General features: G+C 33.1%; 5 protein-coding genes across 16 annotated transcripts; 3 read left to right on the top strand and 2 right to left on the bottom strand.

The window, feature by feature from the left end:
* Window positions 1-29051: 29051 nt before the first annotated feature.
* LOC143255521 (rabankyrin-5) lies at window positions 29052-79782 on the top strand. 4 transcript variants are annotated; one of them, XM_076511313.1, is made up of 23 exons: window positions 29052-29114; window positions 33669-33855; window positions 35132-35250; window positions 40780-40915; window positions 41497-41620; window positions 44842-44991; window positions 46293-46458; window positions 47082-47286; window positions 49102-49310; window positions 50580-50677; window positions 53189-53411; window positions 53726-53978; window positions 55212-55380; window positions 57984-58102; window positions 58947-59103; window positions 64913-65113; window positions 65403-65579; window positions 65830-65977; window positions 68727-68817; window positions 72512-72636; window positions 74901-75047; window positions 78172-78262; window positions 78759-79782. In XM_076511313.1, exons 1-23 carry the CDS (start codon window positions 29102-29104, stop codon window positions 78889-78891), a joined length of 3441 nt encoding a protein of 1146 aa, XP_076367428.1. In that variant the 5' UTR covers window positions 29052-29101; the 3' UTR covers window positions 78892-79782. The 4 variants fall into 4 exon arrangements, with proteins under 4 accessions (XP_076367428.1, XP_076367427.1, XP_076367426.1 ...); XM_076511312.1 differs by having other exon boundaries at window positions 72497-72636; XM_076511311.1 differs by lacking the exon at window positions 29052-29114 and adding an exon at window positions 32822-32888.
* Window positions 79783-90849: 11067 nt separating this feature from the next.
* LOC143255518 (uncharacterized) lies at window positions 90850-107492 on the top strand. Of its 4 annotated transcripts, none has more exons than XM_076511306.1 (8): window positions 90850-91021; window positions 96428-96517; window positions 97511-97662; window positions 97897-98187; window positions 103558-103746; window positions 105227-105358; window positions 105575-105730; window positions 106370-107492. In XM_076511306.1, exons 3-8 carry the CDS (start codon window positions 97643-97645, stop codon window positions 106440-106442), a joined length of 861 nt encoding a protein of 286 aa, XP_076367421.1. In that variant the 5' UTR covers window positions 90850-91021; window positions 96428-96517; window positions 97511-97642; the 3' UTR covers window positions 106443-107492. The 4 variants fall into 4 exon arrangements, with proteins under 4 accessions (XP_076367421.1, XP_076367419.1, XP_076367422.1 ...); XM_076511307.1 differs by lacking the exon at window positions 90850-91021 and adding an exon at window positions 91207-91275; XM_076511304.1 differs by lacking the exon at window positions 97511-97662 and having other exon boundaries at window positions 90851-91021.
* Window positions 107493-109303: 1811 nt separating this feature from the next.
* car (vacuolar protein sorting-associated protein 33A) lies at window positions 109304-156542 on the bottom strand. 2 transcript variants are annotated; one of them, XM_076511302.1, is made up of 16 exons: window positions 156393-156542; window positions 153049-153114; window positions 152140-152267; window positions 142769-142853; window positions 141800-141904; window positions 138366-138482; window positions 131920-132094; window positions 127001-127191; window positions 126226-126316; window positions 125596-125670; window positions 120047-120126; window positions 119706-119792; window positions 115727-115858; window positions 111395-111563; window positions 110215-110337; window positions 109304-110015 (listed from the first exon to the last, which is right to left on the bottom strand). In XM_076511302.1, the coding sequence occupies exons 1-16, from the start codon at window positions 156510-156512 to the stop codon at window positions 109921-109923; spliced, it is 1839 nt and encodes a 612-aa protein (XP_076367417.1). In that variant the 5' UTR covers window positions 156513-156542; the 3' UTR covers window positions 109304-109920. The 2 variants fall into 2 exon arrangements, with proteins under 2 accessions (XP_076367417.1, XP_076367418.1); XM_076511303.1 differs by having other exon boundaries at window positions 156401-156500.
* A 196-nt stretch (window positions 156543-156738) lies between these two features.
* On the top strand, window positions 156739-240674 carry LOC143255514 (small G protein signaling modulator 1-like). 5 transcript variants are annotated; one of them, XM_076511295.1, is made up of 25 exons: window positions 156739-156815; window positions 156928-156971; window positions 170915-170990; window positions 182596-182758; window positions 201398-201562; window positions 204649-204716; window positions 206188-206348; window positions 209922-210053; window positions 210599-210744; window positions 210976-211043; window positions 212033-212197; window positions 213072-213218; window positions 220286-220532; window positions 223122-223186; window positions 224971-225185; window positions 225887-226097; window positions 226550-226665; window positions 229838-229949; window positions 230743-230996; window positions 231145-231269; window positions 232347-232429; window positions 234042-234151; window positions 234558-234654; window positions 235067-235234; window positions 239394-240674. In XM_076511295.1, exons 1-25 carry the CDS (start codon window positions 156755-156757, stop codon window positions 239480-239482), a joined length of 3288 nt encoding a protein of 1095 aa, XP_076367410.1. In that variant the 5' UTR covers window positions 156739-156754; the 3' UTR covers window positions 239483-240674. The 5 variants fall into 5 exon arrangements, with proteins under 5 accessions (XP_076367410.1, XP_076367411.1, XP_076367413.1 ...); XM_076511296.1 differs by lacking the exon at window positions 204649-204716 and having other exon boundaries at window positions 201398-201558; XM_076511298.1 differs by lacking the exon at window positions 204649-204716 and having other exon boundaries at window positions 156740-156815.
* A 608-nt stretch (window positions 240675-241282) lies between these two features.
* LOC143255516 (uncharacterized) lies at window positions 241283-260471 on the bottom strand. Its single transcript, XM_076511301.1, has 12 exons — window positions 259326-260471; window positions 258101-258369; window positions 257559-257752; window positions 256066-256113; window positions 254519-254614; window positions 253279-253308; window positions 251765-251975; window positions 250787-250864; window positions 248960-249037; window positions 248024-248351; window positions 246346-246378; window positions 241283-243445 (listed from the first exon to the last, which is right to left on the bottom strand). The coding sequence occupies exons 2-12, from the start codon at window positions 258210-258212 to the stop codon at window positions 242335-242337; spliced, it is 2319 nt and encodes a 772-aa protein (XP_076367416.1). The 5' UTR covers window positions 258213-258369; window positions 259326-260471; the 3' UTR covers window positions 241283-242334.
* Between the last annotated feature and the right edge of the window lie 8911 nt (window positions 260472-269382).

Raw genomic sequence — 269382 nt, 5'->3', positions numbered from 1 at the left:
ACATACAAATTTTCAGTTTTACCACTACATCATTTCTTGTAGATGGACCTTTGCAAAATTTGGTGTGCAAGTTCATTGTACCTATGGCGTGATACAATACACAAATTTTAAGTTTTGCGGTTTTATGAGTGTTGTAGCGTTTTTTACCACTACGTTTATGGATCTTCACCAAATTTTGTATGAAGGTGTTTGTTGGGTCCATACAGAGATACATACTTCTTCTTTATGGGTATTTGGGTATGTTGGAAATTTTGATACCCTGGAGGATCATGTGCAGAAGACCTCTTCCTCCATCCCTAACTTTCATTTCAGCTTCTACTATGTTATAGTTGTAGCGCTTGAGGGCCAGTGTAACCCACAATACTCCGGCCCTTTTCAGGGCAATGTCCATATATTGTCTTGAGTTGCTTTTTATTTATTTATTTAAATCTATTTATATGATTTTAATTTTAATTCTAAACGTCCAGTGCATGGTGGCCAGCTTATTTATATTTCTTAAATATATATTAATTGGAGAGAGGTACTTAGGACTGTGTTCATCATGTACATAGATCATGTACAATAAATCATTTTATGCCAATTTTTATTAAAGTAATTTAGTGCATTATTCAAGAATCTTTCAGATACTGTCTTTACGTTTGCATACTTGTGCATAAATATGGATGAAGTATTACGGGGTACTTTATAAGTTGAGGTTACAATTGAATTTTGTATTTTTTGTAGTTTGTGGAGTTTTTTTTTATTATGTTTAACCAGGCTGGATATGCATATTCTATAATGGGTCTAATGTATGATTTGTAGATGTTTATTATATTATCAGGAGATGTGCCTTGATTTTTGCCTGATAGGCTCCTTCTATAATTTGCTCTTTTCCAGTTTCTACCCAGGATATTGTTAATATGTTGTATCCACGTTAATTTGGTATAGTAAGTTAATCCTAAAAATTTAGCCGAGGTAACAGTTTGTAAAAGTGATTCGTTCATAAAAACTTCGGTGGATCTTTTTTTAGTTTTAGTTTACTTAATCTGGTGAATAGTATTACTTAATTTTTCGAAATATTTATTTTTATTCTATATTTCTGGCAGTGTTTTTCTAAGTTATTCAGGACTGGTTAGAAGTTCGTTGCTTCTATTGAATGAGTGGGGAAACTTTTCCAGACCGCTACATCGTCAGTAAATTGTGTTGCAAAACCTAAGTTTAGATCCGCCAATGGCATATTGCTCACATACATGATAAATAAGATAGGGCTAACTAGTCCTACCTGTGGGACTCCTGCCTCAGGTGAAAAATATTCTGAGTAGGCCCCATTCACATTAACTTTACACGTTCTATTGTCCAGAAAGTTAGATAGCCAGCGAACAGTTTCCTGGGGTAGATCCGTTTTCGTCAAGCGGTATCGTAATCCATGATGCCAGACCGTGTCGAATACTTTCTCAATGTCGAGAAAGCAAGCTACAGTGTATTTGTTCTTGTTAAATCTGTTTATAACTGTTTCGTTTAATCTAATTAGGTGGTCTGTAGTTTGTCTATGTTTCCTAAAGCCGTTTAGAATTTCGGGTAATTTTGACGTCCCCACGGTTGGGAGGGCGAGCATGTTTTGGCGCGACTCGGGCGCGAACCCGCGACCCTCAGATTACAAAGTGCACGCCAGGCCCATGACTTAAGAAGGTCTAAAGGTTGTTCTTTACTTTATTTTAAAGGCCCGGCATGGCCTAGCGCGTTAAGGCGTGCGCTTCGTAATTCGCGGGTTCGCGCCCGAGTCGCGCCAAGCATGCTCGCCCTTCCAGCAGTGGGGGTGTTATAAAGTGACGGTCAATCCCACAATTCGTTGGTAAAAGAGTAGCCCAAGAGTTGGCGGTGGGTGGTGATGACTAGCTGCCTTCCCTCTAGTCTTACACTGCAAAATTAGGGACGGCTAGCACAGATAGCCCTCGAGTAGCTTTGTGCGAAATTCCAAAAACAAACTTTATTTTAATAAAAGTTTTAATACCCATACCAACCGTTTTAGATAAATTTTCACTTCGAGTTGGTTTCTTGTTATCACAGAATACTGAAATATTTAATAATGCTTTAGAAAATTACAAGCGCTAAAACATTCTTGTAATAGATAGTGGAAATAACCCTACAATGAAATTTTCTCTTCTTGTACTGTAAAATTATGATAATAGATATTTTATCTGTCTTATTTATTAGTTAATAAATTGAATTATTTTCACAAAGTACTTATGTCGTTTATAAAATGCTCATGGCTAGATGGTTAAGGCATTCAACTCGCAATCTGTGGGTCACGAGATCGAATCCCTCATCACACCTCAAACCCTTTCAGCCGTGGGGGCGTTATAACATAACGGTGGATGGTGATGACTAGTGCTAGATTAGGGATGGCTAGTGCAGATAGTCATAGTGTAGCAAAATTAAAAAAAAAAAAAAAAGTTGTAATGTGCTATTAATTCAATTGTATTTAAGTTATATTCGTTTATATACAATTATTTAATTTTTTTATTAAATTGTTACTGATCTGTATATTTGTAAACATACTTGTGTTTTTCTTCAGTAAAGCCATATCGAGCTATCTGCTGAGTCTACCGAGGGGAATCGAACCCCTGATTTCAGAAATTAGTAGTTTACATTGTGGAATCTACTTAGATCCTCTAAAAACCGATAAATAAGTTCAAATACATCCGCTAAACGCGAGTTTCGGAAGTGTTGCGTGAAGGAAAAACTGAAAACTGACATAAAATAAAATAAACAATAGTTATTTACGACTCCTTCTCCCTCCAGGAACGCCGGACAAATGATTGTAATGATAAAGTTATTAACCATTGACATATACAAGTTTTACTTGAGTAAAATAATTATTAACTGTTTGTTATTATTCGACATTCGATTAACAGAACTGTAGTACCACATGCACTTTTGCGGGAAAATGTAAAACACTTTTAGCTGGATACATCCGATATATATATATATATTCTACATTATTTACGGGAGGCAGGAATTCATAGCCATTGTATTCATTGCAATCCTTCTTTTGGTATACAAGGATCCTTGTTATTCTCAGCTGTTGATCCAGAATTAATTTCAATCATAGTGACGGTATATCAGCTTACCACCAGAACTATCTGGTGTCTCTTCTTCAGGTGTTTCCTGGTCTTACTCATCTTGTAAATCAAGATGAGTATTTTTCAGTTACTTCCTCCTAACCAAAAGAGCTTAGAGCATTAGATGATAAAAAATTGTGCCATTATCGTCCTCCGACTCATTAGTCTCAGCCTCTGATTATTGGTTAATCCAGTGCAAACTGAGATTATTCAGTACTTACTATATTGTAGCTTCTCATGGTGATACACATGCTTACTTGTACTATACAAACACTGTATTTCATATGTCAATAGAACTACCTGTCTGAGCACAACATAAGAGCATGTTTAATAAAACCATACTCAGTCTCCAGACTAGGACTTTAAATGTTTTTTCATAAAATCACTTCTGTCATACAACAGCACCCCCTAACCTTTGGCAAGCAAACTCATCTACATTGACAAATGCAGGACTTGGGTGCTTCCATATATTCTTATGGACACTATGGAATATTTGCATAATGTGATGGGGAGGAACCATATCCAGAATTTCTCTATCAAACATTCATATAATTACCAAACAACTAGTAAACCTTTATGTTGCATGTTATGTTATTATGATGTATTGCAATTGTTCATCTCATTCAGATCAGCCCAGACTAATAAACTTTGATTCGTTTAGTTATTAGTTTGTATTACTCATTCTACCAACCATCAGACTGGGAGTAATAAGGTAAAGTGTATGTCTTCACCACACCCAAAACTGTATAAAACTGGCTATTTAAATTAGCTCTCTATTCACTTGCATCCAGGTTGCCTTACCAAGACATCAGTGACAATGGGCAATGGTTAAGCCTACTTAGAGACTCAATCAATCATGGCCAAAATATGCTATTTAACACTTTCAGTTTTGGACTATTTTCTTTAAAAGATGACAAAAACTCTATAATTGTTTCTATCAAGTAACACCCACCCACAGTATCCTAATGCCTACAGAATGGCTACTAATAGTAATATAAAAACTCCAGCAAAGAGTTAAAAAAATGAAACAAAATTCTAGAATAAGATAACTCAAATATAAGATAAAAATCAAAATACACTGAACCACATATCACAACATGAAACTGAAAATAGCATAAATCAATTAAAATCATGAAATCAAATCCAAAACAAAAGTAAAAGCATACAGAACAAAACTGTAAACATTGTGTTGTAAAAGTTTCTGTAATTGGGCAGATTATTTTTTATTATATTGTAAAAATAATGCCAAGTCGATGAAATAAAAACTAAATAATTTTATTCTTTCAATTTAAAGTTTCAACTTATATGATTTAGTAAACAAACCACAACCAAATGAAACTTAACATTCAAGTGTAAGACAAAACTTTCATCTACAATCTATGGCAAAAACTCAACAAAATTTTACAGAACTGAACTGACTAACTAACTTAATGACTGACAAGCTCATTGTAAATTTTTTTATTCACTGGTGTGTACATGTTCTTACAATTTTTTTTAGTCCATAGAAAAGTCAAAACGTGTGTCAAATCTACATTCTCAGAAAACTTTTTAGACATCACTTTCCATCGAGATGGCATGCTAAAACTCCATACAGCAAAAAATAAAAAATATATAAATTCAAATATTAAAAATATAGGCCTTTAACAATGCACTCTTATTGTATTGTGGAGTTACTTAATCAATCATTACACACATATAAAAGAATAATTAACACTCATCTTTTGTCTCAGTATCCTTCAGCCAAGTATTGACTACATAGGTGGTTCACTATCAATTGTGGATTTCCCATCTTGGACTTTACTCTGCTGTACTGTAGATTGATCAAATTTACTATCTTGTGCTTTCTTCTTTTCACAGTGTTTAGATTCTTTATTAATATAAAGTCTTTGGGAAGTTGTATTAGCATTTCCAAGGTTTCTTCCAGGATGAAACTGAGTCTAAATGTTAAAAGTGCAATCCTAAATTTTTTTCTGTAGCCATCTTAAACATTCTATCCAAGGCAACCTTGGACTTCATGGTTTGCTAATGTTTAAGACCCAAATTATGACATCCTTACTCTTCAAATCCATGAGTATTAACCCATTAACCCATAGAATATGCTGGAGTATTTGTTTGTACTGTGCCTCAGTCACTAAATATTTATTCCCAGTAAGTCTCTATAAATAAGATTTTACTTCTTTATGGTATAATAATTTCCCTTAATGTAGTCACCAGAAGTTCAACCTCTGTTGTTGTAGTTGTCAAATATTGCATAGGGGTACCCTGGTTATAGACTGTGAAACTCTATAAAGGAAGTATATTCTCACATTCTTTATTAAATATATTCTCAATATACATTCCTCTTTGATGTCAATTACCCACATGCCATGTAGTGCAGATAAACTTCCTATAATGAGGATAAATTCCCATTTTTCTTTTTCTGCAACTTTTATGTTAACTTGTTGATCTACTTTTTTCATCTATAAAGATAATTTTTCATTATTATTCACTGCACTGAACTGAACAATTGTGGTTGTAGAACCAAGGATTCCTATCAATGAGCCCGATTAATTCATGGAATGTTTTTTTCAAATAATGAGCTTCTTATTTCATTTAGAGCAAGTGAAATATTATTAGTTGAGCTTTATCCAGTACGTCCACCTAATTCCCATTTTAGGATGTCCTGTTATCTCTTTCATCTGATTGGGCCCTAAGACCCATCCTTGGGGTAATGTTTCCTTAGTTTATGATTATATCTTGATTCCTTTTAGTATTGTTTGTAAGGTTCCTCACACATTTCTAACAGTTTTTATGACATTTTTGGAGGAGCTTTATGCTATATTAGGGTTTGTCTGAAGTTACACTTGTAAAATGTATTGTTTTGTGATTTACTTCTTATGATCTGTGTAACTAATTGTCTAATTAGTCCTTTCAGTTCTTCTAGATTACTAACGGATGCATGTATATATTATTTGAGCCAAAGATCCCATGACTTTTGAATACCACTTTTAATTGTTTATCTGTGAATTTAGTACATTCAAGTTTCATCACTAACTGAAGAGTTTCCTTTAAAGATTTATGCCTTCTTTGCTTTAACCTAATTTGCATATCCTCATTTAATATGTCATCTATCAAATAGTCTTGTGCCAACTAATCAATAATTTTATAAAAGATAATTGAACAAGCCTTTTATATGTTCAATAAGTTTGAATAAGGTCCATTCTTTCCTCCGTACCTCACTAGTGAATTTTGATTTGGAAACTTCTTTCTTACATGTCAGTGAAAAACTGTTCAGTAAGACATCCACTAATGCTTAGTTGTTATGGCTCTCAGATTTTGTAATGATGCTAATTGTCATTAAATCTGGTCCATTTAAATGAGCAGGAAAACAGTACTTTGTTGTGTTTTCACTATTTCAAACGAATCCTGATGTGTCTGCCATGGCAGCTTTCCATCATAGCCTGTTGGCTTCTTGATTGAGCAACTTTGTTCAACTAGCCTGATAATTATTGAAGTTAATGAGCAAAGTAATATAGCTGAACTCCAGAAAGATCCTGGAAATACAGGTAGCACAGCAATAGTGGTAACAGTTGTAGGCCAAATAGATTTTTCCTATTCCATATTTCATATATAATGATGTTGGAGGCTGGAATTCTTGAGCACATGCAAACAGAAGTATTTACCAGTTCAGTTCAGAAGTTTATCATCACATCAGTGTAGTTTACTTCTACCTCTTTTTTACTTCGTTGATGTCTTTTTTACTTCAGTTTTCTCATTACAGTCTTACCTCTTGATCTTCTTCTTTTACCTTTCTAATTATCTTCTCTAATTTTCTGTCTTTTTTTTCTTAGAATTCTGTAATGCTTTGTTTCATTCTGCTTATTTTTCCTTTCATTCTTTCTTCAGTAAATTTATATTCTAACTCAGAGCATGTGTCATTATAATACTCTCAGTTTCACTGATTCCATAGTAACTGGGTAGGAACAACAGTATAACTTGAGGCTTGCCAAAAATATACTGTGTACCTTGATTAAGTCTGACATAAGGAAAGAGACTAGATACAAGTTTACTTTCAGTAAAAATACATTATACTGAGCAATCAGAGTAAAAGACCAATGTAAGTATAGGGCATTGTTGGAGAGTGACATGAATTCTAAAATTGAAGATGAAGTTCTCTGTTGTTGAAAGTTATATTTTAAGATTTTCGAATTTATTTAAAATTAAATTATATCAAAAGAAGTTGTATTTTAGTACACGTTACCTTTAGTTATTATAGTTGCTCATCAAGTTGAAATTGGGTCAATTCAGGTTAAGAAGGCATAACATTATACATCAGTACAAACAATGTTATGCTCCTTAGGGTGTCAGTGCCACCAACGTGACTGGCAGTCACACTAAATTTAGAATAATCAGTGTTATATCCCTAGAACACTTCCCAACTTGGAGTAGAAAATAACAGTCACTTTATACATACACATACTTTTCCCAGAGAGAAAACAAACATGGCACCCTTGGTGACTGATATAGTTCCATGAGCAGGGGAAACTTATATCTCAGGACAGCTGGTATGAGTATTAAAACTTTTACTAAGAAAGGTCGAAACATGTTCTCTGATTTATTAGCAAAAGTGTTAATACTCATACCAGCCGTCCTGAGATATATTTTTACTTCAAATGTTTCTTGTCATCACACCAAAGGGAACTTAGTAGATCCCTTGACAAATGTTCCATATTATGACCAAAATAACTGAACATGCACAATAATATTGAAATGTTTTAAGTATCAACGAAGGGAGTAGAAAACACAGAGTATATCTGCATAATATATCACAATCTTGAAGAACAGTCCATGGAATTTACTTTTGGTCAAAATTTTTCCACTCTTGATATTAGTATTATAAAAGTTTCTATAATTTGTGTATTCTTTTTTATTATCTAGTAAGAATAATGCCAAGTGCAGTCTATAGAGAAAAATAAATAAAGCATTTTATGTCTTCAGTGGAAACTATCAACGTGTATGTTTATAGAATTAACCATAACTAAGTGAAAAACTTACCTCACAAAAGAAACATAAGAGTCACTTACTTGTTAAATTTCATATCGCATTTACTTCACAAATTAAATACAATTGTAAAATAATGAACTGACTAACTGATTAACTCACTGTCTAACTAATTAAATTACTGATATTTTCATATTATTGCAATTTTTAAGTCTGTAGAACATTTGAGACATCACGTTAAACCTAGACACTCAGAAAATTTCTAAGCATCAACAATTAGAAATAAAAAAGAAACAAGAAGGTTAAAAAAATACAAACTCCAAATAAAAATAATAATTCAAATACAGTTATGGTTAGCAAAAAATTGATGATATATCAGGCAGGCAGTAACACTGCTTATGCAGAGGTGGCTCGGATTGTTCATCAAAATGATATTTTAAACAGATTATCAGAACTTTAAAATAGTATACAGCATTTCGTTTTATAGCTATAGTTATGTAACGACTGAGTCACAAGTTCTTGAAATCTGTAAATATCATAACAAAAAGTTTGAATTTCTTGTTCTTCTTTCTTCTACTTATTTTTATTACATAAGTAGTATTTCGTTTTATAGCTATAGTTATGTAACGACTGAGTCACAAGTTCTTGAAATCTGTAAATATCATAACAAAAAGTTTGAATTTCTTGTTCTTCTTTCTTCTACTTATTTTTATTACATGATAAACTGAAAAACCTAAACAATGGAGTCACTCAACTTCACTGAGGTGACATAATTTCAAACGGAATATACAGTTTTATAAGTATTATTAATAAGTAGTAGTAATTAAAATATATAAATAATAATTCTAGTGTAAAGGATGCTATTATTACCCCTTGCAGTTAGCTTTTTTACAAAAACGTGGTGTGCCTTGAAAAAACTGAGGTACAAGGTTAAACAGGAAATACCAGCTAATGATAGATAAATAAAAATATTACAGTTGGAACCTCACTTTATATGAAACTTGATTATAAATACAACCTTCCTGTGTCCAATAAAACACTGTGTTAAAAACAAGTAAAAAGAAACTTTTCAAGAAAGGAAGTGAACGTAAGGGTACCCAATATCAGTCCGTCATAAAGAATGTAAAAAAAGATAGCAGAGATTGCATCTGCATCATAGCCAAGAATTAATATACATCATTATATATATAATCATTTAATCACAATGAGGTTTAAATTATCCTATTTTTGTCTGTTATTTTACTACACTGTTTGCCTGTACTATTATGGAGGTATGATGCAAATGCCAACCCTACTATCTTGTTTTTGTTTTGTTTTCAGAAGATTGATACTAGCCATCCTTATATTTACTTCCTTTTTTTTAAATAGTTTTCTACTTTACTTATGCATGTTTACAACTTTTGATATCCCAAAGAGTGGGTGCTGCTAAAGAGTCTTCCCTGTTTATGGTGGTCGACAGTAAGATTCCATATTTCAAGGTGAGACTTGAACGAGGTGATATGGTATTCAGGTATATTTATAGCTGATAGACAAGTTCAAAAGTAACCAAAAAATGTATATAATGATGCAGAAAATAGATCGAATATGGATAGTAAAAGGAAACAAACAAGTGAATGAATGAAGAAACTTTATTTTGTTGGTGGCTGGTTTGCAGTTTTGACTTAACTTTTTTTACTGGCTGCTACGGTGAGAGGCTTTCCTACAAACGTCCACACATGTAGGCCTAGCATGGCCAGGTGGTTAATGTGCTCGACTTACAACCTTAGGATCGCCATTTCTTCTGTGACGATTTTCTGAGTGTCGTTCTCTTTGGTAGATCCTTGCTTGCTATCATGATTTCATCGTATAATCAACTAGTAAGACACTTCACCTCCGTATTACCAACGAAATTACATCCTCATGTGTAGCATGTTTCATTGTCTGACTGCATTTGTGCTGGCAAGTACTCTTCTTGACTGTTTTGTTCTAGCATCTCTTCTTCCATATGGCTCTCTTTCCTAGTTTCTCAACCATTCTGCACAGACTTGTGGACGTTGTGATACTATACACCTAGAAAATGGGTCATACATCGCATGTACAGAGAACATAATATCTTACTCAAATATAAAAAAATGTTAGGTGAACAAACAGTACACCTCTGTTTTAGTGTGCAATCATGATGTATGACATGTTGTACAGCTGTGTTCATCCCAATCAGTTCAATAGGATTAACACACTAGGTTGGCATATGCTTGGCAGTTTGAGTGGGAATGATAAGGTGAAGTGTGCATTCTTCATCAATCTCAAAATTATGCACAAATCAAAAAGTAACTAGCTGTTTAAATCAGTTTCCTGATCTGTGGAATCTTTCAAGAGGCACTGAAACATGCTGTATGCTGCTCCATTAAGATATCAACAATATGCTGAACTTAAGGGTCAACCAAGGGAAAAACTTCAGTTCACTTAACGAAGTAATCAGTTAAGTAGCAAGTATTGATTACCTCACTTTAACTCTGAGAAGACAGGCAATACACAAGACTGTTCCCTGAACGGAAAATTCCGACACTTTTTTGTTTGAGTTTGTCTTGTCAAGGTCAATTCTGCCTGTGTATTGCACCCATGGTGTTGTGTTGGCATTAGCACTGAATATCACCAACACAGTAATTAACAGAATTTAGCACTAGAGAACCATTTGTGGATATTTAAGTGATTTTACAATATATTCAAATGCTTTCAATAAATGAGAAAAATGTGTATATTATAAAAAGTTTAACAAACGTCTACACAAAACATGTATAAACTGTGTAAGAAATGTTGTGTAATGCAGACAAGAACAGTTATGTAACAATGAATAATCAAGAAAGAAAAATCAGCTCAAGTAAAAATTAAGAACGCTTCTAGAGTTAAATATGACTAAATCGGCATTAGCACATCCATGAGAACGCCTAGATGAGGGAAAGTCACGAAACTGATAGCTATAAACTGAAGTCACTATAGCAGACAAAGAGCTACAGGAAAAGTTTATGCTAAATTGAGGAATAGGGACTTTTGATGTAGTTTTGATCTTAATAGAAGCAAGGAGTAGAACGACTAAATAGGCTTGCCGACTTGCCAAATCTAACTGCAATCAATTATTACAAAGTTTTGGTCTGGATTCAAGAAAGTCCCATGAGTTTGCAGAAATTGTCTAATAAAGTGTTATACCTACTTGTGGATGTAAATGTATACTATTTGGACTCTCACAAGAATACCAAGAAAACTTTGTATAAAAACTCATGTTTTGAGCTGAAAGTTACGTCTTCTGGATCATGTGAAGTTTCTAAAGTTCTCTCGATGCTAAAGCAATCTCTGAAGTTTTCAAAATGTTAAAACATTCAAATATACAAAGAAACTAGAATATCATCTCAACCTCAGTGTAACTTACCAACGTTATTTCTCTCAGTCGAGTAACGTAGTAAATAGATATGTAAAAAACTATGAATGTTAAAACAGAACTCTTATGTTGACGTATATCAGAATATTTAACTACCACTAGTTTAATCGAGAAATTCTCAAGTATAATGGAAAAGCTGCAGAGAACTGTGGCGGAATTGACGAAATATATCAGAATATTGTATGTAAAAGTTGTAACTTAAAATATATATGTTATTTTAAAATTTCATGTGTTTTGAAACCTCATTTGCAGAGTAAATTTTTTATTCTAACTGTAAATCTCCTCCAGTTGGTGACTTGTGTATTGAACTCGCGACTGTATTTTTTGATTTAATATAATAAAACTCTTGTGACTAGTGATAAGGTCAAGCTCTGGCCACCCATTACAACAGTTCAAGTACTACACTGATTATCTTCAATCCTTACTTCATTTAGAATCTGGAGAATTTGTACCACCGAGGTTCGGAGACCGCTAGCTGCAACATTGGTTGATTCCAACATGTCAGTAGTCAATAAAATCATTATATCACACTTTAGTATATCTGTAACTGCTCACAAAAATGCTGCTGACTATCTATGCGTTACTTAGTTCCTTATTCTTTACTAGATGCAACTTCCTTTGTTCCTGCACAGTATAAAGGCAGCAATGTTAGTTCTAGTTCTCTTAATTGCTCCTTCAAGATATCTTTACAGGTGAGTTTGTCAGATAGATGCAATAGCAATTATCTATCTCGAGCCAGCTGAATGGCTTTTATCTGAACTCAGTGTTCTGGATCAGGACAGTCAATGAAATTAAATAGGTTCACTATGTGGGAATGTAGTCCATCTGTGGTTTCGTGTAGTGATCATCTTTTAGATTTTCAAAGTTCGTGGCCCATTTCAGCAATGCCTGATCTACCATAAAGATGAATTTCCTGTCATACAAATAACACTGTGAGTAGTGCAACATTAGAACATTAGGGGCATTCAGAGGCAGAGAGCATACAGCTCACATACACTATTATTCATTCAGCCTCATTCTGAAATATTGATAGCACTGCTTTATCCCATTATCACTAGCATCCAACAGGATCTCACAATCCTGCACCGAATATTCCAGCACAGGCACTTCCAATAAGCGTACGTCAAGTAAACAAATGCAATCTTCCACTCTTCCGTTTATGTGAATCAGCTTTAGTGAGAGAGGACACGGAAGTGCAAAAATAACGAAACTTTATCTTTCAGTAGGTTGGGAACAATCTCAATGCACTGTAAGCTATGTAGTGCCATGCCTTCTCTGAATACAACGTGACTAAAAACTTCTTGTATATACATCAGTGCACACATTTTCAGAGTCTCGACTTTAGCACTACTGCTCTTATGTACCGTAAATCCACGGAGAAATTTGTAACAACTGATTGAAACATTTAGCAAAACACCAAGACGTCATTTGCATATAACATTTTTTCCATTCCAACCATTTTATGTAAGCTCCGTTAGCCTATAAAAAAGGTTGGGCGACTTTACACAGGCCAAGCAGCATGACTCAGAACTCAAAACTTCCTGTATGCTTAAGATTATGTGGCATTACACTAGTTCCCGTTTTACTTACCAGTAAACATTTCAATGCATCTAGATGTTTGTCTCTTCACGATAATAGGCAAGCATAAATCAGCATCACAACTCTTCTTGTCAGAACGTTTTTTACCATCCTTTTCCAGAAAATCACCACTGAAGATCCTCACACACTTACAAAAGTTCTATGATTCCATCTATTATCATCCCTTTTATCTTAATGCTACCCACTTCATTACTGCTTCAAGGAGGCCTACAAGGCAATTATTTTAAAGAAATTGCACTGCATTTTTCTGAATGATGGTGTGTGACTGGAATGCCTACACTTCTAACAAAAAGATCAGTTTAGCGATGTGTTAAGCTTAAACTGCTGCTGCAACCCTTAACTAACGATCTTAGATGAGCCAGTAGCAGAGTATTATTTTTAGATAATGTGTAACACCGTCAGCGAGTTGTCCAAATAATTTGATCATGAATACAGGTACTGGAAATATTTCGCCAAATATTTTAAAGGAGGTTTATAATGGATATGTAAGACAATTACTAATGTTTTTCATCTTCTTGAATAATAGAAAGAATCCAAAAGGCTCTACATGGGCAAATGTTGATTTTCTTTTCAAGAAAAATGGTAGTTACAGGTCTATCGGTCTTATTTTATTGGGGGAAGAAAATTATTGAAAGTCTAATAAAAAGCTTGGTAAAATCATTTATCAAATATTTAATAGTTGTTGAAGAGTCAACATCGTTTTCATCAGTGAATGATATTGCCTTACTAATCTTTTGACACGCTTAGAAAAGGCTACTTGCTTTCATAGATGAAGTAAATGTGTATTTAGTGTATCCGAATTTTAAGGAAACATTTGACAAGATATCGCATAAAAGGCTTGTGAAAATAGTTCTATAGGTATGGAGGCTCTTGGATAGAAAACGACTTAGTAGAATAAAACAGAAGTTTGTTGTACATGAAGTTCATTCAAACTGGTTTAGCGTCACAACTGAAGTACTACAAAGTTTAGTGTTAGGACCTTTGATTTTTTTTGATTAACATAGATGAAAAAATGTCCAATACATTACTTAAATTTTCAGGTGATATAAGATCTTTGGCGTTGAGTGCTGTAGGAAGAATGTTGCTGATTTAGATTATTTAGTGAGTATGGAGAAGAATGGCAGGTAGTTTTTAACTACAATAAATGTAAGGTAAGGCTTGTGAGTTAAAATATCTTAAATTATAAGCATAATTTTGATGGAAATAACCTTAACAATGTTATGGAAGATAAAAATCTTGGTGTTCTGGTTGATCAGTTTTTTATGTATATCGTTCAAGCATTCTGCTGTTGTTGACAATAAGTCAATGAGACCTTAGGTTATATCTAAAAAAATATTGGATACAAATCTTAAAAATAGTAATATTTCATTACTTAGGTCATTGTTTATGCCACATTTGAAATACTGTATTCAATCTTATATATAAGATATAATATGATGATTACTACAATCATCATTATATAGGAAATGCATTGGTAAGGGTTCAAGGAAGGTCTACTAGGATAATACCTGGGGTGGAAAGGTTGACATACAGGGACATGTTAAGACTCTGACATTGTTTTATCTTGGAAAAAACTGTTGAAGTGTTTAAGATTCTTAATGGAATTGATAGCACCAATGTAACTTTTTTTCATAATTAAATGTGTTTGTATGTGTGTTTTCTTGCAGCAAAGCCACATCGGGCTATCCGCTGAACCCACCAAGGATTCATAATTAAAGGTAAGTGTAGTATAACTGGAGAATAAGAATATATATTTCAGCAGGAAGTGTCTCTTCAGCTAAGACAGTTTTGTTTTGTTTTTTTGAAAAAGAGAATTTTGAGTTCAGCATAGGCTGGTTTCATATTTGGTAAATGCAATAAATTTAAGGGAATTTGACAGAAGGCTTGGTAAATACATGAATGATAATGGCTAAAAGCGAGATGGTTTTTTTTTACACAATTAGTTTGATTGAGTGATTGATAGGGCCTAAATGGATCAACAAGACACTTGTTTGATTGTTTATTTTTTCAATTTCACGCAAAACTACACGAGAACTATCTGCACTAACCATCCCTAATTTATCAGTGAAAGACTATAAGAAAGGTAGCTAGCCATCATCACCCACTGACAATTATTGGGCTACTCTTTTACTAATGATAATAGAATGGATTGCCACATTATAATGCTTCCATGGCTGAAAAAGGGAGCATTTGATGGAACGGAGATTCGAAGCCGCAGATTGCTAGTAGAGTACCCTAACCATTTGGTTATGTTAGGCCCATCACTTGCTTTCCTTGCATTTTATGTTGTGTTATTTTAAACAGCGCTATAATTACACTTGTGCATCGGTTAGACAGTCAAGTTATTCCACATCAAAGTACTAAGTCTTGTTTATTGTAAACCATGGAAAATTACCAGCATACAGAAAGTTACCATTTTCTCTCCAAAAGGTACACATGAGCAACCCGTTGTTCCTAGGTCCATTATGATTGGTAATGGGTAGATTTCTCGCCAAACGTAAATTCATTATGCTCATAGGTGAAGTTAACAGTTTATTTTTGGTAGCTAAGCAAAGTCTTACAGTGGATCATATGTACCGTGTAAGTTACAGGTATTGAAATTTAGTTTGTACCATTATAAGTCCATAAACTTACTGCTGTGTCTCTGGAAGTACAAAGTTAACAAAGAGTTTATTTACGCAAAACATCCTTTTCAAGGATGCTAATGCCAGACAAGAAATATGCAATGGAAATCTGAATTCTATCTTTCACACTGCTAGAAACAGTCGGAGATGTGTCTTTCCATTCATGTCCAGTGTACTGCAGTTTGACAGAATGAAGTGAGCCTCCATTCACTGAAATAGTAATTTTTACATACATAACATAACACTATACACCAGAGTCTTTGCAGTTCCAGGAATTCCATTGCTCTATAGTGCAGTCGTTCAGGTATGTACCAAACATCACCCAGGCTTAAAAATATATCCGTTAGGACAAATTACATAGTCCTGTGATAGTTTCGTTGTCTTGAAATTTTCACATGTTCTACAATAATTTCTGCACGCTAAATTAGAAAATTACATCAATTTTCTCTAATACGAATAGAATTTTCATGAAACGTCATATGTGCTTTTACATAAAAGAATTATATTAATTGAAATCTGATCACGTTCTGTTATGCTTAAAATGTCGGTATCCACTTGCTATGGATTTCTCTATAATCAAGACGTGAGAGTCTTGTAGATCGTTCTAGAACATGTAAGAAACACTGATTATTCTGGAATAAAACTATTGGAATAAAAATATTGAATCTGATTTCAATAGAAATTATAATAGAGATTATTTTATTCTTGAAACTTCTGGTGAACAACAACTTAAAAGTCCTTTGTATATTGTTGGGTTAACAGTCTGATTACACAAAGTTTCCATGATTTTTTTTGTCTGAATGGGACAGCAGAGCAAGAAATCAGCACAAGATAAAATAGCAATAACTCTGCAAAATCAGCCTGATATCAAGATCGAAAAACATTGAACGTGAATGTTTGGCTGATGCAAAGAAAGTTCTATTATTTCCATTTTACTTTGCTTGATGAAGTAGTTTTTAAAAACCTTAACCAAAGATGTTGACTTTTTCTAGTATCTATGTGGACAACTCTCAGCTCTTTCGGAAGTGAAACATAAAGATGAGGTTTTTGTTGGGCTTCAGATTAGTATATTGACTTCGGATAAACAGTTCGAAAACACAATGTGGAAAGTTGAAAGAAATCGTAGATTGCCTTTAAAGATGTTGTTGATAAACTTTCAGGAAGCAACAAGAACCTGAATTACGAAAATATTATAAACAACATTCTGAATAAATTCAAACAGTTTGATAGTAATATTTTCTTGAAATATTGCGCTCAGATATTAAGTATATTTCTAAATATCTCAGTGCCGTCAGCAAATAACAAGGAGAAAAGTTCCATCAACACATCAGGGAAAACAAGAGGAGGTATCAGTGAAGGTGGAACATCAACATGATAGTTTATTATTGCTGCTCATGAAAACAAGATTCTACAAACATAATGCATAATAGAAAGACCATAACACGTAGTTTGATATTTAAAGATGTAGATTTCACAGAAAAAAAATCAGAATGAATAAGGATGTATATTCCTTTCACATCCGTATTATTCCCTTTTATTGAGTTTGTTTATATTTTTGTTAACAAACATAATAATAAAAAAATTTTGTCATGGTAAACTAAAAAATAATTTGATTCAAGAAAGAATTTTTTCATCCTTATTTGTAAAAATTCCTTACGTGAAAACACAACCAAAAGAATGTTATTTTCGAAATATATGTAACTCAATTATGGAAAATCCGTTATTAAAGCCAAACTAACTTTGTGTCTTCTTATAACAAAGCCACATCGGGCCATCTGCTGAGCCCACCGAGGGAAATCGAACCATTGATTTTAGCATTGGCCTGGCATGGGACCAAGCGCTTAAGGCATACGACTCGTAATCCGAGTGTCGCGGGTTCGCGCCCGCGTCGCGCTAAACATGCTCGCCCTCCCAGCCGTGGGGGTGTATAATGTTACGGCCAATCCCACTATTCGTTGGTAAAAGAGTAGCCCAAGAGTTGGCGGTGGGTGGTGATGACTAGCTGCCTTCCCTCTAGTCTTACACTGCTAAATTAGGGACGGCTAGCACAGATAGCCCTCGAGTAACTTTGTGCGAAATTCCAAAACAAAACAAACAATTTTAGCATTGTTAGTTTGTAGACATACAGCTGTACTAGCGGAGAACGTTATTAAGGCCAAAATAACTTTCATGAAATTTAAATTTGCAGGATTGGGTTTTCTGTTGTGTTCTCTGTCATAGCTGCTTTGAGTCCAATACATTTTCTGTACGTAGAGTAACAGCAGCAACATCTCACTGCTAGTCTTTCTGCCCTTGCTGTGAAATAGGTTGGATAGGGAATCTGAATGTCTTGCTGCGTGACAAGATATGCATAATATTCACATAAATGAAAGCTGTAGACCAAAATTATAGCAGATTATTGGGTTATCTTTTCAAAGTGATATCCAGGTGTAGATACTGAACGGAGTTGCTGTGGCACGAACTTCAGGGTAGAGTCAGGATAGCTCTGCCCATCTGTTGAAAACCAGCTTGTTTGTGTAGTTTTATTCTCACTGGAGCCTGAGTTCAAAAGGTGATACCAGCTTAAACAGAGTAAATTGAACTCACATGCACCACAACAGCTGCTACTATTATTGGTTTTCTCTTTTCTGTAATTTTTCTGAGGTGAACACTTAAAAAACCTTTGTCTCTGATACCACTTTTATTGAGGTACAAATACCTTATATTCTTAAGTGATGCTTTGTGATCTCAATTGCTTGTCTCTCAGTTAACTTATTGATATGGATGTCTTCAGGATCTGCCAACACGATTACAGGATATTTTTTCCTATTTTCCACCAATCACCAACTTAATTGGCAAGTACTTGCTATCTGTTCTGATGAAGGGATAGCTCGTGTTGGGGGAGATCATTCACCAACAATACTTCTCCCTCGTGTAAGTGTTATTCTGCCTTTCTGTTTAGTTGCTTGGTTGGTTGGTTGGTTGGTTGGTTTATTTAGTGTTTTATGGCAAAAAGCAGCTAGAATATTTGCGCCAAACATCCAGTAAAAAGTTAAAATGGAATTAAATTTAGTAAAAATCATAAAATGAAATTAAGGTAGAACAAAACAAAGTTAAAAAATATATAAATAGCATAAAACCAATGTTTACATCTTGTCTACAATGTTAAGAGAAAAACTACAGTAATACAAGTTGCAAAGAACTTTCTGTAGTATAATTGTAATTATCATAACTCGCCAGGAACACTAACAGGTAAGTACAAAAACCACCGTCAGTCACCTGAAGTCGGCCATTCCAGTTTTGGTTCCGAGTTATTTGACGCTATGGTAATAAAAGTTGTAAAATACTTGTAGCAAAATTTTAATAATAACTCGCAAGAATGACTAACGAGCAGTTCAAACAGCAGCATTAGTCACATGAAGTTGGCCTTTCCAGTCCTGGTTTCGAGTTATTTAACGTTACGGTCATTTTCTAATTTCAAATCGAACAGAACATGTTTAAAATGGTGCTGTCGTTGAGAGTCGTAACGACGGCAGTAAAGTAAAATGTGGCTTACAGTGACTTGAGTGTTACACAAATTACACATTGGTGCATCAGTTCCAGACAAAAGAAAACGATGATTTAAACATCTGTGACCAATGCGTAGTCTAGTTAGAACAACTTCCTCTTTCCGATCCTTACGAAAGCAAGATGGACAAAGTCCAATATAGGGTTTTATTTGGAAAAGCTTGTTTTCGTGTTGCTCACTCCAAGTCGACTGTCGGCTGGCACGGAGCAAAGTTTCGAATACAGGACCATAGTCCATGTATGGAAGAGGTACAGTGGTGATAGTGCCAGAGCAGATAGATTTAGCTGCGGTGTCGACGAGCTCGTTCCCGTGAATAACAACGTGGCTCGATATCCTGGAAAACTGGATAGAAGTAGATGATAAAGAGAAATGAGCCAATCGGTTTTGAATATCGGCGAGAACAAAGTGTGAACTAACGTGAAGTGATTCCAGGGCCAGTAGAGAACTAAGCGAGTTACTATAAATAGTGCAGGTTGAATAAAGCTTAGCTTCTATGTGATCCAGGGCAAGAGAAATGGCATACAGTTCAGCAGTGAACACAGAAGTTGTAGATGGAATTTTGCTCGCAACCACCAAAACACAACAAACCATGACTGAACCCACACAGTTACCTGATTTTGAACCATCTGTATAAATAGGAGTGGAAGGATGGTTCGAAAGATGTTCAGCAAATAACAGACAGTATTTCCAATCAGGAGTGTCTGCTTTTCTCAGATGACTCAAAGACAGGTTACATTTTGGGACTGTAAGAAGCCATGGTGAGATGCGCTGACCAGTGGATACAGCAATGTTATCCAAGGACAGACCCAATTCATCGAATTGCATCTGGATACGAAGGCCAAAAGGAGCAATGGCAGATCGTCTGTTCTGAAAATGTATGGCCCACCAAGGAAGAAAAACATAACTCCAGGTGGGATGCTTTCGTAATAAACGAAGTTTCGAAGCATATGGTATAGACAGCTGCAAATGGGTAGGTGCAAAGAAGGTTCATGAGACTCTATGTATAAGCTCTGAACTGAGGAAGTGCGAAAAGCCCCAGTGCAGAGCCAATGTACTTGATGATGAATGGAATCGAGCATCTTTAAGGCCGAGAGTCTGGCAGAGCCATAGACCAGTGATCCATAGTCGAGTTTCGATCGAATAAAAGCACGATATATCTTTAGAATAGAACATCGATCCGCTTCCCAAGAGGTGGAATCTTGGGATCCTTCCCAGGCTTAGAGAAACATAAGACAATAGCCTGGCGCCTGGCATAAAAAAAAACATTCTTCTGCCAGATCTGGTTAAAAACAATCAGAAGAATAGCAAGATAAGCAGGAGATAGATGGCGCAGTATTTCATAGTATTTTCTTTCTTTGTTTTTGAGTTTCGCACAAAGCTACTCGAAGGCTATCTGTGCTAGCCGTCCCTAATTCTGCAGTGTAAGACAAGAGGAAAGGCAGCTAGTCATCACTGCCAACTCTTGGGCTACTCTTTTAGGAACGAATAGTGGGATTGACCGTCACATTATAACGCACCCACGGCTGGAAGGGCGAGCATATTTAGCGCGATGGAGATGCGAACCCGCGACCCTCAGATTACGAGTCGCACGCCTTAACACGCTTGACCATGCCGGGCCTATTTCATAGTGTACATCATCAGGTCCAACCGATGTACTGCCATACCGATGAAGGGCCAGTTTGAGTTCCACCAGAGAAAACGGGCATTTATTGTCATAGAGACAATCAGCTCGAAAGGAAAGAGGTGATCGCTCTGTCCGAGTCTTGGTAGCTAAGAAGGTGGAGGAAGAAGCAGAAGCGCTAGATACCTGGCAAAAACTTTCACCTAGAATATTGGTGATGCTCCAGGTATCAGCTACTTCCTGTCCATCAGAGAGCAAGATCGAGAGGGGGACAAAATTATATTGCCCACTGACCTATCGCATCTTATCCCATATGACTTTGGAACTGGTGGCAGAAGATATGCTGGTTGTGAACTTAATCCAAGATTTTTTCTGGCTCTGACGTCTTACCCAACAAGCATGTGTACAGGCCTGTTGAAAAGCGATGCATTTCGAGAGTCTGGAATGTCTACAGAAAGTATCCCAGGCCCGATTTTGAGCCTTCCGTACCATGTGGCAGACAGGATTCCACCACGGACGACGATGTCCTGGAAAACGTGTCGAGGTATTAGGAATACATTGAGCAGCTGCTTGTATAATACAGTAAGTTACTGCTGCTACACAGTCGTCTATTGATGGCTTACAGACAATGGCAGGATCAAGTTCTGCAAGAGCAGTGAAAGAAGGCCAGTTTGCGTGATTCAGCCTCTGCCAGAGCACGAGGGTCGGGTGCCTTCGAACATAACCAGTCTCTCAAAATTATAAGAAATTTATTACCGTCTCGTGGATTATTGTCAACCCTCCATGAAAAATGGGAGAATAATGAAGAGCAGCAAATTAAGAGATCAATAGTACTAAAGGATTGACTAGATGCATGAAAATAAGCAGAAGAACCAGTATTGAAAAGAGAAAGGTTGTGATCAGAGAGCATATGCTCTATGGAGCAACCTCTCCTATCAAAATCAGCACTTCCCCAGAGGGGATGATGTCCACTAAAGTCTCCCAGAATTGAAAATGGAGAGGGTAACCATTCAAGGAGAGCATTAAGGTCTGATTGATCATGGGTCTCTCCAGGCGTCAAGTAAAGAGAACAAACAGTGATGGTATGATCCAAAGAAACACGGGTGGCTACGGCCTCCAACGGTGTGTCGAGTGACAAAGACAGGGTGAGCACGTGCTGATCAACCAACAGTGGTACCCCTTCATGCACTCGTCCATTACACAACCTGTCATTTCTTTACAAAGAAAACCACCGAAAGGTGGCTGTATCGGCAAATTTCACAGGAAAGACATTCAGGATGGAGGAAGCAATCAGTGTTTAGATATCATCCAGATTAGAACCTTAACCTCGACAGTTCCAGTGTATCAAGATGGCCATTTTTATTTACTTGTAGGCGAATTGGATGCAGGACCCTTCTGTTTATGACCACATCGTTTTTCCATACTGTCCTTTTTGAAGGGAGATCTATCGACTTCCATGGATCCTGCTCTGGATCGAGTGGGCAGGTCTTTGCTGTTGGAAGGGGATTCCAGTGACTAAGGACTTGAACGAATGATTGTTTTGCATCTTGGAGTGGGAGAAGAAGAGAAAATTTCTGTACCCAAAACCAAAGCAAGTGGATCTTGGGGTTTGCTGGAATGAATGTTAGGAACAGAGATGCATGTTGACATTGATTCACTAACTTTTTTAACCATGGAAGTCAAAAGACTTTTCATATGGTTTGAGAACGATTCTTTTGGAGGCACAGAGAGATCTGTCTGCACTCATACTGTAGCAGAGGAATGGAGTGCAGCAGCATATGTCCGAGATGAAGGGGTGGACAGCAACTTTCGAGCCTCAGGGTAAGTAATGTTTTGAATCGTCTTCAAATGCTGCACCTATGGTTCTACCAACCATCTAAGCCAATAATGAAAGTAGAATGGGTGAGAGCCATTGCAGCTGATGCAATGAGGATCCGTTTCACACTCACAGCATTGTGGTCCTTGCCAGCACTACAAGCACACATAAAAAAAAAACCACGACATGATGTCTTGGAGTGACTGAGCCGCTAACACTTGAAACATCTGAGAGAGTTTGGAATGTATGGCCATACCTTGCAATTATGGCAGGTGGATACAGTGATGTAAGTGTTAAAATTCGGACATTGGTTGGCATCATAATTCTGTCTTTACAAGTGGAGATACACCTCACTACAGAAACCTCTTTGAGTGGAGAATCTCTGACTCGGAAATGTTCTTCAAATCCATATCTCAACAATAACTCCTCGTGATGAATTTAAAATAGAATGAGGTGTAACCTCAATAGGTATATCCTCAACTGCCTTTGAATGCAAGAGGAGTTCACTGTGTTGAGATGTGGATGTTTCCACCAATATGTCACCAAATCTAAGCTTCTTTACTGACTTTGCAGAGCCAGCAAGTCCCTTCTGAATGAAAAAGGAAGACATTTGCCCTAGAGGTTTATCTGAAAGGGAATGTAGAATAAGAACATGATGTACAACAGGTGTTGAAGATTGCTGCTCAGAATCTTCAAGACATTTTCGTTCACCTGTGGCCTGTTTTTTTCACTATTTTATTTAAGTTTTAATTTGGAGGATCCATAATAAAAAAGGAAAATTTCGGTGCCCACTGACCCTCCACCATGAAGCACTATGAGGAGACACACTACAATGTCTTGTTTGTTTGTTTGTTTTGGAATTTCACACAAAGCTACTCGAGGGCCACTACAATGTCAAACAAGGACACTGCAGCAACGCCTAGGTTTCGTGAGCACTATACCAGCTTCAGATACAACATCCACAGCACCTGTTGAGAACATCCAACACTGGTACCTGGTTGACCCTAGCCCAAGTGGACCAGCCGACTGACACAAGGGGGCCACCACAAGGCCGCCCGTATACAGGAATTCAAGACCAAAGTGGTGTGTTAGGGTTGGACTCCTCAACCACCAGGATCCTCTCCCCCCTTCACGGGTCGCCACGCACGGCAAACACGTGGGTGAATGTTGAGATCCCAGAGGAGGTAAACTGAAAGAACAGAACCTTCCCTAGAAGGTCCTCTCACCACGGGTCTCTGTTTAGAGATTATCTAGAAACCTTATAAAGAATGTTCCCTTCAAGTTTGAACACACAATCTTGCAGGTCTCTCCAATGATTCTAAGTCTGATCTCCACATATACAGAGTGCAGTGGTTTCACATCTGGGTGAAACTTATGTAGAGTAAACATGACAAGAACATTGCATATTTCTTATTGGCTTATTTTTCTGAAAAATAATGGATCAAACGTGGACATCTAAAATACTGTTGTTGCTTTTGAAGGAAAGAGTATTCCACCAACTGTTGTTGTTGAATAAAAATAATTTCCTGTACGAGTTTTTGTGGTTAATTCTACTCAGTAGTAGAAGTGTCGATGAGTTGGAAATATTGTTTGAAAGTACAGGAGAAGCGTCTGCTATTTTAATTGTAGTAGACTACATTTTAACTGCACTAAAATTGTTTAAAGTCGTAAACTAGAACAAATTAAAGCTATCATATTGTCATTAATATAGAAAGCAGGAAGTTTATTTCCTCTTTTTCTTCACTCTTAAATCAGCACGTTTATATTCATGTCACATTATGCGATACTCTGACTTCTCATATATCTAATATCCCTTCAAACTAAATCTCTGACTCTGTGGCAATAGAAAGTATTCAGGTAAGTCCAGATACCCTAACCAATTGCACAGGTTATCAATAGTTGTGGTGTAAATTCTGGTAAAACTGAGTTAAGTTTCTAACAATGGAATAGATAAGATTGAAAAGCGATTCGGTCAAAATATCCAGAGGCAAATTAAGAATTCTTATAATTTTGAGTATGAAAGAAATTCTGATCCCCTGCGCAACCTTCTACGAGATTAAATCAGAACACTATTGGAAAATTAATTAAAAATTCACTTATATGATAATTATACACTTCATTAATAATGTGAGAAATCATATCACAAAATACTATGCTTGAATGAAAATGCTTGATTTTATCATATACAAATAATATAAAATAACATTTTCCGAGTATGTGTGAGTAACAGAAATCGTCTGAATTTAATATAATAGACATTATATATATAACTCAATATAAAAGGCTTACTATTTCACTGAGGCCCCCGGGTACGTGTCTCATGACTTGTGTTAATCTAACCCTATATGTAGCTAATCGTATTTCAGCACAGGTGAAATGATAAGTGCTAGCCATTACCCGAAACTCTGCTATCAACATATATGTATAACCCACAATAGTACAGAAAATGTACTATCCACTTGAAAATAACAAGCTATTTCTCGAGTGACATGTAAATATCCTCACTTGGTCGTTCTTGTTCCGAAATATGTTCACGCTTTACTCAAATCTCGAGATAACAACACCATTACATTTGTGACAATTGGATGAAACCTAAGGTATCTTATAAGTTTTTCTTGCTGCACAATGTTTCAAAAGCAAAAGCTCTCAAAAGACCATGATTGCATCTGCATTTTGATCAGATAAGCTGTCTGTTTTTATGGAAGGTTGGTCGAAATGTTTCATTTTATATATTATAATTATTTCTATTACTGACTAATTTAAATATTTTTATGTGCATAATAACTATTGTCCCATTTTCAAATTTTATCAGTTAAATATCTTATTTATTTTGTTAGTACTTATTCACTTATTTACGTAGATTTAACTCTCATCTTCCTTTTGGGGATTCTCTCTTTTCTGGTAAAAATAGTAATTCTTAATGATAAAGATTTTATTCTCCAAGATAATCGAACAAGTGCTAATTTCGATCCTCCAGCTGGCCATCTGTCTGCCTTGGAACTTACTGTTGTTTCCAATCATATTGGAGCCCGGCATGGCCAAGCGTGTTAAGGCATGCGACTCGTAATCTGAGGGTCGCGAGTTCGCGAATTAGGGACGGCTAGCACAGATAGCCCTCGAGTAGCTTTGTGCAAAATTCAAAAAACAAACAAACCAATCATATTGATAGAAAATTAATAACTACAACTTTGAAAATGACAACTTCTCCTGTCATATTTAATTTTTTTTCAGTTGACTCTTATGATTTATTTTGTTCAGTACCTGTTGGGACAATTTTTCCACAACACGGAACATTTTAAAAAGATATGGGCTCCGTTTGTACACCTGACAGACCTTCAGCACTATCTTGGTGGAGGTGATTTATAAATCTTCAAAACAGAATGGTTCCACAAATTATTTGAAAAAAAAAGAGTATAAAAGTGGAATGCATAATGTAATAAGTAGTAGAAGTTACCTTTAGTTTATGTAACATTTCAGGAAAGAATCTTTGAGAATATACTGAAAAATAGCTATCCCAGTCGAACGATATATTAGAAATTTTAAACACTCCAGATGGAGAATGATTTATCCATCTATTACGAAGGAAACCTCTTTTCCTTTATTATATAAAATATTCAAAGTGCTGGTATAAATGCTTCATGGCTAGTTGAGAGAAGTTTTGTTTGTTTGGGAATTTCGCACAAAGCTACTCGAGGGCTAAGCCGTCCCTAATTTAGCAGGCAGCTAGTCACCACCCACCGCCAACTCTTGGCTACTCTTTTACCAACGAAAGTGGGATTGACCGTCACATTATACACCCCACGGCATGTTTAGCGCGACGCGGGCGCGAACCCGCGACCCTCGGATTACGAGTCGCACGCCTTACGCGCTAGGCCATGCCGGGCCCTTGTTGAGAGAAGACTACTATCCTTCCCTTACGGTATGTGTGACGTTTTTATTTCTTATCTGTCAAAAAAAAAAACAGAAGTCTCTAAATTTTTCACTCTCTTTATCACATGTTCCTACTTTGCACAGAAATTGCTAAGAAGGATAATAATAACACCAACCTCACACTCTCTACGGTAAAGCTTATATTTCTTTTAATTAGAAGAATGCTACTTCATAAAAAGATTGTTTAAATTCTTTTATGTTGTTCCATACTAATGAATATTCTCAAACTTTCCGACTAAATATAATTAACATTAATTGGATTACATGCATCTTTTATCTGGCTTTCTCTTTGGAAACACACAGAAATTCTATGTATCTCAAAATCGAAGGTGATACAAGTGTTAATTCCCAGAACCAAATATCTTTTGTTGTCTGCATTTCTATGATTCTTGAATATGTGTTTATTGCTTGGATCACCCATGGTTGTTTCTCATCTGTCCAACATTGTGATAAGATGATGACGTACATTTCAGTACTTAAAAAAAAAATGTTCCTATCAACACAGCAAACAAAAAACTATCTTAATTATTTTGCTTGATGTTGATGCCACATTCGATAATATTTGAATTGGTGATCTAGAATGTTGTGGCCAAATTTTGAGGTAGCTTAACAGTTTTCTTAACAAAGGTTCACTCTCACATTAGTTGAAACTTAAGCCTCATATTTTCACAAAATTTTGGTGTGTGCACAATGGATAGAAACTCAGAGCGAACTTTTTCAACGTCGCGTTGTTTGTTTTTAAAAAACGGTGGATAAAGATTTCCGTTTTGGTATCTTTACCAATGGTATCACTATTTGATAGCAAGAACAAAACACTGCATTCCTTTGCTCGACCGTTCTGCCCAATGAGCTTAATTTAACCCCCTAAGCTTGTTTTTAGATGTTTTGTTTAACTAACCTGAAATGGGTGCATTTGATCTTGGATTGTTTTACTCTTTCTCATTTAACTGTTGAAATAACATGTGAATATTGCTTCCTTTATTTCTACATTCATTTAGCTTCAAAATCACACATTTTTTTAATTTTATTTTGGTATATAGCAGTAATCGAAGATTAAATTTATTCTTAGCTGTTTCTGATTCCAGATAAGGATCAACTATACCTACTTTCCCTCTTTCATATTATAGTTTATTTTTTACTCATCTTGATTATGGAGGCTTTATTTGTTATTTTGCTTATATCATTCTCTTACAAAATATTAATACCCTTTTTAAGAGTGTTTCATCGAGTGACTCATAACTTTTATTCTTTCCCTGTAGCCATGACTTAATGATCTAAATTACTGAAATCTTTTTTGCTTGCTCTTTTTTTTTCACTTAAACCTTCACATGACGTGCCACAACTATGATCTAAATAAACCTACCTTTCAGATAATAATTTCGATGTTTGTAGTCGATTGGTTTGTTTTGAATTTTTAGCAAAGCTACAGGAGGCTATCTAGGCTAGCTGTCTCTAATTTTGCAGTGTAAGACTAGAGGGAAGACAGCTAGTCATCACCACCTACCGCCAACTCTTGAGCTACTCTTTTACCAACGAATAGTGGGATTGACCGTCACATTATAACGCCCTCACGGCTGAAAGGGTGACTATCAGATTACGAATCGAGCGCCTTGTGTTCAACAACGAAACAACATAATGGGCTGCCTGTGTTCTGTTCGCCGCAGATATTGAAATCCGGTTTCTAGTGTAGTACGTCCGCAGACATACCTTCCTATCATTGGGGGCTCTATCGGTGTGATAAAAATCAAAACCATTCTAAAAAATACTATAACATTTGAATTTTTCGTGCACATTTAAAGAGTTTTACATTTTATTTTATATAATATTTGATGGTTTATGATTTATATACTTCCTTTAGCGGCTCGGCATGGCCAGGTGGGTTAAAACGTGCGACTCGTAATCTGAGGGTCACGGGTTCGCATCCCCGTCGCACCAAACATGCTCACCCTTTCAGCCGTGGGGGCGTTATAATGTGACGGTCAATCCCACTATTCGTTGGTAAAAGAGTAGCCCAAGAGTTGGCGGTGGGTGGTGATGACTAGCTGTCTTCCCTCTAGTCTTATGCTGCTAAATTAGGGACGGCTAGCACAGATAGCCCTCGAGTAGCTTTGTGCGAAATTCAAAAACAAACAAACAAACAAACAAAAGCTTTGCGCGAAATTCAAAAAACAAACAAACTTCCTTGAACTATAGTTTTCCTTTTAATCGTAATTCCGTAATGAGTAATATATATTGCATTTGATTTGAATAAATCACGGGTTTCAATACCCGTGGTAGGCAGAGCACAGATAGCCCATTGTGTGACTTTGTGCTTAATTCAAAACAACAAATAAAATGAAATACTCGAGAATTTTCTTTTAAAAAAAAAGATGTTTTTTTGTACTACAAGGGGGCACTCGTCCTATTTGTTTTTACCGAGTACAATGAAAAGCTCTATCTAGCATCAAATTATCTTACATCACGTGACTGCCATGGCTGAAGAAGGTAGGAAGAGGCGTAACTCTGTTGATAAGATTCTCGTGGTGTTTACCTCAATTTCGTTTTGTAAATAAAAATATAAATTTTCTTATAATCTTCTGCTATAGTAAAAGCTAATATAGAATTTTTTTTTCATTTGATCATGTGTAAATTGTTTTATAAAATATATGTACCGTTCGTAACTCTGGGTAGAACTCTTACTGTTATTATCGATATCAGTTTTTAGTGGTATCTAAACTGTAATTTGTTAATGTTAATACTGAAAAATTCATATAATAATAATATCAGTATAGGGTGGAAAATAGCAGCTCGCTGTTTATTCTTGTTTTTAATATTACTATTACTGAAAACTTTGTAGCTTTGTAAATGGTGAACTTCAAAGTACGACTTACAATCTTCACGTTCAGTGATTTAGGTTTATAAAATTAAAGTTATGTTTAACTAATCAGTTTTGCATAATGCTTAATTGTAAAATTTAAACTTTTGTTGTTCTGAGACAATATTGACCATTTCAGAGATGTGATATTAGTAAAGCTTATTAAAATCTGAAATAATGAGCAGAAATACTTTGAGTTTCATTGAAATAAGGTATACTGATGTAATTATTAAACTACAATATAGTATGATATTTTGATTCTGTCTGACAAAACTCGAGGATTATTGTCTCTAAATTCATTCAGTCCAAAATGAGATTGGCATTTAAGTCAATTTATTCATTAAATGTAAGTACAAATAGTTACAATAAACCAGAAAGGAAGCATTGCCCTTATGTGGCTATATGTAGCAACACCTTTGTAGAATATTTAAAAAGTATAAACAGTTGTGAAAAGTAATTATGTTGTGTGAATATTTACACTTAAACTGTACTATTTAAACACATTATTTTACTTTTTTCTCTCTGTCTCTCTAACCATTATCTTAAGTATATAGCATATAGGTTAGATATGATTACTCTAGGATATTAATACACTTTATTATTATTACTTCCTTGTAACTTGCAAGTGCTTGATTTAAATGAATCTCAATGTTTTAGACATATATGTAACAAAAATTAGTTGTACTTAATATTTTGTTTCCTACTTTTAAGTTTTTGTAAAAGGTACTTGTTACTTATCATGTGGCTATAAGTGTTTATTTTGCTTCTTTTTCTGGATTGAAAAGTACTAAAATAGTTGTGTTTTTTTCCATTTTTGGAAAGTTATAATATTTCAAGTTAGCTCAGGAAGTTCTGATAGTTAAAGTTAACTTCCCTAGAATAAATTTATACTTTTTGTGACAGATTTGTACAAAAATTAGAGGTAATAGAGAAGTTATTAAACAAGTTATCAAATTTCTTAACACATTGTAAGTAGTTCTACAGTAAGTGTAAGGTGGTATGTTGATCAACAGTGAAAATGTGTTGACAAATTATTTGTGTTTTCAGAGTATAGAATTTTTATTTTTATTTCTTACAGTCATCAATTATACTAACTTATATGTATTATTCTTATTTTATTCTTAGAGCCTAAATTAGAATGATTAAATTTGAGTAACTGCAAAATGATAAACTGTAAAACAAACTGTTTGCCAAAAAAATAACATTGAATTTATTTCAGACATAAAGAAATTACTTAATTTTAAGATTAATATTGAAGTGACAGTATATAGTTGTAGTAAAAGATACCTAATGCATTTCTAGTTAAAGTTATAAACCAGCATTTGGATTATAATATAAAATTATAGGGAAACTCAATTATTTTAAAATTTAAAATAAATTTATTTTCTTTGGCATTGCCTCGAACTGAATTGTTGAGTTTTTTATAATCTACACTTGTTTTACTGAGACTAGCATTTGTAAAATAAAATTAAGTTCTGTTTTATCTTAACTCTTGTTTCAAATGCATCTAATAGCATAATGAATTCTCAAGTGTTAGTGACTTCAAATTTGTCATGTGAAAATGACAAAGTTAAAAATACAGGACTTGTTTCTACTGTGGCTCGAGAAGGTTTGAAGTCCTTACACTTATCACACAGCATGTTGTGAGTTTCTTCATGTTTTTCTTCTTGTCCCTTTAGCTGACACCTCTGTTCAAGAATAACCAGGAGGACAAAGAATTTGACCATCTTTCCATCCACCTGAGTTTGCTTTGGATATTGCCTTATTAGTGAAAGAAAATCCTCAATCTCTATCTCTTTCTGGATGTGTTTTCTTAGTAACATTTCTTTTTTTCATCTTTTGTTTTTATCCATTCTTTACTCCATGAAATCAGTTCTTAAGATTACTTTTTCTTCACCTAATATTGCAAATCATGTTGGTTCCTTTCTTGTACAACTCTCCACACCTAAACCTACATTCCTCTTCCTCCTTGTGTTTTGACTCTTTTCTGCTGGCTCTCAACTCTTCTTAAACTTGTCTAGATTACCAGTCTTTGGAATCTCCTTGCATGCTTGAGGAGCAAAATCTGTTTTTTAGTTTGCTCCCTGGTGTCCAAATTTTTTTCATCCTTTTCAGACCACCCTCCGTTACTTCTCTTCCCTTCATCTTATGTCTGAGTTGCATCATTGTATTATCCAAAGAGGTTTGTTATCTTCTTTTGGCACATGCCATTTCTAGTTTACTCTCCTAACTTGGTTCATTTGATGTTGGGACTTGTTGGCTCAGGATGCACTCTTCACTAACATCCACCTCTCATTATCTGCAAGATCTTTGTTGTGTTCCTTTTCTTCACATTCAAGTTTTCAACTCCTTATATTCCTGACTTTTATGTTTTTCTTAACCTTACCCTTTAATTCTTATTACTTGACTTGATTGGTCAACTTCTACCCCATTCTATTCCAGCTTTGAGGCCTTCTATCTTTCTTATGTCAGGTTCATTAGTGAATATCCTGTTGTTGTATCCATCTGTCTTACTCACAAACCTTTGATATCAGTGTTCTGCTGACACATGGGTTTTTCAGGTTCTAACCCACAGTCTCTCTTTCTCCTGACAGTATTTATCTTCAGTGTTTCAAGAATACATTTGTGGGTCTTTTGGTCAAAAATGCAATCACAAGACTATACTCATTTTGTCCGAGTTTTACTCTTCTCTTTTTATGGTCCCCAGGAAGATAGGGGACTAGCATTTAGGTATAGATCTGTCATCTCTCAACTGGTATCTGGTCATTTCTTGTTTCCAAGTGGAAATTTCTTTTCTTTGTGGTAATCTTTGCCACCCAATTTGTGGCTGATTAAGGTCAGTGTTTCAGATTATCTTTTACGTATTCCAGTTGCTCCATTCTCAAGATGTTTTATATATTTTGTTAATTAGAATTGAGTATTTCCATTCCTTACTTTTGGTATGGTCTCAGCCCCTTACATTTTCAGTCAAGTTAGGAGGACTTTTGCTCACCACCTTCATGGAGTGGGGCTTAGATTCTACTTGTCTTTTATGATGAGATGTCCTGCTCTCCCATCTCCATTTTTCTGCAGGAGCCTGGCTGCTTGGTGGGAATGGCTTGTCAAGCTTTTTAAATTTTTTTCTCACACTTGTATAGTATTTGATACTGTTTTGTTTTGTTTTTTGCCATAAAAGGGTCTGTCCATTTGAGTTCAGGTGACCATGCCTTAACCACGCTATACTTATTGGTTGCAGACCTTTAGTGTGTTAGTGTTTGTATGATCATGTTTTTATTCTGCCTCTCCTTTTTACATTCTGGGTAAAGAGTATGCCCTTCTTGAGACGAAATGTGATTTCTACAGATGTGCCTATATGGAGCCCTTGCCATTGTGTGATGAAGCATCTTTTGAAAATACATTTTTAGGTTAAGAAAATATTACCTTTTGAATTAATTAGTAAAAAGGAAGAATGCAAAGCCAAGTACACTTAATGATAAAGAAAGTGTTTTATGTGTCTGGCTACAAGTTCAGTTCTTACAGTTTAGCTTTTTTGTTCACTGATAGGCCTGGTCTTTCAATAGGATACTAATGCAACAATTTTACTGTAATCTTCTCTCATACATACAGCACATTCTCATGCCTGCAGTAATGTATTGAAACACAAAATTGAAGAAACAGTTGAAATAAAAAGCTGACAAAATCAGTAATGAATCTATTGCAATAGATTCACTCATCAATTATCAACCTTAAATCAATTTTATAACCACACAGTTTGGTTGTTTATTAAACTTTCGAAAAAGTTCTGTATATTAGCCATGTATGCATTCTGTGACATCAAAACTTTTTCTAGTCAAAGGAAAAGATGAGAAAAATGTCTGAATTTGAAAAAAATAAAGCCTAAACTCATATAACTGTCTATTTTATGAACTTTTAATGAGCAATAGAGTAAGATATTAGAGACCAGTTGACTGTACAAGTTTATCCATTCAAAAGCTTTGGTTCTTTAACAGAGTTTTGATTGTTACATTAGTTGTTTTTGTAATCCTAGTGGTCTCTTTCATCAATTTTAACTAGTCGTTAAATCAGGTGTTCGTCATATCATAAAATAGGATAACTTACAAGAACTGCTTTTCAAAATTGATTTAACTAGATGCATTTTTAGTTAATCTGCAATGTAATTTTGAAGTTATTTTTAATTCTTCTAGAAGTTGTCAAACTAAAGCGACACCTGGCCTTGTTACGTGAGGAGTATGTAAAGCTACAGACACGACTTGCAGATTTGGAAAAAAAATACAGCATAGCAGTTGCATCATCTGGAAATGCTGACGAAGACTCATTTGTTTCTAGATTACTTAAAACTGTTGCTAGTCTTTTTGATAAAGAGCTGTACAGGTAATTAAGGAATAAGGAACACTGTTTGGATTAATTATACACTTATTACTTTTAATAAAAAGTAAAGACAGCAGTATATCCAGTATTTAACAACAGTATTGAAAGTGAGACATAATTTCTATTTGAGCTCCAAATAATGTTGCACTGTTGTGTCTGCCTGAACCTTATTTATGTCTAATCATGCTTGCTTTTTTCTCCCACTACTTTACATGTATGTTTGTATTGGTGGTCAATTGAACATAAAGTTCAATGTGATAAATGGAAGATCATTATAACAATCAGTCATCTCTCCACAAGGGGGTAACTAATCAACATAATTATATTATTTATGTAGAGTAGTTAATTAATAATTGAAATTATTCTGAAGTCATTTAATGTTGCAAAAATAATTATCTAATTGAAACTAAAGTTCCCAGTTATTACTATTTTTTTATTATTATAATCATTGAAGTAGGCAAAATATTGCCATTATGATTTATAATTCTTATTTTTGAGTAATTGAATATTTACATCATAGTGAGTTTCATGACTCAAGAAAATATTCAACCAATGCAATTAGTATTTCTGATTGTTAATTTTTTTATTTATTTCAATTATCTAGTTCTTACATCAGAGAATATCAAAGTAATTGAATATAACTAATCAATGAGTCCAATGATTAACTGAACTTTTCCATTTCCAACAATGTTTAAAAGAATTTTAGTAGCACATGCTATATCCTCATCAGTAAAACATTCCATAGGTTTATTATTAACAGAGAAATAGTTTTGTTAGGTCTGGATCTAGATTTTCATACCCTAAAACATGTAGCTTCCATTTGCAGACTTTTTATTCCACCATTGATACAGATTACCTGTAGGAAAATATTAAAATCAAGACAATTTTTGTAAGCTCTAGAAGAAGAAAAATTAAATCTTCAACCTTACCTCCATTGCTCAAATTTCATTACACAGATGTCATTTTAATAATTTCCACTCCCTGTAAGACCATAACTAATCATATCAGTTTAAAGTGTTGTGGTCTCAACATCATATGAAATATGGTGAAAGTTCAAACCAGAACTGTTACTAATAGCTTTTAGAATTAAATACAGATGAAATTTGTTGCCTTAAAGAATAATGATAAATATTATTATTTGTTTGTAGCTCACTTATTAAAAAATCTTTCTCATATGAATATAAATAAGTAAACCCAACAACTGTATTTTTTATCAGAAGTTATCCATGGAATATTATCAGTACTTTTTATATTTCATGTTTATGTTGTTTTTCCCTAGTGACCTGACAGTTGAACTAGATGGAAGAACTGTTAAAGCACACAGATTTGTTCTCTCTGCACGAAGTAGTTCTTGGGGTGTTCCAAATCTGGGAGAAATAAACCATTTGGACTTAAAAGGTAAGTATATGTCTAACTGTGGTAAAACAAATTGAAAAAATAAGCATAAATACTTTTACTTATTTTAGATAATTATGAAAGTAAAAATATTAATTATAGATTAACTACAATAAAATGAATGAAAGTGATCACAGCTACACCAAGTAACATGATGTACATGGCATTCTAAGAAATGTACTGATCCACTAGAAACTCCATATGGAATGCACACATTAGTAAAAGTCATAGTAAAGATGAAAATGCTAGAAAAACATTTACTCTGGTAAGTTCACCATTTTCCATTTGCCAAGTCAGTCTACCATCCAGAATATGAAAAGAGACCATCTGATTTTTCATGGCTGCTTCTACACACCCACTTTTGATAAATAGTAAAAAATGAAACCATCTTTCAAGTAATTCACATTTTCTTACTTAAGCTCATTTAAAGCACTGGATCTCCTCTACTGCTGTTGACAGCTCAACCCCAGTAGCACACCAGTATGCCTGCTGACTTATAATGCTCAAAATTGAGTTTGGAACATATGATGGGTAGAACACAGATAGTCCATTATGTGGCTTTGTGTTTAAGTTAACAAATCAAACAAAATGACAACTCACTCATCCTGTTAGAAAAGTTAAAAAATAAAACTTTCATAACTGGTACCTAGTTTAATGTGAAGATGACCTAAGAATGTCGAAATGTTATTCTCTAATTTATTTTGACCCTTTCAGCACTGAATAAAAAATGTGAATGTTTGGCATGGCACTGAATATATATTTTTGATACTTCAACTAATTACGGTATCAGTACTAAAACCATGATATCTTGGCAAAAACTCAACAAAAGTCCCCGAATTGTTCAGTGATTGTATCCAATCCACTACATATGTTAAATTCAATACATAAGAATAATAGGAATAAAGGAAGACACCTGATACACTCGAAGAAGTTCTATGTAAAGCACAATAATTTATTATAAATTGTATACAATTTGTGCAACAGCCTGTTGATAGTGGTTATGATATATCTCATGGCATGGTAAAAAGCACATGGGGAGATTGCACTGTTTGCAGAAATAATTAGTCTGCTTTCTTTTCCATCCAGCTGTGTATCTATCGCTGCAAACAGTACAATCGGGTTTGTGTTTTTTGTCCTCATATTGTCCAATACTATGTCTTTCCACCAACTCTGACCTTTATTGGTACTTGGTCTTCCTTTTTGTTTGGCTTTGCTGACATATCCTTCCAGCAAATTTTGAATAATCTGCTCTCTGAATAGTTTTGGAGATACCGGTTTTCACCATTGCTCTTGCAATCTGCACAATATATTATATATCCATTAACAAGAACTAGCCTTGGTCAGTCAGTTTATGCAATAAGTTATATGACCCTAACCACCATGTGCTTACCTAAAGTGAGGGCAGATTCCAGGCTACGAATGTCTTTATCAATCACTCTCATCCGTTACAAGTAAGCTTTCATTATCATCTGGCTCAAACTCATTGTCACTCTCTTCATTGTTAAAAATAATATTGATTACTTCTTTAGTGGTGTAAGCTTTTCCTTTCAGCACTGTAACAACGCCGCAAGTATCAACAGAATATGCAAGGAAGGAGTCTTCTAAAACAATGAACAGTATGAACTACACAGGCTAGAAAACAAAAAATCACGTGACCTCCGGTTTAAATACCTGCTGGGAATCCCAAGTAAACAATGAATACACATGGTTCTAGCATCAAGTAGGTCTACAGGCCTGTGTGATTATAATAATTAGCCACGAGGGTATGTTGTTTACATCTTATCGACGAAGATTGCCTGCTGGGCTGAGCCTTCAAGTTGACTTCTGTCACCAACCACGCCGAAAGGGTTAATTGAAATTTTAATACCGATACCAACCATTTTGAGAGTACATTTTTACTTCAAGTGAGTTTCTCATCATTACAAATTATTGGTACCTAGTGTGACTTTCCAAATCTAGAGTCTGAGTTCTCTCATACATTTCTCTTCAAAATGCAGCAAAAGAAATCAGTCATTTATCTTATTGATATCTTCGATAATCTTGTAAACTTTAATAAGGTCATATCTTACCTTTCTTTTCACAAAAGGAAATAAATAAGATCCCTTAACTTATCTCTGTTAAATAGCCCTTTTATCCTTGGAAACTTCCTAGAAGTGGTCTTCTGAACCTTTTCCTTCTTTTGCAAGGAGATCAAAACTGTGCACAGTAATTCAAAGAAGACTTAACAAATGGTTTATAAAGAGAGATAACTATCTATTTTTGTCTTGTAGTCAGACATAAATACACATGTTCTGTTAGCTTTATTACTAGCAATAGAGCATCGCTTTAATGGCTTATGTGATTTATATACCACTATAACAAAATCCTTTCCTCAGTCATGCTGTTGAGTTAGTTTCCATTTATAACCAGTTTGTGATCCATATAATTGTAGTCCAAGTGTATTACCTCACATTTACCATAATTATTGGTTGTTATTTAAATAGCCAAATATTTCTCCAATTGAGCAATTGGTTGAAGTCATTCTTACAGCATCTCAACATCTTCAGTTCAGATAGAAATACCAAGATTTTAATGTCATCAGCAGAAAAAATCACAGACTCAAGCACTAGTTCACAAGGTACTCAACTAGTAACAATGTTCCAGTTTTACTGGATTCCATTAATAACAACTTTTGCTATCTCATCAAAGCATCCTTCAGTCCAGTTTTCTTGTCTTTTCCCAATTCTTTACCTGTGTGATATGTTTTTAGCTAATTTTCTGTGTGGTAGCTTATCAAAGGCTTTTTAAAATCTAAATATACATAGTCCACTTCCTTTTCCTTATCCAAATAAATGCCATATTTTAAAAACATAATAAATATTTACTGATTAGTAACATATTTCCCTTTAGTGAGTCCATGGTTACTTGCTTTTATAATGTAAAATTTTCCCCACCAGGTATTACTAATTTTGTGTATAATTTCATGGCTTCTTTTATCACATGATTTATAAAGAATAGTAAATCTCCAATCATCAGGAATGTACTGATTGGTTATTGATATACCAGAAATGAATGAAGCAAGCAAATAGGTGATCTTCAATCTTCTTTAAAATCTCAGGAAAAACAATGTCTGGTAAAAATTTTCACCAGTAGAGGACTAATATTTGTGTGTTCCCAGTATTTGCTATAGAATGTTGAGAAAAAAAAGTGATAAAAGGTTTAGCCATATCATGATCTTCCACAAAAATCTTTACATCAGCACATATTAAAAAGGGCCTAATTTTCCATTTTAACATTGCTTACATTTAATGTACTTAAAACAATACTAGCTATTAAGTGTAATATTATTAGCCAGCTATTTCTCAAGAAGACAGACTGATGTACTATCAAAACAATATATTCCCTCATTTTGTTATGCTTATATCTGGCATGGACTGACAGTTAGGATGTTCATCTTGCAATGTGCAGGTTGTTAATTTAAATCCCATTCACACCAGACATACTTGCTCTTTCCTTATAATATGGCAGTTAATCCCACTATTCATTACTAAAGATTAGCCCAAGAGCTGGTCGTGGATGGTGTTGACTAGCTGCAATACCTGTTGTGTATCACTGATAAATTAGAGAGGACTAGTGCAGGTAACTTTCATGTAACATTGCACAAACTTTCAAACAAACCAAATCACTACATCTATATATTATTATTTTCCTACTTATTATTACATTAACTTAATGTGCTTCCTTACTCAAGTATATCCAGATGATACTTCCTTTAAGTCTTGAATCCTAAATGGCTTGCTCCAGTATTTAGCTTGACAGAGTACTACTGCCCATAATAGCCACCCTTCTAAGCAGCTGTTCTGATTCATAATTTCCAACATCATTTGCCCCTACATGCATATCCAGCAACTAAACTCTTAATATGTTCTGTAATGTCTAGTATTATTTTGGTACCTTACAAGCATTAAGAAGATTGCACTTTAAATTATAGACGGAGTCCATATATACTAAATAATTTTGTTTTTCACTGAAAAATACTATAAACAGTTGAGTGAAATTATTCATCTTCTCTGTAAAATACATAGCAAATAAGGGACCCAGAAGCAATTTGATGCAGAAATAATTTGGTAAGACTTCTATTGAGAGCCAATGGGGTGTCCATGTGATTCTGGAGTTAAATAAAACTCCTGATTAAGATACTAGTCTACGTGATGACGAGAAACCTACTTGAAGTAAAAATTTATCTCCAGACTGTTGGAATAGGTATAAACACTTTTACCAAAATAAAGCAGAGAACAACATTTTGACCTTCTCAGGTCATCTTCAGGTTAACAAATAGACATCAATATATTTTAATATTTTTGATAAAACTTTACATAGCTTGATTCTTTCCATGATACATAGCATTTAGCATTCTAGTGACCTATTTCAACTAACTTTCCAACAGCAATGTTTTGATTTTTGTCCTGTAAAAACTGAAACTATCAGTTATAATAACCTCCTTAAATTGACAAATTCTAGAAATAAATACCAAATTGCTTAATCAAAATTACAATAAAGTTAGTTAATGTCACATAAATTATCAACTAATTAGAATTAAAGTTTAAATATTCTCAATTTTCCAACCATTCAAGTAATTGAAATATTGCCATAATGATTTCTCATTATCATTTTTAAACTAATCAGGTCTACTCAGCTTAATCAATTAGTGTCATGACTCATGAACATAATTAATTGAAAAAGTTTAATAGATTAATGAGCCAAATAATTAATTGAAAATGTTTAATAGATTAATGAGCCAAATAATTAATTGAAAAAGTTTAATAGATTAATGAGCCAAATAATTAATCAATTAGAAAATTCCACTAATCACCCATCTCTGTTAAATACTCAACTAAAAGTTTCAGGTATGTTGTAATGCACTTAAATACTTTTTTTTCCCCCACAGCATTAATGATTAGTAAATATTACAAGGTTTTCATACACACAGATATTAGGTTTATGAATTAAGTATCAAGATATTTAATTAAAGATTTTCTCATGAAATCTTTACTTTCAGAATGTTGACTAACATGAAAAGTAATTTTGGTTTTAAATAAAATATACTTTGCTTTGCCTGAAAGCTGTTAAGTTTCATTTTCTTAATTACTATATCCTCCAAAATAACCATTAAAACCTTTTTTTGAACAAAATTTTATCAACCTTAACCCTATATGGTGTCAATCAGTTTGGCCAATCTCATAACCATCATAAAAATTGGAAAATCCAAATTACCCTTTTTTTTGTTGTAGAATTAATACAAATTGTAACAGGAAATTACAAACATTGATTTAACCAGCTTAATTCTCATAACAGTGCATATCTATTTACATTTAGTAATTCTTTTTATTGACACCACCTTGAGTGAGAAAAACAGTGTACTGTGTGATCAGTTGGGAGATGAGATTAATTCACTGTGTCTCATTAAGTGGATGAAATGTACTGAGCTTAGTGCTTTTAGTTAAGGCTTTGAAAGTCAGCATAATTGTAACACCCCATTTACTTGTTTTTCAGACATTCCACAAAATGTAGGGCTGGCCCTCCTGAAATGGGTGTATACTGATCAAGTAGAACTGGGTAAGCCAGACAGTTTTCTACTGGATCTCATGAGAGCAGCCAAACGTTTTAACTTGGATAGCTTGATGGACAGGTTTGTTTGTTTTTTAGCTTCTAGTTAGCAACTACCTTTTCCCTGAGATAAATAATTTTAAAGTAGTTAAGGTTTGTCAAAATCAAAATACTTAAAACGTTTTATCTTCCTTTAAAATAATTTGAATTGGTTTGGGAAAGAAAGTGAAAATTGAGTTTTATTTTTGTGAGCTGCATCTTTAACACTGTTATTCAGCTGAATGATTAATCAATCTTGTTTATTTAACCTGTGTTGAAAATCAAATGTGTTAGTAATAAGATAATACAAGTAAGCTAGTTTATTCAATGAAAGAAGAATAGTAGTCGGAACCAATTTTATTAACAGCATAAAAAGAAACTTGTTAATATATACAGTAGAAATTGGTGAAAGATTTTTGTTTTGGCATAAATACCAAAATTTGACAAAATTTTCTGTGAAATCATAACTTTTCTTAATTTCAGTGGAACTGTACAATCATGTAAACTATTCAGTTTTTAAAATCAGGTTGTGAACTGTCATTGTGATACAAGATCATTGAGATGTCAGTTTCAACTTTTGATTTTCACTGAATTTTTTTTAATCATCTTGAACTTTATACCAAGGTGTGAACGAGCACTGATGTCATCTGTGAATGTGCGAAACTGTGTTCAGTTTTACCAAATTGCTGATGAGATTGGAGCTGAAACCCTGAAAAATTACTGCTCAGAACTAATATCAACTCATTGGGTAAATTATTGTTATTGTTTTTTTTTTCAAAAATTCCCTTGGATTACTGTATTTTTGTATCTAGAATTGTTTTGTTTCCAATAGTACATGATCATTAACCTGTAACATTGTGGTAGTAGTCCCAAATTTTTCCTATGTATTACTTGTACACAACTTAAAATGTATAATTCTACAATGTCACTTGTACTATGCAAGTTTGTATTAAATAGTTGGTTACATGTTTTCAGGGGTACTTTTGTATAAGTTGGTGTTAAAGGATGTACTGTTAAAATATAGTACAAAAAAATCATTAAAGGTTTTTATCTTATCAGTTCCATTTATAATCTTGTAAACTTCAATAAGATCACCTCTTACCTTTCTTTTGTCAAATGAAGATGTATTAGTTATCTTAATTAAACCCCTCCATCCCCAGATGAATTGTAGTAGCCCTTCTTTAAACCCTTTCTAGAAGGTTAACATAGTTTCTTAAATGAGACCACAGCTGTATGTAATTTTCCAAGTTAGGCATAATTAGTAGTCTATGTTGTCTATAAATACATCCTTATCTTAGCTTCACTACTGGCAATGGAGTACTGCCTCAATGATTTTAGTCACTCTAACCAAGATCCCTTTTGATACGCTGTCAAGTGGGTTGCCCTCAGTGTTAAATATGTGAATCAAATTGTGATAATCCAGATGCAATAATTAAAAGTAATTTGAAAAGTATTTCTTCAACTTACCTCTTTATCAAAATTGTTCTGTAATACTTAACACCTCAATACCTTTAAAAATGCCAAAGAGTTCAGAGTTATTAGCAAACTTTAGTACATCACACAGTATACCCCTTCAATATAATTAATATAAATAACAAAAAGCCAAGGTCCTAACACTTATCCCTGAGCCACTTCAATAGTATAAAAGAGTGGGACTACATTAATAACATTTTGTTTGTTTTCATTCAGTTATCCAACAGTTCAGTTTACTAGTCTTCCCCATCCACCCTTTATGAATTTCTTAGCTAATCCATTTTGTGGGATCATATCAAAAATTTTCTGAATGTCCAAGTACCCCAAGTCCACTCCATTTTGCAAATTTACTTTTATTAAACTTTCTTATATATTTTGGTACAAAAGTTTAAATAGTTTATATTTTCCAGAGAAGATACCAAAGGATCTTACAATATTATCATGTAAAATTTCAAGGTACAACAGTATATGATATTTAAAGCGATATGTAGTTTTAAAATACTCTTCATTTGTAGGTCATGAATAGTAGTTATTACTATACAAATTAGCATTCTAATTCTTTTAATTAATATTTGTTTAGACTCTCTTTCCAGCAGATATAAACACAAGATTCATTTTGTTTCACTTTATAGTTTCTTCAGGAGTGTCCATTAAAAAAACACTAAATGACAACACAAAGCTTCAATTGGTTTTAATAATAATTTCTATTTAAAGCATGCATTTGAATATTAAGAGTAAAACTTACTGTTGAAATAATTGCATTGTATAAATAGTAAATTTTCATCTGTAGTACATTAAGGTAGAAAAATTAAAATAATTATAAGTGCCAACCTTTGTCCCTATTCATTTGTGGTTGTAGCTGTTTGATGAGAAGAGCTTTAAATTTTCTATCATCACAGCTTTAGTGAGGATTTATACAAAGATTAGTGAGTTAAAGTCAGGTTTTACTTGTCCATGATTTGTTTAAAAAAAAGTTATCTGCTTTTGCACTTCTTTCATATTATTTATAATGAGAGTCAGTGTGTTCTTGTATTTTTATGTTTAGGATTCTTCCAGTTTCTTATATATAATGGCAGAAGTTACATGTAAGTTAGTAAACAACATTTTAGATGAGTTGTCCATGGACAACTTTGCACTGCAAACACATTTGTTTTGTAAGACAGTTGGCTATATTACATTGTAAAGAAGTGTACTAAGAGTTTTGAGTTTCACTTGAATGTTCTATAACTTTGCAGTTCCAGTTTCCTTATTATAGTTTTTATTTTTGTGGAGGCACCTGAAAAGTAATTTTTTTTGTGTGTGTTATCTTTGGAAAATTGGTTTTATTCCTCTTGATTTAACTGTGTTTTTTTCATTTTCAAGATGTGTGTAAAGCTAATATATGCTTTTTTTTATCCTTGAAAATATGTTTGAAGTAAAAAACTGGATATTTGTTGCTCAAATGGATTAATTTAAGTGTATCTGTTTGTGTGTGGTTTTGGATTATGAGAGTTGAAGTTAGGAAGAAGAGGTTTTCTAATTGGTTTGTTAAAAGGGTAGATTGTATATTATTGTAATTATCTATCCTTTAAGCAAATCAGAAAAATCTATACTCCTTTTGTCATTTAATGAGTCAGTGTAAATTGGTTGTTGGAGTCTATGGAACTTAGAAAGTCTAGAAATTTAATTAAAGGAGGAAAACTGTGGTTCCATATTCCAAACATATCACCAATGTATCTAAGCCAGTGATGAGGGCTGGTGTTGATATCTTAATATTACTTATCAAGTGCTTTTGTTTCAAAAACATGCATGAATATTATGGCATAAATGACAGCTACTTTATTACCTATTACAACACCACATGGTTGCACATATATTTTTTGTCAAAATAAAAAATATCCATTGTGAACAATGAAATGTTCAATTTATCTGATAGTCTGTTGCCAGTCTGTACATCTCAATTTTTTATATGATTTAATGTGAATGTACATGCTGCATTGATGCTATCTTCTGTCTATAGGTTGGTGGAGAACTACAATGTTCAATAGTAATTCTTGTGTGTATCATTTAAACATGCTGGAATGTAATTTAATAACAGCTGTAAAATTGCATGTGTAATTGAAGGCAAACATACAGTGAGGTAGCCATATGCTGAAACTATGGGTCTTAGTGGTTTGTCTGATTTATGTTATTTGGGTAAACTCTATAGTCCTAGGTTGTAACAGTTAGAATCTTCTTGTTTTGATAAATCTGTAGATAATCTCTAAGTTTGCTCTGTCAGTTATGGTTTGTCTTTTAATGGACTGCTTCTGAAGAAGCTGTAAAATGAAAAATTGAATGCTCAATTAAAGAAAAATAATAAATCTGATGTTATAAGGTTGTTTATTACTGGTATTAAAATGTTTTTATACAGCATTATGTACTACAGCAATTAAAAATGAGGTCCATCTTTGTGATTCTTTCATAACAGTAATATAACTGTCTAGCATATGCTTCATTAGTATTTGTGTTCCATAGAGTGACTTCACCAGTGATGATTTTGCCTATATGAATGCTCCATTGTTATATCAAATGTTCAAAGCTAAAACAGACTATCCTCTTCATATGGCAGTCAGAACAGAAAGGGAGGATGTTGTATTTCTCTATCTTATTGAATATGATTCTCAGGTAATGTATATAGCTACTAAACAATTGTAAAATATAGTGTTTCATCTAATGATACCTACTTGAACATATTTTAGATAAATAATTTCAATTATGTTATAAAGAATACTTACAGGATTGGTCCAGTGGACCGACCTTATACTTGAGATTGAATGTTGATAGTTATTCCAAATTAACTGCATGTATCCACACAAATTATAACCCACTTTGAGTAAAATTAACAAGTCTCTTGTACACAAAATCAGGTGTGTTACAAAGTATTTGTACTTGAAATATGTCTATGTATTGATGGTGTCAGAGCTGAGTCAGATGAACAAGCTGGAACACAAAGTGATATTCACATGAAAAATAAAAATACTTTTCTCTATTGTACAGTTTATATATTGTTTTTGTAGAACAGCTAACACCTCATAAATGAATATTGACAGCGTTTTCAGTATCCTTGTATATTACATCTGGTATTTACTGCCCTCCACCACTAAATCAGGGTAAAATTATTATATGATAATTCTGACTAAAATACATAATGCTGTGTTTAATGGTAACCTGTAAAAGATGGTGGTATGTGACCTTTGACACATGCACATAGGTTTAACATCTGTAGTTGTATATCTTTGAAGTACTTTGTAAAATATAAAGCAAATGGTCAAAAGAAAAATAAATTTTTATTACTAGCATAATTAAGAATTAATGAGTATATGAGTATTTTTTTTACTCAAATTGAACTTCATTCCTAAGGTTTGTATAGAATTATATTTTGAATGTTGAATGTGTTTAAGATGTAAACATACTGTAACAAATATTTTAACAGGTCATAATTGCATATACAAAGTAAATATCAAATGTTAGTTACTCTAAGTAACAACAATAGTGAATGGATAAATTTAAAAAAGACCATTTACAAAAATATTGATGGCTCACCTCGTGTCTAAACAGGAAATAATTTTTTAAATTTTAAAATCAGGTTTTTAAGTTAATGCTTAACACTCCTACGAAAAGACGTTTCTAGTCCTGATTTCTCCAAGCCCGTTCCCCTGGCTGTAGTTTTGCTAGATAGTAGATAGGGACAGTGGGAATCTCGTTAATCCATTCATTAATGGATTTAAATGGCAATTTCATTTAACTACAAAATTATTAGCCTAATATTAATAACCTTTCAAGTTGCTCTGGGGCCTATTAGGCCCCACTTTTCGTAGGAGTGTTAAGAACTCATCTATTGTAAAGTTCTAGAAAATAGTTGAAAAAATTTATCTCTATTACTAAGTGTTACAATACTATCATTATAACATCTAATATTCTTCTAGTTACCTGGAAAACTGAATGAAATTGACTTACAAGGTGACTTGCCATTAGATCTTGCTTTAAAGACACAACAGGAAAGTATTAGCAAAACACTTGTTAGTCATCGAGCTAGTGTGAATGCCACTGATAGCCATGGAGAGACTTTACTTCACAAAGCAATAAAAAGAGGTAACTAGTACTTTCATAACTACTTATAAACTTCAATTGTGGCTGTGCATTCAAAAGAATGTACTACAAAAACAAATTATTTTTCTAGCAGTAAGAGGTGCATAGATCTCTCCAGAGAATCTTCATTCTTTTTTCTCATTAGTTTTTTCCTTTTAAGATAAAAATTCTAAACATAATTTTGAAAGTAGTCTAGAAGGTCTGTTTTGTTAAATGTTGGTTAAGATAATTAATTTCATTAAATAGCTTCTCAATATAAAAATTGACATCAAAGATTTGTCCTTGGTTCTTCAAATCTTGAATAAGTCTCTTGCAATTTTGTCTTTAAAACTTGACAGGATTCTCAGCTGATGGTTTTTTTCTTGAACCATTTCTTAGTAAAGAAAAAAAGGCCATTAATATTTACAGGTTAATATAAAGCAATATGAAGATTAATTTTCAACCAATTAATGTGTGCTTTCTCATGTTGTAGGAGGATTTGACCACTTATATAATCTTATGATATATCGAACTTTATATCTGTACATGGTCACACAGGTCTAACAAATATAACCAGTTTTGTTATACTTCATTGACTGTATTGTTTTTTTTCTCAACTCCAATAACTTTTCTGTTTGTTTAAACAGAGGATGAATTTGCAGCAAACTTTCTGATAGAGCACAAAGCTTCAGTTAACAGTACAACTCCAATAGAAAAGGAAACTCCCCTTCATTTAGTATCGAGCTTTGGGCTGGAGGATGGTGACAAAGATGTTGTAGAAGGAATGACAAGAGTAGCTGAGAAATTGCTGAAAATTGGAGCAAGCCCTAACCTTCAGGACAGTAATGGAAAGTAAGTATAAGGAATTAATAGAGAGTTGAGCTTATTTTATTTTATAGGCCTGTTTCATTATTCAAGATACTGGAAATTTATTGAATTGTTAGTCACATTTTTAATTTTTGTTACAAGTGAATGATTTGTTAGTAACAAAACTCTTCTACTCTCAACTCAAAGATGTGTATAATCAGCATTTATCAACATTGGCACTCAAAAGAAAATACAGTTGTCTGTAACTACTGGTAACCTTGAGAGAAAAGGTGATTGGGCAGGCTTTCATGGTGCAAGAGATTATCATATGATATTCTTAATCAACAAGCACTCCAGTGGCATAGTGGTATTTCTTTGGGCTTACAAAGTTAGAAACCAGGTTTTCATAACCATGGTGGGGCAGAGTACAGGTAGCCCATCATGTAACTTTGTATTAATTACAGCCATACCTAATCAACAAATTCAACAATACTTGTTGTGTTACTCTTGATGACAAGAAACCCACTTAACCTGAAGATGACCTAAGGTCAAAATGTCGTTCTCTCCTTAACAGTAAAAGTGTAAATACCCATACCAGCCGTTCTGAGATATACGTTGTGTTACTAAATCACCTCTACTGTTATGGCTGCAGAAAATTTCACATGATAGTCAGCAACCAGTCTAAAAACATTATATCATATGCAGTCAGAAAACTATGGCTTTAATTGTGATTACAATTTAAAGATAAACAAGGAGTGATTGAGAATGAATGATATGATCAGATAAATTATTTTTAACCTTTTTTTCTTGGTATTGTAGTGACATAATACTGTATAGATAACCACATGAGGCATTTAAACAATAGTAGAACACTACTGGAAATATGGCATGATTTTATTACTTTACAAGAATTATTAGCATCAGGAGTATTGTCATAAATGTCTACTCCATATCACATGCTTTGCACTGAGATGGACAAAGGTTTTTCCACAATTTTTCACAGCCAGAAGAGTTATCTTACTGCTTGAATATGGTATAACTTAGTACCTCTAAGATGAAATTGAACGTTGCATTTACCATTACTTTAATTGTTTATCAGTGCCTGTGAACCATTTGTGAATGATACTGTTTGGCAAGTAAGCCATTCTCAGATGAGGCATTTTCAAACATCTATGCCAAATAAAGGTGAAAGTTGAGGACATATGTAACTAGTTATTATCAATGTATGTACACAGGAATCAATATTGTCTTTCCTCACTGAGAATATTTTAGTTGTCTGTGAGGTTTGGTGTTTTAGTAGTATGTATGTGATATTTTACTTAAGTTTTCGTTACACCTCATTCAAATCTCAATTTATGTTCTTTCTTTACATTTTCACAACTGGATAAGAGCTGGTCTTTTTACTGTAAAGGCAGAAGGGTTTAACATTATAAGTTGGAATAAACCATTTCTGATAACACTGTAATGCTAAAACCTACACCACCAGTAGTGTCACCAACCAACTACTGTCTAAATGAAGTTAACATTAGTCCTACCTCCAGTTTCTTCTGTATCATCCTCATTCAAACTTATAATGTTAAAATATCTTGCTACTGAGCCACAAAAGAAAACCTCGTAAGAAGAAGATGAACATACAACACTGAAGATGAACATGCTAACACTGCATCTTCAGTTATGAAAGTGTAAAGTAAAGAACATGGATTGTAATTGTTATATGATATTGCTTGAGGTTACTGCTCATGCAGGAGATGTGCTTTTAAAAAAATTCATTCATCTTGCCTAATAAAATTTCACTTTTATTACATAAGGTTGCTCTTAGTGCACCAAAAGTTACATGCTTTGTTATTCACTGTTTTATAGCACTGCTCTACACAGAGCAGTGGCAGCTAAAAACATCCCAGTATTTTCATTATTACTGGCATCTGAAAATTTAGACCTGGAGCTAAGAAATTTAAATGGAGAAACTGTTCTCTGGTACGCTCTTCAGTTTGGCAGCTACGATGATGACAGCTTTGCTGCTTGTTTGGTGAAGCGAGGAGCTTGTGTTAATGCTATCAATCCATCTAACGGTAAGAAATCTTGTTAGATTTGTTTTTAATGTTGGAAAAGTTCCATACTGGCTGGACATAAAAGCAGTGATGGGAGGTGAATTGTAATTTGTTGGAAGGTAACAATACTTGTAACTGTAGCCTAAATAGAAATAACTAAATGAAACAGTACTGTAAGTTTCAATCACAGAATATACAATAACAGAAAACAGTGTTTCTATCTGTAACTGCAGATTTGATCAGTAACGTTCAACCAAAACTGAGAAGGCCAAGTGTTTATTGTTTTGATTTTCTGGCAGACCACCTAAGTTTTTTTTTTTTTTATAACACTTAGTAAATTTAATATGGTACTCCATTAATAATATCACTATCCCAAGGTGATGAATAAACACCCTATAACCCAAGCACTTTCAAAAGATGGACCTTTCTTTTCAGGGACAAATTTGGAATGGTAGTGTAACTGAATGAGTGATACACCACTATTCCCAATTTACCCCTGAAGAAGAAAGGTCCACCTTTTGAAAGTGCTTGGGTTATAGGGTTTTTAATTTTATTCATTTCTGTCAAGACTTCTTGAACCTACATGTTTTTTCTAACATCATGAACTATCGTAAGGTGGTCCATCTCTTTACAAAGCACAGTTTTGAAAGTGGTGCTTCAAAAAGATTTGTCAAAAGAAAAAAGTAGTTATCTTTATGGTGGGAGGCATTTTAGGCATAACTTGGTAAAGAGTTTTAGTTTACATACAGCTGATGAGGGACAGTATTATAACTTGTAACTCCAGGCTTGATTTAACAGTAAAGATGCTAGAACATTTTTTATCTCATTATTACCTTATGCTTATATTAGGATTAGGAAATGTTGGCTGTTACATATATATCCATCAGTGTTACTCTTAATGGAATACAATTATTGTTAAGGCTTTGACAGCAAAGTTAATAAGAGCATGTTAAATTGTCATACAAAACAGTTTTACTGAAACTATAAATCTTTGGTTAAATAATTATTTAAAGCTAATAAATATTACTATTGTTAGTCACGAGAGGACAGCAGTGTATAACCTCCCTAAAATTTCCCTCCAATTGTATTGAGTTATAGATTATTCTGTTTGTACTTGCCAGAAAAATGTTAAAGAAATACTTATTAAACATAACTGTATAAATTTATGTGCAGTGTATCACATTTATTGCTTACTATCAGTCATTTCTAGAAGGTGTGTTTTTTGCTTGAACTTTTTATTTGCTGTTTAAAGGAGCTAATAACTCTTATCTGTTCTTCATTTCTTATCAGGTGATAGTTTGCTTCATCTGGCAGCAAGAGCTAGAAATGAAGCAGCAGGAATATTTCTTGCAACTCATGGGGCAATGCCAAACTTGACCAACAATAAAGTAAGTATAAAATAAAAGGAGACAATGTTTTAATTATTTTATAATTACAATATATGGATGTACATTTCTTATAAGTTCATGTAGGTGGATGTATTCATTAAAGAAAAAAAGTCTTAGGAGAGCACATATTCAGCTAGTAAGTGTCCCAATTGTCACTAAATCTTCAAGAATCCCATAGTGCATTGCAATGCAGAAGTTATAAACATCAGCAACAGCCACTTGGAGTCAAAATATCACAAGGAAAAGTAGTGTAAATTAAACAATAACAGTTTGGTGTCTTAAGTTATTCTAAAATTATGGATCCTGAAATTTCAAATAACTTTATTACAGCAATTAATAATTTTATGTGTGTGTGTCTGTTGAAATATGATCTCAAATCCTAATTTTAACACTGGCTTTTGTAAATGTCTGAATGTTTTGTGATTTTAGTTCTATTTTCTAATAAAAAGTGTTGTGCACCTGCTGTAGTTTCTTAGATCTTATTTCAGTTAGCTACAAAATGATCAAACAAGTTTCTCTGAAGTAATTGAATGTAAATATGAAACTCAACACAAACCAGTTTCACAAGTTAATATTTAGTTAGCATTCTCCTGTATTTCATTACTGCCTCACATCAACGTTGCTTGCTTTCAGTGAGTTTGTGGAGATATTCCTGAGTGATTGATTGCCATCCTTCTATGAGTACTTCAAAAATTCATCTTACATGTTTGGCTTGCAATCTTTCATTAATCGGTTTAACTCAGGCCATAAACTTTCGATCGGACTGATATCAGGTGATTGACCTGGTCATTCCATAACATAAATTCTCTTATTTCGAAGTATATCATTTAACGACTCCACGGTTGCAGAGATCATTTTGTAGGCTAACTGGAATAGGAATATCTAAGAAACAACAGCAGGTGCACAACACTTTTTATGAGAAAATATAATTAAAACTATGAAAGGTTCAGACATTTACAAAATCTAGTTTTAAAATTAGGATTCCAGATAATATTAGAACAAATCTTGTCAAGTGTGTTCTAAAGACATAGTTTTACATATTTTTCTGTTATCTAATAAAAGATTAACAAATTGAAATTTTCAGGGGGGGTGTTTTTCGTTCATCCCTTGTATATATAGAATGTTAAAACAAAATCATGAGGAAGGACTGTACTGAGAACAGCAAATCCAAACCTGTGACTAATGATAATTTGTAATAAACAAAAACAAGCCTAAACAAAAAATAAAAATGCTGCACCATTTGAAAGGAATCCCCAGGGTACAAACTATATATAAATTATACCCTCAGTTTAGGAGGCAACTAACGAAGTAGGACCTGCATTGTAGTGGGGATACGAATGTATTATGTCTATCCTATTGAATGGTATATATATGATTGACTAATGAAAAAGTATTAATTTTTGTAAACAGACATGTTTTGAGAAACATTACAGAAGTTATTTGCTATTTGTAAGATCTTTGTACAGTTTATCGTAAAGAAAGTACACGATTATAAACCAACATGAAATACATGTATAGAAAAAATACCTGGAAAATGAAACATTAAGTAAAGTCATTGGTTTCAAATTAAAATTTTTGAAGATATCAGCTGTTGAAAGTTGATTGTCCAAGAAATCTGTTGTGACACAATAATATTTCTTCTGAAACGTTTTGGTTTAATGGTGGGTTTTTAAATTCAGTATTAAAAAAACTTTATGTACTCTTATAAATATTTTGTTGTGATTTCTTATAATTTAAAGTAAAACATTTATTCAGATTTAAGAACCATATTTTTTGTTTGAAAAACACCCTGATGTTAGTTATTCATGTACTGTTTAAATTTTCTTGTTCAAGGCATAATAACATCACTATAATATTTTACTCAAAATCTTGTTATTGTTTTTACTTGTACTATCATCCATTGAAACTCGCATTACTTAGTAAATAACGTGCTTCCTAAAAAAAATGTAAATAATTGTGAAAAACAACTAAACTTGACAGTGTGACTGCTTTTGGAAGACAGATAAATATGCTTTTGACAAGTAAATAAACATGATAGCATTAATGCTTTTGGAAGGCAATAAACCTGAAAACATTACTACATTTTGAAGCAAAACATGGTAACATACAGTGGGAGATTTAAAGTTGAGTAGGCCCAGGAACTAATAATTTTTGTCAACCCTACATCTTATGTAATTTTACATGTAGTAAAATTATCAATGGGTCCTGGCACTGATCCCTCTGTAGTCTATACCTAAATACACCACTGGTAACATGAAATATTTTGAGACCTATTTCAGAAATGTGACTTTCCTGAAAACTGATGTCTCTCTCTTTTTTCCCTTTTTTAATACTGTGGAAAATATTTTCATTATAACATTGGGAAGTAAGGATTTTACCTGTCATAAAATTAGGTTTTGATACCTGTGATGGGTAGAGCACAAGTAATCCATTGTGTAACTTTGTGCTTAATGATAAAACAAATACTAGAGAAAGTAAATTATGGACTTTTTCTTAATTCCATTTTGAAAGGGAGAAAGTCCCCTCCATGTAGCCTGTGAGAATGGGTTATCAAACTTATCTACTATGTTGCTTCAGCAAGGAGCTAATCCTAATATCCAGACAACTGATCGTAATGCTATTGAAGTGCTCACTGCTGAAGATGATGAAAACTTTGCTTTTCAGCAAACTCCTCTGCACTTAGCAATAAAGAATGGCCATGAGGAAACTGTTAATGCAATTATAGAACATAAAGGTGAGGCACAATATGTTAAAACTGAAAAATAATACCTGTGAATGTATAGAATATATTAACGTTTTTTAATTCTTAAGTTATTTTCAATTGTAACCTGTTTTTGGTTTTAAAATATTAAAGCAGTTAAGTGTGCACTGAAACTTTTAAATCTGTATTAGAAATGGTATTGACGCATTGACTTGCTTTGAGTATTCAAGATTACAGAAGAGTCTTTAAGACTTTTTATGTCTTTTTAATCGTAATAGTAGCAGTAGTAGTACCAAATATCTGTATATATTTGCATAAATAGTCCATGTTTTTCTATTTATTTCTAGTCTATACGCACCATTCCACTGATCCATCAATCATAGTCCCCAACTTTAATCTTAAAAATTCTCGAGACCAGTCTCCATTGAGCCTAGCCCTTGACTTAGGTCTTCACAAAATTTCCCATAAACTGTTAAGTTATGGGGCTAACATCAACGTCACAAACTCTGAAGGACTAAGTCTCTTACATCAGGCAATAATAGACCAGGATGTAAAGAGTGCATTATTCCTGTTGGAGAATGGAGCAGATATTTCTCTTTTGTAAGTTAGTATTATTTTTTATAATGCATACAGTTTAACATTTACTCTTCATGTAGCTCATTTGCAACCATATTTCCATTTTGAGTATCTTGGCCAAATGTTAGGGACTTTGTGTTTTTAACAAATGTATTGATAAGCCTGTTTTTGGAACCTTGATTTTTATTACTTCTAATAACAGTGTTTACCCCTATCTTTTTCTCACTAGATCTTATTTTTTATTATTATTATTATTCAACTGAGCTTGATGAAAAACTTACACTTTTTATCCATCAGCCTATACCCAACACATGATTCTGTAGATGTAGTTTTTGCATGTTTCAGCTCAGATAGTAATTTTTTTACGTGTATTATATTAACCTTTTTTCAGGGTGATTATTAGAGATTTCTAGAGTTGGATTATGTGTGCATTTTGGTTTCTAAGTGTGTGTTTGGAAATCATGGCTTAATCAAAAATCATAAATATTAAGTATTATCAACTTTATTGCCATTTGTAATTTTGTGTATGTTCTTTTGTTACCTTCTATGTTTTTGCTGACACATGCTCCAGAAAATAATCTTTAATGCCAGATCAAAAACAAAAGTTAATGAAGCTCATGTTATTTATGCTTTTGTAATTTATCAGATTGCTAAGATTCATTAAAAATTTTTGGTAGTGTTGATGTTCTGAATCTAAAGTATATTTTTTTATAGTTTTTGCTCAATAATTTCTCTCATTTGTCTTGAATTTTTATCATTTCGAGTATGGTCCTTTTTTTTCTACGGCTGCATTAATAAACTGAAAATTAAATTACCATTGAAGAGAATACTTGCCTTTATATTGTTAATGAGATAAAACTATATAATTATAAAATGAAATCTCTGAAATAACAATACTAAAATCCTCACTTTTTTCACAAACCTCTTTGGCTATTGAAGAACTACCACATTTGTTAAGTCTTTCTGACACATTGAATATATGTGAATCTTTTTGGTTCATTTGTTGATGTCAATTAATCAGAAAATAAGTTAAATATATTGTATCATAATTGTTACTTAAAAAATTTTGCTTGAAAGTCACACAATTAACATTTCTATCTAAGGATATTTGTCAGCAGAATTACAAATTTTAACACAGTGTTCTTGTTCTATTTATTAATACTCAAACTTTCAAGGATATGTTAACATGGATAAAGTTTTACATAATCTGGTTTAGTTTTTCTCTTAAGTATGAGTTGCTTTAATTTTTTTCATTAGGACCAAAGACAATGATACACCTCTGCAGTTGGCCATAAAGCGCCACCTTCCTGCTGTAGTTGAAGCCCTCTGTTTACGAGGAGCTGACATGAATGTATTAGATGAAAACAAAAACTATCCTCTGTGGGTAGCATTAGAAAGTGGACAAGAGGACATAGCATCAATCTTGGTAAAAGTGAATTCTGTAACAAATCTGCTGAACAAACTATCATTTCTTAATTCATTTTTTGTTTCATTGAATTTTGAGGTGATGGTGTTAATGTTTAAAAATTCTCATGATATAATAAGTTGTCTTTCAAAATATTCTCGTGCTTGTGGTGTATTTGTTCTCAGTTTTTAAAATGAACCTTCTGTCTAAAAGATTGTAGCTATTTGTATTGAGTCTTGCTAATATTTTTGCTATGTAAACAAGCTTTGTTAACACTCCATGTGATGTTGGTTGATACAACCAACTTTGGAACTACCTTGTAACCTTGAAATTATACATACTGTAATTCTGAATGTACTAAGTGTATCTTAATGAAATGTGGCAAGATTTCAGTAAACATAACCAGTCTGTTTCATGCAAAAAATTATATTTTATAATAGAATATTTTTGCTAAAAATATGTTTGTGAATTTCTAAAGCCTTTACTCTGTTAGTCTAAGTGAAAAGTGGTCTTCATGTTGCAATCTTCATATTTCATTTGTAAAATCTCTAAAACCTCTGAAATGAATATCAAAACATTTTTCCATAAACTTTCATTTCTTCTCCATCCATACACTTAACTGCAACAAAATCATCAATGTACAGTGAAAGAAAAATTTTAAATATGAAAAAAAATTAATAATTCCTTTTTCTTTTAAATGTATCATTTATTGCAAGATCTTCATTTATCATCACAATTTCAACTTAGCCTTTTCTGTTGGCTTTAAATATTATTTCTCTGTATCTTGGACCACAGGGTTCTATTAAAAGGAATAAAACACACCAAGACACACTAATCATTTTTGGAAGCCTGTATAAACAATACATGGTTTTTGCATTCACATTTTAACTGCGTGTATGTATATGGATCTCCAAACAAAAGTTATTGTGGCTTTTGGATATGCTTTTTAGAACATAAAAAATATATTTAGCATAATAATATAATCTCTCAGAACAAATGTAATTTAATATGGCAGTAAATTGGTTAAAGTTCTGTTAGCTGCTTGGAGTTTAACAAAATTAAAGACAAAGAATCTAAAGCTGAAAAGAAACAAAGTAAGTTTTATCTAGAGGAGAGTATGCTCGTTCTATTGGTTATAAACATGTCCATCAGATAAATACATATGGTTGGAAAATTGTTTTGAAATCTATGGGAAAGGTTTCTTGGTAGATTTGACAAATGTACTGATATTTCAGCAAATTAAGAAAGTAGGGAATTCACATTTTTATTTTTCCCTTTAACTGATATGGTGTATGGTTATAATTGATGGGATACACTGATAACTATAGCAGGGAAAATGTAACATCCATAGGGGATTACAGAATGCAGATATGTTACATGGCACAGAGAAGTCGATTAGAACTTGTATAATATAAAAATTTGAAATATAAACTATATTTTCATGTCACTATTCTTGATGTACATTGATAATGAAGTTGTTTAATTAAAACTTTAATTAATGAAACTTTAAAAGGTTACAATATATATTTTTACCAAAGTTAACCTAAAGCTTTTAGTGCCTGTGCTTATTTTTCCAGTAAAGACTTTTTCAAGACAGAAGTTCCTTTACTAGTGAAAAGGTTTTGTTATTTTCCAGGTGTTTATACCATGCTTGCATTGAGTTATGATTGAGTAAAAACCCAGTATTAGGAATTTTTAAGAGAGTTATCTAATGGAAAAAATAAATTGCAGTCTTTTTAATATTAGTTGAAAGCTTTATATGAATTGCAATCCAGGTACTTAAACATCATCTGATAGTTTGATTTCAGTAAAAACTTGTTTATGCTTTTCAGTAGAAGTTGGGCTGAGTTTCAGTGTTGGAGAAGTTGATTGACCTAGAAATTGCAGCACTGTTAAGAAGTCTCTATTAATACAGTGTTTGCATTTTATTTGATTTAACCCTTGCATAATTAAATTTCATAGTCATTATCCAATCAGAGTCATTTCTTCATCAGAACACGTCATAACTTAGTTGTAGATTTCACTGTGTTATGATGTGTTGTTGATGTTATAGGATCAATAAATTATATAAATTATGGTGAAAATACTCGATCAGTTAATATACTTTTCAATGAGTGACCTGCTTGGTCTTCTGACTGATGTCCTGGTGGAGAGATTGTTTTATACTTGTGTATCTTGTTCAAGCTCCAGATGTTGCACATCTGGTGTATTGTGGTTGATTCTAACTCATTTAGAGTTGTTACTTTCTACAGTTGAGAGAAAACAGTTTTGATGGCCATGTAGAAAAGCTTATTTCTGCTGTTGACGAGAATTAATCATCCACTGTCTACAATCGCTTTCCACGGTGAAGGGGATGATACTAATGTTTGAGGTCTAATTAGTTCTTTAGTTTAGATAGGTATTTCACAAACTGAATATAACACAGTACAAATAATATAACAAAGTTAATTACCTAAGATTATAAAGATTTCAGAGTAAATTTAGAAAGGTCTGGAAATACATCTTACAATTAAAAGATATTTGCTGATATTACATGTAATTTCTATATTGTGCAGCTGCTTCTATAATACAAGTTATGTTAACATATGTGCATATATTTTACTGAGATTTTTCTTTAACCATAGGTAAAGCATGGATGTGACTGCGATTGTTGGGGTGAAGGGCCTGGAGGGTGTTACCAAACACTTTTACATCGTTCACTTGATGAAAACAATGAGTCTGTAGCGTGTTTTTTAATCAGAAGGTGGATATTAGGAACAGCTTTTCTTTATTAGAATATGTAGATGCTCTAGGTGAAAAATATGGCAAACTTGTGTTTCTTCTACTGTGGAGTTGTTAGAGAAATTTATTTGTAATTGTCATTTGAAATTACTCATGTATTTAAAGACAATTAATAGAGATAGAGTTAAGTAAATTAGAACAAAATCAGAAGGAAGAACTGCATTAAAAACAGCAAATCCAAACCTCTCATTAATATAATTAGTCAGAGGTTTGAATTTGCAGTTTTTAATGCAGTCCTTTTGATTTTGTTCTAGTTGAATTTACTTTATCAGTATAAATTTTCCCTCAAAATATATTTATATCCCACATTATAGCTTGTACCCTGGGACCCTTTAAGTTAGTGCAGCATTTTTAATTTCATTTTATTTTTGTTTTGGCTTGTTTTTGGTTATAACAAACTTGTATATATATAATAATGGTGAGAAAGAAAGAATTACATTCAAGATTCAAAGTAACCTTTTCACTACTGCACGAATTACTAAAGAAAATTAGCTGCTGTAAGACAGAGGGAATTAAAATTGTCTTTTTCTTTCTTTTTTTTGGAAGAGTAGAAGTCTAAAGTTTGATAGATAGTTTTGATTTATTAAGATAGCAACCTGATGTTGTGGTAAATTACTGTTAATAGTTCGACTGGCTGTTTCCCACACTTTATCTACTACAATTTCCCTATGACTTAGATTTTTGACAAAAAAAAATTTTTTTATTCTCAGTAAAATAAAAAATCAATAACACAGAAGTTATTGATTCTAGAACCAGATGGATGTGTTTTTTAAGAATGTAAGGAAACACTTAACTTTTATATCTAGTGGATGTAACCTGAACACTGCCAGGAGACCTAGTCCTGATGGTAGAGGTGATGAAGAAGCATATGATGGGCAGACTCCTCTTCACTTATCATGTGCATGGGGGTTAGAGAGGGTTGTTCAAACACTTATGGAGCATGAGTGTGACTTAAACACACAGGTAAGATAGTTTTCAGAATTATTTTTACACATTTCAGTTACTAACCAAATATAAAAGTTAGAGATAATTATATATGTCTTGTACTTTTTACTTCATCAAATATAGGTTCCCTAATTAGTTAGCAGTAAACTTACAGACTTACAAGACTAAAATCAGTGGTTTGTGTTCCCACAGTATACAAAGCACAGACAAAGTGTTGAATAACTTTGAAAATTACATAAAAACATCATCTCCAAAGGAATGTTGTGAGAGTAGAATGTGGACATCTCTTCACAAGGCAATACTGTCATCATAATTTTGATTAACTGATTGTTTTGCATGACGCTACTCAGTGTAATAACATTAACCCTTTCGAGACGAGCTCAGTTTAATGTACACAAGTTCATCTACACGTTTGTGCATATTAAGTGTTTGCGCTATAACATTTGATACTGCAGGTGTATTTTCACAAAATTTAATAGACTTTTAGAAAAGATTTTAAGTATTTTTTACACAAAAACTTGGATTTTTTAATGAAATATTTTTACCAAAGATTTGTTTGTGAAAATATTAAGTATTTCATTGATAGTCTGAGTGCAAAATGATTTCATGTTATGATTAAAAACTATTCTTCATCTTAAAAATCTCACTTACTATCTGCATAATCACTAGAATCTTTTAAATACATTTCAAACGTTTGGTTTCAATAAGACTTTATATTTTGTTATTTTCTGTACTCTAACTATGTGGGGTCTGTCACTTGATCAACCTTACAACCATGGCAGAAAATTAAGAAGTAAATATGAATTATGCTTTTTTTGTGCTAGAATAACTACATATTATAACACAAAAATACAAATGTTTAGACTGAGCAGCTTAAGTCTCATAATATAATATATATAATTTGTTATTTTAACTCAAAAAACAAGCCAATACAAAAACACATTAAACAAAATGTTGCATTAACTGAGAAGATCCCAGGCCAGAAACTACAATGTGGAATTAGAAAATGTATCCTGGGTTTTGGAGGTGACTGAAGAAGTAGGACCAACACAGTGGTGGGGATACACCATCTATCAGTCTTAACCTCCATTTGCCAGTCTCGCAAAAGATTATCAATAGATGTAGAAATGGAAATTAGGAGAGCGAGATGTGGGTGCTGAAGTCCACAATGTCCCACATCTATATTGCCCTTCGATTTAATTATTTTCACTAATATGTGTGTTTGTGAGAGTGTTATTGACTTTCCAGTCATGTCTGGCTAACATTACATAATTTACATGGATGTGGTGCACATAGACTTATTACATATTCAATAGTATAAAACTGACATTTTAGTTAAACCTGTCTTGACTGTATTTTAATGGACTAGTATTTTGTACTGTACAGTCACATTTCAATGATTAGACTTATTTTTCTCAAAATATACAACAATGAATCAAGAAGTAATATAATGTATATTATTACGACCTTTTGTACTAGGTTGCTGCTGGACATAGGTTGTTAAGCCTTTTAAAGTTTTGCATGTGGATGATATCAAACAAAATTTTTAGGGTTTTTATATATACAGTTTAATAAACCAAAAAATCATAAATAACTGCACTAACACCACAGGATTCCACTATAATTTATTAAGCTTAGTAACTTAGCTGTATTCAGATTTTAAAAAAAAAAAGAAACCTTGAGGAGACTAAAAGCACAGTCTATCTTCTTGAAATCTTGTTTTGAAAGAACATGTTAGCCATTTCACATGTTAAAATGGTTGAGAAGACCACTACAGGGACATTCTGAGCTGTTGATTAGTTATTCATGTTGTATTTTGAAGTGTATGGATAAGGAATCATTTTCAAAAATGGAAAGAGGTGAATGGGGCCACTGTTTGCTTCAGTAAATAAACAAGAAGGTTAATAGGTTAGCTTTAATTTTCTTCTTTTCTCTCAAACATTTTTATTTAACATTTATTTACACCTATAAGAATGAAGTTGGTTGATTTGACTAAACTTGGAACTTTAAAACTGTATATGTTATAACTCTGAATTTCCTCTGCATATCTCTCTGCATAATGAAATTTGACAGTGTTTTAGCAAATATTACACACTTGTTGTGCAGAAATCCAACTTTTAATAAAGAATTTGTCTGTGAATTTCCAAAACGTTTACTAGTTCAGCCTGAGTAAAAGTGATTTTCATGTTAACAACAAAAATGCTTAGTTTTTCATATTTTGTTTCTAGAATTTTCTGAATTAATACCAATAAATCTTTTGGTACAATTTTATATTGTCTTTCACTTTTACTATACTATACTATACTTTTTTACTAAATTAAAAAAATATTTAATAAAATTAATAATACAATTTTTTCCTCTGCTTTTTAATTAGAAAGTTTCAAATTAATTAGTTTTAACTTTTATCTTAAGACCTTTATTCCTGTACCTTGTATTGCTAAAACAATAATATTTGCATAAAAAAACAGTAAATCATTGTAAATGTTCATTAACTGTTACTTACAGAAAGACCATAATGAAAAATAATTTAGTTCCATATTTCACTCTAGTTTTTAAGTTTGTTTAATTTTTAGATATGTATACTATGAAGTCAAATAACCATTTTAGAACACAAAAGACATATAAGGCACTATAATGTAATGTTCCAAAACTAATTTATCTAGCTTTCTAAGAAAACAATAGAGCAGTAAAACTGTGATCACACAAGTCATTTGGTATCAAGTAAATAATCTTCCAATCAAATTCAAAAGGATGGTTGTAAGTTTGATACAGAGGAGAATTTGCTCTTTTTATTGATTATAAATATGTACATCAGCCAGGTAAAGAAGTGAAATTTCCTGGTGGGTTTGACATTGTTATTGATACTTTGGGAAAAATAATTGGATAGATTCTTGTTTGCAGTACTGTTTATTTTGTTTTTACAATTAGTTGAAAATTGAAGGACTCTATTTAAAATGCTAGAAAATTGTGAAGGTAAGAAAATAAAGTTCATATATACCAAGATTTAAAGGAAAAAAAATTGATTTTTATGTAAATATTTTCAAAATTAAAAAGTTAAAACTCAAGTAAACTAAAACTTAGAGTCATAACCTATATTTTTATATGAGATTTATTGACATACATTTACAAATACAGTTATTTAATAAAACTTTGAATGTAACAATGCAAAAAGTCATGACATCCAATTTGGTTGGTAATATCAAAATAGTTAAACTACACTTTAGTGGTACAGTTGGCTCTCCTACAACACAGGATTCATTCCTTGCACAAGTCATGTTGGGTGAATCTGTGTTGGAAGAGCTCAATACCTTATAGAATTAAGAGGGATATGGGAACACAGCCACATTGTCTCCATTAAATACTTGTATGTGGAATTTCTTACACACAAATGAAAATTCCTACTTATACAGTATTGTATATGAACTAAGTATGTGTATACAATTATAAAAATAATCACACATGATATCTTGCACTTGTAAATGAAAATATGTTAAATGAAATAATAATATACTGCATCTAATTGTAACGCTCGCCCATCAGTGATTAAAGACAACCTTTCGTTGATGAAGGGAAGACTTGATGATAATGATAGTTGATTTGGAGGCTGAGAGGTTAGTTTAAGGCAGCCCTAAACTCCAACGAAGCATGTGTAAAAACTAATAGGATAGAATCAGAAGTTGATGGAATTGGGTCATAAGGCATGACATCAGCTCCTTTGGGTTTTGTAAAGTCAGTAAATTTTGGCTGTTTCACTTTCCTCCACAAATCTTTCAAGATATTCTCTGTATGTTGCTAGAACTTCATAAAACCCTCTTTTAAATTTAGCTTTCTCTCCATTTTGGGATCCATATCTACAGCCATTTTTGCAAACTCTTCTGCCTTGCATAGAAAAATGGACACAGCCTTCGCTGTGAGGATGGGTTTAGTAGATTTCTGTCTTTTTCATCACTGTCAGAATTGCAAATTCTTCATTTATTGACTCTTGGGATTCGTTTTGTTAAACCACCTTTTCATCCCTCGTATTTTTAAATTCCTCACTTCCAATTTTTTTAGTCTCATAATGTCGGCAACTTCTTACCCATCAGAAAGCCCTTGAAGTCATACATGACATCAGACCAAAGATGATGCTAGAATGCATTTATGGTAGACTCTTTCACTTTGTTCCAAGACATTTGGGTGATATCTTTACAGTCTTTAATGTTCTGAGTTTTCCAAAACTATGTTACGTTTCCCTTCCAAAAATACCTGAGTCTGTAACTTGAGCTTGTTTAGTAAGTCTTGAATGTCTTTATTGCTTTTTGATCAGTTGATAGGTTGCAAGATGGATATGGTATTGAGAGGTAAAAATATTATCCCCACATAACGATGACTAAATCACAGCATGTCAAGGTCGTAGAGGGGAGCATCATCCCAAATTAGAGGAACCTTAAAGTTGTGGTTTTTCATCAGGTGTTCTTTATCCTTGTGCACAAAATGATTTTGCAACCAGTTATTGAATACCATCCTAGTTACAAAAGCCTTTTTATTTAAACATCAGATGAATATCATTTATTCCTACCTTTGGATGCTTGTGAGTTTGTGGAGTGACACACTGACATGAGCTTGCATTTAAGGTCACCAGATGTGTTCCTACAAAGAAAAGCAAGCCTATTCTTAAAGTTCTTAACACTGGGTGCTACCTTCTGCTTCTTGAAGATCTATGTTCTGTTGCCCAGTTGCCTATCTTCTTATGAAAGAGCCCTGTATAAATCTGCATTAAATACCTGTTGTGGGGTGCTTTATTTTTTTAATAAATTCAAGGAAAGATGTCTTGAACTGTGCAGCTAGCTGCATCACTGTCACCTGACTCAGCTTCAGCTTATGTTGGATGAAGCATTGCTTAAATTTGGTAAACCAGCCTTTACCTGTTTGAAAGTTGCTGACATCTACAGCTCTTACACCTTTGTTGGAGACTACATACTTATACAAACTACATGCTTTCTCATGTGTAGCTACACTATTGAAAACAGAGCATTTTTTGTTCAGTGATCTGCCCATTGAATAATTTTTCGATCTCTTCCATGAATGGATTCCTCTTAGGCACTTGGAAAACCTTAGCACTTATAAGGGCAGAGATCTTAACACTTGCAAGGGTTTTTCTCTTCACTCTACCTAATCATATGTATGAAAGACTCATTCTCATCGTATTCCTGGCCTATGGATGCTACGTTTATCCCCCTTTATAAGTTATCAATTTTCTCAGCTAAAGTCATCATGGTGCAACTTTCTTATCCTCATTAACACTTGGAGATTATTTATGTTTTGATTCCTTGCTGCTATCTAAAGGTAATTATGAAAAGCAACAAAAAAAGATAAGAATAAATTGACAACATGACACTAAACTTAGTCCAATCATTCACACATGTATGAGGATGATGGAGTGAGCTCAAGAGGATGTACATTGTTTATTTCATTCCTTACTGATAGAAGGTCAGAAGGTTAACCCATTTTATAGGAGGGTTTCTGTGCTTTTAAACCAGAAAACAGCCATGTCTTTAATCCTAGGGCAATATCAGGCTGTAGACCTACCTTTTGGGAAGTAGTAATCCCTGAGTGAAGTTTTTTTATAGATTAGATGCCCTATATTAATTATACATTTTACCCAGATGTGGGTGTAGACCGACATAATTGTTTTTAGTAGTGTCCATAAATGAAGTATGTATAGTTTAATTTTTTTATAACTTAACCACACGTAGAAAATGATGCAACAGAAAGATTAAATGTGTGTTTGTATAAGAAGGTATTGGGTAAAGTACTCATGAACTGTTGATTGGCCAATGTATTACAGGATGCTGAAGGGAAAACTCCTATCCATATAGCTATAGCCAACCAAAACCCAGTGATCATCTCTCTTCTGCTGGCTCACCCTGAGCTTGACCTGACACTGCGTGATAGGCAAGGTTTGACACCTTTTGCAACTGCTATGATGCTCAAGAATAACAAAGCTGCAGAATCGATCCTAGCAAGGGAGCCAAAAGCTGCTGAACAGGTAAATATTTATCTACAAGCATCACAGAACTTGTTGTCTGAACTTCTTTGTAAAAGCTTTATTCATTTCTGTCAAGACTTCTTGAACTTATAACATCATGAAAGTACTTTATTTAAAATATAATTTTTCCTGAATAACACAACGAATTAGATTTTGAGAGTGTAAGTACAATTTAAAGTGTAGAAGAATCTATTTGATAATTAGATCTCTGTCTGTCTGTTTTATATTATATAATCCACTTGGCATTGAAAGCATCAGTGAGTTTAAATGTTAGCTATTTGTTTGGCAGCTTGACAACAAAGGAAGAAATTTTCTTCACGTTGCTATCCAGAAATCAGACATTGAGAGTGTTTTGTTCCTGTTGAGTGTCAATGTCAACATTCATTCCAGGATACAAGATTCTTCCCAATTGACTCCACTTCATCTTGCAGTAGAAACTGGAGCAGAAATGATTGTCAGGAACTTGGTAAAAAGGAAAAAAAAATTCTCAAAGTATGATGGATAGACACAATTTCATTTCCAGTTATTTAGTATTTGTAAACTGTATATTAATTTGTGAAGTCTAACCTGGTTTTAACAGAAAGTTTATGACTGTAGCAGAATTTAATTTAGGAAGTTTGCTATTAAAGAAAATGAAAGTTAGTTTAGAAGCATTAACATTGAATATGATGCTCAATAGATACTGTGAATGACAGTTCTACTTTTTAATTTCTCAGCTGTTAGCAGGTGCCAATATTAATGACATGACACTTCAAAAACAAACAGCACTCCACCTTGCTGCTTCTTTGGATCATAGTACCATTTGTTCTGTTCTTTTGGAGAACTCTGTTGACTTTGATGCTTTGGACATCAATCTCAATAATGGTGAGATGAATTTAAACTAAATAAATATTCAGTTTCTTTAAGTAAAGAAGTATAATTGACAGTTGTTTAACTAAAAATTACTTATGAATTGATATGTTATCATTATACAACATAACTAATTCATAGAGAAAGTGGGAAAATGTTCAAACTTTCTGTGTAGTTACAAAACAGTCTTGTCTGTAAACGTTTTTTTTTTAGAATTGTCCTACCCATCTTAAAGTATAGGTTAAAATTTAAACAGAAATTGTAATAGTTGAAAAGATAATGATTCTGGTCTTGTCTTATCCATGATTTTCCTTTTAGTTTTTATAACTATAGCCCTCTCTTTTATGATGTCACAACATGCAGTCTGAATAATTTCTAACAAAACTCAGCTTTGAATTTGTGATTAAAGCAACTGAATGGAAGAGAATCCAATGTGTCAACATCATTGTTAAATTGTATCAAGAGTTATCCATGGCAATCAAAATATTAGCTACCTGAATGTCCCATAACAGCAATCAAAGGATTCTGAAATAAAGCTTACAACACTTTGGAATAGCTGTCAATCTTGGAACCTTTTATTGGCTCTTTTAATATATGAAAATAGTTTCATGCTAACTTTTATCTGTTTGAAAGCTTTAAGAATTTTCTTTCCAGGACAAAACACAGACAATGTTAGCAAGAATGATTAAGTAGTGACACATGATTCGAATAATAAAATAATTTTATTATTGAAATTATTAAGTTTATAATACTCAAACAAGAATACAGTTGGCAAAAGTCATGATACCTAGTCTAACAAAAGTAGTCATTATAGGTGTGAGGGATAAGTTAGCAAATCGGGTAGAAGAGTGGCTGGATAGAAGAAAACAGAAGATTGTTACAAATGGAGTTCAGTCAAACTGGATTAATGATGTCACAAGTGGAGTAGCTCAGGGTTCAGTCATAAGACCTTTGCTCTTTTTGATTTGCACTGATGACCTAGATAAATGAAAGGTCAATAGGTTACATAAATCTGCAGATTATATTAAGGTCTTGGGTGTTGCTAGCTGTGGAAAGGATGCTGCTGATTTACAAAAGGATTTAAATCATTTAGTGATTGGGGTAAATAAAAGACTTATGGGTTGTAATTATAATAAATGCAAAATAATGGATGTGGATTATCATTTGAATTACAAGTATAATTTGCATAGGAATAACCTTCACAATTAGGAGGGATTTGATTGAAGTATATATTTTAAAGGGAACTGATAGTGTTGATGTGCAATCTTTTTACATATTTAACAGTAAGAATAGTAGAACCAGGGAACACGAGTATAAACAATAGCAGGGGTAGGAGTCATCTTCAGCTAAGTCCATTGTATTTTTCTAACAGGGTAGTTAGCCATTTGAATGGGTTGCTTTCAGGTGTTGTCGAGATAGTAAATTAAAGTAAGTTTAAGAAAAAGCTTTAAGTATATGAATGATGTTTCTGTTGGTTTGTTGTTGTTTTTTAAGTTAGGGTGTGAAACAGCTAAGATATGGACCAATAGTTCCTATGTTGTTCCATAACTTTGTCAAAAATGAGGTTGCAAAGCTACTAACTGTCAGTTTTTAGGACTTGTAGTCAGAATTTGCAACTGTCTCTATTGGAAAAGTAAAGTATCAAGAGAAATGTGTTAATGAATATTAAAACAAATTGACCAGTCATATAAAGTGGAACTTTCTGATCAGAAATTCTCAGATGAAAGAATTTTGAATATTTTACAAAACAGTCTTGTAATGACTTCTGAAATTTTAGTCTCAAAATAATAGAAATATTAAATCAGATTATGCAATTTTTATTTCACCATAGGTATTCAATACTATTTGAAAAATTCTTACCAACTTCATGTAATTTGGTTATATATTTTCACTAAGAGTTAGAAACAAAATCTGGGGATGTTGCTAACATGTCTCTGGTCAAGAAAATTTTAACCCTTTTGCAACAGGCTCAGTATAATATACACAAATTCATCTTCACATTTGTGCATATTAAGTATTTGAAGTATAAGTAAACTCTATATTTAGGTGCGTTCTTTTAAATCAAGAAATTAACTTGTATATAATATTAAAGTTTGAATTATAATTACAATTTTATTCCAAACTTATTGACATAAATTTATAAAATAGTAGTTCAATAAAATTTTGAATCCAAGTCAATAATGGTCACAAATTACCATTACTGAATATACACAATCTTACAGCCACGGAGATGTTAAGTGGCTGTTAATCTCACTATTAATTGGTAAAAGAGTAGCCCTTGAGTGGTGTTGCCTTCCCTTTCAGTCTGTCATTATATAACAAAATAACTCTTGTGTAGCATTACCTGAAATAAAATAAACATACATATAATTCTTTTGGAATATTTAACACATTTAACCAATCAATGTGTTGATGGTTTTGTGTGTGTGTGTGTGTGTGTGTTTAAAGGCTGGGTACTTGGTATTGCTTTGAAGGCTTTTCATAAATTTATATTTGCAGTTTTGGGAGTATTTTCAGTTTTCAGGTTACTCTAAGAATTCTCATGTTCTTATAAATAACCTACATATTTAAGGAAGTTAACACTTGATACCTTATTAGTTAAAATAATTGATTAAACAATATATTTTAAATCCAACCTAATGATAAATTGTAGTATGCAATCTCTCCTATAGTCTTCATGAATTTCAGCTGTTTTTATGAAGAGGTCTACAATAACTGTATATTGTGCATATAAAGAGATCTTTGTTCTTTAAAACACTTGTAGCTCTTCACTTGGCATGTCAGAAAGGAAACTTGGCGACCTGCAGAGTTCTACTAACTGAATCTCGAATCAACGCCGAAGCTCATAATCTCAGGTTTGTTTGTTCAACAGGATTTTATGTAATCTTAACCACTTATTATCGTAAGTTGTACTGGAAAAAAATACTTCTCACTCTGGGAGCAAGAATGATGGTTAATATCCACTATTTGGTCAGATAAGAACTGACAATAGGTGATATTAACCTGTTTGCTTCTCTCTCACTAGACTGCTCCTAAATTAGGTTGTTCTTTGTGTTTTTCTCACAGTATCATATATTATTTTCATTTAATTTTTTTAATATTAATCTAGAACTGTAAATTTCTAATATATTGAAATTGCAAAACATTCTATGGAGTTTTTGGATGTGTAGGGCCAACAACATTGTGATGTTTCTTTGTTATTTGAATATTATTGGATGTTTATAGTATAAAGATTAGTAAATAGAGCTGCAACTTGGCCCTTTACATTTTTTTCAGATGTATAAACTAATAACACAAACTCTGTTTCTTTTAAATATGCTTGTCAGCTTTACTTTACACATTCATAAAGTTTTATTTTACTGTATGTCACATTTTCAGATAAACCAGCTTGTGTCTTGTTTGATTGTCAGTTTCACTTTAGACATTTATAAAGTTGTCTTTTATTGCATGTCACATCTTCAGATAAACTGTTTTATGAATAACATTATAAGAAGTGTGACCATAAAAACATTAAACTGTTATTTTTAAATGCACTTACTGTGACAGACATCTGTTTGCTACATCAGTAGAGATACAAAACTTACAAGCCAGAAAAAACAGGTTCAGTGGAATCAGAGGTATCTTCTATTTAGATTTTCCTGAAATTTTTGTTTTTATAAGAAAGTAGTCAAGGATAAGCAGCTAATGAGGATATGGACTATTATACTTTACTAAATTATAAGATGAGCTCTGAATTAACAGAATACTGCTTTTCTGTTTCTTGTTAAATTGTAAACTTGCTCCTGTTACAGCAGTCTGTTTACTTTTATTTTATAATTAGTGTTGCAAATTTAATTTCTAAGTGTAATTTCTCCTCTTGTCTTTTAATGAATGTGGAACATGGCCATTATCTAAATATTTAAAGGTTACCACACAATATTATAATGAAACAGTGTATTATAATTTTGATCAAAGGGTCCTCACTGGATATAAACTAAGAATAAGTTCTAAATTCAGAAACATTGGGGTGTTTCTTTCTTTTTTTTTGCATACTTCTAAATGTGAACTTACTGAAGCCGAAATTCTATCCCAACCTTCCTTTTTTCATTGGAAGAAATAAATAATTACACTTTGCAACTATGTATAAATCTATATTTAATACAGTGACATCTTCCACAGTCTAAAGTTAATAGATTATATTATTACAGCATATGTCATGTACCTATAATCAGTCTACATGTGATATACTTGTGTTCTTGTAGTATTGAACAGTATGTTATATCATCCAAAATGTGTAACTGATTATACAGTCTACTGGTGTAACAAAATCAAAACAACCATGTAGAGGTCTAAGGAAAAGGGCTGGTGTGTTCTGAGTGTGTGGTATGAGTCATTTCACTAAACCAAATCTGTATCATTTCATATCAATACAACTTTGCATTAATAAGGAACTATTCTAATCACAGCAAAAATAATCAAATGAAACAAAGTGTTGTATGTAGAAACTAAATAATTGGACAGTTTTATTCAGGAGTTGGTAAATGAGTTGTGCATTCTTATATCAATTGATTAACCTGTTCTCAGTAAATGGAGTACCAATCTCAAAAAATTTCAGAAAAAGTGGGTATTTCACAGTTTGGTAGAAAAATAAGTTAATGTTGTGAATTTTAATGATTAAATATACAATTACAACAGAAAGTGTTCATACCCCTGCGTCATGAGTAGTTTTTTCCTCATAACTTGAAAAGTATCACGATTAAGGTAATGAAAGTAAAGTGTATTATAAATATTATACTAATGCACATCTACATAAATTTTTATGTAAATTGAACGACAAATAAGCTGTTTATAAACAAACAACCAAACATAGGAGGGACAGAAAGTGTTCTTGCATCTACTTTAATGGTCAGTTGTGTAGCCTTTCAGGTGAATTACTTAGTGCAATCTCTCCTCATAGCCCTTCATGATCATTTGACAGTACTCGACTGGTATTTTCTTCCATTCTTTACAGAAGGTCTCCAACTCTTGCAAATATTTTGGATGATGCTGATGAACCCTGGTCTTCAACTCATGCCAAACATTTTCTATTGGGTTGAGATCGTGTGACTGCAATGGCCACTCCAGAATGCTTATATGGTTCCTCTGCAATCAGGATTGTACATATTTTGATGTGTGCTTAGGGTCATTGTCGTGCTGGAAGATCCAACGACGCCCAAGCCGCAAGTTCCGAGCATCATTCTTGATATAAGTGCCTAATATATCAACACACTCTTCTTTTTTCATGATTCCGTTGACACAGTGAAGGCTGCCTACACCAAAAGAGCTGAAGGAACCCCATAGCATTATCAAGCCACCTCCATGTTTAACTGTAAGGACGGTGTTCTTTGGAAGATTTCGTTCCCCCTTCTCACATAAAAAATATAGCGAACATCATTGTGGCCGAAAAGCTCGATTTTAGTCTCATCTGACCAAAGAATACTTTTCCAATAGGTAAAGGGTTAATCTACATGCTTTCTTGCATACTTCAATCGTGCTTCTAAATGAACAGGGTTTAAATATGGAGTTCTACGAGGACGGCATGCTTTGAACCCAGAAGAGCGTAACATGTTCGTAATTGTAGAGGTGCTTACTTCAACCCCAGTTTCCCTTACCAGTTTCTGTATGTCATTATGTGTTAAATGAGGGTTCCTACTAAGTTCTCTGAAAACCTTCCTCTTGGTTCTCTCTGAAATTTTGGTGGGGCATCTGGAACGAGGGAGGTTAGCAGTTGATCCTGTAAGCTTAAACTTCGAAATTATGCTTTGAACAGTAGATTTCAGCACATTAAGTTGTGTAGCAATACCGAAAAGAGATACGTGAGACTTGTATTTTACAATAATTGGGTTTTTTAAATCACTGGACAGTTGTTTCCTCTTTGCCATGATGACCAAGCAGATAATGACGGAGACAGCGCTAAATTGCCAGAAGTACATTTTTTGCTGGCTAAATTCCAATAATTATAAACCCAGTGTCTACTTCTGGAATGATATAATGTAGATTATTCACCAAACAAAATAAAATTTTTACAGGAATATCAGTTTTATCACACGTTTTGAAATGTACGAACACTTTCTGCTCCTCCTATTTTTGGTTATTTGTTTGTAAACAGTTTATTTGTTGTTTAATTTACATACAAATTTATGTAGATGTGTGTTAGTATAATATTTACAATATATTATACTTCTATTAGCCTAATTGTGATACTTTTTAAGTTATGAGCAAAAAACCACTCAGGACGCAGGGGTACAAACACTTTGTTGTAACTGTTGCATTGGAATTTTATTATACAAGCACACCTTTCATCCAAACAGAACTCTGCTAAACTTAGACTGGTATGTATAGAATTCACAGTAACTGAAACTTACTTTTGTTGGCATGGACATTTAGCTAGTGGATTCTTACACCCTAAAATTGAACTATTTTAACTCTCAGTTTAAATTAGTTTATCCAACAACAAATCTGTTCTTAGTTTTATTATTTGGTAAAAAATTTATTATTAAATCTGTTGAATAATAGTCTGTTTGTGTATAGAGGTCAGACTCCTGTTCATGTATTAGCTCAGTATGGAAAAGAAAATGCTGCAGCTATTTTTGAATTATTTATGGAAAGTATGCCAGAATATCCAGTTAATAATCCAGATGCAGAAGGAAATACACGTAAGTTTCATTGGCAATAAAAAGATTTTTTTTTCTCACTTTATGTTAGTTGATGCATTGTACATTATCTAATATGATGTACAAATTATTTGAATCAAGGATGTAAAGTTGTATAGGAGGTCACAAAATCAACTAAAATTCTTGAATCATTTTAACAGGTTGTGTAAAGTTGTCATGCAATTAAAAAAATATTAAATACATCATGTGAAAATACAGTTACACATCAGTTTGTGGGCTTAACAAAATTACAAACACTAACTTTTGACTTTTTGTATCAACCTGTAACTTACTTTACCCAAAAGCATCAAACAGCATGAATTATCCCATTTATTTTGTTTTTTACAGTGCAAAAACTGCTGAAATATTGGTAAATCACCTTATAAAAATTTATTATATTGCAAAAGAATGTTCCAGTCAAATGACATTAGTACTTTCAGGGTTTATCTGCTATCTATTGTTGGACCAAATAGAAATGTCTTGCAAGCAGTCATTAATTTGTCCCTAATTTAAATAAGAGTGAGTAAATTCAATAAGTGTCAGTCATCCTGCACTTTTCTAACATAGTTAAGAATTCTAGGCCAATTAGTGTTATGCACTAACTGTTAAGTAGATTGTCACCAAGATTTCTCTAAGTGAGTAATTCCCATTATCAGTATTTATTTAAACCTTTTTTATGTGGTATCATAGTACATCTCATTTGTATTCAAAACCCAGAATTTGTACTTCAGAAAAAACATGTAAGCTGTGGAGATTGTTTCCATCTTGATAAAGAGGGTGAAATTCACTTCAGTAATACAATAGGAGCTGCCTTAGTACATTAGACAGTGGTTGTCAAAATTAAAACCTGTTAACATGACATAATGTTTAGGTACAACAAGGGACCTCTTAATCCATCTTGGTTGGACCATCCAAGATGGATTACTAAACTAATTTTTTAAAAACATTAAATCGAATCCTCATCATTCATATATCTATCAAGACTTCTTTTAAACAAACTTAAATTTACTGCCTCCACAACATCTAAAGGTAACCCATTCCATAGGGCAACCAGCCTATTTAAAAAATAAAATTAGCTGAAGACTGGTTCTACCATGCCTAAATCTACATTTGTGTCCCCCCAATTCTATAATTCTTGCTGTTAAGTGTGAAAACTGTTAAATCTTTTTCTTTTACAATCTTAAACACTTCAACGGATCTTCTATAACTTTTTTCCAGGTAAAACAATTTTAAGGATCTTAATCTCTCCTCTTATGACAACCTTGCTTATCATTCTTCAAGCTTTCCATTTTTTCTTAACAAGGTCAAAATTAATGTGATCGCCTTGTTTCCATCATTAGTAAAAACTGAAGAAAAGCTAAATTTAATAATCCAGCCATCTCATGATCATCAGATATGAACCTTCTTTTAGTATCCTTCAAGGATTCTATCCCCATCCTAATGTTTTGTGTACCCCTAATATACTTTTAAAAATCCTGACTGTTAATTTTTGTTTTTGGCTGAAATTTTTTCATAGTGATCACCAAAATAACAATATTGTAGCTGTTAATAAACAGTTTCAAATGAAAGTTAAAATGTTCAAATTTGTGCAGTGAATGACACTTATAAACTCATTCCCGCATTTTATGTAAAATAAATTGTTTTGATTCAGTGAATACTTTTGAAAGCATTTGGTCAATAAAACAACTGTAAAAAATTGTCTTGATTTAAAGTGATTTGCCTAGGAGAGATGGGTATTCCAGATCAGCATGTATTTATATGCAGTGTCAAACATGCTAATATGAACTGTCATGTTTATACTTAAGTTTCAGTAAGTTGGGTCATAAATAAATGAATTTTTTTTCAGATTATGAGAGAACATATATTTACCTACAGAAACTGTATGCTTGTGTTATTCTCTATTATCTGTTTCAAAAACTATCCACAAGAATATGTTACATAGGGCATCTTGTTTGTTTTCTCTCTCAGTTTGGGTTTTTATATAAAGCATTAATTTATGATACACAATACATAGCTAAAAACCTTGTATTATCACAAAATTCCATCTTTACTTGTTCAATAAAATTTCTTTACAGCCACGTGCCTTGCTTGATTGTGGAATTTCTTCACTGATCATTCTTTTAAAAAACTATACAATAAAAATATGTGATGACAAATGATATCTGTGTTAAATGCTTTCCATTTATGTAAATTATAAAAAAAAAATTTAGAATGTTATGTTACAAATAGTAAAATTAAAGCTATATTTTTCTCCTTTTTGTTTTCAGCTCTGTTATTAGCATACATGAATGGCAATGGAAATTTATCTAGAGCTATTGTAAGAGCAGGAGCATGCCTGGGAACTTGTAATAAGCAAGGAGTGAATATCTTTAACTTCCAAGTTGCCACAAAACAGCTTCTCTTCAGATTATTAGGTCAGATTGTTCAGAAACTATTTTACAATAATAATTCAATATCCTCATACTTATGCACTCTTGATAGTTATTTTATGAAAATGTAATGTAGTGTTTAATATAGTGTCATGGATCTCTGGTTTTTAATTTTTTAATTATCTGGTTTTGTGTCTGTTCTTGTGTTAAGACAAATTTCACTTTTGGTAATTTATTTTAATGTTTTTCTTTCACAGAATTCTAGTTTCCCACTTTAGGATAATTTATCTTAGTGTTTTTGTGTTACATATTTTAGTTACTCTCAGTATAATATAGGCTCTTTTTGAGTGAGTGTATGTGTGTATTGTGAGAAACTTGTGTGTTTTTGTGTTTGGGAGCCTCTCACATATGATGTGCTTTTAGTTGTTTTGAAAACTTCCTATTGTCTTTTGTGTTATATTAATGAAATACCTGTGTGTTGAAGTATTTTAGTTGTCTTGTATGTTTTAACATTTGTGTTCTGTTTGTTCTCTTTTGAGAAATCAAAATTGTCTTATTGTATAATGTGTTGTCATGCATAATCTTATGCTGGTATAAAGTATCATCTATATATGTCTGTGATATACTTGTATAATATTACATATAATTAAAATTTAGCATTAACAAAAACAGACACTGTGAGAAGATTCATAATGTGAAGACAACAACAATTTGAAAAGTTAACTTCAACTGCAAATTAAGTAATACACGTTTGTTATATTCTAATCACGTATGTATGTATCTTCAGGTAACAACTTGCTATCAGTTTCAAAAATAAAATAATTCTGCTTGGATCTAGACATTTACAAACAGATATTTTTTCCTCTTATAATTTTATCAAATAATGAACTAGGCGGCCTCTGTGTCACAAATTAAATTTTCAAATTTACCTTTGCCGAAAAGAAAATTTTGGTATTATGGTTTATCTCAGATGAGTCTTCAATTTGTTGAGTTTCATATGTTACATATTACTACTTCAAATAATCAGAAATGTTATTCTTAATTTAGAAGTTAATTAAATATTAATATGTACCAACTTTATGATATTTGCCAACAAGATGTTTTAATAAACAAAAAAAAATACAGTTCATAATAACGGTTATTAGAAATAGTTAATACAAATAATTATTTATATATAAAAGTTTTAAAACCTCACAAAAAGTATTCAGCTTTGCATCTGGTCTGGAACTGAATATTTTATCAATGGTTCAGGTCCACAAGGCACATATTACTTTTACATTGATACACAGATACCCTTCACCTGACAGGAAGCTAGCTGTATTATTGTTTAGCCTGATGTAGTTTACAAGAAATACTAACATCTGAAGTTAACTCTGAAATCAAATGGTTTGAGATCTATAAACATTCCTGGTCAAATTGTGTAGTTTTCTAATTAATTGACATTAATTGCAATTATAGCTTCTGGGGCTTATAGTATATTGGCTGTAGCTGACCGGTTATAAACTGTTACTGTCTCTCAGCTAGCTGTTTTTATGTGAATTGTACAAAATTCTCAAACATTCAACAGTGTTTGAAAATATGCTGTTATTTTTGTAAACAAAATTAATTCTTGCTATCAAGGATCTTCTATAAGTTTAGAGAACAGGTGGGACTTGCACAATACACATTCAACAATATAAGTCACATGCATAACAACAAACATAGTTATTAAACTAAATATATAAGAGTAAATCTGTTACCAAAAGAAAACTGTAATGTCATAATGGACTTTTATGGTGTAGAATGCTGAAGTTGAAGAATAAATGAAACTTTTTAGGTCTAGCAGAAAGGATCAGATTGATACACCCTAGAGCCTAATTAGTAATGTTTTTTTTAATGTTAAACTACTAAAAAAATGTGTTTTTAGCTTTAAAAGGTGAAACATATTTTATTGCTTGTCGGTGATAGTAAACGAACATCACAGTGAAATGCCTTAGCCAGCACCCATAAGTGGTCTTTGATTAGAATTTGGATTTATGTACATTTTGATGTTAATGTTCTAATCTTCTTTTTCATGAAGCCATGTAGAGTTCACCACATAAAAACATTTGATTCTGGAAGAAATAATCTGACACAGTCAGATGTCTGACCACTGCTGCTTATTAAATGTAATAGCAAAGGTAAAGAATTGTAAGATCAAGCAAGTTGCTGAAAGTATAACATTTCATACAAACTGACTCATAAAATGTTTGAGAGAACTTTCCAAGGGTGGGAAGATATATACATACATTGTTGCATTTCACACAGAAAAATACTGTTTGTGTTACTGTATTGCTATTGTTTTGAAACACTGCACATCTTATTTTAACTTGGTGTAAGTTGAGATACTGTAGTTATGTTTTGTGTTACAGGACTATAATACATGTTATTTCTTTTCCTTTTATAGTAATGTTGTGTCTGTTTTTGTGTTTAAAATGTAGCTATATGGCCAGTAATACATTAGATGATCCAAGATTTGTACTACATTTTGATAATGTAGATAGTCTTCATTCTGATGTTGAGACCCAACACAGCCAGGTAGTTAAAGCACTTGACTCACAATCTCAAATTTGTGGGTTTTAATCCCTATCCCCCCTCCCAAATATGCTCACTCTTTTAGCTGTGGGAGCATTATAATGTAAAAGTCATTCCTGCTGCTATTTTTTAGTTAAAGAGCAACCCGAACGTTGGCAGTGGGCACTGATGACTAGCTTCCTTCCCTCTAATCTCTCACTGTTAAACTAGGGATAGCTAGCACACTTATCCGTCATGTAGCTTTGTGCAAAATCCAAAGCAAACTGAATTGATGTTGAGTTCACATGTTTGTGTTATTCCAAAAGAACAGTTAATTACACATCTTTTGTCCATTTAGATTCAGTATAACCTACTGATCTTAACCCTTTATTTACTAGTATGGATACATTAGTACATTTAATCTTTTATGTAGCCTCTTTTTTAGTAACATTTTACTTTTTAATTTTACAGTTCTGATTCATTTATTTAATAAATATTTGAAGTTTACTAAAAGTTGGCTTTGAATGTTTGTTTGATATCTTGGTAATTGTAGGATTAATGATCTTTTTATGTGCTATTTGTATAGCAACTTAGTATTTTTAAGAACTTCAGAAATTTTTTTAATATATTTGGTCAGATTTCCTACCAAGAGAACCCCCATGGGCTGAAGGTGAATACTGTTTGGAGTGTGGAACCAAGTTTAACATAAAAACTCGCAAACACCACTGGTAGGCGTTATTAAACAATCATGTTTAATTTTTTGTGCGTTTAAATATGAAGCAATTTGTAACCATTTTTATGACTTTGAAACCTTAAAGAGCCCTTAAGTTGCATATGTAACAATGGTTTTTAGATATTATTTTATCACATATAAATATATTTGTTGAAATCTGCACTAAGAAGTAATGCTCACTTTTCTCCAGTTTTCATGTGAGAGTTAATGTTCTCATCCAGCCCCTTTCTTTTTGTTATAGTGAACACATAACATTCACAATAATCAAGTCAGGCTTTTCTATGTCCTCTTCCTGTTTTGATCCCAAAATCTTGATTATGTTATATATTAAGTGTATTTTTGTTATAATTTATAAACAACATACACCTTCTACTGATCAGATCCTGTCAAATCCCAGTTTGAAATTTACCTTAATCATGGGTTTGGAGAGAGTGTTTAAACTTAAGATCTGCTATGTCTGTTAACCATATTTTTACCATTTTTTACAATAGCCGTCACTGTGGCCGTATTCTTTGCTCTCGGTGTTCTGAAAGAGACATGCCAATCTTGAAATTTAACTTGAACAAAGCAGTACGTGTCTGTGAGATGTGCTTCGATGTTCTGACACTAGGATCATCCATGTAAAAAGAAGAAAATGTGAATATACCTTTGTATGTCTTCAACCATTTTGCTGAAAATCCATTTTCGCTATTGAATGAAATATGTTTTGATCACTTCAGTGTTCATGTGTAAAGTATGTTTGTACGATTTGAATCAAGTACATTCCCACTGTTGTTTCTGTGTCAAATAAAGGAAAGAATTTTGTATAAAGTAAATATTTGTTAAATAATCTGAACTTACTTTGTTGTTGTTTTCCCACTTAATAGTAATCATAAAGCATATTTGACAGTCTGAACTACAAGTACTACTTTCAGAATGTGTTTTCATGAAATACTCATGAATATATGTAAAGGTAAAACTTTATATATGTGTTATAATTATGGTTTTTAATTCTGTGTGAATATTGTTTGTCCTACTTTTTTGAATTTTTTTTTTTTTTGCTCATTAGTCTTACTTTTTTACTTACCACCTTACTATGTCGGTGAAATTGTTTTATGATAATAACTAATGTCTGGTAATCCTAACTTCTCTAAGAAAAGAACTCTGAAGTTCGCACATTTCCAATAAAAATATATATTTCTTTAAGAACATGAACATTTTTCTTCTGGATTTTTTTAGAATTTTAGCAAACTTTATCTCATAATTGACAGTAAAATGATTATTTTAAACTACATTGCTGTTAGCTTTTCCAACCAAGTAACTTGTATTTGTACATCAAAAGTTAAAAGGCTCAAAAACATAATTGTGCTCATGCTTTTCAGGGTGTAAAATGAAAATATAGTTTTTAAATTTCAATATACATATATATATCATAGAACTTATAAATGTTTTGACATTTGTGTTTATCCTGTTAGACAGTTGTATTAGTAATTTATTTAATTTTGACCTTTTAATAAATTACTCTAACTTTAGAAATATGAGTTGTTTTAATTGGTTTGGAATGTCAGAGTTTTGGATGAATTACAACAAGTTATGAAATGATGCTGCATTTTCATTCAAAATTGAGTAAACTAAGGAACTTGCAGACAAACAAAAAGTACTATTTCTGTGGAAGGGGGGGTTACTTCATTTAAGTTTACTTATTAAAGTAGTTATAGCACAACAGTGAACCTATTGGTCCATTTAAGCCATCCCATCAACAACAAAGGAAGCTCAAAGCAGCCATTTTCCTTTAAATACTTATCAAGTCTTTTCTTAAACTCTCATAAATTTAGAGCATCCACCACATATGAAGGAAAACTATTAAACAAGTCAGCAGGGTTGTAATAAAAATACAAATCTCATGATCAAATATGGTTCCCACCCTGCCATAATTTATACTTGTGTCCTCCTAGTTCTAACATTCTCACAATTAATTATAAGAAAAAAGATGATGCATTAACACAAAATTTTCATTTAACAATCTTAAAAGCCCAAATTAGTTATCTTTTAATTATTATTTTGTGTGTGCATATGTGTGTTTCAAGAGACAAAAATATAAGTATCATTGTATTCTCATAAGACAACCCCCTCCATCCCAGGCACCATTCTTGTAACTCTTTTCTGAACTCTTTCCAACAATTCAATGTCTTCCCTTAGGTAAGAAGTCCAAAACTGAAAGCAGTACTCCAAATGTGGCCTAATCAGTGACATACACAATGAAATTATAACTTCTTTTGACTTACTCACTATTTCTTTAGATACAACCTAAAATCATATTTGGTAATCTATTAACAAGAGCACACTGCTTGGATAGCATAAGAAACTGATCAATTGGAACACCAAGATTCCTTTTCTTCCATAACACTTTTAATGTTATTAAAAAAAATGACCACTTATAGCCTGAATTAGGATGATCCATATGTATTGCCTAGCATTTATTATAATTTAAAGTTATCTGATATTTACTTGCCTAACTTGTATAAATCCTTTTATAAGGTAAGATTTTCTTCACAGCTAAGTGACATCAAGACCTCAATATCATTTCTTTTGACAAAGAGGAGTGATATTAGCAGATTTCCAATCTTCTGTCATTGTCTACTCTTTAAGGATTTAAAACAGTTAGTAGCAATGAAGAAACTGAATAGTTTCTAAAAACTTGGCTTCCTCGTAGTTTGACTTAATATTTACAAATTTGTTTTCTTAAAATTAAAAAGTTATTCTAAAAGTTCTTTTATTTCACTTAAAAGTATCCATATTTCAGTCTCTATTTCATTTTCTCATGTTTTTTAAATATTAATCTGCTAAGGATAACAGTGACAAATAAACAAGTATAATGTAAAGATTATAGATATGTGTAAGAAGAGGAGAAAAAAAAAGGGTGAAGTGGAAAACAACACTTAAAGATATTTGTTTCATCTGTTAATCATGAAACAATACTAAAGATGTTCTTTTGAGTATTATATTCATGACTTCAAGCTTGTAGGCCAGTCTGCTTTGATTATAGACTTGTCAGTTAGTGTTATTAAAGAGTCTCAAATATTCTACATTAAATATACGTTACACAATTGAGTATAAACAAGACAACTGTACATTTCACAAATAAAATACATCATTTATTCACAATCATGGTTTTGCAAGTAAGGGTATCATCAGGTACAGACTGAAATGCTCTGTAACTGTGTTTATATATGTTTCAACAAAGAACTAGAAATGACCTTAACATTTACCACAAGACAAATGGGGAGGAGATTAAGTTGGTTTAGTCTTTCAGAATTTTTTTTCTGAAAAGGTTACTTAAACATAGTACTGTGTCACTTTAGAGCAAAAGTGTGGACTCACACCACTAGAAACTGGGTTTTGATACCTGTGGTGAGCAGAGCACAAATAGCCCATTGTGTAGCTTTGTGTTTAATTCTAAAACAAACAAACTTACTTATTTCTCTACTTACATATATTATAGACCAATTAGTGTTCTTGAGGCATGCAGACCAGTCTACAATAATTATTGATGAGTCAGTTGGTGTTCTGCAGAAATCCAGACCAATCTGCATTAATTATAGACTTGTAATCTCCATGTTTTTCTTCATTCATTTAGACCAGCATGCAGTAATTGTAAAGCTGTCATCACCACGTATTCTTGAAGTATCCAAACTGGTCCACAATACTTGTGTGTCAGTTGGTGTTCTTCAAGCTTCTATTAGGGGTACTAGAAAATGTTATTTTTGGAACTTGAAATTCAAACGTTTCTAATTATATGCTTTCACTTATTTTCAGGTGAAATTGATGTAGAAAGCAAAAGAAGCCTTGTTGTTTATCAATTTTCTGTTAACCCAGCTTTCCTCTAGTTAGAAAAATTCACTAATAACATTCCTAACAGGTATCATATTCAATATTGCATGCTTTACAAGTTTTGTAAAAGCATCAAGGTAACCCAAAAGATTTTTGAGGTTTATGAAAATGCTTTGAGTGTCCTCAAATGCCAACAGTAGTTCAGAAAATTCAGATCAGGTGATTGTGATCTTTCAAATTTCCATTGCTCAGGAAAACCAATAGAATTTGACAGTGACTTCCTGAGGTCAGATGTTGAGCCAGGCTTCCCCCCTCCTTCTCATCAAACTACCCAATAGTTGTCAGAAAAACTTAGTTCTTTACAGTTTATAATTCAATAACATGCTAAAATGATGAGGAAGGTCAGTAAACAAGGAGTTTGGATTCCACACGAACTGTCAGATGGCAACAAAGCCTAATACATAACAGTTTGCAGTTCAGTGATAGCCAAACATCAGAAAGAACCATTTCTTCATTAGCTTGTTATGGAAGATGAGAAATGGATTTCTTATGTCAATACCAAGTGCAAGAATCACTGGATTAGCCCTGCCCTGGACCCATTTCTGGCAGTCTAATCAGAACTACACTCACAGAAAGTCTTTATTCATTGTCGTAATTTACTTTGAGTTATTAAAATAAAATCATAACCACAGACCTCTATTGCCAACAATTATACCACTTGCACCAGACTGTCATTGAAAAATATCCAGCACCAATCGGCAAAAAAGGGGTCTCTGCAACATATTGTAAGATCAAGACCACATTTTGCAAGAATGACTCGGAAAAAGATCAGAAATTTGGATCGGAAAGTCCTGCCTTATACTTCATACTATCCTGATAGTACCTCTTCAGGTTAGCATTTATTCAGATCTACGTATCACTTTCTCAGTGATACAACATTCAGAAATATTGATGACACCAAAACTGCTACTGCAGAATTTTTTGTCTCTATCAATGAGGAATTGAAAGATGGCACATTCTCATTAATAATAATGGGGATATTGTAACAGATTGAAAAATAAATACCTTTTAAGAGATCTTTTACTATATAAGGAAGAAAAACGACATTATCTTCAGGTACCCCTAACAGACCAGTTTACATTAATTACAGATCTGTGAACACCAGGTGTTTTGGAAGCAGCTCAACCAGTAAACAAGAAGTATGAACCCATGAGTAAAATAGTCATTTTATTTTTAAAGTTCAACAAACACATTTCTAATGCCAGCTGTACATATTTTAGGAAGTAAAATACCATAATGGTACAGTACACCAATAATTTGTATGTGTATAGCTGTTAATGACATGAATTTCATTTTGAACAATAAATAAATTAAGAATAAATTTTGTATATTTTCCTGTATATTAATTATAACCAGTTGGTGTTTTTGAAGCATCTAGAATAGTTTAATCATGGACCTTTATCATTAGTTGCACTTTAAGGATTTAGGGCAGCATACAATTATTACAACTCTGACATCAAGTGTTATTGAAGTGTCTAGACCAGTCTACTTGAATACTCCATCCCAATGTGTCAACCATCAACCAATGAATATGTTTTGACCCACTTCTTTTAAATAACATTTTAACAATAACGTATCAGTTACATCCCTTTGTGTCTGGAAGGATATCAGCAATGTCACAAACAATTCTCTCAGGAGAGAACCAGCAATTGGCTCTAATTTGTTGTGTCGAGATTAGGCTTTTCTTTGCCCTGCACACTACAATTCAGGCTCGGATCAGTCTCAAACCAGCCACAATCTTTTTGTTCTCTACCCATGATATAACTAAGACATGCTACTGATATAGGCTTAAATACGTATTTCCCTAGTTTCAGCTTTAATTCTGCAGTCTGTATCCACTCTAAAACTATGAAGAAATTCATAACACTACACTCAACTTTAGCCAAACACAAAAACATTGACCATATATACCAGTCATCTTTCCAACAAACCTTTAAGTTTCAGTTTAATCATCCTTTAAAAAGTAACAGGGGCATTAAAATCTTTATAAGGCATTGCTCATCGTCCAATTTACTAAATTTAAGTGTGAACAACAATTTTGGAACTGCTCCCATCATTCAACTCAACTTGCCAGTATCTGGTGATCAGGTTTAGAGCACTGAACCATTGGAAACCTCCCAGCACGGCCATGCTTTTTCTTAGCAGTGGGTAGGTATGGATAGGGGTTATGGACAGAGCAATACGTGTTTTTGGATGCAGAACAACAGAAGAAATCTTAGCATCACAAATGTTGACAGCACTGTTTTGTATGCTGCACTGATAACAATTCCAGTGGCTATAGTTGCAAATCAATACAAGGACACAACTTTGGATGAGTTTATTATAATCTTTGCTACAGCATTTTTGCTTGCTAACTAGACGACTGAGTTTCATATATTGGTTTGACAGCAATGCTGCATTACATTACATCAACATAATAAATCAGGTCTATAGTAAACCATTGCACACCATTCATGTGTTTGTTGGTACTACAGTTCTTTTCACTATATAAATTTGAAAGATCTACTGTTCCTTGCTAAGTTCAGCTTGGCAATGGAAACATTTCCCACTGAAACTTGGTTCACCTGCTGCATAGGAAAAATTAGTAGATTGCACATTACTCCATCCCTACTATGGAAAAATCAAGTTACTAAGTGTGTGAGCACACATCATTGTACTATAGGTCATGGAATCCAGATGCACTTCAAAACATGCTCTCCTTATACATCCAAAAAAAAGAACAAAATATGTGTCCACTGGTAGTAGTGACAGCACCAACCCATAGTCGTCTCTACAAGGGTTCTTGTAGCTCTTGTCTACACCATGTACTTCGTCCTCTTAATATGCATACATGCAAGCACGTGTCAACTACTGTTCAGGCTTGACAAAGCAGAACTAATTACCACCAACTGTATCACCAAAATACAGTTGTACTTTCTCAATTCAGGACCAGACCCAACTCAGACTCTGTTAGTTTCCCAGAGCTTCAGTCACTGTTATTGCAGGTCCTCCTCCATGGTTTGTGCAATCAGTTTTTATAGAAGTATCCCACTATCTTGCTTCCAGGCAAGATGCAAGCAAATCACATTGGTGTGTCCTGTGGCCTTGTTGCTCCATTCTCTGTAGTCCATGGTGGGCACCCCTTTGGGTTACGTAATTTGTTCAGGAACCATGAATACTGCTGCCATTGGTTTCCTATTTTGCTGGCAATGATTTCGATGACTACCAGAAACTCATTTGTTTCTGACACCACATCTCTTAAGATGATGATGTCTCACATGTATAAGTGATACCTCATTGCTTCACTCAAAAGCCTTTCAGTGAACTATTCAAGATTTCTTAACATGCAAGCAGCACATAAACATCAGTAAAACGACATTTTTTACCAGACTCCATGAGCCTGGTGAACAGCATAATTTTTCCGTCGAATTAACAGTTTGTGTAACTAGGTCATTACTGAATCTTAGTCACACAATTGTTTCTTTTTCACATTTTCAGTGCCATTGTCTAGTGGAACAATTATACACAGCAGCAATGGTTCAAGGCAATGACCTGCCAGAGCCTATGAAAAAATTGATACAGTCTTAATTATTCTTTCTGCTCCCTTGAACATGTGAGTAGAGATATGATTAACGTTGATCACATTCACCTGCGGTATTGATGAAGATATCTTGTGAGTTTTCTATGAATTTGTGTCAGTTATGTCTGTCTGATATGAAAGAGGTACCGTAAAGATTTTGAGTCTGAGAGCCCCACCTTTGGACAAGTTGACTTGGGACCCCAAGGCCACTAAATGGCAAGATACAGAAAACATATGATAAGAAGGTCCTGCCATATTTATGGTGACTTTATAACTTTCAGTTGTCTCAGCAACTCGCCTCTACTCTCAGTGAGAATCTTGCAGTCTTCACCCTTCTTATGCATAGAGAGAATGCATTCACTGCATTGCCAGATGGCTACAGATATTGCTTAGGTAAACTTTGTCCACTCATGGTACATCTTCCTTCATCATGTAATTACTTTGTAAGAAGATGACATTCATTGTATTGCTGAATGACATTACATATATTTAAATTGGAATTTGTCCGCCAGTGATAACCTCTTCATTCACTGCGAGTTGGAAACTTCTCTTATTGGCAAAGTTCCTGCCTGCCACAAAAGCCACCATTATCCTTGACGAGGGATTTCTAGCTCATCTATCAACAATCCTGAATTCATTTACAGCATTTGCTAGCCAATGGCTTCTCAACTCTAGCTCATGGCTTATTGACTAATTGCCTTGTAGAGAGTCCATACCTTTTCTTTTTTTATTGTATCTGAGGTATCTTCATCCTACCAACTGCTGGTGTAGTTCATTTTGGCAGGCTTCCTCCATCAACATTATTTCAATCCAGACTCTCCACAGAAAAGAGTTATATGCCACAACAATTACCAAGCTCTCTGACAAAAGCACAGAATCTCATCTGCTAATGAAGTGACTCTTGTTGGCAGACTATCCATTAATGATAACTCATGAATCACCTGTCACTTGACCATTGTCTCTTCTACCAGCGAAAGAACTGATGGTTATGGAACTTGTTCACCATTGGTGTTTCTCATTTCTAAACAGAGAGAGCAACCAAGTAGGAAACAGTTGTTATCTGATTGAAATAGTTTGATGAGCTCTACAGCGACTTCCCTACTGGTTCACAAACTCCCTAAGCTATCAGTAGTTTTCCTCACAATCTTCTATTCAATGAGCTTCACTTCCGAGGCTTAGCCTCAGGGGTAGAGCTTCATGAGGAATTTTAGCTGAAGGCAAATGGTCTCTAGGGACTTTTACATTTAAGTTAAAAGTTCTAGATTTAGGAGATGATTTCCCTCAGATACAACCACTGTGTGGTAACTAAGTTGTCTCATGTAGCAGCTCATAATCCCCCAGATCGTACATCCTGCATGACACAGAAAAGTGCATTTATACAGTAAGACTGGTATACTCACTAGGTTTTTATCAACATGCTTCTTTCACCTTCTACATCCATAGATCCTTTAATCACGGCACCAGGTTCCTCTACTTTCCCTTTTACCCTAAGTGCAGAATAAAGAGAAAAATAAAGGCTATTTGGCGTCGGCTTTTGAGATTATTCTTCCTTCATGTTGCAACTGATTGCAAGGAAAAAGACAAGATTCGAATCTTATAAAAATAAATATTTAATCACATGGCTTGCAAATTTGCAAACACAAAACAGTACATTATGAAAAGTGATATGTAAGAGTGTGCGAAACTGTATGAGAAAATGATGATGAGAATCCTTTATTAAAAATTCACCAGGAACAATGTACACCTGTTCACATTAAGTTAAAGTCCAACAAATGAAAACTAAATATAACCCATACAAGTAAAAACATCACTGTAAAAGCAAAGTCCAAATAGCCTCGGTGAAATCTAAACCCTTACTTTGGTTTTTATCAAAAAGAAGCTATTACACTTCAATACATACAATAATAGTCATGGTGCAAACACTACAAGAAACTTCTTCCCCCTCTTTCACGAAACAAACTGTAAAATCGTTTGCTCATAGCAAACTTAATAGCACTGAAGCACACTCTAGAGTGTCGTGCTCATTCCTGTAAATGACAGTAAAACAAATCACTACGACGTCTGGAAGGGTTCTCAGAAAATGAAACAACGTAACAATTAAAGAAAAGTAATTTAGCAGAAATCTACCTGGTCCATTATGAACAAATATAATCTGCACAAAAACACAACAATTTCAAGTCTTGAGCCCAAACATTATCTTAAATATGCTAATAAACCATAGTTCGTTAGCACTAATACACAAAAGAACAAGGATTACACTAGTTACCTTAGTTAGCTAGTGAGAAGTGTGCAAACTAAGGGCATAACTGTTTGCAGTCACTATTTGATTTGCTGAAAAGAGTAACTCAGGATGTTGATTAAATGCTTTAATATTAATGTAAGAAAACCAGACAACTCATTATTTGCAGTTCTGTTTACGTCTACAAAAAGTAAAAGTTAGTAGCTTGCTTAAACATCTCCCTGTCTCCAAAAGTTTAACTACAAAAAATAATAATTGTTTTGTAATTTAAATGTTAACTAAATTGGTAGAGAACATATAGTATATCATATATGTAAAAACGGCTGGTATGAGTAGAGAAAGCACTATGTAGAGGAGCGAACAACGTTTCGACCTTCTTCGGTCATCGTCAGGTTTACAAAGAAAGAAAGGGTTACTGACCGATAGCTGACCACATGTTTGAAGGCGGTTGTGTAATTGAGTGTAGGAATGTAGGGGACGTGCTTAGATGTTTGATATATTTATCAATATAGGTATAAAGGTGTTCCTTTGTATTGGTTTATTTTGGGCTTGAGTTGTTGTATAAGTAAGGCTTCTTTAATTTTGCGTTTGTTTATGTTTGTTTCTTTATTTAGTATTTGGGTGTTTTCTGTGGTTATGTTGTGTTTATTTGATTTGCAGTGTTCGAAAACGTGTGAAGTTGACTTTTTGTGTTCTTTGAATTTGATTTCCATTTTTCTACTTGTTTCTCCAATATAGAAGTCGTGGCAGTTATCACATTGTATTTTATAAATAATGTTGGTGTTGTGTTTGTCAGTGTAGTTTTTTACACAGTATAGACCTTAGTTCTGTGACTGTTTTTTTGAATAAATTTGGTGTTAACTGGAATGTCATATTTTGTTACTAGTTTTTGCCAAATTTTGATTATTTTTCTACTGATGTCGGGAATATATGGTATGCAACAGTATATGGTTTCATGCTTTTTTTTTTAAATCATGGGGCATATTTACTTTTGTTAGTTGACTTTGCTTTTTGTCTAGATGTGTGCGTATAATGTTTTTTTTTTTTACGGTTTGTGGAGGAAACTTGATGTTGATGAAGTATTGTTTCATTTTGTCTTATTCGTCGTCAGTTTTATCTGGTGAGAATAGTTTTATGGCTCTGTTTATTTGGTTTTTTAGTATGTTGAGTTTTTGTTTTGTTTTGTGTGCTGAGTTCCAAAGAATGTATAGTTCAGTATGGCTGATTTTTCGTGGATTTCTGTTTTAAATTGTGTATCGGTTCTTGTAATTTTGAGGTTAAGAAATGATATTTGATTGCTTTCTTCCTGTTTACATGTGAAGTTAATGTTGGGATGTGTAGAGTTAAGGTGATTGAAAAAATTAAGATCGTGTTCTGTAGATGTGAATCCCGCAATCGTATCGTCTACACATCTGTACCAGTATAGTGGTAGATGTAATGCTGTATTAATTGCTTGTGTTTCAACTTGTGTCATAAAAATATTGACTAGAACTGGTGATACTGGATTGCCCATGTTTAAAATTTGTTTGTATATATATATGGTTAAACAAGAAGTTTGCCTTCATCATGGTAAATTCTATCTATAAGGGTTACTAATTGGTCAAATGCCTATTGATGGGTTAGGGTCTCGGATATAGAGTTCTAAGGCTATCTTGCAGGCTTCAGTGGTTGGGAGTTCTGTAAAGTGGGATATTACATCGAAACTGGCCATTAAGGCTTTATGTTTAAGTTGATTAAGGTTAGATTTGAAATTAAAAGAGTCCTTGATGAATGAGCTGGCTGATGTTACACATTTGAAGAATGCCCATGCTATGTATTTACCAAGATTGTAATTATAACATTCATATGTGGAAATTTTTGGTCGTAGTGGACAATCTGGTTAACGATTTTCCCCCATCAATATTACGATAAAACTTCTAGATTCAGTTGAGATGGTAAGGTTTGTGGGTCCGAGAAACAATTAAACTAGGTCTTTGGGTTACTAAAGTTTGAAAATTGCTGCTTTACAGTAATTTTTTTCCTGTAAGAAAGTAGAGAAACATCTTAACTGACTGACGCAGTTTTGTCAATAACTTTAATGAAAGAAACTTAGAGGCTCCTTTGACCATTTCTCTGTATTAAAAACAAAGTACGCGATATGATAGAAATTTTAATTTCTTTTATTAACTAGAAAACAGGTACTTTACCTTTACCCTACATTGGAAGGGATAAAGTGACATGATGACAATTGTAGTCTTTGAGATTTTATCATATTCAAATAAATAGATTGAAGAAGAGAACCTGGTATGACTAGGTGGATAAGACGCTCGACTCGAACTCCGTGGGTCACGGATTCGAATCCCTGTCTCACCAAATATGCTAGCCATTTCAGCCGTGGGGGGCGTTATAACGTTACGGTCAATCCTACTATTCGTTGGTAAAAGAGTAGCACTACTAAAGTAGGGACGGCTAGCGCAGATAGCCCTCGTGTAGCTTTTCGCAAAATTAAAAACAAACAAACAAAGTATATTCCTTAAGATTTAAGCAGATCCATTTTAGATCAGACAGAATTTTTACCTGGTACAGAATTCTATATTTAATCTTCTTACATACATCTAATTGATTGGAAGTTTTGGTTTATGTTTTTGCAAGATTGAATAAGTAGAGTTTTTTTTTCAGTGAAATTTGTATCTAGTTTTTTCCACAATTCAGTGAGCTAAATATTTAGTGTAAATTTATTTCGTGCTTAGCCTTTTGTTAGGGTAAACTACTATTCCTATTTCGAGTAAATTTGTGTACTTGAAAATATCACAATACAGCAAAATTGTAATAAAAAACTGTAATTTTCGCTGTGGCTAAAACTGATCGCATGCCACAAAAAGAAATTTCTCGAACTATATACGATTATTAGAAATTACAGAGGACGTTAATGGTCGGTTTTTTTGTTGTGTTTTTTGTAGAGGTTGATTGGTTAGGGTTAAAACGTTGGTAAGAAATATCAGAAACATTCTGAGTTAATGTAATTGAATAGGTATACATTTTTCTTTTTCGATCTCTCTTTATATTAATAGATTAATACTTTCATAGCTAGGCATTTAGAATCTGAGGTAAGTAGTTTTAAATTTATTTATCGCAATTTAATCATTCATATTTAATTAATAATATTAAAAGTAAATTACTATTTTACTATAGCGTTTCAAAAGCTAGTAGTAGTACTAATATCATATTCATTATATTCATAGTACGGCTGTTGTATCCAAGCCGGCCTAATATATCCAACAATATTATTAGATGAAGGGCCTCATAAACAATAAACACAGTAGATATGTCGTATTGTCTGGTTCACATTCCATACTTTTAGGTTGGTATAATTAATGCTAAAGTATTATTAGTAATAGTGGTACCCTAAATAATTCGATGTGTTTGCTAGTGCTACTTTTAGTTAGTTTTGTTTTAAATAATATGTTGGTAATGTGTACTAAATTTGTAAAGATTGTTCAAAGGTAACTCTACTAATTAGAGTGTGGAGACTTAGGTTATGCATTAAGTATTATTAATACTAAATGTTGATGTACTGTAATGGTATTATTAGTTGTAGTACAAGTAGTTGTTACTGTTATTAGTGCCAGTACTCCATTAGTCTACTCTTATTATACATAACTTAAGTACCGTGTTTCTCTGAAAATAAGACAGGGCTTATATTAATTTTCACTCCAAAATATGACACTAGGGCTTATTTTCGGGGGATGTCTTATTTTGATATATTAAAAAATGAAGTTACAAAGTAAAACTATTAAACTAACCATTTAAAATAATCTATTATTAAACTATTAAACTAACTGATTAATACTTAAACAAACTAATTAACTAACTATTAAACTAATTAATAAATTAATTTTTTTTTATTTCTTTCCTCTTCCTGCCACTCTTAACTAGGGCTTATTTTAAGGGTAGGGCTTATATTAAAACTATCCCCAAAAATCACACTAGGTCTTATTTTATGGGTAGGTCTTATTATCGGAGAAACACGGTATTAGAATTGAGAATTGTAATACCTTGATTAGGAAAGTTTATCTTAATAATATAGGGGTAGGATTAAAAAATGGGAGGGAATGATGTGGTAATCCAAAATTTGATCTGTGTCTACCCTTCAGTTGTATTGAATTTTATTCATATTTAACGTATTCATGTGATATTACTACTGATACAAGGGTCTGACATAAATTGTTATTAATAGTGATACTTGTGATTTTCAACCCATGTTCTATGAACCTATAGAGGTCCAGGAAGTATTTTAAAGATGTTTACAACAGTAAAGATTAATTTCCATGTTTTTAATTTAAAAAGTAGAGATACATTACTGGGTTCAGTTAAGTTAAAATAATATATGCAGTACAATCAATTTTTGTAGACAGAACTGTTTGAGTATGGTTGTCTCTGAGATTATCTTGGGTTCAAGAAGGATTCTATAATGGTAAAGAAAGCTCAAGAAGTGCTGAATTAGACTGAAATTTTGCTGAATCTATTTCATCGGACTTCACAGTGTTACAAGTAACTAGAAAGTCATAAAAGAGACTGAATAACCTGAGCAATGTGTGAAAAAGGATTTTTTAAAATCAACAATACATTATAAAACATTTACTGTTTCTAAATTTTGCTACTTCTGTTTAAAATGCCAATTTTAGTGACTATATATTATGTCTAATAAACTAATGAAGAATTTAAGTACGTGCCAGACGTATTGAAAAAACGGGCTTGGATTTATTTAGTTAAGATGGTTTTATTTACTGATGGAATGATTATCTTATGGAATCGGTTGTTGTCAACACTGGTGGAAACCAGTGGTTTATGTGAGTTTCATAGGAGAATTGATGATTGCATAAAAGTTGGATTTGATGTTTCACTTTTTGTCCAAGGATGGGTTTGCATGGAAAGCCTTGATGGAACAAATGGTCTCTTCTTCTCCATATATTGCGTTATACATTGTGAAACTTGTAATATTTGTAACAGAAGAAATAAATTGTTTATTAAATAAACTGTGATATTACAGTATTGCAGTAATTCCAGTAATGTCTTACAAAGTTTAGTCCAGATTATGAGATGTAGATTAGCTCTAAGTACATATTTTAAGCTAAAATTTCAAAACGGTGATTCTAATAATATACAATAAATGAAAATAAATGTTAATGACATTTATTATAATGAGTGTAACAATAAATAAATAATTTATCTAGGAAATACAAACTCCAGCTGTATACTTGAACTACTGAGTCTACACTGTTTACAGTTGAAATATTAAAACATAACTCTTGTGTGGTTACTTTTTGATAATTTATTTTGGAATTTTTGGAAATTTAGTATTTAATTAAAAATTTGTTCAATTGGAGATCTCAGTCCTGGAAATTAGACTATGAAAGTTTTCTTTCATCAATTGGACATGTATACTAATTTCATGGTTTAATTAATATATTCATGTCATCCTTTGGACAGTTTTACTGAAATATAAAGTGTAAGTCATACTGTTCAATTGTGTTTAGTAATTTCATTGGTAAAGGCAGGTATTGATAATAACTCTTAAAGGTGTTATTGGGTACAGTTCTAATATTCATTATCTTTATAAATTTTCAATTCTGAAAGAAATTTGGGGTAAATTGTGTAATAAGTAATACATGATATTTTAAATGTGTATCTTAAATAGTTTAAACAAAATACAAACTAGTTTTAATTGGGAGCCATCAGTAGCATATGTGGTCACTTGCCACTCACCCCCACAAACATGTTTTGTTCATAGTAAGCTATCAGTAGTAAAGAAAACTTTAACCAGTTTTAGAACTAATTTTTATTATACTCATTAGGTTGATTAAGAATTCAGTCAGACAACATACAGTTCTTTTGACCAAACATGTCATCCATTCTTGTACATAATATAGAATTTCTTAATGCAGTTTTGCTTTTGCCTATAAAAGAAATAAGGTTAATAGTTAAGTAACTTAAGTTTCTGTCAGTTACAGTAATTACTCAGTTAATAATGCATATAAGTAAAGGTTAAGTGGAAAAGTACTTCTTATTGATAAATAAACCAGAACCAAAATTGGGGGAACCATTTCAGATTTCACTGGATTGGGGCAACTTTAAACAATATTGTATTTTTTTCAGAGATAATGGTATCAAACATGGGAGAGATCAGCTCTAAATGGCACCTTTAAATAATAAGCAATTTTGAAAATGTCTATTTTCTATGTATGGTAACAGGATATATAAATCACATGGACTGTTGCAAAAAAAATCCTGATGAAGTTAACAGTTTCTAGCAAAATAACTGCACAACACAGTATTTGTGAGAAAACAAATGCCTATTGTGGTTATTCCAGTTCTTTCATCAAATACACATCTGCCTCTATTTAACCCTCGCTCCTCGCATGCTCATCAAGTCCTCTCTGAAACTTCCAATCTTGTTGCACATACCACATCTGAAGACAGTCTTTTCTATAGGTTGATCACTCTGTTTGAAAAATAAAATATGATAATTTGCAGGTGACGTCTTCCCTGCCAAATCTTAAGTCCACATCACTTAGTTTTATCACTCTTATCATTTAAATAAAAATAAAGAAGATCCATCAATTCTGTCTATTCTCTACATATCATAAAACAGGTAGTAAGGCCTAAAAACATAAACATTTTTTTTTCTCTTCTGAAACATTTTATAAAAAAACAACCTGTTTAACCTTAACTTTAATAAATGTTGTTCAAATTAATATAACCTAATGTTTTTGTTTTGCACTTAAAGAACACTTGCCAAATGATTTAGATCATTCTGTATCACCTCTAAATCCCCAAAGAGCTAGAAATATCCAAAAGTTTAATGTCATCAGTAAATTTAATAATTAACTGTAAATTATTAATTATCTAAGCAAGACTAAACAAAGGTCCAAGCCCTGATCTTTCAGATACTCCACCAACAGTAAGGATCCACTTTGACTGAACTCTGTTGATAACCTCCTGCTTTGTATCATCCATCCATCTTATAGTATAAGTAACTGTTCGTTTTCCAACCCTTTCTGGTGTTATTTCCTTAGCTAATTTTTTGTGTGGTCCTTATAAAAAAGTTCTATCTAGAGGAGTATTTAATACAAGTCAAAGTAGGTCACTGTTTCTTTGAACGATCTCTCATCAGACCTCGTTTAAAGTATTCTATTTAGTTTTGGACTCCTTATTTTATCGAGTACATTAAACTGTTTTACAAGGTTTGAATCGGGGTTTGTGATGATTCACTGATCATGGCTCATTACACAATTTGTTTGGGCTATAGTTCTGTTTGTTTTTTTAAATTCTCTCTTTCTGTGTGTGAATGCCCTTTTATGTTATGTGAAAACAAAAACTTTAAGTAGTAAAACTATAATACAGATTTACTTTTCCATGCAAGTATGTGATCAGTCTATGTAGTGTATAACTGTTTTAAATATTGATTTGATTGTTTTAGAGGCCTGACATGGCCAGGTGGTTAAGGCACTTGACTCGTAATCTGAGGGTCACAGGTTTGCATCCATGTCACACTAAACATGCTTGCCCTCCTAGCTGTGGGGGCATTATAATGTGAGGGTCAGTCCCACTATTTGTTGGTAAAAGAGTAGCCCAAGAGTTGGCAGTGGGTGGTGATGGGAATGCAACTACTCATCACCATCCATATTCAACTATTGGGCTACTCTTTTACCAATGATTAGTGGAATTGATCATCACATTATAATACCCCACAACTGAAAGGGTGAGCACATTTGGTGTGATGGGGATTCGAACCTGCGACCCTCAGATTACGAGTCGAGCACCCTAAGTACCTTGCCATGCTGAGCTTGTTTACTATATTTATATTCTTGTAAACTCGCATTCTCACTCTTCTATGTAACAAGATTCTTCTAATTTTGTCTTTTTTCTGTATTGCTTCCTTTATTTTTGTTATTAGCTTGTTTCTTTCTTTCTGTAATAGCATTATCTCCACAAAGCTATTTACATTTTTATCCTGTAAGATCTACTTCTTTCTAAGCCTCGTGAAAGTCACAATCAAGTGCACAATTTTTAAACACGATCTATTTCATGCAGTGAAGCAGAATTTACCTCATTTACTCTTGAAGTATCCAGTCCTAATTAATTAAAACAAAATTACTAAAAAACTGATAATAGCACAAATTCAGAAGAAGACAACCAAAAAACCACATGTTAAATCTGTAACTACAGATATATATTATACTTCTCTGTCTCAGAGCTCACAAACCATATGTCCATCATTAACCAGTATAGCTTTCTCTAGAGGCTAAAAAGTTGTTAGATATTTTGGTATTCTTGATTATCCACCAATGTAGTGAAAGATGCCTTGTTAAGCTTCATTAGTGTTAGGATAATCGAATGGTAGCAATAACTTGTAAAGAGGAAAATAACCAAATTAGTAAATTGAAAATTGTCTTTGTTATTTTGGTGCCATAGTGTTTAAAAGTAAAATACTTTTTTTTTTTTTTTTTCAGGCAATTGTGAAGTATAATCCATTGTTTTTGGATAATTATGTACTTCACCCCAACAACAAGTAACATTGGTCAGAATCTCTATCCATCAAGGTAAGCATCTTGTCATTAAACTTCAGGGCTATTCATTTTGTGAAAAAAAAAATGAGCTTGCTTAAAGTTTAAGTAGCCTGAGGGAGTATAGTGTTGAAATTTGGTGGAAACATTTCGGTAAAGTGTTGTTTTTATTGTGAAGAAAATGTTTGCTAAGGAGCTGAAACTGCTGACATTTTAGTTAACTATAATGGGCTCCCAAACTTTAGTTGAGGCTCCTAAAAGCTCAGAAGCCATGGTGAATTATCAGCACCTAATCATTTAACCCTATCACAGTTATACCCTTTATAGTCAACAGAACAGTGGTAATCTCATTATTCCATTCATGTGCATCACTAATCAGATGACAAAGCATTTGGCTATCTTAAGACAATTATAGTTAATTTAACCATCCTGCAACAGATGAGCAATGTTCAGTTACCAAGAGAACACCTGGATTTGAAATATAAAATATCATCTACAAATGCCAGTACTTACTCTTATTACAACAACTTTTAACCCACAAATATTTTAGAATTGGTATTTTGTCATTTTGTAACGTTTACTTCACACAAAAAAATGTTTGAACTTTCACTTAGTTCTGAGGAGTCATTTCTTTACATAATGTATTTATTGGTTTATTTAGACAAACAAAAATACAACAAAATTTTTGAAATTTCACAATATATATTAATTGTTAAAATCAAAACTAGCAACTTCTACAAAGTTTGTGCAGTTTGGTTAAGTATTTCACTATGGAAAGTAAATAATTGGAAGGTTTCAGAGGCCTCCATCCAGTCTGGAAAAGGTCTATAGCAATATTAAATAATAAGCACTCTGAAGTACCATACTTTTATTGCAAACTGTTCTTAAAAGAAGTCAAACATAGACAGTGTTGTGTAGGAATATTTATTAGAATAAATACATTTTTTGATGAAAATTGTGCTTTGTCCAGTTCCATGGAAGTTTCAGAGAGAATTTTTTTTTTCCATGTGCTGTGTCCTCCTGAGGCAGTCTGGTGAACCCCAATTTGAGAATTGCTGAATTACAACCTAAAACTTTCACCATTTCATCTTGTGGTAATTGATGCAGATACTTAAACAACAGAGGCTTCACTAAGTTCTTAAAGATTTGGTGCTTGGACCCATGGGCTTTTCTGCTTTCCGGTACGATATAGACCATGATTTTCTATTCTGATTTTTCTACTGGGCTCTTGGGGCACCAGTCCCACATGCTAGTGTCTAGTAATGCCTCTGCTGGACAACATTTGATCTTCAAGTTGTTATATTTTCTTTTAATATTTCCATCCCCTAACTGGAAGAGAATGGAAACCCTCATGTTAGTAAATACAGTAGGACCTTAAGTTTGTTTTTAATACATTGCATTGATTTGTATTTCAGCATTACCTCTGGAATGGGACAACCCATGACATTTACAACTGCTGCTTCTGTACATGGGTCCACCCCGACATTTTCGTGGTCTCATACAGTTCCCACATACATGCCTTGGAGTGGCAAACAAGATAACCACTGTCCATCTCCAGTCATGAGGTTTACTGCTCCTACTTCTCCTGATCCATGCACCTCACAGACAGCTACAAGCTGGGAGCTGTTACACAACCTTGGAACGAATGGAGCAAACATGGGAAATCATCAACATTTGAAGAGGAAAAGTGAATCAGAAGATGAACTGTGAGTACTTGAGTTGCTTCTCTATCCAGTTGTGTATTCGTTTTTAAATATTTGTTCAGTTATTATGGTATGTAATGCCTAATGCTGATGAATTATGAATTATAGATTAGTGCTTTGAGTGATACTGCATCACAATAAAGTTGATAATATTTAATAAATTATTCTTTTCTGGTCCTGTAGGAGATTCCAGGGAAAATAATTACAATAATATGTTGAGTGTACACTTTGCGTTATATGCCCCTGATCATGTGATGGTTTTTGTTTAATCCTAAGATGGGTATGCAACACACAAATTCTGGGTTAAGATGCTAACTATGCCAGTCATTTGAAAGATATTAATTAGCTTGTTATGTAATGCCATATGCTGGTTAAACACTTTTATCTAAGTATCCCTTTCCAATATTTTTGTATTGACTTTTTTAAGCATATTCATATTTGTGTTTTTAGTCATTTTCAAATAACCCTTAATTTATAATTTCAGATTTTGTGGCTTGAGAAATCCTTGAATAATGATATTGTATTCAAGATCCTTTGATAACTAAAATGATCTTAGCAAACTGTTTTTGTACAGAAATTTTAAAATATCAGCAAATTAAATATTTCTGTTTTAGCACATTACCTTAATTCCTGTTTTTTTCACATTTCATAATCAAATTGCTTATTTGCTGGAACAGTAAATTAACTTTTACATGTCCCCTCAGTGTGGATTCCTGTACATGGTGAGGGGACCTCCCAGGGAAGGTTTTGTTTCTTCAGTGGACCCCCTCTAAGATCTAAACATCCACCCATGTGTTTGCCATGTGTGGTGACCTTTGAAGGGGAGGATAGGTTCCTGGTGGTTGAAGGGTCCAACTTTGGCCTCAAATTCCTGTAGATGGGCAGCCTTGGGGTGGCCCCCCTAGGGTCAATCAGCTGGTCTACTTGGGCTAGAATCAACCAAGTACCACTGTTGGATATTCTCAACATGTGTTGTGGACATTGTATCTGATGCTGGTGTTTGAGTATAGTGCTCACGAAACCCTGGCATTGCTGTATTGTCCTTATTTGGCAGCATGGTGCATCTTCTCATAGTGCTCCATGGTGTGTGGGGTCAGTGGGCACTGAAAAATTCTTTTTCTAATATGGATCCTCTAAATACAAACTTAAATAAAATAGTGAAAAAACAATCCACAGGTAAACAACCACGTCTCGAAGATTCTGAGCAGCAATCTTCAACATCTGTAATACCTGTACCTCATTTTCTTATACATTCTCTTTCAGACAAACCTTTAGGGCAAATGTCTCCCTTTTTTATTCAGAAGGGACTAAATAGACTTGCTGGCTCTCCAAAGTCAGTCAGAAAGCTTTGCTCTGGTGACATATTGGTGGAAACATCCACATCTCAACACAGTGAACTCCTCTTACATTCAAAGGCAATTGGGGATATACTTTTTGAGGTAATGCCCCATAATACTTTGAATTTGTCATGAGGAGTTATTGTTGAGAGGGATTTGACATTCCAGAGTCTGAGATTCTCACTGGTTTCTCCACCCAAGGAGTTTTTGTAGTGAAGTGTATCTCCACTTGCAAAGACAGAATTATGATACCAACCAATGTCTGAATTTTAACATTAACATCACTGTATCCACCTGCCATCATCAAGGCACATTATCTTAATAGCAGGGTATGGCCATACATTCCAAACTCTCTCAGATGTTTCAAGTGTTAGCAGCTCAGTCACTCCAAGACATCATGTCGTGGTTTTTTTTTTATGTGTGCTTGTAGTTCTGGCAAGGACCACAATGCTGTGAGTGTGAAACGGATCCTCATTGCATCAGTTGCAATGGCTCTCACCTATTCTACTTTCATTATTGGCTTAGATGGTTGGTAGAACCATAGGTGCAGCATTTGAAGACGATTTAAAACATTACTTATCCTGAGGCTCGCAAGTTGCTATCTACCACTTCATCTTGGACGTATGCTGCTGCACTTCATTCCTCTACTACAGTAGGAGTGCAGACAGATCTCTCTGTTATTAGAAGAGGATTCCTGCAACTGAGAACATGAATGAATGATCATTTTGCATCTTGGGGCAGGAGGATCTTGTATCTGAGGATATGCCTGTACCCGGAACCAAAGCAAGTGAATCTTGGGGTTTGCTGGAATGAATGTTAGGAACAGAGATGCATGTTGACATTGATTCACTAACTTTTTTAAACATGGAAGTCAAAAGACTTTTCATATGGTTTGAGAACGATTCTTTTGGAGGCACAGAGAGATCTGTCCAGTTGACCCAGGGCAGGATCCATGGAGATCGACAGATCTTTACCGAATAAGAAAAAAGAAGTGGTTGAAAACAGAAGGGTTTTCCACTCAATTTGCCTACACATAAATAAAAATAGCCACCTTGATACAATGGAACTGTTGAGGTTTATATTTTAATCTGGATGACATAAAAGCACTTTCAGCAGTTTTCTTTGTACAGAAATGACAGGCTGTGTGATAGACCAAGTCCATGGAGGAGTGGCACTGTTGGTGATCAACACGTGCCCACCCTGTCTTTGCCATTTGACACAAACTTGGAGGCCATAGCCATCCCTGTTTCCTTTGATCATACCATCACTGTTTTTTCTCTCTACCTGTTTCTTGAAGGGACCCATGATCATCAGACCTTGATGCTCTCGTTGAACAGTTGCCATCTCCATCTTTAATCCTGAGAGACTTTAATGGACATAATCCCCTCTGGGGAGGTACTAATATTGATAGGAATGGTTGCTTCATAGAGCTTATGCTCTCAGATCACACCCTTTCTCTTTTCAATTCTGATTCTTATACTTATTTACATGCAACTAGTCGGTCCTTTACTACTATTAATCTCTCAGTTTGCTCCCCTTCACTATTCTCTCACCTTTCATGGAGGGTTGACAATAACCCATGAGAATTTTGAGAGACTGGTTGTGGTTGTTGCCACTGAACTACATGCCCTGGTGGAAGTTAGATCAAGCCAACTGGCATTCTTTCACTACTTTTACAGAACTTGTTCCTGCCATCGTCTGTAAGCCATCAATAGAAGATTGTGTGGAAGCAGTGACTGACTGTATTCAGTGTATTCCCAAAACCTCAACATGTTTTCCATGATATCCTTGCCTGGTGAAATCCTGCCTGCCACATGACATGGAAGTCTTTAAACGGGCCTAGGATACTTTTCGTAGGTATCTCACTTTCTCAAACCACATCTTTTTCCAGCAGGCCTGTGCACATGCTCGATGGGTAAGACATCAAAGCCAGAAGGAATCATGGATTAAGTTCACAACCAACATATCTTCTATCACAATTTCTAAAGTCATATGGGATGAGATTTGAAAGGTCATTTAGCAATGTAATTCTGACCCCCTCTCAATATTATTCTCTGATGGCCAGGAAATAGCTGATACCTGGAACATTACCAGCACCCTATGTAAAAGTTTTTGCTGGGTATCTAGCACATCTGCTTCGTTCTCCACCTACTTATCTTTCAAGACTCGGGTAGAGCGATCACCTCTTTCCTTTCAAGTTGATTATCTTAATGATTATAATTGACCTTTTGCACTGGTGGAACTCAAACTGGCCCTTCGTCTGTCTGGCAGTATATCTGTCGGACCTGATGATGTACACTACAAGATTGTGTGCCATCTATCTCCTGCTTCTCTTGCTATTCTTCTGATTGTTTTTAACCAGATATGGCAGGAAAATGTTTTTCCTGATGTCTGGTGCCAGGCTATTGTCTTACCTTTCTCTAAGCTTGGGAAAGATCACAAGATTCTATCAAACTACCGTTCAATTGCTTTGATGAGCTGTCTCTGTAACACTGTAGAGAGGATGGTTCATACTTGTCTTGTTTGGTTTCTCAAATCAAACAACCTTCTCTCACCCACCAAGTGTAGGTTTCAATGACAGCTCTCCACCATGGACCACCTGATTCGACTTGAAACATCAATCAGAGAAGCCTTTTTCAAACAACAACATGTTGTATCTATATTCTTTGATCTTGAGAAGGCTTATGATACTACATGGAGGTATGACATTTTGCAAGACCTCCATTTATATGGGTTATGTGGTCATTTTTCCATTTTGTTAAACATTTTTTTAATCAACAGACGATTCCAAGTTTGTGAGGCTTCAACACTTTCCCCTTCTTTTCTACAGAAATTTGGAGTTCCTTGTAGCTATGTTTTGACTGTCACACTCATCAGCATAAAGATTAATGGTATCACTGAACAACTTCCTCTTACTCTTGCAAACGTGCATTCTGCCAATTGTCAAACATGAGGTATATTGAGCGGCTTAGTTTGAAAACTTTTTGTAACAATTTTATTCCTCCCCCTTTTTTTTAACATCTCTGGTTATTTTACCATGTAATTTATAAAGTATGTACAGATCAGTGAACATTTTCTGCAAACCTTATTGGCTGCCCATGTGATTGTTTACATGCATTAGCAGTACACTTCTGTTAAATGCACAAAAGGATATACGCAATGAATGTAATCATGTGAGCTGTTTCCCAGCACACAGAGTAATAGTGTCACCTTCCTTCCAGAGAATTAATTTAGTTTTATGCTGTGGTATCATTGATATTACAAATTTCTGCATAATTATTTAAGTTTTGAGAATATACCATTTCTGAGTTCTTTATTAAAAATTTTCCAGGGGACATTCCCCCTGACCTTCCCTTGAGTCTTCATGTCTTTGACAATTGTTACTGTTAGAAATCTGATGGGGTAAAATAAAAGTAGTCTATTTACCTACCCATACATCAAACAGTAATTTTTTTACCACACAGTGTTGAACTTCTCTGTGTATTTGTGTATTCACAGAAAGCATTTTCTCTTTACATCATGAAGTCTTAAGTTTTTACTAAACAAATGAGAAAAAGTAACAACAGTCACTGGAATCTTTAAAGTTTTCTTAGTTAAAAAAAATAAAAAGGCCTATACATCTTTTTATTTGTATTGTAAACAATTTTATTTTATACTAAGAGTTGGGTTTTTAATCTAATTACTAAATTCACAGTATATAACATACATTTCCACAAGGATTTGGTAAGAACCAGGGAATTTTGCACCTCAAATAGTTAACTCCATAATAAAGTGGCAAGACAATACCAACTTGTTTTCACTTCAAGTTATCTCTTAACAATGTACACTGTAAAAATGCATTAGACATTTTTGGTATTTAGTACACATTTATTTTACTTAATTAAAAAACTCAGCTTTATGGTGCTTCTTGCAGAGCTCCAAGTTGTTTTATGGTATTCCAAAAAGGTTTTGAAACAGGATATTGAAAATATATGTTGTTGTTTTGCAACAGAAAACATGACTTCATGAGTTTTCTGTTCTTGTTTCTGTATTTCAGATTCAGACCTAATAAAATTTATATCAGTGAAGAAAAGATGGCAGCCTGGTTTAGTCAGATTGACATCTGTGGAAGTAGTAACAACTGTCAACTGGAACAACCTGGGTGTATTGGTGGAAGATCAGCATCTTCCAGGATGGACCCTTCTTCTGTCAAATCTATGATGTCTGAGGAACAGTTGAATTCAATGTAAGTAAGTTGTATAAATCCATATATACAATTTTTAAGGGATGTAATAAGGCTTTTGTTTAAAAGAAGCAAAACATTATAATGGTTATAGCTACCTAGACTATGCATCTTTTGACAGAATGTGTAAATTGTGTTTGAAGCAATACCTGATAATTGTAAGTAAGCTTGCAGAGGTACCCAAACCTTGTACCATATTCTATAGGTTGACTTCAAAGGATGGCATGCCTGTGTACTATTTACTATTTATGTCTGAGAAAAACTCAGTCATATAAGGTACATGAAATTGCTGAAATTAAATATCACTGTTGGTTTCATTTAGTAAAAGTAGTAGATAGTCTAAAATCTCTTCCTTCTACGTGAAAGATTTCAAATAGCTTGGATAAATTTATAATGGCTCTTGTTGTGCAGTTAGAAAATTAGTGATAGTTAGGAGAAATTGTTGCTTGTGGGTAACATAATTCAATAGCATAATGTGACCTCCATTTTCCCCAAGTGATTTACAACTTATAATGACATGAATAGTTAGTGATTCAACGGGCATTCAAAAAGCCATGAAACAACAAAATTTAAGTACAAATAAATGTATGCTGTTATGAGTTTAAAATTATGTAGGAAAATTATAGTTTCATGCTACAATTTGAAGTCATTCTATAAAGAAGAAAATGGTAATTTCTTTTTTGTGATGGTTACAAGGTCACTGAACCCCTATAGAGTTAGGGTAGAGAAAATAACTGGTGAAGTATAAAGTCTTACTGAAAACAAACATTTGATACGTATTTAAGATGTCTTAGTGATTACATAAATGATATTTGAGAGTTGTGGGATGAAGAATAGTTTGTTTTTTAATTTAACCTCAAAATCACTTTGCACTGGGAATAGTAATGAAACATACTCTATTTTCGCAAACCAATCTGTAGTAAAACACCTCTTTAAAAAATCTGATTTGTTTATGTAGAAAATACTCTGTATGTAATCTCTGTATTTTATATAAGCCTGTTGCAATAGGGTTAACATGGAACAGAATTAGTCATATAAAAACTTTATTGGTATCTCTGGCTTTTTTTATTACCATTTTTTTTATTGTATGATATCATTTGTATGCATAAAGAAACTTACTCTGATTGTTAATTGTATCCATAGTAATACTATAAAATAAATCTGTGTTTGTATATTTTCTAATTCATAAAATTTAGACATATTTAAAGTTTGTCACTTGTACCTAAAATAATAGAATGAAAGATATTGTCTCGAATCTGTTATTTATTACTTCAAGATAATATGGAATTATATTTTAGTCATGTAAGAAAGGTTTTATTTTTTTAGCTTTCTTACATCTTTTTTAATTCTACAGTACTTTAATGCATGGCCAAAATACTAATTTTCCAATCAACCACTAGAGTGACAAAGAAATAAACCCTTATTCATTGTTTTTAAAGATATTTCTGTTTAATGGAAGCATCAAGAAATATTCTTTATATAGGTTAGCTGATGGAATAAGTAGCAAATCTCGCACAGAGGAACCTGTTAAAGAAAAAGGTGAATTAGTGTTGGCTCCTGAGTTGAAAAAGATCGTGGAAAAAGATACAGCATTTTTCCAGTCTTTGATGAACATGTAAGCTTTTTGTTTTTCTTCAGTTTCAACTATTTTTTAAATTTAAACTATGTTTTCAGTTTCTGGTTTTTTTTGTTTCTTTTTCTGAAATACCTTTTTATTTTTAGTTACAAGTTAGAAAAACTCTGAGTCTAACAAATGCCACATTATCACTATATTATTAAAAATGGTAATTGTAAAAAAACAAATTATATAAATAGTTTTTTTGCATTGCAGCCGAAAACCATCATTAGCATTAGTACCATGGCAACCTCCCAAACCTATCAGCGTTACTACACAATTGCTGCAGAGTAATTCCCAAGAGATGGCAACAGATAACATGGCAGAGATGAACAATAATACAGCTACTACTGATGATGATGATGAAGACAGGTACAGATTTTATTACTTTTTCTGTTACATACAATAAAAGTTAAAATGGGATAGGTATACATGTGTACCTTGCATAGTTCTTAATTTATCATATGATGTAATAAAAAAGAATGACTATCACTATTTTCCCAAGCAAGGTCCTATAGCAAGTCTATTTTTAATGTGTAACAAACATAAGGAATATGATTTGTTTTGACACCAAAGTTTAATATTCTACAAGTGCTCACGTGATAGGACATTAATTTCCTGTGTTGAATATAATTATTTAGAAACATGACAAAGAAGGAAACAAGATCTTGTTATGGCTAAAATATCCAAAGTTATTTTTGAAGGAATACTAATTAAAAATTACAATTATAATGTCTTATGTTTAAGTATGATTGATGTACATTCCCTAATATTTTGGTCCCAGAGTGTATCATAGAGTTTCAAAAACTAGATGTATTATATTTAATATACATTACACAGAGACATATTATATGTAATTATACTTTTATGCATAGATTGTGGAACATCCTTGTATTTTTGTGAAATGTTAATTAATGTTTTCAGATAAACAGTCAGATTATGTTTTATGTCAGCCATTTTCTGACTGGCTTGAAGTCAGAGAGCTAACGTTATTTTTCCATTTCTTGACAGTAACACTTTGCTGACAGATGATACTATACCTGATCCAATAACCAATGAAGAGTTCGACTCCATGGAACTTTGATGAGGTTTTTTCATAAAAGAAAAAATTCTTCAAGATTTACTGAACTTTTTTTTTTCTTTCTTTCATGAATTGTATCATTAAGGATGGGGAAAAAGATTAATTTTTACTCTTCCATTTCATGATAAAATGATGACTTGTAAATATTTTATAGGCATGAGTGAAGTGTCTGCTTAACATTAACATTTAAAGCTATACTAAAAATGAATCATTAATGATCTGTTTCACTTTAAATTTATTGGAACAATTGGTTCAAAAATTGAAACAAGTGAATTCTGATACAGCATGCATTTTGTTTCAAGTACGTTTCTAATATCATTTTTAACTATATAGAAGAGGATAGTGAAAATTCTGTTGGGGTGGTGGTAAACAAGTCTGTAATGTAAGGGTTAAAACAAATTGTGGAATTGCATGGTTCTCTTCAAACCTCTATATACAGAAAGAACTATCAGATTCTCTGTGGTGACAGAGTATATGGCCATCAGATATTACATCTATTAAAAAATATTCCTTTAACAGTTGGAAGTTACAAAACTTAAATCAGTATAAGAGTACATTGGGCATTGCTAACAACTGGGTAATACTCTCGTTAGAATTCCCAATTACAGTAGACCATATAATTAACTCTCATGAACAGATTTAAGATACAATATAAATCCTATTTATGATTTTTGTAAGCTTTAAAATATGTTCTGTTCAGTAATAACTTATTATCCTGGGATAAAATGTACAACAGATGAGACCAACACTGCCCTCTGTATACACAGTAAGGATTTTTAATTAAGTGTATTGACACTTTGATGTGAAAAGGAATTCATTTGCAACCAAAGTTTTGTAAGTTTTAATCATTTTGTTTTTGAAATACATCTGTTGTTTCCAACAACAGTAAGATGGATATTTCAGATTTTTTACAAAAGTTTTTAAACATTTATTTACTACAGTAGTTTATCTAGTGATTAGTGTGTTTTTGTTTTGAATGTCTGAATGGTATTCTAAAATACAATCGTACAATAGTCTGGTGAAAGCCTGAATAAAGTTAATTTTTAACAAAGGCTCGAGGTTTGATATTTGTTTACATAGAAAGAAATTTGGATTGAAGTCTCACTTGAACATGAGGTTTAAAATTAAGCTTGATAGTAGCAATACAGTGTTATCAATATGTATTATTCAAGAAAAGGTCATAACAGGTACATTAATTGTACAAATAAGAGTATAATAACAGTTCTTAATTATCAAAAATTTTCAACTTCCTTTATCAAATTGAGTTTTACTGGATTGCTTAGTGTTTGATGGGTACTAAATCTCCTGCCCAGATGAGTAATTTTGGCAGGTATCCAGATGCCCAGACTTTCTCAGCCACTATAAACACAACAGTTTCTAACATGTAGAAGACCAGACAATATAAACCATGATTGCACACAGTTTAAGTTTACCTTCTGTGCAACATTTTTATTTTTCTAGCAAGAGCATACCTAAAACTACTGATAAGTTACGAATGTTTGGATGGAAAAGTAAAAAAAAACAATAATATAATTATAAAAGATGGAAATTATGATAACCCCAAAATATTTTCCTGCAATTCTGTACACTGTAACAAATTCAAAGAAACTCTCCATTTTCTAACTTCACATCATTAGTGGTTAAGAAATTAATGCTGAAGTATAAGCTTCCAGCAGTTCATTAGTAACTGGTAATGAAACAAAGTAAACTTTAACATTTCACCCCTGATAACTGTTGTTAAACAATACCCATACTGTGCAGGCAATATTTGTATGTGATAACAACACATAGGTTGTAAATATGTTCATTTATGGCATCTATAGATGCCTGTCATTATAACACACATTCAGAGATTACAAAACAGCTTGGTGTGCCTCTGCTGTCAGAAAAGTTAGCACAACTGATGGGTGGAGCTCACCTTAAGTATTTGAACAACAAACTTTGATAATTCCCCATTAAGATTAGTGGGAAAGTTTTCATTTAAATTGTAGGGAACTGAAACACCTGTGATGTCCTAACACCTTGAATTATGACTAGCAGCAGACAGCTATAGTTCAAACAAGTTCCACAGAAACTTATAAACCTTTGGGAGTTCGTATTTATATTGATTCAATAATTTACAGTATTTACCACTACAAATCACATACTTATCAGGTTTGAAAGTTTCCTATAGGTGATAGGCCTCATTTCTGTCCTAGAATATCGAATGTCCTCTACTACTAAATGATGGTAGTGACAAACTAACTGCATCTAGTGAATCAGTTGATTATTTGCCAAAGAAAAATTTTAAATGGACTCTTCAAAATTTGCTACTTACTTAATTCATTCTTTGTATTTTATATTCATTATTGTACAAGCAAATTTTGAGAGTATAATCAGCAATGGAGTAACTTGATTTATAAGGTACTCAAACAATTTTGTACTCTGTTAAATGTAAAATTCAATCAATGTTACTGGCCCACTCCTTGAATTTAGTCTGAGTTTCTATCACTATGATTGCTTCCACTTTTGTCTTTGCTTGCTGTGCCTTGATTTCTTTTGCTTACTGTTTTGTCTTAAAAATAATAGTTTGCAGTTTTGTTTACATTACTTTAGCTTTGACTGTATGATTTTTTTTAAGGACCAGGTGAAGGTTGTGACAGGCGAGTACCTTGGTTTCCAGGTACTAGGTGAAAACACTGGTAGCTGGGCATACAAGTCTTTTCCTCAATGTTGATACAAAAAACTATGATACCCTATACCCCAAGTGCTTACAGTTGACTATTCTTCTTCATTTGCCACTTTACATACGATCACTAGTCACTTGAAATTAGCCATCAGCAATGGATGGGGGGGGTCTGTTTATCAAAAAACTATGAAACGTATTTTATACTTCTATGTACATATTTATTTCCAGTAACTTCATCTGCCAGTCTTAACAGACAATACAACTCCTCGTAATTATCCAAAACTAAATATGATGTTACTATACTTTGAGCTTTGATAACTTGACACAAATCTAACCAATTGTTATAAGTGTTAGAAGCAATTTCCTAGAAAAATCAGTAAACAGACTTGACTGAATATGGCCAAAGTTAGCTTGTTACTGTTCTAAAAAAATATTTAATTTGTTGGGCTAGAATATTGTATATATTACTTTTCTTAAAAATTAGGGTAAAAGCTGCAAAAATGTCAAATTCTAAGGAATGAATGTTTTTTTTTACATTCTTTCATTTTATAATTGTCTGTAGGCAGGCCAAATAGTAGTTTCTAACTTTAAATATTACCATAGGGATAAAATAGATTTAAAGTACTGGTCTTATATATGCACTTAATTTATTATCTTCTATTAACACTCATGTATTAATTTTAGAGGAATGTTTTATTCATCACAGTTTCCTTAATAATGCTCATGTATAAATTTGTCCTTTAACATCTGTCAACTTTTTTTAGGTTCATTTTTATAAATTTCTAAGAGTTCGGATGTACTACTTCCAAAGTCTTATGATGAGGGTGGTTTGAGGGGTTCATGCAGTGATTGTAAGAAAGTTCCTCCATTAATTATTTTGGTTGTGGCAACTATATATTCAACTGCAGCTGAAAGAAAAAAAAAGTTATTATTAGTTTTTTTTTTACCTAGGGTAAAGTTTCAATAAGATCTTTATGTATTTTAAACCAAATTAAAAAAAAATCATTTTCATATTTTACATTCTCCCAAGAGAAAAATAAAATGTTAGTAAGAGAAACATGGAAATTTACTGCAAATTAAATAAAGAATTAAAGCTGAAATACATACCATCATCCTGTTGAGAGAGGAACCTCAAAGCTGATATCTCTGACAAAGTACAGCCTCCAAGAAAAAAAACTAAAGTAACTCTTGGATCTTCCATATTGGACTGGATTGATGAGCCAGATCCTCCTAAGAGACGTAGATAGAATAATGTGGTTGGTCAGTTACTCCTACACAATGTGTAAATGTGTCAAATAGATTTGCCCATTAGTTAGTTAGCCATTTATTCATAAAAAAACCTAATATATATAAAGAGAATATTTTTTTTAGCCAATAAATGAACTAAAGTATGTAACAAGAACATGATTAGCTAAATATCCTAGACTGGGTTCATGAAAGTTACCAAACCAAGAATCTTTGGTTGACTTGCATTGCACACTGAATATTAATTCACTTTATAAGAATGTTGTTCCATGTCCCATGCTGGTACTTCCTTCCAGCATCAAACAGCTGCCATGAATGTGCCTGACAACTGCAATTTTAATATAACATATTTTGCAAAACTTCCACACAAGTTAATTCGAAATGCACCTGAAGATCTTCAAAGGAAGTGCAGTGATTCCTATTTTTTGAGACTCATTCTTATGAGAAACATAGCTGATTTTGAGGTGTGGATGAAATCTTGTGAATTCTTTTGAGCTTTAAATCCTTGTTTATAGTTCCAGGAGATATGTCCAGCTTCATTACAATGGCTTTTTTGGATCACAGAGGTTCTTATTCAAAACCATACTTTTTATGGATAAATGGGGTTGTTTTGGACCTACATGCTCCAAGTTTTTCTATTTCTGTGGGGGTCAATGAAAGCTTCTTTCTTTCTTTGAAACGTGTACTTTAGTTCAACCTTATTTAATATTATTACTAGATGAATATCCTTCCTGAGAAAAAGCTTTGACATAATACTTTAATCACAAGTCTATCTTTCTGGAATTACACTATTGGGGATTTGCTGTGATTGAAATACAATGTATTATAGAAATTTTCTTACAATTAACTATAAACTACATGTAGTAACACACAAGCCATTCGTTCCTGAAAGATACTTATGTTTTGTTTAAGACAAAAATTCAAAAGACTCATAAATATGGGCTTAGAGAAACAGCCTCTTTACCATAAAAATAGCAGTTTGCTGAGAAGAGCATATATTTTTTATAAAAGATTTTTATAGAATGCATTATAAAAAGCTTACTTCTTTTTCTTAGTCCAACTGGTATCTGTTGAATTTCTTCTACAGTTGGCCCTAGCAGCTGGTTTAAAACATCTGTGATTGCTCTCCATCCTGGTTGAGCCAAAAACTGAACTAAGCGTACACTGAGAGGTGCATAACCACTATGGACATAAGCAATATCAGTAGGATTCTATAGCAGAAAAGAAAGAGAACATTTTATTGCAAAATTAGGATTCTAGTAAGACAATTATCTCTATATGCATTCTTAAACACTTAACAAAGTCTACCACATAAGACCTAATCCTTTCTAAAACTACTGTTCATCAGCTGCTGTTGGGAATAAGTGTCATCTTGAGAATGCATCTCTTCATTTGTATAATGCCAGGTCCATTTGTACAGAAGTGGATAGATACATATTTTTATGTTAAAGTGCAAAGTAAGAAATTAAATAATTGCACCAACTGCCAGTACAGATAAGCAAGAGGAGTATTTAATTCCAAAGGCACACATACACTCCCTTTTGTGTCCTGTGTATAAGAAGGCAACACCAAGTTGATATTCAACTGGAGAAGGAAACATGTAACACTACTGTGGATTAACATAATCCTGTCCACAACAATGAAACTCAAAGGCTATACTGAACTGAAGAATGAAGCATAACATTACTGTGGACAAACATGGCTCTGTCCACAACAATGAAACTCAAAGGCTATATTCAACTGGAGAAGGAAAGATGTAACACCACTGTGGACAAACACAGTCCTGTCCATAACTCAATTGTGACTTAAATACCTACAGAGCACAATCTCTGTAAGCAAGTACAAGTAATTCAATCAATCTGGAATTGATGTGCATTTACCAAAAATACACAAGATATCAGTCTGTAAACTTGTAGACTCATGACACTTCTACAAAATAATCAACACCTGGTCATAATGAGGGTAATGAATGACTTAATCATAAAGAGCAGAATCCAGTAAATGAAAGACAACAAGTTGCAACAGAAGACAGAAGTCCTTACTATGTTACTCTTAAGCTGTAACTTACAACCTCATAAATTTCCACAGTACTAGCAATGAGACAATCCATAAATTTAAATTGATAACCAAACAATTGTAGCAGATATGTAACTCCCTAAAACCTCTCATTTTCTCTTCTGACAGATATATGCTATGTGAAATTACTTGAACGAATGAAATCTGCCTGTTGCAGAAACATAAGTGTTGATGATAATGTTTTGAAAGTCTTCCACCTTTTGTCTTCAAATCAGTGTGCGTACAGTGTTATCCTTTTTTGAAGTATAAAGTTGCTGACGATTCAACTAAGTTTCATCATAAATACTCTGCCTAAACAATCTATCAAAGAATATGAGGAGGAAAATTGATGCTTTACATTAGGGAAGAAACACAAGGGTGTTGTTGGATCATTTCTCTCCAAAAAGGCTATTGGTATTTGATGATCTAAATAAACAGTGTAGAGAGATGCTACAATACTCTGTGTATATATATATATATATATAAAGAAGCGCCTACAGAACTTTCACATATCTATAAATTTTAAAATCTCATCAAGGAACAACATTTTCAAGAAACATGGAAGTTAGGTGAATAGAGTTGGAAGAGATCTAGAATTTATGATTCAGATTTATTACATCTGAAGTCATGAAATGAATACAAGCACTTGGAATACAAAGTGACAAAAGACTTCCCCAGTTCCCATGGATAACCCACAGAATCAATGAAAACATCAGAAAAACAATCAACATTTTCTCTGGCCATGAAGAATTACTGTCAACAGTTAGATGTAAAGCCAAGTTCACTGTGGTGTCACAAAGTTACTACTGCAAGTTAACATTGAAAGAATTGGAAAAACAATTTCTTGATAAAGTAATGAATGGATCTGAAATAACACAGAGTGTATAGAAATTATGCTGGATGATCTTATCCAAATTATAGAAACTAGACACAGATAAAGAAAGTCTGTAAAAAAAGAAGTTACAGTGGTGACTATCAAAACATACTAAAATCATTAGTGTTAACCAAACAAATGTAAATGGGAAAAGGATCCTAAAGAAGGCAAGAGGAAATAGGTAAAAAAAATAATTCTAGGTCAAAGACACAAGGACAACGTAAGTGAGGGCTTATGGAAAAGAGGCACTTGAAAAGGTACAGTATGGTAAATAAATAGATAAAGCAATATATTTTCAAACTTATCCAGAATACAGAGTCAAAAGCAAATGGAAATGACTGCAATGTCAGTCTAACCAAATGTAAGTGTATCTGATATTCACAAATGTCCATTATGGAAGTATGGAAGAAAATGTCCTCCTATGTCTTAATCACATCCCAAAGCAGAGGGAATGTTGACATTCCTGAGAAAAAGAAAACAGAAAACAGAAGACAGACAGCTTCAAATGGAGGTGAAGAATAATACCAATTAAATAATGTGAACCAACAACAGACTGAACAGTTATTTTCATAAACATCATCAAAACTTGGACAACTCAAGAGGTTAAACAATGACAAAAAAAGCCAATCAATGATTTTGCATTATTGTACTTTACCTTATATAATATATCTTCAAAGTTACATTGGTAAAAGTATCACATTGCATATAAAGAAAGAATCATACTCTAATGCCAAAATAAAGTCTCAATATATTAGACACCAACCAATACTAAATAAGGGAGTGATTATACCAAGTAAACAGAATTACAGTGAGTTGAGAAGTACCCTAAAGTCATTGTAACAAATGGGTCTAAAACTTCGTGATGCAAACTTAACAGTATAAAAAACAAAACAATAAAAATCCTTGTTAGTATGCAACATTTTCACATCATTATTACAGCCCAAAATGAGCTGGATCTTCACATTTAATTTACAGTTTGTTGCCTTTTTAGATTGGGAGTCATTAATATCCACAAAACTGAATACAAACTTTCAAAGTAAGAGCTAGTTCCAGTTTTATAAAACAATGCAATTTAGTTTAATAGTTACAGATTTTTACACCATAAAATTTTCAAGCTTTTGTTGTGAGACATTATTTGGTAAAATATTAAAAATTTGTTGTTTTTCCTCTTAAATTTACTTTTTTTTTGTTATTAAGTAACTGGCATATTTTACCTCCCATTAGTTTCAACTTATTTGATATTAGTTTATCTTTTTTTGATACTCTATTTTGCTGATTGAAGCAATCATCATTCTTAACTATATCATAGAAAACACGGCAGAAACTGATAAGACTTATCAGTACGCTATGACCTTATCTTTCCAAATGGCAATACCTGTATCATATCTGCCATCAATATCCTTGGTTAAAATCAACTCATGACTAATAAGTATGGTTTATTTTTAATAAATAATTTTTTTTATTTGGGTATGTTGTTTGAACAGGACTAAATAATACTCATTAAACAAGGATTTGTTCACATGAATAGTTTGCTGTTGCTCACTAAACTTAACTAATCAGATGCCACAGAGGAGTAAATATGGCACACAGGTATGAAAAGAATGTCAGGTAAAACTATCAAAAAATTAACAGAACTGTGGCTTGTTCCTAAGGGCTGTGAACTTCCCATTAGAATCCTTTATTTACACCTACATGAGTTCAAGGTAGCTAATATGCAAACAAACTACAACTTACTGACATGTACTATATTTATTATATATTGACACAGTTGGAATAGTATTTCATAATCAATCATTTCAATCTGTCTCCTCTAGCTATTATTAATGTTTAATCACATGCTGTGACACCATAAAAGAGTGGTATGATAAAACCACTGACAAAGAAGGAAGTTGAGTTGAGAAAAATTACATGAATGATTATATTTTCAAGGTATAACAGTTTCTATAGTTTGAGATGAAAAGAAATAGGTGCATAGAAATTAAAGTTGGAATAGTTTTTCATTTTTCCATTTTTGATACACTAAATAAATGTTTTATAATACTAAAATATAACTTCTAAAATATTTTAGAGATAGAATTATAATTTCATTTTTACTTAAAAATTTAATACGTACATGTGCACTCAACATGTCATAAGAAGATTGTGGAAATCATCATTATAAGCAGGCTTAGGCCTAACTTCAAATGGGAAGCTTTTACTGACCTTGTAATGGTTTCTGCTCGTATTTGCCTTGAAATATTAGTTGATTTCTTTATGTTAAAAGTCCAAATATGGCAAAAAAGGTGCATATATATATATATATATATTTCTGTGATGGCAGGACAAAGTTCAAATGACATTCATTACTTGTTCACTGCTTTCCTATAAAGTTCTTAATTTGCAGCAAAAATGAAAAAAGATTTATCATAAAAAGAACAGTATTGTACAAAAAAAATCCTAACATACTTGTTCGTTCACATCATCTACCATTAACCTTAATGTTTTTCTAATGGATGAATATGATTTAGTCCCTTGTATGCGAAGCAAACCAGCTTTTTCCAAGTTGTTAATCGTCAGAATATGCTGGAATCCATATGTCTACAAAATAAAAATGTAAGTTTATTAATTGGTGTTTAACACAACAAAGAAAAAGTTGCCAATAAGATTATTAACACATTACAAAATCTTCTTTGTTGTAAGCCTACTTTATATTTAAATTTAATCAGTTTCACTCTTTTCATGCTCAAAATAAATCTCAGTTTGATTCATCAACTTACAAAAGCTTACATCCTAGTACATATAGGTTTTAAAAGGCCTAACATATCAGTAATTGCAGCTTTGATTTTCTTCAGATATCACATACATTTAAGCAAATAAAACTTTTAATATGCCAAACGTTTTGGTAGCTGTAGCTATGGTGTTCAATAGATTTCAGCTTGAAAAAGAAATACTACAGAAGATTTAACTGCTATTAAATACAATTATTAAATAGAGAATGTGCTCTCTGAGAAAATATTTATTTCTCAATGTAATTGAAGAATCACTTGTTTAAATAATTAATAAAATCCTCCTTAAACAAACATTTATGAAATGCTGCCAAATCAATTGATAAAAATGTTAATTTAAAAAAATCCTTAAATCAGTGACATTCCTAAAATATTCATGAACTAAATATTTTTTCCATAGAAAAAAAGTCAATTAAAGTTTGAGAAAAATAACATATAACTAAGAAACAAGTTGTTTTCAATCTTCTCAGTCAAAAATTATCTGCAAGTGATACAAATTTATCATTACTTCCAAGGAAATTTTCAAAAAAGAAATACAAATAGGACTAGAGAATCTAACTAGAAACATGTCCATTCAAATATGTTTGAAATATAACCTGACACTTGGAAAACATGGCAATATTTCATATGACAAAAACATGTTGATTTTCCATCTCAAATTACTGAAAGTGCTCTTCTCTCCCAACCATCCCACCCTAAAACTATTCCAGAGTTTTCAGTGAAAGTAATATTGATTGACGTGTGTGTTCATACCTGATTTACAAGTGGAAGAATTATAAACCTTAGCATTTCTAAAAAAATGATCAGTTGGTTTATTAAAATCAAGTATAGAAATTCTGTTGTTGTCATGACTAGCTATAAACAACTCAATACCATGAACAGTACCTACTTATATCACTTAGTGAAATTGGATACTGATTTTATGAACAAAAACTAACATCCTTTTCACTTTATATGCAACAGTTACTGCTTATAACTATACAAAATTCCTTACTAGGATATTTTCCTCTTGTATAACTAAAGCTTTTACTTTTATCAGAATCCTGTATGACAAATAACATATGCACACAATAGCCTACTAAAGAAATGATTTACTGTACTCCAAAACATTTTTAAAATGATTGCAGCCCTATATTTTTGTTAGATGTCTCCATCACACACTTTTTTACTTCTTATAAAAATTTTCAACTTCACAACATTCATATTGTATCTACTTTAGTTAATTTATTCATGATCAGAATTGACGAAATTATCACTCCACTTCATTCCATCTTTAATTTTCTAAATCTGTCACATGGATGAAACTTTTTCCAGCATTTAAAAACATTTATTATATTGACAGTTTTCTTTCACATTTGAATGTAACCCACCCCAATATCATATTCACAGTAGAAAATAAGTTATGGTAAAAAAGATGTTAATGTTTTGATCCAAAAAAATAAAAGATCTCATACCACTGTTTTTTTCATACACACACAGGCAATAGAGAGTTTATATTCATTGGAATACTTTCTATCATCCAACACAAAAAAACAGGGATCATATAGAACATAAAGCTAAAAATGCATGTTCACATCAACTGGTTCTTTTCAATAGATATAAATGTGTTAGAACCATGACCCAATTTACAAAATAAGTATCTTCTGACAGTTACAAAGGAAACTGTCATCCTTAGAATGACAACCCGAAGATACAATTATACCATGTATCCATATGTTTTCATAAGCCATCCAAACAACTTGGTTGAAAATAAAATTATATAACATGGATAAATGTACAACTGTCCTTCCTACCAGCAAGAAAACTTGGTCAAATTGTATTGTGCAAACTTGTTGTCAAAGGCTGTTCAAGACCCTTGTATCAAACTACACATAAAGATTGTGGTCATTCTTATGATTAGAGAAACCTGCTGACAAGATTAAAAAATCACTCAGAGTATCTTTCCTCATACCCCACAATAATCACTCTTTGTTTGTTTGTTTTTTCAGATGTTAAAATTATTGACAGAGAAACTGATATAAACAGAAGAAATATTAAAGGAACTCTTTTTAATAGAAAATGAAAACCAATCATTAACCAGTATTCAAATGTAAAATTATGTTTGTTTTAATTTTTCCCTTACTCTACACAACTGTGTTTGACTTGTTTTTATTTTGTTACTTAGTGATGTAGTATCATTGTTCATACTGCAACATGTAACAGATTTGTTCAAATATATCCACCTTATGGTGCTAGTTCAGTCTACCAAGTTATAGCTTTTTAAAAATAAAAAATAAATATGTTTTAAAACACAGTAACATGTTTTATCCATAAATAAAACTAATTTTCATACTATAAGTTTTCTATTAATTTAAATCATTGCTATTTATTCTCACATGTTGGTATGAAATGTATTTCAACCTTGTATTTACTTACACAAGTTCTAAAGACTAGATTCTTACACTCAAGTACTTTATTGTTCAGTAGTTGCTTCTGGCACCAAAAGGTCTACACCACAGGTTTTTACCAATAATTAATAAACAATATTAGCATTCAACTATTTCAAACCAATACTGTATTAATTAAACCAATCTTCTATTTACTATCACTGATCATCCATTTACCATCACTAATCCTGTGTTTAGTATCACAAATTATGTGTTTATTCCCACTAATCCTGTGTTTAGTACTACCAATTTTGTGTTTATTCCCACCAATGATGCATTTAAAACCACCAATTGTATGTTTAGTACCACATACCCTGTATTTATTGCTGCCATCAAAAGTATGATTGTTACCAGCAGCCCAATGTATTTATTACTACAAATTGTGTTAAAAACCATCAAAATCATTATACTAATTGTTAATTGTCCTCAAATGACTTTATAACACTGGACAATACCAAAGGAAGCATTCATCTATTAAACTAAAATATACCTTACTCTTTTGTTAATAGCAAAATTTATTTTTTATTATAATAAAGCTGAAAACTATATATTTATGTTTAATATTCACAACATTGTCTTTTCAGAGCTTCTAACTTAACCTTCCCTTATTGATTTCAAAGTCAGTGTATGAAAATATTCATGATTTCATGCAAACAATTTAATGATGTTGCTGATTGGAAATATACATATCTTGAAAGCAGTTTCATTCACAACCTAATAACGTGCGTTTTGATAAGTAGTTTTGTAATTATATAAACATTAGAACTGTTTAATACTTAACTATTCTAATTTCACATTTTTTTCTGTAATAAAAAGCTTATAATAAATATCAAAAACACCAAAAACATCTTCAATACAGATGCTTTGAATTTCATTAAATTCCATTATCAGCATTAATATCTAAAAGAAATAGTTTATAAAATTTGAACTACAAAAAACAAAACATTAGCATTGAGCAAGTTTTCGTACTTAATCGGAAGTTTAGAAAGATGTTTTTGGTATTAACATGTTTTTAATATTTCTTGTAAAACTTTGTTTCCACCTGATGAATCAGTTGAAAAAAAAACTTAGGCTTAAAAATATTAAATACAAATAACATGGAGCTTATCTTCTGCAGGTTTTGAGAGTTTAGGCTTAAGACTACTGTTACATACTAAACACTACAACGAAATAGAATTTGTCTTGCATAATAATCCATAAATATGGCCTTAAAGCCACTGCTTAATACTGAACCTGTAGAAGTTCTCTTTTATAATATTCCAGAAGTTTGGACTTCAGGCCATTGTTAGTTACTGACTGCATACAGAGGAGTCTGAGGACCTGACAATTGAGAAAAGAAAAAAATAACTTTAACTTGTTTCCAGTTCTATGTTTAATTGTAAAATTTTGCTTTTCTTATAGTAATAAGCTGTACAGTGGGCTACCTACACTGTGTATGCACCAAGTCAAGCTCTCATCTTTTCAAGAAAAAACATATTTAAGTGAAAATGCAACTTAATTAAAATTTTTCAGAAAAGTTATTTCACTGATTTTAGTTCTCTTACAAAATCAACTTAAACTGATCACAATCTCACCTTGATTAATGGTTCCTGTCGAGCTATACATTCTTCTATATAAGGGTTTGCCTTATCTGTCTCGATTCCGTTCATGAATTCTGTTAAAAAAAAAAAGAAACTGTAATACAACAACTGCTGCATTGTATATCGAACAGCATATAATAATACACTATTATCTAATAATACTGTGAACTGTGTTTGATAACATGGACCACAATTATTTAAAATTAAAATAAAAACAAAGGTTTTTATTCATTTCTATTAAGACTTCTTGAACCTATGTGTTTTTCTAACATCATGAATACAATTATTTATATTACAGAAGATATCTGACCATCTCGTCATGGATTCAATGGATTACATCAACCTTGTGACCCCAAAATGACCATCGGAGTTTTCATACTATATATAGCTTCTAATACATTTTGTGTATTTTCATAAATTTTTTTAAGCTTCCAGTAAGCATTAGAAATCTTTTTTACACAAAAAAATCACAATTTTTAATGAAGTATTTTCACTAAAATTTTTTTCTTAGATACATGAAGTCAAAATGTTGAGTGTTTGAATGCAAAGTGATTTTCATACAAAAATTAAAAATACTCAACATTTTGACTTCATGTATCTAAGAAAAAAATTTTGAGTCAAAATGTTGAGTGTTTTGAATGCAAAGTGATTTTCATACAAAAATTAAAAATACTTTTATTTATCTGAAAATTGTAAAAACATTTATTTGTATAACCTCTAAAAACCTTCCAAATAAGTCCAACTTCTTTGAGTAAAACCATATTTATCATCCCTTATTTTTTCTACCCTAAATCTGTGATTAATCAAATTAACTGAACACAGAAGCACCATAAAACAAATGAAATAAAGCTGAAATATCTTTTCCTTTTTAAACTGACTTCAAATGTTAACGTTAAGCTACACTTGTTTATCATATATAACATAGAACTTATAACAGTATACACCTGTTTCTACTTAAATTTTATTTTCACTGACATTTGAACAGTGTCTAACTAATAATTCCACCACACAAGTCATTAATCACTTAGGCAAACAAGTAGCAGCCCACGGTACTCCAGTAATATATAGGTTATTTACAAGCATACTTTGTGAAAGATTTATTACTGTAATTATTTTTCTTTATTTTACTCAATCTATCCTTACCTAAGCTAAAATGTTTCTGACTTTTACAACTATAATAACAGATAAAGAATATATGTAAAAAACAAGAAATATGATACTTGTCTGGGTCTTCTTTTTTCTTTGCTGTCAACTATTGAGGAAACTTGTTCACACTTTTTATATTAATGGTAATATGAACTAAATAATTTTTATTTAATTAAATAATGTAAAGCAGATAATGTTTGACAACTATTGTAATTTTTGTTATCATAAATATGAAAAGAAAGCACATCCATGGGATATATAACACTTCTGGGAAAGGTATGCTCTTTGCCTGGTAATTAACACTGAAATAAGAAACAGGCAGAACTGAATTGACAGTCACCAATACATTCAGTAAAGATATGTACACCACCAAATAAATGGAAAACTGCTGTAGAACCATGGAGTATAGTGTTGAAAAACACCAACAGTTTAGTGTGAAAGTGACAACAGACATATATATGTATATGCTTGGATACGTAGGATAACGATAACAAATGCAGGTATGAGTATGGTTGTGACCATTTTCATAAGCAGCTCCTTGTCAATGTACATTATACTTTGTCTTAATATGTAGCAAGCTGTAGTACTGGAGATAGTGACAGTGAGTCATAGTGTGGTGTCACAAAAAAACTAAATAACCATACATGGCTTGGGCTGAATGACTGTGAACTGTATGTGCACAGACTATGTGCAGTCCACATGGGCAAAAAACATGCAGGAGAAGTACTTGGGAAATGTTGGATTGTGTTAAGTACAATCCATCCAGTAAAAGTGTCTTGTGTAAGATATAAATAATAAATGCAGTCTGCCCAGGCAAAACCTAGGGGAATACTTTGGAAACACAGGATTAGGCCAAGTGCAATCTGCTTGGACAAAAACATTCAGGGGGAGAGCCTTGTACTATGTTGGATTATGTCAAGTTTGGTTCATATGAGTGGAAAACATACAGCAGAAATGCCTTGCATAAAAACATAATGCCAAACCAGTGGTAGTGCAATGGGTGTCTGCAAATAAACCCTGATTATAGGAATCGCAGATTAGTGAGGACAGGCAGAAATCCACATATACTTTATTCATGAGGCCAAAGAGTGATGGTCCTTTATAAATGAAACCAGTAACTTATAGTACAAAAATAAAAAAAATAGACACTTACCCCTCGACATGCTGCCAGTGGTCTTATAGAAATTATAATTTTCCTAAATGAAAATGTATTTCTGATAGGTACTTCCCTCTTATGAGATTAACTATTTCTTGTTTTGTGGTGCTCTCTATTTGCAAACTTTTTTTTGGACACATGTTCAAATCCAAACTTTCAAAATGTCTCTCCAATAAATCACTGTGCATCACCTCTCCCCCAATAGAAGAGTACTGGTATCCCATGATGCATGAGCTTCCTCTGTGCACTACCATTGAACTATCGCTTTGAAGTTGTGATCAGACTGGATGATACGATCCTCATGAAACCAAAGAAAAGGACATTACAACAGTTGGAATATGAAGATAGAGAGACATCTGTCATGACAAGTATGTCATCCAGAATCCAGGGGAAAACCCTAAAAGTGAGAGGCAAGACTTCATAGAAAAATGACATGAATCCAGATAAGAGTTCAACTGTGACAGGACTATGATAAGTTTCCAATGTACCATCTTTCAAGAGACAACATATAGATGGAAGTAAACCCACAGTTAAGTGGGTATCACCCATTTGACAGTCCTTTGAGTAGTAGGTCTTGAACATACTAGTCAAGATGACTCCAAAATGTATGATTCCAGGTTTGGTTTGTTTTGTTTTGAATATTGCACAAAGCTACACAAAGGCTATCTGTGCCAGCTGTCCCTAATTTTGCAGTGTAAGACTAGAGGGAAGGCATCTAGTCATCACCACCTACAGCCAACTCTTGGGCTACTCTTTTACCAATGAACAGTGAGATTGACTGTAATATTATAGCATCCTCACGGCTGAAAATGTAAGGATGTTTGGTGTGACGTTGATTCGAACCAACCACTCTCAGATTACAAGTTAATTGCCTTAACCACCTGGCCAAGCTAGGGCCTTGATTCCAGGGAGAAGGGAAGGAGACCAGGAAAGTGTAGGAACTAAAGGCAGAACCAGCAGAACTTATGGAACTGTTGTGGAGTGTTGCCAAAAGATGCATAAGTTAATACACTTTACTCATTATTAACGAACTAAGAAAACCTATAAATTTGTAAACTCTTCATAATACATAAAAATAACAAACTTTCAAAAACTATTATTAGCATTCAGAAAAAAGAAATATTACTAAACCAAACAAGTTGAAATAATGGAAATCAAGCACAAGAAGTCAAATTGATATAAATTTGTGATCAAGCACAATCAAAATATTGTAATCACATGGAGAGCTAGTTAAAACACATGCCTATACACTAGAATGTCAATCATGAAAGTTAAAATTGATCGAAAATAACTGTGCTAGTATAGATGGCACAATGTGACTGATAGTCAGATGACCACCACATGTACTAAAATAGCATAAAACTGATGGGTTATAAAAGACTGGTGCACTGTTACTGAAAGTTTTAAAAATTCTTAGAGGGCAGTCCAAGATCAAGTTAACTTTCAGTGAAAGAGGTAAGACTAATTTGGAACTAACTAAAACGAATTTAACTGCACCTTGACTCTTCACTTATTTCATCCATTTCATATTAATGTTTTAGTCACTAAATTTTTAGTAAAAACTGCAAAGAAAAATTAAATGTTATCATGGACAAAATTACATGTGCAACCTTAACACAAATATTTAATCTTTCAACTGTACAAAGTAGAAAAGATATTTAGTTGTAACAAATGCTTCTATTACTTTATGATTTAAGGTCAAGTAGACAATGTGTGTTAAAATACCAACAGAATATTTATTAATTAGCATCTATTCACCATTTAAACTTTTTTTAAACACTGACTATATAAGTATATAGTAGGCCTACTTATAGTCTAATTTATGGATTAGGCTTAATACATAAATTTTGAAACACTACTTGGTACATTTTGCTTTTGGCTACAGCTCTTTGTCATAAAACTTCTAAATTATATTGTTTTGCTGTTATCTCACCAAAGTTATAGAAAAAACAGAGTAAAAAACAAACCATTCTAGCAAATCAACAATAATATTTAGCATTCAACATAAGCACCACAGTTGGCCTAAAAATAATCTGATGATATTTTGATGCTAAGAAATAATGTACGAGGTCTGATCAAAAAGTTCTAAGACTTCTTCTGCAGAGGCAGTTAATTTCACTGAGGTGTGTACAAAGTACAAATAGTGATTTATCCCACAAACAAGCCATTTCTCCAGACCTTATACATGTGTTGCCCCTGTCATAATAAAAATGGACAAAAAAGAAAAGCAACGAGTTTGCATCAAGTTTTGTGTGAAAAATGTTAAAGGAGAAACAGAAATCTTCAAAATGTTAAGAACTGCCTCTGGTGATGACTGCTTAATTAAGGCTGTCATTTATCAGAGGATAAAATGCTTCCAAGATCATCAGGAATCGGTTAAAGATGACCCACATTCTGGGCGACCATCGACATTGTCTACTGATGAAATAGTTCGACGATTAGCTATCCACAAAATTGCTGATGAACTGGACATTTCCTTCAGATTGTTTCAGGCGATTTTAACTAAAAAACTCTGCATGCATCTTCATTACGACAACTCGCCTTAACACACTGTTGTGTCTGTTCAAGAATTTTTGGTAGAAAAAAAAACATTCTTGTGATACCACACCCCGCATATTCTCCCAATCTTGCCCTGTGTGATTTTATTCTGTTCCCAAAAATCAAAATTAAGTTGAAAGGAAAGAGATTTGATGACATTCCAACCATCCATAATAATGTGAAAGCAGAACTTAGTTGCATAACAGTTGAAGACTCCCAGCACTGCTTCCAAAAATGGCAGGAACATTGGAATGTGTTTTAGCTGAAGAAGGTTACTTTGAAGACTTCACTTTTATTCTGAAGAATAATGTACATACATCAGTATTAGAACTTTTTGATCATACCTTGTATATTGTTGAGAATTATCAAAAAAGCATTGTTGACAGAGTGGTAAAGGAGTGATAAGTGTTTTATAGTTATTCTATACTTCTCAGAGAGATGGTAAATAAAAAAGAGAATATGGAAAACCCACAGAGCAAATATTATAATTCTCATACTAGGTTAAATTAAGGATTTGTTTTCAATTTTAACTTATAAAATTATGAACGTAAATTTACAAGATTAAAAATCGAACTATTACCTACATTTCAATACCAAGTTTATTTCTATATCACAATAATAAAATTGTTTAATTTTGAATGTAACTCAGTGCAACCTCACAAGAAAAAATGAAATGCACATAAAAAGAACTTAAACCACCTACCTTGTTCTACTTGCAAGGCTTCAAGAAATGCCTCTGTGTCAGTCACTTCTTTAATTAATTCAGCCATTGAAGTATCTATAAAAGAATATTCAAGATTACATTAATTAGAAGTTGTAATTTGTCACAATTATGTTTATTATCTAAATAACCACTTTATTAGACCATAACATGTTCTTTACAGTTATTAATTCACTAAATACTTCTTATTCAATGAGTTTGGGTCTGTGCACAATGAAGTCACTGTAACCAGAGTGATTAATCTCAACCAAATGCTCAGCTGCTGAACCATAACAAAGTACAGCATATTATTAACTAGTTTATTAATTAGCTTAAAATATTAAGAAGTTAATAATAATTAGTTTCAATAAACAAGGAATTGAAACAATTGAAAACTGAAACTTCGTTTTGAAGCTATCAACCTTGAATTATCAACTTCAGTGTAGCAAGTTATATGTTGGTGGCATATGGTCATCACTTAATATGAAGTTATCCACTGCATCCATGTGCACAAAACAGATTTAGAAGTTTAAGTTTATGGTAACTGTTCAACACAACACTGTTCACTTTTTGAATACTTGTATGTGTGGTAGTGTTAAATATGACACTATCTGCTCTAAATAATCAACTTACGTGTAGCAAGTGATTTTTTGGAAGCTTGCATGTGTGGCAATCTGTCAACAAATTGTTTGATTTCCCCAATAGTTTTTGCTCCATGTCTTTCCTGCAATATTCAAATAATTATTTTTTAAAAAAAGGTAAAATACCCTAAGTTACAACAGAATGAAGAAGATGTTAAAAGAACATGGAATTAGAAGTGTGGGCATTATTCCTAACACATTAACTTTCTTAATACCTCCTAACATGTTCCAAGTAGAAAATATTATTTTGGAAGCTAAAAGGTTAAACAGTTTATTCTGCCCTCATGGCTTAACCTGGGAAGGTTAAAGATCAGAAAATCTACTCTATCTTTACAGCTTTACTTGAGGTCAAATGGTTAAAGGCCAAATGTTTTATCTTCATAGTTTTACCTGAAGACATTAAAGATCCGATTATTTGACTGAATATCAATTTCAGAAACAGAAATAGTTCAGAAAGTTGGAAAAAAGACATACTTGCCAACCTTTTGAAGAGCTAAATATGCAAGACAATACATGTCAAAGAAGAAAACAAGCAGAATGAAATAATAAAGTTTCTTGCATTTACCCTACAGAATTACAGAAAAAATATCAATGGTCATGCATAGTAAAGGTTAACTGAGGAGAAAGGGTTAAACAAACTAAATTATACATTAAAGGAAACTCATAATTAAGTACAATGAAAAAATTGCCCTATAAGATTTGCATAACTTAAGATTTTCCTGTTCTTAAAGAAAATAATATCTATAAAGCTAAGTTTTTAAGCTCACCTCAAACTGAGCAGATAGCAATTTTGCCTTTTTACTTAATAAGCCACCAACAGCATTGAAGTTTTTATCTCTAAGTTCAGCAAACAGCTCCTCTGCAGAATTCAACAAAAACTTAGCTGGTTCAGTAGCAATCTCTTGAGGGCCACCATCACTGGACTTAGTGAATTTTTCTGGAGGAAGCTTGATCACGTCTATTATTAAAACACACCCATTATTAGACAAATAAATTAATTAAAAATCAACTGATAGCATAACTTCTCATAATAATTATTTTAACTGTAAAACAATTAAACTGATTAATTTTTAAAAAAGTACATAATAAAAAAGAGCACAAACCACTTATGCCAAGATTAAACATCTCTTATTGAGAAGTAATTTTTAAACAGACTGAAAAAATTTACAAATTTTGTTTATAACTACAGATGATATTCTTGTTGTTTCTTCCAATGTATTAACCACAAATTTTCTTTTATAAGAATGTCACATACTAAAAAAAAAACTTAAGATTAAACATAAAAAATAGGAAGAGAATTTGGACAGAAGTTTTACGAGTTTTAAAATGAAAAAAACTACAAAAACATCATGACTGGGGAGAATATTTTTAGGTGTATCTCATCATAGTAGTCAATACATATTTAGACATTAATACCAAAATATAATACATATCCAGATACAGAAGTTTTACCAACAGTTTGTTACAAAGTATGATAGTCTTGCCTGTAATTCATTATCTATGTTACTAACATTGTTTTATTTAAGCACTTCACACTTTACAGTGATTTTTCAAACTCTCAGATTTGAACAACGAAATGGCAGCTGGTAAGGGAAGTTTAAACAAAAAAATTAATATCTGTCTACCTATTTTGCTATTGTTAGTTTGTTGTTTCTTTCCATGTAATGTTTTTGATAAAAGTTATGAAGACAACATTTAGTTCTCAATACTTATCTTTTATTAAAACATTTATATTTAGCAAACATGCTTTATTAGAGACTCTGATTATTTTTGTACAAAAGACAATGTTTATTGAAAGCTTGCCAAATTTCATGAAGATACACAAGTATTTTCATATCGGACAGTGTATCAATACAACTGTACCATGGCTTCACAGTAAGATACTCATATTGTTTCATTGTATTGCCATACATCTAATACTTTTCTGTGAATGATCAGATGGAGAATAAAATTAATTTAAACACATAAAATCATGAAACAATAATGAACTTAAGACATACAGCAGTTCTCATTTTAGAAAGCAAATACATAAAAATATTTTTAAGTTTCTAAAACAATTACTGGAAATGATTATGAAAGCAATGAAATAAAATTGGTTCAAAATGTAAATGTAGTGGTATTGCACCACCTCTATACACCGAAAATGATCCACACCAGCAGACAGTCATAAGCTGATAGTTTATACCAATCAGATAGTGCCACACAAATGTGTCTGTAAAAGTATAGGCAGTCAGACAATTCTTAGCAGTAGTGAGGTGAATCCATTCATGGATTCCAGGAAAGAGATGCTACATAACAAATGTGTAGAAATCAATGTTTGGGCTGAAAAAGTATGCCCTCTTGTGGCAAAATAAGTCAAAATTTTATACTTCAGTAGGATGTAACCATAATGAAACTCTGAAGAGGTATGTGAAACTTGTATTGTTCAATAAAAGAAGCAGTTAAGATAGGTATTCAAACCCTTCAAAAAATTACATTATGGAACTCAGGCTATGCAATAATTTTGCAATTGACCTACTTTTCAGTGCAAGTATGAATATGATACACATTACTATAGCATGGATGTATTGGATATAGCTGCTGAAAAATAAGTAATTGAAAAGGCTGGAACAGGTATCACACTTCAAACAATGCAGTGAGCAAAGCTACTACACAAAGGTGCTCTTACTATTTACAAGTGAATCCAAATTCAAATTATTTGCCAACAATCAACAGTAGTCTATTCAATTGGCAGAGGTAAGTTTGGATATCATGGTCAATATATATGATTTGAAGTGAGGTATGCTTGAAACCAATAGATGTGTGTATTGCATTTAAATCAGTTATATTGTACCTCTACACAAAATTCATCACACTCTGATTATTGACATGTAAAAGATTCTTATGTATCATCTCATTCCTTCAGGAAAAAGATCTGCTGGGTAACAATTCATCTTCAAGCAGGACAGCAACCTCAAATATGCAGGAAATATGGTGAAATGACACCTGGAAGGAAAGAAACAAATAAGGATAGAACACTCAAAACCATGGCTTGACTTGTATAAAGTCCTGATATATGTGTATAGACTTATAAGGAATCAGAGGTCAAACACCAACCAAACAACTTGGATGACTTCAGAGGAATGATACTTTACAATCATATATTAATATACCAATGGAAGTATAAAGATATAAAACCAACTGCCAATGATTTCAGAACTGTTAGAAGTTTGTTCAACAGAATGCACAAAAACAACTTTTAACTGGTTTGTTATGACAATGACATTACATTTGTGATTTTCAACTATACCAAAAAGTTACAAATGTGATTCTGTCCTTCTAATAAACCAGTCTAATATTCCTTTTCTACACTCCTGATGAAATACCTTTATAGTTCAAAAACCTCAGGCCATTATGGTCTATAAACCAGAATTGAGCCTAATGCTTAGTTCCATAAATCCTTTTCAGAATTTAATAAATGATCAGTCTCTTTTGTTTTTTAAAGCAAATACAAAATACTAGTATACTGTACAATATATAAATGTATTGTATAATGATTAATTAACAATGTTGTTACAACTGCTCATTATTTATGACTCCTGTACATGTATCATCTGTATATTTTTATAATTGCATCCAATATTGTATATGTTGTAGTTTTAACACTAAACCATAAGTGAACTCCATCTAAACCATAAGTGAATTCCTTCTTAGTTTAAAATTAGTAGCTATAAAGTTGTGATGATTTCAAAGTTAAACTTAGCATACAGTTACTCAAGACTTGAGGACCCAGTATGCAGAATGATAGGTAAAGTTACTTTCTGTGGGAGAAATGAGAGACCACACAGTGTTGAAGCTGAATAGAAAAAGAAAATATAGAACATTTATTTTCCTAAAGACAAGCAAAAAATTGGAAGGTGATCACTACAGCTAAAGGACTACTACAGATTAAAAGTTAATATGACAAAAAATAATTGTACAATAAACATAAGCAACAATTAGGAGATTGAAAACACACAGGAAACCTTACAAGCAAGTCTTAGCTCTCTCTCAAGTCAGAAATGAGTATGTCTTGAATGCAGTAAACTACACTTGTGACACTTTCTCTCCCTCAGCTGACCATTCACAAAACTCAGAAACTACCTATACTCCATGCAACAGTCATAGAGACTTCTTCTGTACACAAGGTAAATTAGAATATAATAATAATACTACCTAAAAAAACATCATAGGGTTTCCTTCAGATTATATTTAGCAACTAACCAGGGCATGATTAACGATAGCCTGACCAGGCTGTAGCCTTAGACCCTCAGAATTTTCGGCCCTCAAATTTTAAATTTACTGTTTTCTGGAAACTATAATGAAATGTCTATCTTGGTCAGTAACAAACCTCCAAAGGAAATGAAGACCAATGAAAGCTGGCCAACTAGCTGTAAACACATATTTATTATACTCATGGGCACTCTCAAATGTTCACAATATTTTCCTGCTAAATAGATCTTTAGAAAAAGAGGAATCACACTCCTTTTAATGATACTATTTGCATCGCAAGTTGAAATCATCTTCAGTAAAAGTAAATAAAAAGTCTATGACTCCATGAATTGAAGTTTTTAGAAAAGATGTCTGTACATTCCAGCAGCTAAATAAAATGACTTTTTATTGTGCTGTATCATAAGGGATAATGCCATGTTATTTCTACAGTGTGTTTTGTTTTGTTTTACTTACACTTTCAAAAATGGGCATTTCTATCTTTTAATGACATTTTTAGAAACTTTTCCACTGGGTTATTAATTATTTTATGTTCTTGCAATTTTCAAAACTTGTGATGGTTTTCACCTATAAAATCAATGATAACATATGATAACCTTGACTTAGCTCAGACATTTTCTCACTCTGTTTCTTGCTCAGCATGATAAAAAATGGTAATTTAATTACCTAGGTTATGGCAAAAACAAATGCTGCTGCCAAAATAACAACCAATTAATTGTTATCAAATTAATATGCTTTATTTGCCTTTAAGGAGTGTCTATTTATTCTTTTAAGTGGTTAAAAAATCTAAAATTATCTCAGGCTTTCTTTGCACAGCTTTGTGGCAGTCTGATACTGTTTAAAACTACAGTTAAGTCCAACCCCTAGCCTTATATGGTTATAAATACTTATTTGTTCAAGCTAAATAGTATGACTACCACCTCCCCAATCAACCAAACAGAAATATTAACACATACATCCCAGAAGGACCCATAACAAAGGAATAATTTAGAAAGTTAAAAACAAAACAAAATCCTGATATTTCATATGAGGGTACAATTTTCCAATGGGAATCTGTCAACCTTCATGTTACTGACATTCACAAATACTGAATTAACAGCTTTCAAACTTACTGTTGTGAATTTCATAGTTCACCAAGAAGCCCTTTGTAACACTTACTGTTGTGAATTTCATACAGTTTATCAAGAAGTCCTCTGTAACACTTACTGTTGTGAATTTCATATATTTTATCAAAAAGTCCTCTGTAACACTTACTGTTGTGAATTTCATATATTTTATCAAAAAGTCCTCTGTAACACTTACTGTTGTGAATTTCAAACAGTTCACTGAGAAGTCTTTTGTAACACTATTGTGTATTTCCTACAGTTCATCAAGAAGTCCTTTGACTAACTGTGGTGAGTTCCATACAGTTCACCAAAAAGTTCTTTGTAACACTTACTATTGTGAATTCCATACAGTTCATCAAGAAGTCCTTCATAAGTGAGCTGAGTTGCAAGTGGTGACAATAAATCAACTGACCGGTCAAGCAAAACCAAATTATCAATCTGAGGAGTTATCTGAGGTTCATTAGCAGAGAGCTCTCGCCTCATTCTTGTCATCATTTCAAACACTAACTGTAACAATAATAATAATAAAAGGCCATTGAATGGGCACTCCTATATCGTTCTTATTACTACAACAACTACTTGGTAAAATAACAAAAATTCTAATATTAAACTCATGGTACTTCACTTCATTAGGTTAAATATTAACTGAGAAATGTGTGAAACCATTCATATCTCAATTGAAAGCTAAACGTAAAAATGCAATAACAAAAGCATAAAAGATTGGCAATTTATTTAATTAATGCTGCTAAGAATGTAGTTTTATTGACATATACTGAACTTACTCCCAGTGAGTAAGTACTAGCTAGTATGGAGAAATAAGAACACTATATTTCACCCAAAAATTTATCAGTAACAAACAAAGACTTGTCTCAAAGTTGTCTTGAAAAAATATATCTAAAACCACTGTCTTTGGGAGTTTCTGAACTGAACTTAATTGTAATATCCAACAAACTGTAATGTAAAGAAACCCCTTGGTTCCTGACGGATGTGTTAATATTATACACATTCTAGTTACCTAATTTAAAAAGGAAATGTGTAAATAAATTCTAAATCTTCACTTCTATATTTGCTTCATATTATCCATTTAAAAAGAGTTAATATTTTCCTATGATGAAATATATTTCTGACAGATATCTCCAAGCACAGTTAGAGATATTCTTGATTTGACTGCCCAAAGCACACAAGTTTTTACTCCCCACTTGTATTGACTCTCCTACTTATTTCCACACATATACACTGTGGTTCAGCTGCATTTAATAATGCAAATTAACATGCAACAGTCCTCTCCCAAGAGGAGTGTGGCAAACTCTCCTTCTGCAGCTGAACCCCTTTGTGCAGTTGAGACCAATTTTTATTTTGAGATTTGACACTTAAAAACGACACAAAAGTAAGGAGGATTGGTGGAAAGCATAAAAAAAGTTAAGTATCTATTGGAAATATATTTTCAGTGTAGGAAAATATTAACTGCTGTTATGATTACTTACCACCTTCTCACAGTTACAACTAAGATCCCACACTGAACAAATGGAGAGACTGGTGTAAAATTTTCTAGATGAGAACCCTTCAAAAGTATCTGAAGAGCAGTCATAGAGTGAGCCCTTACTATGGAATGAATCACACACAAGAGACTGCACCATGTTCAAACTAGGCTTACTCTTTTGCCCATGTAGAGGTAACAGATGTTCTATTTCAATCAAAGGACAGAACAAGGTAACAATTCCAATTCCCTAGAGAAAAGGAATGTGTTAAGAATGGTCAAGGCTCTTTAGACCATAATCAAGAGGTGAACTCCAGTTCAGATCAGTGACACTGAAAGAAACTCAACTGGTCAATGGTAGGAGGAGGGTCTTCAACCATTCCCTTCAAGTTTAGGAACAAAAGAGGAAAATAAGTTCCAATTCCAAAAACCTAAACCACCATGAGAGCAAATCCAACACAACCTGAAGCAAGAAAACCTCGGGAATGTTCATCCAGATAACACCAGGAAGTTGTAAATGCAATATGGAAGGTCAGTTCCAGTCCAAAACCAATTGGAATTGGGAATTGAACATCAGTATGTGATAGGAGGAAGTTAATACCTACTCACTTGTAAGAACTGATGTTGACTTATATGGCTGCAACCAAAAAGCAGCTATCCAGGAACCAAGTGCAATAGGAGGAATGGTTCTCAGTTAGAGGGGCAAACTGCAAAATAGATAGAAAAAATCCAGGCTAGACAAATGGCATCTAGAATAAAACATCAGATCCATAGCAGGAGGATAATCATACCTTCTACACATAGAATGCCACATCTCTAATTTTGACTGAGTGGAACTATATACACTCGGGAAGGTTCTTCAATGATTTACCACCCAAACAGCTAGGAGCTGGAAGAAGGGAGAGAAGACATGTGTTGGAGAGTCCTGAAGAACACACTTCTATAAAAAGTGCAAATGGGTGACCACACAAACCCTAGTTTGAAAAGCAAACTATTCATGATTTTTACATATTAGAGATGGGCAGAATTCTTTTACTTTACTCACTTTATTCCATGAGTAAGTAGTCCAGTATAAACATACTTAAAACACATTATACTATGAGGAATAACCAGCAAGTGGTCTTGTGAAACACCCCATTTTGATAGTGAGTGCGACAGACATTGCAGGTCTTACAATACAGATTTTGGATATCAGTATACTTGAACAGGTATCACTTGCCCTTTTAGAAAAATAAATAAACAAAAGTAAATTACCCACTCCATGTTCTACCAATGTAAGGAAAATGGCTATAGAGTAAAGAAGATATCCAGCTGAGCAGGAAACCACCAGACAGTGCAAGTAGTAGGACAAAAGGTATGGGAAATGGTCCACATGCCAGCCTGGATAATCTCTTCAAAAGGAAGATAGAAATGAGCAGCAAAGGACACTGAGATGTGATGGATTTGATGAAATAAAAGAGAACAATTGACAAGATTAAGTAGAAAAGGAGTGAGAGCTAGGAAAAGATGCTATATTTGACACATTACACTATAAAGCACAGACAACATTCAAGAGAAAATATGGAAGGAAGTGAAAAAAGGGGGAAGACAAAATATCTTCAATGGACAGATGATATTTTGTGAAGAAAGGAATAATCAAGACATAAAAAACATAGAGTTTGTGGTACAAATGTGGTGAACATTGGTGGAAAAATGGGTCAGAAAAATGAAGTCCAAAAATAAAAAGGAAATGCATCTTAAAAGAAAGATAATATAAGGAATATGAGGACAGGAAAGAGCATGAAGAACAACATTTAGATTCGAGTCCAGTAACTGAATCATGCATGAATGATGACAGAGATGCACAGGCTGAAATAAAAAAAAATAACTGGACAGGAAAACACAAAGCAAAACTTAAAATATGCAGCAGTTGTCAAACAATTTTGAATGCCAGTAGTCATTTTATTAAATTGTGAATTCAAAAACACTGACTGAATACCTCTAATTGACTGAAAAATAGAATTCATAATCAAATAATGAAATCTAACTCAATAGTGAATTATTAACAATACTTTAGGAACTAAAGAATTTTTGAAATCAAGCATTAGGTCTTAACACTGTTGTGCCAAATTGAGAATTGAAAATTAGGTACAATTGCACAGAGTCAGCTGTGATAGGAGGGTTTGTCACACTACTTTTGATGGAGGACTGATGCATGCTAATTTGCAAGCTTAAACACAGCTGAACCATGTGGTACATGTGTGGAATTAAATGGGAGTTTCAAGGCTAGTGGTAAGTGAAAATTTGTGCACTAGAGGGCAGTAAACTCAAGAATAGCCGTAACTGGAAGAAGAGAAAGTACTGAAATTTCCTTTCACCTCTACTTAAGCTTCTAATTTTTAGTACGTTACAAACTTATCGTACAGATATTGCCGAGATATAATCTAATTTTACACCCTCCGGTTATCTTGATTTATAGAAGCATAAAACAGAAATTAAACCCACATGCCATACCCTCTTATCACATACTGCCTTTCATAAAATAATTCTTTCAAACATTTACTGTTACATTATTTACAACTAATAAGTAAAGAAGATTTTAATTTACTGAACTTTAGAGAAACCCCATGTTCTGCATAAATGTTTTTTGGTTATAGTATTTTGAATTTGAATATATAAAATTTATAAAATGTAAATATAATGTTCTGAACAAACTGATGGCCATATAGGGCATCTCACTGGCTATAAAGCTATACCTACTCCCCAACATGTGATATTAACTAAACAACTCAATCACAAAAGACATTTTAACCCAAATGATCTAAATAAACATGACAAACTGATCAACTTATCTAGTAAGACACACTAACTTTAATGATACATTCAAAACCTTGGTATCAAGGGCATAGTATTAAAACTCAATGATAGTGCTCCCACGTCCCTACTGAACAGGGTGAGGGTACCAGTACTTTAAATGCCAATAAACACGAGGGAGCTTACACAGCAAACCTTAACACGTAAATACTGCTATCTGAGATGGGTTTCTGAGGAAGACAGATCTTTTCTACACCCATTCCTACCTTATGCATATGGTGATGTTCTCCAACTTCCTACCCCCAAATTTCATTTTTGCATAGTTTAATGAAGTGTAAAAATATTCTCAAACATTATTATTTTAATAATATAGATTACATATAATTCTAGTTCATCCTGATGACAGCTGTTAAATTATTTGTTAAAAGTTGCTATCATTGAGTCTACCTTGAACACAGAAAGGGAATTATTTTAAGACACTAACAACTTAGTTCGAAAGTCACTTAAATTTTTTACTAATTCAAAAAAAATTAACTTATTTATAAAAATTAGAAATTTATCAGGTTAGGAAATAAACAACTTAAGTTGAAAAAAAAAAGTTCTCAGTGAGGTATGCATGTAGATTGTTATAATGTTATGCAATTCAAAAATGTAGCTCAGAACGGCTGGGCTGGCATGGATATTAACGCTTCATTTGTTTATTGACATTTAAAGTACTGGTACTGTCACCCTGTTCAGTAGGGACCTGGTAGCACTATCATTGAATTTTAATACTTGCCCTTGATATCAAGGTTTTGAACATATCACTAAAGTTTATTTACTTATCAATAAACATGTTAATACCCATAACAGCAGTTCTGAGATGCATTTTTATTTCAAGTGGATTTCTCATCATCAAGAGTTATGCAATTCAATGTTATTTTTTTCAGTAGCTTGAACTATGCATTCACTATTTGACTTTTTTACATAGGTTTAGTAATTAGACATAGTTCAAAAGCAATAAAACATTAAAATTACATGACAACAGATGTTAACTGTTATAAGTCTGTCAGTGTTTAGGATAAATAATTGTAATTTTTGGTCACAATCTGTAATCACTCTATGAAAAAACAATTGTGTATTTGTATGTGATAGTTACACAGTCAGTTAAAAAGACTCAGCTTGTATAGAAACATAACAAATACAGAAAATATATTCACTGAAAGAAGTTTCACATTCAAACAGTAAGTTTTAAATATTATGCTGATAAAACATAACAACTTTAAGATTATAAAAAGTACTTTTATTCCTAATAAAAAAATCACCTTGCACCTAGAGACTAGTTAGAATGTAAGACTGTCTAGAAACTAATGTTTAACAGGAATAATTTATTAAAAACTCTCCAATTTTTTTTAAAGTAAAATATACCTGTAATGTTTACTAACAGCTTAGTTCATTCCATACAACAGCTTACAATTCCAAAGGAATGTATTTTCAATATGGACTTTATCTAGTGTTTCAACCCTGTGCATAAATGAGTATGACTGATGCATGAGTAACTTGTAATATCAGTGGTGTGTGAAGTAATACAAAGATGAAAAAAATCCCACAGAATTCCTCACACATTTTAGTTAAACTAATGTGGCTATCAATGTTTTTAAAAGTTTCAAATCTTTAAAGTGTTTATCTGTATATGCATATCCTTCCTGCAAAAAAACTAAAATAAAGACATTTTTATTTTGAATTTTGTGTAAAGCCACATGAGGGCTATCTGTGCTGGCTGTCCCTAATTTAGCAGTGTAAGACTAGAAAGAAGGCAGATAGTCATCACTATCCACTGCCAACCCTTAAGCTACTCTTTTACCAATGAATAGTCAGATCGACTGTCACATTATAACGTGCCCACAGCTGAAAGGGCAAGCAAGTTTGGTGTGATGGGGTGCCTTAACCACCTGGCCATGCTGGGCCTGAAGAGAGAGAATCTAAAAATTAATTAAGAGTTTATTTGTAGTACCTTCATAACATCAGATTAGTTTCTCAGCTGAAACCAAATCAATTTTTGAATTACTGCCTCAACACAGACTTTACTTTATTGGTATGTGGGAAAAAAAAAAAATGTTGATAGAAAACTGTGTTAGTATTATAATTCAAAATTGGTTCTCTGTTAGCTGAGATGCAGCTGTAATGTCACAAAAGAACTAGCACTATTGAAATAAACATCTTGTCTTAAGTTTGTGTCTCTTTTATCTTACTTAAACACTTAAGTGGTCTTAAAAACAAATTTGAAAGTTAAATATAGATAAATATACATACATGCATATACAGGAACATATTTGATCAAACAAAGTAATTTCAATTCATTGTAGTTGAAAATATATATCTTGAAGAGTTTCACAAAAAGTTTTCTAAAGAAAACAAAAACGAATAATTAGCCCTTACCTACAAGCTGTTATTACTTACTTTGTGCATTCCGTGAATCTCATTTTACTCAAATCATAAAATACGTTTATGATGACAGAACCAGCTCACCTTTGCTCCTTTTCCTTTGCCATAGATGCTCGGTATGAACCCATATAAAGCCTGTAGTCTCATTAGAGCCCTGGCTGCATAATATAAGCTGGTCATATCATTTTCAATAACCCATTCCTGGTAAAACAACACAGTTATAATAGTATATATTTATATTTATTCAAATGGGTTATAAAATAACACATAGCTCTGATTTCTCCAAACAATGTTCCATAATGAATAAACATGTAAACAGATTTGCATGATTTAGTGCATAAGTACACATAGCAAAATTCATAAAGTTGTAATTGCAACTTCACATAATGCTACAAAAAAACCTACTTCTTTTACACAGTTTTATAAATAAGCAATTGTTGTTGTTGAAATAAGTCTTGTGAATTTTTTTTTCCTCTGGCAGCTCAGGTTTCTTGCGCTCACTCCACACTTTATATTAAAAGTTTTGTGAATTATAATTGTGACTGGAAGCTGGTGAAATCACTCTGAAACAGCAATAGCTACAGTTTCCCTATAATCAGTAAAGACAGCGTTCTTACTTATGCAGTGTAATCTCTGTTATGCAGCCATTTAAATATCAGGCTGTAGTTTAATCTTGTGGCAACCGAAAGTTCCACCTACTGCCTTAGAGCAAAACATTCACATTGATTTTTCTAAGCTTTAAAAAAAATTCAATGTTTAAATTCATGTGATAAAAAGTTGCATTTGTTTAATTTTATAAAAAAACAATTATAAAGTTATGGTTTTCATGCTTGGATCCATATCAGTGTCCTTTATCAACTACAAAAATGATTAGTGAATTTAATGACACTTTCATCATGGCATAAGGCAAACTGATATGCATCTTTGGTTGCTACTGGCTAGGCTAATGATATGAATAAAAGCTTTTCTGTTCTATAGTTACTAATCTCATAAAGTTTTGATCAAGTATTAATGCTGTAGTCCAAGAGTCAAGAAGAAGTAAACTGTAAGTGATTTGGTCTAAATTATAGAACACATTAGTTTTTAAATTTTAGACCAAACTATTATTTTTCATTTCATTTACTATGTTAGTATTCATATTTTTTGATGTTAAGAAATCACATAGATTCCAAAACCAATTAAAGACATAAAAAAGAACATTACAAGCTGAGTATTTTGGAAAAGTAGACCATCTTTCATCATAGCAAATTGGAAATGACTAAACAAAGTCAAACATCAGATAAAGTGGGGTAACATCATGGTAAATAGCCATGACAACTTGGAAATATTTTGATTAACTTTGAAAAGATTGTTTTACATGAGACTCTTTATGTAGAGGTTCACACCAACATCAATTCTTTGAAAGGTAATAAAAATAATTATGGGTTGTCATAGTGGTTTCTCGTTATGTCACACCACATTTTCTCACTTTTACTTAATCAATTCCAGTTTGTCCTTGGTAAATACTGTGATATTTTCAATACAAAAACAAATGAGCTAAGTCAGAAAGTGTTTTAATGATAAGTAACATTAAGTTTAACTAACAGGCAAATTTTATGTACTTGTAAGAAGAACACCATTTTTCATGGCAAAGAATTTTTACCAACTTTTTTGAAATTACAATAAAACTTATAATTTATATTAAAGTGTTCATTGCAATTTTATATTTCTGTTGGTCCCCTTCCTGCATACTGAATAACTGGAATGTTACTTCAAAGTTACAGGTAGTTACCCACCCTGCCCAGATAATAGTGGTTTTACTACTATGGTAAGCCATGCTTATTTCAGTTAGTCTAGTACTAGTCAGTCAGAACAGGGATGTTTTGGAGGGATTTTTTTTTATTTACTGCATATGTTTCATGTATATTATGTCATTACATATAACAGTATTGGTCATGTTCTTTTAATTAATAGTTCGTATTTTCATCAGTTCACACTCATGTTTAGCAACTATAATATACTTCTTATCTATCTTCTTTAAAGTGAGAGAAAAATACACATTATTTGTGGCACTTTGATTTATGTATTACACTTAAAAGTGTTACACACAACCACCCATAACAATGACTATGTAGAAATAATGATGAAACTTAAGGAGAAAATGTGACAATACAAAGTATGTGCACACCACAGAGAAATTAAATCTCAACATTAATCATCACTGTGTTTATAATGTAGTTCCATATCCATAAAAAAGTAAAAAAAGGTTATCACATATACTGATATATTTTATAGGATCTAATAAGAAACCACAGACAATTTCAACTTGATGCAAGTTAAAATTATTATGTTATAACATTTCTATACTGGACATTAGCCTTATCTTGTGTAATGTTTGGTTATTATAATGAAATATTACACTATATGAAGCCAAAGCTGTAAATAAGTAGCTTATAATGTTTTCATGGCATATCATATTGGAGGAAGCATTGAACAAAGTGTTAACACTGTACTGAAATACTGCACTAATGGAAGTGATAAACAACAACTTATTCCTTTGACTGTTTTTTGTTGTTTTTTTAATTTTGCACAAAGCTACTCAAGAGCTATCTGTACTAGCTGTTCCTAATTTTGAAGTCATAGCCTAGAGGAAAGGAAACTAGTTAAAATCACTGCCAAAATTTGGGTTATTAATTTACTAATAAAAAGTGGGATTGATCATTATATTGTGACACCCCAAAGGTTGAAAGAGCAAGCATGTTTGGTTACAGGATTAAATCTCATGATTCACAGGTTATGTGTCAAGTGTCCTAATCAGAGAAAGCACTGAAAGGGTAATTGTTAATAATGTTATGAGATACTAACTATAGGAAGAATTGGAAAAGAAAGTTTTTACATTGTTGGTACAATTTTTAACATTTTAGCCACATACAAGTTAAAATGAGTCATACAATTCAGTAAGGTATTATGTGAAGAACACTTGAAAAATTGTTCAGACTACAAGATACCCTTTGAAAAGATTCTTTGTTTTGGATCCCTACATAAAACAGCTATCCTTAATTTTTTGAGCTACCTGACTAGAATGAAGACAGCTGATCAATAGCATTAACTGCCAACTATTGGCTTACTCTAATTGGTTAGTTGGATTCACCCATTACTCTTATAAAACATCAATGCCCATAACTGAGGTATGTGATTTTGCAATGGCAGGATGCTTGGGGCAGCATAATAACCATTAAGCCATGTTCAATCCCCTTTAAAATGAAAAGTCTAAAACTGTTCAATCTGTGGACTTAAGGACCAAGTAAAATATTTTAAAACTTTTTAAACAAAGTTCCTCTGAGAATTATCTTTTAAGTAATCCAAAATGTTAAAAGTTTACTACTACTTTTGCCTGATTGAGTGGCATTCAGAAGAGAAGCAAATAAACTAAAGTTTCATTCAAACTTATGAAAAATACTTCAATGACAACAAAACCTGGAGTTGAACCACATTTTGCAACTTCTGTGGTTTAAAAAAACCTAAAGATGAAATAATACCTTAAATGAAAAGTCTAGCTCCATTGAGAGGACATCATTATCAACAGGAAACAGCTCCAAAGCACACTCATCCACATTCGTGAAAGTTCCATAAACACCTCGTTCCTACATTTCATGATATGTTAGATTTTTAGAAACTGTTTCTTGTATGTGTTACTACAGAAAAGAAATAACAATGGGCAACGGATCCTTTTCAAACACTGGTTCTACTTTTCAACATAATTTTATTATTTCTAGACCATAAACTAATGTTTAAATAGATACTGTCATTAATTAGATAAAAAAAATCATTAATTTCAAATTTACAAATAACTAAATATGACAACTCTTTGATCTAGTAGGCCATATATCCCACTAAAAGCATAAGCTGAAAGGTTGAGGTATTAAAATATTTAAAAGTTTAGAATTAGTAATATTTATGTTCAAAACAAAGATAAAAGTGAAGAATATTCCCATTTTTCAGAATAGCAATTAAAAAACACTCAAATTCCTGAACTACATGGTTCATAATTTTGTTTTCTGTGAAAAAAACATTTAATTTTGCACCAGCTTTTCTTTCTGCCTTTATAAAGATAAACCTAGAAACTGAAACAAGGTAATATAGCCAAACAGAATGAAATATTAACAACTTCTTCACAACAGATTAAATAAGAATATTTACAAAATGCATTTTTATCAAGTCACCAAGTATTTAGTCAATACTTTAACGTAAAGCAACTAATCATTATTATTAAAACAAAAGCATTGACCTGTAAACTGTTAAAAAAACAATTGCAGTTTTGGTTGAACTGCAAGCATACATTATACCAAATTTTTTTGCACCTCTACTTAAGACTTGCATTTAGCCTAAACAACATTCTTTTCAAATAACATTTTTTTTCTCTCCTGCACATTAATCAATTAAAGTACATTAATTCTAACATAAAAAAAACATTTTGAGATTATTAAAAACTAATAAGTATGTTTTACCTCTAACTTTTTTTCACACAGAAGTGTTCTTCTTGGAACAAAAAACATGTGAAATTCTTTCTTTGGACCCCTTTGCTCTTCCTCTCTATGTAAACAACAGAAAGTTTTAAACTTGAAACTTACAGACAGATAACTATAAAAGCATAGTTTTGAAAACCATTTACATCAAGTCCAAATTTTGTGCTGGGTGATTTTACTGATTAATTGATATAATCAGTTACCTATGAGCAGTGATTACATTGGTTAATATAACACAAACCAATAGATTAATTAAAATAAATCAATTACTCAAAATTAGTATTTCAATTACTACTGTTTCTTATAATTCCAACAATTTATTAATTGAAATTATACTTAAACCAACTGTAAAGTTATCAACTAATCAAAATCAGTTTTTAATTATTCAAACAGTTGATTAATTGAAGTAATAGTTAAATCAACTATGAATAAAATAATTGATTCACCAAAATAAGTGACATTGATAATTCCAATAACTGATTAAATCATAATTCTAATCACTGCCACAAAAAATAATCAACCGTTATTGTTTTTGATTATTCCAGGAGTAGATTAATAAAATTACAATTTAGTCAATTATCATGAAAATAATCAAAGTCCACTTATCTGAGTCTATTGATTATTCAATTAGTACATACTACCAATTATCAAGTAATATGCTGATTTATTTCTGATTAAATTTATAAATACCAAAAACAAATGAGTGGATCTGCTTCACAATGAAATGCATAATTTTATTTATGGATTTTACTTATTCCTAACAGAAATTATATTAGTACTTGCAGGAAAACAATATGTATGCTTTCAGTAAGAGCTATGTGTATGGCTTTTCATTTTATACACAAAACATAGTCCTCAGGATTATCTTCATGTATGATTAAATATGTACAATGGTGTTCCTTAGATTCTCTGTAGATTTAATAAATTAAAGAAGACTTTATAAAACAGCTATGTTTTATATATTTTTATTCTTCGAAGAGGACATTTTAAGGAAAGAGAACAAACACGTTACAATCTGACAAAGTGCACCAGCTCAAAACTTCAACAAATATATGAAACTTGGCTGTTTTATAACCTTTTTACTTTCTTTGTCTTTGTAACTAATGCAGTTAACTATATTTACTTCTTTTTATGCACTTCATCAGTTTAAATAAAATGATTCCATCCTTTTTATTAGTGCAATACCCCATGTAAAAAAATTAAGTAAAATTATACCAAATGAAGCCTTACTTGGAACCATTCCACCAGAATAGTTCACATCTTTGATCACTGAACTTTTACATTTGTGAAATACCATGTGTTTGATGATAGCAGTGTGCTGGAAAAACATTCCAAAAAAGTGTCATCAAAACAGTCATTAGTGAGCAGTCAATGACTAACCTCACTTAACTTTGTGTCAGTTAGACTCAACAAACTGCTGTTTTCATAGGTCATCCTTGTAGGAAGAGGATCTAGTGCTGAGAAGCTGAAAGCTTGGGATTATTGTAATAGGCTAATAGAGAATGTAAACTTTATTGATAAAAAATAAATCCCTCTGTAGTTTGCCAGTTATTCTTGAATGGACATAACAACTGTATAGCTTAGTTTGTGTACGACAGCAAAACTGCTGAAGGTTGATAATGCCTGAACTATATAAGAATTAGACAATTAAACATTTTGCAAATAAACATGAACCACAGATTTAATTAAAAACAAGTTATAATTGTTTTGTAGAATTCTACCCTTATCAGTAATTTTAAAGAAGAGCAAATTGATGAAACTATACTAGGTTTCTCAGAGTGGAGGACTGTATATGTATGGTGTTTTTAATTGTCTTTACTTACTACAGTGAACATATATTTAAGTTTTGCTTTTAAACATATTCTGTATTAAAAAATATCTGAAACCTTATTATCTTACATATTTTTTTAAAAAGAGTACTAGTATCAAAATGTTTAATAAATGCCAAACCTATATTCTCTAGAGGATTATCTTGTACATATGCTATTATATACTTTAACATTTTGCTTATAACTATGGTCTTGACACAACATAACATGCCTTGGCAGCATAGCACCTCTTAATTAATTAGGAGTAGAAGCCCATGAAATTGGAACAACTCAGTGACAAGTGGTGAACTGAATGATATAACAGGTTTCACATTTACTTCTGATATCTTAAACAGCTTGTTTACTGAATAATTGAAAATTACACATTTTATAAAATCAGTGAAAACAGAAATTCAGTTGAAAATATCCTTCTAGAATTATTTACAAAAAACCTAGATGAAAATATCCTGGTGGATAAAATGCTGAAACAACATGTACTGCATTACAGGATGCAATGTCTAGGTATACTGCTTTCTTCTATTAAACTGTGTATTTTGAAAGATATGATTTTGTAATCTTAAATCAAAAATGTAATTTCAATTCTACTATGGGCATACTCTTTTAGAATTTAACTAACTACTACTAACTAAAATTAACTTTAAGATGATATTTCATACCTGTTTTCATAAATTGATTAGAATATCTTTTTTAATAATTCTCCAAATGTCACTTTTATTTTACTTAAACACTAAACTATAGTTTTGAAATATACACATTTAGCCATTTCTAAAACAAACTATCCCTAACACCTTTTCACATACACTCTCAATATTGGATACATTGTACCGGAAAGGAGATGCTTACAACAGTGTGTAGAGAAACATCCATTTCCTGGAAAAATGGACCTTCATGATGTCATTAAACTCCCTTTCTATATATATCAATCATTTCATTACACCACCACTGCCAGTTTGCCTCTAAATAAAAAAACTAATGAACCATGTAGATTTACTATTTAAATATAAAAACATAGTTGACTTTGTTTTTCTTAAACTGCAGAAATAGTTTCAAGGTAAAACATTTCACTACTAAAGTTTTCTTTCTAATTTTCTAAAATTCATCTGTTTTAAGGATTTGCTGTTCTCCACTCCATTAAGGTATCACAACCCTTCTTTTGACAGCAATAACAAACGACACACCCCAGCGTAACACTAGGACTAGCAAAAACTTCTCTTTCAAGATAAATGAAAAGTGAATCAACATCTGATACTTACATTTTTCTTACTCATTATCAGTAAACAAGATATTAACCATTAATAAAAAAATCATAAAATAAACCCAATATTGTACATTTATTCATCTGTTTGTATGTCACTAAGTAAACTGCCTCAAATGACACTTACATTGAACAATATTTATTTAACTGCAATTACCAAACTGTGTTGCCAGTGAAAGTAGCAAATGCTTTTGTTTACAAATGATTAACTTATTGAATTATCAGTTCTGAATGAATGATTTAACCACAATGTTATGCCTTTAGTCACTTAGACAAGCCCTTTGACACTTTGCTATGATTTTTTCACTTAGCTATGCCTTTTGTCACTTGCACAACAGACTCTAAATTCATCACTTAAGATAAAGTTTGCTTTGTTTTTAAATTTTCTACAAATCCACACGAAGGCTAACTGTGCTAGCTGTCATTAATTTAGCAGTAAAAGACTAGAAGGAAAGTAGCTAGTCATAACCACCAACTGTCGACTGTTGAGCTATTCTTTTACCAATGAATAGTGAGGTTGACCACCTCAATATAATGCTCCCATAGCTGAAAGGAATAGCATGCTTGGTGGGATGGGGATTCAAACCCACAAACCTCAGATTGCAAGTACCCTAACAACTTAAGATTACAGCAGAAGTAATGCACTTGTAAACTGAAAAGATATAAGGCAAATGCATGACCTTTCATGGTCAGGTATTCTGTAATTCCACAAAACCAGGTAAAATTGTGAAATTTGATGATAAATCAACAATTTTATATATGATTGATTTACTATACAGTTTGTTGACAAAATTATTTGCATTAATTATATCAATGTACTATTTATGAGAAACCTTATCACAGTATATTATACATTTCTCAAATGAATAGAACTAACCAAAATTTTATATTGTTCAATTGCTAAGGTTTCATTTTGATAGACAGTAATATTTTATGTTTCTCTTTGTTAATATGTTTTTTGAAATTCCTTTATTTACACATTTGAGACTACACAACTAAATACTCTTACTGTCACAAACCTGTTTTATTCCACAAACGTTCAGCTTTGATTTCTATAGTTATTCACCTCAGAGGGAATAAAACTGTTTACAGAATTACTAGATTACAATACTAAAAACAAACAGTATATTAATGAAATATTTTTCAAATCAGTAAATTATGCATTCTGTATAATAAGTTACCATAGATACATTGGAGTAAGATTTATATTGTAGTTGTTTGTCCACTGGTGTCTGGAAATTAAAATCTAAAGTTTAATCTCAAACTAAGTTTCAACTCTATTCATTATGGTTATTACAACGCAGCTTAGACTTGTACCTTTCTGTACATACTTAAACCTGATCATGCTGGTTGTTACAACAAAGTTTAGACTAGAAACTCTCTGTACATACTTCAAGCTAATCATGCTGGTTGTTACATCAAAGCTTAAACTAGCATCCTTCTTTACATACTTCAACCTAATCATGCTGGTTGTTACAACAAAGTTTAGACTAGCACCTTTCTCTACATACTTCAATCTAATCATGCTGGTTGTTACAACAAAACTTAGATTAGCATCTTTCCATACATACTTCAACCTAACCATGCTGGTTGTTACAACAAAGCTTAAACTAGCATCTTTCTGTACATACTTCAATCTAATTATGCTGGTTGTTACAACAAAGCTAAGACTAGCACCTTTCTGTACATACTTCAACCTAATTATTCTGGTTATTATAACAAAGCATTGGTAACTTTCTGAAATTACTTCAACCATATCATTATTTACAGTAATATGCATAAACTTTGGTTTAAGTTTCCCTTAAAGCTACCTGTCATTTCCAACCTTATCTCTGTCAGCAAGGGCTCAGTCCCTAGTACAAACTCAACCATTTTGTGCTTGTTGCAGTTTTTATGCTATAACTTTTAAATTATTAATCATATTTTAATGAAACTTTGTACATTATCTGTAAACATTACAATGCTTTCATATGCAATATATCAGGTTTTTTTTATTAAGTCTTAAGATGTGTTAAGTAATTTTTTTCATACCTTCTTTTTATTTTTGATTGTTGACTATCAAACATGAAAAGTAATTTTCTTTTTAATGTTAAGAATACTCTTATGCAACAGAAAATTTTCAAATTTCTCATGCAAAATCCTTATGATGTCTAGATAGTTTTATCAGATTTTCTTCAGAGAAACTTGATATTTTACGCTATTTTCACTAACAAATTTCTGTACAGGTTGAGTTGATTTGACTGATCACGTAACCATCATAAGAAATGAAGAAACAAATATAAATTACGTCTTTTTCTTTCTTAAACATTTGTTTCTTTTGTGTTTTTTGAATTTCACGTTAAGCTACTCGATGGTTATCTGTGCTAACTGTCCCTAATTTAGTTGTTTAAGACTAGAGAGAAGGCAGCCAGTCATCACTACCCACTGCCAACTCTTTGGCTACTCTTTTACCAATGAATAGTGGGATTTACCATCACATTATAATGCTCACATGGCTGAAAGGATGAGCATGTTTGTTGTGATGGGGATTTAAACCTGTGACCCTCAGATTATGAGTCGAGTAAACCACCTAGCCATACCAGGCCCTTTCTAGAATGACTACAAATTATAACACAAAAATACAAATATTTAGACTAAATAGCTTAACTCTTATAACATTATACATTTATATATATATTTATCATTTTTTATTATATTGATCTTACAGCCATGCCAGGCTAACAATACAAAGGTTACAACGATACAGTACACATGCACTCATATTAGCGTACAGTAATATGAAACTGACTTTTAGTCTTCACAAACTTACCTCTCTTGGCTGTTGTTTCAGTAGACTAGTCACATTTCAATTATTATACATTATATATGTATATACAGGGTGGCCCTTAAGTCCCTACCCATCCATATGTTATTATGTTACAATCAATTACACATGTATTATAAATTTTTCTTTTTTTCAGAGAAATATGGCCAATGTAAGCCCATTTACACTTGAAAAGCATATTGTGACAAGTACTTGGGTACTTATTATGCAGCGAGAATGAGGGACAGCACACAGATACACTGGATACATAAGATTGTTCATGATTTATCTATATAGTTATATTTATTAATGACTTTCCAGAATTTTTATATAGCTCAAATAAACATACACAGTAAAATTACCCAAAACAACTTGGTGACATATACATTTATTCAAGTCAAAATTCTCCAAGACAAATTAACACCAATATCAAAAAATTAGAACCTAAAAATAAATCAACACTTACTAAGTCAAAGCACATCAAGTCATAAAACAATGTCTTTCTGACATTCTTACAGTAGCTGTTCAAAACATAAAAACAATAACAATCAAAATGTTCACCTCAAATGATTAGATCCAGTATTATCTCAGGTCATTGTTATAGACTGGATTTAACATATCAAACATACTTTTACAGTTCTTCCTCTAATTTTTAGATTGCAATATCTAGATTATATATTTCATCTTTCTTTTAGTAACTGCCTGTCTTAGTGCATTAGATTCTACAATAATGATTTCATTTTTTAACTGGATTCTGCCATTATAGATTTTTGGTCAGCATTGTCTATCAAGACAGTTACATCTTGTAGGCTCTGCTTTTTAGCAGTAGTTTCACTTAGTTGATCCTTGATGGTTTTCCATTTTTGGGTCAAAGGTATTACTTAAATTTTCTTTTTTTTATCTTCTAGATGTTGTCTGTATTTCTGTCTGGTTACTGCTGCATTCTCTAGGACATCCAACCAATCAAATCAATATGCTCTATCACTCTCCTCTAAGCAACTAGAGAAACCACTTGCATGTTCTCAACTAAAATTTCTTTATTTATGGAGAACCCCTGCTCCACACTGGCTTATCCATGAGATAGAATTAGTAGAAGTTTAAAAACTTCCCAAACTGTTGAACTTTGACATAAGCCTTCTTACATAATTATGCAGCAACAAATCCACTAACTCATTCTTCAGTGGATCATAATATCTAAAGTAAACTAGTTAAGGTTTTTATACTGTCTATAAAGTCACAGTATTCTTCCTTGGCACTTTTGCTTGTCCCTTCATCCAGTTGCTGTAGTTCAATTAGTTTCTCCAACAGAATTTTGAAGTGATGTTTGCAAACATCTGGCTTATCAACAATTTTGTAAGTGTCGAGATAGCCTAAATATCAAGTAAATGTAAAGACAACTGATGTTTTCTTAATTAAATATTTCACAAAAATGTATAAAAATTCCTTACATTTCATAAGGAAATATACATGACTGATATGTATGAAACATCTAGCATGTTTTGTAATATAGACTGGGTTTCAAACCCAAGATCAATCTTCTTGTAATTGATATGATTACTAGTGTCCTGCACATCTATTGTCAGGATTATTGTAACATTTGAGCTAGCAATATGTAAAATGTAATCTTTAATAATTCATTTCATCAATTCTTAATACACTATTCAAGTTGACCACAGAAAAATGGTGCCAGGGGACTTGAACTCTGAAATATCTCTAGAAATGATGTCATAGTACTTGCTAAGGTCTCAAATAATGCTAGTTGAGCCATGGTAAATTTATCCAACACTGCCTCTTTGACAGTAAAATAGGAATGGTTAGAAGGTTCATTCTTCTTTCCTTGCACATTTGGCCATATCTCAATAGCTCTTGCAGCAACAGGTCTATTTTTGAGCCAATGACAGTCACAAAAGTGGGAAAACTGATAGGAAAACCAATAATCCAGTAATATTTATGAAGTCATCCCTTCATACTGTACTGTCTTTGAATACCTAGTATAGGGCATTAACTAGTTTAGCTGCACCAAACTGTGAATTTTCACAACCATTTTTAAAGGAATTGTGAACCATATGAAGGCCACAGCTTCCAATGTTTATTAGTCCATGCGATGCAGTCGTAGATTCCTTTATTTTATCACATAGAAAGGAATGGTAATTCATCCATGGAAAGTTGGATAATTTTTTTTCATTCCAATGTATGAAATGGATTCCAATAACATAGGCCAATTATCAATGAAAACAGAAGTAAATTAATGTGATAAAACTCAATATTCAACAGGATCCCAGTGTCAACATGAATGTCCACTTGCTTCTTATTCAATTATGAGTTCAATTTTATTCACTTGTTTCGAGCATGTAGCCAAATGATCATCAAAATGTGAAACAATACCAAAGCCTACAAGGTAAGCACTCTTGTCTTCACAACATATACATTTTTGAACTGTATTACTATCAGAATACATTTCTTTAAATGTTTCAAAAATGTTATTACAACTATTGCAGCTAAAGTCAAATTTCACACATTTTACATCCCAAATAATTTTGGCTCTAAATACATCTGTAGATTAAATGTTCACATTTATGCTAGTATGTGCATGCCTACTTGTACCAGCACTTGGTTTGTTCTGAGTTAGGAATGAACTAATGTGTGGACTGCTGTTCATATGCTTTATCTTGTTTTTATGCTTTTCCCCACCCATGTGTGATTTAACAGCAGGTTCACTCACGTTTCTACAGCTGAAAGTCTTTTTCACATACACTGCAGTGTGCCATATATACATTTGTAGGTACTGGCTAAAGACACGTTCTATAGAGTTCATTCTCTTTCCAGTTCTCATTTTTACACTTCCCTAGCATGATGTGAAAATAATACAAAAACAGAATCAAAATGATTGTCATACAACAACAGGAGTTCCAGAACTGCAAGTCATTTTTATACATGCTTTGTGGATAATTGTCTCAATTTCATTCAGAAACTAACTAATTAAAAGTATGATGAATTCTGACTGGCCAAATGCAATAGGGAATTACCACATTTAGCACTAATCTCTCCAGGCAAAGCTGAAACCTAAATGTGGTAATTCCCTATTGCATCTGGCCAGTCAGAAATCATCACACTTTTAATTAGTTAGTTAAACCACACATGGGTGGTGAAAAGGTTTTCCAGGACCCATGGGAACCCTGTTATAATCCACAGTTTGATACCAAACTTAATGACATAAATTCATAAAATAGTAGTTTGATAAAATTTTGAATGTGAATCAACAAACTCATTGACATGGTATTTGACCAATGCTCCATTTGGAAAGGGTTAATAAACTATAAGTTACAACATAATTAATTATCAGTGAACACTTATAAAGACACTAAGGATACAATTACTAGTAAGGTATATTATATAACTTATCTGTTAAGACTCAATATGCAACAACAGGCATATAGTAATGAACTTGTGTTAAAAAATTGCATACTTTAAAGTACAGTCTGCCACCAGGTCCATAAGATTTAAATTTGGTCTGACTAGAAAAATGATATTTTGAACATCAGAAGAAGGCAACCTTCCTTGTCGAAGGGGACACATTGAAATAACGTCATGCTCCTGAAGAAAAAAAAATGACAGTAATATGTTACAATTTTGATTTATTGTGAAAGTAAAAAGCAAACAAATGTAATATTTAGCATTGCTTTTAATGCATTTACTTATCATAATGAGATTTTTAATAAAACTTTTTATTGTCATTAATAGAGAAAAATTTGACAATAGTACAAAATCGTTCGTAGTTCCAGAAATCATATAGTCTCTTAACACTGGTCACTATGTCACTTTAACTTGTCATATTATAAACACAACACTGAGCTAAGCTACTAATTCTTCATTAATATAAATATTTATTTAAAACTTTATCATCAAAACAATAATACATTCTTCTATACATCTATGAAAGACATTTAGAAAAATATTCATTATTAAAATAGCAAATTCCCCCAACCATTAAATTCTGCTTGTTTTGGTTTCAGTGTGTTGATAAATATAGTATGTTTATATTTTTATTTTGTACAGAAATAAAACCCTAAGTGGTGACCTTGGGCTTTGAGTTTTTAATCCTAAAATCAATGAGGTTCTTCACAATTCACAAGAAAAAGGTACAGTGAAGTTTGATTATAATCTACTTCTTAAAACTCTAAATACAATCAGAAGGGAAATATCTACAAAGAGATAGACAATGCCATCCTATACTCCCAAAAAACATTTATGCAGGGAGATAATGATTCAATATATAATTTTGAAGAACAGACAAATTAGTTGTACATTTTGATGTTATAATACTTCAAAAAATGTCACTGTTCAACTCTTAGTACAAGTCTAAGGATATGCTTACCTTTAGCAACATGTATTCAGCAATCAACCCAAAAGGTCCAGTAAGTTGTTCATCCCAAACCAAAGCCTGTAGATTAGTAATATTGTGAACAATGTCACTAACAGTGTCTAAAAACTAAAACTGTAAACAAACTGGTTTAACTGAAATTTGCCTGGAGAACTATTCTTTAAATAAGCATTTACAAATACATATATGTTAATTTTTTTTTAAATCTCTTAGCTGTAGTTTCTCGAGACAGAATAAACACATACATTAATATACAAGCCTACTTGTTTAACAGGAACATATCATTCATTTTGAGCATGATCATATAAACTTTACCACTCATGTCTCAAAGTACTCCTACAGTGGGAAAAGTTGTAGTGTGAAAAATGATTGTGTCTTTCACAATCATATAATATTATATGAAAAATGATTGTGTCTTTCACAATCATATAATATTATAAAATAAAACTAGTCCAAGCAGATGTCTTCCTTCACTGATGTGTTATCTTTTTCAAGATATTATACATTATTTGGATGATGGAAAAAGTGTGTACTTGTTATACTTAGATTTAGAAAAACTAAGGGCCAGAGCAGATTAGCTAAGAAAATAACATTGTCAAGAGAAAGACTAGTAAACTAGATAGTCAGATGTATCAATAAGAAAAAACGTTTTTAATGGAGTCCAGTCAAACTTAAACTTGTTTCCAGTAATATGCCTTACATTCCAGTACTTGGACCTTTCATCTTTCTTACTTACATTAATGATATTTAAAGGGGCATAATCAGTAAATACTGTACTGTGCCTAATTAATTTCCATGTGACATAGCAAACTGCAGAGGGGGGGAGCACTTACAGTATTTGTGCAGTTCCAGATTCTATTTTTCACAAGTGATTTGTTGATTTCTATGCTAATAAGTGCATGTTTTTGGTTTTCCAATCAAAATTATGATAAAAAATGGATTATGTGTTTGACTACTATTTATTGCTGTCACACAAGGTTTTATAAAAATTCCAAGAAAAACAATTAGAGAAAGGAAATTAATTAATACAGATGGGAATCCAATCAACAGCATGACTGAAGAAAGAGAAGTTGGTAGAGAGAATCCAATCAACAGCATGACTGAAGAAAGAGATGTTGGTAGAAAGAATCCAATCAACAGCATACTGAAGAAAGAAAAGTTGGTAGAGAAAATCCAATCAACAGCATGACTGAAGAAAGAGAAGTTGGTAGAGAGAATCCAATCAACAGCATGACTGAAGAAAGAGAAGTTGGTAGAGAGAATCCAATCAACAGCATGACTGAAGAAAGAGAAGTTGGTAGAGAGAATCTAATCAACAGCATGACTGAAGAAAGAGAAGTTGGTAGAGAGAATCCAACCAACAGCATGACTGAAGAAAGAGATGTTGGTAGAAAGAATCCAATCAACAGCATACTGAAGAAAGAGAAGTTGGAAGAGAGAATCCAATCAACAGCATGACTGAAGAAAGAGATGTTGGTAGAGAGAATCCAATCAACAGCATGACTGAAGAAAGAGAAGTTGGTAGAGAGAATCCAATCAACAGCATGACTGAAGAAAGAGATGTTGGTAGAGAGAATCCAATCAACAGCATGACTGAAGAAAGAGAAGTCGGTAGAGAGAATCCAATCAACAGCATGACTGAAGAAATAGATGTTGGCAGAGAGCTGCAAAAGTCAATCACACAAGCAGGGTAATGTTTTATTGTCATAACAGAGCTAGAAGAATTTTGGGCATAATTATACATGTATTAATTACAAGTCAAAAAGATGTAATCTCTTTATACAAATCATGAGTTAGGCCACACTTTTAATACTATGAAGTTTGGGTGTCCTTATCTAAGAAAAGATAATGACTTATTCGAAAAGATCCAGTGAAGGACTAATGGAATGATTCTGCAAATAGAAGGATTATCTGATGGGGAGAGGATAAGATTTATTTATTTTATCTTAAGAAAGAAAAGTGTAGGTGGTGTCTTATTGAGGTTTACAATATAAGCTAGAGGATCAAAATGACAACAGCCTCCGATTTCTTTGTGCAATATTCCATAGCTTATAAGAAAGAAGACAGGTTAGACTACAGTTAAGAATTACTTTTCATATAGTGATTGCCTTACAGTGATTTGCCCTTGACCAGCACTTAACAAGAGTTTAAAAGCAGAATTAATAAAGGGTGTTGTTTTACTTTTTCTCAAAGGTGAGCATTTAGAGCCTTAAAGAACAAAATGGCCCCTTGTTATTTTTATTTTATCATCACAAACATGTTTGAATTAAATGCAAAGTACAGCTACCCATATACACCATTTCTTTTCCTTTATAAAGATACCATTGCACTGTTTCATCAGTTGGATAGCTGCTTTCCATTAAATATATTTATGGCCATAAAACTAATAATGTTTCATGAGAGTCACTTAGCTTAGGTAGACACCAAATTAATAAACTAATCTAACAATAAATGAACAAGATAATTTAATACAATTTCCTCCCAACACTGTTAATGAAAACAATATAAAATAAAGAAGAATTGCTCCAGCTGAGTCATAGAAACAATAATTTGCTAAATTTACATACTAACTTAAAAATTAAAGATACTCTTAATAATAACATTACAATAATAACTGTTACGAATAAAAGGAAATATACCAAGACATTCCAAACACAGTGCACTACACCTTCTGATACATTGTTTTCACACCAAAAAAACAGCCAGATACATCTTTGTTTTCTTGTTTCCAGTATTTTTGCTATTTAAGTTTTAAATACAACAGTACAAATACAAGCAAAATTTCTATTAAACGTAACAAAACGTTTTTTTTTTAATTTTACTGTTTATATATTTACAGAACCTGTAATACATTATTGTAGTTGAAGAGGATAACAATAATATATCAATACTAAAAGTAAAGAAACATATCAAAGGCCTTTAGCTCAACTCAAAATTTTATGGTGTTTGAGTTTAGGTCGACATTGTACTACACTGCATTTACTTCTTTACAAATTATTAGTATTACCAAATCTTAAAGGTCGTTAAATACTTCAGATCACATTTACTTAAAAAAAAAATAATAATGGCAAGATAACTTGTGTGCTATAAAGAAATGATAATTATAATAAAAATTTAAAACATCAATTAATCTTCAAGTAATGATCACTTAACAACAGTACACAATAGATGTCGCTGTAAGAACGTTCAAGAAATGTGGGCGTGTTAATACAGATGTATTCAGTAATATATATAATTATGCTAAGCCTAACGCTCATTTAAGTTAATAATAGTGACAACTAAATAAATATGAATATATTTCCAAAACGAATAATCGCTGTAAAAACTATATAAACAACCTTTGTACCAATACATTTATCCAAGCACTCTAATAATTCGCGCCGGCCAACTTCTCTTAATTGTCCAATATCTACTCGACCAGAGCTCAAATGAGTAGCCATTGCACTTTTTGGAACCATACACTCCGGAAATACAACACAAGTACTTCTGGTAATTCAAAAGTTGTATAATTAATTAAAACAACGTTCCTGATAAGTTATCGATACTGTCGTCGTGAAAAAACACACAAAAATGTTCGTGAGATTTTTAACTTTAGGTTTTTTTAGTTTTAGATTTTGACAGAAATAACTATTAGAACTATTTTTTGTGTTGCGGACTTACACAAAGGAGTTTTTAAACTGAAGCTTTAAACGGAGTGCATATGACAATATCGTCACATGCAGTTTGGTTTGATGTAGTGATGGCCGAACAAGTTCCTGCAGGTACTATAAATATTTATTTATTTTACATATTTGAGATTTTACAAGATGAACGTGTTTGTTTATAGTATGGTAGTATAAATGTGATTTTGATGTAATTTAATATTTTTCACAGAGAAGGAATATCGAGAGAAGTTACTGCGTATGGTGAAAAAGGAGGTGAGTGGACTCGAGCCGTGTCAAAGCAGTACGAAGGATTTTAAAAATAGTGGATAAGTTTAAATAAAAGTATTGTGATTTATATATTTGTTTCAAAACTGCTTTTGTATATTTTGAAGGTAAAGGCTGGTGGGATTTTACATGCGTTTAGTCATTACACGAAATATCGTTTTGTAATATGTTGTAGTTGAATTATTTCTTTATCCAAATTTAATAGTTTTGTTTTTCATATAAATATTTGGTCTGTAAATTTAAAAGTATTGAAAGAATTTGACTGATATAGTGGCAGTGATACTTTCGTTTTTGATGTAGTTAGAACCAAATGGCAAAATACTTATTAAAATAAGATATTCAAGATATTTATGGTGACCAGGGATTAACTAATTTTAAAGTAAGAAATTTCTGGTAATGTTGAAGTGTGCATAAGAAGGCTTGTAAGTTGGTAATGCAGTCAATGAATTACTGATCAAATGTTGTCACTAAATAGACTGAGAATAAACTGTTTTTCTGCAGTAATGTTAGAAATGTCAAATTTTACTTCTAGGTACTTAATAGCAAATGAACTTTCTGCCAACATTTTGTCATTGCACTTGCATCCTTCATCAGGTTTAGTAGTAGTGCAAGAACTGTAAATTTGTTTTTAAATGTGCACTTTTATTTGATAGATGAACAGATAATGAACTTAACATTTCTATTTGGACTTAATAAAAGAGTTTGAATATTGTACATGATACTAAGATAATACATTTCTTTACAAACAGGTGTAATAATTTTTCACTTTCAAAGTGTTTTATTGGAAGGCTAATAAAAGAGCATGCATCATCAGTTTTAGAAATGTGTAATATAGTTAAAAACATTATTTCAGAATGTCATTCTCAATCATTTAATTTGAATGTTATAGATAGGGCTTTGTGTTTGTAATTACTAATGGTTTAAATATGCCTAATAATTATTGATTGTAAATCAGCTTAAACCCAGTCCAGTTTCTTTTTTCTTTAGTAATGTTGATTTATTACAATTTGTTTAAAATTCTCATTAATAACAGTACTAATTAGTTTTTAATTAATTTATTAAAATGTTTTATCTTTGCAGTATGCTACTGTACATAATTTTGGAGGTTTACAATAAAATATTTTACCAATAGTTTTCAACCTTTGTTTCATATTTTTTACGTTAATTTTGGTTTACAGTTTATTTACAATGCATTAAAGTTTCATAAACAAGACAAAACTTAAAATACTGTTGCTATGTGTTAAGAATGGCATATTCAGTTAACAGTATTAATTAGTGGATTTGTTGTGTGTAGTTGATATAGGTAGTTTGCTTTGATCAGAAGTTAGTAATTATGTAACAAGTTATGAAGTGGTTTTATATAGCTAATTGAATGCAGTGTACCAGGTCTAGTGAAGCATGCATAATGCACAAATAATTAACTATCTGCTATATAATTACAGATTTTGAATTATATTCCTTAACTAACATTATATCATCTTGAATTCCTTAAAAAATTCTTGACATTTCAGTAATGTTTATGTATAGACAGCATACTTCCTCTGTAACAGATATTATAGCACAGTCAGTTCTTATTAACTGTAGACAGTTAGGCCAGAAGAGCATTTTTTGATGGTCAAAGAAAAAATTATACTGAATGTTAATTTGTAGATTATCATAATTTTTAATGTACTTTATACATCACACTGTTCCTTAACTTAGTTTCTAATATGGAAAAAAAACAGTATTGTTCTTGGTATCAAAAAGGGTTACATTGGCTCAGAGAGAACACAAATTAAAAGTATGGAAAATTTGGACACTGCTTCAGGCAATGTTACTCTTTTGACAATATGCTCAACCTATGGAATGTTGTTTTTATTTGTAGTAGATGCTAAAATACGAAACGAATTGAAGAGCAATGGATGATTATTTTAGACATCAGGGATGGATACAAGAAAACTTTTCATATGTAGGTTGGAAGTGGATGAAAATGGGTTAACCAAGATGACCAATTGCTCTTTGTTTTCATTAAGAAGTGAAAAAATAGGCAGTGAAACATGCAAGTGTATCTTTTTCTAACTGTAAACAAATATTACACCACCTCTTTCAAGCTCTATTTCCATGAATTAATCACTTGTATGGACCAGTAACACTATAATATTATGTTTTTGTATCTTTCTTTTAGAATTCAACTAGCTAACTTAATACTTGCCTTTCTATATATCAAGTGAACTTCTTACAGTAATGGTTACTTTCTTCAAACAACTGGTATTTTCCAACACACAACTCTTTTGTTATACCACTAAATTTGAAAAAGAAAATGGTCTAGTATCGAAGTTGATGACATTGTTTTAAATAAATAATTGTAGAAGCTGTTTTGCGGCTTCTTTATTGCAACACTCCAGAATAAACCTACGAATTTATACAAAACAAAAATATTTTTACTAAAAAGCACAATTTCTGTGAATAAAGAAAAAAAAACCAAATAGTCAGACATTCAGTAGGCATTCCTTAAGTTATTTCTACTGATTATCCAAATTACATCACTTTGAGAGCAAGTAATATTGTTTCTAAACGTGGATAGTTTGCTTTCAAGTTTAATGAAATTAATTTTAGTAGCAAGTTCTTAGCTATTCAAACAGTATCCTTATATATTATTGTATGTGGTGAAGCACGAAAAAGTTTTCTCAATTAAAACGTTTGTTTCCATGACTCCTAAGCAGAGTTGGGAATGTTGATTTGCTCCTGTCTGTCCTGGTCTTATGGACAGAATATCTAAAGATTAGATTAATCTAATTGTTGGTTTAGGGTTACACAACAGACTTAAGGTTTTAAACTTGTGGGTCAAAAGGTCAACATTACTCTGAGCATATGTCTTATTAAGCTTATTCATACAGAGATTTCTCTCAGTTTAGTAATACTGTTTAAATTTCAGAATATCAAATACTTATATACACAAAAAAAAGAAAAAAAGAATGATACATTAATCCAACAATACTGAAGGGACTTAATATGAAGTCCATAAAGATATTTTATAGAATTTCTATTTGGTAATGCAGTATCAGGGTTCCAAGAAATGATAAATTCTTTATTATGCCTTTCAAGTAATTACTTGGCCTAAGAAGTAATTTCATAGTTTTAGTTTGTTACCTGATGCAGCATATTAATACATTTTCTATTACAACTGATTGTTTTGCTTTCAAGAGATATATTGCATACATAGCTTTTTATTGACATGTTTCACTGTACATTATTGCAGCATGTTTGTAACATTGGTACCTCTAAAAATAATTTCTTGTTGATGGACTGGTAATTAGTCACTTAAGTTGTTCAGAATGAGGTTCTACCTCTTGTTTATTTGAAATATGTGTTCCTGGTCTTCCAATTAGAATGTCAATTTCAAAATAGTTTCACTTCTTTCATTATCTGAATTCAACAACTGGATGCACTTGAGGTTTTTGTGTGTAAATAAATAAAAGTAGGTTTAGTTTTATGAGTTAGGAGGTATAAGTGAGAGTTTATTACTCTAACAGAGCCTCAATGATTTTAGAATATTGAAATGAGAAGCAATTATAGCTATTTCACATTTTTGCATGTTATTAATCTTAGAATGTAATGACAAAAGAAGAATATGAAATTCAATTGTATTTTTTTAAATCAATATAATTTGAAATATTTAAAAATAAATTTATTACTCAATTTGTTTTTAAGTTTAAATAGCTCACTTGTTTTTAATGATTAATCATACTTTTGTATCTATTTTAAGAATCAACATTATGTAATACAGAAGTGAAATTTAAACAAAAGGTCCCTCAGATACTAAAGATGAAATGTGATTTATTTTAAAATAAACATTTTGGTAAATAATTTCTTATTTGTTTTATGGAAGTATACATATGATTTGAAATGACATTAATTTTGTTTTGTTTTTTAAGTTAACTGGAAGGTAAGTGGTATCAACCAATTACATTAATGTAGTCTTATCACATTATTTTGATAAAATAGTGAAAATTAATGTAGTCTTATCACATTATTTTGATAAAATAGTGAAAATGGAATTCACTAGATGTATAATTATTTACTTTCCATTGCATGTATTATTAAATAGTAAAATATTTGGAGTTTAATTGGATTGATAGTTTGCCCTATGTTGATTGATGCAGAGTTTAGAGGAAAAATAAACTATAAACAATTAAATTTGGTCCTTGTGTTGTTTTTATTCATGGAATTTAATTACAAGCATGGATGGCACATCAGAATGTATATTTTATTTAATGAAATAAGTTATTAAAATAACATTTTATCTTGTGCAAATATTAAAGTAAAATACAAACAATATACTTAAGTTTGCTGGTATAACTTTTTGTTATTTTGATTACAATAAACATGCATGTTTACTCCATTTGTATTTTATTTTAATTCTGGCAATTATAAACTGAAAAGTGGTCTTTGTAAATGTGTATAACTGTTTCTGTTGCCACAAAACATTCTTTAGTTGAGTATGAATGTTTAGTATTATACACTTTTTCTTTCAAAAAAATGTATGAATATTTGTTCAAGAAAATGTGTTCAAACCAAGGTAATTTGTTCTTGGTAAACTTCAAAGGACTGAGTGTTTAAATTGTAGGAAATGTATTGGTTGAAGAATAACGAAACTTTGTATAGAAGCATTGTCTGGAGTAGTAATAACTGCTCAAGCAGCAAAAGGTTTTAAGAAAAAAATTTATTTCAAAAGTTCCTTGTCTCTTGCTTTTCGCAAAGATAAAAGACTTAGATGAAGTGCTTTTGATGTGTGTTTTTTATTTTTGTCTGGAAATTGATCTGGTACTGCCAATAGTCTGTACCAAGAGCTACTTTGAATAATTGAAATTCAGGATATCTCTTGCCATGTTTTTGTTTAAAAAAAAACTCTTCCATACACTTTTTCTCAACCACAAATACTGTCCTCTTATTTGACATGTTTGTCTACAGTTCTGGTTTGTCTTTTCTTGAGGGAAGCAACATTAATTCTTGTTGATCCTTCAGGGCTGAGCACTAGTGATTGGATTGTGCTTAACAATATGGATGTAGCCTTGTGTTATTAGTTTGATAATGTTGAAGCATAAACTGTTTAACAAAATGAACTGTCAATGCAAATATTCGGCTGTACAAGTATTAGTGATTAGTCCTATTAGTTGAAAATAAGGTATTTTACACAGTAAGTGTAGCATAATTAATAGCAAAATTGTGTTCCACTTAATTAAACCAGTGAGCAGAAAATGCAGGCTTATCTGTAGATGTATTACCATGCAGCGAGATGTACATATTTGTTCACTAAACTTATTCTAGATGCATTTTACATTGATCTTTACACATTATGAACATTGTTAATGATCTGTTGCCCTACAATGACAAGATTTTATTTAATTACATATACATATGATATTGTAGGGGTTTTTTTTCACACAAGGTGGTTATAATTGGTATCAATAGATATACATTTTCTTTACGATAAATAACAATGGAGCATGAGAGATTATGGGAAACGAATGGGTGTAATTTCTAGAAATGGCAGTAAGCAGCCATACAGTCGACATTTTAACGTTTTCACTGTTGTCCTTTTTTATTGCGAAAACCATGAAGACTGATATTGTAGCACTGAAAATCCCCCCATGGGTCCCACGATCATCTGTCCATTGGTACTCTTCAGTTGAAGAATGGGTTGTGGCACTAAATCCATATCAAAATCCCCCGTAATCAGTAATTAGGGAACGTGGTGGACAGGAACAACGATGGAAATGGATGTTGTGAACTAGTAACTCCTGTTAGTCTGGCATGGAGCGAAGCCTTAATATCGCAGCCATTTTAATCACGGTGTGCCAGGAACGTATGTTGATCCAAACTTCCACTGGTAGCGACGAAATCTTTTCTATTTTTCAGTTATACAAGTAGTTTGGAACAGCCTACGTACAAGGCAACCCGTGTAAGCTTCGATGGAAATGAAATAGCCCCTGGTAGCTCGGCGATAAGTCTTGGGGCTCGCAACGCTAAATACTCCGGTTTACGATGACAGATGCATAGCTTAGTTTAACAACAAACGTCTGCATCATGCGTGGTTCATCCAGGCGGTTTCTGGAAATAACACCAGACACATAGTTTATGCAAATCGAACTTGTGTAATACAGGATGAGTACTTGTACCATTCTTTGGCGTGGTGAAAACTGTAGTAAATGCCAAGGTGATTTATTCCACGAGGTTTATTAGTGTGATTGCATCTTCAGTGAATGAAAGTAAATCATGTTATTGTAAGATGTACGTGATATTGTAACACTTTCCATCCAAACGAAAACTTTCTGGACATCGTGCTTGTGTTAATTGTCAAGAAATGTATAACCTAAAGTAATTATACTCGTATTCAAATGACTACTGTGGCTAAGGCCTGTTGTGTTCAGTGTTCTTTAAATGGTCATCTATTTTCCTTCTGAAATTTGTGGATCATTATTTGTAAGCGCCCTCTCACCTAATCTTTTATATAAAAAACAATAAAACTCGTAATTGTCTAGTTTAGACTTCAAATGCTCTTTATAAAACCTAGTAGTGTCAACGTTTCCGGTCTATTTATCCAAATAAATAAATAAAAAAGGTACTTGGTTGGATTTTAGTTTTGTTCTAAATGGACAGTTTGCCCTGCATAGAAGTTAATATTATACTCTGTGCTACATGACTTTGCATTTACAATTATAACTGTAAACTACGTGAAATCGGAAACTGCCCGTTTTTGTACATACGTAATATAATACAGTATAAAGAGTTAAATAAGTGGTTAAGATATTAATCACTACTTATTACCATAGAAGTGATGAAGTTGTAATTGCATTACTTTTTCAATAGCACATTCCCAACCTACCCCTAAAATCATTGATTTGAGGTTAAAACCACTCTTCATCATACATTTGTTTCTTCGTATATTTTCTGCGCTAAAATACATCTAGTGTCGAGAATTCTAGACACGTAATACGATATTTCGTCTTTTGTCCCTTGCGGCCAGAGTGTAAACTTTGTTTTTCATTTGAATTTAGGCCTGGCATGGCCTAGCGCGTAAGGCGTGCGACTCGTAATCCGAGGGTCGCGGGTTCGCACCCGCGTCGCGCCAAACATGCTCGCCCTCCCAGCCGTGGGGGCGTTATAATGTGATGGTCAATCCCACTATTCGTTGGTAAAAGAGTAGCCCAAGAGTTGGCGGTGGGTGGTGATGACTAGCTGCCTTCCCTCTTGTCTTACACTGCTAAATTAGGGACGGCTAGCCCAGATAACCTCGTGTAGCTTGACGCGAAATTCAAACCAAATGAAATAATTAACTAGAACTTCTCTTTACTCTCCATCCCCCTATATTATCTGTTGTTATCAAATTATTAGATTTACAAAACTTACTGATAGAGAAGATACCAATGGAATTTTGTATGGATGTACGATACGACAGTTAGAACTATAATGTGACGGTCAATATAACTATTCGCTGGTGTAGATTAGTTCAAGAACTGCCTTCCCCTGTGTTTCCGTCCCTAATTTGCAAGGGGCAACCAGACAGGCGTTAGAAGCTTTGAAGTAAACAGACATACAGTTATATTTGAAAGCAGTTTTAACACGACAGAAAGAAGTGATTATGTTTATGAAAAACGTTATCACTATTGTGTTATGGTGCAACAAACATCCTGCATATATACAAGTATTTTTTGTTTTGTTTTTTTATTTCGCGTAAAGCTAAACGAGGGCTAACTGTGCTAGCCGTCCCTAATTTAGCAGTTTAAGAGTAGAGGGAAGGCAGCTAGTCATCACCGCCAAGTCTAAGGCTATTCTTTTACCAACGAATAGTGGGATTGAGCGTAGCTTTATAACGCCCCCCACGGCTGGAAGGGCGAGCATGTTTGGTGCAACAGGGATTCAAATCCGCTACCTTAGATTGTGAGTCGAACGTCTCTATTCACTTGGCCGTGTCGAGCTATATACAAGTAAATAAAGGCGGTCATCTCGCTTGTAATGGAGTGAAAGTATTCATAAAATTTATGACTGGAAAACAATACGTCGTGTATATGGGAGCTGATGTTATTATTGCTTAAAAGGCTTAGAAGTCTATTTCTTGTTGATGAACATAAGTACTATTAAACATTTTGTGCAATCTTTGAGTGTGGTGTCACAAATCTTCTGTTTTATATCAGTTTGTGATATGAGCTTCATTAGTTATTTGGTATAAAATATTGTGCAAAAGATGCGATCTTAGACTCTCGATTCGATAGTAAAATCATGACAAATGGTATTTCAAGATAGCAGCACCTACTGGTATATATAATATTCAATCTTATGTAATTACTGTACAATTTTTATTTATTTAGCCAAATTTATTTAAACTGTAATTCTAATTACAGTTGATGAACACGATTTTTTTACAGTATGACTGGTGGTCTGATGGCAATTGTTTAGCAGTGAAACTTAACGCTAGTAGAATTCCGATTCATGCAATCTTATTTTCTTCTAGTGTCTGCCATGATGAACTGAAAGGTTAAGTATATTCTAGGCACTGAAAGATATGCAAGTCACGGTCACTATACCAAGTGATGGGGTTCAAAACAAGCCACATTTTTTTTATAATTCCCAACTGACCCCGAAAAGATAAATATAGGTTGCTGCAGTTACGAAACCGAATTTACAGCACCTTTACAGTGTTCTCATCTGCGTTGCACATTTTGTGAAAAGTATGAGAATCAATCTGTTACATAATATTTATGTAAATTTAAACTTCGTCATTAAAAACGTGTATAAAAGAAAACTATTAATTATTGGAACTAATGATGTTTGATAAGGGACCCATCTTGTTTCTACGGGCACTAACGAGTAATGAGTGTAATTACAATTGCATATGTGTGGGCACATTAGGCCAGGCTGTATTAGACACTATCGTAGTCCGAGGGGTATATAGGTAATGTCACAATAAGTAAATAATCCTTATATCCCTACTGGGATCAACAGTAGTGACTGCAGAAGATGAATAAAAGTTATAAAAATACCAGCTAACGTTTTTATTACTTCCTTGTGTGATATCCATCTTGCTAAGAATAACTTATTACCTTCTGAGGTTTTATGTCATTTGATACTTTGAATTGAACTACTTGTGGAATCAACAAGACATGAATTCCACAATCACTAGAACTGACAATAATGAAAGACAACAGAACCATCATTTAAAATTCTTTTACTGTGCTTTCACAAGCCGTTTTAACATGGTTTTTATGAAATAAAACTATTTACTCAGATTTATCGCCACCATTGACAACTATCGACGGCTTGATGTCCAAAATGGCGGACGCCAAAGTTGCGTTTACCGTAAATCACATATTAAAAAAAGTGAAGTATCAATAACGCGATTAACAAACAAATGTTATATAGCTTATGAGAAAAAAACGCGAGTAATAATAAACTTAGGTCAGAAAAGATGTATGCTAAATTCTTCGGACAAACGCTTAACACCAACTTGATAGTTCTTGTACAGTCTTGGCGTATTTATCTTCCTTCCAAAGCACTGTTAATCAACTTTCCATTCATTTCTGCTGATAGTAGTCCTCAATCTTTAATTATTGTACCTCTGTCATATATTTAAATTTCTCACCATTTCGAAATGAAGTATAATAGGTAAGCAGAGTAAGTGGTGATTCTGGCCCTTCTAACGTAATTTTATAGGTTTAGTTTATTCAAAGATTCATTGCTACCCTTTATATTTTACTGAACAAGTTTCTTCAAGTTAACAGTGTTTTGATTGGTGTGGTATTGCATTGTATAGAATAATTCGTTTTGTGTACAATATTAACTCTTCGAGACCAAGTTTAGTTTCATTCTTATAAATGCTTGATTAGTTTACGTTCGACTTAATGTACATTATTAATAATTTTTGTAATATCCTTTGAGTTTTGATTTTTTTCAATTTTGATGTAAAAAATGTCTTAGAGGCGACGCCTTTCTCTGATATCTCAGTTGCAGGGTTATTTAAGATTCAAAATCATTAGTTTTTAAAACTTAGTGCTCCGAGGTTATATATCTTGATAGAATTAGGCTTAGAGTAGAACGGAATCTAACCAACTGTGTAAAAAAAAAAAAAAAAAAAGTAAATCTGTGATTCGGAAAGCCTTGTGATACCCAGTTACGTGAACAAATACGATTTACTAGTGTTTCTAATATTACATGTTATTGATTTATTACTTCCCAAAACTGGCGGGTACACATCGACTCTGTCGTTATTGTACGAAGTAAGTTAGACTTATCAGCAATATAATTTTAAAACCAACGAAGCTGTGCGTTAAAGTTTGTTAATGTGATCCATGTAGTGGCTCCCATGTTATAAATATTCGCCTAAAGCAAGAGACGTAAAATAATTTGACGCACGTAGTGATAACATCAGAATTAATTAATGAGCTGTCGTGAAGTAAGGAATATTAAACTAACATGTTTGAAGAAACCGAAAATAGATTTAGTGTCGAATAGTCTATTCATCTTGCTCATCAAAGTTATGAAGACTACGTACCCCAAAGTGAACCCCATAAGCTATATAAAGGATTAACTTATAATCTGCTTTTTAGTGTTGGGTAATAAATAGTAATCAGGCTAATTGTTCCTTGGTGACCCAACGGTAAGCCCGAAGGCTTTATAACTCCAAAATTCGGTATCTTGTTGTGTAGCCCTGTACTAAACAAAACTCATTAAAGTGGATCTTCTAAGATATTTGGTTGAATTTTAAATGCAGCTCGTTGCGTCTTCAGTTTTTTTTCCAGTAACTCCCTATATTTGTTTGTATGTAAGTCAAACAACGAACATTTGAGTTTGGTTATTCATTCCTATGTAAATTTACTTTTTTGTAAAAACAATGACTTCGTGTTTCACTGACCGCTTGTGTATCGGGAAGTGGTGACTTCGTAGAAGTCATAGATAATGTGTACATTTTTACTAGACCTAAGTTACAGCGCCAGCCTCTTCCAGGTTTTGATGTTGCAATAGTTCTTTCCTTTAAGCCCCCTTCATCTATTTTAGCGCCGTCACGACTAAATATGTTCGTAAGGCTTATCTTACGAAATTTTAAGACCTTAAGTGAAAGTTATAAGGAATGTTATATGTAGGCCAAAGTGCGTTTGCAGTATCCGGTGCCGACAATACCTTTCTTGAATTTAGTGTTCTGTGCGTTTTTTGTTTTGTTGTTATTTTTTAAGGCTGTAATGTCCATTAAGTACATTATTCCTTCCAGAACGTTCTCCATCACCTGTCTATGGACGAAGAGGACCATTTTCCAGCGCTTCTTTTAACGGTTTGATCGTACAGAATTCCGTGAGCTCTGCGACTGAAGGTTAAAACTACATATTTTTGTGTAGAACATATACTTTACCGAACTGCTGCTTGAGGATATATGCTAGTTGTGTAGACATGGTGTTCAAGCAGCACGTGGGCAAATGAATTTTATCACTTTTTCAGATGGAGAGCCATTATTGACTTTGTTTCCTGGGGCATGTGGACGGTTTTGACACCGAAATTTTTGTTTGTGGATTTTCACTGGTTCCATGACTGTCTAGGTTGCCTTGTTGCAACGACCTGTGAAAGTGCGGTTGCATTCCATTTCCAAATGTTTACTGACGTTCAGTTAACTATACAACACAACTTAAGCCCAAAATAAACCAATACAAAGGAATACCTTTATACCTATATTAAAAATAATAAAATAAATAATATAAAATTATATATTCAAACATCTAAGCCTGCCCTCTACATTCCGACACTCAGTTACACAACCCCTTTCAAACATGTGGTTAGCTTCCGGTCAGTTACCTCTTTCTTTTTTTGTGAACCTGACGATGACCGAAGAAGGTCGAAACGTTGTTCACTCCTCTACTTAAAAATTTTCTCAACCCAAACGAGCCGTTTTTACATATATATTTCTCTACAAGTGGGTTTTCTCGACATCACTGATTATACAACGCAATGTCAGGATGTAGTTTTTCGATGCGTGGTGACTTTGTATCAGGTGCGACTCTTACCTAACGTAGCGCTTGGCATATACAAAGTTTTTTTAATATAACGTACTCAGTTCTACAATACTCATTGTGCAGTTCGTTTTATTCATGGTGAACAGTTTACAATTCCTTACGATACCGTAAAACATTTCTTGCACTTAAAGCTTTGGGTGCGTTATAACAGTGACATTCATCCCCTTAGAGTGGGCGGTAGAGTGCTACCTTCTGGCTGCTTTTCATCTGGTCAGTAGGTAGAAATTAAGAACGGCATTAATAGCTTACGTGTTTAATTGACGAACTTTGTTGTTGGCCTGGCATGGCCTAGCGCGTTAAGGCGTGCACTTCGTAATCTGAGGGTCGCGGGTTCGCGCCCGAGTCGCGCCAAAACATGCTCACCCTCCCAGCCGTGGGGACGTTATAATGTGACGGTCAATCCCACTTCTCGTTGGTAAAAGAGTAGCCCAAGAGTTGGCGGTGGGTGGTGATGACTAGCTGCCTTCCCTCTAGTCTTACACTGCTAAATTAGGGACGGCTAGCACAGATAGCCCTCGAGTAGCTTTGTGCGAAATTCCAAAACAAACAAACTTTATTGTTGTTTTCAGGACTGTAGAATGAAAGTACACGCTGGAAGTCACGCGATCTTTCGCTTACTTTTTTGTCCGTGACTGTGATCTGAGTTTCTTCACGTGTATGGGATCTAACTCAATTCTTGAAATTTATGGTAATTATACACATTAACTTTATCATTTGAATAATAGCTTTGTATAAAAGTAAGGGCTACTGTTATTTCACTTTTTTTTTTCCAGCGAAAATTAAATTCACAAAATGAGTGGCGGCAATCAGAAGAGAAATGAAACACGTCACGAATTATTTTTAAATTTTCTTTTCTCTTCTCTTAATGGTACAACGCCAATTATGTTCGCTAAGTATTGTACCTATCGCAACGTATGCTTTTATTGTTGCTAGGCTACGTGAGTACCAGCAATAATTTTCTGAATAATTTTGTGTCAGTTTACAGTACCATTAGCCTACGTCTGTCTTTACTCCATTTTTAGATTTATTTTTTATCCTTTTCTTTTATGATGGACAATAACGGACACACTATATTAATATCTATTAAAGTAAGAATTTAAGAATTGTGAAATTCTGTACTTTAAATTACTTGTAAACACGTTGTTAAAAGAAACTTGACTGTACTACCGATGTGTGTCTTTTACGTTTATTAATTTTTTAAAAAATCTGCAGTTTCGGGGCCGATCGAAGTCCATTTGTTGTTAACTTACCAAACTCTCTATCCGAGGTTCGGGTCTCGTTACAATCATCCCCTTTTCAGTAAAAGGTAATAATGATAATACATTATGTATTTATAAACTGGCACAGAAGATGTAACATTTTTATTCACTGGACACTTTACTAGTCTTCATCTAGTACTGCCTAAAATTATGAGCCATAGACTCAACAAAATATTTAAATATGTGTTGTTTAATAGCAAATTATGCATAGAGGATTGAAGTTAAATTCATTCACAAAATTTGGATAATAATTATGTTTAGGAAGAGAAAAAGGAGAAATATTGTACCGCAAAAACATTGTATATGTGCAATAAAATATTATGTAGCCTTTTTGCCATTTCAGCTATATCTCTACTTGTATATTATCGTCAATTTGTTTGTTTCTTTGTGTAATAGTATCCAACTACCTGTTTAAACCCTTACACACATGTTTGTATCCAATATTGTTCAATTGTATTCATCTACCTGTTTGTCAGTTTTTCTCAACCCTTACACACACGTTTGTGTCCAGTATTGTGTAATAGTATCCATCTACCTGTTTGTCAGTTTTTCTCAACCCTTACACACATGTTTGTATCCAGTATTGCCTCTTTGTGTTTTTTAAATATCTTCATTTTATTATTATATACTTTTCCAGGTGAAACAAATCATGGAAGAAGCTGTTACTAGAAAGTTTGTTCACGAAGAAAGTAGCAGTATTACTTCTCTATGTGGTAAGTTTTAGTTGGAAACTAACTTCTAGTTTATATGTTAATTTTTGAGTTTGTTTAGTTCGTTGTTGACTGTTTTATGATGTATGCAAGTGGGAACTGAATATGATGAAACGCGAGTTACTTGTTGAAATGTCGTGCGTATAACAGGCGCTCTGAGCCCATTTCTGGCAGATTAATTAGATTTCATGGCGTCTAACTCCTCTTATTAGTGGCACTGGGAATGTACTAATGGTTGGTGAAGTATCATGCTTGTTTGCACACGCAAAAGTATGTATACGTCATATAAGGCTTTTAACATTAGAGCATTTAACAAAACTTGGTAAAATGAATTATTTCATTCTAATAAAAGCACGTTAAAGTCAGATGTGGGTAAACCTGAGACAATTGCTACAGAATAGCCATAGCGTATTGAGTGAGAGATTTTAGTGTTGTATGTTGTTTTCACAGAAGGTCAAAGATTATCAACCTTCTGATAGTATTAGTTTTGTACCGCCTGTTACCGTGTTTACAAGTTTTCTTGTTTACATCGGATAACCAACTAAATCCGTTTAACAATGTACAAATGAAACGTCAGAAATGTATTTTTGTTAATGCTTTTCGAACAATCTTACAAACATAAGTTGACCCCCAGTAGTACAGCGGTAAGTCTTGGGACTTACAACGCTAAAATCAGGGCTTGATTCCCCTTAGTGGACACAGCAGTCTGTTACTCTTTCTATGAGAACACACAACCTGTGTAACATAAATTGGATGTTACTCACAGAGGCTGTGGAGATCACTTGAGGGATATTCTACACATGCTATGTATGTTTAGAAACGTCATTAGCTTCATGCATGGAGAGTTTTAGAACCGTTATGTACTAGAAAAATACTTAATTACGAATACCCGCTGCCTATTTTCAAAATGTTTGGCAGGAACTGCGGTTGCTTACAATTTATTACACGTTCATTGGCTAAATTTGAGTATCAATACATTCGCTGGTGTATATAAATTCATGCTTGGCATTGTAGTGAAGTTCATACGTAAGAGAACTCTTCCGGGTTGTGTACTTTTTGGTTTTTTACACGATTTTTTTTACCAGAAGGAAATGTAGTTTCTGTTGACACATTTGTGTCACAAGTTGGATCCGGACATTTTATTAGCCTTGGTTACATCTGTCCCCGGGCAAAGTTGTATTAATTCATGATAATATATATATATATTTACCATCGCGTTATCTCCTTACTGACCTGAGGCCAAATTTTAAACACTGAAATACGCAATTAGAAGTGGTCCTGGCATAGCTAGGTACTTGACTCGCAATCTATGGCTCGCAGGATCAAATCTCCATCCCACCAAATATACACGCCCTTTTATCCGTAAGAGCGTTATAAAGTAACTATCACTTCTACTATTCGATGGTAAAAGAGTCACTCAAGAGTTGGCGGTGGATAGTGATAACTAGTTGCTTTCTCTGCCAAATTATGGACGGCTAGCGCAGATAGGCCTCGTTGTAGCCTTGCGCGAAATTCCGAACAAACCAAATTAGAAGTACTATAACAATACCTTTAATTAGCTTACACTCAGGACGTCATACCACGCGCATAGAGACATAGAATGGAAACGTTTTTTTTCGTACATAGGGGTTCGAACAGTCGGTTAAAGTAAAAATTACAATTAAAGTTAAAATGATTAAACTACAGATTTAAATAGATTTATTGTTAGATTAACAAGGAATACATAATCAGGAAACTGGAATGAAATGATACATAATCAAAGCCGAAATTTTTTAATAAAATGAAGTCTGGTACTCTCAAATTGTATTACAAATTAAACTAACTCATTTGAATTTAGTATGATTTTAAAGACGAATATCATGCAAATCAGACAAATCATAATTTAATAAGGTTTATTTTAACAAAACTCGCAACTAGTTTTTCAGGCAAAACATAGTTAAACTAAGGATATTACGATGACGTGTACGACTAATAAAGGTAGGGAAACCGTATTGGATTTATTACGCTCGATTAAGAGTGAAACGGAAATTAGACTAGCTTTACTGGCAGAGAATATATAATTTTCAAGCTAATAGTAAATAAGCGCAATTCTGTTCTGGCAAATCTGAAGACCAGTGAAACTGAGACAACTTCTTTCTTTCTAATTGCAAGATGTAGTTCATTGCAGGTGTTATATTTCAACTTTTAATTAACTTAATGAGTGGATATTTAATCATGTCTGCTGTCATCTTTGCATTGTTCATTTTTTCTTTTAAAATTCCAACTGTTGTTATCGGTTACTCTTTCTTTATAAACCTATTTCTAGTCCAGTCGTAAAAAATAATCGTTTCAACACTTAGTTCAGGCTTCTGCTCTTCATGTTTATGACTGGAGCCTACGGTCTTTGCAACCTCGAGAGACTGAACTCGTATCTAGGCAATAACGACGAATCTATTGCATACGCTTTTCTACGGAACATCAGGATCTTGATTGTTAAAAGTGGCTCTGATATTGTGTTGCTATGGTAACTAGCGATAGAAAGGATTGGCTGAGCTACTAAATTTCAATGTGGGCTTTAATGTGCGTCAGTAGCTTTGAGTTATTTAATAAAATTAGTGAAGCCTGAAATAGATAGATATAAGAAAATGGAAGAAAAAAAATCAAATAAAGTTAACGTTTTATTTTTAATTTCATATTATTTAGTTACAGTAAAGTAGTTAGTAAAGTAGTTTAGAAAATAAAAACATTATAATCTAATAATGTCTAAATTTTATTATTTAAAACAATAGGATGGAGAGAGGCAATAGATTGTTTTACGAGCTCTACATCAGTGACGTGGGAGAACAACTGTTCTTGAGTTCTACATCGGTGACATTGCAAAATTAGTGTCTTTTCGTAAACAAACACATTTGTCTCTTTTTAATTTTATTCGTATACTCGATAATTAGATATTTTAAAATTGGTATAAGTCTGGCAAACAATAACGTAATTTTTGACTGCTGGTGATGCAGTTTCTGAACTACAAAAATTGCGGTATTTCGAAATAGTCTGAAATCAAATGACATCACTGTTTATATTCGTAAAAAAATTAGTATCGCGATATTTTAAGATGTTTGACATTTTTGTTCACTTGACTGGTTCTGGGAGGTACACCTAACGACTTTAAAAATTATTCCACAACGGTATCGGTGGGATTCGAATTCGCAACTTAAACGGGTTTCAGTTGCAGCAATGACAGAAGAAAATAGTCATTAACCATTATGCATACGAGGAATGTTGAAATGATCGTATCGAATCTCGTTCCGTGTACAAAAGGAAACTAATTTTTGGCAGGGTTAGTACACTGTTTGGAGGCCTGATGTAGGTACTTGATACATTACTTTACAAACCAACCAGACGAACGAGTAGTTCATAGGAAACTTTTCAAAAAAAAAAAAACTTTTCCTTCTTACTGACGAAGCACGGCATTATCTTTAGAATGCTTCAAGTTTCAGTTACTCGAAGAGTAGAAACTTGTTTTTACATAATTTTTGTAAAAATTAAAAAGACATTGCCAGTTTATTAAAAGCGCGACAGTTTCATACCATGTCCTTTGATATACAAAGGTCGTGCATTAGTGTTACAAGAAGTATTTGAAATTAATGTAAGTAAACTTTGCAATCTAGTAAATTTAGAATATAAATTGATATCTCAAAAGTAAACCTTAGGAAAATATAACGAATTAAAATTAAAGGCATAAATTGCTAATTCAAACTTAACTCCAAGTAAATTAATAACTATTAATTCTACTATTTTTCCATAGGCCTGGCATGGCTAGGTGATTAAGGCTCTCGACTCGTAATCTGAGGGTCGTGGTTCGAATCTCTATCATATCAAACGTGCTCGCCCGTTCAAAGACAAACAAACAGACCTTTCTCGGTTAAGAATTAGGAATAGGTGCGCTTAAGTGTTCCTTCGTAATTAAATAGGAAAGAAACGAATCTCTGTAAGTATAAATAAAATCTCGTCTTGACATCGGATTTTACCAGTAAAACCACGTCGCTGTTTTATGCTCTTCGCTCGTTACACTGTAAAGCATTCAACTTTACAACCACTTATTATTATCCTGTTGTCTGGTTACCGAATGTCAGGTCAATAACGCAATGGCACAATTCGATACATAATCGAATTTACACAACCCCTCTTCATGTCAGTACGCTATGGCTGTTGGCTATGAGTATTCATGTCCTTAAATATTGGCAAAATTCGATATGTAATCGAGTTTCCATAACTCCTCTTCGGGTCAGTATGCTATGGCTGTTGGATACCGATCTTCAGGCACAATTCGATACACAACCGAATTTCTGTAACTCATCCATAACGTGTTTGTTGACTCAAAACATCGTTGACATTCTTACTTATATTATTGAAAATTACTCTGAGATTGTTTGACTTTATGGCCAGGGCGACATGCTTGATCCACAGTTCACTGACTTCTTTCAACACTTTTTAATGACGATGAGGTCCACTCGTTGCATAATAACATCTTTACCTTGGTTTGAAGAACTGATAAATAAAGTGCAAGTTAACATTTTATTTTCGAAATACTTAAGGAATCCCAATCAGAAGTTGAGATTAAATGTAAAGCGATTGTATGTTTACATTTTTGAAATCCTGTGATGAAGGGCATACTAGGGGTGCTTCAGCGACCATGGTAGTATTTGCTTTCAACGTTTTATAGTAAGTGTATTGTAAACGTTCAAGCAAGAGCTGTGGCTAAAGTTGTTTGTTTTCTTAAACTAGAATAACCGCTGGTGTTGTTTCATGAACCAGTTTTAACGTTAACTTGACGCATGGTTTCCATAATATACAGCAATTAGTTTTGTTCATTAGCATCCTGCATCCCCATTACATAAATTGTTTGTGTTAATACCGTAATAAGTCAAATTGTGGATTCTTTCAGAAGTTTAGAGAGGCCCGGAGTATTTCTATCTTTTGAGGTCTCTTGCAATTAAAAAATAAAAAAATGCCCGTGAAAACAAAATAAGAGATAATTTGAATATTTCATTTGTATATATAATTTTCAGGTATAAGTTATGTGTATGTATCACATTTTAGTCTAATTGGGAGGCACATAAGAAGTTTTGAAACTTAATAAATTAAAAAAAACTGTCTAAATTTAAGGTCCCCTTTCAGTTCGAGGCCCGGACCATATGACCATCCTCCTTCTTATTGGTCCTTTGTGTAGAGGGTGTCTGCTGTGAAAGTGGAATATTCAGTTGTTAGAACACCTTGGTTTTAGGGATTTTTTAAATTTAAATATAAACATTTTAGAATCTCTCATTTTTACGTTTCTTTAATTAGTTAGATGAAATACTTTTCACATTGTAATAGGAAACGTGTTTCTGATTTACTAAATTTCTTTGGTTTATATTAAGGACTCAGTCCGCGTGGAAGAAATTTGATGATCTCTCTTACAATCAGCTTTATTCTTAGATTCCCACTCTCCTCGGTCGAGACAGTAGCAGTGGTAAAATTCAGGGTTCGATTCCTACAATGAACAAAGTGTAGATAACCAAATGTGTAGCTTTGATCTGAAATAAATGAACAAGGTGGGTGTGTTGGGTATATGCAGCATCATATAAATTTAGACTTTCCCAGAGTAATATTTTTTTTAATTTTTTTACAATGCGACGTCCCCTCGGTGTGGATTCCTGTGCGTGATGAGGGGACTTCCAGAGAAGGTTCTGTTCTTTCAGTTTACCTCCTCTGGGATCTAAATATCCACCCACGTGTTTGCCGTGCGTGGCGACCCGTGAAGGGGAGGCGAGGATCCTGGTGGTTGAGGGGTCCAACCCTAACACACCACTTTGGCCTTGAATTCCTGTAGAGGAGCGGCCTTTGGGTGGCCCTCCTTGGGTCAATCGGCTGGTCCACTTGGGCTAGAGTTAACCAAGTACCAGTGTTGGAAGTTCTTAACGGGTGTTGTGGACATTGTGTCTGATGCTGGTGTTTGGGTATAGTACTCACGAAACCCTGGCGTTGCTGCAATGTCCTTGCATGACATTGTAATGCGTCCCCTCGTAGGGCTCCATGGTGGGTGGGGTCAATGGGTACCGAAATTTTCCTTTTTCCCTATGGATCCTCTAACAAAAAATTTAAATAAAATAGTGAAAAAAAACAGTCAATAGGTAAACGACCACGTCTTGAAGACTGAGCAGCAATCTTCAACATCTGTAACACCTGTACCCCATTTTCTTATATTACATTTTCTTTCAGAAAAACCTTTAGGGCAAATGCCCCCCCTTTTTTTTATTCAGAAGGGACTAGAGGGACTTACTGGCTCTCCAAAGTCAGTAAAGAAGCTTCGATCTGAAGACATATTGGTGGAAACATCCACATCCCAACACAGTGAACTCCTTTTGAATTCAAAGGCAATTGGGGATGTACCTATTGAGGTTACCCCTCATGCTATCTTGAATTCATCACGTGGAGTTATTGTTGAGAGGGATTTGAAGAACGTCCCCGAGTCAGAGATTCTCGCTGGTCTCTCCACTCAAGGAGTTTCTGCAGTGAGGCGCATCTCCACTCGCAAAGATGGAATTATGGTGCTGACCAATATCCTCATTCTGGCATTTACGTCCGCCTGCCACCATCAAGGCAAGTTATGTTAATTGCAGAGTACGGCCATACATTCCAAACCCTCTTCAATGTTTCCAATGTCTAAGGTTCGGCCACTCAAAGACGTCCTGTCGTGGTTCCCTGACATGTGCTCGTTGTGGTGGCAAGGACCACGATGCCTATGAGTCTCGCACGGACCCACATTGTGTCAACTGCGATGGTTCCCACCCTTCCTACTTTTATTCTTGCCCAAAATGGTTGGAGGAAAAAGAGGTGCAGTGTTTGAAAACGACCCATAACATTAGTTATCCTGAGGCTCGGAAATTGCTGTTCGGCACTCCATCTCGGACATTTGCTGCTGCACTTCGTTCCATAACTACAGTGGGTGTGCAGACAGATCTCTCTGTACCTATAAGAGAATCATTTTCAAAACAGATGAAAAGCCTTTTGACCTCCATGGTTAAAAAGGTTGATGAATCGACTTCTACACCCATCTCTGTTCCTCCCATACAGTCCAACAAATCTCAAGATCCACATCCTTCGGTTTCAAATACAGGCATTTCTTCTGATACATCTTTTTCTCCAACCCCACGATGCAAAACAATTATTCGTTCGCGTCCTCAGTCACTGGAATCCCCTTTCATCAACAAAGACCTGCCCAATCGTCCCAGGGCAGAATCCATGGAGGTCGAAAGACCTCCTCTGAATAAGGACAGTAAGGAAAAAAGAAGGGTTCTCCAGCCACATTGCCTGCGCGTCATTAAAAATGGCCACCTTGATACAATGGAACTGTCGAGGTTCACGTTCTAATCTGGATGATATCAAAACACTGATTGCTTCCAACCATCCTGTATGTCTTTCCTCACAAGAAACATTTCTAAAACCTGCTGATACAGTCACCATTTGGCAGTTTTCTCTGTACAGAAATGACAGGCTGTGTGATGGACGAGTACATGGAGGGGTGGCACTATTGGTTGAGCAGCATGTGCCCACCCTGCCATCCGTGTTTCCTTGGGTCATACCATCACTGTTTATTCTCTCTACCTGTCCCCTGGAGAGACTTATGATCAATCAGACCTTGATGCTCTCGTTGAACAGTTGCCATCTCCATTTCTAATCCTGGGGGACTTTAATGGACATCATCCATTCTGGGGAAGTGTTGTTATTGATAGGGAGGGGTCGCTCTGTAGAGCGTATGCTCTCTGATCACAATCTTTCTCTTTTCAATACTGGTTCTTCCACTTATTTTCATGCACCTAGTCAGTCCTTTACTACTATTGATCTCTCAGTTTGCTCCCCTTCATTATTTTCCCATTTTTCATGGAGGGTTGACAATAATCCACTAGGCAGTGATCATTTTCCTATACGTTTGAGAGAGACTGGCTGTGGTCAATGCCACTCTACCCGCGTGCCCCTTTGGAAGCTGGATCAGGCAGACTGGTCCACTTTCACTGCTTTTGCAAAACTTGATCCTGCCATCGTGAATCAGCCATCAATAGACGATTGTGTGGCAGCGGTAACTGACTGTATTATACAAGCAGCTGCTCAATGTATTCCTAAAACCTCGACACGTTTTCAACGATATCCTCGTCCGTGGTGGAATCCTGCTTGCCACTTGGCACAGAAGGCTCAAAAACGGGCCTGGGATACTTTCCGTAGATATCCCACACTTTTGAACTGCATCGCTTTCCAACGGGCCCGTGCACATGCTAGGTGGGTAAGACTTCAAAGCCAGAAGGAATCTTGGATTAAGTTCACAACTAGCATATCTTCTACCACCAGTTCCAAAGTCATATGGGACAAGATTCGAAAGGTCAGTGGGCACTACAATTCTGTCCCTCTCTCGATCTTACTTTTTGATGGGTAGGTGATGTCTGGAGCATCGCCGATACTCTAGGTGAAAGCTTTTGCCAGGTATCTAGCACTTTTGCTTGTTCTTCCACCTTCTTGGCCATCAAGACTCGGGCAGAGCGTTCACCTCTTTCCTTTCGTACTGAATGTCTTTTTGGCTATAATTGTCCCTTTACACTGGTGGAACAGAAAATGGCCCTTCATCGGTCTGGCAGCACATCTGTTGGACCTGATGATGTACACTATGACATGCTGCGCTATCTCTCTCCTGCTTCTCTTGATATTCTTCTAATTGTTTTTAACCGGATCTGGCAGGAGAATGTTTTTCCTGGTGCCTGGCGCCAGGCTATTATCTTACCTTTCTCTAAACCTGGGAAAGATCCCAGGATTCCTTCATACTACTGTCCAATTGCTTTGACGAGCTGTCTCTGTAAGACCTTAGAGAGGATGGTTAATGCTCGTCTTGTTTGGTTCCTCGAATCAAACAACCTCTCACCCACCCAATGTGGGTTCCGACGACAGCATTCCACCACAGACCACCTAATTCCACTTGAAACATCAATCAGAGAAGCCTTTCTCACACGCCAACATCTTGTTTCAATATTCTTTGACATTGAGAAGGCTTATGACACAACATGGAGGTATGGCATTTTGCGAGACCTCCATATATATAGGTTGCGTGACAGGAAATTCCAAGTTCATGTGGATTCGACACTTTCCCGTTCTTTTGTACAGGAACTTGGGGTCCCTCAGGGCTGTGTTTTGAGTGTCACACTTGTCAGTGTAAAGATAAATGCCATCACTGAACAACTCCCTCTCACTGTTGCAAACGGGCTCTATGTTGATGACTTTCACATCTCGTGTCAGTCGTCGAACATGAGATATATTGAGCGGCAACTACAAACTGCCCTCAATCGTGTACTGAAGTGGTCTACGGCGAACGGCTTTAATTTTTCTCTCTCTAAAACCGTTTGCATGCACTTTTGCCACCAACGTGGTATCCACCCTGATCCTGAACTCTGTATTGGTGAAGTTTTACTGCCAGTGGTCCCTGAGACTAAGTACTTGGGACATATCTTTGACCGTAAGCTGACCTTTATACCACACTTAAAGCAGCTACGGGTCAAATGCACAAGAGCACTGAACATCCTCTGTGTCCTCTCTACTGCCAGTTGGGAAGCAGATCGATGTTCTATGTTAAAGATATATCGTGCTGTTATTTGTTCAAAACTCGACTATGGATCAATGGTCTATGGCTCTGCCAGACCCTCAGGCTTAAAGATGCTGGACCCCATTCATCATAAAGAACTTCGACTCTGCACTGGGGCTTTCCCCAGTTCAGAGCTTATACATGGAATCTCACGAACTTTCTCTGCACCTTCGCCATTTGCAACTGTCTTTACTGTATTCTTCGAAACTTCGCTCCTTACCAAAGCATCCCACCTGGGGATGTGTTTTCCTTCTTCAGTGGGCCTTACTTTTTCAAAACAGACGATCTGCTATTGCTCCTTTTGGCCTTCGCATTCAGGCGCAATTGGATGAATTAGGTCTGTCATTGGAAAACATTGCAGAATCCACTGGTCAGCCCATCCTCCCATGGCTTATTACAGCCTCCAAGTTTGACTTTTCTTTAAGTCATCTGAAAAAGGCAGATACTCCCGATTTGAAGTACCGTCTTTTATTTACTGAACATCTTTCGAACAACCTTTCTATTCCAGTTTATACGCATTGTTAAAAATCAGGTGACTCTGTGGGCTCTGCCATGGTTTGTTGCAGTTCGGTGGTTGCGCGCAGAATCCCCTCTACAGCTTCTGTGTTCACTGCTGAACTGTACGCCGTATCTCTTGCCCTTGATCATATTGAAGCTAAGCAATACTCCGACTGCACTATTTATACTGACTCTCTTAGCTCTCTACTGGCCCTGGAATCGCTTCACGTTGGTTCACACCCTGTTCTTGCTGATATTCAAAACCGACTGGCCCATTTCTCATTAACATCTACTTCTATCCAGTTTTTCTGGATACCAGGCCTTGTTGGTATTCGCGGGAATGAGCTTGCAGACATGGCAGCTAAATATATCTGCTCTGGCACTATCACCACTGTGCCTATTCCGTACATGGACTATGGTCCTGTATTCAAGGCTCGGCTCCGTGCCAGCTGGCAGTCCACTTGGAGTGAGCAGCATGACAACAAGCTTTTTCAAGTAAAACCCTATATTGGGCTTTGGCCGTCTAGCTTCCGTAAGGTTCGGAAGGAGGAAGTTGTTCTAACTAGACTACGCATTGGTCAGAGTTTTTTAACTCATCGTTTTCTTTTATCTGCAACTGATGCACCAATGTGTAGTTTGTGTAACACTCAAATCACTGTAAGCCACATTTTACTTTCCTGCCATCGTTACGACTCTCAACGACGGCACTATTTTAAACATCTTCTGTCCCAAGGTTTGTCTGTAACATTCGACAGTGTTATTGGTGATGGTGACACTGTCCACCTTGATAAAGTTTTTAGTTTTTTAATGGCCATTAATCTTTTTAACCTCATTCAAGTGTTTGATATTTATTCATTACACCTTTTTAATTGTGGTTCCCTTTTCAGTCTCAATCTCTCTAGTTCAATTTGATATTGTAAAATGGCCAGAACATTAAATAACTCGACAGCAGGACTGGAAAGGCCAACTTCAGGTGACTAACGCTGCTGTTTGAAGTATCTCTTTGAACTACCCGTTAGTCGTCCTGGCGAGTTGCTATTACACTTTTGCTGCATGTCATTTAACACTTTTATTACTTTACCTTTTGGTATTGGCCACAATGACACATAACCCGGAACCAGGACTGGAAAGACCAACTTCAGGTGACTGACGGTGGTTCTTGAACTTACCTGTTAGTCTTCCTGGCAGGTTATGATCATTACCATTCTGCTAGAGTAAGTACTTTACAACTTCTCTTACTCTGCTTTCTCTCTTAACATTGTAGACTAGGTGTCAACATTGATTTTATACTTTTTCTGTTTTTCAATGATGTTTTGTTTTACCTTCATTCCCTTTTATGTATTTTACTACATTTAATTTATTTTTACCTTTTTACTGGACGTTTGGCGCAGATAGTCTAGCTGCTTTGTGCCATAAAACACTAAATAAATAAATCAATGCGACGTTATTATATGAAATTTTCTCTTGCAGCTTCTATAGACGCCTGTCTGTCTCATGGCCTCAAGAGGCGTGCTCTTGGGCTCTTCAAAACCAACTCCACGACGGCTTTACTTCAAAAGCTTGCTAAGGATTTCGAATCTGCTGCAGTTATCGTCCGTATCGTCGAAGGAATCGAGATTGCTGATCCAAATAAGTAAGTATATACTCTGTAGAGATGGGTGTATATACTCTGAAAAGTACACTATATGCAGGGATGGCCAAGTTGTATACATTAGTGTCTTTTTAAAAGATTATTTCTACTCACTTTCATTTGTTTCTTTATCCAACAAGCTCCAAAACAAAGTAAGAAACCATTGCCTCAGATACCAAACCAGAGAGTGACTAATCTATCAAACTGTCCATATTTCTTCTTGGTTCATTCTAGATAACTCTGTAACCAGTTTAACACTAACGTCAGTATAATCTAAATCCCCTCTTGTATTTTATGGAAAGTGCACGATGTCATAGCTTAGTTGTAAAAACTAGTAGTAAGTTTTAAAAATCATAATAATTCAGTAAACGACGTTATCATTACCTCTTGAAGTTAGTTTTCTCATAGAGATCCCCCACGCTGGTACAGTAGTAAGTTTACAGATTTACAATGCTAAAATCATGGATTCAATTCCCTTCGGTTGGCTCAGCAAATAGCTTGATGTGGCTTTGCTATAACAAAACACACACATAGATTTACTATTCTCTTAAACTTTTAAGTACAGGGTGAAACAAGAATTACCAGCTAATAGTAGATGAACATTAGATGATTAACATGTAGAATACTCGAGGTTTTTAAACTATACAATTGATAACATTAGGGAACAAACCGTAAAATATTTAAAAAGTGAAGGAGTAAAAAAATATCAGTAAACATAACATTAAATTTTATTATACTCTAAGAAAATACATTAATTTTCAGTCGGGGGGAAAATGTCGCAAAACGTTAATGAAAAACGTTTTGTAAATGTGAAATGATGTAGAGATGACAATGTAAAAATACAAACAATAATATAGAGACGATACAACTACACGTAGGACATATCTTCATGAATTTCAATATTAAAATTTAATGTTACATATTCAACTTTGATATTACTACAGTTGGAAATTGTTATTGACTGTTGACATGCACTTCATCATAATATGATCAGTTCCTCATTGTAGTGTAACTAGGAGTCTAGGATTTATATACAAGGAAACCAAGTGAATTCAAAACATCCTTTGAATTGACCAACCTCATCATTATTTTACAGCGCAACACTAGATATTAATGTTGAAAGTCATGAACTAAATATATAGCTGTATCCATCCTATATTCTTGTTTGCACTCTTTTTAATACTGCTATCCATACATCGTTTCACATTTACAAAATATTTGTTTTTTTTTATAATTTTAAACTTAACCATTATAAGTTTCAGCAAGAATTCCCTCCAACAGTTCATTTCATTCTCCAAACGTACATTGCCATGGTTTCATTATTCTGCACCAAACCTGAAAACCATGAAGCAAGTAATCTACGTGAATTACGTAATATTGCTGCAACAACCGAGCATGTACGTGTAGTTTAGTATGTCGATCTAGTGTTATATGGCTTACCAGCAGTTATCCCCATATAAAAGAAAAATTGCGCTCCTGACTTTGGGGATGTGGTAATGTTGGTCAAATTCTATTGTTCAGCTAGACAAGTGTAGGCCGAGAATTAATGGTGGATATTGTTGACCAGACCATTTTGTAGTCAGTATCTTCAAAACTAGAAGTGGTCAGCGTAGACGGCTCTTGTATAGCTTTGCGCGAAATTCCGTAAATAAAGAATACCATTGGTGAAATATTCGGCCCTATCTAGTCTTATTCCTGTTGTGAAAATTATCACCGCGAATTAAACACCCTGAAAATTTTGGAAGAGATTCGTAGAAAAGTTATACCAGAAGATTGAAATAACAAGCAATCTACTTACTTTAAAACATTGGACTATCAAAGACAAACTTAGTTGGCCCAGTTCAAACCTATTTATTTGTATCATGCCGATAGAGCTAAAAACTAAAGTTCGATTTCTGTAATATGATATAGATAAATATTTTAGGGATTTACTTGTCGCGTCTCGAATACCCCAAATCTCTGTTCTTACTTTTTTGGGATCTATTATTGGCTTAGAGATAAGCCTCAGGGTTTTTAATGCTAAATTATTGATTCGATCCCCGCGACAAGCGTAGAAAATTATGCAGCTTTTCGTCAAAACTATTCTCTTGGTAGTTGAATTGGAATTTCATAGGATTCACTAGCTATGCCAGTCATCTTAAAGAAATCAACATTTTTTACTTCTTACGTTTGTTTAACTGTGTATACAGTGTTTCAGTGTTTTTCTTATAGCAAAGCCACAAAGGGCCATCTGCTCAGCCCACCGAGGGGAATCGAACCCCTGATTTTAGCGTTGTAAATCCGGAGACATACCGCTGTACTAGCGGGGGGCGACTGTGTATACAATACATGGATGTTAGAAAGCGTGTAAAAAATTAATTTTTCATAGGTAATCGGTGTATTATTACCCATTCATGCTAATATGTTTTGAAGTTACCAAACAGTTTATAATGTGTGAGGAAGCACAACACCAACAAGTTTAGTCATTTTTGTGAACATATTGAATCACAATGTTATCATAGCAGTTTTTGTATTATTTAGTGTTCCAGCTTTGTTAACGAGTTAAATACCGGTTTTAATACGGTTATCTACTACGAGAAATCCAATAAATACAATGCTTTCACACGCGATTCTCCTCTGTATGTATTTAACATCTGAACTGGCAAATCCACTACTTGCTATTAACCATAAAACTGGTATCTACTAATGATTACTAACCTTTAAATCGTATTACCAGCCATGACCCTAAAGCTTATATTTGCTAATGACTTTTAACCATAAAATTGATACTTACCTGTTAACTTATTCAAACAAAAACATCGTTTGAATAATTTTTGTTTAAGAAGTTTCGTTATAAGTGGAACACGTATGTCGAATTTAATTTTAAAAAGCAGTTACTGTTAGTATTATTATATGAAATGTAAAAATTGTAGATCAGTCATATAACAATATGGCCTCGAATATCAAGAACAGTGATATAAAATAAAACCTCGTTAAATGAATGGTAGCATCTTAGTGACAAAATAATACAGTTCATTTGGTTAAACCGCTGACTGTTAATAACGTGCCGATAAAATTATTTCTTGTTTTCTTGCACTTCATGATTTACACTCTAAGTTATGTTACTGACTGTTGTATAAGTTAATTTCCTTAGTTGAATAAATGACGGAAGTGTGTGTGTTTTAATTTACTTATTGAGTGTTTCACAAACTGAAAGACTCGTAGTTAGAGTTTAGTTCTTATGAATTTTAATTTTATAGTTAACATGTAGTTCGTTTCGCGGGTATTTCCGGGAGCTTAAACTGATATTTATGTGATTTTAGCAGCCAACTGTACGTTCTTATACTTCTGTACAGGTATATGTAGAGTATGTATGCATCACTCGCATTAACCCTAAATATATATATATATATATATATATTTTGAATAGAAGTAATTCATGCATCACGCTATGCAGATTAAGTCTCAAACTGCTCCTTAAGAAGCAAATTAAGACTAATTTTGAAACCCACGCAGTGCACTCGATTTTCGTGAAAACTTCACACTATCAAAAGAGAAAGTTCCATGTTGTTTAGAGTTGAAATATGGTAGATATGCTTTCCTACTTCACGAAATTGAAGAGAGAAGAAAAACTATTTTTCAAAAGGGCACAAGTTACCAGCTATATAACTGGTGTATATATATATGTGTGTGTGTGTGGCCCATACAAAAGGGGAAGGACATTTCGCCCGTGCTGAAGATGGGTGTTACTATTAAATTCATCTCCGATGAGTCTTCGATTTATTATATTACTTGCGTTATGTGTTACGATATTAAATAGCTTAAAGTTTTAATTTTAATTTCGATATGTATCAAATTTATATTTTCCAACAAGATTGATGCATATAATGCTCTTTCTTAACAAAATAAAATATTGTAATATACAGACAACGATACAATTTATAAAAGTTATTACAAATAATGATTTATATACAAGAGTTTTACAAACTTACAGACAATACTGAGTCGTATATCCGGTCTAGAACTGAATATTTTATCGACGATTCAGATCCACGACGGGCAAATTAATTCTGAGTTGATATTGTTACATCTCTGTTAACCTGGTTAGCTAGCTTGGTTGGTGTCACATCGCTGACTTTTACCGACGAAGATAATATATTTAATGTTCTCGTAGAAATACTGATGTCCAAAATTAATTCGCGAAATACGGAGGGTATTAAAAACCATTGTTGAGTATAGACTGTAATAGCTCGTGCTTGAATTGTATCTATAATAATAATACTCATTTTTGTCTTCTCAAAATGCGTGCACATCCTAATATCTAAGTGCTCATGCGTGTGCACTCAATTTCAGTGGATGTGAACGAAAGAAGGAAATAAATATCCTTCAGTTAACATTTACTAATTTGATCGCAAGTGTTTCGTAGGCCTCTGCTGGTATACACGTAATCTATACTGTTATAGAGTACACAACCAATGTTCTTGGACACTTGTGTGTCAAATATCCTATACTGTGATTTTTGTTGGTTTTCAATATGGTGATTATAACATTCAAGTTTTCATCACGCCTTCTGTTTAACTCCAGATTCTGCTTAGAATTGCATAAAGTCTTGCATTGAATTGCTGTCACGTCGTATGACATTGATTGAAGTTTTAGCAGAAAAATCCTGAACTGTTTTTTAACGGAAAGTGGATTAACCGCTAGTATTCATCTCCCCTTCCTTCCCCTCTAGAACTCATATCCAAACAACCCTTTTCCGTCTTTTCTGAAGCATACACAATTCTTCTACCTGCGTTATTTGATAAATAACACGTTAGGAAAAATTGCAAAATGTAGAAAAATAAAGAAATAACGAAAAAAGTGTTCTAAATAGTTAAGACACGTCTAGGAAAAATTTATTTGCGACAATTCTGGCAAAAGACAGTTTAAACCATATTGATATCCCATCGTGCTTAACACTAAGCTAATTATTTAGTGTTCTTCGTTTTCAACCCTAGAACCATGTGTCTTCATTGTTTTTTTAAATACGCAGTACGAAGTTTCCTTGGTTTTGTGGGTTTTTTTATTGTGTTTCTGAAAACAGTGAATTTGTAAACTATATAAAAAATATATCCTCTCCAACAACCAATTTCTTTTTCTTTTTTTTCACTACCCCAATCGAATCCGCGGTACGTCAGTGGTAAGTTTCCGGATTAATAACTCTAAAATCCGGGGCACGATTGCCCATGGTGAACAAAGCGCAGACAGTTCAATATTTAACCTTGTCTTCAAACATCGAGGACAGACAACAACCAAAATCGACCTCTTATTTAGTTTTCGACGGGCCCGGCATGGCCTAGCGCGTAAGGCGTGCGACTCGTAATCCGAGGGTCGCGGGTTCGCGCCCGCGTCGCGCTAAAACATGCTCGCCCTCCCAGCCGTGGGGGTGTATAATGTGACGGTCAATCCCACTATTCGTTGGTAAAAGAGTAGCCCAAGAGTTGGCGGTGGGTGGTGATGACTAGCTGCCTTCCCTCTAGTCTTACACTGCTAAATTAGGGACGGCTAGCGCAGATAGCCCTCGAGTAGCTTTGCGCGAAATTCCCAAACAAACAAACAAAAAAAAAAAGTTTTCGACGTGTGGTCGTACAGATGGCGTTGCGATTGTATCCAACATTTCTCAACCCCTTTGTATTGTCCGATGAATATCCTCTTAGCTTCAAGTCTGTTTTCTACAAACAAACAAAAAAGTTCCTTTGTAGTAATTGTGGTGGTTTTCACCCTAAAGGAACGTTTCTAACTTTCTTACACTAGAGACAATAGCTACAATATAGCATACGAGATGCTAACTGTCTAAACCTCGTTATGTGTGGCGCAACATATTAGGGTAGAAACAATTCACAAAATTCGTTATCAACATCTAGATATTGATTTGTGCTGTTGACCAAATCTTTTTCTTTTTTATTACCGCAAGAATATGCCCATTCTTCAAACAGTTCCACGGCTTATTGTATTTTTTATTGTAAATAAGTTTGTAAATTTATATACGAGCCCCCAAGGGCTCAGCGTTAAGTCATACCTTAATACACTAAACATTGGGTTCCGATGCTCGCAGTACGCACAATATGGATAGCTCATTATAGTTTTGCGCTTAATAATAATAGTAAAATGTAAAAAATTCCTAATTTAAACTCCCTCTTGTGGTGCATCAAAACACCAGTATAATTTCTTAAGAACCTTGGATTAAAAATACCGTTATGCAACGACGTTAATGTTTTGTTGTTGTTTTCGAGAGTTTTATGAAAAGCATTAATTAATAGATATTTGGTTATTTGTTAAAAGTTAGATCGACTGGTGTTGCTATGTCCTGTATTTATTGAATCACTGAGTTTCCCTTCGAGTATTTTGCTACAGAGAACAACGGTGTGGTTAGAAGACAAAGATGTTTCAGAAACTTTTAAGGAATGGAGGAAGGTTATAAGTAAGCTTCGCAATATATTATAAGAGCTCTGAATTAACTTAAAGTATTGGGAATATTGAAAGAGAACACTCGATAGGATACACGAGACTTGTGGTAATAAATTTGGAAGCTTGTTTAAACGTACATAATGGATTGAAGACTTGATTAAATGGTTCTAGAAGTCTTGGTTAAACACGTACAATGAATCTGGAAAGCTTAGTTAAACACATAGAATGGATTTGGAAAGCTTGATTAAACATTTGCAATGGATCTGGAGGGCTAAGTTCAATGCATAAAATTGGTCTAGAAGGATTGGTTAAATGTGTGTAATGGATCTGGAGAGCTTAGTTAAACACGTACAATGAATCTAGAAAGGTTACTTAAATTCATAAAATGGATCTGAAAAGCTTTACTAAACATGCGCAGTGGATCTAAAAAACTTGATTAAACACGTACAATGGATCTAGAAGGCTTGGTTAAACACATATATTTTGGAAGGCTTACTTTAATACGTACGATAGATCTAGAAGGCTTAGTTAAATTCATAAAATGGATCTGGAATGCTTGGTTAAACACGCGCAATCATTCTGTAAGGCTTGGTTAAATGAATAAAATGAATCTGGAAGGCATAGTTAAACACCTAATGAATCTTAGATAAGTACTATGAAAGAAGTGGTAATGCAAGGTTGAATGTAACTTATGAAAACAACACTAGTTAAAACGTGTAATTAACTAGAAGTTTATGGGTGAAAACTAGGAATATTAAGTAGAGCACGTGCAAGGAAAAAGCTTCTAGTTTGAGTACGCGTGTGGTTTGTTGCATTATTACATGTCAAAGTTAGGGTGTAAAACTGCAGAAACAATGGTTATTTCACTTTGCTGAATTATGTCGTTAGGTTAAATCGCAACTGTTGCTTAGTGAAGCGTTAGCATTTTCTAAGGTAATATTACTAGTTCAGTTAGAGAGACTTCCTTGAGAACTCTACATCTGTTTTGTTCCCGTGAAATTATAGTAGAGGTATGACAGACTTTCACTTGGCTGCATCGTTGCTAGGTGACGAAGCTATTGTGTTCCGTATTACAGAACTTGGAGTGATTAAGCAGATTGGACAAGACGTATGTTTTTAACCATCTGTTTAAAACGTTTGTTTGGACTGCCGCATAAGTCTATGATTCTTTTTGAAAGGGGTCCGGCATAGCCAGGTGGCTAAGGCACTGGACTCATAATCCGAGGGTCGTGGGTTCGAATCCCCGTTACACCAGATATGCTCGCCCTTTCAGCCGTGGGGGTATTATAATGTGATGGTTAATCTCACTGTTCGTTGGAAAGAGTAGCCCAAGAGTTGGCGGTGGGTGGTGATGACTAGCTGCCTTCCCTTTAGTCTTACACTGTTGAATTAGGGATGGCTAGCGCAGATAACCCTCATGTAGCTTTGCGCGAAATTCAAAACGTATGAAACTTTTGAAAAGGTGGATTTCCATACTTCTATGTAATTTGATATTGGTGGTGGGAAATCTCCTAACACGAGGCTAACAAATTTTAATGTAAATATTTGTTTGAATAAGTAGTAATGCATGTTAAATGTTAATACAACTGCTAAACCTATTGACCAGATTGCTAGTTTTTAGAGGGGGTGACAGAGTTTTCGTGGAGGTGCAAAAGAATCCATGGTATTTAGTAGCCATCTTTTAAAGCAAGTTGTAAGTAACTTCAATCCACTTGCTTCGTAGTATTCGTTGAACCAACACTGCATGAAATACCTAATTAATATTATGTTGGACTGTTTTGCACGAGGACTGAGCGTGACTTGCTGAACTATGGATCGTGAGAGCGTCGAGTCAAGCTGAGATATACCACTGAACATGGCCCGAACTTTTTTGGGGGGAGGGGTTTAGTCCATTAATTCCGAACGAGTGGCCGAGTAGGATGGCAATATTAACTGGTTGTCCTACTGCTGGTCAGCAGATCCGTAACATATCTGAACCTAATGTATCTGTGTTCTGGCCTTTGAATCCGTTCGTCATAGTGTCCATGTGGGAAATACCAAATAGCGTTTGTGGAAGAGTAGGTCTACCTGACTGCTGGTGGACCTGGCTTAATCTAGTGCCCTCTTGAATTAAGCTCTTCACTGACTGAATAACAAAAGATTATGGAAGAGACAACTTTAGCTTCTTTTTTGGGTAAGATATGTTTGCATCTGTGTATGTATGAGTGGGTGGGGGTGCTAACTACACTTTATGCTTGAGTCATTAGTATTGTCTTCTGTCTATACGTTTGTCTGTTTTTGGTTTAGCACGTAGTGCTAATGTTTTATGTGATTTTCACTGCTTTCCCTATTGTCCTTGCGTTTGAAATATAACGTATATGTACACTTCCACACGCTAAAGGAGACCGAAAACTCCGTCATTTCAATTTCCCGTACCCCTTGGGTGAGTAATAGTTTGGACATTCAGAACTTATCCGGTATCATTGCTTTTGGCAAGTTATCACTTGATTTTGACTTAAACTGTTCTTTAAAGATTACACTAATGGATCGTCATACTTAGTTCACGAGAAATCAAGACGAGATGTATCGTTCACGATATCCTCTAATATCATGTGAGAACATTTATAAAAGAATTGTTAAACATTGGTTCCTGCGTGACTAAAAGCATAAAATGTATTTTTTCTTGTTGTCGTTTGTGTCAAATAACTCGTACTTTCAGGTTTCAGTTGCGATATGTTGTAGATTTTTTTTCTTGTACTCGGTACTGCTTGGACAGTAACAGCACAGATTTTTGTCATTGAAAGTAGCGATATATTTCTGTGTTCTGCCAGTGGAGCCTGGATATATATTCAAGAGAAATGGAGATACTCGACTCCTAATCTGAGGGTTGCGGACTCGAATCCCCGTCACACCAAATATGCTCGCCCTTTCATCCGTGGGGGCGTTATGATTTTTCAGTCAATCTCACTATTCATTGGTAAAAGAGTAGCGCAAGATTTGGCGGTGGGTGGTGATGACTAGATGACTTCCCTCTTGTCTTATACTACTAAATTAGGGACGACTAGCCCATGTAGCCCTCGTGTAGCTTGGCGCGAAATTCAAAACAAACCATAATCATCATCTTTTCATTTATTTTATTTTAAAATAACTTTAGAAATATCCTTAGTTTCGTATCACTGACCTCTTCAAATGGTCATCTTCGCGCATTCTGCGAAAAACATAATTTTATCATTCATAATGTTAGAAAAACTCGTAGGTTCAAGAAGTTTTGATAGAAATGAAATAAAAACCGTATAACCCGACAGGGGCAAACATAATTTTATCAAATACTATCATAGAAAATGTTTTATTTTCCAATTAGAAATAATTAAATAGCCAGTTGCTTATGCTTGGATAAGATTAAAATAGTAAATGACGATTTGAATTGTCAGAATATTGTGTAATCCTTTACCATATTCAATAAACAATAAACACATATATTTGTGGGGAAACAATGAAAATTGTTTAAGGCTCATAATGTAGGTAAGTTACTTTGAATTAAACACGGTCTTTTCTTTATGTCAAAATACTTTTATTTGTTAGGTTTCGGCCCTATTATCGGTGAATAATATACTGAGCAATAATAAATAATTCGTTAACTGTGGAACACTGCTTTCAAATAGTTATCTATGCAACAGTCAGTAACAATAACTGACATCTGGTATTAAAGATATTACGCATATATAATTATGTTTACTGTGGAATATAAATCGATTGCTTCGATGTAACAAACATAAGAAAAATACAATTCTAGCTATTATAGAGGGAAATAAAAAAAAAGAATTTTTGAACCTTGAATAATACATTGTAAAATTGAAGGTGGAAACAACAACAATTAATATGCTTTGTCTTTTTGTCAGTGCTGTCCATACAGTATTGAATATTGTTCTTGCCCTTTGATTAAACTCGCTCGTGGCCCATTGCCTTTGTGCATGGATGAAAGTAGCTGTCATGATTTTTTTCCTACCTTTGGTGCTTTCTATATTGTCTTTCATTCTGGTATATTTTAGGTCGATAACATGGTCGTTTTCCTGAACGTGGAAAGCTGTAGATCACGTGTTTATAGCAAAGTTCTTAATATCTTTCTGATGTTCTTTGAACCTTACCTGTAATACGTGTTGCGTTTCCTTAATGTATTATTTGCTAGACTCGCACTGCTATAAATCATGTTCTTTGTGAGATGACTGGGAAGTCGGGATTTTACCTTCGTAATACTGTTGCGTAGTGTAAGAGGACTCAAGAAACTACGGTGACGTTGAGTTTATTTATTATCTTACACAGCTTTTCTCTTAGGCATTGTATGTAAGGAATAAATCCCTTTTTCATTGTGACTTTCAGGTTGTGATTCATTAGCAGTTGAGACAGATGAACTATGTAATACACGTTGTGAATTGTTTTATTTGGATAACTGTTATTCCTGAAAATTTCTTTAAGATGTTTAAGTTCTTTATCGAGGTCAAATGAGGAGTCTACTTGTAGCTCTAGATTTTAATGTTTTGGTAATCCCAGTTTGGACAGCTATAGTGTGACATAAGTGAAAATTCACATATTTATTTGCTCGATTCTTGTTTCCGGTAAACGGTAATAGTCAACTTCTCCAAACTCATGTCCTTTGTAAATCAAAACATCGAGGAATGGAAGAGTGTTATCGACTTCAAGTCCTGTGGATAATTAGATGCTGTCAGATTAACTGTGTGGATGAACAAATTTTTTTAGCTATTTTCCTCTGTGATTCCATAAAATAAACATATTGTCAAAATATCCATATACGAGGTTAATGAGTGTATGGTTTTGAAAATCAAGGAAACTGTTGCCACGCAGGCACAAGACAGTGGATCACCACTGGTTATTGATAAAACCAATGATCATAAATTGCTATATACTTCGTGGACACCGCACAAAGACATAAAGCGTGTTATTGGTTATCGTTTTATTGTAAAGTTAAATGTTTAATGGCTTCGATATCTATTTTAAAGCAGTGTTCCACTGTTTAACGAATTTTTATTGCACAACACATTGTTGCCGATGAAGGCTATGCTAAGAGGGCCGAAAGCTCGCAAATATAAGTATTTTAACGTAGAGAAAATTCCATGTATAATTAATTGCTTAGCAGTGAGTTCAGTGTATAAGCACGTATTATTTCCATGTTTCAAAAATACGTTTAATTTATGCTCCCTAGATGGCAGCACAAATTGTTCTTATGTAACGATTATTTGTGATTTCATTGCACATACGTTCCTGCCAAAACGATTTAGTGAAAATAAAGAACAAAAGAGTAATTATTTAACATTTGTGGCATCAAGGAGATCGAGTATGTAGGCAACTGATAGGATCTGTGTATGTTTTATTAATGTCCGAGTTTAAAAACACTAATTTGTAAATTATTACAATACATTATGTAGCATTCTACCCTTCTTCACGTTTTCAGTGGAGTGGGGCTGAGCCTGACAGCTTTGTGTGATGCATGGTATTCATCGTGGCCTATTAAGTGGCTTGATTTAGCATGTGACTGAGTTAGTTGTATGCACATGCAGTGAGTTGAAGTTGGAAGGAATGGGATATGTAAATATCCCCTTAATGTCAGTCCAGCATTCTGTGATACTTGTACCATCCCGAAGGAAGCATTCCATCTTCACTGGCTCCATATGTAATCCAGAATTAGATAATTTGACAAAGCTGTCGGCATTAATATACGTTGACATTGAATTGTATAAAATAAAACAAACGTTCATTTATCAACCTGCTTCAAATATTAAAAAAAAAAAGTGTACTGAATCAATCTTAGAAGCTTCTAGTTATTAGTAACTTTAAAACTGTGCAGAACCATTTGGTTTAAATGGTTTTATTTCAAGCCCAAATTCACGTAACTGACATTTAGTTGTAGATAAAAGTTAGTTTTGGATAGATTTATCAACTTACATATTGATTTTCGTATGTTTTATGTATTTATCCTCGTCGTGTTTATGCACTTTTTGGCACTGCTTTCCCTACATCGTACGTAATTTTTGCAAAATGTTTTTATTACTTATTTAAATACATCTTGTACCTAATAAATTCAAAATTTATGCTATCTACATTACATCTGCTTTAACTGTTTTTCTTTGTGATGTTCATATTGTCTTATTAGCATAGAAATAATCAGTTATTGGCTGAGTCCTTGATTAGATTGCACTGAAGAAAGATTTTTCTGATAATTGATAGCTTAATTAAATAACAAGTTACTAATTACAAAAAGTGGATGATGGTTACCCTCACCTCTTTTAACAGCTTCATGCTTGCTAATAAAAATGTGTTAATTCCTGAAGAGTGGGGGTTTCAACCTCCAAGATCTGAATCTGCTTATGCAACATTAAATGATATAAATTTTTAATTTTTGAAAGGGGATGCAGAAGGACTTCGGCCTTTTATACTTTTTAAACAATACTTAACTCCTGAAAAAGAAAAAAAAATGGTCTGAGTAGGTTGTATCTGTTTAATTAGTGTTAAACAGTAGTTGCACGTTTACATATTAGAATTTAATTTTAAAAAGCAGTTACTGTTAGTATTATTATATGAAATGTAAAAATTGTAGATCAGTCATATAACAATGTGGCCTCGAATATCAAGAACAGTGGTATAAAATAAAACCTCGTTAAATGAATGGTAGCATCTTAGTGACAAAATAATACAGTTCATTTGGTTAAACCGCTGACTGTTAATAACGTGCCGATAAAATTATTTCTTGTTTTTTTGCACTTCATGATTTACACTCTAAGTTATGTTACTGACTGTTGTATAAGTTAATTTCCTTAGTTGAATAAATGACGGAAGTGTGTGTGTTTTAATTTACTTATTGAGTATTTCACAAACTGAAAGACTCGTAGTTAGAGTTTAGTTCTTATGAATTTTAATTTTATAGTTAACATGTAGTTCGTTTTGCGAGTATTTCCGGGAGCTTAAACTTATATTTATGTGATTTTAGCAGCCAACTGTACGTTCTTATACTTCTGTACAGGTATATGTAGAGTATGTATGCATCACTCGCATTAACCCTAAATATATATATATATATATTTTGAATAGAAGTAATTCATGCATCACGCTATGCAGATTAAGTCTCAAACTGCTCCTTAAGAAGCAAATTAAGACTAATTTTGAAACCCACGCAGTGCACTCGATTTTCGTGAAAACTTCACACTATCAAAAGAGAAAGTTCCATGTTGTTTAGAGTTGAAATATGGTAGATATGCTTTCCTACTTCACGAAATTGAAGAGAGAAGAAAAACTATTTTTCAAAAGGGCACAAGTTACCAGCTATATAACTGGTGTATATATATATATGTATGTATGTATGTATGTGTGTGTGTGTGGCCCATACAAAAGGGGAAGGACATTTCGCCCGTGCTGAAGATGGGTGTTACTATTAAATTCATCTCCGATGAGTCTTCGATTTATTATATTACTTGCGTTATGTGTTACGATATTAAATAGCTTAAAGTTTTAATTTTAATTTCGATATGTATCAAATTTATATTTTCCAACAAGATTGATACATATAATGCTCTTTCTTAACAAAATAAAATATTGTAATATACAGACAACGATACAATTTATAAAAGTTATTACAAATAATGATTTATATACAAGAGTTTTACAAACTTACAGACAATACTGAGTCGTATATCCGGTCTAGAACTGAATATTTTATCGACGATTCAGATCCACGACGGGTAAATTAATTCTGAGTTGATACTGTTACATCTCTGTTAACCTGGTTAGCTAGCTTGGTTGGTGTCACATCGCTGACTTTTACCGACGAAGATAATATATTTAATGTCCTCGTAGAAATACTGATGTCCGAAATTAATTCGCGAAATACAGAGGGTATTAAAAACCATTGTTGAGTATAGACTGTAATAACTCGTGCTTGAATTGTATCTATAATAATAATACTCATTTTTGTCTTCTCAAAATGCGTGCACATCCTAATCTAAGTGCTCATGCGTATGCACTCAATTTCAGTGGATGTAAACGAAAGAAGGAAATAAATATCCTTCAGTTAACATTTACTAATTTGATCGCAAGTGTTTCGTAGGCCTCTGCTGGTATACACGTAATTTATACTGTTATAGAGTACACAACCAATGTTCTTGGACACTTGTGTGTCAAATATCCTATACTGTGATTTTTGTTGGTTTTCAATATGGTGATTATAACATTCAAGTTTTCATCACGCCTTCTGTTTAACTCCAAATTCTGCTTAGAATTGCATAAAGTCTTGCATTGAATTGCTGTCACGTAGTATGACATTGATTGAAGTTTTATCAGAAAAATCCTGAACTGTTTTTTAACGGAAAGTGGATTAACCGCTAGTATTCATCTCCCCTTCCTTCCCCTCTAGAACTTGTATCCAAACAACCCTGTTCCGTCTTTTCTGAAGCATACACAATTCTTCTACCTGCGTTATTTGATAAATAACACGTTAGGAAAAATTGCAAAATGTAGAAAAATAAAGAAATAACGAAAAAAGTGTTCTAAATAGTTAAGACACGTCTAGGAAAAAATTATTTGCGACAATTCTGGCAAAAGACAGTTTAAACCATATTGATATCCCATCGTGCTTAACACTAAGCTAATTATTTAGTGTTCTTCGTTTTCAACCCTAGAACCATGTGTCTTCATTGTTTTTTTAAATACGCAGTACGAAGTTTCCAATGAACTAAATTGTCTACGGGTATACGAGCTTTGTTGGTACAGGGCCCAAATTAATATAGATCGCAAAGGAAATCAATGTTGCGATATTTTCATTTAATTATTGTATGGCCTGGTGGTTAGGGTGTTTGACTCGCAATCTGCGAATCGCTGGTTCGAATCATCGCAGCCAAACATGTTTGCCCTTTCAGCTGTGGTCGTTATAATGATGGCGGTCAACCTCAATATCCATTAGTAAAAGAATATCCCACGAGTTATTGGTGGTAGGTGGTGTTGACTAGCTCTCTTCCTTCAAGTTTGTCATTGCTAAATGAAGAACGGCTAGTAGAAATGGCTCTCAGGTAACTTTGCGCAAAATTTAAAACAAACCAATTCCTCCCCCCTTCAGCGGCACAGCGGTATGTCTGCAGACTTGTACTGCTAGAAACTGGGTTTCGATACCCATGGTGAACAGAGCTCACTTTGTATAGTTCTGTGCTTCACAACGAGCATCTTTCAAAACAACTCAAATGAAAATTACTGATACGTATTTTTACCCAAAAAATTGGTGATTTCGTTTATTTTTATAATTGTACTTATTTCTTTACAATTATTGTTATTGTTAGAGGTAAAAATCGGTACTGAATAATCTAAAAATACACAGATAATACTAAGCTTAAAATAATTACTACCAACGTTTTCATCATCAAGTCTATGTTGCTCTTCTCTTAAGGAACTTGGTTAGCTCTGATTGCACATTTATCTTCATTAACCAACTCTTTAGTTTTGTGGGTTTTTTTATTGTGTTTCTGAAAACAGTGAATTTGTAAACTATATAAAAAATATATCCTCTCCAACAACCAATTTCTTTTCCTTTTTTTTCACTACCCCAATCGAATCCGCGGTAGGTCAGTGGTAAGTTTCCGGATTAACAACTCTAAAATCTGGGGCATGATGCAGAAGGACTTCAGCCTTTTATACTTTTTAAACAATACTTAACTCCTGAAAAAGGAAAAAAAATGGTCTGAGGAGGTTGCATCTGTTTAATTAGTGTTAAACAGTAGTTGCACGTTTACATATTAGAAACATAACACAATGTAAAAAGAACAAATAAGCAGTATATTTGCACTTTATTTACTACTTAAGTAGCCAGACGGTTGGGATTGGGTACTACAAATTACTTAATAATCAGTTAAAATAGTAGTAGACAGCTTTGGTAGCTCTGCAGTAACAAACACAAGGTAAGAATGTTTATTGGCAATGGAAATTGAACCTTAAATTATGAGACACTTCCTTCCCCCAGTTGTGTTTAACAATCAAACAGTGGCATTGTATGTGAATAACTGAAGGAAGTAAATAACTGGAAAAACTTAATTTTAGTTAGTTGATTATTTTCATGATAATTTATTTGTAACTTATGTCAATTGACTGTTGGAATAATCACAAACAGTAATAATTGGAAACACTAATTTTGGTTAATTAGGTTGAGACATATAATGAAACTGCTGCTCGTAAGTAATCAAATATGTTGGCTAATTCGCCCAGCTTTATCATCAAACAGATTTAAAATATGTGACTGTTGTGCAAACATATTTTATATTTATATGAAATACAGGAGTAGTTGCTATTATGTTGGAAGTTGAATAAACAACTTGGTATAAATTTATTTTTAAAAAAATGTTGCAAACTAAATAATTCAAACTACAATCACAGCATCTATCTTTTACAGTAGCTTCACAGTACAATTAGAGCATCCTTCTTTTACAGTTACAATTTTAAGTTTCTGTTACTGTTTTTGAAATGATTGTTCAGTTAAGTAGGTTCATCAGCAAACATTAAATGATTATTTGACTTCTTCAAAAACAGTTACTGGGAAAAGGCAGATGAGATGAGTAAAAAAGGAAGCCAGGCCCTTTGTGAGGATGCCATTTCAAGGTCCAAACGTCCATATTTAAACAGACCTGATTTATAACATATTTAGTTTTTATTATCATAAAGTGAACCTGTTGCATCGTCGATTTGGTTGGAAGATGTATGCTAGTGTTATCAACTCGTAACTTTAGAATACTTGTATAATTGACATATGTGATAAGCTTATTTCAGTTCAGAAATACAAACTTACCTTGAAACCATAGGGAAAGTGCACATAGCATTTGTGTAGTTTTGTGCAAAATTCAAAGCACACCAAACCATAGGGAAAGTTTATTTAGTTTATTGTTTATAAAAAAAAATTGGTGAACATGTACTATTTTTAAGTTAAATTTACACTAGTAATTCGTAGTTACATAGTTTATTGAATGCATTCAAAAACAGCTGATCAGTTAAATCTTTTGTAATGTAGTTTAAATAAGATATTTTCTTTACCATTTTTTTTCTAAATGTTTGTGATCTTCCCACTTGTGAATCAGTAATTATTTTTATATATTTCTGTGTACAGGAAGGTATTATTTAGGTGTAAAAATAAGTGTTCTTGCTTATTTTTTCTCTCCACTTGTAAAATAAAGAACCTGACTTCTCTCACTTTCAAAAAACATTTCTAAGCCATTGACTCTTTATTAGAACAATTGTAATGCATAATGAATTATTTTAAATTTTTAATTCTAAAACCACTGTTACTTTGCTGTTGTATTCCAATACATTCATCAGGGGTAACGTATATGACTAGGAAGAAATGCTGCTCTGTGGCCTACTGTTTGGTCAGGATTTTGTATGCAACTAATTTCATACACATTACCGTAACTTTAGAAATTTTATTTTAAAAAAATTATGATAATGATAAGTGTAAAAAATTAATGTGCATTATTATGAAGGAAAAAAAGCATAATTTTGCCATACAATAAATGTTTTAAGAAAAATGTTGTGAGGTCCATAAGAAGTGGTCTGTATTTTATAACATTTTTTATATTGATGTAATTAAAAACCATTATTAGTTTGTTAAAAAGAAAGAGGATGCATGAAAAGTTTTATCCAAATTGACTTAAACTGACAGAGGAGTATTGTAGATAGACTGTTATCCTACATTTGTACATAGATATAGATACAAGTCTGTAATTGTAATATTAAATTATGTTAATTTTAACCAAGTGTAGTTCTTGAGAGTATCTCTTTTGCAAAGATTAAAAAGTCCAAACACTATCTCCATCAACCAAATGAAGTTACCATGTGACTTTTATGTCTGGGTATCTACATTGTAACACATACATGCATATTGTTACAAGCAATGGAATTACTGTTCCCATTAGTTGTGATTTTATAATACTTCCCATCTAAAAAGTGACATACTTCTGTAAGTTAATACCACAATTACAGAGTACTTTGATTCACCACATTTCAGATCAACAAAAACAAATTGAGAAATGTGGTGACTTGGGAGCAGAGAATAGTCACTGTACACTGATCTTATGATTCCTGTAAATGAGTATTTATTACGGTTATGAAAATGACGTTTCCCTAAGAATTAAGTGTTGTTGTTTTTTGTTAAGTGTTAGTGATGGTTATTTACTGAATTACTATTTAATGTTTTTCTAGAAGGTCTTCCTCAAGTAGTGACAGCACTAGCAAGATGAAGAACACATCACAAGCCAATAAAAAATCAACTTCAACACAGCACAACCCTCGCTACTTGTGGATTCGACTGGCTTTGTTTAATAAGCTCTTGGCAGAGATTGTGAATCATATAGTAGAGAACAGTAGGCAAGAAGATTGTTAAATACATTTGTCTAAGCACAAAAGTAAATCATATACACAGGCTTACATAACATACACTTTTTCTCTTACTTTAAAAAAAGCTATCAGTTTAAACTTTGATCATTAAACTTTATATTAATCAATGTATATAATTCCTGTCTATTTAATTGAATCATTACACCATTTAGTAGATTAATTGAAGTTCAATAAATTTTGGAAAATGAAATTATACATTTTTCTGTTAAGTAATTCTGCCTTCTGTTTACAAGAAATATGTGATTGTTCTGTTTATAATTTCTATTTAAGAAGAAGAGAATAATTGTTGTCCTGTTGAGTGTTTGTGTGTAAGAGAAAGAGGATAATTGTTGTCCTATTTCTGTTTGGAAGGAGGAGGATATACGGTCATGTGAAAAAGTTAGGACACCCTATGAAAGCCTGTGTATTTTTGTAACATTTTTGGATATATAGATATTTAATCTCAATTTTAACAATACTGAGAGATTATAGGAATATAACTAAACAATTAAAATTGAAGAAAAGACATTTCAAGATCTTCTGTAAATGTAATTCTACAAAAAATGCATATTATAACTGAGAAAAAGTTAGGATACCCCCACATTTATTCCCAATTAAAATGGCTCAACTCACACACAGGTGTATCACAAAAGGTGCACATGATTAGAAAATTGTTACTCCTCATTTTGAATGAGGCTTGCCCTATTTAAACCTCAGACATTTAGTTTGGTGTGCTCCTGACTGTTGAAGTGAGAGTGAGTACCATGGTGAGAGCAAAAGAGCTGTCTGAGGCCTTCAGAAAGAAAATTGTAGCAGCTTATGAGTCTGGTAAGGGATTTAAAAAGATCCCAAAAGATTTTGAAATCAGCCATTCCACTGTCTGGAAAATAGTCAACATGTGGAGGGCTTTCAAAATAACTGCCAACATGCTCAGGTCTGGTCGTCCAAGCAAGTTCACCCCAAGAGCAGACTGCAAGATGCTAAAAGAGGTCTCCAAACATCTTAACATGTCATCATAGGACCTACAGCAGGCTCTGGCTACTGTTGATGTGAAAGTGCATGCCTCTACAATCAGAAAAAGACTGCACAAGTTTAACTTGCATGGGAGGTGTGCAAGGAGGAAATCTTTGCTCTCTAAGAGAAACATCAAGGACAGACTGAAGTCTACCAGAGAGAATGTAGACAAAGACCAGGACTTCTGGAATAATGTTCTTTAGACAGATAAGTCCAAAATTGAATTAATTGGACACCAGAACAGAGGACATGTTTGGCATAAACTAAATACAGCATTCCAGGAAAAGAACCTCATACCAAATGTGAAGCATGGAGGTGGAAGCGTCATGGTTTGGGGCTGCTTTGCTGCAGCAGGACCTGGACAGCTCACAATCATAGAATCCACCATGAATTCTACTGTGTATCAGAGGGTGTATAGAATCATGTGAGACTATCTGTACGAAAATTAAAGCTGAAGCGGAACTGGACCCTGCAATACGACAATGACCCAAAACATACCAGTAAATCTGCCAAGGACTGGCTGAAAACTAAGAAATGGAGAGTCCTGGAATGGCCGAGTCAAAATCCAGATCTTAATCCCATTGAGATGCTGTGGGGTGACTTGAAACAGGCTGTACATGCAAGAAACACCCCAAACATCTCACAGCTGAAAGAATTGTGCATTGAGGAGTGGGGCAAACTTTCTTCAGACTGATGTCAGAGACTGGTAGATGGCTGCAAGAAGCATCTCACTGGAGTTATTTCAGCCAAAGGAGGTAACACTAGGTATTAGGGGGTAGGGTGTCCTAACTTTTTCCTCAGTTAGAATATGCATTTTTGTAGAATTACATTTACAGAAGATCTTAGTATTTTCTTCAGTTTTAATTGTTTAGTTACATTCCTATAATCTCTCAGTATTGTTGAAATTGTGATTAAATATCTATATATCCAAAAATGTTACAAAAATACTCAGGCTTTCATAGGGTGTCCTAACTTTTTCACATGACTATCTATTGCTGTCTTTTTGTTTAGTATGAAGAAGTTATGTGTTGTTGTGTTTCTGTTTGGGAGGAAGAGGATGTTTTTGTTGCCCTGTTTGCCTTTTCATTTTGTCAACTGATATCTAATTGAGTTAGTTGGTTATTTTCATGATAATTTATTTGTAAATTATGTCAATTTACTGTTGGAATAATTACAAACAGTAATAGTTGGAAACACTAATTTTGGTTAATTAGATTGAGACATATAATGAAACTGCTGCTTGTAAGTAATCAAATATGTTGGCTAATTCACCCAGCTTTATCATCAAATTTATGTCAATTTACTGTCAGAATAATTACAAACAGTAATAGTTGGAAACACTAATTTTGGTTAATTAGATTGAGACATATAATGAAACTGCTGCTTGTAAGTAATCAAATATGTTGGCTAATTCACCCAGCTTTATCATCAAACAGATTTAAAACATGTAACTTTGTTGTGTAAACATACTTTTATATTTACATGAAACACAGGAGTAGGTACTACTATGTTGGAAGTTGAATAAACAATTTGATATGTTTATTTTTAAAAAAATGCTTAATATTTCTGTGTAAGAGAAAGAGGATAATTGTTGTCCTGTTTCTGTTTGAAAGGAGGATATATCTATTGCTGTCTTTTTGTTTTGGATGACGAAGCTATGTGTTGTGTTTCTGTTTGAGAGGATGTTTGTGTTGTCCTGTTTGTCTTTTCGTCTTCTCAACTAACATCTAATTTAGTGATACTAATTGATCTATTTTACACTATGGTCTATGGTGCAGGAAATATGTAAACTTAAACCTCAGTATTGTCCAATCTACTGTTTGGAAACCTATAAACATACTCTATAATTGTCTCATATCAACTGTTCTATTTATATTATAGTCAGTAAGAGATGTACAATATTTAATCAGGACTTTAATTGAATTAACCTTCAACAGTTATTGTGGATTTCTACTAATTATTTTTTCACCAGTCTTGTCTAAAGATACTAACAAGAACATTATCTGTAGCTTGATACTAAAGATATAAACTCCTTTATGTACTAACATCCCCTTTTTTCACAGTAAGTATTATGAGAAAGAAGCTCTTGTGGCTGACCCTGTTTCTGGACAAATATTAGCATCACTGTTAGGTGAGTTTTAAGTCAGAATCAGCAATTCACTGAGTTTCTTTCACATGAGAGACATGTAAGTGTCTTACACAGATAGAGGTATGTGGTGTTCAAGTGTAATATGGCAAGAATGAACAGTTTCGTGCAGTTTAAAGTGTGTTTTTTATGTGTGGTTTTAACTGACATATTATAGCTTCCTATAAGAATATTTATTTTCTTTAATACTATATGGTATTCTTTTTTGTTCATAACTTTATCACTTTAGATCATTCTACAAATCAAATAGTTTAATAGTTTTAATTCACTTCATCATGAAACTTGCATCTTGCAATTATCAGAAAAAATTTAGGCTTTTAAGTATAGTTTATTTTATTCTAAGCAAGAGAAGGAAAGGTGATTTGATAAGTTGTATTGTACAGAGGACTGAGAATGATATATTAAAACCTATTTGAATTTGTAAATCAGCAAGTCATGTGACACCCATAGGTGATATAAAGTCACAATGGAAAAGCATGTATCAGAAGCAGGACCACTGAAAGCCACCATGAATCTGGAGGAAGAATCCTCCTCTCTCTAATAGTTTTTGGAATGTTGCTGTATACACTTACAAGTGTTAGGAAGTTAGACTAATGTTTGCTTAAATGTTTCATAATTATCTGATAGATTCTGTACACATTTTCTTGGTATTTTTCATGACCCCTCTTGTGGGAAGTGGGTTACCCTGAAAAGTATTTACTCGCTCTCCCTCATCAGAATTATGTTTTAACACTGTTTGGAGTTTTGTAGGTAGTATGATGTCGTTGAAAACTGATTGCTTTTGTGAAGGGTACGTAACAATCCTTTCCTGTACGTAATGTTCGTACATCAGATTGTGAAGATATGTTCAGATGGGAATTTAGAGTTTACAAGATGTAGGTATTGATTACACTAAATAACACTCAAATGAAGAATGAACTTCAGGCACCAGGATCAGGCATAAAGAGACCTACAACTAGTCATATCCTGCCGCGGTAACCAACAAGTGTCTCTTATAACAAGCAACAGTATGCAACATAATAAAGAAGGATTTCCATGTGTAAACAAGGCTAACAGGGTATGGGTTTGCCAAGATAAGGCTTCCACACACATCTTTTACTCAACTATTATATATCTCAAGCAGCTGGAGAACAAAATTCGTAGTTGTGCTATTCAATATGAGAGCATACTGGTAAAATTGCTAAATGAATTGCCTATGGATCTCTGTGCAATTGGAAAGTCATCAAGGAGGAGTGGAGTACTTTGAACATGAGTCTTACCACTGAGTCTTTTGCAATAGAAGCTATGCTGCAGGACAGTTGTTAAGATCCACAGTTATTAGATAGAACATGACTGAGCGTGGTGATGTGAGTTGTAACATGCTGAAGCTCAAATCATTTTACTACAATATACTCAACCTTTGTAATTTGAAAAATAAGTTCAGTCTATTATAACATTTATTTTTGCATGTTTTTAGTGGGTCCTTGTGCTCTTGACTATTCCAAAATGAAGACGCAGGATCATTTCTGGACAGATCCACGTGCTGATGAACTAGTTCAAAGACATCGACTGTCAAGTGGACATCCTCTTGCTAATGGTTCTGCTACACCACCATCTAATCGAAGACCAGGACTGCAGGTTGTAAAGTGTTGCTTCACTTTAAAAAGATTGAAAACATGATATTCTTAATTGTTATTCCTATCTGTTTATGTTTTAGTAACCATTAAAACGTGGGAGGGAAATATTTGGCAACTTTGTGTAATTCGTCTTATTTGTTCTGAAAATATTTTAAGTTATTGCTCTCTCGGACCCAGCATGGCCAAGTGTGTTAAGGCGTGTGACTCATAATCTGAGGGTCGCGGGTTCGCATCCCCTTCGAGCTAAACGTGCTCGTCCTTTCAGCCGTGGGGCCATTATAAAGTGATGGTCAATCCCACTATTCATTGGTAAAATAGTAGCCCAAGAGTTGGAGGTGGGTGGTGATGACTAGCTGCCTTAGTTGTAAAAAAGGACCACTTGTGTCGGATTTTACTCTGAATCACGTTGGAAGCACCAACGTCACAACAGGAAGTAAAACTGTCCGCACATTTTACTGGATGAAGTCAGTAACTCCGCAGGTTCGCTCCTTCATTTAAGAGTTTCATTATTAGGTCTGGCCAGTTATTATATGTGGTCCTCGCACTACTAAATTAGGGACAGCTAGCACAGATAGCCCTTGAGTAGTTTTGTGCGAAATTCAAAAAACAAACAAACAAGTTGTTGCTCTCCAATCATTTAACCTATGATAATTATGGTGCTGGATAGAAAAGTAAGTGTAGATTAGAGTAGAATTCACAAGGCTTAATATCTTAAGTTCAAAACATGCACATTTATGCTAATTTAAGAAGAAAAAATTGAGTTGAAATGTATGAAGGTCTTATAATAGAGGAACTGTACTGATTAAATAAAATATACATTAGACATGCACATTAGAAAGTTAACCAGATAACTTCAGTATGCTTTAAAGCATGAGATATTTGATCAAATGTGCTGTTGGTTGTGGTTTATCATTACTGACTGGCTCTGAAATGTCAAAAGTTTTCCAGGCAGCTGTATGATATAGTAAAATAGAGCATCTTGTAAGCATTAATTACACCTTATTGTCTAACTCTGTATGATATAGTAAAATAGAGCATCTTGTAAACATTAATTACACCTTATTGTCTAACTCTGAATGAAATAGTAAAATAGAGCATCTTGTAAGCATTAATTACACCTTATTGTCTAACTCTGTATGATATAGTAAAATAGAGCATCTTGTAAGCATTAATTACACCTTATTGTCCAACTCTGTATGATATAGTAAAATAGAGCATCTTGTAAGCATTAATTACGCCTTATTGTCTAACTCTGAATGAAATAGTAAAATAGAGCATCTTGTAAGCATTAATTACACCTTATTGTCTAACTCTGTATGATATAGTAAAATAGAGCATCTTGTAAACATTAATTACACCTTATTGTCTAACTCTGAATGAAATAGTAAAATAGAGCATCTTGTAAACATTAATTACACCTTATTGTCTAACTCTGCATGATATAGTAAAATAGAGCATCTTGTAAACATTAATTACACCTTATTGTCTAACTCTGAATGAAATAGTAAAATAGAGCATCTTGTAAGCATTAATTACACCTTATTGTCTAACTCTGTATGATATAGTAAAATAGAGCATCTTGTAAACATTAATTACACCTTATTGTCTAACTCTTAGTGTTGACATATTGGTAAGTTTTGTTACTGTCTTTTTTAACAGGGTGGTCCTGTCTGCACAAACCTGGTTTGTTACCTTATTACTGGTTCCATTTCATTGTGTAGCATTTGAATGGAAGAATCTTTTCCAACACGTATTCTTCATAATACATGGTGTCTGAAAAGTCTGGAATTGTAGATGGTTTGTAGCTTTTCGTAATTCCAGATATGTGACTGGTTATGGATCTGTAAAAGCATGAGAAGGTCAAGTTTATCCTGCTGTTAAGACAGCACTGTTTTGTATTACAAGGACAGTGTGCGAAACACATTCTGTAAAATATATTGAAGTTCCTATGATTCCAGACACTGTTTCCTTCTTGCTGTACAATACTATCCTGACAATTCCTCAAAGTATTTTGCTGCTGCTGTTTTTAATTGGTATACATTTGGGCCATGTAGCTCTTTACCTCAGAAACTGGTTGAAGTGTATACTCATGGGGGTGACAGACTACCTTTTAATTACACGATCATTTGTTTAACTGAAAATTTGTGGAACGTCTAAGCCATTTCTTGATCTCAAAATAAAACATTGATGTCTTTCTAATAAAGACCAATAGAAGTTTAAAATGTTAGTTATGTTAGCCAAATCAGTCTCCTTGCTTGATGTAATACCTAGAGCTTGTACCATACATTCATATACTAATAACCATGGTGTTTGTTCCAGTATAACTCATTTTATGGTATCTATTTCTTAAGCCCCTAATACACTTTCATTGAAAAATAATTCATTTATACACCAAAAAGACTCACCCAAATCATGTTTAATTTTTTTGTGTTTGTACAGGTGGTGTTGACAGGTTCATGACTTACCAATGACACAACTGAATTTTCAATCTTAAAATCTCACTTATACTTGGAAAGCCTATATTATAATAATCTGTGCAGCATAATTAATCACATTTTCAAAGTTGAACAAGTGGTTGTCTAGTCCTTATAAATCATCCCTAGAATTTGTGTTCTATATAAACCGTATATTAGCATTGCATTAAATTCATGAATATTCAGAAAATGAAATTTACGTGAGTAAGGATTCATTTATAATGTACCCTTCCATAGCACTTCTGTAACATTCTCATTGTCCAAGCTGTCTTATTTTTACAATAGATTAAAATAAATGGTAGCTTTATTAACAACCAAGCTGTCTTTAGAACATATTAAAGTGAGTGGTTATGTTGGCTGCTACTATTATATAAACAAAATTATAAATGTCTAAATTTAATTGAGTGTAACAGTTATTTGTGAAACAACAACAACAACAAAACTACCCTTAAACACTTGGAATATAAGACTGTGTGGATGACTACATTTGTGTGTTCTATTAAATCTCTTTTTCTACTTAATCTCAATTATAAATTTTATTTTAAACTTGGAATAATTCAATTAACATCAATGTTCCATATTGTTGAACTTGTACTCTGTGCTTTGAACATGTTCAACATATCTCTCACTGATCTCCCAGTTAAACATCAAACACTGTATTATTCAATATGTGATTATTGAGCGTGCTCTACGTGCTTCATATATCTCTTACTAATTTACTAGTTAAACATATAAGAATGTTCCATATTATTGAGCTTGTGCTTATTGTTATTGTTACTTGTGTTCTACATGCTTCACATGTTTTGTTTGGCTAAACATAAATAATCAACACACAGTCTGTGTGTAGAGCCTAAGAAAAGATTGATTTGCCCTCAATGTCAGTATGATTAATCCAGTTTCACTTTTTATAATAAAATTTTAGATTATTAAGGCTAGCTTGTTGGAAAATTCTACTGTTCTCTGGTGATATGTTAGTTAATTTGAATTTTAATTTGTTTACTTTCAACTACATCTAGTACTTCTGTTTTTCATGACTGTGTTATTTCTTATAAAGTACAAGTGTTAGGTAGTGTATAATGTACTTGTGTGTTTGCTTACAGTATAGGAAAGATGCAAGAACATCAAATAGCACAGAAAGTGTTCCTTACATTGCTCGGGATTATGTAGTCTCTCTCCACCAGAACTCCCGATTTACTCTTCTGTATGGGAAAAATAATGTTTTAGTGCATCCGGTGAGTTGACTCAAGAATTAACAGAGGGATAGAAAATGTTTTGGGGTTTCTGTTTTCAGGCTGTAACTGGTATATTTTACTGAATATTATCATGTGACAAAAAAGGTAATTTGTTCATCCTGTAACAAGTCAAAAATTGTATTGAAATCTTGTCTCTAATCCCATCTACTTAGCTTGAAAGAGTTTCAATGGTCAGCTGGGCTGATAGTTTGAGAAACTGCAAGTCTAATGTTATTACTAAAAACCACTTTTATAATGCATTTCATTGCCTTCATATAAATCCTGGGGAGTCTGATTATTTTCAGAATAATTTAATAAGATTAATTTGTTATGGGTTCTGTTTCCTTGGTGGGTATTTTTCTAATCAGCTGAGACAAGAAAATTTTAGAAACTTCATATTTTATTAATGGTAAATAACAGAAAATATATTTTAGTATTTTAGTTAAACAGTGAGAGATTGGACGTTCAACTTTGAATATAACTCACCAGATCTCAATTTATTATTTTAACTGTATATGACTGTTGCAAACTGCTTTATTCTTCAGCAAGAAAATATTGAAGCTATGCTAGGTTACCTGTCTCTGCACCAAACTCCTGAGAGTCTGATTATCAAATGGACACCAAATCAACTAATGAATGGACGTTACAGCATTGAAACTTGTCAGGAATCATCAGCCAGTCAGGACAAAAGGTGAAAATATTTGTATATTTTAGAATTGAAAATTAAAATTTTTGATAATTCTCAAAGTTTTTGCTTTATACTTTTTAATAGTATAAATATTGAGAACTGTCCCTCATTATAGCTTATTTTTCTATATAGCTTCTATTATAGCTTAGTTCCTATTATAATTGATTTTTGCCCTTTTTATGTATAGTGTAGAAGTTGTTGTTTATTAATTCATATACCTTTTATCTTTATTAGCCTGTATTGGGAGTATGCATTGAGCTTTAACGTTGAAGATATAGTGTACTTGCATTGTCACCAACATGGTAAAAATTATTATTGTTTCTCAGTCGTATAATAGTTGGTTTTATGAAACTACTTCTGTTATTTTCTTTATTAATTAATCAGAGTAAATAGTACATCTTTCTTGTTAGAGTCTGAATGTTAATGTTCTTTTGACAACTAATAGAAAGGCAAAGAAAAATATATTAATGGTTTAGCTACCTGGTTTTTGTAAAAAAAAATGACAAAAAACAAACATTTTGTATCAAAAGCTGTATAATATGATATTTTAGTTGCATGTATTAATTGTTTGCTGTTAAACACAAAACTGCACGATGGTCCATCTGTGCTGTACTTACTGCAAAGATCAAACTCCTGATTTTAACTTTAGAAGCCCTCAAGCTTACAGCTGAGCTACATTATTTTTTCCATTCAAACAGTTGTTGGGAATAAGTACTCTCACATGTCTCCATGGATATCAAGCACTGTGTGGGAATACATTAAACATATTCTGGAAATTATGCTTTTGCAGAAAGGTGTTTATTGCTCAACATTACAATAATATGACCACTGCTTCCCACTTTCATGTTTTTATTGTTGACACCAAAATCATAATGTTTGATTATTTTGCAGCAACATTGTGTCTGTAAAAAGTCATAGTAACATTGATCTCAATTTGAATTAAACCTGATACTGCTATTTTACTTAAATCTCTAGAAGATGGTTAACCACCTCTCACTTACCTGCCATTCCATCCATCTCTTTCCTATTTAGTGATTTTGCAACCCAAAAGAGACATAAATTCAAAATATAGTGTAAATTATATATTTATATGATTACTGAAATAATTATAAGTAAACTGTAATACCCTTTTAAAGAACTCTAATGTTCTTCAGTCTTATTAACTAAACAGAAATAGTTTTAAGTTAGCATTAAATGTTTTGGGGTTTTTTTTCCTTAATGTTTATATTCAAAAGGAGTGGTACTTAACATTTAGCTTTTCTTCTATTCTATTATCATTTTTCGTGTTTAGCGGACACTGGAGGAACAGTTGTCCTTGTAGGACAAGATGGAGTTCAACAGCCACCTATTCACTTCCCTAAAGGTGGACATCTGTTAGCATTCCTCTCATGTCTGGAGAATGGTCTTTTGCCTCATGGACAACTTGATCCCCCTCTTTTGTCACAAAAGGGAAAAGGTTTGTTATTGCATTGTGCTCAAACCTAAAAATAATTAGTGGTATGTAATGGTAGTATAAACAATTTAAATTCCAGTAAAACTTTTTTATAATATATTTTGTTCAAAATATTTTGAGTACAAAACAGAAGTTTTTAAAGTTCAAAAGGATATTTTTGGCTGAGAACCCTTTTCCTGGTTTGCTCTTGTCTGGAGAAAGGGATTTTTTATGAATAATCACTTTAAAATTAAAATAAATTTCCATTTTTTAGTTAATTTACAGTTATGGCATTAGTTTTTTTCCTATTTTTTATCTTTGTACTCTAGTCAAGTGTCGATTAAGATATGAGTTATTCAACTATAAACACAAACTGTACTGTGGTAGATCAAGTCAAATCTAATTGGTCCCTCATTTCCTAATATGTTTTATGCAGTTGGAATAGAATTAACTCATAATTAATCTTAGTTAATTTTATGTAGATAATGTTGGAATGTTTTTTTCATGCAAATTTTAACACCAACAAAAAAACTGCAACTAGTGCAGATATCTAGTCCAAACTTTTAAATTCAATATTTAGTTTTGAAACAATATATTTTATGTAACTTGTATTTGGTGTTAATATAACACTTTCTGTGCTTGAATTATGTTGGATAAACTTATGGACTTAATGTTAACAATTTATAAAATAAGAACATCTTGCTTTATAAATTTAAACAGAGTAACTGTGAATTATTGAGTGGTTTCTAATGTTTGTCAAAAATAGGTTTACCAAGAACATAACAGTCTGCAAGCTTATGCTTTTTTTTTCCCCCACTTACCATACAAAACACCCAAGGACATGATAACATGAAACAATGTTTCTGTGCATAAATGAAGTAATTTTGTTAAACAACAGGTAAGGTATTTCCAAAACTTCGAAGAAAGGGTTGTGGTTCCACTCATAAGACCTACCAAAATGTTGAAGCCCAGACTTCAGAAGAAGAGGAAGAAGCTGCAGATTATGTTTTTCATATTGTGACATCCCTCAAACCAGACTCTATATGTAAGTATTTTGTATCTTCAGTTTTTGTGATTAATTTTTTTCAAAAGTTACCTTATTTTCCTATAGAAGTAAAGGTCAATAAAAACATGCAATTGTAATTACTGACTGTTAAACAACTTTGCTCTCGGTGAGCACTGGTTTTGACAATTTTTCACACTAGGGGCTGGATTCTTTACTCTTGGTGTCTGTAATCTGTTGGAGATAAACTTAAACAATAAATGGACACCACACAATCCATTTGTTTTAAAATTATATATTCAAAATGCATCAAACATGTATACAAAAATTCATTATACTATATCAGGACTTTAAATAACTGTTTATTTTTCATCAAAGTCTATACAGGCTGATTCAATTACTTTAGGGCATCTTTTGACAAGACAAATTATTATTTTTTTCTCTGTTGTTACAATATCACTTTGAAACTCGCTTTAGATATTAACCATTTCAGCTAAACGTATAATTATGCAATCTAGCTTTACTTTCACTCTCACTTTTACCTTTTTTGCACTCTGCATCTGCATGTTTTTTAAAATGGGACTGAATATTCATAATGAATCTTGTCATAACTATCACTTTAAAATAATTAACCTTTAACACTCTTATTATAAATGCTGAATAATAATAATTAAATACTACTTTACAAAAGAAATTAAATAATAACTCTTAAACAGTTTTATTTATCCAATAATAAGTCCCCTTTAATAAAGATATTTACAATATTTCTTATTTTACACCATACACAAAGTTTACTTGTACAATTTGCACCAACATTTGCAGTCTCCTTGATGGCTTCACTGTGCAACCTATGGTTCTGGAGGTCGAATTCCCACCTTGTAATTCTTTCACAGTTGATTTTGCACCTCTGACTGTATTCAAATGGTTGATGGTCTGTTTGAGTGATGAATACCTTCCCATATAGGTAATTCTGGAACTTCTGGATGGCAGATGGCCAGACACTTGTTTGATCACAGAGTAGTTCCTTTAACTACTGAACAGCTTTTTATTTACTTACCTTACCAGAAATAGTCCATATTCATGTTTTTTTAGGAGTTCTGCTGTTATGCCAGTATTTGTTTGTTTTTGAATTTGGCACAAAGCTACACAAGGGCTATCTGTGCTAGCCATCCCTAAATTTGTAGTGTAAGACTACAGGGAAGGCAGCTAGTCATTGCCACCCACTGACAATGCATGGGCTACTCTTTTACCAACAAATAGTGGGATTGACTGCCACATTATAACCCCTCCCCCACAACTGAAAGGGTGAGCATGTTTGGCAAGACAGGGATTCAGATCTGCAACCATTAGATTACAAGTCAAGAGCCTTAACCACCTGGCCATGCCAGGCCATAATGCCAGTATCTGAAGCATCAGGCTGAATGATGAATGGTTTACTGAAATCTGGCATTCTATTGATTGGTAAATTTCCTAATGTGTTCTTTAACTTGTGAAATGCCATCTGGTGTGGTTGTTCCTTCTTAATTTTGTTAAGTAGGCCTATCTTGGTCAGTTCAGTTAATGGTGCAATAACTTTGGCATAGTTTGGGATGAACTTCCAGTAGTATCCTGCTAACCCTACCAACTAATTTTGCCATCTTTGTAATTTCATCTTCATCCAGTTGTCTTAAGTCTAGTAAATCTTCATCTTCTGGTTATGCATCTATAACAGCCATCTGTACCTCAATAGTTGTACCTTTTATGTCTTCCTCCATCCCAAAGTACCTCTTTAACAGAATATCATGGTAGATTTTGGTCTTCCCATCCACTTTCACCTTGTAGTTCATTCTGTTGATCTCTTTCTGTACTTCAAAACGTTCTTTTTACTGCAGGGTAAGTTTATTATTGTCTATGGGTAGCAGAACAAAGACCTTCTAACAAACCTTGAAGCTTTGTTCCTTGCCTTCTGCTTTTAGAAGTGCTTTTGACTGCCTTGAATTGCATACAAGTTCTCTCGAGCAAGTTGAGAGATCACCTTCAGTTGGTTTTATAGGTCTACCATGTACTGATATGTGCTCCCCACTTCTGGCTCATCTTCTTTTGTCCATTTGCAGTATTTGCATTGGATGTTGGTGTTTTTCTGAAGAGTGAAAAGCCTCAATTTGCTTGTGTGACTTCTTGATAAGCAAATAATACTGCCTGCAAGTATCTGTCTCAGTCACATAGTCTCTCTTGGCACATCTTCTTTAGCATGTTCTTTAATACTCCATTAACATCTTGTACAAAGTCCATTACATCTAGGGTTGTATTGGGTTGTAAAGAGTTGCTGAGTACTGATGAGTCTACACACTTTCTATATCAGTTATTAAGTAAACTGGATCCTTCTGTTACTCAGAATTTCTCTCAGAAAGCTTAATCTGTGAAATATCTCTAAGAAAGCTTCTGTTATTCTCTCTCTCTTCATACTTGTACTACTGCTTTTGGATAATGTGTTGCATAGTCAACTACTGTTAGTACATACTGGTTGCCCTTGTCAGAAACAGGCTGTAGTAGTCTGATCCAGTCCACTCTGCTGAATGTCTCTTTCTGAGAGGTATTTCACTCAGCAGCACCTTGCTCGCATCTCTGATCCCCAGCTAATAGAAGTTGCTGGTGATTCTGTCTACTGTCTTCTTTGCTCCTATGTGTCTTACTGTAATGGATTCATGAGCCAACTTCATCTATTGAGTCCAGTATTTTGTCAGTACAACCATCTGTTTAACATACCCAGTATAACTGTCTTGACAGATCTGGCACAACACACTCTTCTACTCCTCTATTCTGTAAGTTTCTTTCCTCTTTGTTTTGTGTTTGACTTTCTCCCAGGCACTGTCCCAGTGTTTCTGTAGTGAAGTGTCTTTCTTTTGTGTTTCTTTCAGTTCCTGCAGACCCACATTAAGGACATTGCCCTTTGATACTTGCAGAGACTTGAGGTGTTGTTTGTTCTCTTTTTCTTGAGCTTTAGTGTAACTGCAGATACTTCAACTATTGTTTTTTTTTTTGCGTGGTTTCTCAAACTTTTACCAATGGGTATGTTTCTAATCACACAAGTCATAGATTGGTGTCTTCATACATATGGCCTCAAAGTCTCCCACACAGTGTCTTTGTTCTTGCTGTGGGAAATATTCTTACTGTTCCATCAATCAATACAAAAAAAATTTGCCTTGTATGTTATCTGATCATTAGATAAAAGTCTGGTTTTCACTGCTGCACTACTGCACTCACTGTTTCAGAGAACCTTCACTTTCATGTTCCCAACATAATCTTTGTCTACTGGCATGTTATGATTTGTTGGCACCTCTTGATGTTTGTCACATGCACCAGTACTGTTGACCCATTTGTTAACTTGAGCTGACCATTAGACATGCACTGATTAATCATGGAAATGGTACTTTTTTTCTTGTGGTGGATCTGATGAGTTGTCTCTGTTCTGTTTCTTCTAGCAACAGCATCCATGGGGACAGTCACTCTTGTTTCTTACCAGCACTGTCTTTGTCTCCAACTTCTTTATGTTGAGATTTCTGCTGTTCCTCATTGGTGATGCACTTCCACTCCTTTGCAACATGCCCTATTTGATAATAAACATAGAATCTCTTCTCCCATTTGTCTGTTAAAATCCTATCACCTTTGGTAGACTCCTGCTTCTGGTCAGCCATCAGTGGTTTTGACATTAACTGGATATTCTTGGACTTATACTCCATCCATGGGCTCCCATATACTGTTCTTCCACCTTGATTGTCTTGTCCATGTATTTTGGTGTTATCTCCTTTAGTAAAAATAACATATCAGTTGAGCACATGATCATGAACTGTTTACATATTAGTAGATCTGCCAATCTCTCAAAACGTTTTGTACTTGGCCATGTCAGTCCATCTAGTGTAGTATCACCATAGATGTGCTACAAAGTGAAAAAGTTTCTCCAATGTCAGTTTTCACTTCTGAACTTCAGTGGAAACCTTCTTTAGTAAGCTCATAGTAAAACCAATTTTAACTTGTCATTGTTTATGGCATCGTAATATAAGAAGTAGGTTGAGACAGATTGCCAAGTTAGCTTTGTCCCTGTTCTGACTGGGCAGATATTTCATCTCTTCAGGAAAGCATCCATATCACCTTTCTGTTCATTTATCCCATTGTTGTTCTTGAGTCCTTCCTCTATCTGTATGGTGAGTTTGGCAGTCTTAATTTGTGCTTTTCTCTTTATTTCCAGTTTTTCCTCTTTGTTCTCTTGTCCTCCTTAATTGTTGTCTCTCTTTCTTTTCCTCTCATTATTTCTTTCTCTTCTCTGCCTGAATCTTATTGTTTAATAAACTGTTGTAGTCTGCTATTTTTTAGCCCAAGTTGTTCATCTGTTTTGATCCATTTATCAAAGTCACTTGACATTGTTAAGTAGTGTGGTGGTAAACCACTACAGCTATGTGTGTATGTATATAGGTGTATTTACTTCTGTCATTTGCATCTTCTGCTGCTTCTTACCACTGTGTATTCCTGGCTGGCTCTCCAAATGTCAATTTTACAGGGGGCTGGATTCCTTACAGTTGGTGTATTTTACTTGTTGGAGATAAACTTGAACAATAAATAGACAGCACACAGTTAACTTGTTTAGAAATCATATATTCAAAATCAAACATGTGTACAAAAACTCATTACACTACTGGTTATGGCAGTTATATCCAGAGCTTTAAACAACTGTTTCCTTTCCGTCAAAGCCTACACAGGCTGGTTCAGTTACTTTAGAACAATGTTTAATAAGAAATTATTCTTCATCTCTGTTGTTAGAATACCGCTGTGAAATATACCTCAGGTATTGCCTGTTACAGCTAAACTAACAATGATGCAGTCTAACTTTCCATAACTTACTTTTACTTCTTTTTTTGCACTCTATATCTGCATATATTTATAATTTTTGACAGAAGAACTTGGAAATATCTAGTTCTCTAGTGACAACAATTTTCACATAATGAGAAATATATAGAAGCTTCGAGGGATATGATGTCAACAGTATTACAAAAGCCAGGTACAACAATTAAACTGCATACATGACATATGACTCATACGGTTACTTAACAAAACTTGTCATAACTATAGCTTTAAAAAATAATTAACTTTTAAGACTCATGTTATAAAAATTAAATGTTAGTTAAATGTTAAATCACTAAATAAAATAAATAATAACCTCCACTAAATAGTTTTGTATGTCCAACAAGGGGTTATTGGTGATTTATGTTACAGTTGTGATATGTCATGGTGCTCCAAGATGCAGACAGATAGAAACATCAGCACTATTAAATCATGGTTTGTTTTTACAAGAAATTCACGTGTACTATGTATTTTGTGTTCTTTACACAAGTCATTAGTTCCAAAAAAAAAAAAAAAAGTGTTTGATAATAATGACATGTCATTTGGATAATTCAGTTTAAAGTTATTGAAGAATATAAAATAAGAAACTGCTACTTGTATTGTACATACTGTTGCTTTTTGTTTTTAACATTTTCTTGCCCATTATTTTCATTCTTACATTTATTGACCTATATTATATGCTGTTAAGAGTGCTCTTGTTGTGGCAATAATTAGGAATAACTACTTCATTACAGATGTGTTCAAATTATCAATGTTTTACTGTATGTCTACAGTAAACTAGGATGATTTCTCCTGCATTATTAAGCAGGAAACTTTATGTTACAACTGTATCTGCTTGAGTATCGTGTAGGATTTACAAAGTTGTTGCTGTGAAACTAAGTGGCACATGGTAATTACTGGTATGAGAAATTTAGTGGTATGTGGTAATTATAACTTTCAGAGTGTACTAGTATTTTAAGTATAGGAGCGGTTTAACTGTGATAGTCATTCCTGCCGTTCAGTTGAAAATAGCCATATAAGTGGTGAATGCTGTCGACTTCTTGCCCTCCTAATGGGGTAACATTTCTAAATTAAGGATGGTTATATTTTAATTTAGGAGGGATCTGACTTGGTTACTTAACCTGTGTGTTTCATAGGATGCCATTCATGTCCAAAAAAAGAAATAACAGAGCATTCTATTCATGGACTTGACAGTATGAAACCCATACGTTTTTAATACTTTTTTGAACAATTTGCCCACAAAATTGTATATTGTCTGTGACTTTCCTAGTTATAGGATCCCAAACAACATTGAGTCCCACAAGAAATATATAAACAATAAAAATCATCAGTATTCCAGTAATTACTAATTATCTACATTCTAAAGTCAATAGTACTTGTGCTTTAATATAAATTTAACACAGTACTTATTTTCTTATGGTTCTTGAAGCACTTTGGTTTTAGCATTTAATGCCATCTTTTATTCAGTCTTATTTGCTGTAGAACCATTGAAGTTTTGAATAGAAGAATTCAAAAAATTTTTTGTCAGAAATTTACAGTTGTTCAAATAAAGTATTGTGGATATTTTCTGACTAGTAACCATGGAACATGTTAGTTATTTAGTTGGCTATATGTTATACTTCATTATTTAATACATTTTACATTGATGCAGATAAGTTAAAGTTATATGAACGAAGGTTGTAAGGTTTTTTGTTTTTTTTAAACAAATGCATACTTGCAATTTAATGTTTGTGTCATGTTGATTCTTTATTAGTTCTCCTTGACAATTTTTATTGTTTAGACCAAAACTAATAATGTCATAATGTAGTTGTATGACAGATATTTTTGTTTTCTACAATTCCAGAGAAACATTCAAATCACACTCCAGATCAGAGCTTATTTATTAAATGGCTAAACTATTTTTAATCTGAAACTGTGTTTTTAATTTCCTGCTAGAATGAAATACATATTTTTCATGTTTAGAACTTGTAAATCGAACATTGTGTATTTATTTCCACTTTAACTTCTCTGTAGCACTATATGGAAAAGTATATATGTATTATCAAAGCCTAATCATAATTGAAATGATGATGCATAACACTTAAATGTTTTTATATATATATGCATCTGCATATGCATCTTAGTGTTGTAAACAAATAAATTACAATTTTTGTTTACTGAAAGTTTAAACTTCAGATTTTTATAATCTGTACCTGCTAATTTAAGTATTTACATAACTTGATATGCTGTTAAAGCACAAGAAATGATGGACCCAACAATGACCCATGGGTCATTTCCGTGGCACTCCCGTGATATCAGTGGACGAGCTGCTCGATTGAAACACCTTTCATCATCGTCATCATCATCCAGTAGTAAATCTTTAACAGAAGAAAATATTGTACTAGTTACAACAACTGACATTACTAAACCAGCTGCACCAGTTACAAAAAAATGGACATTACTGCCTGTTACTGTAGAAACTGATGAAATAGTATCAGCTGGGTATGTGTTTTTGAATTACTTTTTAATCCCAGAATTGGCTTCGATAATTTTTTGTAAATGTATTGAAGGATGTTATGCTAAAGTTAATAATATGTGATAACATTTCTTTTACTTAGGGAGAACTTAATTAAATTTACTTGATTCTAATCAACATTTTGTAGTTCAGTATCTGATCATAGTCATAAAAAGCCTTCAGCGAAAGACCATATAATTGTGAAAAACTGGTAACTTAATAAAACCACATCAAAATAAGTTTTTTATATTTCAGTTGATTTAAACATTATTTTTTATATACTGGAGTAAACTTGTGTGTTTTAATCCCTGTAATCAATTACATAAAAACAATGTAGTATCATGTGAACTAATCAATTAATCTCAGTTAGGATTAAATTAATCAGTTTGAACTAGTGTTTGTGATTGATTTTTATTCAATTATTTCACCAGTTGATTAATTGAAAATTAATTACAATTAAATCACTTGCCAAAAACATAGTCAACCAGTTAAGACTCGGGTTTCTCATTATTTACTCACCTTATCTTTGTTATGACAAAGCTACTAAGGCTGTTTGCTGCTGTTACCAGTTTTGAACTGTTGACCAGAAGGAAGTTAACTGTCCAGCAACAACTGTTCCCAACTTTGTTGTTCCTCTCCTAATTGATTAATGGGATTGTCATGAGCATATGTTTAGCCTAACTGACCCCATATTGGAAAATTAATATTTAATATAATTCCAAATTTGTTACATATATGTTCATGAAATTTGGCAGTCTTTTACTAAAAGTGAAAAATCTGTTGAACACAAAAAACTGATTTCCTAATAAACTATTTGTACTAGAGATTCGTCTGGGAATTTATGAAGTCATTCTGATCCAGATGAGTCTCACAACAATATGATTTCTCTATTAAGAATAAGAATACTTTTTCATCTTGTAGTTTTACATTTCCCATGTGCATACATTCTATAATCCTAAATTAACATCAAAGGTTCGTATTTTTGATAAAACTTTAGATTTTATCTCTTTTTTGTTTCTACTCTAACACCACCTGTAGTGAACATTGAAAAATATTAAATGAAATCAGAAGTAAATTTTTTTTCTTACTAGAAAGACTGCAAGTTGTTACAAACAATTACAATTATTTGTCTTAAAAGCTTCAGGCCTATCAACCTTTTCACAAATACTTTTGTTTAATTTAATTACTATATTTGTTTTTATAATTTAACTGATCTTCTGCAGGTTCGAATCCCTGTCATGCCAAACATACTCGCCCTGTCAGTCATGGGGACGTTATAACGTGACGGTTAATTACATTATTCATTGGTAAAAGAGTAGCCCAAGAGTTGGCAGTGGGTGGTGATGACTAGTGGCCTTCTCTATAGTCTTACACTGCTAAATTAGGGATGGCTAGTGCATATAGCCCTTGTGTAGCTTTGCACAAAATTTAGAAACAAATAAACTGACTTTCTAATTAAGCCTGTAAGTCTATTGAAGTAATTCCCTTACATGGCTGAAGTAATATCAGTAATAGTAACAATAAAGCACCATATTTCAAAATTATTGTCAGAACAAGCCAGCCTTATACAGAAATCAGTAAATCTTGTCTTTCTCTTTATTAAATAAAATTCAATAAAATGTGATATATGGGTTTGACTTTGTGGTTTGTGTATCTGTAAAATGAGGCTATAACAGGGCATTACTAAGACTAAATCCACAATTTATATCATGAAAAATCATAATAGAAAACCAGGGTTGGTATGGTACTCTAATGGCTAAAATCCCTGCACCTATGAGCCTGAGTCCCAAGTACTTTAAGTACCTCTGAGCTATAAGCTTATAATACTTCTTAACAGTATCTACCTTTAAGCACATGATTTATGTAAAACACAGGTTACCTTATATAGGGACCAGGCATGACCAGGTGGGTTAAGGTGTTAGACTTATAACCTGAGGGTTACTGGTTCAAATCCCAGTCACACCAAACATGCTTGCCCTTTCAGCTGTAGGGGTGTTATAGTGTGATTGTCAATCCCACTATTCATTGGTAAAAGAATAGCCCAAGAGTTGGCGGTGGGTGGTGATGACTAGCTGCCTTCTCTCTAGTCTTACGCTGCTAAATTAGGGACGGTAGTGCAGGTAGCTCTTGTGTAGCTTAGTGCAAAATTCAAAAACGAAAAAAACATTATAAAGGGTAAAAAACATTGCCTAAAGTAGGCAATTCAGAGTGAAGAAGTGCCATGTAATATAGAGAACTGATAATTGATGATGTATATGAATATTTCATTTTTAAATTAAAATTTAATTATAAATGATGTTTTGATGCCAAACTTGTTTTTGTACATTGACAGTAAAGTGGTTTAATTAAATTTTGAATGCAACTCAGTGAAAGGTTGTGACAGACATGCATTGACCTCCTCATCTGTGTGTGTAGGGTTAATCAGTTAGCAAATATAACTATTCAACCCGCTCTAATATTCAGAGAATTTATTAACACATGAGCTTGTGTTTTACAGAGTAGCTTGCCTGTAGTTCAGTTATTTAATTGTGTGCTCACAGTAAGTTTCTAAAGAGCATATGTTATTTTTGTGGTAGGGAATCAATACAAGTTTTGTGTAACACCATGAGGAGACAAATAATTTCTCGGGCCTTTTATGGATGTAAGTATTAAGCATTTTGTTATTTTATAAATGTTTTGTTTGATTGTTGTTAAAAGAAGCCATAATGTTGACCAGGCTCTTCATAAGCCTGTTTGCAATTTAGAGATACAAACTGGTAAAATCATACAAAATATGCCACAACCTATATTTAGGTACATGTTGGTAAAGTACACAAAATGATGCCATAATCCTCTTCAGAGTTTGTAAAAGTAACGTGAAGTCATTGATTCTTCATATAGGAGCTGCTAAACTACATGAAATCATACCATTATTTCTCATAACAAATGGAGAGTAGAATTGGTGTGTATTTAAATGAACATATTTTGAAAATCAACACATTCTTACAATTGATCACATCAAAGTCTGAGCTAATAGAAAGCGTTTTTCATTCAAATATTAAACAGTACTATTAATATCAAGATAAAAAATGAATAGTTTCATAATATATCAGTTTATCTAGAGATTATAAGCCAATTTTTTTAACAATAGATACTTTTAACTTTTAATTTTCAAGCATTTTTTTCTCTCTCTCTTTCCATTGGAGACACTGTATTATCACAATTACATAATTATTTTTAATTTAACAATGTTCATCCTCTCTGGGACCACCAGATGGTTTCAGGTGCCAAAGGGTCACATGTATATCGTATTTCAAACATTAAGTAAAAAATAATAACCCTAAATGTTTAGGAAGATTATTACTCAATAATATTTTAATTTATATTTTATCATAATGTAATATGTAAAAAAACTTACATTTCTGCATTTATAGACTTTTTTTTTTTTAAGTTTTCTCCCAATCCTACTGCATAGCTAAGAAACTAACATGCCCTGAGAATACAATCAACCAAGTCTTGTTTCTCTTGTAAATTTCTTTCTTTGTCTGTAGATTTATTAATGCAGACCTCTGTTCACATCATATGTTGTGTGGTTTTAAAAGAGTGTGAGTGAAGAATAGCTGTGAAAGTAGCTAAAGGTACAATTTAGATACCATTGTTATATATATCAAATTAAGAACTATGTATTAAGTGTGAGGTGAATAATGTAATTCCTGCTAAGAATAATAATGACAATTAGCTAAAAGTTGAGAAGAATTTAAAGTCACAGATCTGGGAATTGTTATGGTTTGTTTAGACATTTTGTTTTCATTCCTGAAAATGTTTTAATGTTAAATTGTATTTGTTTGAATGTTATTAGGTTTAGATAATCAAATAAGGATAGCACATTATTCTAGTGACTGAAATGTGACTAATTCTTATTTATAGAATATTGTTATAAAGTTTATTCAAACAATGCATATAAATAAAATAATTTTATCTTGAATAAAAACAATGTATCTTTATTAGATTGATTTTGATCAATAATATTGTTAACTAAAATATAGTTATGTAGGTTGACCTGACACCATTCTTAAAGGTCAGATTCTAAGGTCACTGATACACCTCTTTCAGTTTATGTAATGTTTTTCAAGTTGTGGTCAGAAACAGTAACTGCTGTAATCTGTAAAAGTTTAAAAATTAAACAAAAAATGTTAATGAAGATTACAGTAATAAGTTAAAACATTAAAAGTACTTCCTCTCACTTTAATCCCCCAAAAACATGAAAATGTTAAAAAAACTACATAAATTTATTTAACTCAAAATAGATACTATATTAAAAGTTTTAAGTAAGTTTTATGCAATCTGATTAAATATTTCTATTGTTAGAAGAAAAAAAAAACTCCATGGAATATCAATAACACTTTACATTAAAAACTTATTGGTTTGGTTCTTTTCAACCTGTAGGGCTTGCTCACTGTCGTCACCTGCGTACAGTTCGTACTCACCTCTCTGGGCTGGTAAACCCAGTGATTGTGTCACACAAGGAACCTACTGATGCAACTTCAGGACTAACCTCTGAGGTGTGGAATAACCTCCAGGAAAGTGGCTGTGTAAGAAAAGCTGCTGAAATCTACAGATTGACATACTATGGTGGATTAGAGCACAGCATCAGAAAGGAGGTAGAAAATGGTGTAACATTAACTTTCTACTACTTGCTAACTTCACTTTTCCAAAAGTATTAAATGAATTTTTGTTACCTCATATAATTGTTTTGTTTTTACTTATGGACGTTTTAAAATAAACTGGGTTTTAATATGATGTACATTTCTCTAATTAAGCCTTCACTTGAATATATTCAAATGTTTCAATTTGGGTATTTTTTAATAGTCTTGAAACGTTTGAACTAAGTTTCACGTCAATGTCTGAATGTTTACGTATGTATGTGATAATAATGTTTGAGTGATTTTATTAGTTTTTACCTTACACTTCAGCAAACTTTAGATACAGCATTATATACCTGTGCCTCAGTTTCTATTTTTTTCATTTATAGTTAGATGTTTACAACTTCCCATGTTATGAATAGGTAAACTAGGCTACTGTTGAAGAAATGTGAATAGTAGATGAACTTTAATAGACAGCTTTATAATTGGTATCAATAAATGTACCTGGATATGAAATAAAAATCTTCATACTAAAAGAAAATTTGAATGGTATGTTTGGCTTTTATTTTATATTTCTTGTAGTTGATGTTAAAAACCTTTAAGAATTCTTCCCTTTCTATGTGTAGGGTCCACAAAAATAGTGTTAAAAATAATTTCTTGTAAATGTTAGAGTAAAACAAATTTGTTAGTTTGAAAAATGGGTTATTTTGTTTGTATAGGTGTGGCCTTTCTTGCTAGGCCATTATCAGTTTGACAGTGCCCCTGAAGAAAGGCAGGAACATGACAACAGCATAAGGATGGCATATGAGAGAACCATGTCAGAATGGCTTGCTGTAGAAGCCATTATTCGACAACAAGACAAAGAAATCATGGCAGCTAACATGGCCAAGCTCTCCTCAGAAAGTGCTAACAGTGAGATACCTCTTGTAGGTAAGTATTTAGTCTGCCTCTAGTAAAGGCTCCAATGGAAGAATAAATCTGGTCCTGCCAGTGGTAAAGGCTTTCTTTTGGGGGTATAAAATTAGTCCATGGCCCTGCTAATGGAAACAAACTTAGTCTTGTGCCTTATAAGAACTTTACCTGGGGGCAGAAATTGTTCTTGAAGCTTTAGCTGTCTGTCCAAGGCTTGTTTTGGTTTGTTTTTTAATCTCATATGGTAAGTGAAATCTTTTAAGGACTAGTTTGTTGATTTATAAATTAGTTTTCATACACATTAACTCAGACAAAATCTTTTTTTTTCCTCAAGTAAAAAGTTATCTCGAAAAAGAAATTCCTTTGTCCTCATTATTGATCATATGTTCTATATTAGCTAAAATTTATTGGGCTCTCCTTTTATCTGTCTGTTGAAGTGGATTTTTCTTTTTTATAATGTCATTACAAAGGACCTAAAGATGGCAACTTGAGCAATGAAGTGTTTGAAGATATTAGTTTTGACGAAGAGTCATTTGAGGAACCTCATGAAGGGAATATTCTTGAAGAAGAATCTGACGTGATACAGGTATTGGATTAGTTTCTTAACATATTATTCAGTGGAGAACGTTAACAGTATGTACAGTGTGTTTATTTTCTAGTTGGCTGTCCATGCTTATGTTGTAGACCCCATTGACACTTTGTGATTCTATGTTACTGGTTGATTTTTAAACCCATGTCACTTAGTTTCTCAGAGTTTCTTCAACTTTTATGCAATTTTACATATTATGGAAGTAAAAAATATTGATGTCTTGTGATGTGTTAACTGTCTATGAACACTATGCGAATTACAAAATTGTTTCAAGGTAAATAGAAGCATAAAGTTTATTTTATGGAGAAAAAACTTGATTCATTATAAACTATATCATTTTTCATTTAGTTGTATCATTTAGTTTTTAAGTTGAATTTTGAGCAACATTAGGTGAAAAAGCATTACAATTTAAGGTTGTAATTAAAAACAAATAAAACTATAGAGAACATTCTGTGTAAACAGATTTTGAAATCACCAATTAATTTAAAAGTATTAATCCTTTTGCTATGAGCTCAATATAATATATTGGAGTTCATCTACACATTTGTACACATTAAGTGTTTGTGCTATAACTTTTGACACAGCATGTGTATGTCCACAGAACTGGGTGGACTTTTAGCAAATGTTATCTGATTTTTTTGTATACAAAATACTTATTTTTCATGAAATATTTTTACAAAAGATTTGTTTATGAGAATGGTATTTTTTGTTACTAGTCTGAATACAAAGTGATTTCATGTTATGATTAAAAAAAACAACTTTGTCCCCTAAATCTGAAATATTATTTGCTTAATCTTTAAAGCCTCCTAAATACATTTCAAATGTTTGTTTTTAGTAAGACTTTGTATTTTACTATTTTTTATACTTTAATTATGGGGTGTCTGTCATTTAACTAATCTCATAACCATCATAAAAGAACTAGGAAATATAAATTATACTTTTTCATGCTAGAATAATTACATATTGTAACATGAAAATACAAATATTTAGTATAAGTAAATTAAGTCTTGTATAGCTGTATATTTATTTATTTTCTTTTTATTATATTGATCTTCTAGTTATATCTAGCTAACATTATGTAACTTGTATTTACAAGGTGCATGTGCTCTCATGCTACATATCCAGTAATATAAAACTGACCTTTAGTCTTCCCTGTCTTGGCTGTGTTTCTGTGGACTAGTATTTTGTAATATAGTCACATTTCATATATATATATATATATATATATATTATTATATATATATATATATATGTATATTAGTTTGTTATAACTTAAACAAGCTGAAACAAAAATAAATTAAACAAAACATGATATACTAATTGAAAAGATCCTAGGGTACAAGCTATAATATGAGATTATAAAATGTACCCTAGGTTTTGGAGGTGACTGTGGAAGTAGGAGCCACATTACATGGGGGATACACTGTCTATCAGTCATAACTTCCATTCACTAGTCTCACATAAGAAATAAAAATGTAGCAATAGGTATAGAAATTAGGAGAGCAAGATGTGGGTGCTCAAGCCCACAACATCACACATCTATATTACCCTTCACTGCCTGCAGACAGTTGTGGGAAGGTGACTGCTCTCCAAAGTAAAAAAGAAAAATTAATTGAAATAAGAAAATAAGATACTACCATTTGGGGGTAAATAAGTTGAAAACTTACCTCTTGAAGGTAGCATTTCAGCCCCCTGTAGGGTAGAATGGCATCAATTTATAGCACAGAAGAAAAATTATACTAGTTTGAAGCATCCCATCCAGTTGTCTAAACAAACCAGTATAGCTCCCAACCACTGCCCATTTATTAATTCTACTGTGACTATCATGCTTAAAACAAGCCTTTACATGCAGCAAGGTGTACATCTGCATAAAGTAGTGCCAAGTTGTTAAATGACCTTATTCATAACTAAAAATAGTTATTAGAAATTTTAAATAAGATGCTTCTAATTTTTATTTCTTTATATTCATTTAATACAATCTTATATTTGTTACAGAATAGTTTAATAATTTTATAGATTATTACCATTTAGAAATAAATTATTAAACTTATTTTTCTTAAAATATAGAACAATAAATCAAGAAGCAAAGTAAAGAATTCTCTTCCAGTTACAACCTTTGTACCCAGTTGCTGCTGGACATAGGTTACTAAGTCTTTCAAAATTTTGCATGTGGAGGATATCAAACTAAATTTTTTTTTAGACTTTACAGGCATGCATGCACACAGTTGAATAACCAAACAGCATAAATAAAGATATTAATACCATAGACCTTCACTATATGTTATAAAGCTTAGTAACTATGTTATATTGAGATTGTAAACAAATTTGTAACTTGGAGCAGGTTGAAGACACAACCTATGGCCTTGATATCTTGGATCAAATGAATATGATAGCCTTTTCACAGATTAAACTTCCTGAGAAAACCACTCTGGGGGACATTCTAAACTGTAGATTGGTTATTCACATGTCATATACTGTAGTAACAGTATAGGAGACCATTTTTAAATATGGAAAGAAGTGAATGGAGCCACTGTTCAATTACGTGCATAAGCCATATTTTAACAAAATCAAAAGATATGAGGTTCTCATTTTATATTCTAACTTAATAATATTGATGCTTTGAGTTCCTAATTTGTACAAAACTATAGACTTAGTATTTTGACATCACAAACATCTAATTTTAAATAGTGCTGCATTCAAAATACCATGTGGCTCACTAAAATCTATATTTCGATGTGTGCTTTTACTATTTTTAAATTAAGAAATTAACTAATCTACAATTTGATTCAAAACTTATTTACATAAATTCATAAAATAGTAGTTCAATAAAATTTTGAATGAAGTCAACAAGCTCAATGATTTGGCCTATTACCTTCAACCTGTAGTAAAAGGGTTGATAGATTGGTATTAAATGGTTATTTAAATAAGATAGCTGGTCAGACATTTTCTACTAACATCAGTTTAAAGTTGTGTTATTTACATATAGTAAGATTACATCTTACTGTTGTTTTGTAGATTGTATTTAACAAAGACCATACTGATTTATATGTATTCATACATGTCTATATGAAATTATAAACCTTCCAACTTCAAGAATTTGTTCAAAGTACTTACAAACCCTGAAAATATATCTGGAGAAATTTTCCTCAAAATTGTATTTGTGTTTTAGAGTTCTGGGGAAGTCTTTTCACCAGATGAGGAAAAGTGCTCAAAAGCAGATGTTGGATCACAGCCTGTTTCACATCCATCTGTTAGAGGGCACTTGATAAGACATTATCAAGGTAAATTAGAAAATAAAGCATCTGTGAAATAACTTATCATATCAGAAAGGCATATCATATCAATTTTAACATATCAGAAAGGCTCATTTGCTTTCTAAACGATATGATTTTAACCCTTACAATGAAACATGCTTATCATTTACAAATATTAATGCACTTAATACTTAAAACTGTTGCAGTTCTATTATTACAAAGTTGAGGGAAATAAAAATTACATGTTTAGTAAATATTTTATTTATTGGTATTGTAATTTGTCCATAAAGGCATTGGCAGGTACAGACTGAAACAGTTTCAAACAAGTACAAATATGTTTAACCAAATTAAACTAAATAGCTTGAGAATCTCATAAATAAAGTTTAAAAAGCAATCTTAAGCTTCTTTCCTCCTGCCTTCTAGTGAATGTAAAGGTTACCAGCTATTTACTTTCTGTTAAACATACCTGTTTGTAAGCTGCTTCAATCTGTACATGATGATGCCTTTATGGGTAAAATCATGGTAGTAATAAATTAGATATATGTGAAACATGCAGTTGTCTCTGTTCTCTTTGATTTTTGATCATTATTTGCATCTCTGGTTATTGTGCATCTATATATAATTTTTCAAGGATTTTATTTTAAGGAAAATCAAAATAATTTTCAATTTGTCCAAATTCTTGTTGTTGTAAAAATATTTTATTTACTGTGATAGCATTTAGCCTTGATTATACAATATCAAGGTTGTTTGTTTATCCTTAACCAAAGAATGGGTTGCATCATTAAAAATAATTAAACAGAATTATCCTTTTCTTTTCTAGTGGATAATCAAAGTCAAAGCATTCTAATAACAAATCCTTCAGTGGACATCAGTGGTACACAACTGGAAGTTGAAGTTGCCATTCACAAAAAGGACAATGGACAACCAAATGCTGAGGCTGGTCTATCACAAGCTGAACAGTTTACTCAAGATGAGCTGCTTCCTGGAGACTATGGTGATGGAGGAAGTCAGCTTTCTGGAGAATCTAGGTCAAGCTGTGTTTCTCCAGTTTCTTCAAGTGGTGGGGTCTTCCCAGTATGTAAATTTAATTATCCACATAATCGTTTTTCACAGACTTTCTGTAATACCCATAAATGAATTGAAATACACATTGTGTAAAAAAAAGATAAAATGGTGTGAATGTCAGTTTTTACTGGTATAAAGGCTTATTCTCATCCACCAGGTGGAGATTTTAGACCAATTCTCATTGAACCTCCACAGGATTGAAAAAGATGTCCAAAGATGTGACCGAAACTACTGGTACTTTACCAACGAGAACTTAGAAAAGCTCAGAAATGTGATGTGCACGTGAGAAACTTTGTATATTTACAGAATGTAACTTACTTTACTGAACATAATTGTTTCAAACCTATAAATTATGTTTACATTTTCTTTTAAGTATGCATTTTACTGCAATGGGTTGTAAATATTTTAACAGACAGTGTATTGCAACATTTTGGGATAGCTGCTGTGACCGATATGAACCAAGCAGCAGCACTTTTTTATTAGCAATGTGTTGAGTACATTTCCTAACTGTCAGCTCTTCTGGCTGCTATCAGATGCAGAGAAGCTTTTCTCATAAAGTTTTCATTTTGTTTTGTTAATTTTTTTTCACATGATGTTTTCCTAGTATTGAAAATTACTTAGTTTGGAGCAGTAAACATTTTCTTGATCTTTAGACCAAATGTTCAGCTCTAAGTAAGTTGGGCAATTACCAGATTGTGTGATTTTTTCAGTACTGGTTCCTACTTGGCTATGGCTGGAGGTGTTTCTTTTCTTTTAATTGTATTCAGTACCACACACGTTCTTTCTGATAGTTACTGTATAAATATTGAAATTAGTAAATGCTATCTTTTCACCTCAAAGCTACACAGTGGGCTGTCTGCATTATGTTATGTCTACTGTGAGTAAACAAACCTGAAATTTTAGTATTGTATGTCCCTACATTTACTGTTGATGTACCAGCAGTAAATATTGTATTGTATTTCTTGCTGCACAATTATAACGTTAGGGGAGAGGGACATATTCCTGGTTATAAGGTTAAAAAAATGGTTGTAAAAGTGTTGAAATATAGTATAAGTGCAAATATTGATCCCTTTTTTTAAAATCTTAAATGTTGCATGAATTTGTTTATTGTGACTAATTATATTGATTTTGAGTTGTACAGTTTTCATTTCTTACATCAAAAAGTATTATAGAATGTGCATTTCCCATCCAGTGTACTCCGGAGAGAAGCTACTTTTTAAAAAAAATTGCTCTGAAATTATTTAAATTGTTTTTCATGATTCATCTGTGCCATACATGTTGAACAAAGCACTTCTTCAGTACATGTACAGCTTATGTCTGATTATGGTGGTATTAACAAAATATTTATTTATACTTCAGGTATGTGTGGGAACATTTAGATGTCGGCTATGTCCAGGGAATGTGTGATTTAGTGGCACCTCTACTAGTGATCTTTGATGATGGTAAGTTTTTATTCAACTAAGAAAAACATACCTTGAAATCTGAATAGGTGATATTTAAAAAGGCTAAATAAATAAAACTTAAGAACCCTGTATGATATTATCTTAATGAAGAACCAGTCAGTGAAACTTCTTTTGTACGTATGACATACTCTTGTATCATTTACCACTTAAAAATACTATGTATCTGACAGTATATAAGGTTTAAACAACTGATACAAGTTGAATATGTTAAACAGAACTACAGTGTTGAGCTTCATATGATGTTGGAGAGAAATTCCTTTTAGGTCTTTGCATTAAAACAACTATAGGTATAGAGGTCTTGCACTGACATCTTGCCCTCTAGTGTCCCAACAGTAAGTCTTGAAGGGTTATATTATTAAAACAAAACAAAACTGGGTTTTGATACTGTGGTAGGCACAACACAGATAGTTAATTGTGTAGGTTTGTGCTTAACAACAAACCAATGAATCATATTGAAAATATGATCTATAATTTACTCTGCCATATTGGATATCAAATACATATGGGAAATTGATCATATTGTATATTGTTATCTGATGCTATAAATTATCTTGTTGATGGGCATTAGGAAAGGTACATTAAGAAACTGAATGTTTGCAAATATTTTGATATGTATTTTATCAAAGAAAATGCTCATATCACCAACAACTTCACCAGACCATGATTTGTATTGATATAGGTTTGCTGTTGATAGCTAGAAGGGAATGTTTGTTCAATATGGCAGCAATGAAAGAAAGTTTTGTGACATTAAGTGTAAGAACTCTGTACATAAGTTCTATAAGGAATGTGTTAGCTACTCTGATTAATAACAATGAAAAGAAATTTTAAAAAATATAAATGATTAATAAGATAAAAGAAAGTAGGTAAGGTGAAGCATTGACAGTCTGGTAGCTATTTTGTTCAAAGTCACTCAAGGTTGTTTCAGTGAAGAAATAACACATTACAAAAATGCTGTACTATCTTAGTGAGCCTACATACAAAGAGTCTTAATTCCATAACACTAAATGTGACAGTGTTACACATTTTTCATTATTGGGAATGATTTAGTACTTGATAAATAGTCATGTTGGATTGAGGATATTTATTATTTGTTAACTGTTTTTAATCATAGAGCATGACTTAGTACTTAAGTAGTTATGTTGGATTTTAGGTAACTAGACATGATTGGATACATGTTTTTCATTATTAGGAGAGACTTGAAGCTTTAAAGGAAGTTACATTAGATTGGAGAACACTGAGTGAATGAATTATTTTTATTTCATTAAGTGTCAGTGGTTGGTTGAAAAAAGAACAAAGTGAAGATGTTTATAAAGTGACATTTATAAGAGTTTGACAGCTCACTGTTAACTTCCTGTATATATTGAACTTTCATGTTCCGTCATATCTCTTCAGTTAAAGGTTTGTACAAATGAACTTAGATGAAGCCTCACCTATAATATGCAGTCATAATAATTGGTTTTAGAATTGTGCTTTACTGTTTGAATTCATTCAAAGACTAAACATATTTTGTAACACCTTTGTTGTGATATCTCTTAAGTCTGTAAATAAAAGTAGTTGATATAACTTTCCTGTTGTGTGGTTTTCTCAACAGAGGTGTTGTCCTACAGCTGTTTCTGTGAACTTATGAAAAGGATGGTTGTGAATTTTCCTCATGGTGGAGCCATGGATGCACATTTTGCCAACATGAGGTCCCTTATTCAGGTAAACAAAACTATTATTACAACTGATCATTTTACTCTTTAGAATAATGTGATGTTGTAAAACTAGAAGGAAGTGAAAGTTCAGTTTTTGTTATTTGCAGGGTTCTTACACATCCTGGAAGTTTTTGTTGTACTTATCAACTAAAATTAAATGGAATGTATCACTTCCTAACGTACTTAGATAATTTTATTGAATAATATTAATATTATGAGCAAGGTAAGTTGGAGTTTTAACATGTTTCTTTTTAGTCACTAGAATTTACTATAAATGACACTAAAGTAGATTAACACACCACCAGGTGTCTTGTGGTTACATTTCTTTTAGAGTATGGCAATAAAATGAAGGTGTTTATTTCTTATGCAAGAATCTATGGAATTAGATATAGATCCACAAACTTATATTGTAGATACTGGATGGAGAAATGTTTGAGCTGATGCACAAGAACGGTGACTATACTCATTTTTACTTCTGTTATCGGTGGTTTCTGCTTGACTTTAAAAGAGGTAAGGCTATTCAACATTTCATTTCCCAAGTAGTTTCTTTTTTTATGAATAATGCAATCTTTTTTTTAACAGACTTAAGTGTGTTGTAAAATGAATGTATATGGTAACCACAGATTGAAATTTAGATTAACAGTAGAAATTATTAAAGCTAACACTGACTCATTCTGAGTTACTTTTACTGGGGTAGATATAACTAGTTCATCTTTACAAAATCAAGTTACATGGTGCAGTTCTTGGAGACTTCTAATTCTTTAATTTATATTACATCATCCCTATTTGTTTTTCTCATTAACTTGTCCATTTCTGATGATAAACAAATTAAATACTTTATGTATAGGTAGAAAATATTAACTATTAATGGATGTGGTATTACATAAGAATCATACTTCACTGATAAAAATTTAACTTGTAGAACTTATCTATGATGATGTCTTCAGTGTGTGGGAGACTATTTGGGCTGCCAGACATGTTGCTTCGAACCATTTTGTTCTATTCATTGCATTGGCCATGGTGGAATATTACAGAGATATAATCTTGGATAATAACTTGGATTTTACAGACATCATAAAATTTTTTAACGGTAAGTTTTATAATTTGACATTAACTAATAAAGCATGAAAGAAACAGATGAGCAACAGTAATAGGCAGTTTTTATTACACTTATTATGAAATGTATAATGAAATCCATTTCAGTAGAAGCTTACACCAAGTTTCAAACTATTTTTTAGCTTCAGCTGAAACTAATACACACCAGAAGGCTGCACCCTATAACTAGTGAAGCTTTAATGGATTTTTAGGTTTCAGCTAAAGCTAATACACACCAGTAAGTTTAAGTTAATATTAATAAGCATATTCATGCTAGACCATTCTGGATAATAAAATTATTACACATAAAAGTAATTGATAAGTTGCAGTTAAAATCTGTCTGAATCTGAGGACAGCCATCTACAATGAATTCCAGAGACAACACTTCACAACACAGTGCTGGAAAATGTTCCACTGTTTCTTCATGCAAGTACTGCCCAACGATTGGTTGTGTTAACTAACTGTTTTCCCTCTAGCCTACCAGTTCAAAATTGGAGTTGGTCCCTGTGTAACATCACAAATAAAACAGCAGGATGTAGAAGAATTCAGTTAAAAAGAGAAGTAGTTTTAAACTTCAGTTAAAAACAGGCCTGTGAAAATGATTGAATATCTAAGAATTTATCTTTATCCTCCATTTCTCCAACATTTGATACTAAATTGTGTAACAGTCACTATCTTCATGAATATGAAAATCCAAGGTAGAATTGCCAAACTTTTACCATGATGCCTCAGATGAACTATAATTTCCTCAGTCTAATAAACATCTTTCTAAATTCCAAAGATACAATTAAAACTGATAAATTAGATGGTTAAGTTGGAACTGTTTGTTTGTTTTTGGAATTTTGCACAAAGCTACTCGAGGGCTATCTGTGCTAGCCGTCCCTAATTTAGCAGTGTAAGACTAGAGGGAAGGCAGCTAATCATCACCACCCACCGCCAACTCTTGGGCTACTCTTTACCAACGAATAGTGGGATTGACCATAACATTATACACCCCCACGGCTGGGAGGGCGAGCATGTTTAGCGCGATCGAACCCGCGACCCTGGATTACCGCACGCCTTATGCGCTTGGCCATGCCAGGCTCAAGTTGGAACTGGTAACTGCTACTCCATTTGCTCTGGTTAAGTTTTGGAAGTACAACTTATAGTTTTTGAAGTTGGGAAACAATGTGTATTAATTACCTTCATTGTTTAAAAATTACTACAAAAAGATTATATCTTGCTTGTCTTGGGCTAGGGTCAATAGGGTACCAGTGTTGGACATTCTCAATTGGTGTTGTAGATATTGTGTTTGATGCTGGTGTTTGAGTACAGTACTCAAGAAACTCTGGTGCTGCTGCCACATCTTTATTTGGCATTGCAGTGTGCCCCATGGTAGGGCTCAATGGTGGGTGGAATCAGTGGGCACTGAAACATTCCTTTTTTATTATGGATACCCCTAATCAAAATCTAAATAAAATAGTAAAAAAAGATCATTAGAAAATGACCACATCTTGAAGATTCTGAACAGCAATCTTCAACTTCAACACCTGTACATCATTTTCTGATATTATATTCTTTATCAGACAAATGTCTCAATTTATTTTTAATTTGGAAGGCACTAGAGGGACTTGCTAACTCTCCCAAGTCAGTCAAAAAGCTACGTTCTGGGGACATCTTGGTGGAAACACCCATTTATAAACACACTGAACTCCTTTTGCAATTGAAAGTCATTGTAGATATACCCATTGAGGTCACTCTCCATGCTATTTTGAATTTGGCATGAGGAGATTTTCTTGAGACAGATTTGAAGAACATCTCTGATCCAGAGATCTTTGCTGGTTTCTCCACCCAAGGAGTTTCTGCAGTGAGGCGTATCCTGTTAATTATAGTGGCTCTTACCCACCTTGCTTTCATTCGTGCCCTAGGTGGGTGGAAGAAAAAGAGATATAGCATTTGAAAAGGTTCACAACATTTTTTACCCCAAGGCTCGAAAATTGCATGGCCATTTGCCAATTTTTATTAAATTTTTAACGAGCAGGCGATTCCAAGTTCATGTGAGTTTAACACTTTCCCATTCTTTTCTACAGGCACTAGAAGTCCCTCAGGGCTGTGTCTTGAGTATTACACTTTTCAGTATAAAGATTAATGCCATTACTGAACAACTCCCTCTTACTGTTGCAAACAGGCTGTATGTCAATAACTTCCATGTCTTGTGTCAGTTGTTGAACACAAGGTTTATTGAGCAGCAGCTACAGACTACTTTTAATTGTTCACTGAAGTGGACCACAGCAAACAGTTTTAACTTTTCTCTCTTTTGCTGCCAATGGGGTATTCACCTTATTCCTAAACTCTGTGTCAGTGAAGTTGTGCTTCCTCTTGTGCCTGAGGCAAAGTTCATGGGGCTTATCTTTGACCATAAGCTGACCTTTATATCACACGTAAAGCAAAGGGTACTGAACATCCTCCATGTTCTTTTTTCCACCTCTTGGGGAGCAGATTGATGTTCTATGCTAAAAATCTATCGTGCCTTCATTCAATGAAAACTGAACTATGGGTCTCTGGGTTTACCAGAACCTCAGTCTCAAAGATGCTTGACCTCATTTGCCATCAGGGGCTTCGTCTCTGTATGGGGACTTTCCACACTTTCCCAGTCCAGAGTCTCTTAAACCTCCCCTACACCTTTGCTGTTTGCAGCTATCTTTACTTTATGCTTGAAATCCTCTATCCTTACCACAGCATCCTTCCTACCTGTGGTTGTGTCTTCCTTTTGGCCTTTGTATCTATATACAGTTGAATGAATTGGGTCTGTTCTTGGATGACGTTGCTGTATTCACTGGTCAGCCCATTCCACTATGGCTTATTAACATCCCCAAGTGTAACCTTTCTTTGAGTCAGCTGAGGAAGGTGGATACTCCCGATTGGAAGTACCATCTTCTATTTGTTGAATATATTTTGAATCATCCTTTTATTCCCACTTATGTGGATGGTTTAAAATCAAGCAACTCTGTGGGCTCTGCTGTGGTTTGGTGGTTGCACACAGATCCCGTCTACGGTTTCTGTGTTCACTGCTGAAAATGTATGCCATTTCTATTGACCTGGATCACTTAGAAGCTAAGCAGTACACAAATTGTTCTATTTATACTGACTTGCTTAGCTAAACTGGCCCTGTAACTGCATCACCTTAATTCTCACTCTGTTCTTGCAAATGTTCAAAACTGACTTGCCCATTTCTGTTGAACATCTACTTCTATCCAGTTCTTCTGGATACCAAGCCAAGTTGGTATTTGCAGGAATCAGCAGCTAAATCGGTTTACTCTAGTGCTATCACTGCCATGCCTGTTCTGTACATGGACTATAGTCCTGTAATCAAGGATCAGCTTCATGCCAGTTGGCAGTTGCCTTGGAGTGAGCAACGTGATAACAAGCTTTTCCAGTTAAAACCCTCTACTGAACCTTCAAAGTCTTCTTTTCTGTAAGGATCGGAAGGAGTAAGTTGCCCTGACTAGACTATCCATTGGTCACAATTTTTTAACTCATCATTTTATTTTATCAAGGTCTGATGTACCAATGTGTGGTCTAAGTGACACTCAAATCACAGTAGCCCACATTTTACAGTTGTGTTGTTGATACGATTCTGAAAGATGGCACCATCTTAGACATGTTTTGTCCACAGGTTTACACCTAACATTGGACAGTGTCATTGGCAATGGTGATACTGTCCACCTTACAAATTTTTTTTTTTTAAGGGTTATGGCCTTTTTAATTCAAAAGTTATTTTTAGTTATAACGTGATTCCTTTTTATGAATTTTAATGATTTTACCAGTTGTTCGGCACAGATAGCCTAATTACATTTCACCATGAAATGCCAAACAAACAGCCAACCAGAAACAACAATGCTTGGAATAGCTTTATTGAAGAATGGATCTGATAAGCATATTGAATACGTTATAGCTGTAATGTGTCCAAACGTTACTGAATGAAACTAGGGATTTTTCTAGAAGTGACAGTTTTTATGGTGTAGTTATTTTAAAGTGGGTGTTTTTATAATCTTCCCCATGTTTCTCAGTGCAGACATTTTTCTACAGACAAATAGGACCATATTTACTTAATCTGTAGCTTAGTAGTTAAGATTCATTAGAACTAACTAGCAACTATTTGTGCTTCTTTACAGAAATGGCAGAAAGACACGATGCTAAAGCAGTACTGAAAATAGCTCGAGACTTAGTGCACCAAATTCAAATTCTCATCGACAATAAATAGGTTTTATTAGTTGAATTGTAACACAAAACCATTAGTATCTGTATAGTAAAGAGATGAAGTGAGATGCAACATCTTAATTTTGGTGGTGTTGAAAGATCAGTGTGGGAGAAAAATAAAAGAAATGTGTTATATCAGGTTTTCTCAAGTTTGGGTAGATTTTTTCAAAATAATAAATACTGGTCATGTTTTAGTGTAAAATTCAAGTATGTTTATGTTTCTGATATTATAAGATCTGATCCCCTTTTTGTTGCATTCTTCCATTTCTTTATCCTTTCAAAAACACGTGCACTAGTGTGATATTCAAGATATCAGTCGATTGTTTATGTTAAACACTTCCCGATCTTTCAATACAGAAAATATTTGATTTTATAAAAGTATATGTTCTAGTGTATGTTTTTTATTTTATTTTATATTCTGGTATAACAGAGCTTTGTCACCATATATATATATTTTTAATAGCTTATTATAAAATCTGTCATACTATATTTTGTAAGAAGAAAATCTCTTATGGTAGCTTCTCAGGACTGTTTAAATATGTAATTTGAGAACTTGGTGGGAGTATAGTGCTGGTAAATAATTAGGAAAACTGAACCTCAAAACTATTTGTTACATTTTAATGAAAAAGACATCTGAAAAGATAAAACTTATTAAATGCATGGTTTTGTGTATTTTACAGGTATTATTGTATTTAATTAGAGTTTATAATACATGCATACCATTTTTTAACGTAACTGTTATTCTTTAAATATCCCTTTGTTTCAATGCATATGTGAATTAATGTCAAATAAAGTTGAACAAAGATTAGGTATGTATTCTCAATACTGCTGGTATAGGTATTAGCACTTCAAATAAAGTACAGGACAGCTGTCTTTTTACTTCAAGTGAGTTTCTTGTCACCATGAAAGATTAGATATAGTTCTGTTTTGATACTGTTGCTCTGCATTGTTAAGGTTTGTCATTTGTATTTTTCTCAATAGAAGTTATTATGCTGGTTGCAAAATTTGGGACTTATCACTGGTCATACACCCACTAGCCTTGAGCATCTCTGTAAAAATTAATCCTTGTTAATAGTTCAAAATGCTAAATGTGTTATCCACTTACTGAAATGTAACCTGTTGCCATTCCAATAGATCATGCTACTATGTTTTTCTAGTGTTGTGTATATAAAAGGTGTATATTTTTGAAATGAAAATAGTGCCATGTTACCTTGTGTATTAACAAAAACTATCTATTTTTTTCTTCATTTTCAAAAAAGAAAGAAAAACGTTAAACTGCTTGGATATTCTTCTAGGACAACATGCTTTAGATGGGGACTACTGTAGTTACTCTCTAGAATGTCAAGATTTCAAAAGTTATCTCTATTAAGTGGCCTATGGTCATCTCAATAAATGTCCATAAATTAGCTTATCATTCTTCAGACTAAGATCCCTGAAAATGTTTCACTTATCCTCTCCTTAAATTTTATATGGCATGTAGGAGTTAATATAGACAGGACCCCAAGTACCATTAAATGAGATATAAGCTTAGGCAAGTTGGCAATTTTTTCTTTAAAAAAATAAAGTATTTTACAAATGTACCAGATTCAACTAGATTTCTAAAACATCTGTCAATGTAAGGCATGTGTAAGGTAAAAGCTGTCATTAAAGTGTATTTTGAAAAACAAAGTTAAACAAGAATGTATGTGCACATAATGCAGTCCTTTCATCATATGAAGGAAACTTATTATTAATATATATAATCTTTGAGAGCTATAGTTTTGTTGAAAACTTGTAAAATAATATCCACTGATAGGAGGTTGTGTAATAATCCAAAATACCACATTCTCAAGGCATTTATTCTTCTATACACTAAATAGAAACAGTTCCAATATACAACTTACTGACTTTAAGTCCTTAAATTTCTTAACTGATTATAATCAAATCACAAAGTCCCCTAACTTGCCTATAAAATGTTTGACATATAAATAAACTTCATACCATTACAAGCACTAATTGAATGGTAAATTCACTTGTTTCTTCACATGAAGGAGAAAAATATTAACCATAAAGTATAAATATTGGAACTTAAAGAAAATTGTTTAATTATAGACCAATTATTTGTTTAACATACACCCCAATTCCAGAACAGTACCAAAATAGCATTTTCAATGCATGTCAACTGGATACTTTTTTATTTTTTTTTAAATGTGGGTATTTATGACAAATATGACCAATCATGAGTCTGGGAGTTGGGATGATAGATGACTTTATACATAGGTGTATAACAATATATTGGATTTTATCTTTTCACTGTATGGAAACTTTAGAAATGTTCACTTCCAAACTTAACTGACTTATGTGAGGAAAATTGAAGAAAATAGAGGTAAAACAATGCATTTCTCTAAATATACAACCACCCAAGGCAACCAAATGACAACACTATTACTCATTGTGTTTGTGTGTAAAAAACCTTGGCCAGCAAATAATAAATATCAAAAAGTGAAAGAACTGGTGGTAAAAAACAACAACCATCTTATGGTTTTGAAAGATTACTGTACAAGATTCAAGTCTTAAAATCACTTCACTTCCACTAGTATGAAATACTTTTTAAATCTAACACTCATCACAATTTTTAACAACAACAAGCAACATCTTATCATAAATGAGAGTAACTTAATGAAGGTAGTTGAACTGCTACAGCTAAAGGGGTGAAGGGGGCAGTCATCAACCTGCTCCGATATGTGCAGGGAAGTGTGATGTCATTCAAGAAAAATGACTTATGTAAGAAACTGATTATTTATATCTGTGTCAGTACTATCAGTCATTATTCACATTCCTTCGTGTGTCTGGAGAAACTTTAGGTTTTAAGATGTGTTATCTGGGGAGTGAGCTAACCTCTGTAGGGTGTAGAGTTTCATTTTGTTTCTCCTTATTAAAAAATGGATCATGGGAGTTCTCCAGGTGAGCCACAGAGTTCTGTCCCAGCTTGGAACTAACCAGGGGGGGAGACCCTCGATTACTGCGCTGCACCACATGAGAGGGATTCGGCAGAGAGCTACAATCTGATGGGCCTGTAGAACAGGGAATAAGGGGAGGAGGAACGGCACTGACAAAATTAGCAGGAGAGCCATTTTTAGTCATTCCGCTATTCGGAAAACCTACAGAACTTGGATGACACTTTCCACTTAAACCAATGGAGGAAGGAAAGTGAGTTTCAGTAGACCGCAGTGGTGGTGGGGGAATGAGTTTTGTACGGTCAACAGAATGTTTCTCTCTTTCATAGAGTAAAGAATGGTCCCCCTCTCGAAAGAAGTTGTATCCACTGGAAGAAGCTGAGAACTGTCGAGAAAATTCTGGCTCACGAAATCTCTCATGGAACATAACGGAATTAAGGGCAGCATACCTCTGGAAGAATTGTTCCCTGTCTAGATTACGTGGAATAGTAAAATCAAATGGTTTATACAGATCTCTGCGACTACGAGTAGAAGCAATAGTGTTTGTTATAGTGGAACACACAGGAGGAGATATGAGAGTGGCAGTCATCCTTTCTGAACTTGATCCATCTGGCACTACAGCAATCCCCTCAAGCAGTCGGGCATGGTCAACTGGTTTTATCGTTGTGGGACCTACTGATTTCATCATGTAGTTCCCACCACGTTCAGAATGGTGTGCTTCGAGAGTTCGTATTCTATCACGTTCAGAGATACCAGCAAGTGACGTAGTTGCCAAAGCATTAGGTGTGCCTTCTTGGGGGTTTTGTTCCTTTAGTCTTGATTCTTGTTTTATGAGGAAACTTGTGTTATCCAAGGCACTGTCCATGTTTACTTCTCTACCATGTCGGACAGGAGAACGAGAATTACCTCTATCTCTTCGATCCCTAGAATTTTCTAAATCTCTCTCTTTATTTCGATTTCTTTCCACTATCTCTCCATTTGGAGGGGTTTCTGTGCTGTTTATTTGGTGAAAAGTTCGAATTTCCCTTTCCCTAGAATTTATTATTTTAGGTTAAACAAAAAACATAATACAAATATGGAAATCAAAATCACTTTCGGAAGAAAAAAAAAAGATTTTTATTATAAAATTTAAAAGAAAGACACAGTATTTACCTTATCTAGCCACGTAGTGTTACTGATACAACACACACTGATTTTACCTAGCTAACCTGCATTACTATGATAGTATAGTGACCTGACCTAGCCATCTTGCAGTGCCTTACAAAATTTCCAATCATGAAACATTCAATTTAGAATCTACACAATCTAAAAAAAACTTTTAAGTGTGTTATATGTCCAAAGAAAATTAAGAATATTCTCAGTTGCATAAGTATTCAACCCCAAATCCACCAGTCTGTGTGTAATCAGTGATTTAGCTTGACTTCAGAGTAAATGCATCTGTTCAAGTCATAACTTGTGCATTGATACAACAAACCAATCATTGCATAAAAGCAAATTCTACAATTATGTTTATCATTCAGTTATTGTTACCCATTTAGTTTATTCATTAATTTTTGGTTGTATTAAAATGCTAACTCATCTTCTACATAACCATTTGTATTTTGAGTAAATATGTGGTTATGATAAAACTGACACCAGCTTTCCCAAGTGGTGATGCACAGATACTATTAACTTAGCAGAAGAGTATGCAAATTTATGACCACATGAGGTTGTTCTCCCGTGACATATGCTGGGAATAAACACCCAGCCAGAAACTTCAGTAAGAAAGAAAGATATAGTTATTGCTAGGTCTGATGTTTTGCTGCAATGTGGAGAAAAGGAATAATAATATTTTGGTTACAAATTTCAAAAATTCTGATGGGATGTGACAAGAATTAGCTGTTATGAGTAAAGCAGCTGCACCTAGTTGGAGACACTGCTCTGATGTGAAAAACAAATTTAAAGTAAACATGCTTCTTATAAAAAGAAAAAAGCAGGTGCAAGTAAACAACCAGGTTCACTCACAAGATGTTTACAAGGTAAAATTAGAGAAAAGCATAATAAATTTAAGAAATTTAAATTGACTGCCATGACAGGAGACTTCGAAGATTATAGAATATCAAAAAAAGTTAGTGAAACAGGAAAAGAAGGCATCAAAAGGTTTGCTGAAAATAAAAATAACAGTAAGGGTTGGGCTAAACAAAATATTAGAATAAGGGTAGTACCCTTGAGGGATGATAAAGGAAAGCTTGTCTCTAATTATTACAACATGGCTGTGTTGTAAAACTGAGCTGGTTGAGAAGAGACTGGAAAGTTTACATACAACAAGGCTGCTGGAATAGATATATGTCCCTGAGCATACTGAAAGTGGTTGAAGATCTGATACGAGAGCCACTTACTACTGTTTATTTTTCTTGAGCAGGTACCAGATGCTTGAAAGTTAGCAAATGTAACTCATCTTTTAAAAGGAGGTAATAAAAATTGTCCCAGTAATTATAGACCCATTAGTCTATAAATTTTTTATAATTTATAAATTAGTCCAGAATTTTGGAAATTCTGTTGAAAGATGCTTTGCAAAGTCACGAAACAAAGTTTAAAATTTTATCTGATTGTCAACATGGTTTCAACTAAGGGAAAATCTTGCCTTACAATCTTTTGACATTCTTTGAAAAATTTACTGTATATGTAGATTTAGTGAAAGCATTTGACAATTTGCCAGGTAAAAGGCTTGTAAAAAATCATCTCTACAGGTGTGAACCACAAGTCAGCGAATTGGATAGAAGAAAATAAGAGGGTTGTTACAAATGGAGTTCAATCAAAATGGATTAATGTTGTAAGTGGTGTATCTTGGGGCTCAGTGTTAGGATCTTTGCTCTTTTTTAATTTATATCAATGACATAAATTAAGAAATAGTCAATAAATTACTTAAATTTGCTGATGATATTAAGGTCTTGGGTGCTGTTGACTGTTAAGAGGATGTCTTACAAAAGAATTTCAGGTCATTTAGTGATTTGACCAAATAAATGATAGATGGGTTTTAATTATAATAAATACAACATATTACATGTTGGTTATTATAATTTGAATGGGAATATCTTAACAGTGTTATGAAGGAAAGAGATCATGGTGTAATAGTAGATCAGTTTCTAAAACCATTCAAACAGAGTGATGTTGCTAGTGGTAGGACAACTAGGATTTTAAGGTTGTATCTACAGAAATACTGAATAAAACTCTAGAGAGGTTATAATTTCATTGATATGTCACTGGTTAAGCTACATGTGTAGTACTGCATGCAGTCTTGGACTCCTTACCCGAGGTAAGACATTGAATTGTTAGAAAGGATTCAGACAAGGGTCACAAGAATGGTATCTGGGATAAAGAAGTTGAGAGATTTCAGCTTCTCATATGACAAATTATTTTTTTCTTTACAAAAAGAAGGGTTGGAGGAGACTGGATTGAGGTGTTTAAGATTGTAATGGGAATTGACAGTGTTGATGCATCATTTTTTTACTCATATTTAACAGAATAGTAGGACTAGGAGCCATCTTCAGCTAAGACAGTTTTATTTTTCTAACAGGGTGATTGGCATTCTAGAAACAGTAAATTTAAGAGAGTTCAAGAAAAGGTTTAAGTATATGAATGATAAAGGATGGCCTTATGATTGTTTCTTTTTTTTTTAGTTATTTTAATTTAGAGTGTAGAAAAGCTGAGATGTACCAATAGGACCCATCTACTATTTAACCTTTAGGTGCATTTAATACTGTAAGTATTCTACCATTTATAAACACGTGAAACCTAATATGGTAATACAGTGACTATAATAGTTGAAAGGTAATGTGATGCAACATTGGGTTTCATTATTTCTTTTCTTCATAGAATTTTATATATATAGTAAATATGAGTAATTAAACAAGTTAAAAACAAAGTTTCAAACTCCAGTGTGAAAACGTACCTTTCTTTTTGTCTCTCATTTTCTTTTCTTTCTCTGTAAAAATAAAATAAAATGTGTGATAAATATTTCATAAAAGAAATACACAACCACCTCCATTTGGTTTATAAATTTCTATAATTGACTTCCAAGAATTTTCTTTTTTGTGTGTGTGTGTGTTCATACTTTCATCCTGTTACATAGCATTTGTGATTGATATATTTATCTTGTTTTCTACCTCAAAACAAGAAAAAAATTGTATACTAATAGCAGTCTACATACGACAACAGAATAAGTGTTAGGTAAACTTCATAACTTTTGCAAAACCTGTTTGTGGTAAAAGATACCAGCTTTAGCTACATCAAGTTGTATTAGTAGAAAATGAAAGAAAAACAAATCAAAACAAAATATATTGCTCATTATTCCAACTTCAGAAGGTAATTACAGAGACTCCTAATAAATGATGAGTCCTTAGCAATAATTTCAATTTGGTGTCAGGTTTGTTTGTCGCAACATCAATTGCTCAGTAAATTCCCAAAGTAAGCTATGAATTAATTTGTAATTTTTTCTCTGTCTCTCTCTTTGTGTTGTGGCATTTTGCTTTAAGATAATTCTACCCTGCAAGTAACTATATTGCACAAAACACTTAAGACTTAACTGGAATGTGTAATATTAGAGCCATGACAAGGGAAAACAACTGAAAAATAATACCCCTGCCCCATTTAAATAAAGAATAAAAATTCAGGATTTTACTTAAATACAAAAGATGTATTGACTGAGTATTATTTTAATAAATAGTTAATAGCTCAAAATACACACTATATATTAAGCTCAAAAGAGTTAGGAATATAACAGTAATTGTATGAATAGTTTAAGGTGTCTTAAAATGTACAAAAGTATCACAAAATGGAAGGAAGTATGGCATCACTGACAAAGTTTGTAAGAATGTGAGTTATACTTTAGTTTGTAACTGCATTTAACCTATCCTTTAAAATAAAACCTTTCTGGATTATGTGCAAAAATAAAATATTTGAGAATAAACACCTCCAACTCATGACAAGATAAAAATTACCCTATGTTAATTTAATTTTTGCTTGTGAATTTGTTTGTCTGAACATCTCCCAGAAGGACCAAATGTAACATGCTCATTTGGTGAGGTGAGGGAGGTATATTGTTTTTAATATGATGTATCCCTGATACAAATGCCTCGGGGTTGGTTTGTAGGGTAGCTTAATCCAAATCTGGCATGAAATTTTGTGTTCCTGGACCTTCCTGGAATATTTAAAACTGTGTTCATAGACTCTCACATGTTGGGTCAGGTACCATGAGCAAGTGTCCTAATAGGGTTTGTTTTTTAGTGCAGTCTTCTCTTGGAGTAGCTAGGGAAGTAATTGGAGGTAATGTAAGAGACCATACATTTGGGCCTCTTTATTTTACACCAGTATTAGTAATATTGAAAAACTAATTTACCATACTATAATACTTTAAAAACAAAACAGATCCTACATTTTTTGTATGTGATTCAATTTTCTTACACATAAGACATTAGTTTTTCAAACCAAGCACTAAAATAAGAGAAGTTTGTCAATATGTGCAATGCCATCTGTGCTGTGAAAAGCACTTTTATGAATAATGCTGTTTTTAGTTATTGATTTGGTCACACTGAAAAGCTTATTTTAATGAGCCACAAAGAACAACTAACCTATCAATTGCTTTATTCTTCTCTGAGATTTCTCTTTCTCTCCTTTCTTTCTCAAGTTCAGCTTTTCTTTGTTTTTCTTTCTCTCTTTCTCGATCAACTTTCCTATCTAGTTTCCGTTCTCTTTCCTGGTCTTCTCTGTGTAGCCTCTCCCGCTCTGCTTCTGCCTTCAGTCCCCCCCATGGAGCAGGATTAGAAGTAACCCCAGAACCTAATGGTGTGGGAATTGAAAGAGGGTTTCTATGGAGATGGGTCCAAGGATCTTGGGATGCAACACTTAAGTTAGACAGTCCAGAGTCACGACTGGTAAAAACCCCAGAACTCCCTAGTCCTAGATATAAAGCAAACCAAACAAAGCTATTTAAAAAGTTTTGTTTGTAAAAAAAGCACAACTGAAACTATTTACATTGAACTCAGTTATATGAAGTTTTCATGTACCAATGTTTTTTTTAATTATAAATAAGAAGTTTCCCAAAATCTATTATCCACCTTTTAAGTGAGAGTTCAAAATAAAATTAAATTGCTCTACAATTCAGATTTTATTCATATCACTTAATGATATCCAGAACAAAATTGAAATATGGTAGATTCAAGGTTAATGTGATTCAATCCACCCAAAATATGCTTTTCCATCAACCCACATTTGTACTCAAGCACAAAAATATGCTATACTTCACTTGTTAATAACTTCTAATCAAAAGTAGATATTGAATGAAACCAATTTTTATATAATAAAGTGACTTAGAAATACGTAATATCATAATTCATTAAATGAATAAAACTAGAACTGATAAGGGTTAAAATGCATTGAATCATTTCTATAGTTAAAATGTTATTAAAAGGGTAAAATTAATGGTACTTGTGCTAGTAAATAATTAAAACTAGGATATAATATTAAAATACCACACTTCAAAGTTTTTGCATTATCAAACTACAAACCTAAGGAAGAGATTCCTCCAAAACTATTACTTGGTCCTCCAAAACCTGAATAACTGGGTCGTGCAAAAGGTGGTAAACCTGAAATTAGCCATATAAAGAAAACTGATTTTGCATTCATTTGTGTGTAATTCACACACTTACACTTTTTTTTCCTTCAAGACTAATAATGGTAGTTATACATAACCATGGCCTTGTGTTAATTTTAAATTTTGTTCACTTTATTCAAACTGCATTTATGACATGGTATTAACAAATGCCCAGGATGACAATAAGTCCAAATACTGCTTAAAATCTTAAAACTGACTCCAACAACTGAGGTTGTTGTCATGTTTAAAAAATGAATAAAGAAATCCACATCTGTTCTGTGTTAGGTATTTTGTCTTTAGTGGCTGCTTAGTCTTGTAGGCTAAAATCTAGAATGCTAACCTTTTACAAGTAACAATGCTGTATTTATTATACATTTTTACTGTTTGTAGCTGCTACTTAATCAAAATACGATATCTATAGTATAAACATTTGTGAAGTTAACAGCATTTCTTATAGATTATTGTATTTCCTTTAGTTAGTCATTATACAAAGTATACAGTGTTATAAAGTTACAGAATAATTAATTAACACTTCTTTATTATTTTAATCAAATCTAGTCTTAGCCATTGGAAAGATTCAAGGTGTAGGGAATTCTGAACTATTTGTCAATAAAAAAGTGTGGAAACTATAATACAATACAGTTTTTCTATTTTTAAGTTTGATTTTGGCCTGGCATAGCCATGTGGTTAGGGCACTTGACTAATAATCTGAGGATCACAGGTTCAAATTTGAAGGAGAATCTTAACTTATATCTTCATTAGACATTCCTCCAAAGATTTACCCTCTGGCAAAGAAGTCAAGTAGCCAGAAGCAACACAGGTTTTAAGACTATGAGTCCAGAGTAAATTGTAATCAGATACCCTTCCACTTATAGCAAAAAAACAGTCAAACCAGCCATAGATATACACACCTCCCAGGATGGACAACAAACTGATATAATATAACAAATGCTGCCTAAGAGTCGGGGAGACAATTAGTCAAAGCCATCTGCCATTCATCAGGAGGAATAATGAGCCTGGCATGGTCAAGTGGTCAGGGTGCTTGACTTGTAGCCTGAGGGTGGGCGAGTTCAAATCTCCGTAACACCAAACATTCTCATGTTTCAGCCTATGTGGTATTGTAAAGTGATGACCAATCTCACTATTCATTGGTAAAGGAGTTGATGATGACTAGCTGGCTTCCCTCTAGTCTTACACTGCTAAGTCAGGGATGGCTAGTGCAGATATTGCATGAAATTCAAAATAAATAAACAGCTTGATCTTTTAGAATCACTCAGAAATACCTACAGCTATAGCCCAAAGTTAATATCACCCTAGTACTATCCAGGTTTATTTTGTGAAGAAAATTTAGGCTTAATGGCTGAATGAAAGGATCTAAAGGATAACTCTGCCCTTCAGGTCCTCATTGTTCGGTATCCTGAGAGGATTAGTTAAGGAAATCCTGAAAAACCAAGAACTGCCTTGAAAATATTAAGTGCTACTGTCACATCTTCCAGTAAATTTTGTAATACCATTTTGAAGTTACTTTAGATTAAATAATATAAATAACAGATGTAAACCAATATAATTTTTTATTTTTTTATTATGTCTGCACCATAAAAATTCTAGTGAATCAAAACTGTATACAGGCCCTCCAGAATAAGGGACCCATGCCTGTTGCCTTGCTTTTAAATTAAGCTTTGATCTCAACATTTCTATAGTGTCAGCCCATTGTCATTTCATAATTTAACATAAAACTCACTTAAATGGGCTGCAGCTGGATTCAGGAAAGTTCCAGGATGCGAGGAACCTTCAAAAGGAGTTCTACCAGGTGTGGTACCTTAAAAAAAAAAAAAAAGTAATTGGTTTTATATCCAATAAAACAAAAACTGTTTTTAATTTTATGGGGCATAAAATCAGAACTTTTAAATTCCCAGAAGATTGTTTTAAACATTTTCAATCACAACATCTTGAAATTCTTGATGCTTTCTTTGCTTTAACTCTTACTGTTAAATTTGATGCAACAAATTTGATTATATTTCACAGATTTTAGTTTGCAACAATAAACAAAGTGGCTGTGAAAATACAAACATAAGATTTTGAACCACAAAAATAACATTAATTGTATTTTAACTTTTTCACTACCATGGGCACAAATTCCCTCTCCTTAAGAAAGGTTTACCACTACAAAAAAAAAGTATTCCTGTTTAAACTTTCCAAAGGTTATCAGTTTCACATGAAATGAAATCTAATTAAATATTAAAATGTGTCTTTGTTTCTTACTGTAACCCTGCCACTAGGAGTTGTTTAAATCAATTAGCTTCAGAACAGTGTAACCCTGCCACTAGGAGTTTTTTAAATCAATTAGCTTCAGAACAGTGTAACCCTGCCACTGAGAGTTGTTTAGATCCATTAACTCCAGAATAGTGTAACCCTGACACTGAGAGTTGTTTAGATCCACTAATTCCAGAACAGTGTAACCCTGCCACTGCAAGTTGGTTAGATCCACTAACTTCAGAACAGTGTAACCCTGCCACTGCAAGTTGTTTAGATCCACTAACTCCACAAAAGTGTAACCCTGCCACTGCGAGTTGTTTAGATCCACTAACTCCAGAATAGTGTAACCCTGCCAGTGAGAGTTGTTTAAATCCATTAGCTTCAGAACAGTGTAATCCTGCCACTGTTTTGTTCAACTCTACTAACTTCTGAATATGATATGTGAATTAGTGTAACTCTATACCTGCTGCATTCAGCAGTAACGACATGTGAAAGTCATGGGGCCTAGGCACTGAGTGTGGTAGCATGTGTACAGGGGGCCGCAGGGGATCAGCTGGATTTTTATTTGACGCAGATCCTGTTGCCCCTGGTTTGTGGACCTCAGACTGTTGCTGTTGGTGGTGGTAGATTTCCCAGGCAATCCTTATGTGCATAGCACACCATCGTCCAGACTTCTACAGAGGAAGAAAGAGAACATTCATTTTTGTCAGCTGTTTTGTATATGTAGAAATTGAATTAGTGAAAAAAACTTTATACCCAAATAATGATCAAACCTCCATTTCCAAAAAACAAAATTGCAATCTGAACAGGCTTAGATCAGTTTTAATAAAATCTATTGCTCTGTTGGAAAGTGTCTTCAATATAGTCATACTTAAATTCTTCTTAAATTCACTACTTAATGTGTCGTCTCTGGAGTCATACTTAAATTCTTATTAAATTCACTACTTAACGTGTCGTCTCTGGAGTCATACTTAAGTTCTTATTAAATTCACTACATAATGTGTCTTCTCTGGAGTCATACTTAAATTCATAATAAATTAATTTTTTGTACAGTTAATGAGTGTTTAGAGTATATTTAAATTCTTACTGATTTAACTGCAGAGTCATAACATTTTTTTATTAAGAATATATTTGTAAACTACAGAGATAGAACAGCATAGGAGTTTGATGGGGAATTGAGATAATGATAAGAGCTTTACATAAATCACCAAATAAACAGTGAAGTTATATAAACAACATGTTTATATAAAGTTCTTTTCAAAACAATGTAATGAAGTTACTTATATAAATAAATTAACTGAATATTTTGCACTCTCTTGCTGCAGAACTTCAAAGGATATTGGCCAGAACATAAACAATTAATAAATTAATTTTCAGCTATAAACATTTGTTACATTGTCTTTGTACATAGTTATGGCCTTTATGTAGTCAAGCTCTTAAATTTTTACATAATGACCCCATTAAACAGTAGTTGGGTCACTTTTAATTGATTTAATAACTTGTTTTACAAACAGTATACCTCATATCAGTTTTTAAAATTGGAAACAAATTTTGATCTAATTTTTTCTTTACTATTTTGCCTAACTCTCTATTTCACTTGCAGTATTCACAATACTTCACTGAATTTAGCCAACATGGCATTATATGACCTTCTTTTTCAACCTGCAACCTTTCATTGCTGATGCATGGCATGGTCTTTATCCAGTTTTCAATGGCTTAACTTGAAAAATACCACAGTAACTGCAGTTGTAGAAAGGTTATTAAAATTCAACAGAAATAAAATGAATTACAGAATGTGGTTAAGTCAAATACATTTCAGAAAACCAAATGGATTAAAATATAAGAATGAAGAAGAAATTCAACTCTCACAATCTGCAATTTACATTTTTTTATGTCAAAACATATATATATTGTGGTAGAACTACACATGACACAGTTATTTTCAAAGTCTATATTAAACGTACAGAAATAACTTACCATGTTCTTGGTCTTAACAAGGGGATTCATCTATCAATGTACAATCAAAAATAGATTTAAGTTATGTCTTGTTTATTGCCCATTCTAATTACAATTAACCACATAAAATAACTTTTTTTTTCTTTTTAACCCTTCTACTGAATTTCTGTCAACTAATAAACATGAGTTAATAAACTGTTTTTATGATATTGAGACGTTTACTGTACACTCAAAGTAAGAAATATTTATTAACACAAAAATACTTCAAATGTTACTACTACAATGTTCAAACATGAAACATTATATGTTATAATGAAAAACAAAACAATTTACATTTAAAATATTAATTAGTATAAACATAGAACATATTGAGACTTGTAGCAGTCTTCAATACATAAACAGTATTCAACGTAATCAGTTTTCAAACTTGGATGATACTGTGGTCATTGTAGTATTAGTTCAATGTTAAGTTGGAATGTACTATCGCTGCCATCTCAATGCAAAGTTTAGTTAGATATAGCAGTGGAATTATAATATTACAGACTCAGTTGAAAGTAAAGTTGTATATTACTCTGGATTTGTGTCACTACAGTCTCAGGTCAATGTTAAATGTTTCTTATGCTACTACAGTATCAGTTAAAAATTGAGTTGGAAGTTACTGCTACAACACTCACTTCAGAGTTGAACTGGATTTTACTGTTTACTTATGTAACTTAAGTCTCAGGTCAAAACTGTGTTAGTTCAAAGCAAAGTTGGATGGTATGATGTTACGACAGACTCAAGTTGAATTAAATATTACCACATTATCATATCAATGTTGAATTGGGTGCTACTTAGATTAAAGTTGAGTTCAATACTATTATGGACTTTCCATTAGTAATTTTACATTCTGAGTAAAATCACCTGTATACATATGCATGCATATCCATCAATGAAATGATTTCAGTAAAAGTTCTTTTAAATATCTTCACTTTACATAAGTTATAACTTCAATGTTATAGATTAAAAACAATGTAGATACTACTTGAAGCAAAAGAAATAGGTGGTATAAACACCAGAAAAAAGTAGTTTTTATAGGTGGACTATTATAATGAGTTTTTTAATTCAATAGTTTCTCTTTTTGTAGGTTTTTATTGTAACTGATGATGTGTCTCTTTCATCATCACAGAGCATAAGTTATGATCATGCTAAGAAGTACAAGCTTTTCCATTTTACAAAAAAAATAAATAAATAAATTTGGTAACTAAACAGTTAGGCTTACCTTGGGCTGAAAGCCAGGTATATGAGCAGGCGGTGTAAAGAGAGAGGCACCACCACTAAGAATTGGAGACATGCCAGCATAGCTAGGTAGTCCAAACTATAGAAGCAAACAAAATTAAGGTCCATGATTTTGCTTTACAAAAAAATTACTAGTGAACAAGTAAACTGAAAACTCAGCACATCCTAACACAACAATAAACCCACCTGAAGACTGGTTGCTCTTTACCTCCAAACTTTGTTATACTTAATGAGCTATTTACATTTTATCATGCACTTTGTTATTACATCTAATATCTAACCCACAGTGTTAATTTTTGTTTTTATTCTATTACCCTTCAACACATACTTTCATAGTAGAAAACACTGCTGGAGATTATCAAGCATATAGAAATTTAATATTTTGTTTTGTTGACTTTGATGGAAATTGTAGATGCTTAGATTTGCAGTCCATAACAAATTATGTTTTATTATTGAAGTAATGGTCTTTTTTTCTTTACAGGTACTTGCTCCCCGTTACATAAAATATCAGAAAACCAAAGTAATCCTTGATTATTTTTAAGCTAATGTTAGTGACTACAAAAAGAGAGAAGAAATACTCACTTCAAATAAAATTTAAATAAAACTCTGACTAGTTAAGTTCTTAAAATGCCTCATATTCCAAACACAATAACCACTAGAAGGTTAACTATAGACATTAATGCTATCAAAAATTACAGAAAGTATAGTATTTTTTTAAATCAGATTATTTTACTTTCATTGTACTCTGATTAAGACTGTAGAAAGAAAGGGCAAAGAAACTCTAAAATATAATTTTCCAGTTAAGCCTATTTTTTCTCCAAATAGTATATATTTATACCTTAAATTAAATTCACATTTATGAATCATGAGGCTGATGAAAATAAATAAATAGTTTTAAATCTAACTGTCTTTTCAATTGTCAATAATGAATCATTTGGTAATGAAAATGAAATGTTTTTCTTTCTCAATAATTTAAAGTGATTTTTAAAAAAATTAGAGGAAATTATTTATTGTCAAAAAACAACAAAAAATAGTTTTAAGTCACAAAAATAAATTATTCAAAATCTCCTACTTCAAACAAGTTAGATCATTTGCATTTCTGAATGCAGAATAATAACCAAATCTTTGACATACACATGCCAACTGTTTTTATTCCTAATAGTAAGATTCAGTAATCTTTAATATTTCATGAAAGCCTATGGGGATTCACATTCACACCTAATCTAAACTTTCAGGAAAAATGTTGTGTTTATTTATATGCTTTTCTCTAAGTACCTGAACTTATTTCTTCTAGTATTTAACTCTGTAATGGACTAATTAACAGAAACTTCTGCACTAAGTCACTTTCATTAGCCCTAAAAGGCCTCACTACATGGTACATTTTAAAACACTAAAACTTGAAATTTAAAAGTGAATGTTCTAAATTTTTACTGTAACATCCAGAAATGTGATTTAATATTTGAAGAAATTTTCAGTAACATTCTGTATAATATTCCATTTTAGAAATACAAAGACTTCAATCTCACTCACAGTGTTCCTGCTGTATAAAGGACCTTCCAACTTAGGAAACTTGTCATACTGTAACATGAAAAAAAAGATAACTAAAATGAAACAGAAAAATACCAGTCATGTTTTATTTAGCATCCACCTAAAAATAATTAAAATAATTATATTCAAGGAAGATGACAAACAGTTTAGAGATGTTTTTCTTATTTTACCCAACATTTCAGTTTATGTCTTTTCTGAGGGTTCTTGAACATCACAGAACCTGTGACAGTCAAAGATCCTCAAAAAAGTCAGAAGCTGAAATGTCAAATACAATAAAAATATTTCTTTGAAGTTTTTTGTTGTTTCTCTTAATAATGGTTTTCATCATTCAGTCAGCACTGGAAATTTTAAAAACTAATAAAAATTATCAAAGTAAATATTTTATTTATTAATACTACATTACTTCAATCTCATAAAGATTAGAAATCATCCCTGATAAACAATGAAATTATAACATAAGTAATTATGAGTGTTTCAAATTTTTTATGAACCAAGTTTTGGTTAGGCTTACATTTAACACAAGTATCAACAGAATTTGTTAAAAAACCTTGAAGGTTGGGTGCCACAGCCAAGAATTACTGTAAGAGTACTAACTTCCTTAAAAAAATGATGTCTGGAATAGTACTACAAACAGTCTTTTATACCAACATCCAAAAGAATTATTAGTTTCATACCATGAACATCACTTCACCTCAACCTTTTTTTTTCACCATACAAGATGAAATTTGCTTACAGTAGGTAATGCAGAATTAAGATATATCTGATTTTGTTTCTTACTAAAATGTCTTGAACACAATTCATCATGGATGTATCTTTTGTGCACAATTTTTATCAACTTCCTTTATTAGTAGTAACACAAAAAGCAATGATTCATTCTACTACCATCACAGCACTAAGTATCACATGACTTTAAGCAGTAAGTTTAGCACTAAGTATCACATGACTTTAAGCAGTAACTTTGGTACACTCAAATTTTTGACAGAACATTATACGTAACCACGATGTATTTACAACAAATGCCACCAGGTGAGATGTATTATGTGGAACCATCATGTCAAAAAATACTGTATGACTAACTCCCCAACAATGCATTCAATATAAAAAAATACATAATAAAACCAACAGCTGACAGTAAATTTCACATCACCAATAACAACTTATAGGAAGTTCCTAAAAAAAGCAGAACTTGGAACATATTTCTCATAAGCAATATTACAACAAAGTGAACACAGGTATAACTAACCATTCTCTCAACATAACACTAGTCCAAAACCTTTTTTAAGAGATAGATATTTCTATTCCACAAGAAATTTATTTTTATTACACCATGCTTACTTCAGTATGTATGACCTTATTAATATTTAAGTAGATATTCTATAAAATAAGTGATGTTAGCATTTATCTGAAATGTGCTTCAAAAGAAGAAAATATTAATTTTACAATGGAAGTGTAATTTCATTTGCCAAACCACTGACCAAACGGGCAGTAGGTGGCTGTGGAGGCACCAATGGACTACCCAGATGAGGTGGAGGTAAAAAAGAGCTATGTTGATGGTGCAAATGGTTGTGTTGATGCTGATGCTGGTGAAGTGGTGGTGGATGAATTCCAAGGGTTCGTTCATGCGATACCAAAAATCTTGTGTCCAGCTCTCGACGTAGAAAATCTGGGTCTAGAAGAAACAGTAATGTACAAAAGAGATACTTCATTCAGTTTTTAAGTTATTCATTAACATTAAATTACTTTTTGTAATTTGTTTGGTTTTAAAAGATTTTGAAGTGTCTGGTCAACTCATGAAATATGTTTAACTAATACTGAAATAACTGATTAACCTTATAAACAATATGATTTAACTGGTTGTAATTTATTGGGCTACTTGCCATTTTTATTATTTATTGCTTTCATATGATTTTATTATCCAACTATGTTTTATTAATTACAAAGTTTTGACTGAATACAAAAACTGAACTAACAAAGATAATTTGCTCAGAAGAAGAAAGTTGAATGACTCAGTAATTACTTGGTTGTGGAAACATAGTTTCTCCGGCAACAAATGGAGAAGGTCCAGCTGAGGCTCCCAAAGAACTTGATGTGGGTAGAGAAACTGCTGGATGCAGAGCTGGACCAAACATTGCTGGATGTAGTGTTGGATGACCTGAAAGGCTACCAAATGGAGACGAATGATGGCTATTATGAAGTGATGGAGGCAATGGGATGGAATTAGAACTTCCACTTGTTCGAGTTAAGGCAGGTCCATTAGTACTACCAAGAACTGGATTGGTGTTTGAGCTGATGACAGTATGAATAATGATTGGAAAATAAAATTATTTGCAAGAATCTAATTCAGCATGTACTAAGTTTAAACAAGTCAATTTAACTATGAAAGGTAAAAGTTAAATTTCAAAGTATAAAAATTTTGGGTGTAAACTTTCAGAGATTTGCATGATTGTACATTAAAAATTCTAGCTACATCTCTTGATTTATGGAGTCCTTCAAACACACAGTCCTACATTTAACAGGTGTCATCACACCAACACTTGAAATCATTAATAAAAGAACCTCCACCTAGTTTGTCATAATACCAGCTATTTGGGGCTAACTATTAGTACTTCTATTCTTACCAAGAAATAAATACTTCTGAATTCAGATCCTTTTATTATTTCTCATGGCATTGGCCATTTAACCAACTGTTGTTTGTGCTCATAAACAAACTCGCAGATAACTGCTATGGCTCCAATTCTTTAATTTCAATTGACCTAGACTAGCAATTATGCATGAGTGGTGAAGATGTCAAATATTTGTAACTGAGAAATTAATCAATGTTTTATAGTTTAAATTACAAACCTGGATATTAAAATCAGACTAACAGGAAAAGTTTTAACAAATTTGATTGTGACCTAAGTTGCATTTGATTAACTATTTTCTGCATAACATGTGGCTGAAATGGCTACTATGTCGATTGGAGGTCATCATAGTTCAATGGCAGGTTGTGAACATATCTCAGTACAACCAGTAAAAACTCTGTTTTGTTGACAAAAAACAGTAAAATTCAGCCAATACAAATTAATTAAGATGTAGCATTAGTCCACTAACATTCCCCATGAGCTGTTTGGATTTTCTAAATGTGAAGGACTGAGCATGCTTTATCTTAGTGTAACAAACATACCATTTAACTCGTCTTAACAACAATCAGAAGGTTCTTGCAATATGGACTTACTAATATAGCATGTGAAACAAACACCTACCTTCCCCAACAGTGAGACTTGGTAAATACGAGACTAGTCAGTCCGCTGCTTCCATAAGTAACAGTAGCATAGGTGCAACAAGGTGTATTGTTAGAGCTGTTGGGGCCGTTTCCTCCCAGAGCTGGAGTGTTACCTCTTGAACTGTTGCCTTCTCTAGCACTCTCCTTGCTGTTGTTACTATGCTGAGAATGGCTCAACTGGCTAAGGCTGGATAAACTACTATTACTATGACTATCCCTACTGACTGTTAGGGTAGGTGTCTTTGGATGAGAATTGCTTGGTGTAAGACTTGGGCTTAAACCTCGTCCACCTAAGTTGTGATTAGAGAGACTGCTATGGCTGACTGAAGAGGTGGATCGAGAAACGACAAAATTGGAAGGACTGTGAGAGAGAAGAGAGGAATAAGATGGTGAGGTTGAGGATAAAGAATGAGGGGTATTTGTTGTTTGTTGGGATGGGATGGACGGTGACAGTTCACGTGAGATGTGTGAGGATGGAAAAGAAAAGGAAACAGTGATGAAGCAGGTACAGAAGTTTTAGGGAGTGCTGGTCCACCTTTTAGGTCACTATTGGAAATTGAACCTGTTTTCACACCATTTATCGTAGCACAAATATTCTTATTGTGTGGAGAAGTCTGACTCAGGTGTGCAGCAAGTAATGGCAGTGACTTAGCTGTATGATTTGGAGGAGGAAACCGAACACTGTTCTTCTTACTTCCACCAGAATGATTGTTGGCAATTGGAGATCCAGTCTGAGAGATACTGTTAACATTTAAAAGGCTTCCAGAGTTGACAGGTGATAGGCGAGGAGGGCAGTTTTCTCTAAGTTCTGAAAAATTATTTGCTGAGGTAGCCGACACTGCAGAGATTGCTGAACTAACACACGTGGTTAAAGAATCCCTTGAACCACTTATTGTTACCTGAAGAGGGGGACAAGACAGTCCTTGGGTACTCGCACATACAGTATTAGTGGGGAGTCCAATAGAAGAACTTAAAACCACTTCAGAAGAAAGTGAAGTCACTGGCTCATCTTTTATAGGTCCATTTTGGAAAGGAGGATAGTTGGGTAGAGGAGAGGTGAGACTCTCCACTCTAATCTTATCAGAGAGGATGTTACTGCTATTTCCTAAACTTGGTGGCAATTCTCCTAAGGAAAAACACAAGAATAAATCACTAATTACAATTGCTACAAGAATGGCAAAAACCATCAGAATAATGAAAATGTAAATCATTCCATAATCACCATTCCAGGTTGATGTAGGAAAATGGTATTTTTACAAATGCCCAAAAATGGGCCACAAAAAAGAAATATCATGCCTTTTCACACCATTTTATTACTACAAATTTCAGATAAAATTCAAATACAAAGGAATCAGGAGAGATAACCAAGTCACATATTAGCAATCTCCAATTAAGGATTTGTTTTCAAATTTCTGTTAATTATTTTTGGTAAGGGCAGATAAATGGAATCACAATGTAAGCATATTACATTTTTTTAACTATGCTCCCAGAGGCATTATAAATGAATATAGCATTTTATGTGGTACCCTTTCCTTTTATATGTAGTAATTCAATAATATTCATGTTAGTTTTCTTTGAAATACATTTTACTGTATTCTTCCTTTAGTTTCAAGATTTATGAAATCATTCTACCCAGAAAGAGGGCAACCATTTAGCACCCATGAAACCACTCTCATTCTAATTGCTGGCATGGCTGTCCAAGTTATGTTGTTTAAAGCAATACCACATCAGGCTATCTACTGTTCCGTGGGGAATCAAGTCTCAGATTTTACATACCACTGTCCCATAGAGATCGTTCTGGTTATAATGTCCTCACAAATAAAAGCATTGGCATATTAAGTAGTACCTTGGACCTTACAATGCACAACCTGGCATATTTGCTGAGAAACGAGTGCTGAGTGTTACAAGAAATTATTTTACAAAAATAGCATCCATGTGACTTTTAACCGTTGATTAACTCAGAAATACGGTTAACCACTATACTTCACTGTGTGTGTGATTCTATTGACATATTCATTCAAACAAAATCTACAATGAAGTAATTATATACTGACTGACAATGACATTATGAAAAGATAGAAAATGCTTTTTTATCAGGCTAGCTTTTAGCTTTTTCAAAATTAGAATATTACGAAATTAGACAAATGTAACTTGTACGCTATAATCGATAATTCAAAACTAAACCTAGAGATGGCGCAATAACTAATTATAGAAACTGTTTGTTTTGAATTTCGCGCAAAGCTACTCAAGGGCTATCTGCGCTAGTCGTCACTAATTTAGCAGTGTAAGACTACAGGGAAGGCAGCTAGTCATTACCACCCACCGCCAACTCTTGGGCTACTCTTTTACCAACGAATAGTGGGAGTGACCGTAACATTATAACGCTCCCACGACTGAAAGAGCGGGCAAGTTTGGTGCGACGGTGATTCGAATCCGTGACCCTCAGATTACGAGTCGAACGCCTTAATCCACCTGGTCATGCCGGGCCATAATTATAGAAACAATACTTTGAAAAAATGAAGTTTAATTGGTTATTAAGCTCTGAGTTACTCAGTGGGCTATGTTTCCTCTACCTACCACAGGTATTGAAACATGATTGTTAACGTTGTAAATCTGCAGATTAACCGCTGAATCACTGGGGGCAAGAGACAACTGACGTTAACATTTACAAAAGGTAATATAAAATAGTTAAGTACAACGCTATTTAAATATTGAATTATTAAATTATCTTTATCTCAACAAAACAACAACACGTAACAAAATCATGAATATTTTCCATGGTCATGTATTTCCACATTCCAACAACAGAACATAGTATTAACAATACATCAAAAGTTTTGGAAAAAAAAAAAAAGATGTAGAAGCGGGCGCAAGTTTGATGTGCTACAAACGTTTCAGTTCAGCTGCAGTTCAGAAAGAGGTTGAATATACGCATTCTGTATCGTAAAAAAAAAAAGTCAACCACCCTCCCCCCATCATGAAAGAAACATGTTGTGAAGGGAAGAAAAAAATTAGTACGATAAACGCACCGATCTAGGCAGGTCGAACGAAAGCTAATTGTGTTTGCCCTACACGGTAAACAGGCATTCATACAGTAGCAACCGGCTCGGTGAAAATCTGCAACGCGTGACACTTACAAAATAAAGAGTCAATTGATTGAATACGAGGAGGCGCGAGGCCTTCCTTTACTGGAGTTGCAGCATTCAGCTCGTGCTGGACGACAAAAGAGAGAAAATCGAAAAAAACAAGGTCGGGTAGAGGATAAAAGGCTTAATCTTCGTATATCTCGATGGTACACTATCGATTTTTTCCGCCGGTGATGCGACGTTTACTGAGATTTAAGTTTTAAATGGTTTTATCCTACCTTCTTCTTCCAGTTATTTATTTTTTAACATAAATATTGTAGCCACTAATGTTTTATAAATTCACTTAAAAGACCGACTTGATTTGTTAACTAAGCCTACCTTCTGCTTGAGATCACTTAACTTACTACTGCTAGTTGTTTGTGCCTTAGTATTCGGTACTAAAACACAAACAGATTTTAAATCTTAAATATATTACACCTAACCCCTTTCTTTGTATTTAGTAAGCCCCACACACAGTTGTGTTTAGTAAGAACACGTCTTTAATTTGATAAGCATTTCTGTTTTAAGAAATTTGCATTTTTGTGCGTGTCAACAACCAACTATACATCTGTGTTTTAGCAAGCAAATCTGTTTCCAGTAAATATGCTGAAATTTTCGCCGTTTCAGTATGAAATCAATCAGGGCTTTCTATTCTAATTTTTCAAGACACCAAATGGGGATTCAAGGAACTGTCAACTAAAATCAGGGCACGAGCCCTATGTGCCAGCGATCAGCGACGCCTCTGTGGTAGTACTTTAATACATACACACGATTTTTAATTAGCGCCCACACATCTGTTCAGTAAGCACGTGTCTTTTTATGTATTTTAATGAGAAACAGCCTTGAAAATATTAGTAATTTTTAATAGATGTTTTTAAATATTTCTTTTGCGTCTGTTTTGAACTCTTAAATTGTTGAAAACGTGGTGTGCAGGCAGTTGTAGAGTGCACCGAAAACAAAATACAGAAAACTTGCATCTTAACTGACACAGGAAGGGGAGTAAAAATATATGAACTAAAAAATAGTGGTAAAATTAATGCACTTCTATTTATCGAAATCCTTTATTTCACCAGTAGGCCTGTCTCCCGAGAGTAGTTTAAAGTGGGGGTATGAAGTTTGAAGATTAGTTCTTCTTCCTCTCAAAGGACAACATGATGAAACGTGCCTCCCGTGTGCTACATCAGCAGTCTAATGGGATCTAGTGCTAGTTTCAAAAGCCCCGCGGGATCCTCACTTCGCAATCAGAAAACAACGTTGACACAGTAAGAAAAGATTTTCCAGAAGTCATCTCCATCAATCAGGCCTGCCACTACAACGACTGTACGTCGTCAAACGCTGCGCCACAAGGGAGGCATTAGTTCCAGCATTTATGGGCTTGTATCACAATATAACACTGGACAACTATACCGTGTTAAGCCTGAACAGGTGCACATAAATTCAGTTTTGTTTTTTATACAACGGAATATTTACTTTTTAACACCAAAACATAACAAAACTATATAAAAGGTTACTCTTTAAGTCAAAAAAATATTGAGAAAATGGTTCAAATATATAAAACCACAAATACAGCCAAGCCTAAATTAATATTATTTCAAAGTGACTAATATTAAAATGTCCCCGCAACGATCGTGACATCGGTTGTGCATCTCGTTTGTTTCAGCGTGAAGCTACACATTAAATTATCCGTCCTCGATCAACGGCATAGAATCGAACCTGCATTATTGCAAACTAAGTCCGTAAACTCACCGTTCACACACTAAGGAACCGTTTGAGGTAAACGACAAAATGAACGTCAAAAGACGGAAAGCAAAGGAAGTTCAAAACGTTATTGAGTCATTTTATGAAGAGAACGTCATTCTGTGTTCACAAGTTTCTACTGTGTCAAACAACGAGACATGTTAATATATCAGACAGATTTTATAACTTTCACAAGTTCACACAACACTTGTTATACCAGGGTTCTGGTATAGTAGTAATATATATATTGTGAAGAATTATCACATTTATAACATTTTACAAATAGTGAAGACAATACAATCAAAATCATATATTTAGTCGTTATCATCTGGAAGCTATATGAAAGTATACGATGATTTAAAATTAACTATATAAGAAGTACCATAGAAGATATGTATCGTACAAAACAGCCTGTTATAGTCTTAAGACTATGTACTAAACGTAACGTTCATGTTCTTTACCATTAAAAACTGTAGTTAAAAAGAGTTTTTCATTTTAGTTTACCAACTTATCCATACATAATTGCGTTGGGTTCGGCTAGAATTTTACTACGACACACTTCTACGGTAGTACTTTAGTATTTAGTGTAACACAATTATATATAAGTAATTTAGTAATTTAAAACGACAAAATTCTACGGTAGAACTTTAATATTTTACTATGACACAATTCTACACTAGTAATTTAAAACGACAAACTTCTATGGTAGAACTTTAATATTTTACTATGACACAATTCTACACTAGTAATTTAAAACGACAAACTTCTACGGTAGAACTTTAATATTTTACTATAACACAATTCTACACTAGTAATTTAAAACGACAAACTTCTACGGTAGAACTTTAATATTTTACTATGACACAATTCTACACTAGTAATTTAAAACGACAAACTTCTATGGTAGAACTTTAATATTTTACTATGACACAATTCTACACTAGTAATTTAAAACGACAAACTTCTACGGTAGAACTTTAATATTTTACTATGACACAATTCTACACTAGTAATTTAAAACGACAAACTTCTATGGTAGAACTTTAATATTTTACTATGACACAATTCTACACTAGTAATTTAAAACGACAAACTTCTACGGTAGAACTTTAATATTTTACTATGACACAATTCTACACTAGTAATTTAAAACGACAAACTTCTATGGTAGAACTCTAATATTTTACTATGACACAATTCTACACTAGTAATTTAAAACGACAAGCTTCTACGGTAGAACTTTAATATTTTACTATGACACAATTCTACACTAGTAATTTAAAACGACAAACTTCTATGGTAGAACTTTAATATTTTACTATGATACAATTCTATAGAAGTAATTTAGTAATTTAATACGACAAATTTCTGTGGTAGTTCTTTAATATTATACTATGACACAATTCTATAGAAGTAATTTAGTAACTTAAAACGACAAATTTCTATGCTATAACTTTAATATTTTACTATGATACAATTCTACAGTAGTTAATTTAGAACGACAAATTTCTATAGTAGTTCTTTAATATTTTACAATGACACAATTCTATAAAAGTAACTTAGTAATTTAAAATGACAAATTTCTATGGTATTAATTTAATATTCTACTATGATACAATTCTATAGAAGTAATTTAAAACGACAATTTTATATGGTAGTACTTAATATTTTACTATGACACAATTCTATAGTAGTAATTTAATAATTTACAACGACACAATTCTATGGTAGAACTTCATTGTTTACTCAGGTGTGTGAACTAGAAAGGAAGGAAATGTTTTTGCCTCAAAGTTTTGAAAACTCTGAAAATATAAAAACATTTTACCGTATTATACCTTATATTTTAATTACTATCGACAAAAACACGTTTCCCCGAAACATCGATAGAAATACTAGCTGTAGTTAACCTAATTGAATTAAAAAAACAGAACCCCCTCAACCCACGGTGGATCAGCGGTAAGTTTGAGGGCTTATAATGCTAAAATTCGGGGTTCAGACCCTGTAATGGAGAAAGCGCACAACCTGTTATGGATATATGACAGAATATAATTCATCAAGATAATTTAACATAATTTATTTTTGAGTATAAAAAAGAAAACACAACTTGAAATTCTGTGACTATGTAACGAAGTGAACGAGAAATTGGCGAAAAACAAACAGGTTCAAACTTTGTATTCTTTTTCTTTTTTCCATAAAAAACATAGTACTTTAAACCACCCTCTCCCATTACACCTGGTTATTACTGTACATAAATATACCCCAAGGATATATTCATATTCACTGCTTTTACTCAGTCGTATACAAAACACCAACTTACGAAAATAGTAACGTGAGTGTGGAAATTTCATGAAGAACCTGGAACAATCAAACGTGGCCTTGCAAGCCCTTAGGGTCGAAATGTTCTGAGCAAATGCTAGCGATCTGGTAGAGGAAATAAACATTAAACTTCCCCTTCCTCCGGTAAAATGTGAATAAGAAAAATACGCATCCAATGTGAATCCTTAGAGGCATAAAGCTGATCATTTTATAGAAAACTTGGTTTCGTTTCCCGGAGGTTTTCTCAGAAGGGAAGAGAAGAGAACCAATACTTTTATTAAAATATCCTTTCGTGAACAGTTCAAAAATTTAAACACTTTACAAGTGCTAAAGTTTGAACAAGAAGTGCGTTTTTTTTTTGTTTTGCGTTGTGTTCAGATACGATTTCAAACAGGTGACTTGTCGATAAGCTTCAAGGTTTACAACGTTAAAATTCGGGGTTTGATTCCTGTGTAGCTAAAGACTAAAAACAAGCAAGTATAGATAAAGAAGAACGTAGTCCAACATTCCTTTTCTATGCTTTAATTAAACTTTTTTCGTACACCAATCTTTAAAAGATTCCAAAATTAAAACAAGGCCTATAAACTTATCCATTTCAAAAAGCATATATCACATAAAATAAGAAAAATGGCAAATGGTACATAACAGTAACACTAGCACACCAGCTTCCGGGAGAAATGCCATTTCCTTGTTCAGAGCGACCTCTAGAGAAAAACTGGTGCTATATAAAATTTATATATTGAAGCACTTGTTGGACTTTTGGTAAAACTTAGCACCCTTCCCCCCCTCATACAGTTAAAATAAATCAAACGACAAAAAGCTAAAATCACAACGACCCTTCGTTTGACTCAGGTAGTTGTCTCCCAGGAAGGGGACCGAAGGCCGCCTGGAGGGGTCACTTGTTTCAACTTGTCACACCACGATGTAGTAGCGTGTTTTCTGTCTACTAGCAACTAAAATAACTTCACAGAAGAGGATGCTTAACGTTGCAATTTGTACTGTTACGTCAGTGAAACAAGCAAATGTTATGAATCACGAGAAGAATTATGCACTACGTAGGCTACAACAATAAAGCATGACACATCAACTTCGAAATCAAGAAATAAAAATATGTTATTTTAAATTTTAGTCTTATTTAGTCTTAAAAGAGAACGCTTTCAGGGACCGTGGGGAAGTACTTCTAGTACTTTTAATTCTGTCAAATAAAATGTATAAATATCCCATTGCATCGTTTTTCTAGAAAGACATTCCTTACATGACGTTTCCACTGTTAAAAAACATAATTATCTAGTTAGTTGCCTCAAATAACTCAATCGATATCTCTTCTTGAGAAATGAAACCAGAAGTAAACAGCAATATCAGACCACATAGAGATAAACTAAATTATCAGGTAATGCATTATTTTTCATTTAAAAGTTTATTGGTTTCTTCCAGTTTTACAATTACTTTTTAGCTGTATACTTAACAAAACAGGTAAAGTCCACATTTTATTCCTTCAACAATTTAAAGAAAAATTAAAATTACATTAAAAAAACTTACAAAAATTAGGAAAGACAAAATAATAAGAAATTAAACCCTTATTCAGTTAGTGGCGTGCTTTTTTGTTTTTGTATTTTGTTAAAAATTAATATTAATGCTAATTTCAACGTTAAGCCATTTATAAAAAGAAGATTAATTTATAACATAAAGAGTGAAAAACTCACTTTTAACAGTGGTAAAAAGGTCCGAGCTGCTGTCTGATCCCTAGAACACAAGAGAAAAATCATATACAGTTACAATAAAACGAAACGTTTAACATTGTAATTAATTAATAAAAGAAACTCCAATTGTGTAATACCTTGCATATTGTTCCTAAGCGATGGCAGCACCATCGACGCTAATGTAAAGTGTGTTTTTCTTACAGCAAAGCCGCATCGGGCTATCTGCTGAGCCCACCGAGTGGAATCGAACCCCTGATTTTAGCGTTGTAAAACCGTAGACTTACCACTGTACTAGCAGGGTGCACTAATGTAAAGAAGGCATCATGGTATGTAAAAATATCAGTGGCATACATAATAAAATCAAATTCCATTAATACCAACCTGTTCTCAACTGTCTCTTAAATAAACCAGTAATTCACATTTCAGATTCGCGACCGACTTCCCATAGGTTACGTAGCATCAAAAACATAAAAGGAGGTATATGCATAAAGTACATGGAAGTGTATTCCTTAGGAAGGGACAGTGTTGATTTGTTATTTGTTATTTTGAATTTCGCGCAAAACTACTCAAGAGCTATCTGCGCTAGCCGTCCCTAATTTAGCAGTGTAACACTAGAGGGAAGGCAGCTAGTCATCGCCACCCACCACCAACTCTTGGGCTAATCTTTTACCAACGAATAGTGGGATTTACTGTCACATTATAACACCCCCACGCCTGAAAGGGCGAGACATTTGGTGCGACCGGGATTCGAACCAGTGACTCTCGGATTACGAGTCGAACGCCTTAACCCACCTGGCCATGCTGGGCCCTACAGTGTTGATATTGTACACTTTCACATCTACATACAGCGTCATAGTTACATACATACATAAGACACATTGTTTTTTGTTTGTTTTTGAATTTCGCACAAAGCTACTCGAGAACTATCTGTGCTAGCCGTCCCTAATTTAGCAGTGTAAGACTAGAGGGAAGGCAGCTGGTCATCACCACTCACCGCCAACTCTTGGGCTACTCTTTTACCAACGAATAGTGGGATTGACCGTCACATTATAACGCCACCACGGTTGAAAGGGGCGAGCATGTTTGGTGCGACGGGGATGCGAACCCGCGGCCCTCAGATTACGATGTCTTATGCCGGGCCCCATAAGACATAAATAAA

The sequence above is a fragment of the Tachypleus tridentatus genome, chromosome 7 (genome assembly GCF_004210375.1).
Source record: "Tachypleus tridentatus isolate NWPU-2018 chromosome 7, ASM421037v1, whole genome shotgun sequence".
NCBI lineage: Eukaryota > Metazoa > Arthropoda > Merostomata > Xiphosura > Limulidae > Tachypleus > Tachypleus tridentatus.
This window is presented reverse-complemented; position numbering and strand designations above follow the sequence as displayed.

Excerpts from the sequence above, each read along its gene's own strand:
- LOC143255521 (XM_076511310.1), top strand. The coding sequence starts at position 32,837 with ATGGAGCCCTTGCCATTGTGTGATGAAGCATCTTTTGAAAATACATTT. Across the intron at positions 50,678-53,188 it reads CAAACTTGACCAACAATAAA|GGAGAAAGTCCCCTCCATGT; the intron begins GTAAGTATAAAA and ends CCATTTTGAAAG. Across the intron at positions 65,580-65,829 it reads AAATGATTGTCAGGAACTTG|CTGTTAGCAGGTGCCAATAT; the intron begins GTAAAAAGGAAA and ends TTAATTTCTCAG.
- LOC143255518 (XM_076511304.1), top strand. The coding sequence starts at position 96,465 with ATGTACTTCACCCCAACAACAAGTAACATTGGTCAGAATCTCTATCCA. Across the intron at positions 96,518-97,896 it reads CAGAATCTCTATCCATCAAG|CATTACCTCTGGAATGGGAC; the intron begins GTAAGCATCTTG and ends TTTGTATTTCAG. Across the intron at positions 103,747-105,226 it reads GAGGAACAGTTGAATTCAAT|GTTAGCTGATGGAATAAGTA; the intron begins GTAAGTAAGTTG and ends TTCTTTATATAG.
- car (XM_076511302.1), bottom strand. The coding sequence starts at position 156,512 with ATGGTTCCAAAAAGTGCAATGGCTACTCATTTGAGCTCTGGTCGAGTA. Across the intron at positions 142,854-152,139 it reads GTGGCAGACTGTACTTTAAA|AGAGGAAGAGCAAAGGGGTC; the intron begins GTATGCAATTTT and ends TTGTTTACATAG. Across the intron at positions 132,095-138,365 it reads GCAAAGGAAAAGGAGCAAAG|TTAGTGTTTGAAATGATGAC; the intron begins GTGAGCTGGTTC and ends TTATTGTTACAG.
- LOC143255514 (XM_076511295.1), top strand. The coding sequence starts at position 156,755 with ATGACAATATCGTCACATGCAGTTTGGTTTGATGTAGTGATGGCCGAA. Across the intron at positions 182,759-201,397 it reads GAGATTGCTGATCCAAATAA|AAGGTCTTCCTCAAGTAGTG; the intron begins GTAAGTATATAC and ends ATGTTTTTCTAG. Across the intron at positions 212,198-213,071 it reads TTTGTCACAAAAGGGAAAAG|GTAAGGTATTTCCAAAACTT; the intron begins GTTTGTTATTGC and ends GTTAAACAACAG.
- LOC143255516 (XM_076511301.1), bottom strand. The coding sequence starts at position 258,212 with ATGTTTGGTCCAGCTCTGCATCCAGCAGTTTCTCTACCCACATCAAGT. Across the intron at positions 249,038-250,786 it reads TCCAGCTGCAGCCCATTTAA|GTTTACCACCTTTTGCACGA; the intron begins GTGAGTTTTATG and ends GGCTAATTTCAG. Across the intron at positions 246,379-248,023 it reads AAGAATAAAGCAATTGATAG|AGAAAGAAAAGAAAATGAGA; the intron begins GTTAGTTGTTCT and ends TTATTTTTACAG.